This window comes from Acinonyx jubatus, chromosome A2 (assembly GCF_027475565.1).
Source record: "Acinonyx jubatus isolate Ajub_Pintada_27869175 chromosome A2, VMU_Ajub_asm_v1.0, whole genome shotgun sequence".
Lineage (NCBI taxonomy): Eukaryota > Metazoa > Chordata > Mammalia > Carnivora > Felidae > Acinonyx > Acinonyx jubatus.
In genome coordinates, this window is record NC_069383.1 from 150,315,174 (window position 1) to 150,557,226 (window position 242,053).

The following is a 242,053-nucleotide window of genomic DNA, read 5'->3' on the forward strand; positions in this document are numbered from 1 at the left end:
TGGGTGACCCTAAAAAAAAATCAGACCATTAAACTTTTCTTCTTTTTTTTTTTAATTTTTTTTTCAACATTTATTTATTTTTTGGGACAGAGAGAGACAGAGCATGAACGGGCGAGGGGCAGAGAGAGAGGGAGACACAGAATCGGAAACAGGCTCCAGGCTCTGAGCCATCAGCCCAGAGCCCGACGCGGGGCTCGAACTCACGGACCATGAGATCGTGACCTGGCTGAAGTCGGACACTTAACCGACTGAGCCACCCAGGCGCCCCAGACCATTAAACTTTTAACTTGTTTTCCTTATAAGAAATGTAAATAAAAGTGGGCCCCCCCCATCCCACAGCTTCATCCTGTCCCCTGTTTTCTCCATGATGTCGACTCTCGCCCTGTCCCTGACCCCGTGATGCACTGATACGTGGTACATTTTTCAACGTTCAAAATGGCTGGTGTTTTTTAAAAGTCAGAAAATTTCCAGGGCATTAAAATAGCTGTGTCAAAATGTCCTCAGTTTCAAAATGGCCACATCAAAACAACCACATGAAAAGATCAGGTCCCTACAACGGAGCCCAAAGTAGAGCTTCTTGGGGGTGGGGGGGGGGCCGTTGGCCTGAGGCATCGGGGCCCCCGTTTCCCTCTCAGTAGCACACCTGTCAAGCACGCAGTCTCTTATTGAGCCTCCGGCGGGGAACCACGAATTAAGTCACCATCCTGGGCCTCAGATTATTTGCAGGGTTCCATCTAAGAAACAGCCATCCAGTGTTTGACGCGAACCACATTTCGAAGAAGTATGTCCCAGAACAACCTATCGGAGTCCGACGGCCCAGAGTGTGGGTAGGTGCTCAGCAAAATGTGAAACGGTTTGCAAAACGGGCAAAGCAGCATTTTGAAGGTTCGGAGGAGCCCTGCAGAAAAGAAACCTGCTTGATAGTTTTTAAACTCGGAACTTGTTTTTCAGTAGTGTTGAGTGGTTTCTTTAGCGTATCTCATGCTGTAGGACTTTGGGACCCCTAGTGTCGTCTCCCTCTCTGACGTGTATTGATGAAGCCTTTTCCCCTATACGCCAGACGACACGAGAGGGAGACATCTGCTGTCCACCAACCAGGGAGCTCTGAGGAGAGGCTGGGGGACAGGTCCCCTCCTCTTCCTCGGTCTTGCCGCTACCACCGAGACGACCCGTTCTTCCTTCCTGCTGCCTTCAAAGACTTTGCTCATTTCTCGTTCCTTTCTAAGGCTCCTACTGCCTACCTAGTTTCTCGAACCAACCCCCAACCTTCCCCCAGATGGCCCAGAAAGAGAGTGAAAGGTCCACACTTAGCAGAGCAGTGCTGGGCGACGGCCGTGGACCGTGTGTCCCGGGAAGTACTTTCCTTATCCCTAAAATGTGGGACTAGCAGCCCCTGGGAGGGTTGCCGTCAGGGCAAAAAGAGCTAACTCGGGCAAGAGCCCAGCCGGGGCCGCTGGCCCATGCTCCGTGAGCGGTAACTGCTGCTGAACGGTGTCGTCACAGCATTACCGTTATATCTGGGTCTGTCCCACGCTGCACTTACTCACAGCGTGTTCTTTGTCTCAGAGCCGCAGTTTACTCTTTTGTAAAACAGGACATTGGTATCTATGCCCCGGGTTGCTATAGGGGGCTCCTGGCATTCTGCAGGCGCCATTTTTCTGTTAAGAGACTTCATTTCTAAACACTACAGAGAAATCCCATAAATGACAATACAGGAACATCACTCAAATTCAATGGAATTAGCAGGCCTTGGGCTCCCCTTTCTCCCTCCCCACTGCCCAGCTCTCTTTCACCCATCATGTCCAACCCCCCACCCCCTTCCTTCCGGCAACCATCACCTTTCTCTGTACTTATGGGCCTCTTTCTGCTTTTTGTTTGTTTCTCTGGCCTCCCCTTTCCAACAACCTTTCTTCCTGTGGCTCCAAGGTCTCTCGGGCTTTCTTGGGGCTTTCTCTCCTGTTCTTGGGGGAGAACGGGTCAGGCTTCCTCTTGCCTGTGATCTCGGCTCTTTTCCAGGGAAAGAGAAAATAAACAAATGTCCTGGGCACCTAGTCTGTGCAGGAGCTTTACAAACATCATCCCATGGAATCCCATAACAATTCTACAAGAAAGAGTGCGTCCTTTTTAAAGATGAGGACGCAGAGTCTTTGAGCAGCTAGCTGAATTTCCTGAGGAGTGCTCTAAAGGAAATAAACAAGGTGTATCAGTTGGTTATTGCTGAATAACAAACCACTCCGCAGTTTAGGGGCTTACCACAATGTTTATTATTTAGCTTTTGATTCTGTAAGTTACAGTTTAAACCTGGGCTCAGCTGGACAGTTCTGGTCTCAACCACCCTCAACTGACCAAAGCCAGGACGGCTCATATGTCTGTGTCCACTAACAAGCTGACCAGGGCTGGCTGTACAGGATGGCCTGAGGTCTCATCCACGTGGTCCCCCATCCTGCGGCCGGCCAGCCTGGGTCTGTCCACACGCTGATGATGAGGTCCTAAGAGAAAGAGTCAGACGTGCACAAAGCCTCTCAAGGTCTGGGTTCAGAACTGGCCACTGTCACCTCTGTCACATCCTAATGGCCAAAGTCACAAGTTTAGCCCAGATTCAAGTAGTGAGGAAGGAGACTCTACCTCTGGATGCAGAGAACTGCAAAGTCCATCTCAAAGGGCAGGTAGGCATAAAGAGACACTACTGAATGGGGACATCAATGAAATTAACCTACCACACAGGCTGATGTGCGAGAGTGTGGCTGGCTGGTGGGAAAGGGAGAGGATAGGGCTACTTTGGGATAGAGGGCAGGACAGAGAAGCCTTCTCCAAGGTGATGATATTTATGCTGAAGTATGAAAACAAGAGCCATTCTAAGATTCAGGGACAGGGCACCCGGGTGGCTCAGTCAGTTAAGTGTCCAACTTCAGCTCAGGTCACAATCTCGCGGTCGTGAGTTCGAGCCCCGTGTCGGGCTCTGGGCTGATGGCTCAGAGCCTGGAGCCTGCTTCCGATTCTGTGTCTCCCTCTCCCTCTGTCCCTCCCCAGTTCATGCTCTGTCTCTCTCTGTCTCAAAAATAAATAAACATTAAAAATAATTTAAAAAAAATAAGATGCAAGGAGGAGCTTCCTCTAAGAAGTTATTATGAAAGATACAATCCCTACAGCCAAATGTCCGTATCCTGCACACAGATCTACTGGGAAGACATATACTAGATGAAGGACCGAACAGTGGGCTCGCAGGTGAGCAGCATAGTATAAACATGGCATCATCACGTTCCCTTCACCTCCCTCCACCACCACCTGGCTACTGAAAGCCCGAAGGTTTTTTTCAGTGGCTTTTATTTTCATGAGTTAGCTTTGGTTCCAAAGAAAAAGATGTCTCTTAAAATAGGGACATGCAAGAAAGAACGAAGCAAAAAAAGTGCCTTCATGAAGAATGCAGACAGGGGAGAATGATAACAAGAAAGGGGGAAGAGCCAGAAGGAGAAGGTGGAAACAACCCTGACATGCAGTAAGCCGTTGGTAGATTCTTGAAGAATCCATGAATGGATGGGGTCACTGTCTACTGCGTGAGAAAAAGCAGATGCCAAATAATTAACCTAAGACAGAATAGGCAACCATCATGAGGTATGCGCATTATATGTATACACACATGTATGTATGCAAATATACTTGTGTGTGTACCTAAGCACATACACACGCAGATGCACAATGGAGGAATAAGGGAGATAAAGAAAAGCACAGAGACACATTTCTACTGATAGGGGTAAAAAAGTTAAATGGCTTTGGAAGATTGTGTTACGATTGAGCAATGAGTTGCACATGGGAGACTGTAGGCAGGGGGATGATTTTCTAGGAGGCATGAATGACTTGAGGGCTGCTCAGAGGTAGGAAGGATTTGTTTTTGAGTTTGGGGAAGAATTAAAGTGAGTGGAGGTAGGGACGTCTTCAAGAGAAAAGCGGACTTCATAGAGTGTTACTGTGAGCTTTTGGAAGAGAAACAGAGGATGATTATGAGCAAGATGTTGTATGAAGAAAAGAAAGACAATCCAAAACTCTGGGAAAAACAAAAGGCTTTTTAAGAAACAAAATGGGGGCATCTGGGTGGTTCAGTCAGTTAAATGTCCGACTTCGGCTCAGATCATGATCTCACAGTTTGTGAGTTCAAGCCCCTCGTCGGGCTCTGTGCTGACACTCAGAGCCTGGAACCTGCTTCGGATTCTGTGTCTCCCTCTCTCTCTGCCTCTCCTCCCCTATAAAAAAAAAAAATGAATAAACGTTAAAAAAAATTAATAAATACCTGGGTAGAATGTGGTCTCTTTCTCACTAATATTTATTCTCCATCCCGGCTTAATCTAATCCTGGCCCTGGCCTTCACCTAGGGAGATCCTTCTAAGGCATCACAGCCCCACAGCCGGTACCACCAAGGACTTGAACCTCACTTGCCTTTAGAAGCTTGTCAGGCAGACGCAGTCCCTCACCCACCACCTGCAGACTTTGCCATAGAGCATTTGTTTCCGTTGATCTTTCTCCTCTGACTCCCCTCCCCCAGCAGCCTAAGGAGAGACCACAGACGCAACTGTCTAAAGCACCTCCTGGCATCTGTTTTCTCCCCGTTTAAAGGGCAACTTCTCTCTTGCCCAGTGGTCGTCAAAGTGTGTTCCCCGGATCAGCAGCGGCTCCCAGACATTCGTTACAGCTGTGGGGCACGTCACACCCGCTGGGTCAGAAACTGTGGGGCCTGGCGGGGCCATCTGTGTTTCAGCAGGCTGTCCAGGGGATCCTGCTGCCCGCAAGCTGCCCCCGCTTCCACGTCTGTTCGCTGCACACGTTGCCTGGGGTTCCCAGCGATGGTTTTGTTTCACGAGTCATTTTCACAGAGGCTGGAAGCATTGCCACCCTCAAGCCTGTTTTTTGTAAAATGTCTAGAGCCTCCCCCGATTGACTCTTTTTGGAGGCTGTATACAATGGGCAGGCTAGAAGGGTTGTGTCACACCTATCCAGCTCTCTACTCCACACCTCCCCCATCTTTGGAGATGATCTTTAAATCTGCTCCTTGGCTTCATCCACACACATACCAGAACCGCCTACAGAAAGGACGGATCTCCTGCCCCCTCCCTCCCCAGCCCCTTTGTGCCCCATAAGTGCCCTGCTTTCTCGAGACTTCAGCTCTCACCCAGGAAGATGCCCTCTGGAGATAAGTTCCCTTGCGGTTGAGGGTAAGTCAAGAAACTTGGGCTGCTAACTCCTTGTTATCTATCACCTGGCACCCCTCTGTCACAACCAGGAGCGATGAGCCCCTCAGATAACCCAGACAAGGGCCACAGGCTTACATCACTTCCTCAGATGGGCAACCGATGAGCGCAAACCCAAATCCCAAGCGGCCGCTAGAGAAAAGATGTCTACGGGAAAGAGCTGGCCCCGGGATTGCAAACCCAGCCTTCTGCAGAACGTGAAAGCCATATTTCAGCTGTTAACTGGAAACTGCCCTTCTCGTTAGTAAGCGTCTGGTAGGGACTACCTTACTTTTCTTTGTTTTTCATCTTTGCCGCTGCAATCTTTGGGGGGCTTCACTCCGTTTACCAAAGGTGTGTGGGTGTTAAAGCCACGCTATGGAAAAAAACACATGCACAGACACACCACAGGCTTTTTTTTTTTCCCTCCGCTTCTACACAAGCAGATGCTTTTATGACTTTCCGAAAGAAAGAAACTGTTACTGCTTGCTTTTTGCAATACCTCTTAGAAAAGAAGCATCGCTCCTACAAACCCAAATGAAAAAGACAAATAACCCCAATTTGAAAATGCGCAAAAATATGCAGAGGCTTTTCCCAACCGAGGGAAGAAAAACATCTGCAAAGATGCTCTAACTCATAACCAGGGAAGTGCACATTAAACAGCAGTATTTTCACTCTTCAAAAGGCAGAGCTCTACAAGTTGAATACTGAGCATGGGGGAAGGGCACCAGGCGCTCTCACACTCCCAGCGTGTGTGAATTGGTTCAGCCATTGCAAGGAGATGATGGGAGGGTGTGTTAACATACAAAGTTTGCATCCCTGTGTCTCAGCCATTCCAGGATGGTGGCCTCTTTAGAGAACATCCACGCATGCCCTCGAGGCTGAATCACAACAAAGGTACTTGTGTTGGTGAAAATGGAAAACAACCTCCCTGTCCATCAATAAGACATTGATTGCGTAAAGGATGGTCTATTCATTCTCTGGAATTCGATGCAAAGGTTACAAAAGAATCGGGTGGATCGAGGGGCGCCTGGGTGGCTCAGTCGGTTGAGTGTCCGACTTCAGCTCACATCATGATCTCGTGGTCTGTGGGTTCAAGCCCCACGTTTGGCTCCATGCTGACCCCTCAGAGCCTGGAGCCTGCTTCCGATTCTGTGCCTCCCTCTCTCTCTCTGCCCCTCCCCTGCTTGCGCTCTGTGCTCTCTCTCTCTCTCTCTCTCTCTCAAAAAAAAAAAAAAACTGGATGTATATATACATATTAGCATGGAGAGATCTCCAGGTTGTTGAGATCTCTGAAGGGACAGAGCAAATCGTAGATGATAGATCCAATGTGATGGTATTGCTGTTGGGAACAAAACAAAACACCAAAATGACTATCTGTCTAGGAGCACAGACATGTTTTATCACTGCAAGGAAAAGACTTTCATGCCCAAATGATCACACTGCTTACCTCCGGAAAGAAGTTACGGGGTGGGGGGTAGGGGGGCCAAGAAAGAGTTTAGCTTTGTCTATAATCACTGAATATTTTCCTATGACAGTGTATTTAGGAACAGACTGCATAATGATGTAATTAACATTAAACATTTTAGTATTCTAATAAGTGTTCCCATCTGTTGGGGGGCCCAAAACCTCTGTAGCTTGTCTTGAGTGTAGACTTCGAATTGGTGCAAATATATGATTAGTTCTCTGCAGAAAGTTATTACCAAACTATTCCATTTGTCAGCATCTCCCTTCGCTCAGCTGGGAGTTAAGAACAGAGGTTGGTTCTCTGGGTCCAACCACAAACACACACACACACATACACACACACACACACACACCCTGGGCACAGCAATTTCCACCCTTATGCCACATTGGGCTAACTTTCAGGATATCTAAAACCACATCCAAGCAGATTTCTCTGATTAGCTGATAACTTTGTTTACAGATTTCCGGGCCACCTGACTGGCAGCTCGTAATTTCTGAGCTGCGAACTGAAGAGACGCCCGGCTTGGTGCCTAAGTTTGTGGGTGTAGCCTGACAGCAGGCACCTGGTTTCCTGACCCCAAACCACATGACTCCCCACATGGCCTCGCGAGCATCCCTTGTGACATTCTAGCCCATCCCTCCCAACAGCCTGGGCTTCAGAGGGGGCACTGGGGTGATAACAGAAGCCCTACGGGGTTACTGGTCTGGCAGAAGTCATCCAGAAATATCCTCATTTCAGCACTCCAATTTATACCCCATTTCAGAAGGCAGTTGTATATTTGGGGGCCGATGTCTAAGACCAGAGGTCACAGAAACTTGAGTACTTTTGTGGGCGGGACCACACTCCACGGGCAGACCCGCTGGAGAAGCCAAAAGAGAAGCCTTGAAGAAATGGTTTAAGAGGCAAAGAAGAGGGGGCACCTAGGTGGCTCGGTGTGTTGAGCTTCCAACTTCGGCTCGGGTCATGATCTTGCAGTCCGTGAGTTCGAGCCCCGTGGCGGGCTCTGTGCTCAGCTCAGAGCCCGGAGCCTGTTTCAGATTCTGTGTCTCCCTCTTTCTCTCTCCTCCCCCGCTCATGCTGTCTCTCTCTTCTCAAAAGTAAATAAACTTTAAGAAAATTTTAGAATAAAAAAGAGGTAAGAAGAAGACTTCAGTGTCATCTTGGGATCTACGAAACTTTGGGATGACCTCCCCTCTCTGGATCTGACATATCCAAATTTTTGTTGTTTCGAGGAGATGGGGATTTTAGGGTACCAAAAAGAGACCCGTCAAAGCCTTCTTGGGATCTTCGTTTTTTTCTACCAGTGCAGTGGCCAAACCACCTCCAGACATTCCCCACGCCGCCTCCCGCCACCTGCCCCCAAGGAGGAGTTCATCGATGATAGGAGCAAATCGTAAGCTCGGAGCTGGACACATTCCCTTAAAAAGGAGAGGCAAGCCACGGGAGGTACGCTCCCTCTTGTGGCTGTGTCCTTACCACGAGCAGGGCGCAAGGGGATATCCGACACCCCCGTCACTGGAGACATTGGCAGTATTCTCCAAGAGAGACATAAAAGAGGAAAGAAACGTGATTGGTAAGCAAAGAGGAACTTATCTGGCAGGGCAGGGCATCTTCTTTGCACACATGCTTTCTTCAGCTTTTCGACCAGCGTCACCCAAGACCGGCTGGCCTGGGGGACCCTCTGTCTCCATGACTCTGTGTGTCTCTGCTCTGATCAGGACGCGTAGCTTCGATGGCTCTCTTGATGAGAGGGCTTTGCAAGCGGTCGCGTGCCCACAAGTCACCTGGGGATCTTGTTAAAATGCAGATTCTGACTTGGCAGGTCTGGAGGGAGCTGAGAGCCTGCATTTCTTCTAAGCTTCCAGGCGATGTCCATGCGGCTGGGCCAGGACCACGCTTGGCATGGCACGAAGTCGGAGAACGCTCTTACTTCTTCTTATTTCTACATTTGGAGCAAGACACGCTGCCTCTCGGTGGCCACCTGGCAGAGAACAGTGTCAGGGTCCAAACAGTGTACCTAAAGGGGTTTGCAAACTGTGGTGGGCAAGGAAAATGTTGACTGCTATTGCTTTCTGCTATATAAATTACTCACTTACCCTGGCTTCAGAGAGAGCTGGATTTAGTCCTCTGGCCACTAAGTAGCAAGCCACCTCGAGCAAGCCACACCATTTCGTCAAGCCTCAGTTTCACTAGCTATAAAATGGGAGGGTATTGTTTCAGTAAAGACACAGTCATAGATAGTCTGAGTCAATATATAGTTATATATTCATCTTCTCTGTGTTTATCTGTGTGTGTGTTTAACTCACTAAAAGTTTCTGCTAAATGCTGGGGAGCTGGAACCAGAGGTTGACTAAAACTCCACTCCAAAACTGTGAAATCCAACAGCTCTGTTAAGAGTCATCTGGTTTTCTAAGGTTTACAGAGCCCGAGAAACCCAGAATGATTTACAGGTGGCCACCACAACCTGATGAAGCTACTGGTTTCAGTCCGGAGTCACTTAGCCCTGAAATTCAGCAGAAAGCTGGGGAAATCCACTCGAAAGACAATTGCTTCACCGAACCCTTCCCATCACCAGAGTTCTCTGGAACTTGGAATCCATTCCACTGGGGCCAATGTTCATCTAAAGAGGTGCTAAATGGTAACAATGTAAACTGCAGGGCTTAGTACTTAATTCCAACCTCTCCAAAGGGCTCTTCCAGCCAGGCTGACAGATGCTTTTCAACTGGCGGATCCCAAGAAAAAGAACTTGCATAGAGGGAACTGAGTAGGAACCATGGACAGCGCCGGCGGCCCAAGAATGCCAGTATGTGCCAGCCCTAAACTGTGCTGTGCCGGCCTTGTCTTGGGCGCCCGGCTTGCACCCTTGCCTTGAATCCTCAGTCACTTGGATAGGTGGAGACGATTAGACTTGCATTTTATAGAAGAGCAAACTGAGGAAAGGAGAAGTTAATCGACAAGCACATTTAAAAGGTAGAAAACTTAACTGCCTTACTTGTATCTGTGTGATGTAAATTTTTTTTAAAGTTTATTTATTTTTGATGGGGCGCCTGGGTGGCTCAGTCGGTTAAGCGTCCGACTTCAGCTCAGGTCACGATCTCACGGTCCGTGAGTTCGAGCCCCGCGTCGGGCTCTGGGCTGATGGCTCAGAGCCTGGAGCCTGCTTCCAATTCTGTGTCTCCCTCTGTCTCCGCCCCTCCCCCGTTCATGCTCTGTCTCTCTCTGTCTCAAAAATAAACGTTAAAAAAAATTTTTTTTAAATAAATAAATAAAGTTTATTTATTTTTGAAAGAGAGACAGAGCCTGAGCAGGGGAGGGGCAGAGAGAAAGGGAGACATAGAATCAGAAGCAAGCTCCAGGCTCCGAGCTGTCAGCACGGAGCCCAACACGGGGCTTGAATTCATGAACCTCAAGATCACGACCTGAGCCTAAGTTGGACGTTAACTAATTGAGCCACCCAGGTGCCCTCACGCACGATGTAAATTAAGCTGTTAGCCTGTTTAATTGGGTCTGTTCGTTGTTTGGGAGTTGTCCCTGCTATAGACAAGCCTTCCACGATACACCCAAAGGTGTGTACACGGAGTGGGATATCACAGCACGCTATTGGTTACATTGAAAACTGGTAAACAACCCAGTGTAAAATCAAAACTAATCTATATCCAGACAATGGAGGGACTTGGAGCCACAAATACATTTTCAAAGACTTTTTAGTGACATGAAGAAGCTCTAATGAGAGGATTTGAAATAGAACAAGTTATTTACCTGTTCACTTAGTTACTCACAATAGTTGTCGAACATTTGCTTTGCCAGGACCGTGCTGGGAATACAGCCAGTGGATCGGGCGGACCTGACCTTGAGGGGCTAATAGTCTGGTATGAAAATTGCTGGGAAGGAAAAGCCCCCTCCTGTCAGTCGTTGTCTTCTCATGGGAGTAAGGGTGCTATTTAGTTTTCTTCTTCACTCTTAGGTTATTTCCAAATTTTCTATATTAAACATGTGCAGCTTTTTTTTAAAACAGATTCATTGAGGTGTAATTGGCGCACTATTAACTGTACCTATTTAAAGTGTGCAGTTGGGGGGCCCCCTGCGTGGCTCAGTCAGTTAAGCATCCGACGTTCACTCAGGTCATGATCTCACGGTTCGTGGGTTTGAGCCCCACGTCGGGCTGTGTGCTGACAGCTCAGAGCCTGGAGCCTGCTTCAGATTCTGTGTCTCCTTCTCTCTCTGCCCCTCTCCCACTCATGCCCTGTTTCTCTCTCTGTCTCAAAAATAAATAGACATTAAAAAAAATAAAATAATAAAGTGTTCAGTTGGATAAATTTTGGTACTATGTTCAGCAGTGAGACCATCCACCCAGTGCAGGGTGCGGTCACATCCATCACTCTCGAAACTTTTTTTGTGATCCTTCGTGATTAATTCCCTCCTCTATTCTCGCCCCGCCTCTCCTCCCCAGTCAACCATCAATCTGCTTTCTGTCACCCTAGTTTGGTCTGCATTTCTAGAATTTTGGATACAAAATTGGCACGTATTCTTTTTTGCCTGGCTTCTTGGACTGAGCGTCACTATTTTGAGATTCATCCAAGGGGCTACGTTGTTGTTTCTTATTCTTGCTGAACCATTTTCAGCGACGCAGATAACAGTCTTGTCCACTCAGCAGTGGGTGGACATTTGATCAAGATCATATGCTCTTCCGACTGAGCCAGGCAGACACCCCCCCCCACCTTTTTTTTTAAGTATATAAGAAATAAGTATCTATTGCTCTAAAGAGAAAAAAAATTTTAATTCAGAAATATATAGAGGAAGAAAAAGTAAATTTCTCTTTTATTCCCTTCCTTTCCTAGTTCTTCATACATATTTATTATTAAAAATTTGGCATGCATTCACTGAGAGGCTTTTCTTTGCATGTGCATTTGGGTGCGTAAGTGGGATTCTGTGAGATCTTCCACTCTGGTTCTGGGGTCACCCAATGCACAGTGAAGCCTAGAGATCTTTCCTTAATGCACATAGCTCTACCTCAATCTTTTGAATCGTTGCTAAGAATCCTACTTCAATAATTAGGATTATTTAACATGGGGTTGTTTAACACGGTTAGGCTTTTTTTTTTTTTTAAGTAGGTTTCATGCCCAGTGTGGAGTCCAACGCAAGGCTTGAACTCATGACCATGAGATCAAGATCTGAGCTGAGACCAACAGTTGGACGCTTAACCCACTGAGCCAGACTTTTATATGTGCATCCCATGAGAGAAGCAGGTCTCCTCAAAATTCTAAATGAATGTGACACTCGGTGAATTTCGTTTTTCTTCCCACCCAGAAAGGATTCCATTTCTTTTGGTTGATCCTGGTGGCACCATCGGCTTGCCCACCCTCCTGGAGAGTGAGAGAATGTTCACTGACAACGTGATGATGGTTTGGCCACATGTTTAAACAGCTCTGCCGTGTGCCGTGTGCATGGCACATGCTTCTCCCGTGTTTGTCAGACCAGAATTGCCTTATCCAGTCCACCATCCGGTCCTGTGCCTGGTGGCAAGGAGGCTCTCTTGAGTTTAGTTGTTCTGAAGGGCAAAAGGGCTTCACCTCTTCAACTTTCAGTTTTGGAGATGAGTAAAATTAGGGGTTTCTTTTTCTCATGTCAGGAAATTTACCACATCTGTCCAATGTGGTGAGAGATGCTTTCTTGTTCGAAACAGACAACGATGTAACCCATGCCTGGTGAGCATTACAGTTTTGTCCTGTCTCCTCTGTGGGCTTTTTTTTCCCCCCTCTTTTTCTTGTGACGGTCACAATGTTACTGGGACCACATGAGATGCCACTCTTTATCCTCTCTTAGCAATTACATGGGGCTCAATCATTTACACTTCCATAAAATCATGACTCCTTTGAGATGTAGTCGTATCTCCTGCACTCGATGTTGTATCGTAAACATGTTCATGTTATTAAATATTAATCCAAGAGTTAAATCCAAATCTTAACTGGTGATGACTTCGCAATATTTCCAATATAGACATGCCATAGTTTATCTAACCATTCCGTTACGACTGATGGATTTTTACTAGTAGGTGAACATTTTGAGCAGCTAAGTGAATAAAAGTTATTTTTAAAAAATCATTAATTGCAACCAGGGGAAATTAGGTTTTAGTGGCAACACTAAAATTAAGTTAGTTATCAGGTCTTCATTTTCTTTTTTTACTTATCTTCTTTTATTTTTTAAAAGTTGTCATTTTAAGTCATCTCTACAGCCAACGTGGGGCTCGAATTCACAACCCCGAGATCAAGAGTCACCCGCCCCTGACTGAGCCAGTCAGGCGCCCCTTTACTTATCTTCTTAAGATAATGCCTTCCTCATTATTTCGAATAAATATTCATCCTAGCCATTTTCACATGACTCACTTTAAAGACTTTGATCTTCAGAAAATGTTGTAAAATCTCTTCCTCATTATTTGATAACAACTTACAATGACCCATTACTTGCTGATCTCTGACAAGTGTGGTGGGTTAAAAGTCTGTGTATGTTCAGCCATTCCATGGGGCACCTGCAGGTCACAGTTTCACACAGAGTGTCCCTATGTGTAGGACAAACAGTGTGTGTGTGAAGAATAAATCAGAGACATCATGACGTAACCCCCTAAGTATTTCAAAATGCATTTCTAATAAATTAGTAATGCTTGCCCATGTCACAAAAAACAATACACCTAAAATTAGCAATCATACTCTTACATCACCTAATAGCCAATATATCTTCAAATTCCCCAAATGTCCCTCCAAGTATCCTTCATAGCCTTCTGGTTCATACCAGAAACCAGTCTCAAACTACATATTGCATCTGGTTGTTATGTGCTCTGGTTGTCCTTTTTTTTTTTTTTAATGTTTATTTATTTATTTTGAGAAAGACAGAAGACGAGCAGGGGAGGGACAGAGAGAGGGAGAGAGAGAATCCCAAGCAGGCTCCATGCTGTCAGCGCAGAGCCCGACGCGGGGATCGGTCCCACGAAACCGTGAGGTCATGATCTGAGCCGAAATCGAGAGCCGGACGCTTGACCGACTGAGCCATGCAGGCGCTCCCCTCACTGTCATTTAACCGAGGAACTAGTCTCTTCCATTATGGAATCTTCGTACTGCAGCCGGTGGACCAGATTAGAGACCCCCCCGCCAAACACACATACCTGCTTGCTTAACCTGTAGTATCGTTTAATTTCTTCCTCTCTTCTCTGTACTTCCCAGAAGTTACATTGACAGGGTGATTAGACCCCAGGTAAATTTCTTTGGCTAGACCGCATCCCAGGTGATTCTGGGACCTCAGCTACACGACACCAGGAGAACGTGTAGTATGCGATTGTGCCACCATTTCTGATGCTAAGATCAGCCATTAGTTAGGGTGATGGCAGTCTGAGCCACGCGTTGCACAATTGTGTTTCTCTCCTGATGATCCAAACCTCATCGCCGTGGTGTTACTTTGGATCCGTGTAAATGCCCGGATGCCATCAGCTATCCACCTAATATCCTTCACACAAGCTGATGGTCCTTTCTAGGTTCTACACTCTCGGTGGGATTGCAAGATGATGATTTTCTAAGTCTAGCATCCTTCCACAGTTGGCTGGCGTTCGCCCATAAAATAGTCGCATCTTGTCACCTGGAGCTGGTTGGTTACCCTGACATATAGCTCCTGCTGGAAAGACGTGAAACGTGCTTCCCCTTAGTTACGTAGTTTCCAAATAAGGAGTCGGTACCGACTGCCTCAGATGATTTCTTTTGGCTTTCTCTCGAGGATCACTATGGATTCGTGAATTTTCATGTATTCACTGGGCGTGTTTTTGTTGAGCTATTCTTGGCCACCAGGATAAGACTATTCTCATCAGAACCCAGCCCAGCCTAAACTAAGTTCAATTTAAGACAAAGTTTCAAAACAAGCGTGGGTCCAAATATAACCTTCACACATTCTGGAAAGAGGAAGCGCTACTTTCTAAGAGACCAGTGGCGAGATAACCTAATATGTTATCGTTATCATTTTTACTCCTATTTACGTTCTCGCCTCCTCTCCAAGATGCGGGACAATCCAAATGTGCGCCTGAAGGGAGGCTGCACACTTGTGTCACGTTCCTGACGGTCGGCGACCTAGGCGTGAGCTGTGACCAGTGTAGCTCAGACACCCTCCTATTCGAGACAATCGACTGAGCCGTACTTTAAGATGTTTCCGAGCCACAAGAGCCACTAATTTTTTCTTCACCTGCACCCAGGCTAGGCTCTTTTCTTTCTCGTGTAACAGATGGTAGAAACAACAGGTTCAGAGCCTATCCTCACCACATCCCGGTCTCCCCACCAGGGTTTGTGGAAGAAACAAGGAGGGGACGTGACGTTGTGGTTTTTGTCGCAAGAACCACCGGGGAGGGGGTATCGTGGAACCCTCTCTCCTCGACAGCCAGCATAACCTCGCCGGTCTGCCTTTTCATTTTATCCTGGGTCACCGCCAGCCCCTTCCCTGGGGAGCAGATCCACTTGGCGAAGAGAAGCCGTGCATCCCAGCCTCCCCGCCTTGTGCGACACGGCGTTAAGACCCGCTATGCCCCCCAAGAGCAGAGAGCGCGTCTGTTTTCCTTACTGTTGCGACCCCACAACCTAAGGTGCGCCCGACATACATGCTGCGTTTCAGTACACACTTGATGAACACCTCAATGAACTTGGCGTCCAAAAGTCCACAGCCGGCCATGTATCATTTTTGCCTTCTCACGACAAATGAGCTCCAGAAAACAGTGATGATTGTAAAAACCACCGAGTGGGGAATAAATCGTCTGGCCGTGATGGGGCCCCTTAGGCAAGTCGTGGGGCTGTCTCAGCCCTCCACCGTCCCCCAAGACAGGTGCGTAATAAATGACATGAATGTGCCTCATGGCTTCCAGCTTCTGGAAGGAAAGGTCTCGCTTAGGAAGGGGTGAGGAAAGGCTTCCAGTCCGTTACACCGAGAGGGATGACTGGGGAAGCCTAAGAAAGTGATGGACCTCAAATCGGTTATATGCTTTAGCTTGTGTTAGGCTGTGGTCTTGCCCAGGATCTTACTCATCTGTGATTCTGTTCCTGTGTCGACAAATAAACAGGCATCACACACACACACACACACACACACACTTCTGTACAGGTTGAAGCTGTTCAGTAAATGGTTTTCATCTGAGGCTAGCAGCCACTTAGAAAAAAACCTTTTAGGAATCAGGCAGATATGTTGGGCTAGCTTCTGGCTCAGAAAAAACAAACACTTAGCAAACCAAACAGCACTTTGGGGCTTTTCTGAGCTTTCACATTTTTATCAGTGTTCTCGAATTCACTCACCATCCATCTTCCCTTTTAACATTAAAAATAAATCCCCCCCCCACCCCGCCTTGAACTTTTGCCCTCTGTAGGTTTGATCTCTGGAGGGTGTTTTTTTTTTTCTTTCTGCTCCTCTGCATTCTTTCAAAATAACTGTAATACCCACAAGTGGTGTCTGTACCAAGATTAAGCAGTTTGTAAGAAATACTCCTCTTGGGCCCTCTCTCTGGTTTCCCAGAAATGATGTCTGCCTCTCCAGCCCCAGCGCACTCCTGCAAGGTCAGCGTGCTTGGACCCTGTGCTCAATAGGGTCCAAAGATAATCCCCAATAAAAGACCCAGAAGAGGGGCGCCTGGGTGGCTCCGTCAGTTAAGCGTCCCACTTTGGCTCAGGTCATGATCGCACGGTTCGCGAGTTCGAGCCCCGCGTCGGGCTTGGGCTCTGTCTCTTCTCCTCCCCTGCTTGTGCTCTGTCTCTCTCCCTCAAAAATAAACACTTTAAAAACAGACCCAGAAGAAACATGCCCAAAGGAAAGATGAGCAAGAAACCAAAACCAAAACAACAACGACGACAACAACGGTTGGCAATGGATTGGTCCAGAAATCAGCGGAGAGGTTGAAGCAGTTTAACAGGAAGGTGAGAAAAGACGAACCCGGTTCGCGTGTTGCTAACCGGCCCCCCTGCTCCATATTTAGTGTGTAAACCCCGTGAGCCGAGGCCCCTGATGAGACCAGCCTTCCCTGTGCCCCACTCCCCCCACCCCGGCCCCAGGAGCCCCTTCTCACATGGCTCGTGTGCTCCCCGTGCTTAGAAAGGCGCAGGGTGGTTTTTTTACAGAAGAATATGAGCCTGGCCTGGCTACACTGCCAACATCTAAAACTATAAAAGGTTAATTTCAGGCAAAGAAAGGCTTCGCCTGCCAGAGAGAAGAACCCCGTGACTCTATCACCAGATAAGTAGATTCATCACAGTTGCTGATGCGCTTACGCTCACGCCCCGCAAAAAGTGCGTATTAACGGAAGTTTGTGATAAATGCTCATCCCCCGTCTGGTTTATTTTAGGGCCCCGGAGTCCTTTCCTCTTCTTTTCTGCTCTTCCCCGCTGACACACACGTACACACACCCCCATACACTCGTGCACACGCATACACACACATTCACACAAGCGCCCGTAACACACACGCCTATATGCAACACACACACGCACACCCCCACACAACACACCCCACACACATCCACACACAGCGCACACACACACACACATGCGTGCACACATTCACACACACTTAGACGCACCCACACAACACATACACACACATGCGTGCACGCACGCACACTCAGGGACACACACTCTTATTTCGTTCTCCTGGTATAATTTCTTGAATAAAGTACTACCCATAGGTGCAAAGTTTTAAGTCCATGTTAATGTTCATTTTCTCCCTCTAAAACAACAGTGTCTAGGGCGCTGGGTGGCTCAGTCGGTTAAGCGTCCGACTTCAGCTCAGGTCACGATCTCGCGGTCCGTGAGTTCGAGCCCCGCGTCGGGCTCTGTGCTGATGGCTCAGAGCCTGGAGCCTGTTTCTGATTCTGTGTCTCCCTCTCTCTCTGACTCTCCCCCGTTCATGCTCTGTCTCTCTCTGTCTCAAAAACAAATAAAGGTTAAAAAAAATTTTTTTAATAAAAAATAAAAAAATAAATAAAACAACAGTGTCTGTTTCTCATGCCACGATCATTAAAGACCATGAGCACCATATTCCGTGATCAATATACAATTAATACGTCACTCCCTTTCGAGCTTCCCAAATTCTTGTTTTCTCTTTTTTCCTGTTTTTGGTTAAATTCCAGTTAGGCGGTGGGGTGCCTGGGTGGCTCAGGCAGTTAAGCGTCCAACTCCTGATTTCAGCTCAGGTCACGATCTCAACGGTTTGTGAGTTCAAGCCCCGAGTCCGGCTCCACGCTGACGGTATGTCTGGCTGCTTGGGATTCTCTCTCTCTCCCTCTCTCTGTCCCTCCCCTGCTCACACTCTCTCTCTCTCTCTCTCTCTCTCTCTCTCTCTGCCCTTCCCCTGCTCATGCTCTCTCTCTTTCTCTCAAAATAAGTACATAAAACTTTTAAAAAGTAAAAAAATAAGTTCCAGTTAGTTAACATACTGTGTAATATATTAGTTTCAGGACTAGCATTTAGTGATTCATCACTTACATACGACACCCAGGGCTCATCACAGCAAGTGTCCTCCTTAATGCCCATCACCCATTTGGCCCATCTCCACCCCCCTCCCCTCCAGGAACCCTTAGTTTGTTCTCTGCCATTAAGAGTCTGTTTCCTGGTTTGCCTCTCTTCCCCACCCCCAACTACATTCATTTGCTTTGTTTCTTAAATTCCACACATGATTGAAATCATATGGTATTTGTCTTTCCTGGACTGACTGACTTTGCTCCGCAAAATACTCTCTAGCTGCATCTACATCGTTGTAAATGGCAAGATTTCGTTCCTTCCTTACTTATCAAGAAAGAAGTGAACTTCATTTCAAGCCTTTACACTTTTTAGTGAGTATTTCATGTAAGGTTCTGCGAAAGATCCACATTCCTTCATTTATTAACTTCTCCCACTTGAAAATGAAAATTTAGTGCAGTGGTGTCTTTTGTCAGTGAAAGATACAAGTGTCCGCCTAAACCGGGGACCCAGGTCACAGGTCCTTGTGATAGGTATGGTGTGAGCAGAGTAAAACAATTCGATCAGGCGTGCAAGTTAATTACAAGATGCACGATGACTTCTGCACAGCAAACTCTTCTAAAATACAGGCACACAGCCGAAACTAAGATCATACTGTATGTTAACTAACTGAAATTTAAATAAAACCAGAAAAAAATAGAAAATAAAATACAGGAAGAGATCAGTTCCCATTTCTGACCTGTAGGCTGAATTGTCAACTTCTACTGTCCAATGAAGCAAGATCCTGCATTTTGGGCTTGTTGGGGGTTTTTCCTGCATCCTGTTTTTCAATTCGACTGTCAGAGCCCTGTTTGTTTTCACCTGGGAATAATTTTCACGGGAACAAAATTTCCGCCTCTGTCCCTACTTCTCAGAGAGCTTCCCGGAGGCTCATTGTCTATAGTCAGTGGGCTCATCTCAGCGATGATGAAGTGAATCAACCCTCTCTGAGAACCACAATTGATAACGTGAAGTGAGCAAACACCGATCTCTGAAGTCAACATCCCATTTAAAAAAATGCAACCTCAAGGTGCAGATCAACAATTCTTAGAACTATTTTTTTTAATGATAGCATTACGAGAAAAATCTTCGCTCCTTTAGTAGAGACTGACTCAACCTTTTGATGATGAGGCAAAAGAGGAATCCAAATTGAACACAATTCCCTTTTCCTTTGGATCTGAACAAAGGCCCTTGCAGAGAAGTAGCACCTACACCTCCTCATTCTCTCAAGGTTTCTATTTCTTTTCAGTTGAGGCGGCTTGTGTGTGTGTGTGTGTGTGTGTGTGTGTTTCTATAGCCTATATAGCAGACATGTTGAGTTTACAAAATATGAGGTGTGAGAGGCGCCTGGGTGGCTCAGTGACTTGAGCCTCTGCTTCTTGATTTTGTCTCAGGTCAAGATCTCACGGTTTGTGGGTTCGAGCCCGGCGTCAGGCTCTGTGCTCAGAGAGCCTGCTTGGGATTCTCTCTCTCCCTCTCTCTCTCTCTCTGCCCCTCCCCTGCTCACGCGCTCTCTCTCGAAAATAAATAAAAAGATAAACTTTAGTAAGCCACAACGACAACAGAAACGAAATACGCCATGGGATTGCCACTTTAACAAAGGATAGAAACGATAATTAGGGATAGAAATTGGTTACCTCCATGACCCGAGGTAAAAGTGTCAAAGCAGGTATATCATGTCGTTCACAGATCACGCTCCGAGGGATAGAAGCCCCTATATGACACACAGAACCCTGAGCGTAAGTGGAGTGACACGAACCAGGAGGGCACCATGGGCACACAGAGCCGCTGAGGACAGACTTCCAAGGGACCCCGTTGTGAGAGGTGAGCAGAGGGGGACCCAACCCTGAGGGTGAAGAGGGACAGAAAGGAGAGAGCAGTGGAAGCCAAGGGAAGTGTAAAGAAGGAGGTGGTTCAACTCGGAAAGGCTGTGGAGGCACCAGACATCAGATTCAGCAACGAGGAGATCATTCAATGATCACATGATCACTCGGGTGGGGGGGTGGGGCTTGGGAGAAATCTGTGTCAGGGGGAGGCTAGGGGGAAAGCCAGGCTGCGGGTGACTGACAGGTGTGGTGTGAACAGCCACCGGGGAGCTTCTCTCCGGGGGTTCAGCAATAAACAGGCGAGGGCAGCCAGTGATAGGAAACGTTTGAACACAGGGAGGGTGGGTTTGGGGTTTGAACACAGGGAGGGTGGGTTTGGGTTTAATGTTTGTCGTTGTTTTGGTTCATTTTTTTAAAGTTTATTTATTTACTCTGAGAGGGAAAGAGAGAGAGAGAGCGAGGGAGAGGTAGAGGGAGGATCCCAAGCAGGCTCCATGTTGTCAGCACGGAGCCCGATGCGGGCCTCGAACCCACGAACCATGCGATCACGACCTGAGCCGAAACCAAGAGTTAGAGTCTTAACCAACTGAGCCACCCAGGCACCCCTGTTTCGGACCATTTGTATTGTGCAGGAGACCATGAGCATGATTTTAAACTGAGGAAGAGTCAAAGCGAGAGGAAGAAAATGACAGCATAGGAACTTTCACGCAAAAAAAATCTTTAAGGATAGTTGGTGGAGTTGAGTCCCCGCAGAAGCAGAAGGGCTTGAAAGGGGCCAGAAGTGGATCACAGCCCTGGACGGGAGTCCCTCTGAGAATCAGTGAGGCAAGGAGAAGTACACGGGTGTTCTAGAAGATTGGATGAGGGCCTGGATTCTCTGGGTAGCCCCTGTGATACTTGCCATACATCAAATAATTGTGTCTTCTATTTCTGGAAAAAGACTGACAATAACGGGGCACCTGGGTGGCTCACTCGGTTAAGAGTCTGACTTCGGCTCAGGTCACGATCTCATGGTTTGTGAATTCGAGCCCCACGTCTGCTCTGCGCTGACAGTGCGGAGCCTGCTTGGGATTTCGTCTCTCCCTCTCTCTCTCTCTACCCCTTCCCCACTTGTGTTCTCTCTCTCTCTCTTTCTCACTCTCTCTCTCTCAAAGAATAAATAAATAGGGGCGCCTGGGTGGCTCAGTCGGTTAAGTGTCCGACTTCAGCTTATGTCATGGTCTCGCGGTTTGTGAGTTCGAGCCCCACCTTGGGGTCTGTGCTGACAGCTCAGAGCCTGGAGCCTGCTTCGGATTCTGTGTCTCCCTCTCTCTCTGCCTCCTCCCCCACTCATGCTCTGTCTCTCTCTCTCTCTCTCTTTCTCAAAAATAAATAAACACTAATAAATGAATAAATAAATAAACTTTTTTAAAAAAATAAATAATAATAAACCATGATTGGTAATCATTGTTCTCAAAGTAAGTCACACCAAAATTGAAATACACCTTTCCCACCAAAGACATTCCCCATAAGGCAGTAAAGAAAATGACTCTAATGCTTGGACTGTTCACATAAGGTATAGCTTTGTATCCAAAGACGTATGCGAGCTTCCTGTTTGATTCTGATTTTGCTATAAGATACCTGAATGGGAAGCACCCGGGGAACCCAATTGAAATCGGACAGAAATTTGACGTTCCTCCTCAGAGAGGTCGTGAACAAGGTTATGAAACAGTCCAGGGCAGGTGGAGCCCTCCCGTTGGCTCTCCCCCTCCGACCCCCCCAACCAGCCCTGGGTCTGCGAGGTCATCTGGAGAAAAAGGAAAAAAGCAGACAGCAGAGGGCTCCAACCAAAGCGAAAACATCTAAAACATTAGCAATAGCATTTGGAGTGAAGAATTAAAAAAAAAAAAAAAAAAAAAAAGGACGTGGTTCTTCGGGTGGTCTCTACCCTGGAATCTCTGACCTGAAGTTGCTTCTTTAAAGGGAACAGAAATGAGGCCTGGCCCCTAGGAAGGCACCTTGGCCGTGGTGAGCGCATGAACACAATGGCGGCTGTGACAAAAGGGTGTTTTTGCACCGGCTTGCGATTTTATTTTTTCTTTACATCATCGAATGACATAAGGAACGCCCACGTAATAACACGATTCAAATACAGCAGAGGCCAGCCATCCCCCCGCCCCCCACGCCTGTCCCCAATCCATCAGCCAGCCCAGATTGGAGCGTAGTTACTTTTTGGCTTTACCTCTCCGAATGCGCGTGCGCATGGATAACCAAGTAAGCGAGACCTCCCCGTGACCACCGGTCCCCAGCGGGACAGTTTTCGTCTTGTTGTGTATTACAGACACCTTTCCCCGGCAGCTCACATGGACTCTTCCTCATACTTTTGTGACAGCGGCGGAAGATTCCACTTCTCTGCAGCATGCTTTAGGCATCCCCCCAAAAGAGAAACACTCACACCCCCTCAAGATCGTAACCACATCAAAACCACAGTAAACATCTCCGTACACACATCTCTGCACGCTTGTTTTTTCTTAAGCTCTTAGACGTGAAGGCAAATCTCTGGGTCAAAGGGCGTGTGCATTTTCAGTTTTGATACAAAGTTCCAGTTTGCCCCCCGCCCCCCCAAAGGAAGCCATATTAGTTTATCCTCCTGTCAATTTTTTTTGTCAATGTTTGTTTGGTTTTCTTTTTTTTTTTTCCTCCTGCCTCAGGCCATACTGAGCCTTCATGATCCGGAAGTATTTCCACCCTTGTTGATGAGGGAACTCACTTTGAATGGAAATGCAGGTTCATCAAGGAAGCTTACCCTTCCAGAAACGCAGAAGGGGAATCGTCTGTTGGGAGTGAAGAGGGAGAGACAGGAGGATATTTGAGGACCAGGAAAACTTTAAGAGACAGCCCCGTGGGTGAAGCCGGGACGGGAGCTGACCCAAAATGTCTTAAGCAGCTGAAAGACCCACAGAACACTGGGGACAGGGAGGGGGGAGGTCAAAAAGCATTTATGAAGCCAATACAGTGGGTTATGGGCCGACATGAATTTAAAGCTGGAATTGCTCAGGTTGGGGTTGTTAACAGTGACTCATCTGGTGAGAAACAGAAACTTCTTGTGCTCGGGTGATGACACGGCCCTTCCGAGCCGGGACCCAGAGAAGCGAGTCAAGGAGAAAGGAGGACAGAGAAGAAGAAAAGCGAAGGTTGAAACGACTGGGGGGAGGAGGAGGGCTGGAGGGCAGTGACAGAACGGAGCAGCGCTCAGATGGCCGCTGAGGACCCCAGAGGGACGTGTCTGAGTTCAAGCCTTGAGCGCCGCGCTGGGACAGCTGCCGGTGCCGAGGGGGTGCGGGAGCAGAGCGGGTGCTAACGTGACGCAGGGCTGCAGCTCGCAGAGCCCGGAAGAGGCAGTACCAGGGACGGCAGGACAGGCTGGGGCCAGATGTCACAGGCCACCAGGAGTGTGTACGAGCCAATGAACGATCTGGGGGGTGGTGGAAGGCGGTGGACGGAAGACAGGTGGCAGTGGGGTCCCTGGAGACAAAAGCCGGTTGAGGGAAGCTCAGTTCGAGGGTCTGTAAGTGACCGCAAAGGAGGCACAGACCACCCGTCCTGCCCTGGAGATGTGACTTGAGGGGAGGAGCTGTGGGAAGAAGGAAGCCCCCCCCCCCTTGGACGAGGGGCATCTGAGGAAAGAGCTGGGGCTCTTAGGGCACCAAGAAACGGAAAGTGTATTCTAGAAGGCACAGAGCCTGCTGGGGAAGGCAAGTGTTGATGAGGATAGATAACAAGCAAGTTAGGGGCCCTGAAATGCATGGACTGTGGATCAAATGTGGATCAAGGGGTTTGGGAATCAGAGCAACAGAAAAGGGATGGAAGGAAGGAATAGTCCACGTGGCACTTCCGGGCGAAGGTGCCCTGGTGCCCCGCTGTGGCCGTGCCGTCGGGAGGTGTGACAGTGACACGTTCTGGAGGGGCTGGGAGACCGTGCTCCTGGCTGCTGTCCTCCACAGATCCACCCAGGTCCCAGCCTCGCTGTCAACTAGCCGCTCAACCCCGCAAAAGTTACCTATGCTCACTCAGCCTTGATTTTGTCCCTTCGAGAAGGAGAGGAATCATGGTATCTATCTCATGGAGTTATTTTGAGGATTCCATTAAATACTGCATTTAAGGGGTGCCTGGGTGGCTCAGTCAGTTGAGCATCCAACTCTTGATTCTGGCTCAGGTCACGATCTCACAATTTTGTGGGTTCGAGCCCCACGTCAGGCTCTGTGCACTGACTGCGCTCAGAGCCTGCTTGGGATTCTCTCTCTCTGCCCCTCTCCCACTCGTGCTCTCTCTGTCTCTCTCCAAATAAAGAAATAAACCTAAAAAAATACTGCATTTTAGATAGGAAGTGCTTGTTACTGGGACACAGTAAGTATGTAACAAATGACAGCTATGATTCCCTTCACAGAGCGTTTAAATATATATCCATTTTAAAGAAGCAAATATTCACAATATTATAAGTTCTGAGTCTTTACAAGACACATTGAGCATATGGACAGTCTCTCAACACACAGACAGAAGAACCTGCTTATTGGATACAAGCAGAGACCCTAGTAAAAAACGAACTCCAGTGTGTCGCACAAAATCACACGTAGAAATTCATACTTTAAATTTCTTAAAATGCACACGTGTTTCTATACTGTGCAGACAGATACTAAAGTTTGTGCTGTCGTTTGGTTTACGCGCACATCTCACTGTTGTTAAGAAAAGACCAAATTTTATCAGCTAAGGGCGATTCGAGACCATTTATCTCCGATCTAACCATAAGGGCATCCATCCCGTGTGTTCCATGTTCAAAGTCATCCGCCCTGCCCGCCCCCCCGCCCCCCCACACACAGGTTGGTTTGTAGAGGATTTTATGAACGGCCCCTACCGCGTTCCCCTGCCCACCCAGACCTGAAAGGGACAAACTCTGTCTGGCTTACTGTTCCCTTCCCCACAATGCATTTCATGGTCTTCCACGAACAATTGCTGGAGGTGACCACCACCTGTACTTAAATGACCTTATGTGACCTCAGTTGCTCTGAGGTGAGCCTGGAGATCTAACGCAAACGGATATGTGCATGAGGGGCTGTGGAATAAGGATTAGGGGCATGCCCCCAGGTTTACAACCAATGTCTCTTGGACTTCCCGAAAAGGCATTCTCCACAACCAATTCCTAACATTTTCTTTGGGTAGGCTTTCCTTGTTTGATGGTTTGGGTGTTCGTTTCCTGTGGGGTGTTTCAGTACATGGAGATAATCGCTGAAAGAAATCTATCCTTTGGGCTAAGAAATTGCTGTCATCTACATAATCTTAAAGCGAGTTGTAGTATTTTATGGTGAACCACTTCCTTGCCTGACCTCTTTTAATGCATGTGATAGTGATTTCCCTGGTCGAATTTGTCAGTGTCCTCCACTCCTCGGCCAGTCACTAGAGCATTCTGAAACCAACCGACTGAGGGAGTAAACAAGCGGAAGAACTGAAAAAATAATCTCTCGCCCGCAAGAGACCCACGCAGAGGCCATCGGTCCCGTAAAGTCTCTTTCAATCCTGGCTTCTTCCCTTCTTCAAAGTCTTGGGTACTTTCTCAGCCGTAACTGGGTCACGTTGGGGAAACTGGGGAGGACCGGTTACGTACAAGAAGCCCTCTTCCAAAGACTCTGCCTTATTCAAGAGAATCCCCCACAACGATTTTCCCCTAACCACTCCTCGCCCACTACAAGGTCGGTGTCTCTCCGACTTTCCCCTTCCCTGCATCACCTTAAGATTTTTGCCTTTTCTGTGTCCCACCTGTATCATGTTTCACTAAATCCTTTTTTCTACTATTTGGTCTCGCCCTCCCCATCCCGAGCTTCAGCAAAAATCTATAGAGGAGGGAAAGCTGGGGCCTCCTGAATCCCCCATTTCTCCCCTCCCATCCTCACCATCACAACCTCAGAATCTTGCACCCACGAGGGCAGGGAGCTCTGTAAATAGTGGCAGAATGAGTGAATCTGTCAACACCGCTAAGAAGCCCACCATTATCTTCCCAGCCCTCCTTTTCCGAGTGTGGGTTGCAAATGCCCCGAAATTGGTGGTGCCAGCGTGTTGGGTTGGTAACCTGGGAACTCACAAAGGGTCTCATTTTCTAAGAATCCAAAAAGACAGAGCTGGTCTTCATTTTATTTATGTTGAACTCTGCTGAAAAGTATATAATGACCTCATTTGGATGCCTCCTATCTACTCCTTCCAGATTCACACACACACACACACACACACACACACACACACACACACTTTTTAAATGGTCACAGCAATGAAAAAAAAATAGGGTGAGGCTAAGAAGTTCGCTGTCAAAGTAGGGTGGAGTTCTTCTCCCCCGCAGCTCGAATTGTTTGCTCTGGTAATCAACCCAAGCTTGTAAACAACAAGCTCAGCCTCTTCGTGAGCCAAATTCATCAAGTTAGGGCCAAAAACGCATGTTCACATTTGCTGACACTGTTTGGACAGCTTATGTAACAACGATCAACCCAGCTGGGTAGACGGGCTAACCGTGATCGTTGTAACATCCCCGGTGCCGAAGATTTCAGATTCAGATGGAATTTTCAATGAAAACGACTACCTGATGCAGCTTCCCAGAACAACTCGAAAAATGCCCAGGCCACAAACATACTCACAAGTGACACGCGTGCATTATCTTCCCACTCTTTCTGTCCCCCAGCGTTAACGAGCATTTAGCGAACACAGGAGATCGCATGAAAACACACTTCAGTTTCCTTAGATACGCACAGTGCTGAACACCTTTACTTAAATGTCATAAAAGTGGTTATGAAATCCATTCTTTATCTCGCCTCCACAGCACCCAGCAAAGTGACCTTCCCCGTATGTGAACTCATGAATGTCTACGGTAGCAAGAAAGAGCCAGATGGTGAGGATGAACTATTGGGCCGGAGTACGCCTAGCCCGTAGTTGGCACTAGAAAATGGACACCATTGTCAAATTCAACAAACACTCACTCAACGGGAATGGGAGAGATGGCCTGATACAGGGGGCGTTGAACTGAGTTTGGAGGGGGTCACGCTGCAGCGGGTGGGTGTTGAGAACCTGCCCTTACGGGCCGTGCAGGGAGACTGAGATCGTGTCCGGGTCCAGATGCCCCTAGGAGGCCATGGTGAGGCGGGGCAGCCAAGCTGGTGCCTCCAGAACATTCCACCGTGCCTGGGAGTGCTCCGGGTTATACACAGGGGCGCCCTGCCAGCTGTTCTTCTTGTCCCTCAGGTTCACGGTCCTTCCGTGGTCAACTGCATGCATATCATCCCTTGATCGTGTACATGAAGGGCTCCTGGCCGCTCACCAAGGCTTTGCCAAGGCTCCTCCAAACTGGAAGACCACACCTTCTTCCACTGCTTTTCAACAGCCATGGGACACTCAGAAGCTCCCCTAAATAGAGGGTGAGGAAACTTCCAGTCACAGGCGTGGGGATAAAGTTGCGAGACAAAGCCCTGGCGCCTATATTTGGGTGGGTCAAAGTGGTTGAGAAACTCTCACCACTCTGCTCATGAGATTTGGATTCCAGTCCCAGCTCTGCTGCCTCTGCTCCTGGGCCAAACCCTTTACTTCTCTCAGCTGTCTTTCCTCATCTGAAGATGCTGTTTCCTCCTAACTCTTGTTTTGCCTGACTTGAAACTCACCCACTCAGGTCATTGCCACTTCGCCGTATTGGCCATTTAACTTGACAAACGTGTGCTCATTGCCCTGCCTCCCTTTCTCAAGCTCACATCCCTTTGTAAATTCTACAGACTCTATCCGCCACCACTCTGTTCTAGCGATGGAAGTTTCAAGTTTAGTTTTAAAAGCACTGAGCTCCCTCCTCGGGACAACCAAGCCTCGTGCATAATGTGGTACGGGCTGTATTTTGAATTAAATGAAGGTGGCAAGAGATGAAAAGCAAAATGAGATTCTCAAAACCAGAATATGATTTAACACCTCCCGGGCCAGAGTAGTTCACACCTGCCCTCTGGTTTTTCTCCTGAAAACATATTTGTATTAGCTTTCTCACAGACTCCCACTTCAGACGCCTCCACCTAGCCCTCTGAGGACTTGGACGCGTGGCCTTTGCTCTCCATCTCTGTATCCATAGATTAAGCAGATAGAAGCAGGAGTGTCAAATCCTTTCTGGACTCTCCTCTGTTTTAAGTCTCCCAGATTCTTTCTCTTCCTTTCTCCCTTTCTTTCTCTTTCTTTCAGCTTTTCTAAGGTAAAATTGACAAAGAAAATTCTAATATATTTAGTGTGCAACTTGATAATTCGTTATATATATGCATTGCAAAAGGATTCCCTTCTTTGAATGAACCAACAAGGCCACCCCCTCGTCACCTCACACATTTACTTTATTTTTCTTTCTTTTCTTCTTCTTCCTCTTTCTCTTCTTCTCTTTCTTCTTGGTGAGAACACTTAAGCTCCACTCTAGCAAATTCCAATGATCCAATGCAGTGTTATCAACTATAGTCCCCATGTTAACGTGTTATACATTAGATCCTCGGAACTTACTCGTTTTATAAATGAAAGTTTGTACCCTTTTGCCAGCATCTCCTTATTTTCCCCCACCTCCCAGCCCCCGCCAAGCACTTTTCTACTCTGTTTCTAGGAGTTTGACTTTTTCTCCCCAATTCTCCATGTAAGTAATACTACGCATTATGTCTTTCTCTTGTAGTTTATTTCACTTAGCATACCTAATACCCTGTCGGTCCATCCATGTTGTGCCAAATGACAAAATCTTGTCATTTTTTATGGTTGCATAATATTCCAGTGCGCATATGTATGTGTGTACCATATTATCTTTATCCATTCATCTGTTGGCGGACACTGGGTTGCTTCTATATCTTGGCTATTGTAAATAATGCTGCAATAAACACAGGAGTGCATATATCTTTTGGAATTAATGTTTTGGCTTTCTCTGGGTAATACCCAACGGTGGAATCACTGGCTCATAGGATATTTGTCTTTAATTTTTGAGTAACCCCCATACTGTTTTTCACAGGGCACCGTGTACCAATTTACGCTCCCACCAACAGTGCACGAGGGTTTCTTTTTCTCCACATCCTGGCCAACGCTTGGTATTTGTCACTGGACTAGCCACTCGGACAGATGTGAGGTGTTACCTCCTTGCGGTTTTGATTTGCATTTCCTTGATGATTTAGGACAGCGTTTCTTAAAGCGTGGTGCCCGACCACTCCTATGTGATAAAAACTGCAGATTCCAAGCCCCCAAGCTAGACTTCCTGACTCCCACTTTCTGGCGGTGAGACCTGGGAAGCATTTGTTCAGCAAGCTTCCCTGGTGATTCTAGGCATAACAGTTTGAAATTTGCTGCTCTGTCATCAATCTTTTTGCGCTTATTTGTTAACGATAAAAGTGCTATTAGTTTCACCAGGACTGGGGGGGGGGGGGGGGCGGGGGGGAAGGGATGAGCGTGGCAGGGAGACGGCCGTTCAAAGCTCTATCCTGGCACCTGGCAGCGCTGGGGCTGCCGGCCTAACCCAGCCACGCAGGGTCCCCTGGAGAGACAAGAAGTCAGTCCTGGGCGCCCACGCCAGGCCCCCTGAGACCACTGAAAGGTGGGGAGTCAGACGTCCAAGCCACCGCCCTCGGCATCACCAAGCCCGGGAAGAGCGCGCCAGCCCTTCCCTGCAACCCGAGGCTCCGTGGCCGGGGGTCTGGGAGGACCGGGGGGGGTCGCGCCAGACCTTGGGGGTCCTGGCGGCCTCTCCGCTCCCGTTACCATTGGCAACGGCACAGGCCGCCGGAGTCGGCGTGGCGCGAGTAGGTGGGACTTCCGGGCTCTGGAAGCCAATGCGCATGCGGCAGTCGGCGGGTCACGCGGCACTTCCTGTCGCGTGATCTCGAGGACCAATAAAAGTGCATCACTTGGGGTCACGTGTCTCCGTTCCCATTAGCAACCGGAGGCTTCCAAACAAGCTGCCCGCCCTCCGCATCTTCTGCGGCCCAGCCACCCGCGGCGATCCCCGCGCTTGACGGGGCTCCGCCTGGCCTCTCCCGCTCCTCCGGGCTGCGACCCCCGCCGCCGCCATGGTGAGTAGCCGGCCGGGCGCCGCCGCCCCGCGCGGAGGAGACGCCGAGCCGGGGCCGAGGGAGGGCGTGGCTGCCGCCGGACCCAGTCGGGCCCCTGGGCCTCCCGGCCGCCGAGGCTCCGTTAACCAAGGCCCAAGCCCCTTCGGCGTACTGGCCGCCTCTCTCCCCCGCGTCGGGTCAGCCCTCACCCCTACCTGGGCGGGCCCGGCCCAGTCACATCTCCAAGGTCGGGGGAGCTGCGGGGAACGGCTGCCAGCGCACGGCGCAGGGCGGGATTCTCGCTCCGGTCCTAAAACTCCCAAGTTTTCACACGCACACCCCTTTGATGGCAGGAACAGGTGTGTGCTGCAACGAGTTGAGGAGCGAGAGCGTGATGGAATCCAGCTTTCGGATGCGAGAGCGACTTTAAGAGTCCAAGCCCTCCATTGTACAGCTGAAGGAACTGGGGTGGTGTAACTTCTTTTGTTTTGACTTGTTCTGAAGAGGCCAGGCCTGTATGCAGAAACAGATCCATTCCTCTTTCCAGCGGATATGGCATGGCAGCCGTACTTAGAACAATGCACAGTCCTAAAGTTAGGTTCGGAAGAAAGCATGATGCCAGAGTTGGGGGGCACCATTGCCATGGGCCACTGAAATACCTCGGCAGTGAAACGAGTGTAACATTGTGTGTCAGCTGTACTCAAATTAAAAGAAAATTTTTTTAATGTTTTATTTATTTTTGAGAGACAGAGTCTCTCTTGGGGGAGGGGCAGGGAGGGAGGGAGACACAGAATCTGAAGGAGGCTCCAGGCCCCGAGCTGTCAGCACAGAGCCCACCGTGGGGCGATGTTGGATGCTTAACCGACTGAGCCACCTAGGCGCCCCAAATTTAAAAAGTTTTCTAAATAAATAAATAAAAGCCCCCGGTAATTCTAAAAAAAAAAAAAAAAGAAGAAGAAGAAAGAAAGAAAGAGAAAAAGAAAAGAAAAAAAGGTTGCTGGTGAGCTTTACAAAAGCAATTTGAGTAGGTATGGGTTTAAGGGCTAGGTGATGGCATAGCAAGGGTAGAAGGGGTGGGGATTGCAAGGGTAGTTAAAGGGAATCTCAGGGTTGAGGGGTTTTGTGTGGTTTTGAATAAGGTTTATATGTATAGTCTTCCCTGTAGTCTGAAGGGGGGAAGAAACCCATGGAATGTTGAGACGGGGGAATAATTGGTTAAATAAAGTCCTCCAGGAGTTTGAAAGAACCGATTAAGGCCCGATGAAGAAGTGACCTTCAAAAGGAGGAAAGCTCTTTAAGTTCATTTGTTGCCACCTGTCTGTTGCTTGTGAGGCCCCGTGCTTAGTACCGGGGATGGGGGTACCTTAGGGAACCAGGTGGGCAAGGTCCTGACCTTCAGAGACCCTCGTCCTAAGAAAGTTGAGACTGCAGAGGGGAGCCGTGTGGATGCAGAAAAGCCACCGTGAGGGACTGGGGGCTGAAGGAGATCATGCCCGATGGCCTTGGTGTTTGCTTCCAACACTGTGGAGAGGGTGACAAGTCTGAGACAGAGGCTTGGAAGTTAGACCTTAGTCTCCCACAGGAAGGCCATGGTAGATCATTGTTCTTAAAATAAAGATCGTTCCTGACTCATAGAGTCCCTACATTAGATATTCAATTGTGTAGTATCCTTTTCTTTTCAGCATAGCTATAAACTGAAAAACAAAAAAAAAACAAAAAAAAAACAACAACAAAACTTCACTAATTTCTAGCTCATAGTTGTCCAGCTCTCAGCTGGTTTAAAATAAAGACCACTTCATGACTATTTCAAAAACCCAGTACATTTCTTAAAGCTGCATTAGCCAGGGTAAGGTTAAGTCGCTATCATATATATCAAAACAAACAAACAAACAAAAAAACAGTGGCTTCAAGAATACCTAAGTGTGTTTCTCACTTAGCAGCCGTTTCCCTGCTCATCTAGGTCTGTAGGTCAGTGCTGCTCCACAACATTGGGTCGGGATAAGGGTCCCTTTCATCGTGCTGTCCACCCAACCCCCAGAGCACTGTCTGTGAGGTTCAGCTGAGCCACCCCCCCCACCCCGCTCCAGGTCTCAGGGAAATAGGTGCGGCAAAGACCCGACCCTGTCGGAAGGCCCATGCTCTGGAGTAGGCTTCACCTCTTCCGCTCACATCCAGTACTGAGCAGCAATCGAGTGGCCGCAGGAAGGGCTGGGAAGCGTCCTCCAGTTGGGCAGCCATTTCCCCGGGAGGAAGGGAAGAATGGAATTTGGTGGACATGTGGCAGTCCCTTCTGTATCTTCATCGTTGGTTCCTTCATCACACCTCCAAGACTAACATCTGCTTTTCTCTCTTTTAGGCAGAGTTGGGCCTAAATGAACACCATCAAAACGAAGTTATTAACTACATGCGTTTTGCTCGTTCCAGAAGAGGCTTGAGACTCAAAACTGTCGATTCCTGCTTCCAAGACCTCAAGGAGAGCAGGTATCAGAGGACTCAAAGGGAACCCCAGGGGAAACCTGGATCCTTTCCGGTATCCGGTGTGGGGATATGGCTGCGGAGGCCATACGAACCATTGCCGGGATTATCATGATCGGGTCCCCCCTGAGAGTGACTCCACCAAGCCCCGTGGATAGGTGAAATTCGGGAAACCGGGTTGTGGTGGGAGCAATCTGTTACCAAACGTACACATAGGATAATGATGAGATTGCAAAGTTTCTAAAGGGCCGTCAGGAAATGGTGAAGTGCTTGTAGGTTAATGATTGATTGCCTTGCTGTATTAAAGATCCCAGAACTTGGATTACCTGAGCTATTAATGAAAGGATTCGAGCCATGAGGTGTGGCAGTTAGCAAGAAGACACCTACGCTGTTGATACTGAAGACCTGGGAGGGGGGAAAACAGCAGGAAACCACAGAAAGCTTGCGCTGGTACCGACACTGTTCGTGGGTATACGGCAAGAGATGATCATTAGTTTGGTTGAGCCTGTCGTGGGATGTAATTAAAGTCCGTGGAAAATTCATATTTGATCTGGAGAAACATAGGGAAACCAATGAAAGGAAAGGACTAAGTAGTAAAGAGACCCCAGATTACTCGGGGATCAGACTTTGGCACGGTTAAATGTCAGATGAGATGGAAATGAGAAAGGCCTCCGCGTGAGCCACACGTGTCGCAAAGCCACGCGCGGCACACGATAGGGGACGCCACCAGCTGTAGACCGTTACGTGTTCGACCCACCGATGTAACCTGGTCAGCTGGTCTCCTGACCCCCAGCAGATGAAAGCAACAATTGCACTGGCCCGGCTGTGAGCCACGGAAGATACTTCGTCACTCACTTTATACAGCGAGTGCCTTAATTGCTGTTCATAACCATGAACTTGGGTTGCCAAAAAAAAAAAAGTGGAAGCAGATTTGGTTTGTTCTACTAAAGAATAGAGGAAGATGGTTGATGTATTGAATAAGGGTGTTCCCCAAAAATAGTTGAAGTTGTGGTTTTTTTAGACTGGCTCATTCTGGCTAAATGAAACATTGAAGAATGGTAACAAATACTACTAACTTGAGTATAACTCTGGTCAAACTGGTGGGCTCTTAATTCTGTCCTTTTGGAAGTGAGGAGTGATGGGGCCATCAACTCCTGTCCCCTGAGCGGCTGAGGGTTGGGGCCAGGAGGGGAGAGACGGTCTTACTGTCAAACTGTCCTTTAAATTAGGAGCTTTTTCGGGATTCGGCTGTTGGGCATGTTGCTGAGACTCCCAGAAATGATTGTGGGCTTGAGTCACCCCCACCGTGGGACCAGGGCCATGTCACCCCTGCCTTCTGAGCCTGCATCCCCCGCCCCCATCTGGAACGCCAGGGGGTTGAAGAAAATGGCTCTGAGGTCCCTCCCAACTTAAACCTTCCCTGTGGGAGAGTGGGTTTTAATGCTGTTGTTGATGATGGCTTCCTTTTTAGGGAATGGTCAGTGCTCAGAGGAGCTGCACCTAAGATAAGTTAGTTGTTTTTTGTTGTTTTTTTCATTTGGGCCTCAAGAATGCCAAGAGAAAGGGGCGCCTGGGTGGCTCAGTCAGCTAAGCGTCCAACTCTCGGCTTCGGCTCAGGTCATGATCTCGAGGTCTCGTGAGTTGAAGCCCCGTGTCGGAGGCTGCGCTGACAGTGCAGAGCCTGCTTGGGATTCTCTCTGCCTCTCTCTCTGCCCCTCCCCTGCTCACACTGTCTCTGGCTCTCTCAAAATAAATAAATAAACTTAAAAAAAAAGGAATGCCAAGAGAAGCAGCACATAACTATTTTCTTATAATCATTTGCTACCATTGGAGTAGTTCATACAATTATTGAAATGCTAGACAAAGGGAAAGGACAGGAAAAACACTACCTTCTAGGGGACTCTCGAAACTGCTAAATGTGAGGAGACTGATTTTAGCGGAGATTAAAATAAAAACATGTTTCAACCGAGAACGTAAAGAAAAAAGTAAACGTTCGGGGGAATGTTTCTGAGCACCTACTTTGTATTAGAGGGCACGTACACCCGCAATTGGGTCGTTCAGACGGACACCAAAAGTGAACTGAGCTTCAGGTATCTTCAGCACGGTTTATTCATAAAGAAGATCGTTCCCGAAGAGATTTTCCCAATAACCCCGTCACCCCCTCGGTTGACCCGAATGTGGGTCTCTTAGTCTTGTTTTGTTCTGTAAACGGTTTGGGTTGTTCATCCGGAAGTCTGGGACTGTGGTTGTTCCGCAGGCTAGTGGAGGAGACCTTCACCGTGGACGAGGTGTCCGAGGTCCTGAGCGGGCTGCAGGCCGTGGTCTACAGCGAGGTGGAGTCTGAGCTCATCAACACGGCGCACACCAACGTGTTACTCCTGCGGCAGCTCTTCTTCCAAGCCGAGAAGTGGTACCTCAAGCTGCAGACGGACATCTCGGAACTTGAAAACAGGTGACACCTGCGCCTCTGCGGCTAGGACGGTTGAGGCCCCAGCACGGTCTCAGAAGTTAGCGAACGTGTGCACCGCTTCTGATCCAGGGCCGGGGCCTGAGGAAGCGTGGGGTGGGCAGCAGGACGGCCTCTGGGTACCCACCGAGTGATCTCTTAGGCGCCGCTCGGTGTCCCCTTCAGAATTCTGTTTCTCCGAATCCCGGGTGTTACAGAGGCGTTTGAGATTCATGGAATTGCTTTTCGGGCTGTTACTAATGATCCCTGCCCATTTCTTTGTTGGTCGCATTGTATTATAATGAGTCTTTAGACATAATAGGTCGATGAGGGGATGAAGATTATGAAACAACTGAAAGATGAATTCGAATACCGTCAATCCAGACCGGGAGGATTGCAGTTTTTTCTATAATTACGTTTTAAGTTATACACTTACTTTAAAATAGGAAATGTAAACAAAAAACAAAACTGTTTTGTAATCTCGAAGGTATCAAAGAGCTCATTAATTTAAACAAGGTAAAAGGAGGGGGTGCCTGGGTGACTCAGTCGGTCAAGCATCTGACTCTTGTTTTCAGCTCAGTCATGATCTCACAATTCATGGGTTCGAGCCCCACGTCAGGCTCTGCACTGACAAGAATCTGCTTGGGATTCTCTGTCTCTCTCGGTCTCTCTCTTTGCCTCTCTCTCTCTCTCTCTCTCTCTCTCTCTCTCTGTCATGTGTCTCTTTCTCCCTCTCTGCTCCTACCCACCTCCCCACTCGCACATGCACACCCTCATTCTCTTTCTCTCTTAAAATTAATAAATAAACATTAACAACAACAAATAAAGTAGGGGTGCCTGGGTGGCTCAGTCGGTTAAGCATCCGACTTCTGCTCAGGTCATGATCTCATGGTCCGTGGGTCCGAGCCCCGCGTCGGGCTCTGTGCTGACAGCTCGGAGCCTGGAGCCTGCTTCGGATTCTGTGTCTCCCTCTCTTTCTGCCCCTTCCTCTCTTGCTCTGTCTCTGTCTCTCAAAAATGAATAAACGTGAAAAAAAATTCAAAACTAGAAAAAAAAAAAAAGTAAAATGAAATTCAAACTTAGTCTAAGAGAAGCCGGGCCAGAAATGAGGAAAGACTGACCGCCCCCAGGCACGGCGGCAGAGATTGGTGAACCACCCTGGGATGGCCTTCCTGAACCGGGGAGGAAAACCGGTTCAGTCCACTGGCCGCCAGGGAGAGCTGCTGAGAAAACTTGGAGAAAGCGCCACAGTAAGCTTGGGAGAGTGGTTACCACGTCCCCTCCCAGGCGCCCGCGTGGGCCACCCCCGGGATCCAGACTGGGACCACACCGGGGCAGGGAAAGGGAACAGTCAGGTGGTTGGTTCATTCCCGAACCAGCTTTCTTCCTCAGAGGTACAGCATATTCCTTCCCAGTAGGGGTGATACTCTTTTTTTCAGTAGGTATCATGAACTAATCCCATGTCTCCGAGGCTACTTACTCTGAGAGCCAGTCTGCGTTTCTTGAACATTCACTAGCTAACGCTCGATGTAAATCATGTCTGAGAGCAGTCTCCCTCTAACACCTCAGAAATACGGAATTGAGGGCAAGCTGTGCCAGATTTGAACTAACACTGTAGTTTCGTTCTGGCGATTAGAGCGTATGCTCAGTAGGCGCACGATCCTAGGTGCCGTGGAATATTCAAATCGGGTCCCTGGGTTGGGCTCTGGGCCATTGGTAACTAGGAATCATTTTCGACAGGGTGCTCTGTTCTCTCCGGCGTGTTGTGGGAGATCGGTGCCAGTGGTTTTATTCTTCTGTGTCTGGGATGCAAATCTATTTTAAATGGATTTTTTTTCACATTTGTATCTTCCAGAGAATTATTAGAACAAGTTGCAGAATTCGAAAAAGCAGAATTTACGTCTTCGAATAAAAAGGTAATTTGGCGTCGTCCTAAGCCCACACCCTAGTGGCCGGCGTTTAGTATCCTCGAGGTGCTCAGAGCGGTTCAGAGGTACAAGTGCAAACCCTCAAAGGAACGTGTTTAATTCAAGAGCAGAATTCAAACATTCCTGTTTTCAGGCAAAAGAAAGAGAGCTTTGGAAAAAGTAACTGTGAACACTTGCTTCTGTCTCCCCCCCCCCCCCCCCACACACACTCACACACACACACTCACACACGGGATCCCTGCCGTCCACCCTGCTCCCTGCCATATAAGCTCTTCGCCCAGATGGTGCAGAGCACGGGCATTCGTCCCGGCTCTGGCTCTCTCCCCGAGTGACCTTGAGCGGGTTGCCTGAGGCAGCCGGGCCCTGTTGTGCTCCTCTGTCCAGTGGAGATGACCCTAGTAGTGACCAGTGACCTACTTCTCTTTTCACTCATTCTCGGTATTTGCCACGAGCCCTTAACCAGCCGCACCCCGAACGCTCCCTGGCGCCTGATAGAAGGATACTGCCGAGCTGAATCCACCGACATACGCCATACCCTTCCTTACAAATCAATTTGCCACTTATTCCCCCGGAGCGCGTTTCCGGGTCAGAGGGCATGGAGTCACTTGTTAATGCGCATCGCCAAACTGCCAGGGAACTTGGGCCAAGTTCTCCTTCGCCTGTGGGGTAGCTGCACTCGTGCACTTTTCCCAGACCCGGGCTCCTGCGCACATCTGTTTCAACTCCCTGAAACAGGTGAAAATTCCTGTCCGCAGAGGCTGGGACCTCTATCCGCTCTGGCTTCGAGCACCTTCCCTTCTTCCTTTCTTCCCGCCTTTCCCTTCCGTCTGTAGCTCTTTAAAGGATTTGGGGAGGGTGGGTTTCATGTGCATTTCTGATGTGTTTGGGCGCTGTGGGCCAGGCACTGTCGTAGTCACGGGATGTAGCAGAGAACCAAACCAACAAAAACCCCTACCCACCCTGTGGAGCTGACATCCAGTGGATATGTTTACACGGTGTTTTCCACTTAGAAAGTGCAATGTCGAGGGGCGCCTGGGTGGCTCAGTCAGTTGAGCGTCCGACTTTGGCTCAGGTCATGGTCTCGTGGTAATGAGTTTGAGCCCCACCTCAGGCTCGGTGTTGATGCTGTGGAGCCTGCTTGGGATCCTCTCCCTCTCTCTCTCTCTCTCTCTCTCTCTCTGCCCCTCCCACTCTCTCTCTCATAAATAAACTTAAAAATTTTTTTAAAAAGAAAGAAAGTGCAAATGTTGAGTGATTACATGTGATTTCTTCTGTGGTGATTTTGGTTTGGTTTCTTTCTTTTGTGTCAGCCCATCCTAGATACCCTGAAGCCAAAGCTTGCTCCACTAAATGAGGGCGGAACAGAACTCCTGAACAAGGTAACGCTGCCCTCGCTTGGAGAAAGGCAAACCCTCTCGTCCGGTGCCTGCACAACTGTAGGGGGGAGACCCTGAGGGAGGGGGGTTTGACAGGGGCTCGGGTCCATGGAGGATAATCAGTCCACTGTAGTCACTTTATTTCGTGGTTCCAGTGGGCCAGGAGAGGGCACTCACCTTCCAGAAAGTCTGAAGCAGCTCTTAATTGTGTCTTTTGATGGCGAAGCGAAGGGCATGGCGTTTTGGACAGTGTTTATTAACGGACATTTGAAGTTTACAGTCTGCAATAACAACGATGGGATTTTTTATCAGGAAGGTTAATAAAAATCAATTACTAATCTACGAACAATTTTCATGGCTCCTGTGTTCCCAACATTATGCTGGATGCTGTTAGATAAAGAGCAGTGTAGTCCCTAGTCTCTTGCCCTCCAAAACCTTGTGGTCTCATTGAGAAGGGAGAATTAACAGTCTAGAAACAGATAGGAGAAGGCTAACGTCTGTGCCTCAGGGTGGCAGAGAAGACAGTTCCGGATCCAAGTGGTTGAGGACAGATTTGGGGGAAGGTGGTTCCTGAGCCGGGCTGAAGGTTAAAGGCAGATTAAATTGTCTGTGGGAAGAAAAGGGGGCGTGGGCAGCAGCGAGGGCCGGAAGGGGAGCCGGCGTGATTAGGCACGGAGTGCGGTGCTCTCGGGCCCGATGCGTGTGTTGAGCGTAGGGACTGGCCTCCCTGCCGACCCTCGGATGGAGCTGCTTGGAGCCAAGGCCTCTGGCCAGTTCAGTCAGAAGCGCCTAGCGGCTTGGGTGTAGAGCGTTGCACTGATAAAGACTGTGTTTTTAGGGGGTGTCTGGGGTGGGGGCTCAGTCGGTTAAGCGTCCGACTCTTGATTTCGGCTCAGGTCATGATCTTTTTTTCAAATTTTTTTTTTTTTTTTGGGACAGAGAGAGACAGAGCATGAACGGGGGAGGGGCAGAGAGAGAGGGAGACACAGAATCAGAAACAGGCTCCAGGCTCTGAGCCATCAGCCCAGAGCCCGACGCGGGGCTCGAACCCACGGACCGCGAGATCGTGACCTGGCTGAAGTCGGACGCTCAACCGACTGCGCCACCCAGGCGCCCCTTCTCAGGTCATGATCTTACCGTTTGTGAGACTGACCCCGCATCAGCCTCTCTGCTGACAGCGTGGAGCCTGCTTGGGATTCTCTCTCCCTCTCTCTCTGCTCCTCCCCTCCCTCTCTCTCTCAAAATAAATAAAATTTTAAAACTTTAAAAGAAAAAAAAAAGGCTGTGTTTCTAGGATAAGTGCAGGTGTTGGCCGTGAAAAGCCCCAAGAGTTGCAGGATCAGCTAGGTGAGAGATGGCAGGAGAGGGAGACTTTGGAAGAAGGCTGAGAACGGAGGCCTGAAGGGAGCCTGAGAGACTGTGAAAGAGGCTTAGAGACCACGAGTGACACACAGCTGTGGAGGCCAATGGGCTGGGTGCGACTGGATGTCACCAGGAACCAGGGCACGCGGATGTTTGAGCTGACAAATAATTAAATTTAGTTTTGAAATTGAACTTTGTAGCGAAACAACTTCAAGTATTGAAAAGACCGTAGCTAAAATAATAAACCTTGAATTTACTCACAAAGGAAATTGAACGACTTCAAGAAGAGAATGAGAAATTGAAGTCGAGGCTGAAGACCATTGAAATACAGGTAACGGAGAAATACTTCACCAAAATTCTTGAAAGGGCTGCTTACAGAATGAATACTGAGGGTGTTTTGTTTAAATCTGATTACAGGCAACACAGGCATTAGATGAGAAGTCAAAACTGGAAAGAGCACTGCAGGACTTACAGCTTGACCAAGGAAATCAAAAGGTGAAAGACGTTTGAAGTGCAGTCGATGACACTGTAATGGTCTTGTGACAGTTGGTAACCACGCTTGTCACGAGGATCACTTTGAGCGGTACAGAAATCTCGGATGAATACGATGTCTGCCTGAGGCTGATAGGACATTACACGTCAGTTACCCTTCCATTTTTTGAAGAGGCGGAATAAGTTTTAGCTATCTTTGTCGTGGTTTTCTAAAAGAATAAATAGACTAAAAGTGCAACCTTAACGCGAAGCCTTAGTTACTGTTCGTTCTGCCCCTCCTCTGCCACTCCCTGAGAGGGATGCCACCACGGTCCTGCAGGGGGACATCCCTGTCCAGGGAAGGCCGGGAGAGGGCCGAAGGGGCAGGCCCACCGCTCACCCGCCTCACGGTCCCCAGAGCCCGCCAGCATACGGGATACTCTCAAGTTTATTTTTTTTTTAGCTCTTCTCCCTTTTACCTTGACCTTCCAACTACAATGGGGGGAAAGGAAATGACGAAAGGAGGGGTTTTTAGTTCATTGGATTGGTACTTGGCGTTATATATTTGAAGTTATATAGAACTTCTGATTAAGTCGGCCTTTGGCGAGTGTGACAGAATAGGGTGAATTTACTCGGTCTGCGTCTTCAAACCCGCCTCCGTCTGGTGGCACTCGTGTAACGCACCCAAATCCGGTGGTGGCTCTCCAGGCCCGTCCGAGGGGCGTGGCCGAGGATGGCTCTGCCGGCGGGAGGTTCTCGCGTGCACAGGTGGCCTTGCCGTGGACGCTAGACGCTGCCACAGACTTCCTGTCAGCGGGGCCGCTGGAGGGAGTTTTCAGCGTAGCCCCAGCTTTTCCAGTGGTTGTACCGTCATTGCTGATGTCCGCCAAACGGTCCCCGACTTGCTTCATTGCACTTCTATGGTTTCCTTATGGAAAACTTCAAACTCATACGGAAGTAGAGGGTACGGTGTCATGCACCCCGGTGCCCGTCACTCGGCTTCCCTGTCCCCTGGGGTTGGCCAGGCTGCCTTCCCGCTTCCTCCCCATCGCCCCTCCCTTCACGTTTCTTTGAGGCAAATCTCAGCCATGACGTCATTTCATCTGGAGACGTCTTTAAAATAGGATAATTCTGGGGCACCTGGGTGGCAGTCGGTTAAGCGTCCGATTTCGGCTCAGGTCAAGATCTCATGATTCATGAGTTCGAGCCCCTGGTGGGGCTGTGTGCTGACAGCTAGGAGCCTGGAGCCTGCTTCGGATTCTGTGTCTCTGCCCCTCCCCGCGCCTCGTGCTCTGTCTCTCTCAAAAATAAACATTTACAAAATGATAAAAAAATAATAAGTAAAAATAAAATAGGATAATTCTTAGATGGCTACAAAAATAACAAAGGAGAGATCTATGATTTTCAATCCTGTATCAAGGACTGTAGATTTAGAAAACAGAGCTAAACACTCCAGAGCAGCTTCATAATTTCTCAAAACAATTGCAAACATTTTTGGATGAAGAATTTCTCTTAAAACTACTTTTAAGATCTGGGCAAAAGAAAATATGTGCACGCTTTCACTAGCTGTGCAGAAATAAAACCTTCGTAAGGACCAGACTTCAAACGTGAGTGAGGAGTTTGTCGTTGGTAGTTCTGTTCCGTCTTCATATTTAGCAATTATCGACCATTTTCCTGGCCTAGTAATACAGCTTTTTCCGTTATAAGTTTATCCGGTCAAAAACAAGATCCAGCTGCTTTTTGTTGTGCCGACAGGGTGTGCAAACATGCATATTTCTTTAAAAAACAAAAACTTAAGATCTTCTACATTTAGCAAACCGTATAACCAGTAAGCATTAATTAGGCTCTCATGATATTTTAATGTAAATAATGACTAAGACCTACGTCTATTAAATTTTTGATAGAAAGTTTTCGTATTAAGTTGATTATTTTGCCATCTGTGTTACTCAACATTTCTTCAGGATGTTTTCTAAGTTGACTTTTCCAAACAGAAACCCGTCCGCCCTCCCTACCCCAGGGCACACACAACCTTGTCAGATTTGAGATCTCACCTCTCTCCTGTCCCTCTGTGGAGTTCCAGCAACGCATACATGACAATTCGCAGATTTGGAGATCAGCGGCCACTGAGCATCTGCCGTGTGCAGGACAGCGTGCTCTAGGGCCGAGGGTGACTGGGCGCACCGGCGACCCTCAGGGATCTGGAGCGTACCCAGGCCGGCCGGGGAGGCCGACGTGCATGCCCAAAACATTTGCTCTCATGTCACGAGGTTGAATGACTGTCGTAGAACAGTTGCCGGTTCGGATGTCAACGTGAAATTATGTCAGTGCGTGTGTTTTCCGTAGGATTTTATAAAGGCCCAAGACTTGAACGACCTGGAAAACACAGTTGCTGCTTTAAAGAGTGAGTTTCAGAAGACACTTAACGACAAGACAGAAAACCAGAAGTCCCTGGAGGAGAATCTGGCAACAGCCAAGCACGACCTACTCAGGGTCCAGGAGCAGCTGAGCATGGCTGAAAAGGTCAGACTTGTCCGCGTGTGTCTGCCCAAGTGGGGAGGAGGGGGAGCTGAGGGAGATGCTGGAGGACAGCTGCGGATTTACCTTGTTTTTTCTCAAGGTGTCAGCCAGTGCGTGTTAGAGATCAATCATTTCTGGGCATTGAGAGAATCTTCTGTCTTTGGCACTAAACTATCTGTGGAAATAAAAAAATCTCCACTCCTTCCTCTGGTTTGGTAAAATACTCCTGCACGGACGGCTTACGTGTGCTGCCCTGTGCCCTGCGATGCCCATCCCCACGTTGCCTGGCAGAGGGATAGGTGACTTCTCTTTAAAGGATTCTATGCCTCGAGGCACCTGGGGGCTCCGTTGGTGAAGCGTCCGGCTCTCGGATTCGGCTCAGGTCACGATCTCACGGTTTGTGAGTTCGAGCCCCGCATCAGGCTCCGTGCTGACAGTGCAGAGCCTGCTTGGGATTCTCTCTCTCCTCTCTGCCCCTCCCTTGCTCGCTCTGTCTCTCTCTCTCTCTCTCCAAAAACAAACAAACAAACAAACTTTAAAGGATACTATGCCTTGCTCTTAACTTATATGAAATGCATAGAAAACTGTTCTTCAGTTTAAGGATGAGACTCTTAAGCATACAGGGGCTAAAATGTAACTGAATGAAAAATTCTCCTCCCAGAATACTGACACTACTTGGGGATTTGGGGAAAAGCTCATGCTTATTTCACCTGAGAATGAGTTTACTGTCTCAAACAGACGTCCCACGTCTAGGGCACAGTGTGCTTCAGTCCTGCGCTAACATTGTACACGGTTATGGGTTGACAGTGTTGCTCTTTGACTTCTCGTTTGAAGGAATGTATTTTTAAGTTCGAACAATCTTAATGTTACGTAAGGAAATTTTAAAAAGAAATTAGAAAATAACATAAGCAGAATACTAGTAAAAATAAAGCCAAAATGTACGTTTTTATCAGGTGGTTCTTTCTCTCCTTCGCCGTTTCTCAGAAAAGGCTGACCTTTTTCACCACACAGGAATTAGACAAGAAATTCCAACAGACAGCAGCTTATCGAAACATGAAAGAGATTCTCACCAGGAAGAATGACCAAATCAAAGACCTGAGGAGAAGATTGGCCAAGTAAGCCTTGCTGATCCCGCGCGGCTCTCGGGTTTGCATCACTGCCGGGTTGATGTTTGTTCTTCGTGAAATCTCAGCCTGTGTCCGGAGAGGTCAGGCCAGTGGGTAGTTAGCTGCTCTGTCATTTAGTCCAGAAGCCTGCGTCTGAGGAAAGCGTTGTCCGTACTGCCCGCCAGGGCTGGAACTTCAGACACACGGTTACGATAGGCCGCTCTTGGCAACGGTCATTTAAGCAGGATATCAGAAAGGAAACCCAGCCAGCTTACGGGCGGCCTTGGCGTTTCTCCTCAGGAGTGTTCTCACAGGAGCCTAAGACCCGGCCACACTGTGCCCTCCGTGACAGTTGAGGTGCCAGAGAATGCGGTCCCTGCAGATGGGCGCCGTAGCCGGCGTGGCCTAGGAGTTCATGTTCCACGTGACACCCAGGGAGGGCCGTGTCCGGTTCCGGGAGCTCACCACGTGGGGGGACGCCTGCAGCCGTGGCCCCCACCACGCGGTCACGGTGCACCCACAGCCGTCCCGATCCGGATGTGGTCTGCTCTTCAGGCTCCTTTCTGTCCTCAGCGGGTTCACCTGGAAACTCAGCCGACATGTTACCTGGATTCCAGGGGAACAGAGCTGTAAAGTAAATCCAAGATCTGGTTCTTTAGAAAAGGGGGTTGGTTAACCTTCTCGCGTGGTCGTATCAGCACCCTGCGTCCACCTGACAGTTCGGGTGGTTACTGAGTTTCTGCTGTGCTAAGCTGCCGTGGGTCTAAGCGCCAGCTGTAGAGACTTAGAGTCCAGAAGCATCTTCACACTCGGTTGCCCCTTTCTCCCACCTGCTGCCAGAGCCGCCTCCGCGTCACCGTCACACTGCCTTGACCGGGCCCGGCTCCCACCGGAGCAGTGACTTCGAGTGAAAAACGCAACGTTGCTGGTTTGGTCACCAGAGATGTTTCGCGTAAACTCATTTGGTAACGACGACAACGACAAAAAGTATCATGACGTTATGGTCTTCCCTGAATTTTCTTATCTCTTTCCAGATACGAACCCGAAGATTAAAACCCAAAGAAGATTTCTTCTGGAAGCTGCCACAGCATAAAAGTACAAGCTGTTTCTCACCTCAGACACGTATTTTGAAGCAGTTTGTTATATTCCCTCTCTTTATTTTTCTAATATATAGACTTTGCTTCTACTATTTAGAACTAGACTCCCTATTGCAGCTACCTGATTGAGCAGAGGGGAGCCTGCTGCCTGATCCCAGCCGGCCGGCCCAGACCCTTCTGCGAGCATTCCAGGGCCTCCGTTCCGATGCAGTGAGAACTCTTTGTGGTAAAGAAGAGATTTTAGAGCGGGAAGAAGAGCCTTCTCCTTCCGCATTAGCACAAAGCATATACCATTTCAGTAAATGTTAAAAATAAAAACAGTTATTAAAGATAGTTACTACAAATAAACCTTATTTTTCAAAATCTAATTCATTTTCTCTGTTTCATCATAAAAAAAAAAGATACAAATGCCCTGAAAATGTGACCATCAACTTTTATAGGCAGTATTTTTACCAGTTAAAAGGAAAATGAACAGCAAACATGAGGATTCGATTAACTTCCATCTCTCTAGCTAAACGCTGTGTTTATCAGAGGAGGGCAGACATTTTTTGCAACCCAATTTACCATTGGATTACTGGGTTACTGATGGAGCAGTCAGATCCATCCCGTGCCGCCCAGTTAAAGTATCTGGGCTCACTGGGGCGCCTGGGGGGCTCAGTCAGTTGAGCATCCAACATCAACTCAGGTCATGATCTCATAGTTCGTGAGTTTGAGCCCCACATCGGCCTCTGTGCTGACAGCTCGGAGCCTGGAGCCTGCTTCGGATTCTGTGTCTTCCTCTCTCTCTCTGCCCCTCCGCTGCTCGTGCTCTGTCTCTCTGTCTCTCAAAAATAAGTAAATGTAAAAAAAAAAACAAAACAAAACAAAAAAAAAACGAGAGAAGGGAGGGACAAATCCGACAGGCCAGCCTCCATAGTGCATTCCTTCCGTACCTACCTCTCACCATGGACGTCACTCAATCTCTGTTCCTTCTAGAGCTTTCAGTGAGGATTCCAGTGTCCCCACGTATTTCTTTAGCCCAGAATTGATACTCTTTCCAAAAATCTGTTCCGTTACTTAAGGACCGGGATATTTGGAAACAGAACTTGCTAGTCTATTGGTCAGAAGGCATTTAATCATGTTCTCCCTGCGTCTTCCTTAGTTTGATGCCCACAGGGAAGGAAGAGGTGTTGAGAATCCTGTATCGCTGAGTAAGATTTCAACTTGGTTTTCGGTAGCGACTTTGAAATATTCTGTGTAGTGTGTTCCAGATCAATAATAAAGTCAAAAGCATTGCTGAAACCTTGAAACCTTAAAACCTAACTGTCCCACATGCAGATAAATAAATACGACATTCTTTGACATAAACCAACATGATGACTCTTCCACATACAAATACTTCGTGTTCTGCTTTTGCTACTTTTCGCGTGTCTGTTTAACTCCGGTCTTTAGCAAAATGAAGTGTTAAACGTTTATTTTTTGCACACTTACCTAGTTTTGAGATTTCCCTCATTTGACCAAGAAAGCAAGCCTCTTTGGTCTATATATTCTGGGTTCCTAAGAATGTTGGCTCGAGCCTTGACTGAACTTTCGATTGTGCTGAGCTGTCTAGATGGTGCATTCCTGGCTGTCAGGACGCAGCTTTGGCTCAGCTTAAAAATTCAAGGCTCCTGCTCAATTATGGCTCAGACCTTTTGATGACAGAAGAAGCATAAAGGGGTTTTGTTACTAATTTCTGCTGTTCAACATTTAAGGGCTTGTTTTTTCTCAGTATGCAGTACATTCTGAGTCTAGAGTGAGTAATCCTATTTGATAAAAAACTTTGCTATTCGTTATGTCTATTCTTATGAACCGAAACGATCCGTAGAGATGCTTACATTTTTAAATGGCATGCACACATTGGACACTAATGATTCTTTCGCTGATGTAGAAATGCTTATATTCTAAAGCTTTTCCATTAGAAGTTCAAGGCCTAATTCCTCTCATGTAAGCAAGTCTTTTGAAAGTAAAAGACAATAGCTGGGTGTTGTATGGAAACCAATTTGACAATAAATTATATTAAAAAAAAAAAAAAAGTAAAAGACGATAAGAGGGCGCCCGGGTGGCTCAGTCGGTTAAGCGTCCGACTTCGGCTCAGGTCTTGATCTTGCGGTTCATGGGTTCAAGCCCCACGTCAGGCTGTGTGTGAATCAGAAGTCCTGGGAAGCCGGTGTAAGCAGCGTCCCCTGCGTGCTCTGGCCAGCAGAGGACAGCAGCCCGCCCGGCTCCTTGCCAGGACTAACGTTGCCGCCCTCGCTGTTCCAGGAGGGGGGCTCGCCCACCTGCTATCCGTCCCAGGAGGGAGAGGCCCTCCCTCCGAGCCTTCGTGTCCCACCTCAGTGCGCCACGGTCTCCAGCTTCCCGGGAACCACTCAGCAGTGCCTTAGGACTGCCTTAGGTCCTTGCCCGGGTGCCGAACACCGAGTCCCAGAGGAGAAGCCCTCTGTCAAGAGCTCTCCTTAGCCGGCTTCTGTTCCATCGCCCACTGGGCCACCATCCTCGAGTTCCGTGCCCGTACATGCCCTTCCGGCCCCTGGCGGTCCGCACTAGCCAGCTGCTTCAGCGCTTTGGGGGAATGATTCACTTTCTTTCCAAGCGGGACAGTAATTCTCTCCACAGGCCATGCTGATACTCGCCCCTGTGGTCTGATCGAGGAGCACTGAGTGCAAGTGACGGCAGATCTTGGGGGGACAGAGGTTATCTGGCCGCTCTTCTCTTCGAGAGAGGCCTCCAAACGATTTCCAGGTCAGGGAGCTGCCCTCTACGACGGCCATGAGCCACTTGCTAAGACCCAAGCATTCAGGGGGGTCTGGGGTGTCAAGGCTCCTGAGGGCATCCGCCCAGACGGGCCCATGTCCCATCCAGAGTCCCCTGCCTTCCTAATCAGGGCGTGGCTTGAGCCAAGGGGACTTTCCAGGCCTCTGAATATGGTCCACTTCCTGATCGTGCCACCCGGGATCCCACCTTGGCCTGAGTCTCGGCCTGTTCTTCTGCATGTGCCATAGGGCATCCTCATTGTCACGGCACCTCCAGTGGTGGCAGTTGGTCGACCAGAGCCTGCTGCTGTGTTCCTCACCCTAGTCCTGCCCCGGTTGGGGTTAGGTGACTGGCCCAGCAGCGTGCTGGAGTCTTACCACCCCACTCAACGTCAGCCCTGGGATCCCACTGTCCTCTGGCTGGCATCCAGGTCCAGTAGTTGGCTTTCCCCGAGACAAGAGTTTTGGTTCAGGCAATTCACTTGGGAGGGGACCCCAGGAAGCACGGTGAGGGCGTGGGGGCACGAGGCGGGAAAGGGCGTGCTCACGTGCAGGGTGCCTCGGTGCTCCGCCAAGCCCCATCCCTCTCCGGAGTGGGGGGTCAGGGCGTCACCCACCAGCTCCCTGCTTCTCGGGTTGCGCCTTGATCCCGGGGCATCGATTCCCGGCACTTCTCGTGCCTGGGTTGAGCAGGCTCCGGTGTCCAAGAAAGGCCTCCAGGTGAAGAGACACAAAGAACCTTCCGCCGGTCACCTCCTGGCGAGGAGAAGTGGATGTGTGTGGGGCATTGATAGCATGTGGTCCCACGATGAACTGAGGAGACCGAAGGGTAGACGCCATGGATGTTCTATGCTGTGAGTCCTTCCTTATCAGAGGGCAAACTCACACCCTGCTCGGCCTCTTCAGCCCAGTGCGCCCACGTGGCCAGGCCACAGCTGCCTTTAAATAGTAACAGCTCTTGAGAGAAAGGATATCCCCGGACTGAGCACCAGACCAGACCTCCCCATTGGGACTCAAGCGTGAGGGCCCCTTATACGAGCTCAATCCCAATGTTTGTGAGACTGAACCTCCACTTTCTGCACAAGCATTGCTTAAGCCATGGAAACCCTTGGGTAGACTGTTCAAGATATTAGATGTTACCTATAAGTTTTCTAATACCAAAACTTCCCCCATACCGGTGACCAAACTTGTTGAAAACTCAGCCACGAGAAAAATCTTTCATACAGAGCATAATTCCCGTCCTTGTTAGGCCTGGATAAGTAGGAAATTATGTCTTTTATTTATTTCTCTTGCCTTATTGCACTGGCCGGGACCTCTAGTACAATGTTGAATAGAAGGCAACGGAGGCCATGCTTGCCTCGTTCCCCGCCTCCGGGGCAACACTCTAAATAACTTCATGAATAAGAACAACGTTTGCAATATTCCGTACTAGATTAGAGACATTCTTTCCTATTCCCAGTTTGCTAAGAGCATTGATACAAATTACAAATGGGTATTGAAGTTGGCCAGATGTCTTTCCTGCATCTATTGAGGTGATGGACTTTCTCTCTCTCTCTCTCCCTCTCCCTCTGTCTCTCTTCTGTTAATACTGCAAAGTACAGCGCTTAATTTTCTGGTGTTCAGCTGTCCTCAGAGTCCTGCAACCATGTCACCTGGTCACTGTGACGGGTGCTGTAGGCACACTGGCACAGCAGCCCCTCGGGCAAGTTTGAACCACAGCTCATCTGAGTCCTAGCAGGACGTCTTTTGATTCTCCCAGTTGACGAGGGGAGAGGGGGTGCGAGGCTAGTGAGGAACTACTCCAAAGCCACCTCCCCCTTGCCTGCCCACCTCCCCTGGGAGGGTTCGGATGAGCTCAGGATAGACCCACAAGATGAACTCAGTCTAGCAACGCGGCGTCCCCCAGCTCGTGTGGTGGCCGTCCTGCCCCTTCGGACCCGAGGGAGAAGGACCCAGGGAGCCGGCACCTTTGCGTTGTTCTCTTCCTTTCACTGTCTACACTGCCTGAATCTAAATTGTATCTTCACTCTCTGACTCGGCCCCACCCTGGCTGCTGCTGCGTGCTTTGTAATCCCCTTCAGGATAAAGAAAGGACCGTGACCCCAGCTGCTGGCAATGTCACTGGTCCTCAGCTGTCCGCCCTTTGCAAACTGCCCAACTAAAGGGAACCACCTGGCCTGGGTTTACACGCCCGACAGGGCGACAGCATCCGACAGTGGTCAGTGCAAAAGCATAAAGGCCAGGCCCTCCCGCCCCCTTCAGAACACCCCCTCCCTGGGTCAAGAGCCTTTCCACCGGGCCTGCCCGGGACCCTCCCCAACTGGGGTCCTGCACACCGACCTCTGTCTCAGTCTGCTTCCCGAGGGGCCCGGCCCGCAGCGGTCACAAGGCACTATCCTTTCATATCTTACTGGTTCCTATTAGTCGACATCTTATTTGGGGGTTTGCATCCCTATTCCCGTCAGAGACGGGTGTGGGATTTTCCTTCCTTGTAAAACAGCTGTTGTTGGAGAGCCACCAACGGCGTTTTCCGAACCGGTCACTGGTTCGTATTCAACAAAACCTTTGAACCCTTTGACCTGCGCTTATCTCACTTTGTAACTAAAATCAGTGATCTGTTATCGGAGTTGGGCCCCGCCCCCCAAGGAGAGAACAGATAGAGAAGTGGGCGGGGTTGATAAGCCCCCCCACCCCCACCCCAGGGTCCCCCAGGACAGCTGCCCTGCTAACTCAGTAAAGGTCTTCCGGCCTGGCTGCGGCTGCTGACACGGTCCAGAGGCTTGAAGCGGCAGGTGCGAGGCTGGAGGCGCGTGGTCTGAAACGTGGGCTCTGCCAGGGGTGCGGTCTCGCAGGCGTGTCCTGGGTCGGGCTCCAAACAGCCAGCGCCGTCTGTTTCTCAGTCCCTTCGGTTTTATATTTTCTGCCTCCTGGCACCGTACATTCTTGCCACATGTTTTGAGATTCTCAAATCACATCTTTAGACCTGCCTCAGGGTCCACGGTGGGTATTGGCTTTAGATAATTATTACGTCTTTTCTAGACAAAGCAACCACCTCCTTCTGCCCCCTTTTGGAGATAGAATTTACATGCAAGAACATGCCCCCGTATTAAGGGCGCGGCTCGACGCGTCTGGACAAACGCGGGGACCCGTGTATGCACCACCACAGTCAAGACATAGGCCATTCTCATCGACCCCCAAAAGTTGCACGGCTTCCCGTATGGGGACCCTCCTGGGCCCTGGGCTCTGGGCCCCCCACGGATCTGCTCTCTCTCGTGATAGCTCAGATGGTATCGTACCATATGCTCTCTCTTCTATCTGGCTCCTTCCGCTCTGCAACTCTTGCTGGTAGACCCATCACCTCTGTCTCTGCCCCTGTCTTCACATCCCCTTGGACACTTGTCATCGGGGTTAGCGTCCTCCCTAACCAGGATGCTCTCATCTCCAAACACCTACTTACACCTGCAAAGGCTCTTTTCCAAGGGAGGTCACAGCCCTGGGTTCTGGGTGGACATTTTGGGGCGGGAGAGGGGGGTCGGCCATTCAGACCATGCGGTGTGTTGGAAAAGAAGGTGCTAGGGTAAAGGAACGACAGCAGAGTTGAATCAGGAAGAAAAAGAGAGCTGGGGGTGTCGAGCGCAAGCTCAGTAGGCCGGCTCCCTCCTCGAGGGGTCGGTCCTGGCCGACGAGCACCCCCAGGCCGAGGGAAGAGCAGACAAGGGCCTGGGACAGGAGGGGCCCGACCTGTGGAAGGGCGGCGAGGAGCGGGCGACAGGGAAGAGCTGAGACTTCCCTCGGAAGGAAGCGTGGCACGGGTGAGCCTTGGAAGGAGAAAACCCAACCGGCCTGTGGCTGCGTTGAGAGCGGACATCCTCGGTCAAGACTGGGAGCAGGGGACAGCTTAGGAGTCATCCAGGTGAGAGCCCGGGGCTTCGATCGAGAGAGGAGCGGTGAAGAGCGGTTGAGTCTGGGTGTTTTGAATCGAAGGCAAACTTGGAGCAAAGGTGCACGGATCCTAGTGTCCGGCTCAGGGCGCGTTCGTGGGGGAAACGCTTGGTTTAACCGGCACCCAGATGAAGCCTCGCCCATTCTCTGCCCCGAGAGGCCTCCTGTGCCCCCGCCTCCGCCGTGGCCCCATCTCTGCCCAGAGGCCGCCACTCTCCTGACTTCCAGCACCCAAGGTTCCCGTGGCTGCTCTTGAACTTCACATACACGGAGTCACCCCGTGTACACCGTGCGTGCGTCGCCCACACACCTGGAGCGTGGACGGTCCTTGTCACCCCAGCTGGTGTTTGCTCACGTGAGCCTTCCACGGCTCACTCGCCACCTGGCAGGTGCCGGGGAGGTGAAGTGCAGGAAGCCTGTCTGTGCCTCGCAGACATCCCGATGAGGACGATGGAGAGACGGCAGACGTCCGTCTAGACAGACGTCTGAGGCCCGACGGGGGCCGGAGAGACAGCGTGGGAGTGACAAGTGTGTAGATGGCTTGAAGCCACGAGATCGCTGCGCGGAAGAGGCGAGCGTGGGTGAGAAGCCGGGGCGCTGCGAGATTGTGAGATCACGGAGAACAGACGGACTCAGCAGAGGAGACCAGCAGCCACGGCAGGGACCCGGGAGCCCACGCCGGGGCCGTCCAGGAGGCCTCCGGGGAGATGCGCCCCAGGAAGCAGTCATCACCCCGGGCAGACACGGCAGACAGGGCAAGAAGGGGACGCTGAGAGCCGACCTTGGCCTGAGCCACAAGGGGTCACGGGTGACCTGGAGAAGACAGTTCCGTTAGACTGGGGGAGGTAGGCCCGGTGCAGGTGACAGTGTGGTGCGTCCGGGGAGGAGAGAAGCCTGGAGTGAGTATCGATGCCTCTTGAGGAGTCTTGCTGTCAAGGAGCCAATATAAAAACAAGAACAAACAGGGCAGAAGCCGGAGGGGGAAGCGGTAACAAGCAAAGGGACTGTGTGAGGAGCCCGGTGTGGTTGGTCTTCTCCCCAGCAGAGCGCACGCCCGACATCGTTTTGTCGGCTCTGAATGTATTTTAGCGAAAGTTGAAAAGGTGGGAAAAAGCGGGCAGAAGGGGATCATTCACAGAGGAGCGCTCGGAATGGTGGGCAAAGGAAAACGGAGGGGGAATCTGTGTTTAAAACAACTTTTTTTAAAACATTTATTCATTTTTGAGAGAGAGACCGAGTGTGAGCGGGGGAGGAGCAGAGAGGGAGGGAGACACAGAATCGGAGGCAGGCTCCGGGCTCTGAGCTGTTCGGCGCAGAGCCCGACGTGGGGCTCGAACTCATGAATCATGAGATCACGACCTGGGCCAAAGTCAGATGCTCAACCAGCGGAGCCACCCAGGCGCCCCAGGGGGTATCTGTGCTTTAAAGCTCCACACATGGGGCACTGGGGTGGCTCAGTCGGCTGAGCATCTGACTCTTGAATTCGGCGCAGGTCATGATCCCAGGGTCGTGGAATCGAGTCCCGAGTCGGGCTCTGCATTTAGCATGGAGGCTTCTTGAGATTCATTCTCTCTCTTTCTCTCCACTACCCCCCCCGACCCCCACTTGCTCACACACTCTCTCTCTAAAAAAAAAATATTTTTTTAATTAAAAATAAAAAGCTCCACAAATGATCCTCCAGCTAGGTTAAAGGAGACTTTAACGTGCCCACGTCCCCCGCCCCAGGGGTCCCACGAGAGCATGTGGGTTTTGACTTAAGAGGCCTGGAGAGGGACCCACGGGTCTGCCTTTCTCACAGGCTCCCCGGGGGTGCCCCTGCTCGTCCACAGACCACGTTCTGAGTATCAACAGACCAAAGAAATCCAATATAATCTGAACTATTGAGCTTGTGAAATGAAGCATGTGTGTTTCCTGGCAGAGTGCGATTCGTAGGGCCACCTCCTGCTATGAAAGGAAAGCACAAGCACAAAACAGCACAGCGGGACACAGGACAGGTCCTCAAGGGGTCACGGATCGGGACAGTGTGGCCCCAGGTCTGTTCTGGCCCTGGAAAATATTTTCACAATGCCCCGTCTGTTCTTCCTCAGCAGATCACGCCTTCTTGCTGGTCTCGGCTGTTTGTTCCCGGCACAAATATGTGGGGCGAAGAGATAACCTTGGCCAACACCAACAGAAAGGACGGAGGGGCCTCTCCACCGCTCCCCGGGGCCCGGTGTTTACAGAGCACGCGGCTGCCTCTCCCAACGGGGGACCAGCCGAGTCGTCGTGGGGAGAGGCCGCAACGTGTTCCCATAAACTCGTTTCCGTGTCTGTTTACTCTGGCCTGAAAAATCCTGTCGGTTCCACTCAGGCCTTTCCTAAAGGACGCCCACTTGGTGGTGTTCACGCAAATTAGCTACTCTAGACCCGGAAAGTCAGCAATTAATTTACAGACGATCCCTCCGGGTTACTCTGTTGAAGGCCCTGTTCTTTGGAAGTGGTCATACGGACAAAGGGACCCCCGGGTGCTAAATTCCTTGTTTCCTCTAACCTTGCTCCGCGTCCCTCCAGGCTCTGCGTTTTCAACAGTATACACTCTAAAGTGTACGGATTCACACCGTTCGCTTCGGCATTTCCCTACGTCACTGCTAGGCGGGGAGGGGGAGAGAAAAACAGTCTTGAATGACCCCCAGTGAAACAATCTGACAAATCCTGAGCGCAGGCCGTTCTGCAATTAAAACGATTGGCCCGGTCTCTCCGGAAAGTCTGTGTCATGAAAATAAAAAGGTGGGGAGGCCGTCCTAAAAGCAGCTGTGCGCGTCAACGACTAAACGCGATGTCTGAACCCTGACCGGCTCCTGGGCGCCTAAAAAATGGCATTTGGGGTCAACTCCCTGAAATTGTCACTTTGCATGCTTCGACCAAGTCTGAAGTTACCTCCTTAGCACATTTCAACTCTAGTCGCGCCAAGTTGCCCAGGATTTTTTACCTTTTTACTTTTTCAAAATCCCATGAAGTAAACATTCCTCGGCAGTGAGATGTTTGGCGTGGATTCAGGGCTCACCCCGATGTCCTGGCGTCATGATGCATCTTGACACACGTTTTTCTTTTTTTTTAACCCCTACACGGGATTCGTTAGGCTGCGTGAATCTGTAGTGGGAAATGCTGAGCTCTTAGTACTTTAAATACTGCTCTGCCTCAATTTCTCCCTCTCCTTCTTCTAGAATACTAAGGAGGCATAGGTTACTACTTCATTGTTCTACATATCTTAACCTTTCTCGTAGTCTTTTGACCTCTTTGTCTCTCTGAGCAGGGTTCCAGAAAATTCTTTCTGACATACCTTCGAGTTCATCGAATCTCTCCCTGATTGCGTCTCACCCACTTTTAAACCCATCCACCGAGTTTCCGGTGTCTCATTTTTATGGCATTTTTCGTTTCAGAAGCTCCACTTGGTTTTTATTCCAACGATCTGTATCATTTTCCATTCTCTGCTCCTCACTTTTTATTTTCCGCTTTGACAATCCATCATGGACCGACAAGGGCCGAAATCTCTCTCCTGACGGTAGACCTGTCAGTTTCTCCCTGTGGCCCTACCAAGTTTTGCTTCCAGTTTTTTGAAGCTAGTTGATTCATTGTAGTCAACTTTGACAATGTCACACGTTGCCAGTGATAGATGTCCTTTCTGTCACTCATAACACTTTTTGGTTTCGAGTCTGTTTTGTCTGATGCAACCCAGCTCTCCGTGACTTTCTTTTGAATAATGTTTTCCTGGTATCTCCCCTTCACCCATTTACTATAAGTTTTTCTGTTATGTGTACTGTGTGTCTTATAAATGAACTTTTTACTCCCGTCTTTCACCCGGTCCATTTACTCCATTTATATTTACGATAATTACGGACACATTTGGACTTCTTTCCCCATTTTACTTCTTGCTTGCCATTTGTTCTGAATTGGTACTAATGCTCCCCCTCCCCCGTTGTTTTGTTTTGTTTTGTTTTTGTTTGTTGGTTCGTTTGTTTTTTACTTTCACCAGACCACGCGAGAATATAAAACAACCAGAAGTCCAGGCTGCTGTAGAGTTTTGACACATACACACGAATCGGCAGCAACCATTCTAAGATTCATCTACCAAAGTTAAAAATACACACGCCTCTGTTTCAGCAAATCCACCCACAGAAACGCTTGTCCACACGCCCGTAGGACACACGTACCTGAATGCCCAACAGCCTTCTTCGTAAGAGCCAAATCCAAAAATAATCCAAATGTGGATGAGTGATCTGCAGTTACAATCATACAGAAAATACAACTGAGTGGCCAGAAAAAAAAAAGGAATTAAGCACAGCTACACATACCAACTTGGAGGAAACTGAAAATAATAATGTGATGTGAAAAGAAATCAAACACCGAAGAATAGCCATTATATTTTTTCCTGATACAAAGTTTAAACCCAGACAAAACAGAACTGGAGTCGGATTCACGCCCGGGGCGTAAAACCATACAGGAAAGCAAGACGGTGTCAGCACGGGGTCACTTCTGCAGGAAGGGCGTGGGTGCGACGCGCAGGGTCGGTGAAGGGACCGCTGGGGCGCTGGCCATCCCTTTCGTGACCTGGGTGAGACGGTCATTTCTGAGCCGTGTATCTTCGCGTGCAGTTGTCTGAATGGGTATTATATTTCGCTGTGAAAAGAGGGAAAAAAAGGAATATCGTTCATCAGTAGCTCTTTTTTCTTTTTTAATGTTTATTTATTTTTGAGACAGAGAGAGACAGAGCATGAATGGGGGAGGGTCAGAGAGAGGGAGACACAGAATCGGAAATAGGCTCCAGGCTCTGAGCTGTCAGCACAGAGCCCGACGCGGGGCTCAAACTCACGGACCGTGAGATCATGACCTGAGCCGAAGTCGGACGCCCAACCGACTGAGCCACCCAGGTGCCCCGGTAGCTCTTTTTTCTACTCACTCACCATCATCTCCCAAACCTCCGCTTTCACTGCCACGGTGACATCCTTTCACTGAGTCGTCTAGTCTTCAAAGTTGCTGTATCCTCGGTGTGGGTCTGGGCACGCGAGGTCACAGGGGGAGCTGGGCGCGCACACAGTCCTGGCGCTGGAGGGGGCTTAGCGAGGAGGAGGGGTCTCCATCATCACAGGGGGAAAGCGGAAGGGATGGACCCGGCGGGCTCAGTATAATTTAGGTGGCACATCATTCCCTTGTAAGAGGTGAAGGAGAAAAGCTATCTGCCACGCTGGGCAGCCCGGCTCCGGACCCTTCCTCTAAAACAGAGGCGTGGGCTTGGGGGGCGCCTGGGGGGCTCGGTCGGTTCAGCGTCCGACTCTTGATTTCGGCTCAGGTCTTGATCTCATGGCTTCTGGGATCGAGCCCCGCATCGGGCTGAGCGTCAAACCTGCTTGGGATTGTCTCTCTCTCTCCCCGCCTCTCTCTGCTCCTCCCCGCCTCGTGCTCACTCGGTCGCTCTCAAAATCAGTAGACGTTAAAAAAAAAAATTATTTAAAAATAAAAAAAACAGTGTTTTAAAGGCATGGGCTTGGCAGTGGGGCTCTAGTACTTTCTTCGGACCTTAACTCTTTTGCCAGAGTTCTGCACGGACACCCAATATATAGAAACATCATGGTATGGCGGCTCCATTCGGGGGCCCACTCCTGCTTCCCAAGCCCTGGACACATGTCCTCAGCGTTCTGGGGCTGTGTGGGCACAGAGTGTGGGCGAGGTCCGTGGCGCCCCCACCCCCCCACCCCGCCACCATGGCACACATAGCACTGGGAAGACACGAAGACTTTTACAACCTTAATTATCAGCTTCTGTCAAAATGCGTGAGGAAAGCCCCTGCTTTGCCTGTAGGGCAATGATATAAAGCTTCATTTAAAAAAAAAATTTTTTTTAATGTTTATTTACTTTTGGGAGAGACAGAGACAGAATGCGAGTGGGTTAGGGGCAGAGAGGGAGGGAGACACGGAATCCAAAGCAGGCCCCAGGCTCCAAGCTGTCAGCCCAGAGCCCGACGCGGGGCTCGAACTCATGGACCGTGAGATCATGACCTGAGCTGAAGTCGGACACTCAGCCGACTGAGCCACCCAGGCGCCCCAAGACCTGCATTTTAACGATAACCCAGGGCATCTGTGGGCACATGGGTGCTTGCAGAGCACGGTCGAAGGGGCTGGCTGCGCTGAGAGTCCCGGGGTCGAGCCCAGGAGCTCCCTTTGCAGCCAGGAAAGGCTCAGGTCTCATGGGAATTCCTGCCTCTTCAACACGACGCGCACACACACAAGCACACACACGCACTTCCCCCCCCACACACACACACATAGAGGCATGTGCACACACATACACATGCATGCACACGCTCAGCCCAGAGGCAGGGGCTCCCCCAGATCTCGAGGTGCGTGTCTCTGTGCCGCCCCAGGGACAACGAGCAGGTACCTTGGGCAGCAGGGAGGGGGCGCCGTCCCATCCAGAGCCGTGCCTCCAGTCCCCAAGCCGAGCGAGCTCCTGGCACGTCATAGGCGAGCCATAAAAGCTCGAATGTCTGAAGAAACTTCCTGAAATGTGGGCGCCCGGGCTGTCGATTATGGACTGACACCGAAGTGCCCAGATTCTGTGGCAGCCTTTTCACGTATCAGCGAACCTTTACTGAGACTCAAGCACGCACCTGGGCTGGGGAGAAAACGGTGGGTAAGACGTGACCCAGCCACGGAGCAGAGGGGACACATATCTTGCGTTCTTCGTGACAGGGCCACGCGGAGAGCATTAGAAACCAGATGTGCGCCCCAGGCTGGGAGCAGGAAAGAGAGAGCAACAGAGTCTGGCCAGGGCTGGGGTGCTGGGCTTCCCAGAAACGGTAGTGTTCCATCTGGGTCAGGAAGCAGGGGGAGGCTTTTCCCAGGTCAAGAAGGGAGAAGGTGTTCCTGGTCGAGGGGACTGCCCACGGGTATAAAAAAGCACATTATATTCCAGAAGGTGAAAAGTCTAGTTTCTCTGGAACCTAGGTGAGCAAGGATCAAATTCCTCTTGGCCCCATTAAAAAATAAATTCCTCAGGGCCTTACAGAACAGGCTGAGGAGTTTGGACTTTATCTCGTGGGGAACCGGGGACTGGTGGGGGTAAGTAACAGCATTATCGCTGGGGTGAGCACATGATTGAAAGTGGCCTGGCTGCGATCGGTGGGGTAAGAATCTGGAATCCTGGAAATCTGTGACCACACCTATGCAACTGAGTCAGGACCGCCCCTTCCTTCTCCACCCTCTTCCCTGAGCCAGATAATTCTGGTAGGCTGGCCTTCTATCCTGCTGAAGCCGCGTCCTCATTGACACGTGGCAGGCTAAGACGGGACAGGTCCTCTGGTCAGAGGGGAAGATTTCTTCCATTCTGGCAGGGAGCACCGGGGAGCACTCAGGGCAGGGCTTCACCAAGCCTAGAACCTTGTTGCCCTTGGGCACTTGAACTCGCTCTCCGTGACACAGAGGTTGCCCCCCCAGCCCCAAGGCCCTATGGGGTGCTGGAGCCAGGTCCCACGGGCTTGCGAGTGCCAGCTGGTACCTTTTCCAGAATTTTATGAGCTGATTTTTTTTTTTTAAAGTTTACTTATTTTTGAGAGAGAGACAGAGACAGAGTGCGAGCAGGGGAGGGGCAGAGAGAGAGAGAGAGGGAGACACAGAATCCGAAGCAGGCTCCAGGCCCTGAGCTGTCAGCACAGAGCCCGACCCGGGGCTCGAACCCGCGGACTGCAAGACCGTGAGCTGATTGCCAAACAGAACCCTTGTCGGGGTGCCTGGGTGGCTCAGTTGGTTAAGCATCTGACTCTTGATCTTGGCTCAGGTCATGATCTCACGGTTCGTGGGTTCGAGCCCCACGTCGGGCTCTGCACTGAAGCCAGGGAGCCTGCTTGGGCCTCTCTCTCTGTCTCTTTCTCCAAATAAATAAATAAACATTAAAAAAAAAGCACAGAGCCATTATTAAAACTTAAGTTATATAAACTACAGTTAAATGATCTAAAACAGAAATAACAAATACTCATCCCCCCCCCCCCCCGCTTCCTAATGATCTACTGCCCCTCCATCATGCCGTTGAGGCCATGTGCACCGCGTGTGGAGAATGGAGAGCCCTCCAACAGTGCGCTCCTGCACGTCCCCGCGAAGCGCCACGTTCAGCGCCCCCCCCCCCCCCGTGGGAAGCCTGGAATCGGCCCCGGTGGGAGTATTGACAACAGCAAGATCGGCGAGGGCCGCAAGCCAGGGTTCGCAGAGAGCTGGGTGTGAAGCATTTGCCATCGCTACACCACTAACCTCCACGCCTCCCCCCCCTTCGCTGGCTCCCATGAAAGCACACCCCGCCCCCCTCAGGCCTGTTCTTCACCCTTCTAGCAACACAATTACTCTTGGCAGATTAGCTCGCAGGTGGGTGTCAGGAAGGTGTGGGGACCCTGGCGAGAGTCCTGAGCGTCCGCCCCTGAAGAGTCACTCAGTCCTGCTGTGGGGCATCTCCCCGTGCTTCCCACAAACCCCACCCAGGACCTCACACCCCGGACGGCCTCCCGGGGCGTCTGGCAGTGTGAGTGCCCGAGCCCTGGAAGCGGGAAATGGCAGAGGGGCCTTGCCTGGTCAAGCCAACAACCCGCAAACAGCACAGCCTCACATTCTAGGTGGCAGGCGACCGTGCTGGGCGTCCCTCCAGGGTGCCCGGTTCCTGAATGCCACCGTGCGGCCGGGCACCCTCCAGGGAAAACTCCTTTCCAAGGACAAGACCGCGCCAAGCAGACAGCTGGAGGCGGCAACATGCCTTCTGTCTAAACCAGTCAGCAACACTAAAAAGGCGGCCCCGTCTACAGACCGCCGAGACTCCTCTTGCCACAGATTTAAATTCTCAGGAATACCTTCGTGACCTTGGAGTTGCTAAGGGAGACGTGTCTCAAACAGGACATCTGTTTAAAACAAAACAAAAGAAAACCAAAACCAAAAAACTGACAGAGAACACCGAAAGGGGAGGATTGGCCAATTGCACTTTGTTAAATTCAAGGACGTCTGTTCATCAGAAGACAGCACCGATGGAAGAAAAAGGCAGCTCGCAGACGGAGGGAAGAAATCTGTCCCGCATAAAACTGACAGGGGGCTCGTATCCAGAATGTGCAGGGAACCCTGGGTCAGAAGGAAAAGACAGACAAGTGAATTGCAGAGCAGCAAAGGCACGTGCGCTTCGCGAAAGAGGTTCTCCAGATGACCCAGGTCGCCTAGGGAAAGGTATGCAGCCTCATTAGTATCCGGGAAGTGACAATTAAAAGTCACGGTGAACTATCACCACACGCCCACAAAGCCGGGTAGCACTTTGAGAACAGAATGACAGACGTTGGTGAGGACCCAGGACAACCGAAACTCTCGTGGGAGTATAAACTGGTACCACCTCTCTAGAAAAGAGTTTGGCAACACCTGCCAAGGCCGCGCACACACTTGCCGTCCGGCCCGGAAGTTCCCAGCGTTGCGTGTATTCGCCTGCCCGAGGGCAAGTACTAGAATGTTCCTCACTGCTTTATTCACAGCAGCCCCAAACATCCTGCGGTCATTGACTAGGGTATGTTGACCGCATAGAATACTATGTAGCCGTGAGAAAGAACAGCCTTAGAACCACACGCTGCCGCGGACTGAATCCCACAAGGAAGCCAGGCACCATAGAGCGCATGCCGCACGAGTCCACGTGTGTGATGTAGTTCACGTGCAAAAGCAGCGGAAACTAGCCTGGGCTGGTGGGTCCCTCTGGGGAGGAGGCCAGTTGTAGAAAAAACACTCACCAGAATCCAAAGTTTAAAAATCAAAATGGTCCCCTGCCCCTTGCTGCACTGTGGACTTTTCCTGCTCTGCCTTTTGGAGACAGAAACTTCAAGGACGGGTAGCATGTCCGAGAAGCCCCTACCTTCCTGACCACACTGCCCTTTGTCAGCCACCGGCCAGGCAGGAGCACTGGGGACACCAGAGTAATGATTTCATTTTGGCTTCAAGGAAGATTTCCACTGGCGACTCCACCTTTCATCTCTTTTTAATTTTAATTATATATCAAGAATTTTCATAGCGCTCATTGTGTACCAGGCACTGTTCAAAGTATAATATTAATGAACTGATTTAGCGCATTACGCATTCATTCATCCAGACCCCTGGGGACTTATAACAGTGACCCCTGTATCGAGCACTTACTATAATGCCACTGAGTAAGCTATCAATTAATTCTCACATGGGCCCTTGGGAGGGGGAGAGGTTTGTTTCAATTGTTTCAATGAGGCAACAGTGGTTCAGAGAGGTTAAGTGACTTGTGCAAGGTCACACAGCTAAGTCAGTGACAGAAGCATTTCTCCAAAGCACCATGCTTAGACACGTCTAGTGACCACCCTGAACCAAATAACCTTTCCAGACTGGTCTCTTAGGCCTCAATGCCAGTGTCATGAATCAGAATCACAGAGGTCGTTCAAAACCGGATTCCTGGCCCCACCCGGCATCACAGAGCCGGACTCCCCACCCTACACACAGTAGGCAAGTAGGGCCTGTCTGCAGATGGAGGGAAACCTGGCCGCCTGGATGGCTCTTCCTCCAAGAAGTGTGTGTCTTTGGGCGGTGGAGGAGGGTGGAAAGTGCCTCCCTCCCTCGCTCCCTTCCTCCCAGTTTCTGGGCAATGTTACATCTCCTACTCTGGGAAGCCCTCCCTGACTACCCCAGCCTATACCCCAGTACTGCTCACCCTTTTTCTTTGCCTTAGTTGTCTTCTTCGTGCCTCGGGCTTTTATATGGACTAAAATGAACTATATGAAATTGTCCTTTCCATTTCAACGGTAGTTGAAAATGGGACATTTTATCCTGTCCAATGAATGTAAGCCTTTCCCTGCGGGGAATGCCCGAACACCCGGTCCCGGAGGGAGGGTCGGGGATGTCTGTTGTTCACAGCCTCATCCGCAGCCCAAGCCCAGCACCCGGCAGGCACCCAGGAAACGACGGGTAGGTGGGCTGGGAGAACCCGACGGCTCCCAAGAGCCGCCGCGCAGGAACACACCCCGGGCGCCGCCCCCGTGCCGCGCAATCCCGGGCACCTTCCCGGCCGCGGCGGCCCCGGGCGGGCGGGGTGGGGCCCGCCGTCATCCATTTACCAGCCTCGCCCCTCGGCGGGCGCGCGTTAATGAGATTAGCAATTAAAAAGCGAGCGAGCCTGTGGCGGCGGCGGCGGGGCTACCACAGGGCCGAGCGGGCGGGACGCGCGCGGCAGCAGCGCACCGAAGCAGCCCCCCGCCGAGCCCGCGGCCATGGAGAAGGCGCGGCCGCTGTGGGCCAACCCGTTGCAGTTCGTCTTTGCCTGCATCTCGTACGCCGTGGGCCTGGGCAACGTGTGGCGCTTCCCCTACCTGTGCCAGATGTACGGCGGAGGTGAGTGCGCCGGAGGGGGTGCGCGCCAGCCGGCGCTGGGCCCGTGCTCCCCGCCGGTAAACTGAGGCGCGCCGCTGCCCAGCTCTTCCCCCAGAGCCGCCCTCGTGGCGGGGGGGGGGGGGGATGCTCTCTGCAACCCCCCGATCCCATCCCAGGGGCGGCCCAGCGCCTCACACCCTTGCTGAGAGCCCTAGGAGGGCCGGGGAGCGTTTTCTCCCTGGGGCAGTAGTCTGACTTCTGAGCAAGCCTTCCCTTTACCTGGGAACAGTGAGCAGGAAATTGGCTTGCTCGACAGAAACTCTTGACACCAGTTTTCAAATCAGAAGCGTATTCCCAGCAGCGCGATTTGAAACTCCGGGTCAAAGGGTCTTGAGCCAGCTGTTTAAATCTTTTTGTTACAGCATTGGTTTGGGTTTGGAACCGCAGGTGACAGGACAGGCAAGTCATTGCAATTCTGTTGTTTCGGGTTTGGTTTGATTTTACAAGTGCTTCCTCTGACGCATCGTGCACACTCACCAGCTAGACCAACACACGCACCTCATTTTCCCTTAACGTTACAGAGAGCCGGGGACACCTTCGTGACATGCCACAGAGCCTCTGTGCATGCGGTTGTCGCTTTGGAAGGCAGTGTGGCAAGAGGGGTTCAAGTCTCAGCATTGAACAGTTTTTCTTCCTCGGTTCCATTTCTAGAATTCTACCTGAAGGAAATGATCAGAGTTCTGACCGAGGGTGGAAGGATGGTCTCGATCTTTTTTTTTTTTTTACATTTTATTTATTTTTGAGAGAGAGAGAGAGACAGAGAGACAGAGACAGAGCACAAGTGGGGGAGGGGCAGAGAGAGAGGAAGACACAGAATCCGAAGCAAGCTCCAGGCTCCGAGCTGTCAGCACAGAGCCCGATGCTGGGCCCAAACCCATGAATCGCAAGGTCGTGACCTGAGCCGAGGTCAGTTGCTTAACCGACTGAGCCACCCACGTGCCCCTGGTCTCCATCTTTTAATAAGAGTAAAATGTGGGAAACTTCCTAAGCCCTTGGGGCACCTGGGTGGCTCAGTTGGTTAAGCGGCCAACTTCAGCTCAGGTCAGGATCTCACGTTTGTGGGTTTGAGCCCTGCATCGGGCTCTGTGCTGACAGCTCAGAGCCTGCTTGGGATTCTCTCTCTCTCTCTCTCTCTCTCACTCAAAAATAAATAAACTTAAAAAAAGAAGAAGAAGAAGAAGAAAAGAACTTCCTGAGCTGTCAACTAAAGGGGTTGGTTCGGTAAATTATGGAACATCCATGTAATGGTGTTCTTTGCAGCCACTAAGAAGGAGTTTTCAGAACTTTCGTGTACGTTTTCTCCTGTCATATTCAGTGGAGGGAGGGGAAGTCAGAATCAAAACTGTGTAAAAGGGATGATCTCAATTATGTTTAAAAATATGCCAAGAAAAGAGAGGAGGAAAAAAACACTCCAAAATATTAATAATAGTTATCTCAGAGTGATTTTTCTCTGCTTTGTACTGTGTGTGTACATGTGAGTGTGTGTGTGTGTGTGTGTGTGTGTGTGTGTGATGCCTTCTATAATCGGAAATGTTTTTCACCATGAAGGACAATAAGAGATGTTAGACCAAAGGATTCACAAAACGTAACCCGTGTAAGAAGGACCAAGACGTAAAACACTGCTCCCCCTCCCCTTTCCCCACCAGCTCAAAAACAAAACAAAACAAAAACCCAAAACTTGACAAAAAGTCAATCCACGGAGTTGTTTGGTTTTTTGTTTTTTTTTTTTTACATAGCGAATCTTAACTCTCTGGTTCCTTTTTTAAAATTTTTTAATGTTTACTTATTTATTTATTTTTAATTAAAACAATTTTTAAAACATTTTTAACATTTCCTTTTTATTTTTGAGAGAGAGAGGGAGACAGAGTGTGAACAGGGGAGGGTCAGAGAGAGAGGGAGACACAGAATCCGAAGCAGGCTCCAGGCTCTGAGCCGTCAGCACAGAGCCCGACGCGGGGCTCGAACTCACAGACCGTGAGATCGTGACCTGAGCCGAAGTCGGCCGCTCAAATGACTGAGCCACCCAGGTGCCCTTCTCTGATTCCTTTATTCATTTGAAGGACATAAATACATTATAATTCTTCGAAGGGCCTGTGTTGCCATATGTTGTAACAGCTTCATAACTGACTTTTCAAAGAATTGTCTGCATGAGGTTTCCTCGTCCTGCTGTGCTCGGCACACCCAGCCATGATACCTCTTGCCTGGCTGCGTGTTTTCCAGCTATCGGTCCAGGTGAGCCTTGCTGTCACATGACTGTTTAATTCCTTGTTAATAACAACACCGTCCCCTGAATCGTCTGCAGGTGACACAGGTAGGCTGGAGTCGTTCTGGAACAGAATATATGGAGGGAGTTGCTGAGGACACCTCAAGCCCTCCAGGACCCAGAAAAGGAGAGAAGAAGAAACCCTGGGGGCGCCTGGGTGGCTCAGTCGGTTGAGCCTCTGACTCTTGATTTCGGCTCAGGTCATGATCTCACGGCTCATGGGTTCGAGCCCCGTGTCGGGCTCTGTGCTGACAGTGCAGAGCAGAGCCTACTTGGGATTCTCTGCGTGTCCCTCTCCCTCTCTGCCCCTCTCTCGCTCGCTCTCTCTTTCTTTCAAAATAAATGAATAAATTAAAAAAAAAAAGGGGGAAGAAGAAATCCTGGGTGTGGTACATAGTGTATACTTGGGCTGGATGGGTGGATGGATAAATGCTGGCTGATGGATGGGCGGGCACGGAGGAGAGGACGGGTGGGTGGCCGGCTGGAGGCGTCCGAGGTGGGCAGGTACAGGCTGGGCCGGTGGCACCCCCTTAAGCATAAGTGTCTACAGAATAAAAGACGAAACAGCTTATCCAGGCACAGTTAGGACTTCGTCACCCGACACCGGCCCCTATTTCCACCCCATCGTCTGCTATCCGTTCATCTTGTAGTCCCGCCAACTGTTCTGGACCACTTCTCTGTCCAGAGAATGGGTATTCCCTGCCTCTACACTTTGCACGAGGTTATTTCCTCCCCCTGGGAAGCCGCCGTTAGCCTGGAGCCCCCTTTCCCGGTCTCCCCCCAGCCCCACGCTGTGAAGCAGCCGGGTCAGAAGAGGCGCCGGTGAGTATTTGTTGGACGGATGAGCAAGCTCTGTTAGGAAAAGCGCAGGAGACGCGAGGTGGGGTTGCCGGTGGTTTTCCCCAAGCCTTGCCCTGCCCGGCAGTGTCACCTGCTGATAGGTGACATGTGTGGCCCCAAATCCAGGCCGTTTGCAGACCCACTGTCTTCCCTAAAGCTAAAAGGGAAGCCAAGCACGTCATGAGAGGCTCCAGAGGAGCGTCTAACCTTCTAAATGACCCACCACCTCCCGCCAACAAAGAGCTTGTTTATAAACTACAGAGCCAGGCTGTGCCGAAATACTTCCCAGAATAAAACGGATTAGGGGTCCGTGCGCCCTTCCACGGGGCTGTGCCTGTGACCCGGAGGCTTGTTCCCGTCCTGCCCTTCCGAGCCAGGCCCAGCATGAGGAATGTTAATTCGGAAGATTACATTCCGGGTACCAACCCCCGCCGTTCAGCGCCCCGGCGCTTGGCAGACGTAAAAGACAGCACAAAACCCCACCTTGAGCGAGTCCCCTGGCCTCGGCGACTGTGTCAGGGTGGGAGACCCTGTGGTTCCAGAACGGAGCCGGGACACGAAGGCGATGCGCACACCCGTGGGGAAACTAGATACCCCAGTGCCTGATTTGTACGTAAAGGCGCTCGAGTCGCGGAAGAAACGGGGACGCCTGAGAACAGTGGTGTGGCTGGTGGCAACGTGGACGGTTTTCCCCTAAGTCTTCTATTATATTTGAACCGTGAAGAGGAAGAAATCGGAGGACACCTGCCTGTGTTGTGGTTGGATGACACCCAGACTGGATGTCCCACGTCCCCCCGAAGCCCCCCCGCACCTCCCTTCCCTCCTCTCGGGTCCTTAGAGCTGTACGTCTTCAACTGTAGCCTCCCTGGGGAGCCCCATAAACTGCAGGTCTGTGGCCCCTGCCCCCTGAGACCCTGACTCAGACCTGCGGTGAGGCAGGGACGGAATCTGCCTTTCTAACCAGCGCCTAAGGGGTACGGATGCTGCGGGGCCACGGAGCACAACTTGGACGAAGGTCAGGGTTGCTCCTGTGCCCCCCAGGGCCACCAGCTGCTGGGAGCCAGGTAGTGGGGTGCTGGGAAATGTTGATCAGCTGCCGGGGATGGGGTGGGGGGGGAGGGGAGGGGAGGAAGTAAGACCTCAAGTGTAGCATTTGATGATAATCGCAGTGCAAACGCTCCCTCCAGGGCCGATTTCACACTGTGATGTCCCCACGTAAGGTCCCAGCCGGTGGCGGTGGCAGAGATGTGGGCAGCTGGCTCTCGGGCGTGAGCTGGCCCCAGCGGCCCCGCGTGCCCCTGCAGCCGCAGCCCTCCAGGCCAGCGCCCGGTCTGGGACCGAGCCACACGTATGTGCGAGCATGTGGGTGCCCGCGTGGGGCGGGAAGCTGAGTTTCAGGGCTTTGTCGTCTGTCGAACACATGAAGGTTCCAAGGTAGGCTCCTGAGGCTGGGTTCTGGCAGTGAGGCAGTGTGGTCAGCGAGTCCCTTGAGGAGCCACGTCTGGTGCCCGGGCTGGGGTTTCGGGACTCGGTGCCCCGGGAGACAGCAGCATGCGAAGCGTTTCCGGCGGTCGGTGCTGTCACCCCCACTTAGAGGTGGGGGACAAGTCCAGAGAAGCAAAGGGGGCTCCTGAAGGTGTAGCTAGGGCTCAGGCCACTCCTGCGTCCGAGCCAGGGCTCTCTCTAGGCCCCGCACGTCGGGGTCTCATCTTCTGATCCGAGCAGGCCAGGAGTGACTGCGGTAGATGGGAGTCCCAGGCCCAGACTCGCCGTGACTCAGGGCACTTTACTTTCCCGCACGGTCTGCTGTGACGCTCAACCACAGAGGGGGCCTGGCCCAGCACCTGCTGTCTGCAGTGTCCCCAGGGGAAGCCCTAGGGGCCATAGGTGGCTGTCAGGCCAACCCCCTCTGCGCCTCTGCCCTCCCCCCAAATGTCTGCTGCCCTCCCTCTGCTGGGCGTACCCTGTACTCCTCATCCTCTCCAGGAGACCTCCTCCTCCCTCAGTTAAAAGGGACTCTAAAGCCATGTCTTACCGTGCACAGCACCGTGGGCTCAGACACGGCTCACCCCCGTCCCCCACGGTGGGGAGGAACAGCCAAGATACAGTGTCCACCTGCCCATGGAGAAGCCTCAAGCCCGTCTACACGTTAGCATCACCCGGGAGCTGTGAAACACGCCGACGTCTGTCCCTCCCCAGATCCTGATTGAGCCGGTCTCATGTGTGGCCTGAACATTAGTTTTAAAGCTCCCCAGGGGATCCTACTGTGCACGGGGATGAGAACCACTGTCATCTATCCTGTTCCAAACAGGAAGGAGAATAGAGAAGTACACGCTCAGCGATATAAACATCCTAGGAATTAATTTCAGTCATTCAACAAGTATTGAGTATCTGCTGCAAGCCAGGGACAAAGGTGGTCATCGCCCTTAAGGGGGCGGCACCACGGAAATGGCCCTTCCACACGGGGGGCAGCAAGAGCTTCCGCGGACGGTTCTTTGGGAGGCTTCACTGAAATGACTCGAGGAAGGACTCACTGCCCGAGAGAACCCAGGAAGGCTCCCGGCCGTGGTGGCATTTCATCTAGGCCTTGACAGAGGAGTCCGAGCTCATCAGGTAGATTTAGGGACAAAAACCTTCCAGGCAGAAGAAACCCCCGTGTGCCAAAGACACAGAAGGGTATGCATCCGAGGGGAATGGCTGGAAACTCTACGTGGCCCGGACGTATGGGGTGGGCACCGGGGCAAAGGCGGGAGGGGAGAGGAGGAAGGCGAGGAAGGTTCCAGCATGAACCCAAACCAAAGAACCCTCAATAGCTTCACTGGGAAGTTAGAACTTCCCTTGGGGAGCAGAACCAGGATCTCAGGTGGGGAGCGGTACCCTCAGAGCCATAGTTTACAGAGACGGGGCCAGGGGCCGGGGCCATGCTGGCACAGGGGGTGGGCAAGGAGGGGTGGGGGCAGACGAGCAAGTTTTAGACCAAGGCATCAGGCAGGGTAAGGGCGGGGGCGGGGGGGTGGGTACTTTTCATTTTTCTTACTTGTGTCTTCCTTCTCCGTTTCCCAAAAGTTGACCAGCGTTGACTCCAAATAACAAACTTTTGGGGGAAAGCCAAGATGGAAGGGGTCAATGAGGAGGAGGAGAAGGCCTTGGGGTGGAGGGGCGCAGAGGATAGGACAGCGCTCCTCAAAGTGTGGTCCCCACGCCAGCAGCTTCAGCCTCCCCTGGGGATGTGTGATCCGTGCCCCTTAAACTGAACACGTACACACCCCAAGAAGAAAAAAAAAAAAAAATCAGGTTAAAAAGTCCTCGTGTGGTTTGGTAGAGACCAAGGTGTGTAAGTAGGAAGAGAGCATGCGTCCGAGCAAACCTTCCCCTGAAAGTGGCTGCATCTGATTGTTTGGGTCTTTGTTGGTCTCAAAGGCCAGAGCGAGATTCGCGGACATAAATGTCATACAGAGAGAGGATTTTCTCTTTGTCGTGAGCCTCTTGGGAGCAGCTAACAGATACGGCGCTGGCTGTGATAATTAGAAAAATAAGCAGCAACGTGTTCTAGAAGGACATACGCGCATGTGTGTGTGTTGGGGGGGGGGGGTCCGAAATGTGATACGTGTTCATGGTAGAACATTTGGAAAATTAGAGAAATATACAAAGAAAGAAAATACAAAACCGTCCCCAATTCCAGGACCCAAGGTCATGCCGTTACACTTTTTTTTCTTAAAAAAAAATTAAGAGCATGTTTTGTATGTAATTTAGTGTCTTGCTATTTCTTACTTCACCTCTGACCATCATTTCCAAAACCGTTCGATACTCTTTGAAGCTATGAACTTAAAACGGCTCCGTGCGGGTCCGTGGACATACGGAACAGCTTATGTACCCATTCTCCAGTGTGGAACTTCATCTCGCACAACTTGCAAGCTGTATGTGTAGGTGGGAAATACATTTGCATCAGTGGTGCCTCGGGACCGTATGGCTCCTAGCACGAAGGGGGAGAGGGCCAGCTAGAGACCCTCCCCCATGTCCTCTGCTGGTTACAAATGTCTTGAGCCTGCTCTTGACCCCCCGGAGGGTGCACCAGAGGTCTCTCTGGGAAGTAAGTACTTTTTGTAGATATCAGCCAACTTGTCCTTGTGAATGGCCGCTGGGGCTGCCCGACGCGGTGAAACCCCCACCTCAGGGGGGTGGGCTTCCCTGGCGAGAGGGACAGGCGTCCACCTTGCTAGAAAGGGCTGCTCTGTCCCCCGGGGTGCCCTTCTCTTCTCAGGGTGCCTCTTTCCTCCCCCTGCCCGATTTTCCCTCGGATTCTGGGAGATGGGCATAAACTTCCCGCAGTTGGCCACTCTGTCAGGTCTAACTTCTCAGCTGAAGGTGGGGCTGAACGACCGTCGTGTTCCGTGGGGCGAATCTTCCAGGCTGGAACACTCAGACCTGTGTCTCCAAACCTCCAGACAGCCCACCGTTTCTGCCCCCTGGTGCATAGGACACGAGAGCTCACAAAACTTAATTTTTTTTTTTTTTTAACCTGGGACTAGTGGGGCCTTTCAGGAACGCAGCCAGGGAAGCGTCTGGTAGAATTTGTTACTGTTCCGGATGCTGCCTTGGCAGCCTTCTGTCCTGCTTGGTTCTCCCTAGAGACACAGGAAGTGCTTGGGCTTGCCATCCGTGCCTCATCGCCTGTCCTTTCCACTTTCTCCTTTCTCCTTGAGCTACAGGGTAATTTCTAAAGGTTGTGGGGTTTTTTGTTGTTGTTGTTTGTTGGGTTTTTTTGTTTTGTTTTTGCTTGTTTTTTGTTTGTTTTTGCTTATTGCCTCCATTGGCTTTAAATTCACCTGCCGTATGTTTTTCATCTTCAGACATTTCTTCTTCTTCTTAGATTATCCTTCATCATCGTCCAATGCTGTTCCATAAACACGGGGTCCTCTTGGCTCTCCTAAGAGAAGGTACTAGAAATTTGCTAACACATTTCTTCTGTTTCTCATGGCAAATCAATTTCAGAGGAAGACAATTGCTCTGATGCCTTAGAGTGGCCCTTGTATTTTGATCTACGGTGTATTATCGTAGGTGCAAAGGCTTCCTTCTGAAGGCTCAGCCTTTCTGAGGGAGGTGCAGGCCAATATACACTTGCCCAAGGTCTATATTAATACAGCCACAAAATAAAGCGAGAGTTCAGAGGAATCTTGGATGAAATTTTAGCAACGTGATGAGCTGTACCAGGCCTGTCAACTCTCTCTGGTAATAGCTTCCCATATTGCCCACCCAAGTAGAACCACCATCAGAGAGCCACTTACCATCAAGCAGTCACTCAGCAAACACTTACTGACCACCTACTCCCTATCTGGCCCTATTAGGGGCTGGAGATTCAACTGTGAGCCAGGCAGACCCCGTCTCTGTACTTGGAAGCTATTTAGGGAAGTCGGGGTGGAGAGAGCAGTAGACAGTGAGCAGGGACTGTGAGGGGGGCACCCCACTTACCTTTGGGTGACCTGCAAAGGTTTCTGGAGGAAGTGATGTGCGTGGAAGGTCTGGTGAGGCCTGAAGGATTCTGTCCTGCCTCCAACAAATATTCCCGGGGCCCTGCTCTCTGCCCAGCGCCGCTCGCTCTGTTCTGCACAGACCAGGGAGCAAGAACATCCGTGCTAAGGGGAGACAGACACCAACCAGACTGTCAAAGTCACAGCAGAATTTCACGTGGGTAACTGCTCAGAAGGAAGGTCCAGCGGGGTGAGGGGTTGAAGGCTCACTCTGGCGTGGGGACTGTTGTCACTGAGGCAGACCGAGAAGGCCCCTCTGAGGAAGGCAGGTTCGGCAGAGAAATGAGAGAAGGGAGAAAGCGGTCCAGGCTGAGGGAACAGCCAGGGCGAGCGTGCAGAGGCCGGCCCCACAGGAAGGGCCCCGTGGCTGCAGCGGCGTGAGGGAGGCCACCAGCCCTGTGCCGCAGAGGCCAGGGGCGGGAGTGCGGGTGTTATTCTAGGTGTGAGGAGAAGCCAAAGACGGTTTGCCCAAGTGGGAGGGCAGGGGGCTTCTCTGACAATAAGCTGTCGCGGGCAGCTGTAGAGCGGACGCGAGAAAACCACCAAGAGGACTGCGGCCGAGACATCATGGCGGCTGCTGGGGAGTTGGCCGCGAGCAAGAGTTCTCCAGGCTCAGAACTGTCTCTACATCCTCGGAATATAAGTGTCCTCAGTAACTAAACATCCACCTCACCCAGAGTAATGCAGACGCACACGGGGCCGGGCCACCCGCTTGTCGTGACCCATCTCGGCTCAACAGGCCACCCTAGAACTTAAGGACTTAGAAGGAAGGATGGGATTAGAAAGTCGCCGAGCAGCAACCAACATGGAGACTGTTGTTCCCAGCAAGATTCCAGCGAAATCTAGAGGGCACAGGTCTGGTGGGCAATAGGATGGTTACCTCATCTCAGAATATCTCCCGGCAAGACACGGAATCGTTTCTAAGGGGCACACAGGAACTTTCCCCAGAGATACCTGGCAGACCCCACCTTGGCCAAGTGAGCAAAGTTAACCTGGCCGGGAATGGGGCGAAGCAGCATCACGTGCCTCTGGACAAAGACCCAGATCGCTTCAGGGTTCCTGCCAAAACCCAAAGTGAGGGATGTTCCACAGAATAACTGGCTAGTACCGTCCAACAGGTCAAGGTCATGAGAGACAAAGAGAGCCTGGGAGGCCGTCCTGTCGAAGCTGACAGACGAGATGTGACCTTAGATGCCATGCGTGATGGTGAGACCGGAGGGAGGGCAGGGGTGGGGTTGTTGGTCAAATTCCAATAGGGGTGGGGGGGAGTAGTGGCTGAAACAGTAAAGTCTTTCTCACAGTTCTGTGGGTGCCTGGGAAGTTCTCTGCCGGCTTCATCGGGCCTGGCTCTCATGGTGGCATCCACTGGCGGCTGGAAAGCCCTCACACGCGCGCTTGGTGCTGAGTTGGATGGGCCCTCGGTTCCCCTCCAGTGGGGCTTTTCATCCCCGGGTCCCCTGGACCGGCTTCCAAACGTGTCAGCCTCAGGGCACGCACTCCAAGAGGTGGTGGTGAGGCTGTAGGGCGTCCTGAGGCCCAGGCTCTGGAACCACCATGGTGTCTTTTCCCCCACATCCTGTTGGACAGAGCTGGTCCCAAGAGCAGCCCAGATTCACGGGCGGGGGAGACAGGAATCCGTTCACAGGAGCAGCTTCAGGGAATGTGCGGCCATATTGAATCTCTCACAACGTGCCCCATCCAGACACACGGGAGTGAAGGCCTTTGTCTGCCTCTCCCTGATGATAGGGTCTCCTCATGCTAAGGCAGTGTCAGAGGTTGTATTTTATAAAATTTAATTTAATTTAATTTAATTTAATTTAATCTAATTTAATCTAATTTAGTAAGCTTCACACCCAGTGCAGAGCCCAACACAGGGCTTGAACTCACAACCCTGAGATCAAGAGTCGGACGCTTAACCGACTGAGCCACCCAGGTGCCCCTCAGAGGTCTTACATCAAAGGAGCATGGGGAGCACTCCAGTGGGAAGAGGGTTGGTTAGTGGGCTCGTTTTCCAACTGATCACAAAACTGATTTTTCTCTTAGCGAGATATAGTTACGTGCGGAAAAATACTTTTGTTGGTGTAGTTTTATGAATTTTGATGAATGTATGGTTGTATTCCCACCACCAAGTAACACCCCTTACTGTCAGCCCTCCCATTCCCAACGGCCCGCAGCCACAGGTCTGTTTTCTGTCCCCCCAGGCTTGCCTTTTCCAGAATGTCACATAAATGGAGTCGTACAGCCTGTAGCCTTTTTTTCTTTTTTTAACATTTATTCATTTTTGAGACAGAGACAGAGCATGAATGGGGGAGGGTCAGAGAGAGGGAGACACAGAATCCGAAACAGGCTCCAGGCTCCGAGCTGTCAGCACAGAGCCCGACGCGGGGCTCGAACTCACGGACCGTGAGATCATGACCCGAGCCGAGGTCGGCCGCTTAACCGACTGAGCCACCCAGGCGCCCCCGTCTGTAGCCTTTTGAATCTGGCGTCTTTAACTCGGCATCATGCTTCTCAGAGTCTCTGATGTTGTTGCGGGAATTAGTAGTCTGTTCCTTTGTACTGGCTGAGTAGTATTTCATCGTGTGGATGTCCCAGAATTTACTTATCCGCTGACCCGCTGGATGCCAATGAAGTTGTTTCCGGTTTCCGACAACTCTGAAGGGAGCTGCTGTGAACATTCACATACAGGTTTTTGTGTGAGCGTACGTTGTCATTTTTCTAGAATAAACACGCTGGAGTCAACTCGCTGAGCTGTAGGGTCGGTGAGTGAGTGCTTAGCCTCACAAGAAACTGCCAAACCGCTTCCCAGAGTGTCTACACCATTTTGCATTCCACTAGCGACGCGCGGGTGGGTTCGCCCCGGGGCCTCGCCAGCACTTTGTGCTTTCAGCCTTTCTTACTTTAGCCGTTTCATCCCAAGAGGTACGTGGTGGCGTCTCATTTGGTTGACATTTGCTCGTTTTCAGAACACAAGCTGGTGTTGAGCATCTTTTCGCGGGCTAATTTGCCATGCGTGTATTTTTTTGTACCTTTTTTGAACGGGTTTCTTTTTTTCTTTTTCATCATTGTTGAGTTTTGAGAGTCCTTTATAAATTCTAGGCACCAAGTCTTTTCCAGACACGTGTTTTGCAGAAGTCCCCCCCCAGCCTCTTAGCTTGCCTTTTTCACTTTCTTAACCGTGCCTTTCACGGAACACAGTTTTCAAATGAGATCTAACTCATCAATACCTTTCTTTCACAGACAGTGCTTTCGACGTGGTATCCAAGAGATCTTTGCCTCGCCTTACGGTCACAGGGATGTTCTCCTGGGCTATCTTCTAGAAGCTTTATAGTTTTGAGCTGTGCCCATAGGTCTGTGATCCATTTTGAGATTTGGGGGAGGAGGTATAAAATGGGAGATGGGGGTGGAGATTCGTTTTTTTCTGCGTGTGGGCGTTCAGTTGTTCTGACATCACTCGTTAAGAAAATAGTGGTGGAGCAAATTCGCTGGGATCGTGCGTTTGGATACTCGGAGGACGGATAATGGAAATGACCGACGGGCAGGCCTCAAGAGCCCCCATGCTACCACCTGGGCACGGGCCTTGGATTTCCAGCTTCCCGTGGGCACTGGGCCATCAGCCCGGCCCTGTCAAAGACCTTGCCAGGCCTCCTGTGGTTACTGTTTAACGCCTTGGGGGAAAATGAGCTTTTTCTTAGAACCACTGAGGGTTTGAATGTTGCTGGGTTTGTAGGTGGCAGCCCCCTTCCAGTCCAAGAGCAGCCAGCCTCTTGGACTCTCTGCTGCTGAGAGGCACCTGGTAAGACGTCCAAACACGTTTCCCTGGGGCAGGTAGGGGGCGGGGCCTGGCAGTCATCAGAACAGAGTCCAGAAGTGAGAGGGTAGCGTTTGTCGTAGGCCCCCGTGTGAGCAGGGAGGACGAGGCCAGGAATGTGAGGCCCGGTGGTCCCACGCGCACGGCCGTGGCTTTCTCTCCACGGTGGGAGCTGACTCTGCGTGGCCCTGGTGCCAGCCACTCTCCTTCTGGGATCTCTGTCCCGAGGAGAGAACCGAACACGTGGACGAAGCTTGGTCCCACTGCTCTGTTGAGGATGGCAGGGACCCAGGGCACCTGGGTGGCTCAGTCGGTTAAGCGACCGATTTCAGCTCAGGTCATGATCTCACGGTTCATGAGTTCAAGCCCCGCATCGGGCTCTGTGCTGACAGCTCGGAGCCTGGAGCCTGCTTCGGATTCTGTGTCTCCCTCTCTCTCTGGTCTTTCCCCGCTCATGCTCTGTCTTTCTCTCCTTCAAAAATAAATAAAAACATTTAAAACAAATTTTTTTTACATGATAGCAGGGACCTAGCTACAGCCCAGTGTCCGAGGACCAATGAAATGAATCTGGGTGTGTTTTTCAAGTGGGATGACGTACAGCTACACGAGGGTGACACAAATGGTCGTGTTGTGGTCGGGGGAGGAAAGCAGGCTCTGGGGCAACACGTAAGCACGACGGAGGCATTTTCGTAAATATTCGATGTTCACAGAAGCAGACGTATTTCATTCTTTACCTGAACACTTTTGGAACCAGTTCCTTCTGTAAACTGCCCTTAATCCCTGCAGCTGTAATGTCAGGGTTTTATTTTAATCAGGAGTCCTGCCCTCTTCTCCTCTGGCACCTTTTCCCGGGTTCTCTGCCAAGTTGCTGGGAGCAGGGGGGAGGGATGAGCAGGACTTCAGGGAAGGAGGGGCGGGGCTCACAGGAGAAGCTTCGGGCAGGGCTGTGCAGGGCAGGGGTGTGGGGAGCCCTCAGCAGGCTGCCCGCCTCTGTCCAGGTGCCAGCAGTGGGGAGGGCTTCCATAGTCCATCCACACCCCCTGGCTCCATACTATCACCACAGGCTCTTATCTGCAGACAGCCCCGAGGAACCGGTGGGTTTTAAATTTGCATTAGCCATAGTACTCTTTATTAAAACAAAATGTTAAGCTGAGGGCCACTGTATAAAACAGATACACATACAGTGGAGGTGCTCTGTAAAAGGAGATGGTGGCCTAGGCTCTGTCTGTTGAGGACCGCTGTCTCCCCATACACAGACACCAAGCCCCTGCCTCTGCCATTGGTTACTACCACAGAAGATGGAATAGGGTTTCTGGCAGAGGGGCTGGGGCAGCTGAGGCATTGAGGGAGGCACTCAAGGGGCTTGGGACAATGGCAGTTTACCACTCAGGATGGAAGTATTTAAAGTTTTTAACTGACAAGTCTGCATGTTATCACAGATAGATGGATGAACAGCTGGATGGAGAAAGAGAAAGATAGAAAGGATAGAAGGATGGATGGATGGACGGATGGGTGGATGGGTGGGTAGATGGATGGATGGATGGTTGGATGGTGAATGGATGGATGGATGGTTGGATGGTGGGTGGATGGTTGAATGGGTGGGTGGATGGATGGGTGGGTGGGTAGATGGATGGATGGATGGTTGGTTGGATGGAGGGTGAATGGGTGGATGGATGGGTGGGTGGGTGGGTGGATGGGTAAATGGGTAGATAGATGGGTGGGTAAGTGGATGGGTGGATGGATACTTGGATAGCTGGATGGATGGTTGGATGGTGGGTGGGTAGTTGAATGGGTGCATGGGTAGGTGGATAGATGGATGGGTGGGTGGATGGTTGGATGCTTGGGTGGGTGGGTGAATGAATGGATGGGTGGGTGGATGGATGGATGCTTGGGTGGGTGGGTGGTTGAATGGGTGGGTGGATGGATGGATGGATGGATGGTTGGATGGATGGGTGGCTGGATGGATGGGTGGCTGGGTGGCTGGCTGGATGGATGGTTGGATGGATGGATGGTTGGTTGGCTGGCTGGATGGGTGGCTGGATGGATGGATGGTTGGATGTGTGGCTGAATGGATGGATGCTTGGATGGGTGGATGGATGAATAGAAGAAAATGGATAGGTGATGTACGAGCGAGGGGAATGAAAGAACAGTGGGCTGTGGAAAAGGTGGAAGAGAGTGAGGGCAGAAGGATGGAGGATGAGTGGAGATGTGGGAGGATGAGTGGGTGGAAAGGTAGAAAGATGAATGGACAAGTGGAAAGACGGAAGGAAGGGAGGGAGGGTGGAGGTGCATGGAGGTCATGTGGGCTCCGGAGTTAAACTCATCGGTGATGGCCTGGTGTTGGCTCTGGACACCCGCAGGTAGTTTCCTGGTGCCCTACATCATCATGCTTGTTGTAGAGGGCATGCCCCTCCTGTACCTGGAGCTGGCAGTGGGCCAGCGCATGCGGCAGGGCAGCATCGGTGCCTGGAGGACCATCAGCCCCTACCTTGGTGGTGTTGGTAAGTGGGCACTCTCCTGGATCCTGGACAGCAGGGGGTGTGGGTGGGAGCCCGTTGGCTGGCAGGGCAGCCGGAGCAAGGGGCGAGCGCAAGGCCCAAGAGAGAGCCCCGGAGGGGGTGCCGCGGGATGTCGGCCGACGGGGGCTGGATCCCTTACCCGCAGGTTGGTGAAGAAGGGGGGGAGGCACACCCTCTGGGGGGCCGATACCACACTGCTTCTCTTCCGTGAGCTTCAGCTGGCTCTTCTGTAAAAGGGAATAGCTGCCCAGCCAAGGAGCTGCAACTCAGTCTCCCAGCAGCTACCGCTCTGGGAGCTCTAACTACTCCTTGCTAATGATTAATAATGGCTCCTTCTCGTGAGCACCTACTACGTGCCGGGTGCCAGCCTGTATGATACCTGCACACGAGCTCGTGTTATCTTTGTTGCACCACCGAGGGCCCGTGGGGTGGCCCGTTAATGTCTCCAGTGCGGGGAAGCAGAGGGGCACATGGGTGGCGCGCTGGGCGCGCTGTGCCTCCTGTGTCCCCTGAGTTCCTCCGAGCTGGTGCGTCCCCGGCGCCTCTCGGCGATGGTTAGTTAACCCGCCCTGCACAACCCTCACGTTCCAGGGCTGCCTGTGGGCGGGAGGAACTTTGGCCAGCCCTTGGCCACGGTCTCTTCTGCTCAGCCCTCCCGCCTCCAGCCAGGTAGGTAGGGAAGCAGAGTGGTGTTTCAGGAGCAAGGAGGGTGTATGCTTGGCGTGGCATGTAGTCTCGGAGGCAGAAGAAGTGTGTCCGTGGCCTCGGGCATCATCTCTGAACCCGAACTGCCTCCTCATCGCGAAGGGCTGTTAATTTTTAACAAGGAGGTGTGTGGTTTTACGATCCGCCCGAGTAATCAATCACAGAGGGCTTCTCAGAGGTGGCATTTGCTGCCTAATAGGAAAGATACCAGATGTGTGTGCCAAGCAGGGGGGCGCTGGTAAATGTTTAACGGCCAGCTCTCGGGGTGGGGGGGGGAGGGGAGGCCTGTTTGCGGCATCCCCTGATACCCGTGGTGTAAACACTTCCGCCCCGGCCAATTTCAGACGGCCAACGAGATGTCCCCGAGGGTGGGGGTGGGCGGAGATGCGCACGGTGGCTCTGGGTTGACGGGGGGGGGGGGGGCCGGTGTGGGCTCCAGGCCCCTCCACTCCAGACACCCCTCCACGTACCCCCGTCCCCGGCCACCGCGAAGCAGGGTTTGGCACAAGTGACTCAGCGTCAGGGAAGCCAAGGGGGGGAACACCTGTGACGTCTAGCATCAGGGTGGCACTTGTCAATGACAGCCTGCCTCTCATGCTAAGTTTGCTTTTTTAATGCTTTTTTATTATGTGTTTTTGAGAGAGAGAGAGAGAGAAACAGAGACAGAGGGCGAGCCGGGGAGGGGCAGAGAGAGAGGCGGACGCGGGAGTCCTCAGCGCACGTCTGCCCCCTCCCAGGCCTCGCCAGCGTGGTGGCGTCTTTCTTTCTCTCCATGTACTACAATATCATCAACGCCTGGGCCTTCTGGTACCTCCTCCACTCCTTCCAGGTGAGCGAGCCCGTGCCAGAGCAGGCGTGGGGAGAGGAGAGCAAGGCCACGCCTCGAGGCGGGGGGGGGGGGGGGGGGCGGGGACAGGGGTGAGGATGGGGGGGCGGCGGCCTCGGGGGCTGGGGGAGGCTGAGCACCCCACGTGAGCGGAGGGCTCCCGAGCCAGGCATCCACGGGACCCTGCATTGTGTGTGCGCGCGCGCGTGTGTGCGCGTTTCTGGGGAGCGGGTTCCTGGCTTACGTCACGTTCTGAAAGATGTGACCCCCCCCCACCTAAAGTATGAAGCACCACCAGATGCTCCAGGGGAGAATGTGTGGATGGAGAGAGCCACCAACCCAGTAAGAGCAGGAGGACTTCCCCTGCCACGCCCCTCACCCCCACTCATGCCCCCTTCCCCTCCCCCTCCCCCTTCCAGCTCTGGTGGCTTGTCCTGCCAGCCTCCTGGCTCCAGGCGGAGCCCCCACATTTCCCTGCAGACCAAAGTTCTTCTAGAACGACCGTCGGCACCCCCGTAACACAGCAGGGGCTACTCCCAAAGATGAACACTTTAAACCTGTATTTCTGATTTATGGCCATAGCTGATGCTCGTGGCAGAAAATGGGAAGGGGCCGAACATCGTAGAGAAGCGAGAACCCCAACTCCTCACTGAGAGGTGCTCTTTGTGTCCAAGCCGAGAGGAGTCTTCCCTTCTGCCGCCCGTGCTCACGGCTCTTCCTTTCACTCTCGGGGACCCCCTCCCCGCTGCCCCCGGCTTGCCTTCCAGCAGCCTCCTCCGTCTCGGACAGAAGCTCCCCGGGCAGACGCCACGCCCTTTGCCACTGAACCCGGTCTTTGCAGGACAGACACTGTCCCCAGGGTCCAAAAGCAAGGCAGGGCCGACCAGGGACTGTGGATTAACCCCAACTTGTGGGGCCACGCTCTGGAGCACTTGGGCACGGCCGTGAGCCTTTGGCGCCCCAAGGAATGCCCGGGTGAATGACTTCAGTAATCAGAACGTGGCATCTACACTCGGAAGATGCTACATCCACGCCCCACTCTGGCCACCCGGTCAACCCTACCTGGGTCGCCCCATGGGGAAATGCCTCGTGTGCATCCCTGACAGGAAGGGCTCTCTGCTCTGAGCTTAATTGCAGCCCCCATCTTCTCCCTGACTCCATGAAGACTGGCCACAGCCCTGCCTCTCCTCTACCTTCTGGGTGGAAACAGCAGCTCCTCTGACTCTCCCCCCTGGTGGCCACTCCTCCTCCTCTGTGCAGAGCTATCATGTACAGTTGGGCGGGTGGTGCACTGCACAATGGAACTCCAACTGAAGAGTTGCCATATGCATTGCCAGCATTATGCCTCTGTATACTTATAGAAACAGTTTTCCAAAGGTAGAAGCAACATGTCCTGTTCTAACAAAATCAGGAATATTTGACCATCTTCCCAAGGTGAAAATAAGGTTGTCTCAAGAAATGAGACACGTTTTCCTAAGTCTCAGAAGTGCAAGGACCAGCAACTCCTGAAAATCACTCGACTATCCATTCGGTCTGTCCTTCCCAGGCCCCGTGGACTTCTCTAGTTCCCCCACTCTGGAGCCCTCCTCCGTCGTCACGTAATGATAGTACCCGAAGCAGCAGTCGCTCCCTCAAAGCCAGCTCAGGGCCCTGCACAGTTGCAAGCACTTTAGAGGTAATCACCCAGGAACCGTCACCACAGCCCTGCGATGTGGGGTGCCCCGCATCAGCGGAGGGGAACTGAGTAGCTGTGAGACTGGACGCCAGCAGCCTGGCCTCAGGGGCTGAAGCCTGTCCATCCCCCTACCAGGCTTCCCAGCCTCCTGTCTAGGACCTTGCCCACAAGGAGCACCGGGGGCTGTTAGAAAACCAGATACAAAATGCGAGCCTGACCCACTGATTCCGAGGAGGGGAGGCTGGCTGCTGGGAAATGGTCAGTTTCGTAAGTCCTTGCACTCGCTTAAATTCCTCCCCCTGGGGGAGCTTTCAAACCTCCGAGGCCCGGGCCCCACCCAGACCGATGCAGTCAGAGTCACTGGGGGTGCAGCCTGGGCACCGTATTTTTTTTTAAAGCCTCCTTTCTCCCCGGGATTCAGTCATGTAGCCGAGGCTGGGAACCACGCCAGCCCAGGCTGGCTCAGCAGTGGTCCAGTGGACGGACCAGTGGCCCAAGGGGCTGTGGGCTGGGTAGCTCCACCAGACTCCAAGCCCACGAGGGACCCTCCCACCTGCCTGGGGCATGGCGCTGGTTTGCCGCCGAGCATCTCAGTTGGCTCTACGTGGCCATTCTCTCCATGAGTCTCTGTTGCCCAGCGGTATGGCCAAAGGTCTTTACACATCAGCTGGTTTCCAGGAGCGTGACAATGAGGGCTGCGAGGCCCCAGGAAGCCAGGGCTGGGAAGGGGCACTGCGTCACGTCACTGCATTCTGTCCCAGGCCAGCCCAGGTTCACGGGGAGGGGCCGTAAATGCCGCCTTTCCATGGAAGGAACTGCCGGGGACCATCTTCAGAACTGTTCTGGTCAAAGCTAGAAACGGACTCGAATTTCAACAGGCCAGGGGTCCACCCCCGACCCCTGCACAGGTCCCGAGCATTTTCCAGGTGGACAAAGCTGGGCTCCAGCTGCTCATCGGTAGAGTGGCCCTGGCCCATGAGGTGACGTCTGTTTCCCCTGAAACACACCGATGGAACCCAGTGGGCCAGGACTTGCTTCTGTCAGTGGAGAACTTTTGTCTAATGACATCTGAGCTTATGGGACCCAGAAACAAGCAAAAGTGATGGATGTGGGGCTTGGCAGAGTGGAGGTGGGACTCCTAACCCCTGCCCCCTGCCCCCAGAGCCAGAATTAAATCCACCGCCCGCCCTTCCTCAGCTCCCACTTCTATCCTGTTCATTGTGCACACATCTCTAGGCTCTTTTGTTCCTAAGTGACAGACAACCCAGTTCAAACTGGCTGAAGCAGAAGGGGCTCTTACTGACTCTATTTACAAAGTCCAGGAGGGAAACTGCTTCAGGTATAGCTTGACTCAGGCTCCACTGAAGACAGCAGTGCTGGGTTCTCTCCGTCTTAGGCACACAAGGTGGCTGCAGGGAGGCTGAACCTCACCCCTGCCTGACTTCTAAACCCAGCGTCTGTCCTGGGAGAAGCACGTCCCCACTGCCTGTTAGTGAGGGAAGGACCTGAGTCTCATTCAAGCCAGGACTTGCTAGGAATGTGTGAAAATAAGCCAAGTCCACCCAAATGAGAACAGACTGAAGCAATTTATCCAGAGCTTGCCATCGTTGCCTTCGGCGGAGACCCCAGGGCAGGCAGAGGAATGGGGAAGGTGTGTCAGTGGGAAAAAAGGCACGGCTTCCGGTGTGCCCGGGCTGGGGCAGGGGGGGCTATCTGTGCGGTGAGGGGAGCAGATTGGGCTTTCTCCGGTTGGTCTGGGGTCGGGGAGCACGTGAGTTAGGGACACTGGCTGTCACTGCCCAGGTCCTGCCCACCCCACTCCAGGCCACTCCCTGCAAGATGCTGTGGCTGGAGTCCGTGGGCTCATTGCTGCAGAGGTTGTGGGTTCTATTCTCGTAGACGGTCTGGCCGTCGTCTGTCTGGTCCAGTGTCTCGGACCCACGGCAGAGCCAGGTGATCCTCAACAAACTCCCGTGGGGTTGCAAGGTGCGCGAAGCCCTCTCCCCGCCTCTCTCCTCCCCCCAAGCCCGTCTGTGCCCCTGACCGGTCCTCCTGGTCCCTGTCTGCCTTCGGATGCTCCTGTCCTTTGGGGACCAGGCACCCTTCCCGTCAGGCCCATTCCCGTCCTTCCCCGCTCTGCCCTTCGGCCCCAGCCCTCACCTGGCCGTGTGCTTGTTCTGATCCCCAAGGATCCCCTGCCGTGGTCCGTGTGCCCGCTGAACAGCAACCGCACAGGCTACGACGAGGAGTGCGAGAAGGCGTCCTCGACGCAGTACTTCTGGTACCGGAAGACCCTCAACATCTCACCGTCCATCCAGGACAGCGGGGGCGTGCAGTGGGAGCAGGCGCTCTGCCTCCTCCTGGCCTGGCTCGTGGTGTACCTCTGCATCCTGCGGGGCACCGAGTCCACCGGCAAGGTGGGTCCGCACAGCGCCCCCTGCCCGGCACCTGGGCGGTGCTCGCGAGGGCGCAGAAGCCGTGCTGGGGGGGGCGGGGCGGGGGGAGGGCAGCGGCGACGTCACCGGCAGGAATCCCCTGCGAGGCGACCGTGAACGTGGCCGGAGGTGCTTGAAGTTGCGGTCTTGAAGTGGGGGCGTTCCCGGTCCCTACACGGATGAGCATGTCTGTGCCAGGCAGCTGTCCCCAAAGCCACACCACCCGAGCGGCACCGAGCACCTCGACAGTGAGTCTTCCCTTCTTTAAGAGCCTTAAGTGACTGCGCACGTCCCCCAGACACCCTGGGCCGCTGGCTCTCAAACTGGACAGCACATCCGGGTCACCTGGAGAGCTTCTAGAACTCTGATATCTCAGGTCCTCCCCCAAGAGGCCCTGGAGTGATCAGGGCAGGGAGGGACTTGAGCCTCAGGATGTTAAAAGCTTCCCCCGGGAGGGTTCTAATCTGCAGCTGAGTCTGAGAACCTTTGCTCTGAGCTGCTTGTCAGGCCTGATTTCCAAACCTTCTCTCCTTGGTGCACCCCCAGCTTTGTACTCCTTCCGGGGGCGTGGGAGGGGGCTGAGATGCTCTTGAACTCTAATCTGCCCCAGGTGGAAAGTTTTTCCTGCAGTGTTTCCAGCACCTGCCATCTTTCTCAAGCTGCGGCAGGTGCCCTGGACCCCCGGTGACACCCGCCTCATTCATACCCATTCACTCCTAGCCGGTCCCCTGCGGGCTGGGCGCGTTGCCTCAGTCTTGCAAAAGCCCTTCGGAGTGGATTTCATTATCCCACTCACCCGAGGTGTGGAGGGGCAAAGGAGCCAGCCCCGGGGCACCAACCAGTGAGGGCAGAGCTGGGACACACCCAGCTTTGTCCCTAAGACTCCCCACCCTCTTGTCCAGTGAATCGCCTCCTGTTTGCTCTCTCCATACCTTTTGTGACTTGATCCATCCCAACTTTTCCCTTCAGAAGTTCCTAAGAGGCCACCTGCCCTCACCGTCTTGACCACCCCCTCCAGCCCCACCGTGTTTCTCTTGAGGCAGCAGGACCAGAATGACCCATAGTATCTCAGGCACCCTGCGACGAGCCCAGTACTGTGCCTGGCGTCTTCTGTTGGTCTCCAAGACTCCGTGACGGCCAGCATCGTAGCCCCAACAGCGCCCCGTCCCACGGCCAAGCTAAAAGACTAGTGAACCTTCTCTGGAAGAACATAGAGCCCGCAGCTACTCACTCTGTCCCATCTCGAAGCTTGGCTAGTATTCTCTGCTCATAAAAACATGGGTTTTGCCATTTGTCTCCGCCAGATGATTATGAGCGTGATACAGAAGATCCGAGGGCAGTATCTGTCAACTCCTTTCCAGATCATTTATGCAAGTGCCGTATGAGGTCATGCCATGCCATGAACACTTATTCCATTGCCTCTGCTCAAGCCACACCCCGTCTCCAGGACAGAGCGCCCCCACAGCTTTATTTATGGGGATTAATTCTGTTAAAAACGGTGTACCATTTCCTGGCCTCTTCTCTTGGAATCTCCTTTTCTTCCCCTCCAATGAATTGTTGCAGACTGGTCAGAAATGGTTTCTCCCGGTGGTGTAGGCTGGGCCACATGCCCAGCTTCCCTGGTGAGGGAGGAGGGAGCCCGGAGAGCCCCTCCCCCCCACCCAGGACACTTGTTTACCTGAGGGGAAGGAGGGAAGTTCCAGGGACCTGCCTTCCGTGTCCTCAAACTGTCCCCTGGCTGTGAACATCGGTCACCCCTCCTCTCTTGCCCTTGATGTCCTTCAGCGCGCTGGCCGATGCCCTCGCCCTCATCTGTCTCCGCCCCATACCCGTCATCCCAGCTGGGTTGATGACTTCTCAAGTCACGGTGACCTCAGTGAGGGATCAGTGATAAAAGACACGCCCCACCTCTGCTTGCCGTCCCCTGGGGTGAGGGGGCACAAACTGTTCCTCTGGTGGCCTCGGGAGTGGCCAGGAAGGTGGCGCCAATGCCTCAGCGGGAGGGGAGGGCCCAGTGCGATCCGGGCCCGTCTGGACATGGCCCCCAGGCACATTTCTCACCGGAGGACCCACACCTTAAGCAAAAACCGCCTTCGCAAGATTCTTTTTGCGAAGTACTTCTGGGCTTTAAGTAAAGGGGCTCTGGGGCGCATACGCAGTCGATAGGGAGGAAAAGAACCAGTTCCCGGACGGGCATCCGGGCACCGGCAGATCCCTGTTCGAAGCCGTGTAAGAGTCAGCAGGACCAGAGCGTGAGGCAGTCGCCCAAACCACCACGAACACCACCGGACTCGTGATACGTGTCGTGTCCGCAGGAACACGATTTGGTCGACCAGAAATGCCATTCACGTCCAGCGTTCAACCCCGCGACAGCGAAGCCGCTCATAAAATATCAGCTCATCGAATTTGTGTCATATTCTTGATAGGGACACGCTCCCCACGCCCACGTCATCACGTTTCCCTTACAAGCTCCTCTCAGGGCCAAGTTTCTCTCGGGGCTCCGTTCTGGAGAGACGTGCCTTGCTCCCAGCCCCCGGGTTTTTTGGGGGTTTCTCTTGGTTTTGTTTTTTCTTTTAAAGACAATGTAAAGCAGGGCGCCTCAGTCGGTTAAGCGTCTGACTTAGGTCGGCTTAGGTCATGATCTCCCGTTCGTGAGTTCAAGCCCCGGGGAGAGCTCTGTGCTGACTGTGGAGCCTGCTTGGGACTCTCTCTCTGTCTCTCTGTCTCTCTCTCTGCCCCTCCCCTTGCTCTCTCTCAAAATAAATAAATAAACTTAAAAAAATAACATTTTTTTAATGTTAATGTGCTAGGTATATTTTCGTGGGCTGCCTCAAATCCTTTCTTTCCTGTTTTAACTTTATATGTTTATTTGGAGAGAGAGAGAGAATGAGTGGGGGAGGAGCAGAGAGAGAGGGAGACACAGAATCCGAAGCAGGCTCCAGGCTGCGAGCTGTCAGCCCAGAGCCCGACGCTGGGCTCGAACTCCTAAACCGTGAGACCATGACCCGAGCCAAAGTCGGACGCTTAACTGACCGAACCACCCAGGCGCCCTGGCCTCAAATCCTTTCTGGAATAAGGTCCAGTTGAAGGGAGAGTGGTAGGCAGAGGTCTCCTGTTTCTCCTGAAGCAGATTGCCCGGCAGTTACGGAGGTGGGCAAATGCATCCCACCTCCCCACTTTCTCCGCCGGCCCAAACTCAAACCCAGCCCCCCTGCACTGATGCCTTGCCAGCCGGACAGTGTAACAGTGTGGTGCTTCGTGAGGCCTTCAGGTCTGTCGCAGGGACAAGAGGGGCACTGTGGGCACCGTGTCTCCAGGACGCTGACTCTGCCCCCTGGTGCCCGCAGGTGGTGTATTTTACCGCGCTGCTGCCCTACTGTGTGCTCATCATCTACCTGGTCAGGGGCCTCACGCTCCACGGAGCCACCAACGGCCTGGCGTACATGTTCACACCCAAGGTACGGGCTGGGGGGAAGGGGACCTTCGATCTTCCAGGATGGGTGGAAAGAGGGGAAGACCCAGGGAGGTGGGTGGGGGCAGTGTGGATTACCTACGGGCACTGGGTCACCTCCTCAGCCAGGCCGTCCCCAAGCCCTGTTCATTCTGGGACACTGAGTCTTTGGTCCGCCCACCCTCCTCCTCCTCAGCGCCCCCCCCCCACCCCGAGTGACTGCTACCCCAGCCCCGCATCTGGCCTCCCGGCCCCCACCCTCACCCCACACCCTCCTGGCAGTCTACGGATTTACCACCCAGCCACCTCTCTCCCTCCCGCACACCTGCCCACACCCCTTCCCTTACAGAGGTGAATCCACACCCCGCAGGGTTTTCTGTGATCCCTCCCTAGCCCCTCGCTCCCCGACGCCCCACAGCCAACGCTCATCAGTCTCCAGAGGGTGGGGGGGGCGGGCACTGTTGCCTTTGGGACAAGTTCATTTGGCAAATCTGGCGCCTGGAAACAAGATGGCTGTGGTAGCCCCCCCCCCGCCCCCTCAAATGCCCCCCACATTCCAAATGACCCCCCACCATCATCCCAGACCTAGAGCTCAAGCCCCAGCCCACACCGCCTCCATCTCGTGGGGGCGCGGGCCCGCACAGTGCCTGGTCATGGATCAGGGGCTCCTTTTACATATCACTCCCCCTCCCCGGGCCTCCCGCCCTCTGCTGGTCGGTGGGTTACGGGGCGGGGGAGCGCCACCCGGCCGGGTCCCCCAACCCCGTCCCTGCCGGCTTTGCAGTTGGAGCAGCTGGCCAACCCCAAGGCCTGGATCAATGCGGCCACGCAGATCTTCTTCTCCCTCGGCCTGGGCTTCGGCAGCCTGATCGCCTTTGCCAGCTACAACCAGCCCTCCACCAATTGCCAGAAGCACGCCATCATCGTGTCCCTCATCAACAGCTCGACCTCCATCTTTGCCAGTGTCGTGACCTTCTCCATCTACGGCTTCAAGGCCACCTTCAACTACGAGAGCTGCTTGAACAAGTAAGCCGCCCCGTGAGCCCTGGGGCCTCGGGTTGGGGGTGCATCCCGCCGTCCCCCAAGCTCTGAGAGCCGCCTGGGAAGAGATGGCACAGGGAAGTCAAGGGGCGTGGGACAGAAGACACCGGCTTTGCGGCTCTTCACCCGGGGCCCAACCCCGGGCACCCCGCCTGAGGGCTGAGGGCAGCTTCGTACGTCCAAAGCTCTTAGCACAGGGAGGCACTGAACAGCCAAACCTCGGTTTCTTCTGCCCCGTCTCCCTGACCTTGGAAGTAACCCAGAGCCCTCTGGGTGAGCCAGAGCCATTACAGAATCTCCTGTCTGCCCCCCACCCCCCCCCCCCACCCGCCCGCCTTATCCAACGTATAATAAACATCATCCAGACTAGGCTGTCCCATACGGCAGTCACTAGCCCCAAGGGGCCACCTACAGATTTAAATGTGGACTGGTTTAATTAATGTTAGTTACATCCAATCAGTTCATTGCACTTTTGTTTAAACCGGTTTCCACTGAAATGTAAATGAATTTAAGTCGGTCTCTCCGTCACACCCACCGCATTCAAGGCTTCAGCCGCCACGAGGGACGGCACAGACGCGGAACGGTCCCATCGTCACAAAATTTCTGTCGGACAATGCGGGCCCAGGGGTTTAAGCGGCCTAGCTGTGTGGGTTGGTTTCTCATCTCTGGCCCTCTTTCAGGCTCCCTCAAAGCCATTCAAGGTCACCCCGGACTTTAAAAGGTCACCAACCGGGGTGTCTGGGTGACATGGTCAGGCGTCCAACTCTTGATTTCGGCTCGCGGTTTGTGGATGGAGCCCTGCGTCAGGCTCTATGCTGACAACGCGAGCCTGTTTGGGATTCTCTGTCTCTCTCTCTCTCCCTCTCTGCCCCTTCCCTGCTTGCTTGCTCTCTTCTTCTCAAAACTAAATAAACTTTTTAAAAACATCAAAAAATTAAAAAAAAGGTCACCCATCAACAGATTCCCTTTGTTGGAGAGACCTTGCCCAATCCGAGGGGAGGGAACCCCAGCACCCCGGCTTCCGAGAGAGGGGTTGGCGACCGCGGCCTTTCTACTCAGTGAAGGTCAACCTGGCATTCCGCTCTGCAGGGTGATTCTGCTGCTGACCAACTCCTTTGACCTTGAAGATGGCTTTCTGACAGCCAGCAACCTGGAGCAGGTGAAGGGCTACCTAGCCTCGGCCTTCCCCGGCAAATACAGCGAGGTGCTCCCACAAATTAGGAACTGCAGCTTGGAATCAGAGCTGGCCACGGTAAGGCAAGATCTCGGCCCGCTTCTCTCTCCTCTAAGAGAAGCCAAGGAAGATTCTCCGGTCAGCCTTTGGTGTCAGACCTGTGCCTTACCTCCCAGATGCCGCCTGTTCGATTCGGCAGCCACTACCCCCGGGGGGCCGGGGGGGGGGTGGCGAGGACCTACTGGTTCTGACCCAGCAAGAGGCCTTTGTTACTAACTTTCCTCCCCCCCCAAGTCCATCCCCGGGGGCCCTGTTTGAGGATCCCGGGCCTAGAGTGGTTTCTATCACCTTCACGCCGGGATCATGTGCATTCTTCTCTTAAGACGTGGCTCACGATGTCTGGTTCCTCAACCAAAGATGTAGCTAAAGAGCTTAAAGAACAACAGCTCGTCATGAGGCCCCCAGAGCTACTTTTCTACGGCTCAGGAGCTTCAAAGGCCAGTCCCCACTGCACCTGCATTTGGTGGCTTGTCCACTGGCACCAACTTCCCGGGGAACGTTGGCTCTGGTTCTGGAATCTGGCTTGCATCACGTTCGCTTATCAGGTCATTTCACGGGTGGGGCCACGCTTAGTCTTTCCCGGCTCCCTGCTCACACTGGCCTGTGGCCTGACCCCCTCCTGGGCGGGTGTCACAGCCCCAGCCCTCAAGCCGCAGTCTTCAAGGCCTTGATCGGTACCGTGGGCTTCGGGTCCTGTTCCATGAACTCATTTGAAACTTCCTTTTTGTTTTGGACACTTGGGGGTTTTCCTGACTTACTTTTAAGCTTGGCTCAGCGTCCAAGAATTACATGGTTATTCCTTTATTCAACCTGGGGCTTTTTTTCCCCCATTGTGTTTGTTCTTGTTTGTCTCTCCCCCTCGTTCCACTTTATTCTCTACTGTTTGGAAGGGACACAGTGTATTTCTCCTTCCGAATTTTTCCTGTGCATATTTAACTTAACAAAATCTGAAATTCAATAATATCGTGACTTCCCACCCAAACAGAACAAGGATTTTTAGAACGCTTTCACCTTGTCCACCTAATTTTATTTATTTTTTTTTTTTATAAATAAAATACACTTTTTTAAATGCGTGTTTGAGAGACAGAGAGCAAGCAGGGGAGGGGCAGAGGGAGAGAGGGAGAGGGAGAATTCAAGCAGCCCCTTAAAATGCCTTCCTTTAGGGGCACCTGGGTGGCTCAGTCGTTAAGCATCTGACTTTGGCTCAGGTCATGATCTCACCATTCGTGGGTTCGAGCCCCATGTTGGGCTCTGTGCTGACAGTTCAGAGCCTGGAGCCTGCTTGGGATTTGGCGTCTCCCTCCCTCTCTGCCCCTCCCCGCTCATGCTCGCTCTCTCTGTCAAAATAAACTTTTTTTTTTTTGCTCTTAATTTTAATCTCAGTATAATTAACATACAGTGTCATATTAGTTCCAGGTGTACAGCTCTTTTCTCTTGACACATTGGAGATCTTTGCCTTGTGATTCTGGCTTCCATCGTTGCTCTTCGAAAGTCCTTCTTCAAAGGACCCGGCTTCCCTCCGATTTCTCTGTCATCTTCTCTTGGACTCTGGCCTCTGCAATCCAAGCGTGGATGCATTTTTATTTATCCAGTGTGGGCTTGGGTGACCTTGGGCTTCTGGATCCACGGACCCGTGTATCTTACCAGTTCTGGAACATTCATACCTATGTCCTCGTAATCATCGCCTTGACTTCCGCCTGTCTTCCCTGTTCGGAATTCCAGCTGGACCTCCTCATCCCACCCTGCAAGGCCACTCTTTGATGTTTTCCCACCTTCCTATCTTTTTTTTTTTTCTTCATTATGGATTCCTCCCTGGGATATATTTCCAAGTCCACTAATTTTCTCTTCAGGTGCAAGCAGTCCTTAGCTGTCAGTGGTCTTTTCATCCAGTATGTTTTTAGATGCTATTTACTCTGAAATTTGCTTTTCATTCCAATGGTTTCTTGTCATACATTTATCTTGGTCATTTTATCTTCTGTTTCTTTAAAAATGTCATGCATAGGGGTGCCCGGGTGGGTCAGTCAGTTGAGCGCCCAACTCTTGATTTCGGCTCAGGTCACAATCTCAAGATTTGTGGGACGGGGCCCTAGGGCGGGCCCCGCACTAACAGCGGGGAGCCTGCTGGGGATTCTCTCTCGCTCCTTGTCTCTCTGCCCCTTCCCTGCTCTTTCTCTGTCTCTCTCCGAGAAAAACACGTCATACATAGCTGATCCACTGGTGGCCTTGGACAGGAGAGTGGAAGGCAGTCTGTCCTCAAGGGGAGGAATGTTTGATCACTGTTGAGAATGTGTTGGCTCATAGTAATGATAAAAAGCCAACCTGAGTAATTTCGTTACTCTTTGTAAATTCCCTACCAGCGATCACCCCCTCTCGTCTGCACCCAGCACTGGCGAATCCCACTGTGCTCCCTGGTTTGCCATGGAGCTGACCTATGTTCTAAATCTGCTGCCCCAGCGTCTGCCATTCTTGGGGAAGGGTGTTCTAAACCTTAGTCCCGCTGACTCTTTACTTATGGTGGCTTGTCTTCTCGTGGGTTTACAAATCCGTTTGCAAGCTCACCGCTTGATCATCTCTGGTGGTCCTGCGGGTCTAAATCGGGGGAGCTGTCCCCCAGAGAGGGTTTGCTTCTGCTGCCGGTAGCCAGGGGGCACCCCCCAGCTCATGACCTCTTTCGACCCCTTTTGGGGTTTGTCTTTAAGCAGGGAGCTCTAGGTTCTGTCTCCGCGGTTCAGTATCCCCACAATGGTGTTGTCGCAGCGGGGATCTGGCCACGGGACAACTGCCCTCCGGGTTGCCTGCTGGCCAGGCCAGCTCCCCACCTTACGGGCTCCTCTTGCTCTGGCTCCCCCTCCCACCTCAGCTCCCAGCCACCGAAGCCTCGGAGCACCTAGTCAGTCATGATAGCGGGAGCAGAAATTATCTTTGATGTATTTCATCCCGAACAGACGTGCTCCTCGCGCTTTGCAAATACGGACTCCCGACGACTCACATTTCTATCCAGCCCAGCTAAGCCCGAGGGGCTGGTCTGCAGACGGAAAACCCAGCCTCAGCATGTGGCTTCTCGTGGCCAGTCCCCAGGTCCCCCCAGGATGCTTAGCACTGGGCGTGCTCAAGGAGCCGTAAGTCCGCTGGGCTGTCTAACTGGTGTCTTCTCACACGGGCAGGCGGTCCAGGGCACTGGCCTGTCTTTCATCGTCTACACCGAGGCCATTAAGAACATGGCGGCATCCCAGCTGTGGTCGGTCCTCTATTTCTTCATGTTGTTGATGCTGGGCATCGGGAGCATGCTGGGGAACACGGCGGCCATCCTCACGCCCCTGACCGACAGCAAGGTCATCTCCAGCCACCTGCCCAAGGAGGCCGTCTCCGGTGAGTGGGCCAATCCGAGGAGGACATGGGGGTCTGGGAGGGCGGGGTGTGGGGCGCGAGCAGACGGACAAGCTGCCGCGGGGCCATGTGCTGGTGGAGGTCGCGACCTCCGGTCCTGCCGTGGCTCTCGCCGCCCCTCGGGCAGTCGGGACCTGGCACGTGTGCGTCTCGCCTGCGCATCTGGTTCCCCCTCACGAGGCAGCGCAGTGGCCGCCCCAGCGCCGGGAAAGGCCGGACTCACTGACCTGGCGCTCAGAACTCTCCAGGCCAGGAGAGAACCTGCTTCTGCCTTTGTTCCCACTGCCGTGTTAACAAACGTGTACATTTCTTAAACACAGACTCAATCATTTTCACACGTTCCCGCTCAAGTAACCACCGCCTAGGTCAAGACACAGAACATTTCCAGCCCCTGCCCCTGCCCCGAGAGCCCCTTCCCACCCCTTCCCATCAGTACGTGGCCACCCCCCCTCCCCCCCACCGCCTAGGCCCCCACCCTACCCACGAGGGCGCCATCCCACCGCATCCGGGACATCCCCTCTCCCAGCCCAAATCCAATCCAGTTCCCGCCCCATCGCCTTAAAGCCCTGACCGCCTGGGCGGAGCTGCCCACCCTTCGTCAGAACCTTCTAGCACTTAGCATCTCCCCTTGCACCTGGTCTCTGTAGCAGCATCCTGTGTGCTGTTAGCTCCCGGCCAGCATGTAGCCCCTTGTCCTTGTGTGTCCCCTCAAGATGCACTGGGGTTTGGTGGGTGACGGCACATGGTATGATGGCGGGACGGGCAGGTGGGAGGTGGGAACTTGCGAGTCAGATACTTTGTGGAGTGCCCGAGGGAGTCAGCCAAAGGAGACCGGGACAAGGGCCCGGGTTCTGGAGGCAGAAGGGCCAGTGTCTGAGCCCAGACTCCGTCGCTGACGTGCCGTGGGATGTTGGGAAATTTACTCCGTATCTCTGAGCCCTTGGCTTCCCCATCTGTAAAGGGGGCTCCTGAGGCTTTTGGATCCAATGCCTGACAGGTGCCTGGGGTGCACGTAGTGGGAGCTGGGTAAACATTCCCATCTGCCCCTCCTCTCCCTCCTCCCTCTTCCCGCCACACGGGAGTCCTCGGGATGCCCTGCAGGGCAAACCCTCTGCCCCGACTCACCTCCCGGGAGCTCAGGGGCTGAGTTGGGATAAACAGAATCACCAGACCCACAGGCTGGGTGCCCCCCCCCCCCCCCCCGCAGATAGCGGTGCCCACAACTTTCTTTCCCCCTCGAGTTTGAGGGCCCCCCTGCAGGACAGCGCCGAGAATTAACATCAGTGACATCTGACACACATTCCCCGGGACACCTTTGCTGTCCCCCACCCCTCCCGGAACACACACGCCCGTGGCAAACACGCAGAGAGGCCGGTCCCCGGCAGAGTCCCCTCGGGGTCGGCGGCTCTGCGGCCACCCAGGAAACTGGATGGGGGGGGGGGGTGCGTGGCAGGCAGGTGAGCGTGCATCTCGTGGCCCCAGGTCTGGTGTGCCTCGTCAACTGCGTCATCGGCTTGGTGTTCACCATGGAGGCCGGCAACTACTGGTTCGACATATTCAACGACTACGCTGCCACGCTGCCCCTGCTGCTCATAGTCCTGGTGGAGATCGTCGCCGTGTGTTACGTGTTCGGGCTGAGGCGGTGAGGAGGCCCCGTCCCCAATGCCTGCAGGGGGTGGGGATGCCCCGAAGGCCACGCCCCACCGGGAAAGCAGCCCCTTCCCACATGCACTTGGCCTTCCCCTTTCCACTTGGCATCGCTTTTCCCTCTGCCCTCATCTCTCAGCTCATTCTCGGCCTCGCTCGACCTTCCGCCAACACCTCCTCTCCCCATTTCCGGTGGTTTTACTTTTTATTATAGGACTTTCGCCTGCTGATCGTGCCGGGCCCCGGCGGCTTAGGGGGGCAGGGATCCCTTACCTCCAGGCACCACATACTCTGACCCTCGGTGAACATCCGTATTTTTCGGGCACGCTGACCAAAGTCCAGTTGATAAAACCAAAAAAAACGTGGCCGATTCAGGATGTCAGGCTCTCGATCCCGGAGCACGGCCGGGCACTGGAATGTTGTAGATAACCCCCTGGGTGACGGGCTGTGCCGCCGGGCTGAGGCCACTGGTTTAGAGAGACTTGCTCCTCCGCGTGGGCCCAGGGGGGAGCCTCACCGTACGTGTGGGACCTCAGGCCCTCCCAGACCCAGTGAGTCAGATCCTACACGTTCACACGGGAGAGGTCCACATGAGCATTTGGGAAGCACTGCTCAGATATGAGCCGATCAGACAGGTGAGCCAAGTTGTGCCCCCCCCCATCCTCAGTCTTTTCCCACCCTCCACGTTGGTTTGGAGGGGGGTGAGGGTAGGGAGCAGCACCAGCCATGACATTCTAGAAACCAGACCCCTTTGAGCCACGTTTCCCACTGTGTCCCCAGAAGCACTGGGGTCCCGTGCCATGCTGAAGGACGTCCATGATCAAATAACTTGCAAGACATAAGTTAAACAGAGTCAGAATTTCTTTCCTCTAGGACTTCCTGGAGCCATGAAGACGATTGGGAATCTCAAAGACGGGGTATAAATGGTAGCCTTGCCAAAACCGTTTTGGTCGAGGAAGCCTTTTTTCAGCCTACCTCCCATTTGCTACCTACTGGGGACATTCGAGCTAGAGTGACCCACTCTACTTTCCCAGGACCGAGGGCTTTCCCAGGGTGCGGGCTGTCCAGTGCTAACACTGGGGAAGTCCTGGGTAAACTGGGACAAGTTGGTCCCCCGGGAAATGCCAGTCTAGAGGGAGAAACAGATGGGTCACCTGAGAGGGTAGGTGTTTCCCAGGAAGGGAGAAGGCGGAGGAAAGAGGAACAGAACCCAGGGCCCACTGGAGGTGCTGGAGAAAGGGCACAAGTCCATGCAAAGGGGTGGTGCTAAGTGGTGAGGCTGGAGGGAGGGAGAACCAGAAAGGCGTCTCCTATAGAGTGTGGAAGTGGCAGGATCCGGGAGTGACGGGGAGGGAGACAGCGCCATCTAGTGAACATCTAGCAACAGCGCCATGTCAGGTGGGAGCTCAGGACAAGCCCCAGGCCCCAGTGCAGCAGGTGGCTGTGGTTGCAGCTGGTGACCGTCTCACCCCACCCCACCCCCGCCCCTCTTCAGGGCCACTTCTGCTTTGGGTGCGGTTTCAAGGCCCTGGACGGGAGACAGCAAGCCAAGCCGGGTCTGGGCCTGGGTCTGCCGCTACCCGGGTGCCCTGGGGCAAGTGACCTCACGGCCCGGGCCTCGGTGCCTGCTGCCGTTAAATGGGGGTGACGATGGCTGGGTCAGTATTTCCCAAAGTGCTGAAGACACTTTCCATACTTACTTGAGTCTGTGTTAGGAAACGTGATTAGCTCTTTAAAAGGGGGGGGGGGGGAGACGTAGTGTGCAGACACGATCGAAATCCCAGAGCAGCCACCTTTGGGGGGCACTGCTCTGGCTTCTCTCTACGCCCGCTCCGGCGGGTCTTGGCCAGAGTGCTGCATTCCCACGTTTGGCTCTCCCTCTGTCCCAGAACCTGCTGCGGCTCCAGGGTACAAAAGAGATTCCTCTCTTGGGGGCGTTTTCATGGGCAGTAGAGTCGCTGATACCAGGATGGGAGGGGTGGGGGCAGAGCGCCCCTCGGGGTCCCCGAGCGTGGAGGTCTGGCTTGATAAGTGACCCTCCAGGCTGTTGGCTTCTGCTATCTCCGGGAACTGCCCTCTGGTCCACACCGGCAGCCTTCATCTGGAGGTGGCCCCGGGAAGATTATCTCCTGACGTGCACCTGACTCTGGGGGGACTGCTCTGCTCCCCTGCTCTGTGGTGGCCTCGGCTCCTCCCCCTGCCCCACCCCACACCCCCTCTGCCCAGGAGGGGTCAGAGAGACACCCCGGAGGGGTCGTGCCCAAGGCTCAGTGGCACTCAGAACAGAATCTTCCTAAACAAACAGGGATGTGGACGCTGGAGCTCCCCCCCCCCCAGCCCCGACGGCGTGCATAATCCAGACTTTCTCCCCGTTTCCCAAATAGATTTGAAAGTGACCTCAAGGCCATGACTGGCCGCACCCTGAACTGGTACTGGAAGGCCATGTGGGCCGGTGTGAGCCCGCTCCTCATCATCAGCCTCTTTGTTTTCTACCTGAGTGACTACATCCTCACGGGGACGCTGCAATACCAAGCCTGGGACGCTTCCCAGGTACCCCCTGTCTCGGGGCCCCCGGGCTCACTCTCCAGCAGTGGCTTTAAGTTTCCTGAAACCAAAGATCCGCTTCCACGGTGTGGGCAGGTTATTTGTCGCGGCATGGAAACACCACCCGGGTATTTAAAAACAGCCCAGGAGAGCAGACCTGGGCTTTGAGTTTTGCGACGTGTGCTCCTTAAAGAGTAAGATTCCTTCTAGAACTTCCCAGGGGGCCTTTCCCGGGGGTTGGGAGAAAGCCCCCTGCAGAGGCGCTGGTTCCTGCCCCCAGGGCTGCGCCCTCCTCCCTCCTCCTCAGCCTCAGGCCCTCCGACCTCTGTCCACTTAGCCTCCTGGGGAAAGGCAGAGCCAGCCTCCGGGGCATGGTCCCTGAGCCCCGGCAGGCGCCCGAGAGGACCCGTCTTAGCGCTCGAGTCACCGCATCCCGGGAGGGTCTGGCTCTGGGTGTGTGTGTGGCTGGGACACAACAGGCTCACTCAGGCCACAGGCAACTGCTGTTCACCGACCAGAAGCGCCGTGTGTCAGCATTTTGACAACCAGGGCGGCCGTGTTAATGCACTTGGCCTGAGGGCCAGCCTTGGCTGCCCTTACATACAGGCAGACTCTCACAGCGAACATTTACGCTGGGAGGAAAGTAATCCTGCAGGCCAGTTGGCATTTGCTTTCCTATGGGTAGAAGACGCTGTCCCTTAGCACCCAGCGTGCATGGTGGCTGTGAAGGACGCCGCTCCAAGCGAGCAGGTGACTGATGGCGGCTGCGAGGCGCCCCTGCACCTGCCTCCCGGCAGGAGAAGGACCGGGGTGTCTTCTCCAACCCAGAGCAGGCTGACGCTTTTGTCAAAAGCAGTAGCAGTGAATCCCTTGAAAAGGGAGAATGTACACACAAAACCACGTATGGACTACAAGCTCCCGTTATTTCTTGTATCAACAGATACGAGACGAAGCTGTCACGTTGCTAAAACAGCTTCTAAACGCTTCCCCCGGTTTCTGTACCGGTCAGTACAGAACAACAACAGCAACAACAAGTCATAGGACGAGTAACAGGAGGTCTGTGGGCTGGTTCCCACACCTCACTCCGAGCGCGTTTTGGTTTACAAGCCACGCGCGGTTGGCCTGTGATCCCTCAGCCGTAGCTGTTCTGCGGCCCCCTCGTGGAAAGGTGGCATTTCTTGGCTTTTTGGCCTCCTTTCTCATCAGCTTTAATGCATCTGCATTCAGGGAAGCACCCCCCAACTCAATCCAGACGTCCGCCAAGCCTCCTCCCAAGACTAGGGCTGTGCCGTTCAAGATGGCGGCCAACCACCACATGTGGTGATTAATATTTCAATTCGTGAATATTCAGTACAATGTAAAGTTCCGTGCTTCACGCCCACTGGCCACATTTCAAGGGCTCAGTAGCCACCTGTGTCTGTTAGCTACCATGTCGGACAGCACCCGGATCGAGCTTTCTATCATCATACAAGGTCCTGTTGGGCAGCACGGGGCTGAGGTTAAGCCCCCTCCATTTAGGTGGCCCCAGATGTAAGGATGCCCAGCCCCAGATGCTCTCCGCCAAGCGGGGCTCTGCCTGTGGTGGCTCTTCCCGCTGACCCTCGGCTTCTCCTTTCAGGGTCAGCTTGTGACCAAGGATTACCCCCTCTACGCACTGGCCATCATCGGCCTGCTCGTGGCCTCTTCCACCATGTGTATCCCCCTGGTGGCCCTGGGGACCTTCATCGTGCGCTGCCTCAAGAGGGGAGACACGCCTCCCGTGGCCTGAGGACTGGGCTTCCCAGAGACTCCGGTCGGCCACTCACTGTTCCGCGGCTGTATTTATAGGTGGAATCTCCTTGGCTGCCTTTAAACATATTTACTCCAGAAATACTCAACCCGTCATCTTCCTGAGCCCATCAAGAAGAATTAGGAGGGTGTGGAGGAAGAAGGCTCCCTCGGGAGGACCCACGCCCATCCACGGAGCGGCCCCTGCTCCCCTCTGCCTGCCCCCAAGGTCACACAGAGCTGGCTCCTTTCCACCAAAGACACAGGCTTTTCAAGGCCAGTCTTGAAGACCATTGCTTTCTCGATTCTAGGGAAGCCCCAGAATCCGGGCACACCGTGGGCTGAAATTCGACTATAATTTTTATGGGATAAAATTAAGCAATTTTTTTTTTTTTCCTGAAGAAATCCCAACATAACAGAGGGCAGGTGCTTTTAGATCAGTGTGAAGAGAGGTTTTTTAAGCGCCCTGAGATGAGCCATCTGAATGTCACTGGTGCAAAATAAGTTCTCTTTTTTCAGTCATACTGAATACGCCAGGACTGTGTTTCTCACTAAGAGGACTGGCTGGCCACGAAGAAGGGAGGCCTTTGTTTGGGGTCGCTCCTGTGATCTGAGGTCTCTCACAGCGGGTCGACGACCCGTCACCCCAACCACAGGATGCGACCCCAAAGCCCCGGGCGTGGTCCCGTGAGCAGTCCGTGCAGCCGGCCCCTGCCCCAGTGCCTTACGCGTTAGGAAAGGTGCCAGAGCCGCTTTGAGGGTGAAAGTGAATCTAACGTTCCCACAGATGACGTTAGACCTGGACACGGTGGCCAACTCTTTATAGCAAAGACCACGAGCATCACTTACAATCGATTTTAAAATGTTTGTACATTTCTTAAAGTTTATCCGTTTATTTTGAGAGAGAGAGAAAGAGAGAGAGAGAACAGGAGCAGGGGAGGGGCAGAGAGAGAGGGAGAGAAAGAATCCCAAGTAGGCTTCACACTGTCAGCGCAGAGACCGATGCGGGGCCCGAACCCTCGGAACCGTGGGATCATGACCTGAGTCAGATGCTTAACCGACTGAGCCACCCAGGCGCCCCATACAGAAGTTTTCTAAAGCGTATATGTAACTCAAACAGAGCATCTTGTAACTGAAGGCACTGTATTTATGATTCAGCATTAGTCTACCAGGCTAGGGTCTCCTGTCTTTTTTCACAGCAATCAGCAGGTCAAGGTTATTCCTGAGGGGGAGGGCCCCCCCGCAAACCTTCTGTGCTTCACCGACATACAGAATTCACGAGTTTCTTTGGGTAAGATTTGTACAGACATCTTCGAAGACACTGAAACACTCCCCTGGGACGTCGGCTGGAGTGTTTTGTTTTGTTTTGACTTCTTTTTCGTGTATTTATAAATGCCCAGATAACAAACATAGGCACCAGAAAGGTCTTCTGCTTTTACAAGCCGTCTTGTCACTGCTTCCCCGTTTCACCTGATGGCCACTTATGAGGAGGTCATCACTAGCCTTCAAAATGCACCAGCATTTATCAAGCACAAGTACTCAGCCTTCGGACTTCTCAGCAGAGGGTCTAGCGTTGAAAAACTGTAGATGTCAAGGCTTGAAGAGTAGGTACACTCAGTGGCAAACACACAGCCCTCCGTTCCTGAATCCTTGCGGAGCGGGTCCCCCTCGGGCCCCAGTCATGGTCACGGTCTTACAACATGGGCCGCCCCTCCTGGGGTCCGTCATCAGCAGGGTGTCTCAGCCCCAAATGCCAAGTATCCTCAGGACCGTGGAGACAAATGTCCTAAATCATTCCTTTATTCTGTGTTTCCACACCTCACCTCCCATTCGAACAGCCTGTGAGCATGTAAAACTCCCAACGCCCCACCCGGGCCACACCCGGAGGACCAGGGCTCCATAATGTGTCACACATGTAGGAACATTTACGTCCAAAGTGACCTTTAGGGGCACCTGCGTGGCTCAGTCGGTTAAGCGTCTGACTTCACCTCAGGTCACGATCTCACGGTTCGTGAGTTCAAGCCCCGCGTCGGGCTCCGTGCACTGATGGCTCGGAGCGTGGAGCCTGCTTCGGATTCTGTGTCTCCCTCTCTTTCCGCCCCTCCCCCACTCACACTCTTTCTCTCTCAACAATAAGTAAATGTTAACAATTTTTTTAAGTGACCTTTAAACGTTTGAAAGCATTTTCGTGCACTTCCAATTGCATGGAAAAGCCACTTCTACAGAATAATGCTTGCTCACGGAAGTCGGACGGATGAGGTCACAGTGTTCTAGAATAATGTGCTCCAGGTGAAAATGCCTCAGGTTTCCCATTCAGTTTTATTCTGGTTTCTGTGAACTTCATGAAGAACAGAGCACTCTTCAATAGTCCTCTTGAACCAGGAATGAGTCCTGTCTCAAAAAAATTCTTTGTTGACTGTTTTCTCGGTGCTGCACCAAAGTGGTCATCTGACACATGTCCACCTTCCTCCAGTAGGCTGGAGAGAGAAAGGGATGTGCCATCCACATCCACGTAACAGTCACCATGACGTCGTGGCCAGATCATGGACTCCAGAGAGTCTTCTATTTATGCTGGAGACATAACGGTCCTTGACTTAGCTCTAAGAAATCAGGGAGGGAGATGGTTGGGTGCTCAGCAATTGTTGTCATAGATAAAACCTTTGACAAGTGTCTCTGTAGGTTTCTGTCACGTACTGGCTGTAGTTTTGAGCTCCCTCTCGTAACACGAGATATGCCCACATTATGTAAATAGATGAGCTAATTTTGAAAACATGGCAAATAAAAGAGAATCCACCCAGTCTCTCGTTTCTTTCACCTTCCCCACGTTTCCCTCCTCAGGCAGCCAGAGAAGCCACACTGACGCAGTGTGACCCTCACGGGAGGTGATGGTTAGTGTCCGTAAGAAAAATCAGAAAAGGGCGCCTGGGTGGCTCAGTCAGTTAAGCGCCTGACTCTTGGTTTCGGCTCAGGTCATGACCTCATGGTTCCTGAGTTCAAGCCCCACACTGGGCTCTTCGCTGACAGTGTAGAGCCTGCTTGGGATTCTCTCTCTCCCCAACCCCCCCCCCCTCAAAAAATAAACTATAAAAAAATTAAGAAAAAAAAGAGAAAAATCATAAAGGTCTAATTCGATGGGTTTAAAACAGGGTATGAGCCCTTCTAAATTGCTGCAGAAAAAAAACATCATGGACGAATGGGAAATTCTTTTTTTTTTTTTTTTTTTAAGTTTGAGAGAAAGCTCGTGAGTGGGGAGGGGCAGAGAGAGGGAGAGAGAGAATCCCACGCAGGCTCCGCACTGTCGGCTCAGAGCCCCTCGTGGGCCTCAAGCCTGTGAGATCATGGCCTGAGCCGAAATCAAGAGTTGAATGCTAACTGACTGAGCTGCCCAGGTGCCCCGACAAATAGGAAATTCTTAACCAGAATGTCTCGACCGGCCTCTGACATGGGAATCACTTCTCTTCTATTGCCCACGTGGACAGGATCAGCCTTTATTGAGATCTTACAAGTCAGTCCGGAGGCAGGTGCTGGGGACAGTGCTGAACAGGACAGACACGGTCCCTGGACTTTATGGCACTTACATTCTGGGGGGTGGGGGTGGGGAGAGTCACAGTGAAGGTAACAAACGAGATGACTACAGATGGTGACCGTTTCTAAGAAGCCAATACATGGGTCAAGTGGTGGTGTGGCAGGGACAGTGTGTCAGTCCGGTGGTTGAGGAGCTTTGCGGACCGAATGTCTGTCCGGGAGGAGGCAGCGGCATGTGCAAAGGCCCGGAGGTGGGAAAGGGCAGGAAGGAGGCCTGTGGTTGTGATGGGGAGAGTGATCGGGGGTGGGAGTGAGCAGGGTCTGGCCAGTAAGACCTTGTGGGCCAGGCAAGGAGCTTAGATGGTCTTCAAAGAGCACCGGAACCCCACTGAGGGGTGAACACGGGGGCCCTCCCTGCATGAGCTGTCGGGAGAAGACGTAAGTGTGTAGCACGTAAAACCAACAAAGAACTACTCTCTAGAATATAAAGAACGTCCACAAATCAGTAAGGACAAACAACCTACCAGCAGCCGGCAAGAGACCCCAACAAGGCACAGAACAGGAAGAGCAATGACCCAACAAAGAATTATGAAAAGATGCTCCCGTCTCACCAGTGATCGGAGAGATGCCGGAATGGGATGCCGTTTTATACCCGGTGGATTAAAAAGTCAGGAAGTCTGGCTTCCCGAGCATTGGTAGTCACGGGAGCCACTAGGCCTCTAAATGGCACAGCCAGTTTAGAGAACAAATTCCGTGTTACCTTGCACCTTCACGGCTCGTGATTCTCCTACTGGCAGAGGGAAGGCGGACGGGAGCTACGGGGAGCAGGGACGACGGGGACATCTTTGCACCCTCCTCCCTCCCCTCCTGCTTCCACCTCCTAGCTCCCCTCTTCCCTCCCCTCCTCCCGGGTGAGAGCCGGCCGCGGGCCCCAGGGGCTACCCAGCAGAGATGAGGGATGCCTACGAGGCCCTGCCCAAACTGCAGGGTCTTGTGAGCAAAGCCCATGTCACCCGGGTGCTGGGCCACTCAGGGCGCTGGTCTGCTCTGCAGAATGAGCTTGCCATAACTGCTGCAGAGAATACGGCAGATGTGACGTCCGAGATTAGGTCACGGAAGCCTGGCACTTCGGTCTTGCTGGCTTTGATGAGCCAGGCTGCCATGTCGGGAGAGCCTCCCGAGGCAAGGAGCAGATTTCAAAAACCTACCATAACTCATCTGTATTAGGATGCTTTCTTCTGACATCAGGACCCTTGGATGATAAAACCCCAAGACCCTAATTTGTGTAAGTCGCTTCCCCAGGCCGCCTGGGGGGCTCAGTCCGTTGAGCCTCTGACTTCGGCTTGGGTCATGATCTCCTGGTTCGTGGGTTCGAGGCCCGCGTCAGGCTCTGTGCTGACAGCTCAGAGCCTGGAGCCTGCTTTGGATTCTGTGTCTCTCTCTCAAAAATAGATAAACATTTTTTTAAAAGGCTATTAAGCCACCCCTCTGTACACACACCCCTACATTCTTCTTGCCCTCTTATCCAGGCTCTGGGTTTGGCACACCTCCAATTCCAATCTTGATACCAAAAGTAAATCCCATTCCATCAGGACTGAGGAATCTGCATCACATAACTTTGGGGACCTTCCCCGCCTCTCCCCACCCCCACCCGTGGTCCCTGAATCCCAAATGGGACAAAGCTTGTCATTCTGTAGCTGCAAATAAGACAGAGCACAGATTCCTCGGGTAACACACTACGAAATCTCTCTCGTACTGAAGTACAATCAGAAGCATACCCTTTTTCTTCGCCCCACGGAAGGAAGGAGCTAGAGATTACCAGGCACGAAACACCGGCTGGGGTATCAGGGAAGGACAGAAGGTCACAGGGAACAGGTGGGAGAGATTCTTGAAAGCCCCTTTGCAGGAAGCCACAGGGACAGCTGTCTTCACCCGTATGTGCGGGGAAGGGGCCGCAGTAGCCCACGCAGAGAGCCGACCCCAGGGACAGCCTGGCGCAGCCTGAGGCAGCTCTGCTCGGTTCAGAGGGGGACGGCGTACCCACATAACATCTCCAGGGACTCCTGCCTCGCTCCCGTGCGCAAGGGCCTCCTAGGCGCCGAGGTGTTTCCCGCCTCATTCAGACACATCCCCAGCCCCAGAGACCACTTTCTAATAAGCAACACAGTCCTACTTCCCAGCTGAGACCTGTATCATCTTGAAAAACAGACCACAACTCAAGAGGTGGGGGGGCGGGCAGGGAACACCTTTTTACGGACATCACACGTTACTAAATTATTTCCCTGTTTGTTTTTTTTTAACATTTATTCATTTTTGAGAGACAGAGCACACGCGGGGGAGGGGCAGAGAGAGAGGGAGACACAGAATCCCAAGCAGGCTCCAGGCGCCGAGCTGTCGGCACAGAGCCCGACGTGGGGCTCGAACTCACCAGCCACGGGTTCATAACCTGAGCCCAGATCAGACGCTCGACTGACTGAACCACCCAGGTGCCCCAATGTTTCCCTGTTTTTACCTGTAACTAAAAAATAAGGAGGAGCACAATTTCTCAAGCGATCACTGAAAAGCCAGATTTCAGAAGCCATTAATTTTCTCGCTCACTTGCATTGTCCTGATTTTCTATGAAGCCCAAGCACATGCTGCCTGGCATGATTTAAAAATTCTCCAGTAGGGGCGCCTGGGTGGCTCCTAGTCGGTTGGGCGTCCGACTTCGGCTCAGGTCACGATCTCGCGGTCCGTGAGTTCGAGCCCCGCGTCGGGCTCTGGGCTGATGGTTCAGAGCCTGGAGCCTGCTTCCGATTCTGTGTCTCCCTCTCTCTCTGCCCCTCCCCCATTCATGCTCTGTCTCTCTCTCTCTCTGTCTCAAAAATAAATAAAAAACGTTAAAAAAAAAAAATTAAAAAAAAAAAATTCTCCGGTAAAAAAGAACATCCCTTTCGAGACCAAGTGTGGGAACGACAGCAACGGTGGGTAGAAAAGAATAGGACGTTTATTTTCACGAATGGGTGCACAGTACACGAATTCAGAAATGCAATCGCCGCAGGCTTCTGGAACACGGACGCCTTCAGATCGGACATGCCAGCATCAGCCCGTGGGCACCGGCGGCTCTCAGGTGGTCTCTGCTGTGGTCGTGGGAGGAAGTCCTTCCCGTGAAATGCCCGGTAGCACTCGAGTCGTGGAGCACAGTAGACACGAACCAAGTTTCACACATTCCATCTTTGGAACAGATTACGCTTATGTACGTGTCAGGAATAGGTAGTTCTAAGAATGACTTGCCCTACTGTGAATTTTAGTGACTGAGTTTTAAGCTACAGAGGGTGTCCAGCTATTATCTCTTTTAGAGTTTCTAGAAGCAACGTCTCTTACTAACGTTTATAAAAGATAACAGGGGGAAAAAAATTCATGTTGAAATCAAGGCGCTTTGAGAGATATTTAAGGACAACATAAGGTATTACTACTGAAATAAACTGTACATATTTTCAAGCACAACACAAATATCATAGCCGTATTTAATTGAACTGCCTTAAAATAGTGGCGATTATACTACCCTACATACTTTTCTAATATTTAAACCTCATAATTACAGTTTGAATACACAGTCCAACTTATAATTAGAACTATGCACAGCTTCTAAAGCAGATTTCTCAGGTTTGTTTTTGCACAAAAATTAACACTGAAGTTGGTCCTTGATTTGGAGAACGCTAACTTAACTACCAGAAGCGCAACACTGCAGACACACTTACTGATCGGGAGCTAACAAAACCTTGACGGAGAGGAGAGCGCGGGTGGTGCCATGCGTGGGAAGCAGCTGCGGCCTCCAAGGGCAACCCCAAGTCCAGCACGAGCGCCTCTCGGAGGCCTGCGTGTCTCGACGAACGACCCCCAAAGAAACCAGCACGCCCGGGAGGGACCGCTGGCCAGTCGAGGGGTATCCTCCACACGGAGGCAAATCCTGAAAACAGAGGCGGCTTTGGACCTTTAGCGTAAGACACAGGCTTTACATTCTTTGATTTCATTTACACCTTTAACAAAAGATAAAGTATTATCTGGACTTCTTCTTCATACACAAGTTCAAGCTGAACTCAGAGGACAGCCCAACTGAAACTTCAGAAGCACGCCAGACCCGACTCCTTGAAGTCTCAGGCTGTTCCGTCAAACTGCGCGACGGCTGCGAAAGACGTGCTCTGCACCAACAGTCGAGCTAGCGGATTCTCAAACTCTGAAGAAAGTCCAAAGAGGTGTGGCGAAGTCCGCTTGCTAACAGCGACGGCCTCTACAACGACCATAAGGAAACTGAGCTAGAAAAATAATTTTACCATTTTAAATAACGAAAGAAGCTAGATTTCTTAAATATATTACTTATCCTGCAAAAGTTGATCGAATCGACAAGGAATAGATTCCTTCCATTCCAGGAGCTGAATTCGGGTCACCCTTTAATTACAGAAGAGCTTCAAATTATAAACAGAGCCATCCCAGTAGTGAAGAGGTCGCCGAGGCAGGAACGTCCGGCTGATTCTAGGTCACCCCCCCTCCCCCCACACGGAGCACAAGCTGTGCTTCTGGAGAGAGGCTTTAAAAGGACCTCGGGCTGATGTGGAAAGCGGGTCAGTAAAGACTCCAGTTCTGCATGATGGAATCTTCTAAGCCGAGCCGCTTTCCACAGACACAAATTCAGTCCATCTTTTCTTTCTGGACCAATCTGGGAGCATCGACAAAATCTTTGCCATTATAAAGAATAATAAAAAATGTTCCAATGCTTGCGACTCCCCAGAAGAGCACATAGGCCAGTGTTTCTGTCCAAGTGTCACCTGTTGATATAAACAGAGTTGATAAATAAAAGCCATGTTACTGATCGCACATCTAGTTTCAGCTGTTTAGCAACATTTAAGTCTGATGCTTAAACATTAAAAGTTTAGTCTCGACAACATTAAAGTTTATGAGCACATCTACGGGAAAAATACAAGAACCTCTCAACTAAGGTTTGAACCGGCGGTTCTTGAACTCTGGCTGGCATCAGAGTCCCGGCCGGGGCCCCGTAAGGCGTCAGCTGCTGGGCCCAACCTCGATTCCGACTCAGCAGGTCTGGGCCAGGGCCCAAGAATCTGCATTTCTAACAAGTTCCCAGGTAACACCGATGCCGCTGGTCCAGGAGCCACACCTTGAGAAGAAGCACCTGGCTAAACTATTCCGTGTTACATCACGCAAATAATTATCCCTTTTAGATTATATACTTTATATCACAAGAGGCCATTACTAATACATTCGCTACAATCAAAACACCTGCACGAAAAGTAACGTCACAAACACATACGTGCTTCAGAAAAGTTGCGTGTCAAAGCGTATAAAGCAAAACTCCGCAATATCACGTTAAGGACGTATTTCACACAACTCTCCTGGTACAACGCATAGAGTTCATGAAGGATGAACTCAGCAGTGGGAAAAGACCTACTGTGTGTTCTCCAACTTGAGGACCTGAACCTGTCCCGCTCACTTACTTCCCATTCATGGGCTAGAAACCAGACGCCGTCCTACCTAGACACAATGCCCACGATTTAAAAAAAATTTTTTTTTAACGTTTATTTATTTTTGAGACAGAGAGAGACAGAGCATGAACGGGAGAGGGTCAGAGAGAGGGAGACACAGAATCCGAAACAGGCTCCAGGCTCTGAGCTGTCAGCACAGAGCCCGACACGGGGCTCGAACCCGTGAGATCATGACCTGAGCCGAAGTCGGACGCTTAACCGACCGAGCCACCCAGGTGCACCAACCCACGATTTTATAGTGATGAACTGCCTGCAGTCGTTGCCAACCGTAACGGCAGTCTCTTTTTACTCAAAAATATGCGCAAACTGATACACTTGCTAATTTTCACCCCTCTGAGTTTGAACATTCTTCTTGGACAAAGAAGAAAGGCAGGTCCTCCCGAGCCCGCCTCGGGACATTCCCCAAAGGACCTGTCCGTCTGTGCAGGCCGAGCTCCCTGAGGTTCTACGGGGACACGCGGGTGTAGAGGCAAGAAGACACAGAACAGATCAAAGCAACAAAACGAATTCAACAGCGGACTGACTGGCTCCCGGAAAGGGGCACCCGTGAGGCGGTGCTTTAAAGCCAGCACGTAGGGAGTGAAGAGTGTGGGCATCTGAGGACTCGTGGGATGCACTTGCTGGCCGACCCCGGCCTCGTCCTTCCTGCCCCTGAACCGGGCATGGGAGCCAAGTTATGCCGCACGGCACTCCCTGCGCTCTGGAGCCCGCAGCCTGTTTTCGTGCCGTGAACAAGAACGGTTTTTACATTTTTAAAGAGACCCCGTATAGTTTGGGAAGTCTAAACTAGTCACTATCTTGCTCTTACAGAAAACGCTTGCTAACCCCTGCCCTAGAGTAACAAGAGGGGCTCCCTCCCCCATGTCGGGACCGTCCACGGTGCCGAACACCGAGGGGATTACAGGGACCACACCAGCAAGAAGGTGTGCGCGTGCGTGTAAAGGGGCTGGCGGTTAAGGGTCCTCAGCTCACAGACTTCTGCCATGATCTGAGATGGCGGTGAGGAGGGGACGTCCAGGCGGCGTCCCGACAAGCCGGCCCCCAGACCCGGACGGAGGGGGAAGGCCGGAGGAGGCCCACCTCCAGAGCCGCCGAGGCTGCCCCTCAGAGCCCAGTGCAACCGAGTCCCGGCCTCCAACTGCCACAGCACCGCACCACACTCGACGGAGACACTTTAGTCCCAAGTGCTCATCAGCTTCAGTGACACAGGAAAATAATGAGAGAAGAGAAAAACAGCAAAGATGCCTAAGCACAAGGTCTTGGGGAATTCTGCTCACCATGTGATAAAATTTAGTGATAGTGTATTAATTATTAACATTTATTTGTCTACTAATAGGTGGTTGTTTAAATAAACTACATACCCATAAATGGGTTTCTTTTCCTTCCTTCCTCCCTCCCTTTTGTTTTAATTTTAGGCAGAGACAGAGTGCGAGCAGGGAGAGAATCTTACACAGGCTCCACGCCCCGTGCTGAGCCCAACGTGGGGCTCGATCCCACGACGCTGGGATTACGACCTGAGCCAAAATCAAGAGTCAGACACTCAACCGGCTGAGCCACTAGGGCGCCCTCATAAACGGATTTTAATGCAGCCATTAAAAATAAAGAATGCAGGGAAATGTTTACATTGCTCAGTGAAAAAAAAAAAAAGGTTACAAAAAATGTATAATATTTCACTTGTGAAAAAAAAATCACACACAGTTATGAAGATTAAAACATCAGGGGCACCCGGGTGGATCAGTCAATCAAGCGTCCAACTTGAGCTCAGGTCATGATCTCATTTTGTGAGTTCGAGTCCTGCATCCGGCTCTGTGCTGACGCTCAGAGCCTGGAGCCTGCTTCGGATTCTCTCTCCCTCTCTCTGCCCCTCCCCCGCTCGCACGTACACGTGTGTGCGCTTGCTCACTCTCTCAAAATAAACTTAAAAAAAAAAAAAAAAAGAAAAATATTTTAAAATCTTAAATAAATCAACACCAATTATCAGTAAAAGTGAGTATGTGTTTTTCCTCCGTCACATGTAAGGACCAGTCACAGCTGCTCACTCGGCTCACTGAACCCAGCAGGGGACATCAAGGGCTGAGCAGACTCACAATCTCAAGATGCCGTACAAGGAAGCCCCACGTTCTCAGAAGTTAATGCAAGAATGTGAAATAAGGCCAGACTCACCAGCCATCAGCAAACAGATAATGCACATCGAGAAGGCAACAACCATGATAATAGGCAACTGGAAAGGCAAACGGAGAGAGAGAGAGACCATCAGGCGAGAATTCTGCTCGACTGGCGGGGGTCTTCGCTTGAAAAAGGGTAAGTAAGACTCTTCTGCAATCTAACATACAAAGTATCTTTCTCTAGCAAAACATCATTACTTAGGCGGTGGGACCCCAACTGCCCAAGTCGCCAGACTGTCAGGTCATAAGAGCTGAAGAAGCGAGGCGATGGCCCTGACAGGTGAGGGAGGTGCCAGCCCCCTCCATTCCGGGACCCTCTGCCCGCTGGAGGAGACCCCAGAGAAGCCCCAGCTAAGTCTGGTGAACAGAGGAGTCACAAAGGGGACAAGCGTCAAAAACATACCCTGCCTTCCACATGTCAGGTGTGCCTCCCGCAACCCCCCAGCGTAAAGGGGAGCAGAATCTTCCTGGAACGAGAGACCCTCCACCCTCCCTCGGGCTCATGTGCTCTCAAGAAGGCAGTCGAGTGTGCAGGAACACAGACACCAAAGTTATTTTACTCCTCTCCCTCATCTTCTCCTCAGGGAAACCGAGTATCTACAGTCCCTTTAGGACCACACATTAGGTTTCAAATCAAATCAGACACAGTGCTTTTACAAACTTGAAAAACAGAAAGGTTTCTTACAGCCAGGAATTTCAAATCCCGTGGAACACTTAAAGGACTATGAGATTCTAATTCGTCCACTGAGTAGTTCCCAAGAAATAAGTCTATGGAATCCTAGAACAGAAAAAAGGAGATTAAGAACTCCCCACTTGGATGTAGTTACATTACTCAGGGACAGTACAAAGATGCAGCGGCCGGATGAGCAAAGACCAGCAGCAAATACAGACTTACCTGCCTGAAGCCATCGGAGAAGTTGTTCTTGTAATAGCGTATTAGCGAGTTCCAGCCGTCCATGACCAGTCCCAGCTGAGTTCTCTTCCCGGTTCTGGTCAAAAGAGGTGAATCTCAAATTACAGATTTGTATATTACGTTCCTCCCCAGTTTTATGGCTGGAAAGTATGTAGTACGGGCGTAAAGTGAATTACAGAGATTTTAAAAATCATCCCGGGGCGCCTGGGTGGTTCAGCCGGTTAAGCGTCCGACTTCGGCTCAGGTCATGATCTCGCGGTCTGTGGGTTCGAGCCACACGTCAGGCTCTGTGCTGACAGCTCAGACCCTGGAGCCTGCTTCAAAATTCTATGTCTCCCTCTCTCTCTGCTCCTCCCCTGCTCATGCTCTGTCTCTCTCTCCTTCAAAAACAAAAACATTAAAGAAAAAAAAAATCATCCCTGGTGGCTCAGTGCGTTAAGTGTCCGACTCTTGATTTCAGCTCAGGTCATGATCTCAGGGTTCGGGAGACGGAGTCCCGAGTCGGGCTCCATGCTGACAGCGCAGAGCCTGCTTGGGGTTCTGTGTCTCCCTGTCTCTCCGCCCCTCCCCCGCTCATGCTCTCTTTCAAAATAAACAAACAATAAAGAAGAAAAAAAAAAGAAAGAAAAAAAATGAGATGAGAGGCCCAGGTGAGGTGGTTAGAACAGCAGAGTTTAGGAATCTTCACTTGTTCCCAGAGAATCCGTCTGACAGAAAACCAAACTCACCAGGTCTTAACCTCTCACTGGCAGCGTGGCCCTTGAACGTGGCATCGGCATCCCCGGCCGCTTCCCTGAGGCACAGAACCTCAGGCCCCGCCCCGCCCCGCCCCGCCCCTGCCGAGTCAGACCCCACTGACCCAGGGGCTCCGCAGGGCTCGGGAAGGGCCGAGGGGCCGCCGTTCGCTCTCCACGCAGCAGAACCACAGGCAGACCGGGAAGCCACCGGCGCCTGGGCCTCACCCCCCCAACCGAGCCCGACCTGACTGCTGTGAACCGAGGCCCCGGGCGCTGGGCTTTGGCCACCGTCCCAAAGCTGCCGGGTGATCCTAACGTGTGCACCAGACGCGAGAGCCGCGGGTCTGAAGTGCTAGCTGAAAAGCACGGCTTGCCTGGTGAAGTCCGTCTTCAAGGCGCCAGTGCCCGCGTACTGCTTGGCACACGCATTTGCGTTGTCGGCCCAGGCTGTGAGAACAAGGAAAAGTCAACTGACGATGACGAACGTGAGAGCCAGAGTCTCTAAATCCAAATTATTAATCTATTTCACAACGTGAGTAACCCGGCCCCTATTAAAGAAATTACCTACCGTTTTTGTAAATCTTCTCAAAATCGTGCTGTTCTTCAAGCTTCTGTCCCACGTGCAACACTCCCAGTCTCTGGAATAAGAAGCACACCGTGCTCAAGCGTAACGGGTTTTGCACACACAGCTCGGGAAGAAGAGCAGACAGTCCCGGCTGGTAGCACGCGGTTCCCGGCTGCAGGCAGAGATGCTGTCCTTGCACACAGGGGGTGCCCCAGTTCCCCACGTCCCCCCACCCGTGCCCCTGGCCAGGCCACAGAGCCTCTGAGGGCTCCTTGTCCCGCGGCCCCCACTCACCCCGGGCCCCAGCACTCCCCCGGCCCTGCAGGTAGAGGGGCAGAGGGAAAGGGGGAGGGAAAGGGAAGGCAGCGGCAGCATCCCAGCCATCACCTCGTCCTTCCCTGCCAACCCCCACCTCCCACCGCCTGCACCCTCTAGCCTCCCTGCTGTTCCCGTCACCTCCAGCCTTCCCTTTCCTCCCCACAGACTCAGAGGATCTCAGAGGATTCCCTGGCATCCCGAATCCTGCCACGGACCCCCCCTTCAGGGGTCACTGACCACAGATCAGCACCCCCTGCCCTGGTCTTTGTCTTGGACCTCAGCCCTCTCAGAACCCCCATCTTCACTGTTCACCTGAGACCATACCTCCCCATTTCTACCCCAGAATGGCCTTTCCACCTGCCCTCCATGACCTTTAGCTGGTGGTGGTGGGGGCGGGGGGGGGGGGGGGAGGTATGCCTGGAGTCCCCACCAGAGCCGAACTGATGCGTACAGTCCTGGAAATGTGGCTTAGGTTGTTTAGTACTACATTTAGCATGTGAAATAGTTAAGTACCGATTATAGAACCTATTAAATAGGTTTTTGTTTATCGGACTTGGAAACAACAGCTGTTAATGTTGTTCCTTTTTCTTTCTTTGCTACCATTGTTTCCATCAAAAAATACACTCTGAAGTAAATCCATCAGATGAACGAGGACAAGGTACAACACAAAGTAGATCATGCTCCAACAGGGAAACCGCTCCTCTGGCCTGTGTTACCTACTAGGAGTCAAGGACAACTCGTTTTAAAGGAGGTGTTTTGCTTCCACAATTCCTGGTATCAGGAATTGGACTGTCATAAACAAAGCTAACCATCGGGGGCAGGAAGCCATTTGGCATGCATTCTGTTTGCCCCCTCATAATAAATGCCAATGTTATCTGAACTCTGAGCTTCAGTAATAAAAGAGATGCAAACGAAAACTTAACCTTGAGGCACCACTCTATTAAAACAGAAAACAAAGTTTTAAATAAGAACACGTAAGGCCGGCAAGAGTTCAATGAACCGGATTCACCAACCATGCTGAGCAGTTTACCAGTGTAAAGTGCCATGATCCTCTCGGAGAGCGTATTCTCTTTGACGCAGCAAATTCTACTTCTAGGAATGAACCCCAAGGGAAGCATTCGAGCTAAAAATAACACACCAAGATATATTCTCTGCAGTGTTACTTATAAGCCGAAAATGCAACAACCTAGTAAGTGCAACTCTTAAAAATGATGGCTGTGTATAACGCTGGAGGAAAAGGAAATATCAGAAACTGTACGGGGCGCCTGGCTGGCTCAGCAGGTGGAGCCTGCGACTCTTGACCCATGGGGTTCGAGCCCCATGTCGGGTGTAGAGCTGACTTAAAAATAAAATCTGAATGCACAAACGACACCATGTACACACATACCGACCGCAGGTACAGAAATGTGCACGCCCACAGGTGGAAAGACACAAAACCGAAAACAGGTGGTTTAGGGTGGGGAGCAAGGTGAAATGTTTTCTGTTGTTTGTTTTGGCTGGTAACGATTTCGTCAATGTAGCTTTGCTACTTGGGCTGCACTGTTGACTTAACAGAAGGAAAAAAGCGTTTGCACCTGGAGCTGGGCCTGGAGCGAGCGGCGGGCCAGCAGGCTCTGGATCACGTTGGTCCTGTCCAGACAGTCCATGCAGTTGCTGCGGAACACGCCCTCCTGGCTTGCCACCACCATGCCGGCGGAGTCCACTAGAAAATAACTACAACATATTTGTATAAACACCCTCATAGCAAAGGCAGTCCGACGCACGAGCGCCCTGCTGCTGATGGTCTGCAACACTGTGGACAACTGGCAAATGAGAAGTTCGGAAGGGCAACGTGTGGCCCGGGGGGGCATTTGATTAGTACAGAGCAAAAAAAAAAAACACGTCTGAAAAGCCGAGGCGAGACAGCCCCCTTCCAAACACGCACCGCGGCACCCCCGAGACACGAACCGGCAGGGCCGAGGGGCATCCCCGAGGCCAGAGCAGGCCCCCTCCGACACAGCTGTTCATCTACGTCCTGTAGATCAGACTTCTTGAAGCAAGGTCCCTACACCGTCTGTATCGGAATTCCCTGAGCTGTTTTTTTTTTTTAAGACCGAACGCACTTGGCCTTGAGATGAACTCAAGTCAGCATCTCTCAAGCAAAGGCTGGAAACTGTGCGTTAAGAATCCTGGGTTAAATATGCAAAAGTACAGAGTTTATAAAGTTCAATATGGTGTTACCTGAAAAATGAGGCTCCCTTTCTCCCCTTCACCACCCACATGTCCACCCCGGAGCCAATCACGGTTCTCAGTTCCTGTGTCTCATTCATTTTGAACAATTTCCTCAGATAATGCTCTGAACTCAAACTCTGGACAACACGCAGCGTAGCGGGGAAGAGCGTGGACTCTGGCAGTGAGCAACGAGCTCCGCTTAGGCCACTCACTGGCTGTGTAACTTCAAGTCATTGCCCTGATCTCTCAGAACCAAAGTTCTCACCCACAGGGTGGAGGGGACGGCACCCCGTCTAGCCGCTCCCGGTCCCCACGGGAATGCGTAACACACGCAGCGCTGAACGGAGCGTGTGGGACCGAGCAAACGATGAACACCACAAAGTAATCTCGTTGTAATTACTCCCCCAAATCGAAATGGAGCAGGGAAACACAAGAGACTCACCACAGGCCAAATAAAAATTATGACCTTAAAAATAAGGGCCTAAAAGAATGCGCTTAGGCTAAAAATCTGCATGAGATTCACGCAGACGTGGTGAGGTTCGTTTAGAGCTGGTGTATATACACAGGTGTGCATGAGTGCACGTGGGTGTTAGCATGCTGTTAGTACTTACAGAGTATGTCCTGGGTATCTGATAAATATCGTTTCTTAAACTACACACTAAGTCTATGAGGTAGGTATTATTATCTGCACTTTACAAACGGAGAAACCAAGGTTTGAAGACAACTGTCTTGGTCACACGGCTGATAAGAAGCAAACATTTCAAAACGAGACAGGTCATACCCCAAAGCCCAGATTCTTTCCACCTTCCCCAAAACCCCAGGAGAAAGTGTCCAGAGAGGCCCTGTGCAGGGCACTGGGGAAAGTTCCACTGTCCCTGTGGGACACAGAGCGCGGTGGGGGACAGACTCTGGCGTCTTTTCTCACGCTCTTGTGGGGCAGTGATTCATGGGCGAACCCCAGGAGCCACCTCCTCCGATAGCGTCCCAGGTCCGGTCAGTGTCACTGCAGCCCAATAATGGTGCACGTCAACTGCCCTTCACTAGCTGCTCATGACAAAACCGCATAGAAAAAGAGCAGATTTAACTAACCGTCGCCGACTACTTAATAGGCAAAAGAAACATTTTAAAAAACTGAGAAATGCCTACACGACAGGTTTTACTGTGTTACTGTGGAACTAACACGAAAAAATGCATGGGGGTTGTCGGGGTCAGAAATATGCCCAGGTGGAACAAAATGACAGAGCGACTTAGAGATCCCTTCTTCTGTCTTTAGAATCAGTAAAGATTGACCTATGCTTAGAGGACAGTAAACCCATAGGCCAACACGGCAAATAACTTGCCAAACACGTTTGGAAAGTACCATGAAGTTATTCGGACCCTTTGAACTATTAGCCCTGCTCTCAAGACTTTATTTTAGGGAATCACCGAACAGAAGTGAGCATAGACACGCCCAGGGTGATTCGCTGCAGCACATGTTTTGTGGGGGGAAGAGACAAGGAAACAAGCCAGGATGCCTAGGATGAAAAAGAACACTTAGCTGAGCCTGTAGGGTGACACGGGGGAGTACAGAAAAGCCGTTAAACACCATCATTAAGAAGACCGGGTAGGGTAACGACGAAATATCAAAGTATCCGTGATGGAATGTTTAGTGAAAACAACGGAATATAAAATAGTAGTACACTAGCTCCAATTAGGGAAACTTTGTAAATGTGGAAGCGGATTCATAAAAATGTGAAAATACCTGGCCTTGGGTTGTTTTTAAGAACCTAAAAATATTTTTAAGCCACTAAGTCTCATCTTTCCAATAAAAAAGGGACTAAAAACTAAGAGTCCAAACCAGCGCGGTCAACCCGGCACGCTGTGTTCGTAAGCCCACTAGACAATGTGTGATAACTATGCTCCATCTACACGCGGACCTCCTCCCTCGACCTCCACAGGAAAAGATACGGCTTACCTTAGCTCATCCTGCATTTCTGCTACCTGGTCCATCAGAATACTCAGTCGGTCCCATCTCATATTTTTACATTCTTTATGGAAGTCGAAGGCAATATATCTGCCGAAAGAAAAGATCCGCAGGTAATGAGCAAAGAGGAGTCATTTTTCCTTCCGCCGTTACTGTGTTCATAAGCTGACTTTCCTCTCTCTGTCGGAGCAGAGTGCTCCTCCTTCTCTCTCTCTCTCTCTCTCTCTCTGTCTCTCTCTCTCTCACACACACACACACACACACACACACGTATCTTCACATGTTCTTCTAGGGGCCCTCCGACAGGAGTATAGAAGTCTTGCAAATGCAGAAGTGAGCTCAGGCACAGCATCGGGTATATAGTATAAGGGAGCCTTGTCCAAATGAGTATGGAGTACCCAGTGTATATTTATTCTCTACCCCGATGTACAAAGAATAGGGTCCTTTTTTTATCATTCTTCAAACAGATTAAAATGTTCAAAATGGTCCAGCTCAATTCCGTCCAAGGAGGATCAGACTGAGTGTCAGACTTGCCCTAGGGGTTGTGAGAGGAACACAGGCAGCATGGTCCCCAGGCTGGTTAGTTTCTGTTCATCGCTTTAACAAATCAAACCATTCACATCCTTTATCAGTATCTATACATCTCGCACAGATGTGGTAGAGAGAACCTTCGGTCAATGCGTCACGGGTCGTTTTCAGTTCTCTGATATTTAATAGGCACAATTCTTAAAGTCAGAACACTCTTGACGGTGAAGGTGTCCTACCATGAGCTGGAAAATGTTGCCAACTGAGAGGGGGCAAAAAATCACGGACTAGTTCCTGAAAGTCAAGGGAGCCAGGAGTCAAGCCATAAAGCAAGAGGCCTGGAAGGGCATGATGTTCTGGTCCACAGAGTGAAATTCAGACGGGGCATCCGCTCTCATGTGACCCCCGCTAAGTCCCAACAGACCAAAGGAGCGTCGGCGGAGCGTGGGCTTGTCCACACATCCAGGGAGACTCCCACCCCGGGGCGGTGTGGTTTCTTTCTGCTTCAGTGGTTCTCACACCGAGCAGAGAACGGCATCCTTAGGAATCAGTACAGTAACAGGGGCTAGCAAACCAAGAGGCCACACTCTGAGAAGACTGGGTAGGGGTGGGGTGGGGGGGGTGGGGGGGAGTGTTTCCGAAGGCAGCTCTCACAAGAGCGGCAGTGTGACAGTCACCTGTGGAGTGCTCCCACCCAGTGCTTGCTCCCACAAGCGATGGCCCTGGACCGGCTTCCAGGACTGAAGCAGCTCGCCGGCACCTCAATGCATTTGGATTCTTAAGCTTCTGTCCTTCTAAAATCACATTTCTATCTTCTAAGAATGAGCTGCACAGTTGGTAGTTGGACAGTGAATGGTTTTAAATACATCATTTTGGGGCGCCTGGGTGGCTCAGTCGGTTAAGCGGCCGACTTCGGCTCAGGTCACGATCTCGCGGTCCGTGAGTTCGAGCCCCGCGTCGGGCTCCGTGCTGACCGCTCAGAGCCTGGAGCCTGTTTCAGATGCTGTGTCTCCCTCTCTCTCTGCCCCTCCCCTGTTCATTCTCTGTCTCTCTCTGTCTCAAAAATAAATAAATGTTTAAAAAAATAAAAAATATAAATACATACATAAATACATCATTTTGCTTCTGACCCCGATAGTCCAGCGGTTCTACCTCTTTCAAAGTTCTAGGAAGAAACCCTTAGAGACACATCACCTCGCATGGCTCATTTTTTCCCACCCAGTTCCCGAAAGAAAAACTTCCCGCTGCTAACAGGCCCACCATTCCTCAGCAGGGCAACTGTATGACCTTTCTCCTTGGGTCACTCACAAATCCACCAACTTAATTTACTTAATTTACTCAAAGCAACAATCATTAAACAACTCAAAAGTGAGTAAGTCCAACAGACAAATGAGAGAGGACAGAAAGTCTACCATTTAATTTCACTCTGTAACAAACAGACTGCTCTTCTCTCCCTGCCAGAATACTTATCTACTAAATAAAAACTATATATATATGGCTTTTAATCTTTAATGTTTATTTTTGAGAGACAGAGAGAGAGAGAGAGAGAGAGAGAGAGAGAATGTGAGCAGGCAAGGGGTAGAGAGAGAGGTAGACACAGAATCCAAAGCAGGCTCCAGGCTCTGAGCTGTCAGCACAGAGCCCAATGTGGGACTCGAACCCACGAATCTATAATATACATATGTATGTGTGTATATGTGTGTATATATATATATATATGTATGTGTACATATATATATATGTGTGTGTGTGTGTATACATAAATATTATAAAATTATGTTTCCTAAATTACATACTTTTTAACATGCTCCTCTGTCTGGTGGTGTTTAGAGCTCACGGGAGGGAAAAGACAATAGCTCTGGGAGTTCCCTCTTCAGGTGCGGGCAGTAGGTGCCCTGCAAGTTCCCCAGAACACCAAGGGCATAACCTAAGACTCTGACTTACGTCTCAAGTTCTCCAAGTTAGCCGCTGCTACGAACTCACGGAGGCAAGCAGGCCTGTGGAGGCCCTCTGGGGCAGAGGGCCCGAACAAGGGGTATGCCCAGGAGCCAGAAGTCAAACTTTTCCCAGAACATGCACGTTGGACTCCAAACCCAGAGACTGTAATTGTCCAGGTCTAAGGTATGTTTGAGTAAGTTCCTCTGAGGGCTCTGAGGCACACCCTGCTTGGGAACCCTCCTCGGAGTCCTTTGAAGGGGGTTTAAGAAAGTTCTACTGTGAGAAGGCAGAAGTGTACGTGGAGTGTGTGTGTGTGTGGTGGGGGGAGGGAGGTCTGATGAATTTGCCAGAGCTTTTGAGCTGGACAAAATACACTGAAAATCTTCCCCAAAGGTTCACTGTATCATTCTATTTTTGTGCATGTTTAAAACTGCTCATAGGTTAGGGGCGCCTGGGTGGCTCAATCGGTTAAGCGTCCAACTTTGGCTCAGGTCATGAACTTGCAGTTTGTGAGTTTGAGCCCCACATCCGGCCCTCGGAGCCTGGAGCTGCTTCGGATTCTGTGTCTTCCCCCCCACCCCCCCCCCCCCCGCCCCTTCCCCACTCGTGCACGCATGCTCTCTCCCTCAAAAAAAATAAACAAACATTGACAAAAATTAGGAAAATATTTCTCTTAGGCTAAAGACATTTCTCCCCAAATAACCCAATTCCATTTCTTTGGGAAGCCTCCCCCCCCGACCCCATGCCTGTGACCATGTGCTACCACAGTACACGCCCCCCCTCCGGCCCAGTTTCTTGCTGCAGAAAAGCTCCAAGTGGGCTCACCACCTTGCACCTTCCCACAGGGCAACTGCTGATGTTTCAGGACCCCCTCTTTGGACAAGGCTGCACAGGGTCTGCAACCGCTGCCTGGTGACCTGCAGAGGCAAAGCCACTGCTCTGGACGAGGCCACCATGCAAGTGGACGTTTCTTCAACTCGGGTGGCGCTCAGGACCACAGACACCACACCAAGCAATCACGAGGAACTGAAATTCACGACCTCGTGGCCAGGCAACACAAAGCCTCAAGGAGGGGATTGTGATCAGGGACTAAACTTTCACAAAAGTACGTTAAAATCTGACCGTTAAGAAGTTACTCTGCAATTATCAATTATGCCAGAGAAAATTTCAAGCCAACGTAATCATGCTTTGATCTAGCATCGAAAAAAAAAAAGGCAGAAATATGGAATACAGGTTTCCCCTGCCATCCAGAAGAAGGCTTCCTATGAAGGAGCCTAAAGTAGCAAAGGGCAGCCCCTGCTTTCCAGAAGTTCGCCTTATGCCCCAGGCCACGCTGTTTTACGGAAGACTTTCATCAGCACGGTCGTGGAAGACTTTCATCAGCATGGTCGTGACTTCCTTGTAAAAGGGAAAACTCGTCTTGGGATTTCTTTCTGTTGGCGCGCACAGGTACTAACAGGGCTCTTGTAAAAGCGAGATGGTGTAAAGCCAACTTCTGGGGGGCCGGGGACACCTGTGTGTCCAGTGAGAGCTAGTCTCCCCTCATCCACGGTTTCACTTTTCACGCGTTTAGTCCCCTGCAACCAACTTCGGCCCGAAAGCCGATGGCCCTCCTTCTGACACTTGGTCAGGTCGGCACAACCTTCAGCGCCCTTCATCACGTGGGCACCTGGCATCTCATGGCGTCACAAGGAGCACGACCACAGCTAGCCAGATGTTCTGAGAGAGGCCACGTTCACGCAGCTTTTATGACAGCATATTGTTTTAACGATCTATTACTAGTTACTGGCATTTTCTGCTCTTAGTTAATCTCCTACCGTGTTATGTTACGTATCCAACTTTATCACAGGTATGCATATGTAAGTACCCGAGGGCTTCGGTGCCACATGCGGGTTCAGGCATCCACTGGGGGGGGGGGGGGGGATGGGGGGGCGGGGATGGGGAGGGGCTGCAGGTCATGTACGTGCACATCTGATCTGAAAAGACCTGCACAGATTTCTAGGGAGGTACCTGATCATTCCGCTCGCCAAGGAAGACACCATTGTTGCAAATGCCTGTTCCAGTGGTTTCTCTGAGCCCTTCTGGTTAACCTGTAAAAAAACAAAACCACCACAGCGTTCTTTTAAGTTCCTCTAAAAGGGGAGAGTGAGATCGGCAAAACAGAGGACCGGGAAGCTCCAAGCTTCCATACTCTCACAGAAACGCTGACACAACAGAAGCTGTCTGAGCCAACTTTGTAGGAGCTCTGGAAAACCAAACGTTTAAGAGGCAACTGAGCAAATGCCCAATCAGAAAGAAGCTCTCTTCAAAACTGTGGGACGGTTTTGTGCCATTTCTCCTTGCCCTCACCCCACCCCATCCCTGGGGCAGTGAGGGTCTCGGTCTTAAGTGTTAAGAAATGGCAACCAGGGGACGCCTGGGCGGCTCAGTCAGCTAAGCGTCCAGCTCTTGGTTTCCACTCTGTTCATGATCTCGCAGTTCATGAGTTCGAGTCCTGTGTCGGGCTCTGCACTGACGGTGTGAAGCCTGCTTGGGATTCTCTCTCTCCCTGTCTCTGTCCCTCCCCTGCTGCACTGTCTCTGCCTCTTTCAAGATAAATAAAAATAAATAAACTTCAAAAAAACGGCAAGCAGGTTCTCAGTTCCCCTCCTCCAACAGGAGAGAGGACCAGCCCTTGTTGGCAAATCGCCCTGTGCGTTTTGTTCTGACCTGAAGGACCGGCCTGTTTGTCTCTGTCTCACGTAACCAGGAACACAAGCAGGAGGGAGGCGGAGGCTACAAGAGCACCACGGGCCATCAGATGCCTCGAGCAGGGAGTTTTGGGAAACATAAGAGACCATCTACAGCCTGAGAAAGAAGCTGGGGTGACGCTTTTTGAGAAATTAGGACCTTCCAAAGCAGCCGGGTAGGGGGAGGATTTTAGAGAGCCACGTGTACACCCAGGTGAGATGCACACTCACAAAGGCCCGAGAAGACCTAGGGACAGCCCTCCCCTCAGACTGACCCCCCTGCGCTCGAGCAAGCCTGGGCAGCCAGCGGAAAACTGTTCCAGCACAGAACCAGTCTGCACAGTCCGGGAAACGGGCTGTTCTCTCTTTTTTGTTTTATTCTTTGTTTCAGTTCCCGGCATTCAAAGCAATCTCTGTCAAAACACTAGCTGAACATGAGCTAAAAGAACAGAGGCTTCAGTGAGCGCACACAACAAGGGGATAGTCTTTTCAAAAATGGTTTGGACAGGTCTCAAAACAAATGGATTGCCACAGCCTTCAACAACTGAAAGGAAAACGAAAACAAAAACACCGTAAAACCCTGGGAGAGGAGAACCTGACTTCCAGAGTTACCACATTACAACCCACTCAGGGCCCAACTTTCAACAACAAAAATATCCAGGCACACACAAAAAATAGAAAAACAAGGCTTAGTCAGTGGAAAAGGATAAAGTGACAGAAATCACGCCTGCAGAAGGCTTATCAGAAAAAAGGTTAAAACCAGTGTCTTAAATATGCTCAGCATTCAAGGAAAACAGGGAATGAAAGGAAACCAGGAAAACAGTATATGAATAAAATAAGATAACCAGTGAAGAAACAAAAATTTCGAAGGAGCTAAACAGTAAGTCTAGAGCTGAAAAGTGCAAAACGGAGACCAAACATTCACGAGAGGAGTTCAAGAGCACATTTGCACAGGAGGAAAATCAAATCGCGCACTGGAAGACGAGACGTGGATGGAATAACCGAGTCTGAGCTGCAGACAGAGAAATGAATGGGGAAAAGTGAACAGTGCCCAGGAGATGTCTGGGGACCGCCAGGGATAACACACCCATTATGGGGGTCCCAGAAGGAAAAGACAGAGAGAAAGGAGTAAAGATCTTTTTTAAAGAGAAAAAATGGCCCCACATCGCCCAAATTTGATGAAAGACATAAATCTTCAAATCCAAGAAGATCACCCAATTCCAAGTATGCTAAGCCCAAAGAAACCCACGCTAAGCACATTATAATCAAACTACTGAAACACAGAGTGAGACCTGGAAAGCAACAAGAGGGAAGAGATGCATCCCAGACATGGGATTCTCAATACGATTACAGGTCAGTCTCTCTTCAGAAACCCTGGGGACCACAAGGCAGGGGGATTGATATGTTTAACGTACTGGAAGACGGGCTCCCGGTGGCTCAGTCGGTTAAGTGTCCGACTCTTGATCTCCGCTCAGGTCTTGAGCTCACGGTCTGGGAGTCTGAGCTCCTCCTAGGACTCCACACTGACAGCACGCTGATAGAGTGGAGCCTGCTTGGGATTCTCTCTCTCCCTTTCTCTCTGCCCCTCCCCCACCACTTGTGCTCACGTACTCGCTCTCAAAATAAATAAATAAACTTTTATAAAGTACTGGAAGAAGAGACCCGGAGACCAAAAATTCTCTATGTGGCAAAACTGTCCTTCAAGAAATGCCAAAGGCGTCCCCTACAGGTTGAAATGAAAAAAAACGTACAGAGCGGCCCAAAGCCACGGGAAGGTATTTAGATTTCCCACAAAGGTAAAGACAAAGACAAGTATAAAAGGCAGCCTTAATGGTCTGTATGTCTGGTTTTGTTTTGTTTTTTATATTCTACAGGACTTAGAAGTCAAATGCGTTAAAAGAAATTTATAAATCTATGTTACTGGGAACAAAAAGGAAACAGATGTAATGTGAGACATTAATAACATAAAGCGGAGGGACAAAGCTTTACAGGAGTAGGGTTTTGTAAGCAAACTGAAGTCAGGTTGGTATCAATTCAAATTAAATATTATAACTTCATGACATTATATGTAATCCTCACGGTAACCAAAAAGAAAGTATCTGTAGAATATACACAAAAGAAAACGAGAAGGTAATCGAAATACAGAAGTACAAAAAACTTCAACTCAAAAGAAGACAGTAATGGAGGGAGACAAGGGATAAAAAAAGACATACAGAAAACAGAGAGCAAAATGGCAGAAATAAGTCTTTACAAATAAGTAATTACTTTAAATATAAATGGGTTAACTCTCTGATCAAAAGGCACAGACAGAATGAATTAAAAAATCTGATCCAACCATATGCTGTACAAGACACTCACTTTAGATCAAAAGACACAAATTAGTTGAAAAGGAGAGGATGGAAAGATAGTCCGTGCAAATAGTAATCAAAACAGGGCAGGGGTGGCTCTATCAACATCAGATGAAATAGACTTTAAGTCAAAACCTGTTATGAGGACAAACAAGAACACTATATAGTGATAAAAGAGTCAATTCACCAAAAAGCTCAAACACACGAGATATATATGCACCAAACATCAGAGCCCAAAAACATGAAGGAACACTGAAAGAACTGAAGAGAGAAATAAACATGTCTACAATAACACTTAGAGATTTCAACAGCTCCCTTTCAACAATGGAGAGCACAACCAGACGGAAGATTGACAAGAAAACAGAGAAGCTAAACACCACAGACAAATCAGACCCAGCAAACAAACACTCCACCCAAAACACCACCGAAGATACATTTTTCTCAGGTGTGCATGCATGGACAGTTTCCAAGATAGATTATGTTTAGGCCACAAAACAAGTCTTAACTATGTTTAAAATAACTGTCATACAAAGTATGTTTTCTGATCATGGTGGAATGGATCAGAAACCCTTCTAACCCTCATAACAAGGAAAACCAGAAATTTCATAAATATGTGGAAATTAAACAGCACACTCTTAAACACTACGTTAAGGAAGAAATAACAAGAGAAACTAAAAAATAACTGGAGACAACTGAAAATATACCAAAACTTATGAAATACAGCAAAAGCAGTACACCAAAGGAAATTTACAACTATAAACATACACATTAAAAAAGTAAGACCTTAAATCAAGGGCTTCACCTTAAAGAACCAGAAAGAGATGAGCAAATGAAACTCAAAGCTAGCAAAGGGAAGCAAATGAAGATCAGAGCAGAGATAAATACAATAAAGTACAGAAAACCAGAGAGACACCATTGAAACCAAAATTTGGTTCTTTGAAAAGATCAACAACACTGACAAACTTTTAGCTATAATGACCAAGAAAAAAAAAGAGAGACTCAACTTACTAAAATCAGGAATGATTCTAGTACATTACTACCAATTCTGAAGAAATAAAAAGGTTTATAAGAGAATTCTAGGAGCATTTGTATGTCAATGAACTGGACAACTACATGAAATGGACACATTTCTAGAAACAATCTACCAAAACGTTAATCTTGAAAAAACAAAATCTGAATAGACCTACAACTAGCAGTTCTCAAAAACAACCCAAAGAATGGGAGAAAATATTTGCAAAGCATCTCTACGAAGGGATTCGTTCCAGAATATATAAAGAACTACCATAACTCAACAAAACAACAACCTGATTAAAAGTGAGCAAAGTACTCGAGAAGATGCTTCTCCTAAGACCTACAAATGTCCAATATGCACATGAAAAGGTGCTCAATGTCATTAGTCACCAGGGAAATGCCAATCAAAACCACTATGACATAGCACTCCACCCCCAAAAAGGCGGTTATAATCAAAAAACAAAACAAATCCTGAAAAATCCAAGTGTTGGCAAGGATGTGGAGAAACTGGAATGCGGGTGCACTGCCGGTGGGAATGTAAGACGTGTAGCCACGGTCAAGAACAGGACGGCGGTTCCTTAAAACGTTAAACCTAGAACTATCATACAATCCGGCAATTCCACTTCTAGGTGTTGCCCTAAAAGGACTGAAAGCAGGAACTCAACTACATACTTGCACACCAGGGTTCAGAGCAGCATTATTCACAACAGCTAAAATGCAGAAACAACCCCATGTCCGTCCACAGACAAATGGGTAAACGAAATATGGTACATACAATGGAGTGTCATTCAGTCTTGAAAAGGAATGAAATTTTGACACGTGCTGTAACATGGACAGACAGACCTTAAAAACATTAAGTCGGTAAAAGAAACAAGAGCCAAAGGAATAAATATTCCATGATCCACCTACGTGGGGTACCTAGAATAGGAAAATATAGAGAGAGTTAGTAGAACAGTTACCAGGGGCTGACGGGAGAGGAGTTACTGTTTAATGGATACTGAGTTTCTGTTTGGTACGATGAAAACTTCTGGCAACGGTCAATTGTGACGGTTGCACAACATTGTAAAACACATTATACCACTGAACTGCACACTTAAAAACATTATAATGATAGATGTTACATATTTTAAGACGTTTTTTGTTTTGTTCCCCCAAGAAACATGTAAGACACATACCAGATTGATTATTACTTGTTTTCCATAAATAATAACTTGTGAATCAAAATGCCTTTGGAAACCATCCATCTAGAAAGAAAAAAAGGGTTACACACTTTACCAGATTATACTATAAGAACATTTATAAAATTTTTAAAGGATCTCCTTAAACGTCCTATTTGTATATTCAAGAGCATGGCACTACGATTGAGACCAGGTCCCCTAAATACCGTGTGATAAACTAACTCCAAGCCATTCAATTTTGAGCTGCAATACTATACTTTCGTTCTGCGCACAACGTCAAACAGAATACACTAGGTACTCGGAACAGCACGAAGCGGCAAATGTTACGAGAGCTCAAAAATCTAAATTTGCCATCCCGTTCGATCAGCTTGTTCTGTGCATTTCCAACAGGCCGTCCCTACAGCCCGTGGGTCAGAGGTTCACTGGGCGCCAGAACCCAGGAAAGAGGCGGCAGAGATGCCGAATTCTGACGTGCAAGAAATAAATATGTGCTCCACATGCAAACTATGATGCCACTCAGCTCCTATTTTTAGCTAATGAAAAAAGCACAGAAGATACTCACATGATTTGCTACTTTGTTGATCAGCGGCAGCGGTTTGTACTTGAGATTTGGTCTTTGAGACCAGAAAAGTGGTATTGATCCTCGAGTCTAAAAGAAGAGAGAGAGAAATGTGAAAATATGAAAATACACACACACACCTGTCTCAGCTAACTTACTGTCAGGGGCGCGTGTGTGTCACTGACTACAAAGGAAAAAAAATTAAATACAACCTACAACCATGAAAGAGTCCGTGAACTTGCCTACTCCCCAAGTTCCTATTTTGTAGGAACGTATTCGGAAAGGACTTTTTCTCCTTGGTTTTATGTACCTGGTCCCTGGGCAACAAACAGTTCTGTTTCCCCTAAACTCTAAAATAAATCAATTTATCTACAAGTAAAACTTAGTAAGTTATGTCTTACAGAATATGATATTATGATAAAACCAGAAAACTGCTTTATTCATTCCCGAATGAGTAGTTCATGGACCTGTGAATAGCCTGAGCCACTGCTGTTCCTCTGGAGCAGCAAATGACCCATGACCCCACAAGGAGACAACAAGAGACAGGCTGTCCCACGAAGAAGTGCAGGGTGGGAAAAGCCATCACACGGGCAGGGGCCCCATCACCAGCGCCTTGAAGTCTGGAGGGTGGGGCAGACAGGCAGCTCCCCCCTTCCGTAGAATCTCCTCCCCTCCCCTCTCCTTCGGGATTCAATTCAAGGGCAGGTGAGTGCCAGGTTAATGGAGTAGCTTGTACTGAGTGAACTTTTTCCACATTGTAGACGGTGCCGCTTTAAAAAGCAGCAAGGAGGAGGGCAATTTCGACAACAGCGCAGATTACGATCCAAGCAAAAGCAGCAGCTGGCGGGCTGCCTCACAGACACATCCACTTGCCACTTGCCTGCACAAAAGAAGCCCTGCTCCCATTGTAGTGCACAATTTGCTCTGTTTCTACAAAGTTGGCTGCATGGCCTTCAGAATCAATTCCTGAATTGGAAAAAAGTTAAAGTTAACGATATTTATGACGTAAGAAACACATCCAGTTTAACTTGGAAGGAATTAAGTCGACTCCAGTTAGTGAGAAAGTACTTATAAAAATAAATTTCAGACATACACACGGTCCATGATCAGAAAGCTACCAGCGGCTCACTCCTCTGAACAGGCTTAAGGGGGGTATTAACGACCGATCGATAAACAGGTGAAGTGGGTCACTAATGTGTCAGTTGTTTGTACATACACAATTCCTCTAAAACAGCGTTCTTCAAACTTGAGAAATATTTTCAAGAAAAAACAAATTCTCTGGGGCACCTGGGTGGCTCAGTCAGTTGAGCGTCCGACGTCGGCTCAGGTCATGATCTCACGGTTGGTGAGTTCGAGCCCCGCGTCGGGCTCTGTGCTGACAGCTCAGAGCCTGGAGCCTGCTTCAGATTCTGTGTCTCCCCCTCTCTCTGCCCCTCCCCTGCTCATGCTCAGTTTCTACCTCTCAATAATGAATAAACATTAAAAAAAATTTTTTTTTAAATCAATAGATTTTTAACCACCTCAGATATTTCTTAATGTCCTTTCTATTTGATCTATTTATCAAACAACATTTTGAGGTGAGGTAGCTGTTTTTGTTAATATTGATGGGGACAAAATTACTGAATCAAATTAGCAGTGAAATGCTTTCTCAACACTTTTTCTTTTTCTTAAGATTTTATTTTTCAGTAATCTCTACACCCAACACGGGGCTCGAACTCATGACCCCAAGATTAAGAGTCGCTTGCTCCACCGATGAGCCAGCCAGGCGTGCCTCCCGGCTTTTTAATTTTTTTTTTTTTTTAAGAACTCAATACCTGCTAAAACTACTTGTCAGAAGCATCGTATACTTGGTTCTTTCCGTAATTCCCATTAAGGAATATTTTTAGAAATGAGAGTGAGGTCGGTGTGCATGGAGGGGGTAGGGTGCAGGGAGGGAGGTAGAGAGACAGAAAAGGAGGCAGACCTTTATGAAAAGATTTCTAAGATATATGGATTTAAAAAACAGAAAAAAACAAGGTGCAAGAAAATGGGCAGAGCATACAATCAATGCCTGTAAGAGGAGAAGGAGAACATACAACCGTAACAGCGTAAAAATGATCTGGAAGGATAAACAGGAACTAACAACTGATTGGCTGGTAGTGGAGGAACATCGAGTGGATGGGCTCAAAAAACGAGAAATGTTTTTTGCTGCATATATGCGTATACTTTTTGGTACCTGAACTATGTGAATACATTACTTACTCAAAAATTTTAATTCAACATATGTCTCCATCCAAAACAATCTACTCAGGAAGGAGTCGCTAACTCCAATTCTGGTTCTGCGATCTTGGCCAGGTCACTTACTAAGTGCCTTTCTTCTGCTAGTTCACCCGTAATAAGGGAATAACCTTGGCAACTTCCTGGCCTAAAACTTCTACAATTTATCTAACGGTCCATAGGATTTCATTCTGATATAGCCTGGCCTATAAAAAAAAATAAATAAGTAAGACGAGTCAGAGAAACTCCTTTTCATAATGTCCCTAATTTTCAAGGCAGCTTTTAAAAGCTGGGTTTAAGCAAATTAGCATGTTGCTAGTACAAACCCTAGGGGCTAAATGCTCAAAACGCAAATCTTTAACGTTGCAGGCATAAGGTCAAAGGTCTAGCTTTACGCATGCAAAGGAGCCAAAAGCAATTAAGAGAAAATACTTTCTGACATGAGTTTAGGTTACTGAGAACTACTCAGAGTCCAGCTGGCTTTCAGACATCGGCAAATAACATGAACAATTCCTCTCAAAGCGGTAAGAAGCAGCCTACAGGGTCTCATTAACATCTCCGCTGTAACTGCAGTAGCTGGGTTAAAGCACAGAAGACCTACCTATTGTAATGAAGCAGGAGATAAATATTTAGTGAGGCTATCAAATGATAATGGAAACAGAATATACGAAAGGTTACATGCGAGTCACCGTAGGACAAAACATTGATGAGGGACAGAGACCACCCGGTACTGAATCACGCTGACAAAGTGAACCTCACCTCTTACATAATAGCGCACACCAGCTCTGAAACAACTCCTCCTCGAGATGAGAATCCAATCAAAGTATTTTCCGTTAATAGAACACGAGTGCATAGTAATAACTTAGCTCCATTAAGAAAAATATAACATTTATAGAAATCGTATGCATTATTTCCAGGTGACATTTGAGTCTATTTACCCCAGCCAGAACGACTCCATCTTTAGGAGAAAAAAGGCTGAAAAATATGCATTCTTTTGGCGTTCTTCGTGAATATTCACGAGCCTTTAGCACTGTGCTATTCAATTGTGAAGTTTGGTCAAGTCAGCAAGCCTATATACAAGGACATACAGACAGTACGTTTAAGTGGTTCATTACACTGTTTCTATTTAAATAATATGATTTCCTTTCCCTGCTAGCCTCAGCCGCTTTCTAAAAGTAAAGTATTACCCACATCACCAAAAAACCTACCCTGAATGAAAAACATAACTTTAAAATAGTTTTGCCTTCAAGTAAGAAATGGGAAAAAAAAGGGGGGGGGGGAGGGGGGACCTGACTACTGCAATTTGAAAGAAAAACAAAAATACGTCATATCCGTTAATTACGAATATAAAGTACCCACAACGGTAAGCCCGTGAAGATTTACAGATCAAACTGTGAATTAAGGATTATCCACCAACACACTTTGACTCTACTTTTTCCTTGAAACAGGAAAAGTGAAACTGAAGATGGAAAAAGAGTAGCTCCCTCAAAAGCTTTTCCTAACATAAAAACTGTGTCCCCAACAGACCCGGCAATGGCACGTGCTGGACACTCGCCCGCTCCCGCTCGGCCGTGCAGAGGCCTCCACCCCTGCAAACTCCCGAGGCACGGGCCTCTCCACCTCATGGCCAGGGTGAAGGAGCTTCTGGAGAGGGCGGACCTCTTCCGTTAAAACGGTGTTATTAGGAGATACAATAAAGAGAAAAAAATACACAGTGTATCGAAGTATTTACAAAAACAGCCACGTCTGGGGAGCTACTGCTTCAGGGACAGAGGACTTGCAGTTGGGCTGAAGGAGATGGTCTGATGCTCTTCGTGCCTCATTATGAATGAAATGCCACTTACTGAACCATATGCTTAGAATTGGCCAACACGGCCGATCGCAGTGAAGGATGTCTGAGCGTCACAAAAACCATCACATACATGCACACGCCCACCCACGCGTGTGCCCCCAGCACCCCCAAGCACCCAGAGCGGTCAGTCACCCCCCTGCATCTAGCTCCCCTGCGTCCCGCCCTCCAAGTGAGGACCACCACCCACTCAGCCCCATCACTCCCTTGCTGGTCTTTCTAGCTCTGCACCGAGCAATCTGTGGTTGAGGCGGATCGTTTTTAACCCTTCTCACATAAAAGGAACTCTCCTGCGTATGCTCTCCGGGCTCGCCGTATCTGTTCCACAACACGCGTGCGGCTCGCTTGCTGCTACGGCCGTGTTCTATCCACAGCGTGCCTACTGGCCGCACTGGCTTGTCCGTCCTACTGTCCAGGCTGCTTCCGGTTCTAGCTGGCATCAGGGGGGCGGCAAACGTCCCTGCATCCGGACGTGGGGACGGCACTGCCAGGCCACGGGCTATACTTGTCATCTGATTGTATCAGGAAGTGCCAAGTTCTCTAAAGGACGACTCTGACTCTTGGTCTCTACCAATGCTTCATCTGTCTGTATGGGTAACAGAAAGACAGGCTTCTTTCATCGTCTCAACGGCCTTATCTTCCTTCCTTCCTCATTTATTTGGGTTTGCCCCATGCTTCTTTTTTATAGGTAACACTTTCTTAACATGTAACTTGACTCAATAAATTATCTACGAACTTACTGTCCAACTTCAGAACAGTACCAAAACCCTGAGTCTAATTATCTGTTCCTTCTCCAACGCATCCAAGTATTTTCTTGCCCAGAAGTAAGCAGGCTCCGCGCTGTCAGCACAGACATGAGACATGTCGAGCCTGACGTGGGGCTCGATCTCACGAACCACGAGCTCACGACCTGAGCCGAAATCAAGAGTTGGACACTTAACCTGAGACACCCAGGCACGCCTTTATCCTGCCTTTTAATTTCACCACCCGCGACCGTGACTTAAGAATACATGGCCTGCTTATATTTGAGTTTTATAAAAAAGCACCACATTCTTGATAAACTTCAGCCCTTATTTCCACCAGTAGGTTCCCAAGATTCATGCTGGGACCGCGTGAGCCAGTAGTCCCCTCCTCCTCAGTGCCCTGCGCCATCTGTAAGGACCACGCTGCGAAAGCCCTAACTCTTCTCTGACGGAACTCACGTTAGGTTAGTAAGTGGTGCTGTGAACACTCCTGTAAACACCTCCTGGTATAAACCTACTGGGTAGGCACAGGGGAAGTTCTGGTAAGTTCACAAGAGAATGGTGAACAAACAAAATGATGGTACTGAGGGACACGAGCGGTATGAATTCCTAATGATTCATCCCTCTCTTTGACCTGATACCATCAGACGTAACATTGACTCATCCTGAGCTCCCAATTCACTTTTCCTTAGAACCCACAGCACCGAAGAAGAATCCGAGGCAGTATTTATTCTTTCCCTCATTCACCCATTCCCTATTTCGGGCCAGGGCACAAAGATGAGTCAGACAGGAGCCTGCCCTTAGAGAACTAAGCGTAGCATAGAATGTGACTGACTGCTTTACAAATCATTTCCTCTGATTACAAGACAAATCTACATACACTTTAGAAAATCCAGAGAGCACGGAAGAAACGAGAAAGTAAAAATCATACAGCATCTCATCACCATGATGGAACTTCTACCACGTGAGTACATTTACTTCCTTCCGGTCTTTACCAGTGAGTTCCGCCCAGGGCCATCCACTGCCACTCGGACTCGGGTGCCCATGCCACACTTTCTCAGCCTGCAACAATCCTCTCTCGTTCCACTCACACCACTGTTTCCTGTTCCTCTGGGGGAATGAGAGCCAGGCCCACATGCTCCCACCACACCTGTCTGCCAACTAGCATCCGCGTACACACGTCTGCTTCCCACCCACAGTGGCAGAGGGCCCGGGCACTAGCCTCCACCTGTCACACGCTCACAGACATCACTGCAGCGTGTGACTGTGCTCTCACCTTCCGTTTTCCCCTTCTCCAAATCCTTCTCATCGGCATCTGGTAACATCTCCCATTTGGGGAGGGGGGTGGGGGAAGCAGGTACGTAAGGTCCCTCTCGAATGCCCGTATTTGACCAACCAGCACCCGATGACCCCCGTGCCTGCAGACGGTCTTCTCACTTGCTTCGGGGACCCCGCGCTCACTTGCGTGGTCCCCTCTTCCTCACTGGCCTTGGCTGCTTCATTTTCATTTCTCCCGCCCTTCGCGCTCCCTCACACTGACGCCCCCACTCCACAGGCCCTTTGTCCTCACTGAGGCCTACAGTCCGTGGCTCTAGCATTTCCTCGCTCTCTAGAACTCCCTCCAGGCCACCTTCTCTGTTTCTCCAAGACCTTTTCTCTTCTCTACGCGTATTCCTTCGATCAGCTCATCAGCTTTGTGGCTTTTTAAATGCCGTCTGTGCCCAGAGGACTGTCAAATTTATATCTCCAACGTGAACTTCCCTCGCAGAGGCCAGTCCCTGAATCCATCTGCTTCCATGACACCCCTACTTAGAAGCCACACAGACCTCAAGCTCAGCGCGTCCCAATGGGACTCTGGACCCTCTGGCCTCCCTCCTGCCTCCAGGCTCTTCCACACTCCAGAGGAGGGCTCCCTTCCACTTACTCTGGCCATGGACCTCGGATTCATGCTAAACCCCCTTCGTGCATTCCCCACATACAATTTGTCAGAAGGTTCTAGAACCTGGCCACCTCCACCAGTGTCACTGCTACGGTCCTGGTCCCGGGTACCACGACCTCTCACACCTGGATTACTGCAACTGTCTCCCAATTATCCCCTGTATCCTCCCATGGCCGCCTTTGGCCTGTTCTCTGTCTCCGTCACAGTGACCGTCTCACCATGCCAGTCCTCTCGGCGAATCCCAAGTTTCTTGTCATGGTTACACTGCAGACAAAGCCCACAAGGCCGGGCATAACCTGGACTCGGCTCCTCCCCCAGGTGGCTCCCACCTCCCCCTTTCCTGCCTCCAGGCCTCTGTTCCCGCCTATCTCTCTCCATGCATGTCAAACACTGAAACTGCGTTAAACAAAGGCGAATTTAAGGCTTTAGATTTAAAGCTAAACAAACAGATAGGCTGTTTCTAAAATCACCCAGAAAAAGTAATCTCATCTGATATTGCTGTCCATCTGTCCATTCACAATCTCATTTTAGAAACACACACACACACACACACACACACACACACACACACACACACACACCTGTCCCAAACCCCTAAAAGCACTACCTAGATATGTTGCTTATTTCAGTTTTAGGAGAACTTGGAAATATTCCAGGGAAGGGGAGGGGGCACAGACACCAAGTAAACAAGAGCTTTCATCCCCAGAGTTTCTGATTTTTATTCTCCCACAACTGTGAAAAATGTTTCCTCCAAACTTTTTCTGCTTTTCTTTAAGTATAACAAGAATAATTTAAAGACATCATATTAATGTAATGAGCATATAAACCACAGACTGTTTCCTTAGTAAACTTCTTGGGGGTACCTGATACAAAGATCACCTCCGTTTCTGCAGGGAAATCACAGTGCTGACTATGGGCACTCAGTGGCAGACTTCCCCTTTAATGGCAGCTCACTCTGCTTCCCTATTTTAATCCTGATGTCGCTGGTAAGTTTTTAAAGTGAACCAACAGGGAGTCCGGGTGGCGCAGTCGGTTAAGAGTTAAGCCGACTCTTGATCTTGGCTCAGGGCATGATTTTGCTGTTCCTGCTACTGAACCCTACAGCGGGCTCTGCACTGACAGGGTGGGGCCTGCTTGGGTTCCTCTCTCTCTGCCCTTGCCCCGTGAGCACACGCTCGCTCTCTCGCAAAATAAGTAAATATTAAAAAAATATAAAATGAACTTATAATTGGATACTCATGATTAATTCTGCATGTGCGCAGACCTTCCCCGGTGAGCATTATTCTTTGTGTAGCACCTATTCTCACAGATTCGTTATTTCGCATAACCAATATAATTTTTCATGTTCGTTCTCCTCTCCACATCGCTGGTCACCCTAGTTCCTCAATCTAACTTTTTTAAGGGGAAGGGGAAGTCTTCCGAATAGCCTATTAGTCTCCTAACAGCCAGGCTCAAACTACTCTTTGAACTACTTCGTTTATTGGGACAAAATCGAATGAAGACAAAACAAAGTGTGCGTACTCCTTCTTTAAACCGCCAGCCCCAGAATTCTTGAACAGAGAGAATAATTCAGTCTAAAGAGCACATTAAAAAAAAAAAAAAAAAAAGGAAGGGGACCCATGTATAACCACTATTCTAAGATTTTTTTATGTTAATGGCGGTTTGATTTTGTTATCAAAAGCAATTTCTATTAATTCTAAAATGCTTTCCTCATACAACTGGGATTGTTCCTAAATCTGCCCCATGAAAAATACTGACATAAAGACTGCCACATTAACCGAGGAGCAACGCTATGTAAGGATACAGCCATGTAACACGGGAAGAGCAAACCGGTGGACCTGAAATGAAGAGACACATTACATTTAGGAATAAATATGCTTTCAAAATAAACAAAAAGGTGCTACATAAAATGTTTTCATACTGTACAAAAATATTTGCATGTCACGGAGGTAACATGCAAATACAACCAGGTATGAAGCTTATGGATAACTTTCTATTTAAAGAAAAAAAAAAATGTCTCTAATGTCCCCTTGTCTTTTCAATTAAAAACGTTTAAGAACGTGATACGATCATTTGGGCCTAAGTGTTCAGATTCTGGAACGCTAAAAAGCTACGTGAAGCTGCAGGAGGTTTATCCCCCTTCCCGTCCTCTTTGCTGAGGACGACTCGACTGCTCCAGGGAAAAGAGACACCCCTGCTAACTGCTGGAAGCTCATACGCCTCTTCCAAAAAAGCACAGCAAATGCCAAGAAGTAAAGACACTGGGCAAACCTATGTACCCAGATTCAATATGCTACGCTTCCTGGCTGGGCTTCCCTGTTCACGCCGCATGTGCACGAACAAAGGACAGAGGAAGGTGACATCTGTGCGTGTCTCTCCTGGATGACTGAAGACCAACGCAGAGCTCTCACTTTCCCAGGGACCTCCTGGGGCCCCTCACTTCCCATCACTCACCCACCGAGGCCCATTCTCTCTCTCTCTCTCTCCCCCTTACTCATAGAAAGCAATGCATTTTTATGCAAGTATTTTTTCTCTTTTAAGGCTTCTGTAGGAGATCAGAGTAAATTAACTGGGCTTCTTCAAACCAGAAAATGGGAGGGGGTAGACCTGTCAAAGGTTGTAAGTTATAAAGTGAGTTCAATGAGAAGTGTTTACTAAAATCCCTGGTGATTAGGCAGCCATTTTGTAATACATATTCAATTAAAACTTGGACTACGACAAGCGAGTTTTATCTAGCAGACCTCACCTCTGGCTGCGCAGAAAGTTCTCTTAGAAGATGACCATTCCATACAAACCGCTGATCTGCCTGAGAGAGAAGATTTAAAATTAATAAAATGTCTCCTGCCAACCTGAGTTTCTACGGAGAGAAAACTATGAAACGATCTATGTCTCCACCTGGTGGCTACACGCAGGTCTCGTTGACCGGCCAAGCAGAACCTCCCCTCAAATCCGCCCCTCCTCGGGGTATCTCAGGTCTCCCCAGCTCAGGCCAGTGACGGGGGCCCAGAGAAAAACCCATGCGTCCTCTGGAATCTGTCCTTCTCTTACCTGTAGTCAACTGCCAAGTCCTCCTAAATCTTCCAAATCCACCCTATCTCCTGCATCTCTGCTCCCACTGCCCTGGCCAACACTTGACTCCAATCTAACTACCACAACAGCCTCCCCCACCCCACCTCCAGCCTCAGCCTTGCCCTCCCCACCCTTCCCTCCGCATGCTGCCGGGCAGGAGCTCTGGAATGGGACCCGTCTCCTGGCTGCTGGGAATCCTTCAGTGGCTCGCTGTCCCCTGAAGAACAAACCTCTGCCAGCCCCTCCGTCAACTCCCTGAGGGCATCTCTGGCCACTCTTTCAAACGATAAATGCAGAAGAGGTCCCCTCAGCAACACAGTGGATTAACGGATTCTCTCCATTCTCTTTACAAAACACAGCGCTGGCACCGTCCCTGCCCCTCTACAACTGAGTCCCCGGGAGGTGGGGGGTGGGGGTGGGGGGCTCTGGCAGTCAGCCGCACCCAGCCTCGCTCAGCACACATCTCCCAGGTTCGGGCGTGTGCCCCAATCGCCGTGTGCCCGCTGTACCTGTTATTCATTGTTACAAAATTAACTAAATGTCTTACACATCAAGGAAATAGGGCTTAAGAACAAACTACTTTTTACATATGTACGGCTGAACGATATGGAATTGAAAGTGGTAAAAGGCAAGCTGCTAAAATAATGCTGCTGTTGGATCCAGAGGAGCGGCAGGTAGAGAAACAGAATCTACAGGATTCTGCCAACAGATCACTCCGCGGGTGTCCGAACCTTTACAGACTCAAACTGGAAAGTGTTAAGGATGTACTTTACGCGGCAATCGAGGAACCCCAAATGAAGAAAAGCTTATAGTCCTATATCAAAAAATCGATCAGGGTAAAATTTTAAGTTAGATACAATGTTTAAGGTCTATATGGCTCATCTGTCACTTTCACGATTTCCTGCGTTGACTTTAACGGAGTCTGAGTAGCTGACAAGTTCACGTCCCAACACGTGAGATGGCTTCCCTCTCAGTTTCGCAACAGTACCGCCACCATCCCCGCCTGGAACCCTCCCTCTCCCGCTGTCCCCTGACCAACAAGGCCTATTCAGCAATTCAGCGTCCGCTCAAGAGTACCTTCCTTTGCAGTCATCCCCAACTCTGGGGAGTAGACCCAGGGAGACCCATGTTTCCCTCAGAAGCCACCCCATTTTGGTACATGGCTCCATGACAGCTATGGTTCCTTGTTCTGTGACTGCCCGGACTTGTGCTTCCCCAGGAGACTGCAGGCTCCCACGAGGGGCCGTCCTTTTCCCTCTGTGTCCCCACTGGCTGGTACAGTGCCTGGTACACAGCAGGCATCCCAAGACATTTGATAAACAGATGGAGAACGTGACAGAGCAACTCCTTCTAAAAGCAACAGCCTCTTGGTTACAAGCCAAATTTCACGATTGCTTAGCTTACATCTAAATTTGCATCCAAGTCTACATACGATTTTACTAGATTAGAATATAATATCTTAGAAGAGCCAACTAAAATACTGATTTAGGCTGAACTATATGAAATTCTCATTTTTATTGGTCAAAAATGATCAATTACTGGCAATTTCATATGGTCTAACCTAACAGGTAAGACAGCAACCTTTTAAATTCTGTCTGCTCTCTAAACACATCTAAGGTTCATTAATAAAAAAAAAAAATCAAGGCAGCAATTATCCAGGTTCCTGAAGAGCAGGAATTTTAGGTTGATATCATTTGAGACCTACTTTTAAAGATACACTCAGGTTAAAAAATTAAAGGCAGGGCGCGCCTGGGTGGCTCAGTCGGTTAAGTGTCCGACTCTTGATTCTGGCTCAGGTCATGATCTCATGATTCGTGGGATCAAGCCCCACGTCAGGCTCTATGTGGAAAGCACAGAGCCTGCTTGGGATTCTCTCTCTCTCTCTCTCTCTCTCTCTCTCTCTCTCTCTGTCCCCCCCATGTAAGCACTCTCAAAACAAACATTAAAAAAGAATTTTCTTTAAAAAGGCAAAACAACAAAAAAAACTCCACCTTAAAAAGGTACTTTTCAAGCTCTTAAATCAGTAAGTTCTTACTTTTCTAGTTGCAAAAACTGCAAATGACACCACTGCAGCAAGAACGCTGCCTGCTGGAACATTAACTTTATAATATAATTATGTTGTTAACATGAACAACCGTTCTACTACCAACACTGAGAGCCAGGAAACTACCAACAGGTCTGTTTAGACTGGATTTCTGAATACTTTACACCGGTGGTTCTCAATCCTGTCTGCATAACACGTTCAGATTCTGGGAGCCCGACTTTGCTATTGTGGTGGATACTGAGAACGTGGTATGTTTTCAACCCCACACAGGATCCTGACACAGCCAGGATTGAGAAAAATCGATAAACATTTTTACGGATGAAATAGAGATATGCCCCTTAAAAAAAAAAAAAAAAACACCCCAAGGGGCACCTGAGTGACTCAGCTGGTTGAGCATCTGGCTCTTGATTTCGGCTCAGGCCACGATCCCAGGATCATGGGACCTAGCCCTCTGTGGGGCTCTGCACTGTTAGCTGGAAGTTTCTCTCTCTCTCTCTCTCTCTCTCTCTCTCTCTCTCTCTGCCCCTCCCCCACTTGTGCTTTCTCTCTCTCAAACATTTTTTAAAAAAGAAAAGAACTCAAAAAATAAAAATAAACACATTTTTAAGAACCCTAAAATAAGTAAAAATAACTGAAGACAAAGCTTACCCTTTCCAAAAGACTCATTTCTTGGAATTCTGGGCTCGTGTTGGACAGCCGCTGCAAGGTGTGGGTCAAATCATATGTCGTTGAGAAGTAAAACCCATCCACATTCAGGACATGGTTTAACATCGCTAGGAAAGTTTTATTATCTTGTAACTATAAACAAAAGGGAGAAATATATCAGTCTGTCTCATACTTGAAAAGGAATCTGCCAGAAACATTAAGTGCGGCCCTGTTAACCGTCACCGGCATAAGGACTGGCAGGGAGGACGATGCTCACTGTCCCCCAGGACTGAGGCCACTTCCTGACACGGAGGAAGTTCGATAAACAGCGTAGGGTGTTGTTACCTTAGATGACTGGGTCGAACTCCTGCCCTCGGTATCCTTCAGTCTTTACTCTAAAGGGCACAAGTTATTTTAACACAACACCACCGCCTCAGGTTATGACCTCCTGCCAGACTTTTTGGAGACAGATTCTTTCCTCTTCGTAACACCCCTGCTGGGCTAGTGTTATTACCCTCATTTGACAAATGAAAAACATAAACTCACGAGAGGCCAAATAACACAGCGAGTAAATAACAAGGGAATAATACCGTCCTCGTTCCTATGAAACTTCACTGGGCTGGAAGGGAATTAAATTCTTTTTTTTAATGCAAAGATTTGAAAAAGAAATGTCCAGTAAAAATAATACTGATCTTTACTTTCTGATAATTATTTTAGCTGGCTTTCCCAATGAATATCCAGATTGACGTTTATTTTTATCCTTGTTTTACAAGACAACTGATGTTTGGTAAAGTTTGAGGACTATCAAACGATTAAAACGTTAATGTGCATGTTACAAACCTACGTACTACGGAATTTTTAATTTGGGCTCACACCTTTTTTTTTTTTTTTTTTTTTAAGAACAAAAGTTATAAGCCAATTATATGCAGTGAACAATGTGAAAATTAGTTGCACAGCCTGACAACCAAGTACAACAACAAGAAAAAATTGCTCAAGTCAATGGTATTGGGCTATTAAATAAATACAACCATTTTTATTGCCTTAAATACCATGCCTTACAGGAAACGAATATGTCAATATATATTAACATATTTAGTAAAAAAGAAATTTTAAGTTTACAGTATAGGAGCATATCCTACAGTCTGATTTAGTCAACAAGGCAGCAAGTGCTGGGGCTCATTTTTAGAAACGTCTACTATGGGAGAGTTACGTGTTACATGTTTTAGGATCCTATGTTTTCTTTTGGAAGCCAATATTTTTGTAATCTTGGGACTAAAAATACAAGTTAAAATTTTGAAAAAGTAAACACTGTAAATAAAATCACAGAAGACAAACACTCAGTAAGTGTCAATCTCTAAACATAGGACTGACTTAAAAAAGTAATTTTCAAGAACTAGAACAGGGTGATGACACTCATGTAATTTTTAAAAAAGACTTCAAGCAAAAATACTGTTTGAATATGAATACAGGCGATCTTGATTTTGCATGAGAGGGTGGGACTGTGAATGACCATGGGATCTTGAAGTTGATCACCTTAACCATCTTAATAATCAATGAGAAAAATTGTAATTGTGATATGAGCTTTAAAAATTTTTTACCAAAACATTAAAAACTCTCCTTCTCTAAGTTATAAATGTACAGGGAAATGAAAACGTATTGAAGCTAATATTTATTTAGTACACTGTAATTTATTTATTTTTAACTTTTTAGTTTTACTTCCAGTAGAGTGGACACACAATGTTACAGTAATTTCAGGGCCACAACGCGGTGAGTTAGTTACCCTGTAACTTAAAACATTAGAAACGATGCAAATTAAAAACGTTTTCCTTCTTGTAAACCATTGATCAAGAGTAGCTTGAAGGGTGCTTACCTTCTTCGCATAAACCTATGACGCAGAGTCTCTCCTCTACCTCTGGTCAACCGCCTACACCTTTCCAAGTCTGAGCCCGCTCCCCACGCCTCATCCCTGCGCTCCCAACGTCACGGGACTCCCGGAGAGTTCCTTCCGGGTGAAGTTTCTCGCCGGCATCGCTTCCTCTGGGTCATCCTCAACCTTTTCTTCACAACAGCTTCCCCGTGAACATGGAGAAGTTCACGTTCACTAAGACTTCTGGCCGAGCGCCGAGAGCCTCCTCAAGGGCCGGCGTTCCCAGGGTCAGCCACATCCTCTCCACCCCTCTTATGTTCAACCCGAAATTCACCTCTAGAGTTGCCGCTTTCTGTTTCTTTGCACTCCCATCTTTGCCAGACGAAATCTGTTCGTTCATATACCAAGGTAACTGAAATGTATACCGCGCTGTTGGGGGGCTGTATTCCTACGCCACAGTAACTGCAATCTGGGCATACGGGAATCGCGCAAAGGGGGGCTGTTTGGGCATATACACACACACTTCTATTCACGTGTGTTAAAAGCAAAGAAAGCTTTCTCCGGACAAAGAGGGAATGAAATGGAGTGAGCAGAACTTCAAAGGCATCTCATATTTTATTTCTTGGCAGAAAGGATATGAAGTTAAATCTGGCTGTTGGACAGAGATTCGTTTTCTGTTTGTCCTTTTCTATACATATGAAAGGTTATAATTTAAGAGCTTGAGTCAGTTAAAAAACATACAAAGGACTTTTAAAAAGTACATTTTATGGCTAGGTATAAAGATATGTAGGGAAACCTCGCTCTCTGCACTGCTTAAATAATTAGGCTTAACAGAAATCCATCAAAATCCTTTGTTCTGCCCTCCCCTCCCCTCCCTCCCCCCCCCCACGGTACTGCTTCCGGTTCTGCAATTAGTAAGTGAGTCCAGTTCTTACCTGAATATCAGTTAAGTGCAACATTGTCTTCTTATAAGAAAGGACGTCAAAATCTGTTGCTTTCCAGATTACATGATTGAAAAATTCACCTATTTTTGTCTTTTTGGTAATGACAATTAGATAATTACCTGCAAAAAGCAGAGCCAAACACACAGAAATATAAAATAGGCAACTCTAAAGCCAAAAGTAGCCTAACTCCTTACTGTTTAAACTCTAAAGGCTGGCAGGGCGAGACCTCACTGTGCCATACAGATAAAAAAGCCCATACTTTTTTTAAAAGGGATCTTATGATTTGTGACTAGAAAGAACAGCACGTTATTTAGAAAAGTTCCTACTGAAAGGTCAAACTGTTTCTCAAGGCAGTGATCTTAACAGATGGAGAGTAAAAGACTTCTTTCTCTCTCTCGCCATCCCCAAGGCATAGAGGCTTCTGTTAATGCATTTCCCGGTCCGTAGCTAAACATCATGGGTCATGAGATCTGACCACAGCAGGATAGATAACGTCCTGTCTATACCACCCTTATCTCCTTGAAGTCATTATAAATGGCAGAGAAACGTACTGGGGCAATATAATCAGTCACTGCAACATCACAAAGGTGAACCGTCCAGAATTAAGAAGCCATCGCAGCACCGTGAATCCCAGCCGTGATCCTGGCCACCTCCTCCTCCCGCAAATAAAACAAACTAAGCTTTTACCATGAAATTAATTTTGAAGCTCTGTTCAAGGCTCTACCCACAAGTGCCCTTCCTAAAGTCTTCCTTGTACAACTCTCTCCCAGAACCAGTCACGCTGTACTGTGGTAATTCCCTACTTACATGCATCTCTCACTAGACTGTAAACTGCAGGACAAAAGGGCCCAGCATCTTCTCTAACTCAACCTCTAGCACGCTGCCTGACAGTATAGGAGTTTTTTTTTAAGTTCAATGAAACGGCATTTAGGTAAACAAAATCACTTTCCTTAGTAACTCAGAACCAAGTAATATTCTCCAACATCATGCACTATGTCATGTTCAACCTCGATATGGGACCGATGGTATAGAATACTCTGGTCTATCAGCACATGAAAATGTTTATTTAAGTACTCTTAGAATTTACGAGGAAAGGTCTAGTTGACTAAGGATTTCAACTCTAGTTGAAATAAAACCAAAACCAAAACCGGTGGGTTGTTTTGTTCTGTTTAGCAGAACCTCAGGCTGATAAATGTAACCACCTGTCATTTGGATTATGTCACTTCTCGAAATTAATGACAAATACCTGACCTACATTATTGCCTAGAGCACAACAGGACTGTGCCTTCGTCTTCTACCGTGTCAGTTTAATTACCTTCTCCGCCCGTCTTAGCTTATGTTCTTACCTGCCACCAGATGGATTGTGCCCAGGATACCAAATATTGGTCTTGTGACAGCTGAAGGAGGAATATCTTTCTTGACTTTAAAAGAAAAAGAAAAGAAAAATCACAAAGAAAAAGCTCACTGATAGAAAAGGAAATTTAATCTGATTTCAGAAGTTACTTCACAATCAATACTGTGCTAAGGATTCCTAAGCACAATGATTTGTGCTAAGGAAGCAGGAGTCCTTCATCGGTGTTAGACCTCCATGTTGGCAAAATATGAAATCATATGTCCATGTGACATGTAAAGGCCTCTGCTGTCTAGAGGCAGGTGCCCAAAGTAACATGCTTCAGGATCCCCATCAGGTAAATCGTGGGATACTTCTACGGTCATTTTTCGACCAAATTTATTCAACCTCTTGCCAGAAACTTAAGTCCCTGTCTATTTAAGAGAGTTAGAAAGTTAATGGTGGGGGGGGCATGAATTTAATCTCAAGATGAAACTAATGGGAGGCACAGACCTGCCCGTCTGCCTCTACAAATGTGGACGAGACCCAAGGGACAAGGGGACAAGGGAGGAAGGAAACACAGGTGCGCAGGGAGGCACCACCATTAACCGTGACTTTACCAATAACGCCCTTATTAGTAAAAGAGCATCTTCGATGATAGGGTTCATTTCATGATTACTCAACTTTCAGCCTGGGTGTTTCACAAAACACACCTGTAGAAGTCTAGGGAACAATGCCCCCGAAGCGGGGAAGGCCGGGCCTCCCCATCAAAGGACTGACTTTGCCACATCCACCTCTCTTCCCTCTGCCAGACTCACACCTCAGGGGCGAACAAAGGAGGCGAGGCCTACAGGGAAACACAGTTGTTCCCAGCTTCCTTCAGGGCCGGCCATGGCGGGGGCTGCCCAATGTTTCCTCCAGTCCTAGTTTAATTACCATCCTAGAACTAACTCATTCTGAGACACCACTGCCAATCCGCGTCCTGTTATCCTGAACAAAGTAATTCTGAATAAGGTCTGAGATTCACCTCTGTTTCTCTGTGATTCAATTTACTCAGCAGTGCCACAACGACCAAACATGACAAATGGGGCAGTGCACCGAAAAGCTTAGAGAAAATCCTGAATATACAGAGATCATCTGATAAACTTAAGGTACTATTGATTGATGGAGCTCTAAGTTACATTAACTGGAGTACAAAAGCAATAAAACAGGTAATTCGCAAGAATACATGTTAGTTTTTCATGGAGGGAAAAAACAAACAAACCCCTCTTTTCATGGCAATGGTCTGGATTCCCAAAAGTTAAAAAAAGAAAACAAAACAACAGGAAACAACTAGCAGAGCGAGCGTGAGTGAGTCAGCCCCTCATCACCACTGGCTTCAGGTCCAAGTATCTCCTCATGTCTACTGATGACCGCTCGGTGTCCTTCCTACGTCCAAGCTATTCATGATCTTCAGCTTTGACCCCTCAAATGGGTCTGTGGTCTCTACCTACAAAGAAATGTCACTGAAAGGTCAAAAATAATTGAAGGGAGACTGGCTGGCTCAGTCAGTTGTGTATCTCACTCTTGGTTTTAGCTCAGGTCATGATGCCAGGGTCATGGGATCGAGCCCCACATCGGGCTCCATGCTGACTGTGGAGCCTGCTTAAGATTCTTTCTCTCTCTCTCTCTCTCTCTCTCTCTCCCTCTCTCCCTCTCTCCCTCTCCCCCTCTGCCTCTCTCCCCTGCTCACACTATCTCAAGAAAGCAGCTACCAGCTAATAGATATAGGTAATGCCAAATTATCAAGCGAAAACAGACCTCTAATTCCATCTGGTCAAAGAAAAACTATGGATGGTACTTATCAAAATAACCAGGTAACCAAGGAAATAGAAATTTATGGTCATCTCCTTCTTATACTTTACTATCCTCTGTATTTTCATATTTCACTTTCTCCACTCAAAGGATATATACTGTTTACTGAACGCTTACTCTTTGGTTACTCAAATATCACACTTAAAAAACATACAGAGGACTCTGTCTAGAGGTGAATATTTAAACAACTGAAATATGACATTCTAAATGTGATACCACCTGGTACATTAGTCACCAAAATTATTTCGCATGTAATCAGAAATCAGTGTTCCATACAATCGGGAAAAAAAATTGTTTTCAACACCCCAGAGAACCAAAACCAAAACCAAAACCAAAATATAACTGGAGAGACAGACAAGATATAGACAGACACAGCTTAGGAACACTACTTGCCTAAAATGTAAGTTTTAGTCAGTGACACATATCTAGGCATATGTGTATATATATATATATATATATATATATATATATATATATAATTTTCCACTTATTGAATTATCCTCATAGTCATGAATATTTTCAAAATCAGAAGCAGCTGTTAAATTTCCACACACTTAATGTTCAAACAACTTTCTTACACTCAAATACCCTAAATCTTACAGCTAGAAAGGAAGTAAGACATCAACAAAACCAATCCTGTTAGAGCACAGAAGAGGGAACGGGTCAAGAGATAATTATGTTTTTAAAGCCTTACAGATGGGAAAATTTTCAAGCCCATTCCTCCTTTTTCATGAAATGGAGGAAGCCTGACATGAATGCATAAAAATCAAACGAGGTGGCAGGGGTTAAAATGTGAGACACCGCCGCAGCTCCGGCAGCCACACCCCTGCGGCGTTTACTTTAATGACCACACGGGCAACTTCGGTACAAAGTCCTGCCGGCCGCCTCTGCCCCTGGCTGTGAAATACCTGACAGGGTGACTTCTGTGGACACGCGATCGATGACAAGTACGTCATCTGCTCCGTCATCACAAGCTTCCACATAAAATTTTTCAGGTGTGATGTGCCTAAAAAGAAACGTAAAGCCATAAATACCTAAACCAGACAAAATGGAGACTTCTAAAAATAGGAGTACTTTTTAAAAAGCTACTTATTGTAAGAATTTCAGCAGTGCTTACATCCGACATCACACTGATTTCCCGGCTACCGAAGAACAGTTCTGCTGTCCTCACACATAAGGTGTAACTCTTTTCCCTTGTGTATTACGCTCAGGAGGTTGGGGGGGGGGGGGAACCCCTGCTTGACTCCCACAAGAAAATCATAATAAATTCTTATCTATCATATCCAACACGGTGCAGAATGTAGCACGGTAGTCAGGACCAGGCTACAGAACCAGACTGTGTGCTGTGTGACCTCAGGCAAGTTACTCACCCTCTGTTCTTTGGTTCCCTTATTCATAAAATAGGGATCCTATCAGACAGCAAACAACACTGTGGTGAGGATAGAATGAGCTTCTGTGAGAGGCACTTAGAATAACATCTGACACCTAGCAAGCAAGACGTATTAGCTAAAAATACTAAGAAACACATTAAAAAAAATTTTTTTTAATGTTTATTTTTGACAGAGAGAGAGACACAGCATGAGTGGGGGAGGCACAGAGAGAGAGGGGGACACAGAATCCGAAGCAGGCTCCAGGCTCCGAGCCGAACCCGTGAACCGTGAGATCCCGACCTGAGCCAAAGCCGGATGCCTAACCGACTGAGCCACCCAGGCACCCCTTTTCCTTTCCTTTTAAATTCTACTTCCTCTATTCTACTTGCCCTGCCCATGAAAAATCTTATACAAATCCATGCAACCATCACTGACATCGTCTCTCATACACAGATGGTGTGTAAACTATGTGGGATTACAGAAATGCCTCAGTGGTTCAGTTGGTAAAGCATCTAACTCTTGATAGCAACTCAGGTCATGATCTCGCGGTTGTGGGTTTGCGCCCCGCATTGGACTGTGATTCTCTCTCTCGCTCTCCCTGCATCTCCCCTGTTCGCATGCTCCCTCTCTCAAAATAAATAAACATTAAATGGGGTGCCTGGGTGGCTCAGTCGGTTAAGCATCCAACTTCGGCTCAGGTCATGATCTCGAGGTTTGTGAGTTCGAGCCTCGCATCAGGCTCTGTGCTGACAGCTCGGAGCCTGGAGCCTGGAATCTGCTTCGGAGTCTGTGTCTCCCTCTCTCCCTGCCCCTCCCCTGCTCACGGCTCTGACTCTATCTGACTTTCAATAATAAACATTAAAAAAAAAAATGTATATATAAAAAAAAAAGCTATGTGGGATTACAGAAACTGTACTGACCATTACTGACTGCAAGTTCTCAACCTTTAAGTAGCCAAACACAACTTACATCCTTTTATACTTCATCTATAACCAACTTTTTAATATTAGGCTAGTTTCCTCCATTGGATGGGGGGGTGGGGGGAAGTTGCTAAGGGAATGAATATCACTCAATTTTAATACAGATTAAGCAAAATGCAACAAAGAAGACAAATCTGCCTTAAAAACGGCAGTCTTCAACTCAAACGAAATACAGCAGTTCCTTCCTTGGCCTGATGCTGAAGAGCGTTCCAGTGGATGGACACATCACAGCTTCTTTACCCATTCACTTGCCGGTGGACATCTGAGCTGCTTCCAGTTTGGGATATTCACAAAGGTTCCATGAACATCCTACTACAAGTCTAAGGCAGACGTATCCTCCCCTCCGTTTCTCCTGGGTGACTGCCTAGAGGTGGAATGTGGCTGGGTCTCAGGGGAGTTGTGGGTTTGACTCGTACGGAGGGGGCAAGGAAGGCGGTGCCGGCACGAGGAAAACTTTCCAGGGTGAGGGAGGTGTCCGTTATCTTCAGACTGGGGATGGTTTTGTGGGTGTAAAAATACGTCCAAACGGATCAAACTGTACTCCTGAAATATATGGAATTTACTCTATATGTCAGGAAACTTTGTACTTCCAATAAAGCTATTAAAAACAAAACAAAAAAAAAGTGAGAGTCCTGAAACCAACCAACAGGACTATGACAAAGTTCCAGACAATCTACTCACAGGGTAGTCACCTAGTCTTAAATCATCGAAACTAAACCAAACAAAACCAACACACCAGTCGTTACCTGCAGATGTTTTGTGCAAGTGTAAGTTGCCCTCTAAGAGTAATTCAAGAACTTTACTGAAGACCTAACCATGTGGTAAGTATTACACAAGCACGAGTGACTAGGATGTGGGTAACAGAGTAAAAATAATAAATAGGAAAAAAATTAGTAAAAAAACAGACCTCAAAAGCAAGACTTCTTTATAAAAGCTTTCAAAGAGGGGCACCTGGGTGGCTCAGTTGGTTAAGCGTCCGACTTCGGCTCAGGTCATGATCTCACGGTTCGCGAGTTCGAAATCCGCATTGGGCTCTGTGCTGACAGATCAGAGCCTGGAGCCTGCTTCAGATTCTGTGTCTCCTCCCTCTCTCTCTGTCCCTCCCCTGCTCTCTCTCTCTCGCTCTCTCTCTCTCTCAAAAATAAATAAACATTAGAAAAAGAAGAAAAAAAGCTTTCAAAGAAAGTTCTGTCTCCAAAGCAGATGCCTTTCTGCGGAGCCTCACTCTTAAGAGTCCCCAATCTCCACCCACTAAACCCTGTGACTGCCCGTGTAGCACGGGTGTTCTACCGCATTCTTTGAGGCTTAAACAGGCTTAGGACCTGAGAGAGCCCCGTGAAATACTTTCATACAATTGCTGGCGCTATCCTGAGACCTCCTGTCCCACCTCCAGTATCTGAGGAACAACAAAGAATCTCTCCTCTGTGGTCTTACTTTTAAAACAATGATTCCAGCACCGATAAGGAGCAGTCTGTTGCCAATGCTGCCTCCCCATCAAGTGAACTACCTGTGACTTGTTCTCGTCCCAGTAGTGGCAAAGCAACCCCCCAGAAGCACGGTCAGTCAACACACACATGGAGGCCTCGTCGGGATGGGAAATCAAAAACCAGCACTCACATAACTGACCATAAGCCTCTGATCGAAACACTACCTTCAACACTTTAGAAGAGCACTGTGTTAGGAGCATCGCACTGAAAAGGCTTCAAGATCTGCAGTCAAAAATACAGCGGTTCTGCCCCTGACCCTGCCCGCTACCAGCGACGTAATGCTGGCCAAGTTCCGAGTGTCCACCTCCTGCCAGCCCTTGTTCTGGGTACCAGTCCAGAGTCCCTGACTCACAGAGCCTACGTTCTAATGGGAGACAATCAGTGCGCAAGGAAGTGATTCGGTGATTTGAGAGCGAACTGCTATAAAAAATAAATTAATAAATCTAGGGTGACTTGGCCAAGGTGGGGATGCGGGGCAGATGATCAATCCTCCTGAGGATTAAATGCAACGTGAAAACGCTCCTGGCGGCTGTGAACAAAGACAAGGGATCTCTGTCAACAGGACATCTCCGTCCGGGCCGGGCTGCTTTCAGGCCACAGGCTTGAGCAAGGGGCACCTGACAGGGCAAAAGGGCCCACAGAGACCAGCGGCGGAAGGCGGACGGGTGGTGCAAACAGGTTTATGAAGCCACCCACCTGGAAAGAGCCGTAGGCCCTCAGTAACCGATGGGCTACTTACACCCAGGCACAGTGCCTAAGGTCACGGAAAAAGGGAAAATTCCACACATCCCCGTACGCCCCCAAGTCGCCCTGTAACTATGGCCCCTCACCACCGCCTCCTGGCAGACGGCCTCTCCTCTGCTGTCCTGCCCACGTGGGTCTCAGGAACTCCCATCGTCACTGTTCCGCCTGGGGTGAACGCCGCCAGCCCCCTGCCCCCACCATCGCCGCCCCGCGACATCAACCCTTCATCCAGCCTGGGGACGCAACCGCTGACCCTCACTACCTCACAGAACAGCGAGAATTAAGCGGGCATTTGCGAAGAATAAAAGGGCTGACTCACAGAGACGACAACTTTTTACTATTAACAAAAACATCGTTTAAGAGAGGAGGGAGAAAAGTTGCAAACTTTCTTGACAGGATGGTGACACAGGCCCAGAAAAGGTATTCAATTCACACTTTAAAGACATAATACAACGGAAGGTACTGGTATCTTTGCCACATGTACCCCATCTGAACAATTTAGCTTTGATAGGTAGATGCTGGAATCAAAGTACATTCTACTAAATATATACCCCCAAATATGAAGACCACATAAAACAGACCTCTGATTTATCAAATATTCCAGAATACAGAATGAGAATAAAAATTATGAATGTCTTTCTTATTTGTAGATATGAGTCTATAACAAGAAAAAAGCTCTTAGTACAAAAGACAACGTTGGCTTTAAGATAGCATGAAGTGCTGGTTACACCTTGCTACTTGACAATTTTTATAAGAATATGAAAAATACCATATATAACATTTCCAGTCTAGACAGACACATCTGAAATGAGATCAACAAATTAAAATTTTAACTGAAGTACAGTGAAATGAATTTCCAAGAGTGAAAACCCTCCATTAAAAAAAGCCCAGATATTCTTTGAGAACACGGAGTCTAAGGGGTACCAACAGGTGGGTGCAGGCCGTGGGGCAGACACTAGCCATTCAAATGCAGGTCTGGAAGACAGACAGTGCTTGGAAATGGCCTGACTCACCAATCGGCAGAGTCCAATCACCTATGGGCTGAGAGCCAACAAAGCAGGCGGACTCCAGCAGCAGAATGCTGAAAAGCCTCAAGCGCCGGAAGGAAAAGGTAGTGAGGACTAGGGTGGGGGTGAGGTGGTTCCTAGGGGGTGTAAGAAGCACTCAGACCCCCACCCAAACCTACAGCAGGCGCCTGCCCTCCCCGACCCTGGGACTGAATGCTTAGAACAGTTAACGGAAGATGCTCTCTGGCCTCCACACATCAGGCACAGCTGAGGACCAGGGTGAGACAGCCAGATGAAACCAGGAGACGTGGACAGGGTCCACCCACAGACTGGGAACATCATCCAACCCTCTTCCTCTGTCAGACTCCCAGAGAGCCGGTGGACCAGTTCGCATCACCCCTCTCCCTGAGCCCCCACAGGAGCTTTGACACCACCTCTAAATCAACTTGTCCCAAAAGCACAGACCAGCAGCTGCGACCTGTGGCTTCATCAAAGAGCTGAGTTCCTGTGCGATCACCCTACAGCGAAGGCCACCAGCTGAAATGTCCTGACCCACAAGCAGACCCTCCAATCAATTTCCTTCTTCAACATGAAATGACAACCAAGGATCGTCAGATACTAGGAAAAGCTTCCATCACATAAGACAGAGTCCAAAACAAACAGAAAAGTAACACTGGATAAACAAACTATGCCGGGAACAGACTGTAACTTCAAAACACGTTTATAGGCGAGAGCCTCAAAAGAAGACATCGCATTCACGACAGAGGGACCAAAAAAAAGCACGTCCAGAAAGGGAGAACAGGGTCACCTGGGTGGCTCAGTCAGTTAAGCATCTGACTCTTCTTGATTTGGGCTCAGTTCATGAACGCACGGTTCATGAGTTGGAGCCCTGCGTCGGGTTCTGCACCGACAGTTTGGAGCTCTCTCTCCCTCTCTCTGCCCCTCCCCTGTTCATGCTCTTTCTCTCAAAATAAATAAATAAACATTAAAAAAAAAAAAAGAAAAGCCCAAATAAATTGTTATTCAAAAATAAAAAAAGCAAGAACATATTCTTGGACTGAGAGCAGAAATAATAATTTGAGTATTCAGCAGAAAGGCTGGAAGATAAAACTGAAGAACTCTCCATGAGAACAGAATAAAAAGATAAGAGCTATAAAACAGGAAAGCACAGGAAGGAGGACGGGGGTGAGGGAGGAAGGGGGAGGAAGGAGGGGGGGGGAGGGAAGGGGAAAGAGAGAAAGAGGAGCCTGATCCAGGATATCCAACATACATTCACAGCAGGAATTCCAAAAAAGCACACAAGAAAAAAAAGCAAGAAAATATTTCAAAGAAAAAAAAAAAAAAACCCAAACGGAAAAACACACACATACACAAAGGCACAGTAAGCATCAAACTTCTAAACACCATAGAGACAATCCAGAAGTTACCAGAAAAAAAAAAAATTAAGAGAAAGAAGCATGGAAATATTCAACAGCCACAATACTGGATTAACCAGCAACAGCACACTCACTGGACTATTCAACAGCAGGTCTTTAAAATTCTACAGGAATATGGGCTCTGTGCTGACGGCTCAGAGCCTGGAGCCTGCTTCAGATTCTGTCCTCTCTCTCTGCCCCTCCCCTGCTCACACTTTGTCTCTCTCTCATAAATAAATAAACATTAAAAAAAAAATTTAAAAAAAAGGGGGCGCCTGGGTGGCTCAGTCGGTTAAACGTCCGACTTCGGCTCAGGTCATGATCTCACAGTTCGTGGGTTCGAGCCCCGCGTCGGGCTCTGTGCTGACAGCTCAGAGCCTGGAGCCTGCTTTGGATTCCGTGTCTTCCTCTCTCTGCCCCTCCCCTGCTCACAGCTTTGTCTCTCTCTCATAAATAAACATTAAAAAAATAAAATAGAATTCTACAGGATAATAATTTCTGACTGAGAATTCTATACTCACCCACACTGTCAAAAAAGCATGAGGATAGAATGAAAACATTTTGATGTGCAACATCTCAAAAGATTCCTTTCATTCACTCTTAGAAAGAAGGGAAAGTTTGTTTCACCAAAATGGAATGAGTTAGACTGAGAATCCAAAACAGGAAAGAAGCAGAAGAAGTTCTCTGACCAAAGGTATTGTCCAGAACAACAGCTATGCAACAGGCCTAACGAAAAACCAGTCCACAGATTACAGCAGAGGGTACTGGGCTCCCATAGGTAAATCTCAGAGAAGAAACTGAATTCATAGTTACCCAGCGTGTTTGAGAGGAATCTTATTGCTGTCACAGGGAGTGAAGATTAATTAGCAACAGGCACATTAAAAAAAAAAAAAGTCATGTGGGACGCCTGGGTGGCTCCATCGGTTAAGTGTCTGACTCTTGATTGGCTCAGGTCATGATCTTGGGGTTTGGAGATCGAGCCCCACACCAGGCTCCCCACTGGACACGGAACCTGCTTGAGGTTCTCTCTTGCCCTCTGCCTCTCCCCATCCCCAAAATAAAATCTTGGAAAAAAAAATGTGGAGTAAAATACCAAAAGAAAGAGATTAAAACGTTGAAAGTCGAGGTCTCTGGGACAGTGGGAATTAGAAGTGCAGAAGGGTGCTCTCTTTTTTATTATAAGCTCTGTGTACTGTTTACTTCTGAGCCATAGACAGGTATTATATTAAAATAAAAATTTGTTTAAAAATGTGTTAAAATAGCAAAAACAAAAATAAGAGTTATGTGAATCAAGACAGAGAGTTCTGGCCCAATGGTGCTCGGACCGTTGCTGGATCTTGCCTCTCGGAGGATGCTGCTAGAATCCAAGCCGCCGGTGCTGCCACCAGCCTGCTTGGACAACGTTCTTGAGAACGGCTTACGAACTGCAGCGATGAAGGTATGAACGGTGACCGCCAGCTGGTGGGCATTTCCAAGAGTAAGGATGCGTGGGGACTCAGAACCCCACCGAGGATCCCAGCAGGTGTCGTCTCAACTCAGAGACGTCTACATGTTCCTCTGCTGTCTTCCTCTTCTTTGCCTCTTCCCGCCCTTCTCTAACTGGCCTTGACACTGACCTGAAGTATCTGAGCTTTACCCAGTAAATTGTATTTGGTAAGTTTTATGCTCCAGGGGTTTCATTTCAAAAGCTGGTGAAATTAACTGTGGCTCTCCAGCACTAACCACCAGAAACACTGGAGTAAAGCATCCGGTGGGCAATTTTTGCTGACGTGCGCGGTTTCATTATCATTTTTCCTTTTAGAGTTCCACCAAACAGACCACCAAGTCTCTGCAGACAAGGACTCTGTTTGTCCGTTCCCCGTGGTATTTCGCACAAGAAGACAGCAGAAGCTCCCTCGGTATTCTTAGAGAATATAACATAATTAGTCAGCAAATACCTACATCAGGTTGGGGTTTTTTCTATGGTGCTTAACTCATGTTTTCTTTGGCTCGGGGGGAAAGTAAAAAGGATTTAAAAAACTGTTTTCCTTTCTCCTAGCTAAGGAAAGATCTTGACAGGTCAAATGTTAAGTGGATTGGAGGGCACAGTATCACTAACGGGAGGACAAAGAAGGAGCAAAAGCGGTGGCTCTCGGATCAGAAAGTCCACAAAGCGTCGCCGCTGACCATCTCGCCCGGAGCTTTTCAAAATTAACCAGTCGACAGGCTACACCGAGTTCTCAACCTAATAAATATACGGATGCCGAGACAGAAGACTCCATGATAACCAAAAATCTGGGAGACGGTCCTCTCTCTACAGCCAAAAGAATGGCCCTCAATTGCTGTGAAGTCTCTCATTTCATTAAACTCTCTCACGTTACTTTTTCTACGAACTAGATTTTGCAAGTCAAGGCAAGAAGACTCCATCCAAGAAGGTTATCTGGTCATTAACTATGCTGATGGTATGAAATGTCTGAAGTTCACAGTAATGCCATACACTCAAAATTGCTCTGGTCCGATATACGCTGTCTGGTGAGGTTGTCCGGATCCCACAGGCATGAACCAAAAACTAACTGAACAAGGCAACTACCTCGGTGCTTTCCACCCTGAGTTCTGCTCTCTAGTAAGATGATACGTGTTCTGGAAGATACATCGAAAAAGCAGAATACTTTATAAATAATAATTACTTCCTCTTTTGACTACTTTCATTTGGCTGACTGTTTCGCTTTCATAGATTGCTGCCCACATATGAGATAAAAAAGAAAATTCAGAGGACTACAAGCTGAACTCAACGAAGGCAATTCTATTATACTTAATAGAAATGCATTTAATCTTATAGCCAACTGGGATTCACGAGCTCTTAAGAGTGCTTTTTAAAAACTACCCTTGTCAAATTTTAAAAGCAACAGATTTAATTATAATATAAACACAAAATATTTTTTTTTTCAGAGTTGGCAATATGATTTTCTCGTGTCTGAAAACATCCCCCTTTCCCCCCGTAACAGTGACATTTCCAGGCAACGACTAACCTTTTCAAAATCCTGTCACAACCAGAGGGCAAAATTAACCCACTTCCAAAATATTACCAATTGTTGACCTCACACCCATTACAATAGCTAGTACGAGAAACAAAACAAGCGTTGGTGAGGATGTCGAGAAACTGGAACAGCGCGCGCTGCCGGTGGGAACATGAAGCGGTGTGGCCACTGTGGGAAAACAGCACGGCGATCTCTCGGAAAGATTAAAAAGAGAAGTATCTTATGACCCGGCAATTCCACTGCTGGGTATGCAGTCAAAGGGACTGAAAGCAAGGTCTCGCAGAGATATTTATACACCCATGCTCCCAGTAGTAGTATTCGTAACAGCCAAAAAGGTGGAAGCAACCCCAGCGTCCATCCACGGATGAGTGGGAAGCAAAACGTAGTAGATACATAAAATGGAGTATTGTTGAGCCTCAGAAAGGAAATTCTGACACACACTATAACATGGAGGAACGCTGAGTACGTTACGCCAAGTGGAAATAAGCCAGTCACAAAGGGACAAACACTGGACGATTCCACCGTACTTACAGGGGCCAAACTCACACACATACAAAGTAGAACGGTGGCTGCCAGAGCCCAGAGGAGGAGGAATGGAGAGTTGTTTAATGAGTGCAGAGTTTTAGGTTTGCAAGATGAAGAGTTCTAGAGATGGGTGGCTGGAATGGTTGAACGATGTGAATGCCACTGACCCGTGTATACCTACAAATGGTTAAGACGATAAATCCTACGTATGTTTTAGCACAATTTAAAATAACGTTACTATTTCCGCAGAAGCATGTCAACTGTCATGTCACAAAACTGTAGCAAAAAAACATATTCTCAACAATCTTATATAAAGAACTCAAAATCCTCATAATCAAAATTACCCCATCTCTCGTTCCAAACATACAGGAGTAACATTTTACTAGATCTGGCTGGCAAGAAGTAAGAACTCAGACAGTAAAGAGGGTTGGTCCTCTGAGCCCACTACACATACACCCAGAAGGTGTTCCCACCACCCCTCATCCATCTGCCCTTTGGCCCCGGGGTTTCCTCTTCACTGAGCCACTGCTCAGGACCTCTCCTAGAACCCAGGTTCATCCCAGACAACCCAGGAGCCCAACACGATCCCAAAGAGTTGATATTTCCAGGAAGCTAATTCATTTTAGTTCCACCTTCTTTCTCAGAACCTTGAGGTCCCTCCTCAAGGGACCTTTTCTGCATATCCTAAAACCCATTATCTCCCCAAACTGGACTCCTTCACAGGCCCAGGTCCAACTGCCGCCTAATCTGAAGCTCTAATCTACTGCAAAGCTCTGATCTACAGCAAAATCTTCCAGGGCCCCAAGCCTCCCAAAGAATGCTGTTCTACTCACCAACCGGTATGCTTTAGTTCTCTCTGCTTCACACGGCCCCAAAATACCCTGTAGTGTGCGTAAGAACCACTGGGACAGCTAGTTAAACACGCAGATTCCCAGACCCCACATTCAGAGAGTTTTCACTCAGTAGGCTTGATGTGAGGCTCTGGAATACACAGTTAAAACAACCAGCAAGTGATCTGACGCAGCCTAGCACTAACTTAGACACTCTAGCCTGAACCCCAACCCAACTGTTACCTTGGAAAGAAACTCCGCTTACCCGTGCCCAAATTTATAACCTTCCCTTCCCTCCATCCCTCCTTACAAAAAGATGTGTGAATATGCTGATGGTTCCTTGTATTGCACAGACCGCCTGTGTCTTCGTCGCCGTGCAGCTTAGTTCATATCTGTTCAGGGTTGCATCACATCTGCCCCACTGACCTCACAACCGTGGCCAACTTTTCAGAAGAAAGGGGACCTGCTAACCAAGGCAACAGTGTTTCTCCAGAGGCAAGCGGCAGCCGAATTCACTTTCTAAAGGATTTCCTGTCTTACACCTGTTTCAGTTGACCTCTTAAAGGGCGGGGGGGGGGGGGGGGGGGGGGGGCGGCAGGGAGTGCCTTAAATGTTTCCAAGAGTGGATTTCTGTTGTAATCATGTCGTAATTTCACATTTTTCATTGTTTGACATTACTCATGCTCACACCAGTAACTTGAAAAGAAAAAGGAGTCACAAGGTAGATTATTTAGAATGGCCTGGATGTTTAAAAAGAATTTTAGGGGTGCCTGGATGGCTCAGTCGGTTAAGGGTCCTAATCTGGCTCAGGTCAAGGGTACCCGAATTTGGCTCAGGTCATGATCTCACAGTTCAAGAATTCAAGCCCCACATCCAGCTCTCTGCTGTCAGCACGGAGCCTGCTTCAGATCCTCTGCCCCCTGCTCTCTCTGCTCCTCCCTGGCTTGCGTGCACACTCTCTCTCTCTCTCTCTCTCTCTCTCTCTCTCTCTCAAAAATAACATTAAAAGGGGCACCTGGGTGATCAGCCAGTTGGGTGTCCAACTTCGGCTCAGGTCATGATCTCACAGTTTGTGGGTTTGAGCCCCGCGTTGGGCTCTATGCTGACAGTTCAGAACTTGGAGCCTGCTTTGGATTCTGTACCTCCCTCTCTCTCTTTGTCCCTTCCCCGCTTGCACTCTCTCTCTCTCTCTCAAAAATAAACATTAAAAAAATTTGTTGTAAATAATAACATTTAAAAAAAGAATTTTAAATTCTGAATATATCAACATTCTGTTTTCTATATTAAAAATCCAAATGGACACGTCAGCTGTTTTCAAACCTAAGTGACTCGCTTCCGTACCAGGCACATCCAAGGACTAAAGTGAAAGCAATCTGATAAGAAAAAAAGGTAATTTGAATAATGCAGTGTAATGGAAAGATCTCTGGACTCTGGGCCTGCTGTGTTCCAAGGCCAGTTCTGCCGTGGCATGGCTCGCCAAGGGCAATGATCTCCATCTCCAATGATGACAGAGGATATACATCAACCTATGACTTCAGAGGCACTAGAAAGACAATCATATACGTGGAATGACCTCAGCTGCTGCTACTTCAACAGAATACATCCCAAATTACCCCAGGCTGGGTTCTTTTTGAATGATGGTGATATCTCCCTCTTACATCGTACGTCTACTCTTACATCTACACTCTACACTGCCAAGTTCATGTACTCAGGTGATCCAAGGAGGGTCTCTCTGCACAAGGCTTTATGCTTGGTACCGAGGACTAGCCAAGAATCAACGTTAAGGCATTTCTAATATGTTCTACCTATTCGCAACAAAGAATATGCACTATAGTGATTTCATCATTTCCAGGTGGCAGTGAGAGGTTCAAACAGCGCGACAGACTTATTCTACTTTCAGCCCTCCCGTCCGTGAGATAATAATATACCGCTTGTCAATCCTAACAGGTAGAAGGTGCAAACCAGATGCACATTTGGCGTCCGGTCTCCATGACAGCAGACTGTCATGGGAGCTCCGTGAAGGGGAAGACGCGGGGAAAGCCTTCTTAGAGAAAGTGAGTCTCTGTTAATTACATTTACACTCTTTCAGTCTTTATGATATTCCTGTGAGGTAGTTCTGTGCTCATTTTACAGATGAAAAACTGATCCAGAGATTAAGTAACGTGGCCATAACATAGAGCATGTGAACAAGGTCAGCATTTGATTCTCAGTCTCTTCTGACTAACACAGTCTGTCATCTCTCAGCCCTACCATGGGCCCATGGATGTGATCAGCATGGAAAGAGGGGAGAGAGGAAGAAGGCATTTGGGTAGAAGGATCAAAATAAATAAGCCCTACCCTGAGGCTAAACGAGGGTGGCCAAGTGTGGTGGAAGGGGGAAAAATGCATTGGGCAATTAGGGGACATAAGGTTAAGGGACAGCTTGGGAAGAGACCAGACCCAGATGACTAGGAAATGTGGGCTCAGCCCTATAGGCAAGATGGAACTGGAGACTGTAAGCAGGGGAGCAGAGGATAAAATCAGGGCAAGGTGAACGTCATAGCAGGACAGAGACAGACTGCAAATGGGTGAGATACTTGCAGAACAAATTATTATTTAAAATCCCCAGCACTTCAATACTGTAACAGACTGAGCAGTAACAGCAGTTTTGTAATAATCAAACCACCTCTTGTATGGATCTTTCTTGAAACATCTATAGGTATGTTTTTAAAAATGGCTATTATGTCTGGGATGCCTGGGTGGCTCAGTCGGTTAAGCCTGCGACTTCGGCTCAGGTCACGATCTCACTGTTCATGGGTTCAAGCCCTGCGTCCAGCTCTGTGCTGACAGCTTGGAGCCTGGAGCCTGCCTCAGATTCTGTGCCTCCCTCTTTCTGTCCCCTCCCCTGCTTGTGTTCTTTCACTCTCTCAAAAATAAATAAACATTAGGGGCTCCCGGGTGGCTCTGTCGGTTAAGTGTCCGACTTCAGCTCAGGTCATGATCTCACGGGTCCGTGAGTTCGAGCCCCGCGTCGGGCTCCGTGCTGACAGCTCAGAGCCTGGAGCCTGCTTCGGATTCTGTGTCTCACTCTCTCTCTGCCCCTCCCCTGTTCACGCTCTGTCTCTCTCTATCTCGAAAATAAATAAACATGAAAAAATTTTTTTAATAAATAAACATTAAAAAAATTAAAATAATTTTTAAATAAAAATGGCTATTATGTTCTACTAATTCTTACGTGGGTCAGAAACTACTGCCACTCCCAAATGCATCTAAAAAACACCATCCCTTAGGTCAGAGGCCACATTTAAAAACCCTGAACAGCATGCCTTGGAGCAGAAAGGGCCAAAAAGAAGGATTAAGAGCAAAGACTCCAACTCACAAACTTCTTGGTAAGAAATGCAAAAATCACACACACAAAAAATGGTGGCCTCACACTGACACAAGCGCTCAAAACTTTTGTTGGGGGGGAGGGAGGGATAACGTTGAGGTCCAACAAATCAAGGAGTGACTTTCACATAACCCCAGATTTACTTTTTCACTCAAATTCATAGTTTCCACTTCTATAAAAATCAATACAGAAGCATCATCCCCACCACTTAAGGGCCAAATTTCCTTTCTCTTTTATGGATATAGAGCCTTTTTTTTTTTTTTTTTTTAAAGATCGTACTGGTGACTTTCGTGCCTCCTTGACAACACATAGGCAATCATCAGAGTTCTCCAGTTCCTTATCCCATTCAATCTTTGCCACAAACTCAACTGCATTCCCTGACCTAACCCTGAGCTGCAACAAGCCAAGGCTCCCTATTGCTTGAACACATTTGAGACCTGCCGTAGGATCATATTAAACCCTTTGGTGACTTTCAGATAGCCAACAATAGCCCAGTTAGCCAGCCGAGAACACGTGACACCCGCCCAGCCAGTACCGGAGTCAAAGACATTTCAGACATTTCGCTGGATTCATTCACCAGCAAGGTGATCACCTTGCAAAGGGGCAACTGGGAGAGAATAAGGAAACCTGGCAAGGAGAATGTGGAGGGAAGTGTGCAGCTGAGGTTTTCAAAGAGAATTACAGTACACAAAAGGGGCAAAGGGAGCGGGCTGGGGAGAAAGGAATCACCTTTTCTGCAAAATACCTCATGTCGAGTAGATGACCTCACTCCCACTTTTGTATCCCTAACTTTAAATTGAACCTTCCAGAAAGTTATGTGAGTTTGAGGTTCCAGGGAGCAGAGGAAGTGCCCAAACCACATTTGGATGTCTTCCTATCCCTACAAAGGAAATGTGATACCTCTGCCTCAGTCCCAAGGTATTTTAACTCATTTAGGGATAGGTAAGCTTCCTCAAAATGGCATTAGCTTCTGAGGCCAAGGACATTCTCACACTAGGGTAAGTGGACTTTCAGTCTAGCGGGAAAGCATGAAGCACAAAGTAGAAGAAAGTTATTCAGACGCAAGAGAACCAAAGAGCTCACGGTAATGCTAAGGGAAATGTGTTTTTATTTATCCAGGACAAGCCAAAAGAACCTACAAACACTTAATTTACAACCTTAACAACCAGAGCCTATTTCTCAAAGCCTCAAGAACTTGGCTTTACGGAAAAGTCCACCTGCACTGCCAAAATTCTCGAGAACAGCCTTTGGCTGTCAACACGAACTTAACCTGCTTCGTGCTTGAGTTGCATAATAGCTGAAACCAGGTAAACCCTTTAGGATCTCAAGAGTATTTGACGGTTCTTTTTTTCCTGCATCCTGAAGGCTGGTCAGGCGGGCTTTGATGCCCAGTTAAAGGTCTGTCCATTTGTGTGTGGACTCTAACGTGCTGTCATGGGTCCATTAAACAAGAAAAAAAAAAAACAAACAACAACACAAAAAACTTCTCTCTTCCTCTACTAAGCGATAAAGATAAATTTAGCCGCCACCTCTCCAACAAACAAAGTGGGTGGGGTGCAGCACGCCCCGAGCTTGTCGCATCACAACGCCGACCCGGGCTCGCTGGAAGCCGGTCTGCAGCTTCGCCCTCCCCCCGCGGGCGCTGAGGCCGAGCGGGGCGAAGAAAGGCCGGCGAGACTGTCAGCCTCGGGCTCCCGGGCCTGTGGCGACTCCAGCAGGACCTTCGGGCGGCCGCAAGCTACAAGCTCCAGGACGGGCCGCGCCGGGCAGGGAAGGCGAGGGGTGCCAGGGGCTCCCACACCCGGCCCGCAGCCCCGGGACTCCGGAGCCCTGCCCGAGGCGGCGGCCCCCACCTGCCGCCCCGCCCGCCACCCCTCAGGCCCCTTCGGTCCGCGGGACTCACAGCTTCAGCCGCTCGTAGGTCGTCGCCGCCATCGTGCACCACTAGCTCCTTCTTCCTCTTTCCGCCCGCTCCGCCCCGCGCCGCCGCCTCTTCCACGGCGCTACCGTTCACCCAGCTCCGCGGCCGCAGCGCCCGGCTCGCCCCACCCCTTTCCCCGCCCCATTCGACCCGAGCGGACGGGAGGCGGCCGCGGACAAACTTGTGCGCACGCCCGCTCCCGCTAGAGCAGCTGTAGGGCGCGCGAATTGGAGCGCGCCGGGGAGCGCCGTGACGTTGCGGCTGTGGATTGGCGGAGGGCGCTTGCTGGGGAAAGGAGGAGCGGTGAGAGCCGTGGGCGGGCGCCGCGGCCCCGGGGGCGGAAATGCTGCGCCAGTGCTGGGGAACCTGTGGAAGCTGCGCAAGGGGTGATCTACATCACAGGGAGGGTTGGGCTGCTACAGGGCCAGTGGCGCAATGGATAACGCGTCTGACTACGGATCAGAAGATTCTAGGTTCGACTCCTGGCTGGCTCGAGGTGCACTTTTTGCCCCTTCTGGGCTTGATCAAGTTACAGGGTGTCCCTAGAAAGGTCCCTGGCTAGAGTGTGAGGGTAAATATCTTGACTTTTACCGTCACTTTGCCCGAAACGTCATCTTTTCAGCTGTGTTGGGAACCAGGAGTCGAGGTGGTTTGTAAAGTGCACGGCTTCCCATTGATGATGCAGGAGCCCCTGGAAAAGGGGTACATAAAGGAAGATACACCTGGAAAGGTGGCAGCTTGGGGTGGGGGGCGCGCGGTGGCCGGAGGTTAGCCACCTGATGACACCAAAGCGCATTCGAGGCACGGTTCTGGCCTCTCTCCCCGGGGCGGAGAGCCCCGAAGTGACGTGGGAAACGGGCCCGCTTGGGCTCTGGCGCTCACACGCCGCGGGTACGGGACGCTTGTAGTGCGGCTGCGCGCGGGCAGCCGCGCGCTGACCCCGCAGCGGTCCGCGTGCACAGGCCACCTGCCATCAGATTCCCCCGGGAAGCCCCGAGGCAGGCGTGTTTTTACAGTGAGATGACCCCAGGTGACCTAGCAGAGTGCATTATTATGCCTGCCTTGAAGACCTGAGGTCTGGAAATCTCTGTGGAGGAAAGCGGACCCAAACCAGTGGACTGGCCAAGACATAGGACATCGATCAATGAAAGCTCTCCAATATCACTTTTTTCCCCCTTTTGAAGAAGTTACAGAAAATTTGTGAAATACAGAAAACTATTTTGGAATAAAAATAATTCCCGTCCCAAGATCATTACTGTTAATATGATTTTTTCCTTTTAGATGTTTTTTTTTTCCATGCTTTTTAATATGGATATACCTACCCATGTATTTTTCCAAATTTGAGCGTGTACTAGGTATGTCTTTGTGTTCCCGTTTGGGCCCCTTAGCTTTCTGAGGTTTAAGGTCATTAAATACACTTGGAAGCTATCCCATCCAAGAACTAGATAATTTTAAGCATTACCCTCTGGTTGGGAATTTGGGTTATCACCTTAACGCTTTTCAGAGATAATGCTGTGTTATTTCTCATATGTCTTCTAAGTTTCTGGATGTGGAATGATACTTGGAACATATTTTCAAATTGCCTCCAAAAAAATTAAACCAACACACTTCCATTAATAGCAAGTTTTCTTGCTTGCTAACCAACACTAAATATTACAGATTTCACTATGATTTCTTTGCAGTCTTTGTAAGAGAAAAACAGAACTTCCTTTTACATGTATTACTTGATATATCTATTTTCTCTTGATGTATGCATTCAGTGTTTTTAGACTTTTTAATATATGAAGGATATTCTTTCCCTCTCAAACACATTGCAAACTTCCAGTTTATCATTTACCTTTTCTTTATACTGTTTTTGAACCTAAAGTACTGTAAATCCACTACTGTATATTCTGACTTACCAATATTTTACTTTATGGTTTTTTTTTTATTGTATACGTGGTCTTTTCAACTTCTTTTATGTTTGTATTGTTTTTTTCCATTTAATCCATTTGTAATTTATTTTTTGCTCTTCCCAATGGAAAGATCAACTAAGTCCTAAAGCCTCTCACCCTTATTAGCAACTAAAAGCTCTAAACTCTTTACTTGGACTAATTCGATCAATCCTGCAACAAGCCTATAAGGCAAGTTCAGTCGTGATCCCCATTTTTACGTGTGCGGGAACAAACTTTGCTTAAGGTCATTGAGCAATTAAGTGGTGGAGCCTGAGTTAGAACTTGAGTCTGGGCTCTTGACCCCAAAGCCATCCTGGCCTTGCGCTTACTATGCACCAGAGGGCTACCACCTGCGTGGACTCAGGGTCATTCCCTATCTGGGCATGGAATGGCGATCACGTATGCACCCCAGCCTTTCTCCCTTGCTAGTTAGCAATCAGATCTCGTCTCTAATCCTGATGACGCTTCCCTCTCGCCAGCTGTGAGCCTATCGGCAGCCTACCTCTTAAGGCTCCACGAAAAGAAGGAACAGCCATCGCCCTGCAGAGAGCTCCTCCCTGGACCCTAAACACGTCATCGTTGGAAGTTCTGTTCACCACAGAACACAGACACAAAGGTCGGCCTTTCTTTGCCAGTTGTGTAAGACAAGCCAAGGCCTTTATGAACACTCGGCGAGGATGGCAAATGGAAACGAATCCAGGCAGAAACACTTTCTTCTGGGGGTTTTAAATGCCTAACCAGCCCAAATCAGATTCTAGGGAGAACCGTGTTCAGAATAAGAAATCAGGCAAGGATAGATAATATAAATTGACGTCTTCAGCTAAGTTTTCCCTGTAGTGAGATTATATGTATAAATGCAAAGGTCCCGTGGGCAACTCGGGGGCCCACAGCCACCTGTCCTCGAGGGCCGGGATCAGTGGGAGGGGCATGCATATAACCAAGTGATGGAAGTGCCTCAGGCTGCCGGGACCATCCAGGTAACCAGGGCTTCTCCTACAAGTGTCACAGACCTGGGACTTCTCCTGGCCCAGACCACTGACTTACTTTTCTCCCACAGAGTACGACCAATTCTGGTGTGTTTCTACACCCAGGATCCGTGGGCCACGTCACTTTTTTTTTTTTTATTTTTTTAAATGTTTATTCATTTTTCAGAGACAGAGACAGAGCATGAGTGGGGAAGGGGCAGAGAGAGGGAGACCCGGAATCCGAAGGAGGCTCCAGGCTCCAAGCTGTCAGCACAGGGCCCGACGCGGGGCTCGAATTCACAAACTGCGAGATCATGACCTAAGCCGCAGTCAGATGCTCAACTGACTGAGCCACCCAGGCGCCCTGGCCACGTCGTTTTTATACATGAAGCACTTCCGTTTTCAATCCAGGGGAAATGCAAAGCCCACTTTTAGCAATGCTTGAAGAAAATGCACCTAATGATCCCCTGATATTGTCATTCCATCTGAAAAGTTTGTTGGACTCTGTAGTAAGCTGAGTAGTGCTCCCCCACCAAGATGTCCATGGCCTAATCCCCAGAACCTATGAATAGTTTATCCTATAAGCAGAAGAAGCTTTGCAGATGTGGTGAAGGGTCTCCAGACGAGGGGATTATTCCACACGCCATGGGCGTGCCCAATGTAATCCTACATGGGGCAGGACAAGAAAGAAGCAGGGAGGGGTGGGGAGAGAGGAGGTGTGACAACAGACTTCAGAGAACGGAGCCACAAGCCAAGGAGTGTGGGCGGCCTCTAGGAGCTGAAGAAGGGCAAGGGACGGATTCTCCCCTAGCGCCTCTGGAAGGAACTCGGCTCTGCTGACACCCTGATTTGAGCTCCATAAAGCCCATTTCTCCTGAACCGTAGGATGACGGGTTTGTGTGTGTGTGTGTGTGTGTGTGTGTGTGTGTGTGTGTGTGTGTTTTCTTACATTCAAGGGAGAGAAAGAGCGTGTGTGCGCACAAGCAGGAGAGGGGCAGAGAGAGAGAGAGAATCCCAAGCAGGTTCCTCCCTGTCAGTGCAGAGCCCAATGCGGGGCTTGACCTCACCAACCGTGAGATTGTGACCCGAGCCGAGATCAAGAATCAGACACTTAACCGACTAAGCCACCCAGACGCCCCCAGATTTGTGTTGTTTTAGGCCACTACGTTTGGTTATTCCAGAACAATAAGAAACCCATACAGACTCCAACAGAGAGCAGCGGCAGGCCCCTCCTACCCCTCACAATGAGTGCTTCCGGCCAAGTGGCTCTCCTGAACAAAGCCACTGAAAGGCAAGTTCTTGCTCCCAGCGGCCACAGTGATGCAACAGCTCCCGCTGGGTGAGACTTGGCCTGGGGTGAAGTCTTGCCTCAGTTTTCTGGGTACTTCACCCTTTCGTGACTCCATTGCCTTGTCCATAAAACGGAAGGTTATAAAGAATACGGTCCTTGGAACAGCACCTAGTACATGGCGAGCACACGATAAATGTCAGCTGTTCCTGTTGTTACTGCTTCGATCACAGAACCGAAAACCGAGCCAGATTTCCCCAGCGCTTCAGCCCCACGTGGCCCAGGAGGCTGGAGTCATTTGTTCATGACCTTGCCATCGCCTCCCAGCTCCAGAGGCAGGGATGTCATGTTGACAGCCTGAACTTGGCCGTGACGGGAGTATGGACAGCACAGAAACCAGCAACCACCACAAATCAAACACCACAAATCCCCACGCCTGGGGCACCGGCACACCTTGGCCCAAACCACCTTGTTCCCTGATGATAGTTTCACCCCTTGTAGCATCAGGGTCATAAGAAAATGGCAGCCCGTGTTTGTAAAACCAGTATACGTGCTCTCTCATCACGTAAAAAGGGGTTTTATTTTCCGGTAAGACACCATGACGGTTAGCAACTCATTCTCAGCCTCCCCATGTCCCCGGCACATCAGACCTGGTGGCCACGAGAACTCACCCGAAGCCTGAAGCAGCCCGGGAACTGAGCCATGAAAGGCAAGTCCAGGGCCGTCTCTCCCACCCCAAGGACTACAGGCGCACACGCAGCCCTTCACTCTGCCTTCCTGTGCTTCCTGTGCAAGCTTGCCTCACACCCAGAGGGCCACTCACCTCTGGGATGCTTTGATCAGTACCTCCTCAGAAAGAAACATTCACAGGAGACAAAGTCACCACCACTGCACCATGACATCCAATCTCAAGACTAAGGACCCAGGTAAAGAAACTGCCAATTCTTCATTCTCCAAGGGTCGCTTGGATTCCAGTACGTCCTGTGAGCTAGGCACGCCCTCAATTCCAGATGTCTTTTCAAGGATGTTGGTGTGGTAAATGGTCTTGGGTGGTAGACACAGTGTCTCTCTTTAGAGCCAAAGTCAGGCAGGCTTACCAGTCATCGTAAGACTCAGGTTTCCTGAGCCTGGGTTTCCTCTTGCAATGCAGCCTGCTGCCTGTGCAGGGACCACCTGGCCCTCTTCATGGGACCCTAGAGGTACGAGGGCCCAGGGAGTCCGCGTAAATGCCGATAAAGTAAAATGCCACTGGGGCACCTGGGTGGCTCAGTCGTTTAAGTGTCTCACTCTTGATTTCGGCTCAGGTCATGATCAGGTCTTGGGATGCAGCCCTGTGTTGGGCTCCACACCGAGCGTAGAGCCTGCTTAAGATTCTCTCTCTCTCTCTCTCTCTCTCTCTCTCTCTCTCTCTCTCGGGGCACCTGGGGTGGCTCAGTTGGTTAAACATCTGACTCTTGGTTTCGGCTCAGGTCATGATCTCACAGTTCGTGAGTTCAAGCCCCGCGTTGGGCTCTGTGCTGAAGGCGCAGAGCCTGCTGAAGATTCTCTCTCCCTCTCTCTCTGTCCCTCCCCTGCTCATGCTCTCTCTCTCTCTCTCTCTAAATAAATAAATTAATGAAAAAAGATTCTCTCTCTGACCCTTTTCCCTGTTCACTTACACTCTCTCTCTCAAAACAAACAAACAAAAAAAAACAAACAAAAAACGCTTCCTGCTGGTGCTGCATTAACCTGTCCTTTGTCTCTGACCTAGGAGTCTCGTAACTTCCAGCAGGATCCATGACATCACCGCATGCTACCTTATTAGTTCTTGGACCTTTCATAGTTTTGACCCATACATTCCTTTAAGGAGCCAGAGCTCCAAAAGAAGACCAAACCCAGTTAGCGAAAAGCACTGTCTGCACACTCCACACACACAAAAGAAAACCCGTTAACCACCATCATGTTGGAGGGCACTTTAATAGGCTACAAATTGATGCAGTTTATTGTCATGATATTTTGAATCATTTTACAGTAACGGTACAATTTTGAAGAAGGATTCTGCAGTAACAGTATTTTGAATCATCTTACAGCAACAGTACAATTTTGAAGAATTTTTTTTTTTTTTTTACCATAGAAGACGAGATACAGTGGAAAATCATTTCCCTGCACGGTGAAATTTTCATACACTATACGGAAATTTCCCACACCTGTCCAGCTCCTGCTCAGAACAAATAGCTACTGTATTTTACTCATTTTAGCCTATTACTTTTAAGACTGACTTCAAATCACCTGGAAGTTAGAACGTATTCCTGGCACAAAGGCGGACAGAGCCATGACAGGTGCATCCAGCAACAAGGCGGATTTGGGGTCAAGTCTTGCACACGTGGTTTCGAGGGAACCGGCAGGCATCACGGCTGCCACACTTCCCCACGCACGGGAAATGGCCCGCACAAACCAGCCTGCCAAGCATGGGGGGTTCCAAGTCATTCTCTCAGGTCCTGACATTTTTCCTCGTGTGAGTGTGACTGCAGCCCACGGCCACAGGGTGATGGCGGCGGGTGACGGCGATCAGAACTCCTTACTGCATTCGCCGCCCAGGACTCAACAGCACAACCTCGGTCGATTCGGCTGAGCGAGGTTTGCACCAGAGCACTGCCCTCGGAGAAAGGGGGACACCCCGCTGCCACGTACAGGCGATTACCCAGACGGGATGAGACGCGCTTCCGCGATGAGGGATGAACAAAGCACTCTTTACCCACCGACAGGTGGGAGAGTAACCACGAGGGGGAACAGCAGGCCAAAGTACGTTCTTGGCTTTTCTCGGACCACCCTGGCGGTTTCTGAATGGCCCTCGCTGGGGAAGGGGCAGGGGGTGGGGAAGAAAAAAACTAACGGCAAAATGAGGCAGGGGAGGAGGCCGGAGGCTGGCTTTGGGGTCTGGGATCAAACCTTAATTCTCCTGGTTTATCTAAAGCCCAAGAGCTATCTAGGGAACTCAGGAAGGGCTACGCGCTCTCCCTGTTCAAATGAATGGATTCATCCTGGTTTACCAGGCGCTTGTCTTCTTTCTAGGTGCCTATAAATAAAACCCCATTACAACTCTGTTTGGCTAACAGCTTACAGAACCACGTAGAGATAACCGCCTAGGTGACCATCTCTTCATGGCTCTCGCGCAAGAGCCCGAGAAGCAGAACTGGTGCGAGATTCCTACCCGCGCCCCCCCCCCCACCCCCCCGGGGCCCCGGACCACAAGAGAACTTGCTGCTCGGACTTCTAGGGTACCTGGAAATTCTCTTACTGTCCTTCCTTAACACTATAAAACCCCGTTTTGGCAGATGTCCCAATCACGTCCATCAAGGCCACTTAAAACATCCCAATTAAAAAATTTAATCCCGAGACTTTTTTTTAAAACTAACTTAGTTACCCACTTTGCACACACATCCCTGCTTTTGACAGTCGCTCTCAGGCAGTCTTCTTCACTTTCTGCCCGACTTGCAATCAGAGCAAAGGGGTGTCGGCAAGGCCAGAGACGTTCCTCGGTTGGCAAAGACGAGACACATCGGCTGGCTTCCTGGGCCCAGCTGGGGAGAGAGGGGTTCTCTCCCCACCCCCGGCCCCACGCGGCGCCAGGCTTCTGGAGGCTCGGCCTGTAGGATGGGATCGATGAGACCACGCAGCCTGGGCTGAAGGGACATCTGGCCAAAGGATTCTAGCAAAACGAACTGAATAAACATAGGAGGCAACTCACGGTGCCCATTCTGTGCCTCCTGTAGCAACTGCCCCCGAAACGGGTCAAAACACGGCTCAGAATTGGAGCCGGGCCCACTGTAAAGTCTGCGAGTCCCGTGGGCCTCGGGCTCCGGTGACTGCCCTCCGTGGCCCCTGCTGCCCTGGGTGCGAGGCGGGGAGGCGGTGGTGAGCGGGTGCCAGGGCAATACTCCCAGACCAGCTGGCAGCAGTGACGTGACCCCCGACCTCCGGCAACAACACCGAGGCCAGGGGGCCCTCCCCACGGGCCGAGAGGGCGAACGGCAGGCAACCTCCTTTTTTAAGTCTTTTACACCGCCTCTTCATTGAAATACCAGGCGTACTGACGTCTGGCCTCAGGAGTGTGACACGTCAGCGCACAGGTGGCCCTGAAATCCTGCCCGGGTGCGGCCCTCCCTTAGCCCCTCGCCACCCCGGGGAACCGACATGATGAAACGTGTCAGGCAACAGCACCCACGTTCAACCGGATCCACTCTCAGCTGACTTTCAGCTGAGATCACAGCGCCCTGACCCGCGGGAGTCTGGCCCGCGTGGAGGCCGAGACCCCTCACGCCCCCACGGAGGCATCTCTGAGTTCAGTGTGACGGCCGAGTTCCTCCCGACGTGCGATTTGGTGAAGCCCTGACCTGTGAGGTATTTTTGTGCGCGTGGAAGACCGCAAGCGGAGGAAAACAATGAAAAACAAGAAAAGAAACAGACCAAAGCAGTGTACCTTCTGCGGGTTTCTTCGCAGGCCACGCCCGAGCCAAGCACAGACGAGACACGGTGGAAAACGAACATGGTGATTTTTCCTGAGGCTCTCTGTCTCGTGCTGGCTGGAGATGTCACTGTGACACACACACACACACACACACACACACACACACACACAGTCTCCTCGTGTATGCGCCAGCTCTCAGCACATGGGCAAGGCTTCCCCAAAGCCCGTGGTTAGATAAGCTACGACAGGCACAGAGATGTCCCCACACGGGATCCTGAGACTTGCCTCTGTGGGAGCGACTCCAAAGTCCCAGACTCTCGAGAGCTCCAGAGGAGGACGGTGCAAACAGGAGGGCAAAGGACGCCTGGTACCCGCACCCGAGTTCTCGTCCCAAACACGCCTCGCTATCGAACGGGGCAAACCTCCGCCCGGGCTCCCAGCTGCCTGTCAGGGAGTGAAGATTTGCAGGAGCAGGCAAGACGCTGTCAGCGTACGCGGAGGAAACCCCGGCTCGCTCAGTCCACAACTCGGCTCCGGTTTACCAAGGAGTTCTTCCTCGGACACAGCGCACGGGCACAGCTCCCCTCTTGCCACAATGCGGTTAAAATCTGCAGCCATCGGACAGAAGACCGGAGTCTCTGGGGCGGAGAGACGTCTCCAATAACGCTGCGTGTGCGTGTCGAGGGTGCAGTCTCAAATCATGTCGTGTGCGTGGCGGGGGGGTGGGGGTGGGGGCCACCGGGGGTAATGTCTGATGCGGGTGCTTTCCTAAAGGGACAGGGAGGGGCTGAAGGTATCGGCAGCTGAGCCCTCCTCAGAGGACACCGAGAAGTACGCTCAGCGCAAACTTTTCCCTCTAAAGCACGAGCTGTTCCCAGAGGGGCCCGGAGGGCTCCTTGGGGTGTCACACGCCATGCACCTGCTAGAGTATCTCCCTGAGTAATCCGATGAGGGCGGGGCGGCGGAGAAAGGCACTTGGAAAGTAACACCTACCAGACAGGGAGGTTGAAGGAGCGGCGCCCCACGCGTATACAGAAACTTACCTGCCTGGCCCCCCTCCCCACCCCCCCACCCCCGCGACCACCCCGCGGGGCCACTGGAATGAGCAGGCAGATGTCTGGCTTTGCGACGCTGGCTGCTGGTCGCCAACGCGAGGTCTGGAAGAGGCTCCGGCTAGAAGCGGTGCTGGTGGAGGGCTGCAGGGGAGGGGCTCTTCTCCAGTCTCTTGACGTGGCAGGGGTGACAGAACAGGTGGTCTTCCAGGGGGTAGCAGCGGTGGCCGTCCTCGTCGTTGAGTTCCAGGCCGCAGTCCTGGGGGGGTGGGGGGGAGGCAAAAATGTCCAGGGGGTAGCAGAACAGAACAAAAGGATTGCAAGACCGACCCCAAGGCCGGCGGCCCCGGGGCACCAGCAGAGGGCGCTGCGTGGTCGTGCGGTCCAGCAGAGGGGAGGTGCGGCAGGTCTTCGTGGAGCACTTGAAACGGGGCGGTCGGTCGGAACCAAGAAGGGCGTCCGCAAATGCATACCCCGCACTCCCAAGACTTAGGGCAGGACATGAATGCAAGGCAGTTCATGAAAAACCCTTGTATCGATTACCTATGGAAATAACGTTTGGGATGCACTGGCTGAATACAATATTGCAAGAACGAGTCCCACCTGTTTCTTTTTTCTTCTGTTTTAATTTGAGAGAGAGAGAAAGTGGGGGAGTAGGGCAGAGGGAGAGGGAGAGAATCTCAAGCAGGCTCCACACGCTCAGCACGGAGCCTGATGCGGGGCTCAACCCCACGACCCCGGGATCAGGGCCTGACCCCAAATCAAGAGTCAGACGCTCAACCGACTGAGCCACCCAGGCGCCCCCTTTTTACTTTTTTAAGGCGGCTACTAGAAAACGAAAGTACACACACGACTTGAATTTGGGGCTCCCGGGTTCCTACGGGACAGCATGGCACTGAACGTGTGGAGAGGACGATGAGCAAATGTCCCCAGGGCTGGCAGTGAACTGGAGCCTCCCGCTGTCACCTCACCCGCTTCCCGTTCACCCCACCCACGGCGTCACACGATAACTGTCCTCTCCTCCCATGGCTGAATCCGCTTAATCCTGGCTGAACCTCCGCGGGCGCTTCAACCGTTTGCACCCTTCACCAGGGCTGGCGAGGGGGCGAGCCCTGGCCTGCCTGACGGTCACGGGGTGCCCTGTGGCTTCCTTAGCCCGGGTGTGACACGAGCTAAGAGAGGGGGCAGATGGGCCCCACACGCACGCACTCCACACCAACCAGGGACGTGCCTGTTTCCAAGGAGGGGTGGGATTCTTCGTGATCTCCAGGGCTCAGCTCAGGAAGGGGCTCTTGGCAGACAGACCAGCCTACAAGCTGGAGGGGAGGGCGTCTATTCCCCCAAGTCACTCAGCTGCCTGACAATGTGGCACGTGAAACCCCACGCCCCCCACGCATCCCCCCCCCCCCCCCCCACCGCTCAGCTGCGGTGGCTTCCGGACTCGGCTGTTAACAAATGCGGGGAAGGCAGCAAAGACCCCCCGTCCCCAACACCTGCATCTCCTCCAACCTCCCCCACAAATCAGGCTGCACCCCTTGACCTGGAGGGCAGCTCTGGAGGGCAGCCCTCGACCACACCCTGCTGACCACCTCAGGCCCCAGTCAACCCAGGATGCCTTCCTCTTGTACTGTTGAAACGGGCCTGGGGAGTCCGGGCAGGGAGGCGCCTACCTCGCAGTGGTAGCACTCCACGTGGAAGTCTCTGTCCATGGACACGACGCGGATGGTCTCATCTGAGCCCTGGACGGAAAGAAAGTAAGAACAAGAGGCCGGTTGGGGGACCCGTGAGATTCCCAAGGCGACAAGTAGGTGGCCTCGGAAGAGCACAGCTCTGTAGTGAAGTCCCACACCGGCTGGAAAAAGGACACCTTGAACCGATGAGAGAGGAAGTCGGAGGGACAGCAGCCACACCTTCTGCAACGTCAGGGTCAACCCTGAGAAAACCACCTACATGGAGAGTGAGGTTTTAAAAGAGAAAATGAACGAAAAAGGCGGGCTTTCTGCTCACCTTCTAATCTAGGTGTCACTATCAAGTCAGGCAGTTGGACGACTGTAGGGACGGATGGGCCACAAGAAGGGCGCTGGGCTGGGGAAGCCAGTTAATACGAAAGGGCCTTCTTGGTGAGGACACTATTAGGGTCAGAGGTGAGATTGCAGAAGGATTTTCTGATTTTTTTTTTTTAACGTTTACTTATTTATTTAAATATTTTATATATTCATTTACTTTGGAGAAAGAGAGCGAAAGAGAGAGAGAGAGGGAGGAGCAGAGGGAGAGAGAGAATCGTAAGCAGGCTCCACGCTCCGTGCGAAACCCGACCTGGGGCTCGATCTCGTGATCCTGGGATCGTGACCTGAGACGAAGTCAAGAGTCGGATGCTCAACCGACCGAGCCACCCAGTCACCCCTATTTATTTATTTCTGAGAGGGTGAGAGAGAGAGAGAGGGAGACACGGAATCCGAAGCGGGCTCCCGGCTCCGAGCTGTCAGCACAGAGCCCGACGCGGGGGCTCGAACTCGTGAACTGGGAGATCACGCCCCGAGCCGAGGTTGTGAGGTCACGACCAAGCTGAACTGACTGAGCCACCCAGGCGCCCCAGAAGGACTTTCTAAAAGGTAGAAGGACAGGACACAGATCTTTGCAAGCGACCCGAGGGACGTATTCATGTCAGGGAGCCGCCAGGGGCAGGTGTGAGAGAGCGCCTTACCTCAGGTGGAAGGATGGGAAGCCCACAGGCTGCACACTTGGGGGCCAGCACCCTGCCGAGAGAAACGCAGAAGCAGTAAAGGGAGTGTTGTGCTGTCTCTGGGAGGCAAGACCCCGGAGCCTTCCTCAGGGCCGGCCTCCCACCCATCGCTCCTCAGGCGAACCCCTCCAGCCCTCGCATCGAGGCAGCCCAGCTCATTCTCTGGGAGGTGTTTCAGTCGCGCCGCGGGATCGCTCCCCGGCGGCAACAAGCATACCCAGACCCTCTCCCTACAACCTACTAGGGATGGAGACGGCCCTGTTTGCTTCCCTCTGGGTGCCCAGCACAGGCCCAGGCAGATCGAGGGTGGCGGTGCCCAGCGCCGAATCGCTGCCTTTGGAAGTTAAAGCTGGAGCCACCGGGCCTGACAGATGCGTCCCGAGCCTCGAGGGGATCTGATCACAGGGCTTTGGGGCTCTGTGTTTTCCAGTAAACGTGGTTCTATAACCACCTCCTGTCTGCACCGGCATCAGCCGACCTCCCGACTGTGGACTAAGGTACAGGCCTGCGGAGGCGCCCCGGCGGGTGTCCGTCCCTCACTCCGTGAGATCAGCGTGGCCCGCACGCACGACCCCTCTCCGCCCCACCCCTCCTCACTTGTGGTAATCTCGGACACAGTAGATCTGGTTCTCGGAGTCCACGGTGAAGGGCACCCCATCCAGGCACTCGTTGCAGATGACGCAGCGGAAGCAGCCGGGGTGGTAGGACTTCCCGAGGGCCTGCAGGATCTGGGGGCAGAAGGCGAGAGAGGCCAGGGCTCGGCGGGGATTTTGGAGAAGGCGTGGACGGCGGGAAGGAGAGGAACGCGTCGGGCCGAGGGACCGCAGGCGCAATCACGCTGCACGGCACACGCCCATCCCAGAGTCACTTGGATCGAGGTCAAGAGATGGCAGGGCGGGGAAGGCAAATCTAGGTAAATGCATCCACAGGAGGAAGTCAGACAGGATCCTTCTCCTGTGCGTAACCCTCCAGGGGAGAATTCAGGGAGCTCTTCCGCAATCCTCTGCAGGAAAGGATGCGAAGCAGGGCCACAGAGGGCTCCATCCCAAGCCCCTTCGCGTCTGCCTCCCAGGTGCCCCTTCTAAGCGGCTTTCACTCCGCAGCGGGATAATCCACGAACTGTGACTCGACCACGGATTACTTCAAATCCAAGCCTAAGCAAAGCCTCTTTGGTTGCTCTTGTTTTTAAACCCGACACGGAGAGAAGGCTCCACAAGCCTTAGTGCCATTTGATCTGGTTGTGATGCCTGGAGAGGTAAGAGGCAGTCCTGGAACCAGGACAGAGCCGACACAAGGTAGGAGAGAGAAGAGATGTGAAGAACACCCTTGGTGAGGTCAGCCGGTGAGCAAATTACCTCCCGGCGGAACTGCCTGCCTCCAAGCCCGTTGCTGGGTGACGTAATACAGCTTTCCTATCAAGTCAGCGCATCTCACAGCGCGGTCCCTGGACCCGCAGTATCCACACCCTCCGGGAACGTGTTAAAAAACGTCCATTCCCAGGCCCCAGCCCGGCTCTCCAGAATCAGAAGTTCTAGGGTAAACCCTGGCACGTAGTGTTTTCGTACCATGATTCCAATGCGTGCGAAAGTCTGAGAGCCACTGGTCTGCGTTCCAACAAGTCTGGGTTTTTCTATAATTTGCAGCTGAAAGCATTTTCACCGACTCAATAGGAGATTCACTTCTGTGATCACCCGTGCCCGAAACGTAGCACGAACAGCTGAACTACGGGGTCAACACCCGCAAGGATGTTGCTAAAATGCCCGGGTGTGAAGAACGCACAGACAGTTAGCAGTGCCCCGGAGGGGGGCCACACAGAATGCTTTCAACTAGGCAGCAGGAAGGGGGCTTGCGACTGAGGAAAACCTTGTTGGTGCATGTGACACCTGCAGGAAGGGTGTGCTCCAGAGCCCGACGTTTCCCCCGCCAAGGCCAACGCCACACCTCGCACGCCGCAGCCAAGGGGGCGAGCTGGGGGCTTCGTGTGCTCTGAAGGCTCAGCTTTCCAGCTTCCTCATTCCCTCCGGTGTGGCCCTAACCTTCGGGGCCCCTTTCAATCTGCAGGAAGCTGCCAAAGTGGGAAGAACCACCAGCCGGGCTTCCAAAGTCCACTTGGCAATCCGGACCTTGGAATGCATTCTGCTCCCAGGCTAATGCTGTCTTGGCAGAAGGGACCCTGAAATTAACTTAACCCACAACGTGCCTAAAGTGCACTCTGACTCACTGTGATCTTTCTTTTTACTGTGGGAAAATGCCCAGTTTCAGCCTGCAGGCTAGGAGTATTCCACTCTACTAAGGGGGCAGGTGAGGGGCACAGATGGTTTATAGAGAGAATTGGACAACTGATTGGTTCTCTTGGAGAACCAAGAATGGTTTTGAAGGGATCTTTCTCTGCATTGTAAAAACTCTTGGCAACAGTGAAGGGTTCTGGTTTAATTTTTTTAACTATTTATATATTTTTGAGAGAGAGAGAGACAGAGCGTGAGCAGGGAGGGGCAGAGAGAGAGGGAGACACCAAATCGGAAGCGGGCTCCAGGCTCTGAGCCATCAGCACAGAGCCCGATGCGGGGCTCAAAGTCACGAACTGCGAGATCGTGACCTGCGCCGAAGTCGGACGCTCAACCGACTGAGCCACCCAGGCACGCCTGAAGGGTTCTGGTTTTAAAAGAGGGGGTCACTACCAGGCAGGCATTTGCCAAAAGTTTCCAAGTCCTAGAGAAGACCGGCAAGGGCCCAGGCCCAACTTCCCATTATCCTCGTGTGGTAGAGATGGTTCCAAAGCTTCGTTCTTTCCCTTCCTGTATGCAAGGCTGGCCCTCACTTCAAGAAGTGGAAGAGGAGAGGGGCGCCTGTGTGGCTCAGTCGGTGAGGCATCCGACTTCAACTCAGGTCATGATCTCACCGTTCCCGACTTCGAGCCCCACGTCAGGCTCTGTGCTGACAGCTTGGAGCCTGGAACCTATTTCAGATTCTGTCTCTCTTTCTCTCTCTCTGCCCCTCCCCTGCTCACACTCTGTCTCTCTCTCTCTCAAAAATAAAATAAATGTTACAAAATTTTTGAAGAGGGGTGCCTGGGAGGCTCAGTCGGTGAAGTGTCAGACTCTTGGTTTCTGCTCAGGTCATGATCTCGAGGTTCGTGGGTTCAAGCTCCCACACTGTCTGTGCTGACGGCCTGCTTGGGATTCTCTCTCTCTCCTCTCTCTCTGCCCCTCCCCTGCTCTCTCCCTCCCCCTCTCTTAAAATAAATAAATAAACTTAAACAGAAAAAAAAAAGTGGAGGAGATCTTCCCCATCTCGTGAATTGAGACTGGCCTTGTGAAGTTCTTTGATTAACAGAATGAGGAAGAAATCATGTTCAGAAATTTCTGAGCTGAGGACTTAAGAAGCCTGACAGCTTCCCTTCCTCTCTCTAGAAGGGAAGTTGTCCAGGCTAGACTACTGAATGAGGTCAGCAGCCTCGGAGAGAAAGGCCTGGAGGGGAGAGGCCATCTCTGGCACTCAACTGTGACACCAGCTGAACGCAGCTGAGTGAGTGACCCCAGCCGACGCCACACGGAGCAGAAGAATCATCCCGCTGAGCCCTGACTTAATTCCGTGAATCACGATAAATAAATCACTGGAGTTTAAAAAAATTTTTTAATGTTTATTTTTGAGAGAGAGCGTGCGTGGGAGCGGGGGAGAGGCAGAGAGAGAGGGAGACACAGAATCCGAAGCAGGCTCCAGGCTCTGAGCTGTCAGCACAGAGCCCCCTGCGGGGCTCAAACCCATAAACCATGAGATCATGACCTGAGCTGAAGTCAACACTTAACCAACTGAGCCACCCAGGCGCCCCAAATCACTGTTGTTTGAAACCACCGCATCATGGGGTGGTTTACTATGCAGCAATAGGTAAATGAGGTGCTCTGAGGCCCAAAGAAGGCTTAGGATACCCAGAAGTAAGAATAGGGTATAATCGCATTCATAACTTTGGACACTGTTGACCTCGTATGTAGAGGGTTTGTTAGAAGGACTCGAAAATCAAGGACAAATTCTCCTAACGAAATAGATCCCTATGGAGACTGGCTGGCATCCGTGCAAGGTAGGGGTGAGGGTGTGGGCTCCCGCCTGCCTCCCCTGGGGAAGTGGGTGGAGAGCCATGCTCCCCAGGGAGGTCTTGGCTACTAACGAGGACCCAGCTCTCACAGGGGCTGAGCTCCACTGTCGTGTGTCAGACCCGGGACAATGGTAGGCTTCTTCTCGTGAACAGGGAGGGCTCAGTTCACCTCTGTGTTATACATGTTAGCACAGAGCCGGCAGAAATGAGTGCTTGTGTCCAACAATACGCCCAAGAGTGTTCACAGCAGCTTTATTCATAAATAGCCTTCAAACTGGAAACCATCCAAACCCCCATCGGCTGGATAATAGGCCCCCAAACTGCTGTATCCATACAATGGGAGTCTATCTAGCAATGAAAATAAATGAACTACGGACACAGGCAACAACATGCGTGAACCTCAAAAACATTTTCTTTTTTTTTTTTTAAGTGTATTTATTTATTTTGAGAGAGTGAGAGCACAGGTATGTGTGCACAAGTGAGGGAGGGGCAGAGAGAGAGCGAGAGCGAGAGCGAGAGAGCGAGAGAGAGAGCGAGAGAGAGAGAGAGAGAGAGAGAGAGAGAGAGAGAGAGAATCCCAAGCAGGCTCCACACTGTCAGTGCAGAGCCCAATGCGGGGCTCAAACTCACAAACCATGAGATCGTGACCTGAGCTGAAATCAAGAGTCAGATGCTCAACCGACTCAGCCACCCAGGCTCCTGCCCCCCTCCCCACACTCAAAAACATTTTCTAAGGGAGAAAACGCAGACCCAAAGGACTCGGTACTGTATGATTGCATTTATATGAAGTTCCAGGACCAGCAAAACGAATCTGGAGCGAGAGAGGGGACCTTTGGAGGAGGGGGTCTGGACTGGGAGGAAGACAAGAAGGAACTTTCTGGGGTGTGGGATGTGGGAAACATCCGTATTTTGACCTGGGTGGTGGTTACACAGGTATATGCACATGTAAAACTTCATTCACCTGTACGCTTAAAACATACACCCTTTATTCTGTGAGCTGTTTCTCAACAAAAAGGTAAAAGGAAAAAACAGCAATGATGAGCAATTGCCTTCTCCAGAATGGGATGAATGGGTCAGCTTAGAGAGAGATTGAATTCTTTCCAACTAAAAGAAGATTGTAGGGGTGCCTGGGTGGCTTAAGTGGTTGAGTGTCTGACTCTTGATTCCGGCTCAGATCATGATACCAGGGTCTTGGGATCGAGCCCAGCATCGGGCTCCATGGAGCCTGCTTAAGATTCTCTCTCTCTTGCTCAAATAAAAAAAAATGTTTTAAATCAAAGAAACTTTAAAAAGAATATCATACAATGATTTTCTTCGACCAGTGCGTTAAAGAAATTCTTAAGGCCTGATCTCCGGTGCTGGACAATTTGATCCCTCAGACAGACTAAGTATTCTGTGTTTGTTAACCTCACAACCTTACCCAATAAGGAGACCAGGAAAGAAAAACCGTCCCCACTGGAGAGATAAACGCACTGAGGCCCAAGACAAGCTCAGAGAGCCAGCTGCTTCTTGCTCTGCTGTCTCAGAACTAAAGACAGCCACCCCTGTCCCCCAAACTCATCCATGGAACAGACGGAGCCAGGCAGAACGTGGGGGACCAAGAACCGTGTTTACCCGACTTTCTGTACCCAACTCCGAGGTAGATGACGTCTGGCATCTGGCGTCTCACCCGGGACACCACGAGGACCACAGAAACTGAGAGGGAGGCCGGTGTGGTCCCAACAGCCCAGAGGAGAGAACATCATCAGAAACACAGCATTGTGGGGACTACACGGCTAAGGATGCTGAGGCCGCTCAAAGCCAACAACGGGGTTTCTCCTAGGACAAGCAGACCTGTGTCACACAGGGTCTTTTCTTAATAAAACCAGATGCGACCACAAACAAGGGTAGGAAACACAGTTCTCAACTACCGATTTCTTCTTTCCTGTGACCGCCTCCCCCCTCCCCCTGCTGCCATAATCTCGCTTGGTGACCCAACTGACTCACCATATCCATGATCAGATGTCCACAAAGGAAACACCTGTCGGCAGATTGCTGGAACCCGGAGTACTGCAGAGGAGAAAGAAAGCAAAGGTAAACCCGTCAGGGCACAGATGGCCCGGCCACTTGCCCACCAGTCACGAGGACGACACCTTCGCAGAGAGATGTGTCCCTCTAGGCCGGAATCTGTCATTTCTCAGAACACAGGTTGTGGGGATGTGGGTTGTGGGATGAATCACGAAATATCCCATGCCACAGAGCCATTGCTAACACTGATGCCACTCGCCCTGACAACAGCTGCGTCTGGGCACCCACGACATGCCAGGCTCTGTCTCTAGGCCAGTGGTTCTCAAAGAGGGGTCCCCCGGAATCACCTGGGAACTTGTGAGAAATGCACATTTGGGCTCCATCCCGGACCTACTGACTGGGAAACTCTGGGGTGGGACCCGGTGATCCGCGTGTTCACAAAGCCTTGCAGGGGACTCTGACACAGGCTTAAGCCTGACACCAGCACTCTAGTCCTTAAACCCATTTTTTATGTTTTTAATGTTTTATTTATTTTTGAGAAGGACAGAGAGACAGAGACAGAATGTGAGTGGAGGAGGGGCAGAGAGAGAAGGAGACACAGAATCCGAAGCGGGCTCCAGGCTCCGAGCTGTCGGCACAGGGCCCGACGTGGGGCTCGAACTCACGAGCCGCGAGATCGTGACCTGAGCCGAAGTCGAACACTTAACTAGCTGAGCCACCCAGGCGCCCCTTAAGACAATTCTTAAAACAAGGTATGTACCGTACCATTTCTCAGATGGACACAAGGGAAGCTCAGAGAGGGTAAGCGACCTGCACAAGGTCGCACAACCTATTAGGGGTAAGGATACGATTCAAATTCAAGTCTGGCTCTGGTTAGCCAATGCCTTCGGTTTCAAAGAAACTCGGTAAAGACTCTCTACCTTACTTTACCAAAACACACAGGCACACACAACTACAAACAGTGGAACGGGAGAGACACCAGGTAGGCTCTGGACCACAGACAGCTTCTGCACAGGCTTCGAGCCCTGGAGACGTGGGGCCTGGGCGGGCTGGCTTGACGCACAGGTAGCGTGGCTGAGCCACACTGGCTTTGGGAAGCTAAGCGGGGCCCAGGGAGGCCGCGGTGGCACAAGGGTCAATGCTTGGCCACATTGTGGGAGAGGTGGGAAGGAGGAGGGGCCAAGGACGAACCTAGGACACAGATCTCAGGGATGAGGACCCAAGGCAACCTGGTGTTTCTGCTTCAGACAAGTGGATATGGAAAGGCTGGGGGACCGTCCGGGCCACTGAGGTGTCAGCAGCTGGCCGGCAGGTGCTGGCAGGGCTGGAGCTCGGGTCTGGGAGTCCCTGGCCCGTGGGTGGACTTCTGAAGCGTGACAGAGGCCGGATGCCCGCAGAGAGCAGACAGGGTTCAAGGTAACGCAGGCCCGAACCCCAGGGCACAGGTTTAAGAGAGAGAGGTGGGGGAGGCGGAAATGAGCAGAGCACAGGAGGACAGGCCAAGCAACCCTGAGTCCCTCCCAAGCACAAAGCTCTGGGGTCTGTCCTCTGCTTCGGGAACAAGCACCACCCCGGGCATCCTCAGAAGGAAAGTCGGGACCCCCTTTCTCCGGCAGCGCTCTGCTCTCCACCAGCACAGGAAACCCCGGAGAGAAACCACACTGTTGTACCCGGCCTGGGCCTCCCCACAGTCTCCCCCGGACTCCGATCCCGACTCAGGGCAGGGCAAGTCCGGGGACGAACTCACCAGGAAGTCCTCCTCGCAAAACACTTTGCCGTTGACAAAATAAAAGGCTTTTCCTCTCAGCTTCCGGCCTGAGGAGAAAACGCAAAGGCGGCGTAAGAAGAAAATGTTGATACGAGGTGAAAGAAGGAGGAACAAAGGTAAAATGTTTTTAAGCAGAAACAAACGTGCAAAACAAATGTCAACTGTCAATAACGGTCCATGATTGCTGAAAGCCTCCGGTGGCCGTGGCCGTGGCCGTGGCCATGGGCAGGCTGAGGCCGGGAGACCAGGCCCCTGGCGGGTGCCGTGTGGCAGGAAACCCCAGCACTGCCTTGCGGCTCATCCCACACCCTCTTCCCCCACTTCCACTCTGCTGAGAAGGAAACCAGTGAGACATTTGGCAACAGGACGACAGAGGTGCACTCAGTGGGGGTACAGGCTATAGTCCGTTGGGGAGCTGTTTCCCACAGGTATTTGGGACGTTATCTTTGACAGGTTCTCCAGGGGACATTGGTGACAACCTATCAGGAAAGTCCTGTAAATTGGCCACTTTTTTTTTTTTTTAACGTTTACATATTTTTGAGTTAGAGAAAGTACGAGCGGGGGAGGGGCAGAGAGCCCGACGCGGGCCTCGAACTCACGAACCTCGGGATCATGACTGGAGCTGAAGTTGGATGTTTAACCGACGGAGCCGCCCAGGCGCCCCAACAGCTCAACTTTATTCTCCTTACTTTCGTGTATCTTTTCATCTTTTCAACCATGGAAAATACACATTGTTGGACGGATAATGACTTTTCCTGTTTCCTCCTGATCTAAAAGGGGCAAAAAGGAGTGGGAAAAATACAAAGCACACTGGGCTCCTTAGATGTCGCTTTATAGTTCCCATAAAGCTAGGACGCTGACAAGAACAGCATACTTTATCAATTCCATTGACCCCTAATGAAAAAACACAGGGTCACATGTTCAAGGTGAAGCAGGAGCGTCTTTATGGGAGACCCTGGGGCTGTGACCCAGCAAGCAGCATTCTCAGATCTGAGAATACTGCCAGGGCCAGTGGCATTGAAACACGTGGAAGTTTCAAAAACTGAATGAAGTCTACACTGGTGAAATGATGCCCCTTGGAGCCAGGGTCCACAACGTGAAAGCAAAGTCATCAACGTCACAAACACTGACAGTGCTTGAGACAGAGACGTGACCTTGATAAACTACTGAGTGCCTCACCTGGGACTCCCAGAGCAAGCAAAGAGCACCAGGTGACGGAGAAAAGCCTGGTGATGTCGACCTGTTGGAGCTTATAGAGGACTTGGGGAGTATCAGTGCAGAGGCCAAGTCACAAAAAAGGAAATGCATTTAACTAAAAAAGCAAAAAAACCTCCAGATGGATTACAGACCTCAGTGTAAAAAAGGAAAAGTATCGTAAGAAAACACGGGGTGCCTGGGGGGCTCAGTTGGTTAAGTGTCCAACTTCGGCTCAAGTCATGATCTCACAGTCCGTGGGTTCGAGCCCTGCGTCGGGCTCTGTGCTGACAGCTCGAAGCCTGGAGCCTGCTTCGGATTCTGTGTCTCCCTCGCTCTGCCTCTCCCCCGCTTATGTTCTGTCTCTGTCTCTCAAATACAAATAAACATTGAAAAAAAAATTTTTTTTAAAGAACTTTTTAATGCTCTGAATTTTAATACTGCACTTCTTGGGGATATAATGTAGTTTCAGCTGAGCCTCATATGAGGAGGGTTTACCAACTGGTCTAACGGAAGGCAATGAATGCTTTCGTTGAAGAGAGAAAAGGAAAGCCCGGCTGGAAGCCAGAAGATGGCTACAATACATGTAACAAGGCACTGGCATCTAAAACATAAAGAACACCAACCCACCAAGACAACCCAGACAACCCAACGGAAAAAATGAGCGGAGGAGAAGCAGCAAAGGTGCAGAGAAGAGAAAATCTGTTAAACTCTAGGCAGTAACTATTTTAAAAGATGTTCAAGCCCACCAGCAATCAGGATATGCAAATTAAAACCATGAGATGCTATCTCATTCCCAGATGGGCTAAAATCACTAAGCCTGACAGTACTGAGTCTTTTTTTTTTTTTTAATGTTTATTTATTTTTGAAGGAGAGAGAGACAGAGCATGAGCAGGGGAGGGGCAGAGAGAGAGGGAGACACAGAATCCGAAGCAGCCTCTGGGCTCCAAGCTGTCAGCACAGAGCCCGACGCGGGGCTCAATCTCACGAACTGCGAGATCATGACCTGAGCCGAAGTCTGACGCTCAACTGACTGAGCCACCCAGGCGCCCCGAGTCTTTTTTTTTTTAATGTTTATTTATTTTGAGAGAGAGCACGCACGTGCATACGAGTGAGGGAGGGGCAGAGAGAGAGAGAGAGAGACAGACAGAGAGAATCCTAAGCAGGCTCTGCACCATCAGCGCAGAGCTGGATGCAGGGTTCGAACCCACAAACCACAAGATCATGACCTGAGCGGAGATCAAGAGTCGGACGCTTAACTGACCCAGGCGCCCCCTGACAGTACAGTCTTGATGAAGGTGTGGGGACAACAGAAAGCCTTTCACGCTGCTGGTGGGAGTGCCAATTGGCATGAGCCCTTTGGCAAAAATTTGGCAAGAGCCCATATCACTGAAAATCCACATTACCTGCCACATACTCCTAAGGACGCCCCTTAAGAAGATGTCCCAAGGGACATGTACAGTTGTTCACTACAGCACTGCAGTGAAAACCTAGACAGCCAGCAGCATCCATCCATGTCCCCGTCCACCCGTATAGAAAAACTGATAAAACACACAGTCGGTTAAGCGTCCGACTTTGGCTCAGGTCATGATCTCGCAGTTCATGGGTTCAAGCCCCACGTCAGGGTCTGCGCTGACAGCTCGGAGCCCGGAGCCTGCTTCGGATTCTGTGTCTCCCTCTCTCTCTGCCCGTGACCCGCTCTGTCTTCCTCTCTCTCAAAAATAAGTAAACATTAAAACAAAAAATACACTGTGGAAGTTATAGTCAATGGATGCAACACTACACGGCAGTCAAAATGAATGAACTAGATTTGTATACGTCACTATGCATCGAACTAAACACACCGCTGTGCAAATGAGGCCGATTGCTCAACAACGCATTAACATGATATACATACAAGTTAAAGCATGAACACGCATTTGCACCCACAAACTAGTACTGTGGACCCTTTATGATATTGATAGGTGTGATAACAGAAGACAAACTGGAACTGGAAGGATCCACACGCTCCATTCTTGACAACAGCTGCCCTGGGGGAGGGGGAAATGCAATACAGGAAGGGGAGTCAGGACGATTCCAATTCATCTGTAACATCCTACTTCCTTTATAAGAAATAAGCCAAAACGACAACACAGAAATGTCCGTGCATTCTGGATGGTAGGTAAATATAAGTTATTTCCTACTGCAGTTTTGAAACTGTATACAAACACACACACACACACACACACACACACACACACACACACACACACACACCTTCTTTAGGTGAAATACTATAAGCCAAAAGGCCAATGACAAACCAGAGAAAACGTCTGCATAGTCGGACACAAAACAACTCACTCCATGGGGCCCCTGGGTGGCTCAGTCGGTTGAGCGTCTGACTTTGGCTCAGGTCATGACCTCTTGGTCCATGAGTTCAAGCCCTGCATCAGGCTCTGTGCGGACAGCTCAGAATCTGGAGCCTGTTTCGGATTCTGTGTCTCCCTTTCTCTCTGCCCCTCCCCTGCCCATGCTCTGTTTCTCTCTCTCTCAAAAATAAATAAACGTTAAAAAAAATTTTAAAAGAAAAAAAGAATATACAATGCTTTGTCTGTCATACTGGCAAAGGTTAAAAATACCGCGCAATGGGACATACGCTAGAAGGCCACAATGCAAGTCTCTGGTTCTCCAAACCTTTTCTCCTGTCCTTCCCTCAAGCTAGTTACCCTCACTTCTAGAAGGTTCTAGAACCTTCACAAGTGTTTCCTGACTCTGCGAAACTAGGGTAATAAGAATGAGCACTTATAGCTAAGTGATTTCAGGGTTCACTAACAGAACCCCCTTTACAGCCGTGGAAGTACATTTTAATCATTTTACTTACTTATAACTTTCCCCTCTATGGGAACATTCTAGAGAATTCAAAGTTTTACAAAGGAAAATGATAACCAACTAGAGCACCCCCTCTCCACTCTTTGTCCCCACTAGGCACCTGGGTGAGAGCCTCCAGTCCCTCCCTGGCAACCAAGGCGACAAGGACACAAAGAGCCCACCACAAAGAGCCCAAAGAGCCACCCAAGGAAGACGATGCCCACACTGTCTGACCACAAGTAAAGTCCAAGTCCAGCCCGGTAAGCGGGGCTCCCTTGTTTTGCTGCCCCTGGGTTCTGAGAGGAAAAGAGCCGAAGCTGCAGGTTCCAACGCGGCCACTGAAGAGAGCAGTGGACCATCTGGAAACAGCACAGGACTTCCTAGACAGAGATGAGGCCTCTGGTCCAATGCTGGGAACACTGAGCTCTGATTCCAGGAACAGGGTCCAGGAAGTTCTAAGGAGCCTGAGCTGGGAATTAACCATTTGTGTTAATAGAGGGCATGTTACCTCTGTTCCAAAATCATAGGGGAAGATTATTAAACACGCCAGAGCACTGAGCGCTCTAGTGGTCTAAGAAACGCAAATCAAACGAGAGCTTTTTCACTTATAACATCAACAAAGATTTTTTCAGATGACCGCAGTCGTTTATGACTGCTGTCCCTGCATATTTCTGTAAGCTACTTAATGAGCATGTAAAATGATAAACTGCCCCCCCGGGGGAGGCAACTCTAAAATGTGTCTCTCTGACTCACTGTGGCTGTCTGGGACTTCGCTTCAGGAAAGGATCAGAAATGTGGATAAATATTTACTTAGGTCCAAATTGGAAACCTGAGGAGAAATGATTATATAAAACAGTACCTCTAAATGATGCAATATTATGTCTCATTTAAAATACCGTTCAATGGGGCGCCTGGGTGGCTCAGTCGGTTGAGCGGCCGACTTCAGCTCAGGTCATGATCTCGTGGTCCGTGAGTTCGAGCCCCGCGTCGGGCTCTGTGCTGACAGCTCAGAGCCTGGAGCCTGTTTCAGATTCTGTGTCTCCCTCTCTCTGACCCTCCCCCGTTCATGCTCTGTCTCTCCCTGTCTCAAAAATAAATAAACGTTAAAAAAAAATTTTAAAAATAAATTAAAATACGGTTCAAATAACTGCTATAGTGATGCTGCAAATGCTTTCACTATACAAGGTTACTCAAAATACCAGACAGAGACAGCACAAGCAGGGGAGGGGCAGAGAGACAGAGAATCCCAAGCAGGCTCTGTGCTGCCAGCACGGGGCCAGATGTGGGGCTCAAACCCACAAACTGTGGGATCATGACCTGAGCCGAAACCAAGAGTTGGTGGTTCAGTGGACTGAGCCACCCAGGTGCCCCCGCATGTGCTTTCAAGAGGATAATTATTTAAAAGTGTCTAGTAAATGCAGCACTGGTATGTTGCATTAAGGGGAATTTCTCTTACTGCTTTAGACATTTCAACATTTGAAAAGTTTTTTCTAGTATCAGGGACACCAGTAGATGGTATTAGAATTTCACTGTTTGCTTTTATACGCTCTTATAGCATGTTTCTCTGGAATTCTGTATTCAGGAATTTGAAAAACAATGCTGTAATTGTTGAAAGAAACCCCTGAAGTAATAACATGAAAAGTAAGAAAGCAAGATCTAAAAACTGTGTATTTCAACTACGTAAAGAAGAAATTCAAAGAAAAAAGAAAAAAAGACTGGAAAAAAAAAAATCTGCCCAAGACCAATAGTGCCTCTGGTGGACATACAGGGTAACTGCATGGTTGCGGGGAGGAGGAAGGTATTTGCTAATTGTTTGCTTCTTTAGACTCTCCTTTGCTTCCCCAAACTTTTAAGAATGAGCAGGTAGGACTTTAATCATCCTTTACAAAACTGCCCAGCTGGCTAGACAAATACTGTGGCTGCCAATCCCCAGAGCTGCGAAGTCCTGTGTCCAGACCCCAGGGGCCAAAGGAAGGGCTTAAAGGCTACATCTGCTTTTCCTTTATTCTAAAATAATAGTAGTAGTAGTAATAATAATAATAATATATAATAAAATATATATTATAATACAATACATTATAATATATACTTATATATAATACATTATATTATATTGTTAATATGTAATGTATTATATTATTAATACACTAGCATTAATATATATCAATTATATATTAATATATATTATATAATATATTGTTAATATAATAATACTTATATATCAATTATGTTATTAATAATATATAATTTATATTATTATTATTGAGGGGGCACCTGGGTGGCTCAGTCAGTTAAGCATCCAAGTGTCTGACTCTTGATTTCTTCTCTGGTCATGGTCTCACGGTTTGGGAGAGCTTGAGCCCCACGTCGGGCTCTGTGCTGACAACACAGAGCCTGCTTAGGATTCTCTCTCTCTCTCTTTCTCTCTCTCTCAAAATCAACTTTAAAAACAGAATCTTAAAATAACTGAGGGCTCCCCACGGGAAAACGGTGGGCGTGCTCTGAAGGACTCAAACTCCACTTTTTAGCTCAGTCTTAAAAGACCATCTAAGTTCAGAAACTGGGTCCCACACCACATCTGGTAGTATTTTATCAGTAGGAGAAAACACAAACAAATCTAACATCTGTTGATTGCCTGCTGGGTTTCAAGTACCGTATTTAGAACTTTCCTATATTAACAAGTTTAAGAAACGTTAACATTGCCAAATGTCACGGCATCATCACCCCCTTTCTGTCCTTGTCCTACCATGTGCCTTCTATGCAGAAGTGCACGACCGCCCCCTGCAGGCTGCAGCAAGCATGGAAGGCATTTGCGCAGAATGAGGCAAAAATAACACTCCCGCGTCAGTATCATGGAGCAGGGCACATACACAGGAATTAATTATCCTTGGGAATCGCTGGAAATGACACCCCAGGACCACTCCCAACTTTCTGGGTTTCCTTTTCTTTTTAACGTTTATTAATTTATTTTGAGAGAGAGAGAGAGAGAGAGAGAGAGAGAGAGAGAGAGAGAGAGAGCGCGCATGCGCACACGCACAAGCAGGGGAGGGGCAGAGAGAGAGGAGGAGAGAGATTCCCAAGCAGGCTCCAAGCTAACAGCACGGAGCCCGATGTGGGGCTTGAACTCACGAACTGTGAGATCATGACCTGAGCCGAAACCAAGAGTCGGACGCTTAACTGACTATGCCACCCAGGCGCCCCTCCTTTTCTCTTCATAAAAATGTGATACAGGACCACCTGGGTGGCGTAGTCAGTTAAGCGTCCAACTTCAGTTCAGGCCATGATCTCACGGTTCATGAGTTCAAGCCCCGGGTTGGGCTCTGTGCTGACAGCTCAGAGCCTGGAGCCTGCTTCAGATTCTGTGTCTCCCTCTCTCTCTGCCCTTCCCCCACTCATGTTCTCTCCCTCTGTCTCTCTCTCTCTCTCTCTCTGTCTCAAAAATAAGCATTAAAAAAACCCCTTATATTAAAGCACTTTACATTACTGGGCACTTTACATTGTATCTCACTTCATTGGCTTGACAATTCTATAAAAGTCCCTTGTGTGACGGCCCTCCTGAGGCTGTAATGTGTTTGGTGACTGGCTCCCATCTTCCAGTGCAGGCACAACGAGGGGAAGGTGGGGCCAGGCAGGGAAAGTATTCTTGAGGCTGATTCACTCCAGATCTGGCCAATGACACAGACACCAACTAACCTGAGAATTCCTGGAATCCCTCACCGTCCTCAATATCCATTGAGGTGCCGGATCCAGAACCCACGGACGTACACGCTGGGAGCAGCCAACCACCACTAGGTGGCACCAAACCACAGCCAGCACCAGCACAGGTGGGACCGCACAGCGCACGGACTCCAGGCTGGCTCGTGGAGGCAGCCAGCTGGCTCGGGTCGTCGTCGCGCACTCACCTGCAACAACGTGACCTGTACTTGAGGCAGTTTAGCGCCACCTACCCTGTTCATGCAACAGCCAAGTCAGTCAGGCAAACACCTACTGTGGCTACAAGGAGGTAGGAGAGATGGGACTTGAACGCGGCTCTCTGGAGCGAAGTCAGCAAGCACACTTCCCACCACACTAGACCCTCTTTGTCCCCAAAGGAGTATCTCTCGGGGCCTGGGTGAGTCTTGATTTAGGATCAGGTCATGATCTTACGGTTCGTGAGTTCGAGCCCCACAACGAGTGCCGTGGTCACACCGCAGAGCCTGCCTGGGATCCTCCTTCTCCCGCTCTCTGCCCCTCCCCTATGTGTGCGCGCTCTCTTTCTCTCAAAAATAAGTAAATGTTTAAAAAAAAATTTAAAAAGTGGGGCACCTGCGTGGCTCAGATCATGATCTCATAGTTTGTGGGTTCAAGCCCCGCGTCGGGCTCCGTGCTGATAGGTCAGAGCCTGGAACCTGCTTTGGATTCTGTGTTTCCCTCGCTGTCTGCCCCCCCACCCCCCACTCATTCTGTCTCTCTCTCTCTCAAAAATAAATGAATTTTTTTAAATTAAATCAATCAAACAAACAAACCCAAAGGAGTATCTGTCAACTAGTCAGGGGAAAGGTGGATCTCCTGGCCTTCCCGACCAAACCTCCTCCTCACTCCACTGCCCTCCATGGGGATGAGCTCCGCGGTCCTCACTCACTTCCTACAGCGGCACCCGCCTAGAGGCGCGACACCAGGGAGCCGGCCGTGGCTGTGTCAGTGCTCATACAGAGGCCAAAATGGAAGGGTCGAGGGGCTTAGTTCCATGCTTTAGAACCACCTGCCGAGCCCCATCCCCGGAGACTCTGACGTAGCAGGTCTGGGAGGGGCCTGAGAACGTGCCCCTTCCCACGTGACGCTGCAGGCGCTGGTCCGCGGACCACACTTTGAGAACCGCTCCGATAGGGGCTGCCCCGGGCTGCTCTCTGAACCAGCATTCCCGTTTAACGTGATTCCTCCTGGTCAAACACCTAGTCACGTGCACACCAAAACCATACGAAATAAACAGTTTTCCCAGAGCTCTGGAAGAGTCATAGTTGCTATTTATTTTTCCATCACAACAACAGTTTACAAAATATTGACAAATAAGTGTACAAACTCGTCAAAAAGCCACCTCCTACGGACAGCAAGAGGCTATTTTATATTTGCCTTCAGGGCCCCCTTCAGCTGAAAAGAGAAAAATGTGGATGAAGCCAGCGTAGCTGTGACAACAGTTACAGGTGTCGCAAAGAGAGGGCGGCCGTCTGACCTGACAAATAAAACCTAACATTCTCCTTTCCTTCTAGAAATAGAAACGGCTTGTCTACTCTGGAAAAGGAATTGGCCCTTAGCTGGAAGACTTCATCACAAATTTCAGTGTCTAAAATACCTTCCCGAAGAAAAGTAAAAATGCAAGGTTTTCCGGACAATGAGAGGAGTTCCCTGCAGAAAGGAAGTACACATTAGCAACTGTTTAGATTCCGTTTTTATTGTAAAAATTAGCAACTGTTTAGATTTTATTTTTATTGTGCTGTCCCAAGACGGTCACTTCTACCAGCTTGGTCGCCTTGGTCCCCAGCCCTAGGTAGCCATTCCTATGTAAATCTAAGTTAATTAAAAATAAAATAACACTTAACATTCAGTTCAAGGACTTGAACGAGAACATTTCAAGTAGCCAGTGGCCACTTGTGACCAGGACAGCTAGGGAACATTTTTGCTTTATCGCACAAAATTCTCCCCGATCTGCCTCTTCAAACAGCTTCGTCCAGAACAGGTTAACCCTTAATGAACTCCTAATACCAACCAAGTGAAAAGCCAATCAAATTGGTTCAGTGCAAATGAACCGATCAACCTGGATTTCCTAGGCTTGCGCAGCCTCAGGGGGCTGAGGAACCGGGAAGAAGGTGGAAAACAGAAAAGCACACAGGGAAGGGTCCTTGGCTTTGCCACTTTCCCAGAAACCAGAGGTTGGCCGGTCACCGGGCCCTGGGGGTTCCTTGGTAGAGAGTGCTGTGGAGAGGGAGAAAGCAGGGGGTTCGCAGTAGGGAGCCCAATGCGGTGCTTGCTCATACTAAGTGTTTAGCGGAAGTCACTGTTGCCAGGATCCCATCAAGACCTTCAGTTTCCTCACCAGAAACCTACATGAGCTAAAAATCTCATCTGCCCCCATCTCTCTCTGCCCAAACCCTCCGGTCGCCCCTTCTTTCTCAGTTTACCTGCGGTAAAGGGCCAGGTTTTTGTTTTGTTTTTCATTTCCATCTGTCAGACTTCTTTTCTTGGAAAATACAACAGTGTGGGAAAATGAAACACCAAAACCAAGCTCCAATCTACTCCGTCAAGTTGTTGCAAACGTTTCTAAATGGTCACAATTTCTGCGCTTCTCGCCTTACTGACCACACTGTCGGAGACCACGCTATGAGTAGACCCGCTCCACAACCCAATTCTCTTCTCACTGGCTGCTCCCAAGTCTTTTTTTTTTTCCTTACAGTTTTACAAATCCATCTCTCTTTTGTTTTCCATTCCTACTACTCCAGACAATGATCATCTGGATCAGAGAACGCTGTACAGAGAAAAAATCCTGGAGACCTGCAGAGGGTCTCCTTTGAGTATTCAGCAGGTCTTGGATCAGCACATGCCTGTGAAGAAACTAAACAAGCCCGGGGGAGAAAGTCACCCACAAGGGCCGAAAACAGTGCCTATTCCCACCAGCTAGAGTGGGAAAACTCGTAATCCGTGAGTACTGGGTATTGAGTGAAATGCTCAAGAAGGTTTTGCCCTGGAGCCCTCTGCTCCAGAAACATCGTTGTCTCCAAATAACTTACCTACATCCCTGAAAAGCTCAAGAAGATTCAAAGGAATACAAAAATACCCAGGACTCAACAAGGTGAAATTCACAATGTCTGGCATCCAGTCAAAGATTACCAGGCACACAGAAAGGCAAGACAGACAACCCATAATTAAGAAAACAGTCAATCTACGGAAATCAAGGCAGATCAGACACAAATCTTAGCGTCACTAGAAAAAGAGACACAAGTCATTGTTACCGTATTTCATATGTCCAAAAAGTTAAATAGTGACATGGAAAATCTTTAAAAATGCCCAAATTGAGTGGCCAAAGATGAAAACTAAAGTATCGGAGATGAAAAACACTCTGGATGGGATTAGGACACTGCACACTACAAGGGAAAAGATAAGTGAATCTAAAGGCTTAATAATAATAAAAACTGGCTGCTCAATGGCCAAAATTAAACATTTGTTTGAGGATGAAACATTCTTCCTCAAAATGTAAAAGAATTTTAAGAATAAGAAGAACATAAGGGAGTTGTGAGACAACCTTAATTAAGATTTAATTTACAGGCCAATTTATTAAATTTAACAAAGAGTCGTCAAAAGGGGTAACATAGTCCCTGAAGGAGAGGAGAGGGCAGGGGGAAGGCGCAGCAAAAAAATGTGAAGAAGCAGCGACCAGAAATGTTCCGGATTTGGCAAAGACTATAAACTCACACATCCAAAAAGCTCAACAAACCCCAGCATGGGAAACATACAAAAGACACCAAGAGACATCATGATCAAATTTCTCAAAATCAATGACAGAAAACTTAAAAGCAGACAGAGAAAGAAGATATGCTACCTATAGAGAAACAGAGATAAAGTGGACATCAGATTTCTGATGAAAACAATGAAACAATATCTTTATTTTTTTTTTCAATGTTTATTTACCTTTGAGAGAGAGACAGAGTGTGAGTGGGGGAGGAGCAGAGAGAGAGGGAGACACAGAATCTGAAGTAGGCTCCAGGCTCCGAGCTGTCAGCACAGAGCCCGACGTGAGGCTCAAACTCATGAACCATGAGATCATGACCTGAGCCGAAGTCGGCCGCTTAACCAACTGAGCACCTAGGTGCCTCATGGAACAATATCTTTAGAAATTAAAAAAAAAATTTTTTTAATGTTTATTTATTTTTGAGAGAGAGAGAGAGAGACAGAGCATGAGCAGGGGAGGGGCAGAAAGAGAGGGAGACACAGAACTCAAAGCAGGCTCCAGGCTCCGAGCTGCCATCACAGAGTCCGACGCGGGGCTCGATCTCACGGACCGTGAGATTATGACCTGAGCTGAAGTCGGCTGCTTAACCGACTGAGCCACCCAGGCGCCCCTGGAACAATATCTTTAAAGAAGTAGAAGAAAAAATTATCAACCTAGAATTCTCTAGCCCCAGAAAAAATGTTCTTGAAACTCAAAAATGAAATAAAGATGAATTCAGACATACAAAAGCTGAAAGGATTCATTACCAGCAGATCTGCACTATTAAAAAAAAAAAAAAGTTGAAGGCCTTTAAGCAGAAGGAAAATGGTACCAGATGAAAATCTGGATCTAAACAAGAAATGAAAAAGACCAGAAATAGCAACAACTGCATGGATAAATGAGATTTTTTTCTTATTAGTTAAATCTCTTTCAAAGATAATTGACTAGAGCAATGGAAAAAAAACAATTGAGGGACCAGAAACTAACCCTTACTTTTAGGGTCAATTCATTTTGGACACATTTGCCAAGACAATCCAATGGAGAAAGAGTAGTCTTTTCTTTTTCTTTTTTTCATGTTTATTTATTTTGAGAGAGAGAGCGCGAGGGTGGGCACACAAGTGGGGAGGGGCAGAGAGACAGAGGAGAGAGAGAACCCCACACAGGCTGTGCACTGATCTCATGGAACTGTGAGATCATGACGTAAGCTGAAACCAAGAATCAGATGCTTAACCGACTGAGTCACCCCGATGTCCCAATAGTGGTCTCTTCAACAGACAATGCTGGGAACACTTCGTATCCATGTGCAAAAGAATGAAGTGGAACCCCTACCTCAAACCATATAAAAACCAACTCAAAATAGATTAAAGACTTCAACTTAAGAGCTAAGACTATAACATTCAGAAGAAAATATGGGCACGAGTCTTCATGACCTTGGGTTGGGCACTGTTTTCTTATACAAAGCACCAAAAACACAAGAAACAAAAGAAAAAAAATAGATAAATTAGACTGCATCAAAATTTAAAACTTTTGTGCTGCAAATAAGAACATCAAGAAAGGGAAATGACAGTGCATAGAAGGAGAGGAAATATTTACAAATCATATACTAGAGACTGATATGCAACACATATAAAATCTGTCAAAACTCAAAAATAAAGAGATTAAAAACCCAATGAAAAAATGGGTAAAGGATCTGAACAGACATTTCTCCAAATAAGACATGCAAATCAGTCCATGAAAAGATGCTCAACATCAGGGCACCTGGGTGGCTCAGTTGAGCGTCTGACTTGGGCTCAGGTCATGATCTCACGGTTTGTGAGTTCGAGCCCCGCACCAGCTCGCTGCTGTCAGCACAGAGCCTGCTTCAGATCCTCTGTCTCCCCCTCTCTGCCCCTCCTCTACCTGCACTCTCCCAAAACATAAATGTTTTAAAGAAAGGTACTCAACATCATTAGTCAGGGAAACGCAAACCAAACCGCACTGAGATTCAACTTCACATTAGGATGGTTAAGAATCAAAGGGTCAGATAATCACAAGTGTTGGCAAGGATGTGGGGATACTGAAATCCTCACACACTGCTGGTAGGAATGGAAAATGCTGCAGCCACTTTGCGAAACAATTCCTCAAAAAATTAAACACAGGAGGACAGCACCTTGGAGAGCGGCATTCACCAAGGTGGGGCTGAAAGGTGAGGGTGACGGGCACCAGGAAGGGCGGGCGTGTTCCGTGGGGCCAGGAGGCTCTGCGGGATGGCGGGTTGAGGAGGCAGCGGCGAGACGGAAGACAGGCAAGGAGTCGGAGCTGGCTTAAGGAATGGGTTCAATGCTAAGTGAAGGAACTGGACTGTGCTGTTAAGGCAAGAAGTGGCAGAGGCCTCCGAGCCGGGGACTGGTCCCCACAAAGCTGTGCTCAAAGGCCGGCTGTGTGGATGGAGATGGCAGGCCAGCGAACAGGACCCAAGACAGTCGGGAGGGACCAGCAGGGATCCACATAAGAACCAGAAGGGTCTTCCCCAAATGGGGCCTCCCGGGACCCTGCTGGCATTGTTCAACCCAACAATGGTGGCTGTGCTGCTCTGCTTGGGCACAGCTGTCCCCACTGCCCTGATCACAGGGAAGCCTGCACCCTCTGCTCCAGCACCGCACCTGCCGGGTTCCCAGGCCGGTCGGTGCCCTGGAGGTGCATCCGGTCCTTGAAAACCGGGCCACGGCATCGCCACCCAGCCTTGGTGCCTTCTCGGAACAGAGTCTGGCAGCCACATGGTGAGGGTTCTCCTCCCCTTTAAACTCAATGGGCAGGAAGGCTGTGCTGATTTTGACTCATCAAAGGCAACAGGATCTTATGCAGCACGCAGAACAATGAGGAAGAAGGCATAGGATATATATACTTCTAAATGTAAAAAGCGGGGCAGCAGAGTGAACACAGGGAGACAGCAACGAGCTCGGGCACAGCTCTGCGGGCACGGCAGACGTGTTTTGGTCTTGTTTCGGTATTTGGCGATAGGTAACTTTCTTCTCCCGTATGTATTTTCTTTTTCCGTGTGACTATGTTACCTTTGCGATGTATAAAGTACAAAACATAATAAGCTTCACTGATCATCTCATATCCATAAGGGAATTAATAAGGTTTAGGAATGAGAGACTTTACCTGCACTGTGCGGTATGGTAGCCACTGGCCACATGTGGCTATTTAAATTTAAAACTTCAATTAAAACAAAATATGATGTAGGGGTGCCTGGGTGGCTCAGTGGGTTAAGCGTCCGACTTGAGCTCAGGTCATGATTTCAGGCTCCGGGAGTTCAAGCCCTGCGCTGGTGAAGCCTGCTTCAGATTCTGTGTCTCCCTCTCTCTCTGCCCCTCCCCCCCCTTGCACTCGGCCTCTCCCTCTCTCTCAAAAATAAATAAACATTAAAAATTTTTCTCAAGAGAAAACAAAATAAAATACGATATTCGATTCCTCAGTCACACTGGCCACACTTCAAGTGCTCAAAAGTCACGTGTGGCCATTGGCTGCCACAGTGGATGCTTCGAATCTAGAGTTCAGGAAATAGGGAGCTAGAGACCAAAGGAAGGTAAAGGGGGGTGGGTGGTGAGGCAAACACAGACACATTCCCAGGTGACTGTGGCAGATCCCCCAGGATGTCCATCACGCACATGCACACAGGCCTCGGAAGCAGGATCCGTGCAGGTGCAGTCAGGGGTCTGCATCGTACAGGAGCATAGAAGCCCCATGGATTCCATGATGGAGGCTGTGGGTGCAAAGAAATTGTCAGTGAGGGGACACAAAGGAGGGAGAAAGTAGGGAGGGAAGAGAAGACAATGCAGAGGAAATATGAAAGGGTCCTTATTAGCCAGGGGTCTGCAGAGGCATGGAACCTGAAGGGTATATGCATATGTGTGTGCATGCACGTGTATGCACATGCCCATGTGTATATGTACAGACAGAAACAGAGAGATTTATTAAAAGGAATTGGTTCAGGGGTGTCTGGGTGGCTCGGTCGGTTAAGCGTCCGACTTCGGCTCAGGTCATGATCTCGTGGTTCTTGAGTTTGATCCCCACATCGGGCTCTGTGCTGACAGCTCAGAGCCTGGAGCCTGCCTCGGATTCTGTGTCTCCCTCTCTCTCTGCCCCTTTCCTGCTCATGCTCTGTTTTGGTCTCTCTCTCTCTCTCTCTCTCAAATATAAATAAACATTTAAAAAATTAAAAAAAAAAAAAAAAGGAACTGGGTCACATGATTATGGAGGCTGACAAGGGCACCAAGATCAGCCGTAGGCAAGCCACAGGCCCTGGAAGAGCTGATGGTGTCATTCCAGTCCGAAAGCAGGGAGAATGGATGTCCCTGCTCAAGGCAGTCAGGCACGAAGAAATCCCTTACTTGTGGGAAGGTCAGCTTTTCTGGTTCCGTGCGGGCCTTCAACTGATTGGGCAAGGACCACCCATGTCAGGGGGAAAAAAAAAAATCTGCTTCACTCACTCAGCCTACCAACTGTTACTCTCCTCCAGAAATATCCTCACAGACATACTCAGAATAATGTTTGACCAAACGCCCGGGCACCTGTGGCCCATTCCAGCCGACACACTGAATTCACCACCACGGGGCCAGGGTTGGAGACAGAAATTTAAGAGAATATTTGAGAGACAGAACATTTAAGAAAGCAAAGAACAGACACTCTTGGCAAGAGAGCCAGAGACCCAAGTAGCGTCTATGGTGCCAGAGTAAAGTTCAGACCTCCAAAAAAGACCTTATTCCCCAAACCCAGAATTCTGGCTCAGAGATGAGGCACCGGGTACAATGTCTTCATGCTAATTAGGGCGCGGTGCCCCCCCTACGTACCGGAACACCCACCCAAACCGTGTGTGTGTGCTGTCACGCACCTGGAACGTACGTGTTCCAAGTAGGCGTGGGTTACGCAGGAGTCACCCCCTACAGTACAGGGCTCCAATACCCCAGACCCTGCTAATGTCACAGGCACGAAGAATCTGATGTTTCCCACTGTCAGGGACCTCACGGCCTCTGGACCCACAAAGTCTGATCTGGGAAACCAAGTCTGGCCCCGAGTCAGGGGCCTCGGCACAACCGGCTTTGCTAGAGACGAACACAAGAGACCCTTGTAACAACGCACCAAGTCGATGTTGCCCCTCTGCCCTCTGCCGACCCACACAGCCCTTTGCCCGGCTCGTCTATTTTGGCTGCTTCCTGATTTCTTCCTCGCCCACTGGCTTCCTTGAGCCTGTGCCTACTCTTCCTTTCTCACATTCTTGATCCCCGGCGTTTTCCTTGGATCCAGCTGACTCATGCGGCTTACTCACAACTGCTGAACGTGGCAAGAAACACTGGCGTGAGTCAACGGCTCAGAAATTCAGGCATCAAAGCCTTTAATCCAGGTCTCTCGTATCTCCCCTCTTCCAAGCCTCAGGCTGTTCTCCTGCGTTCACAACCAGAGAATCTCTGAAAACCCAGCTTTTGCCATCGCACAGCCCCAACACAAGAGTGCAAAGCGCGGCCAGCGTCCTCTGACACGCGTTCTCTCCGAGCAAGGGGTAATCTGACACTAACGTGGTGGCGGGAGCAAAGGCTGTGGGTCCACACGGTCCTGGGCTCGGGCGCGGAGCACGCTACTTAACAGCAAGGTCACCAGCCACAAGCAAACTACACTCCCAAGCCCCTGTCTGCCTGCCTGTAAAAGGAGGCCGATAATAATGCTGAACTCACTGGACTGTTCCAGATTTAGCGAGCTCCCGTGGGTGGAAGGCTTGGTGTGGGGGCAGGTCAACAGCAAGCTGGGCAGCTCATCTACAAGCTACTTATAAATATTGTGATTACCGGTTTAAGGAAGCAGTCCAGCTGTGAATTAAAGCAAGACCTCCCTAGTGCTGGCTCCGCTATTTCAGAATCTGTGAGCGTTTTCAAACGCTGGGTGGATGAGGTTGCATACAAAGTCAACAAAAAAAGGAAACATGGGGCGCCTGGGTGGCTCAGTCGGTTGAGCGTCCGACTTTGGCTCAGGTCATGATCTCACAGCGTGAGTTCGAGCCCCACGTCGGGCTCTGTGCTATCAGCACAGAGCCTGTTTTGGATCCTCTGTCTTCCTCTCTGCTCTCTGTCTGCCCGCTGCCACTCGGGCTCTCTCTCTCTCCCAAAAATAAATATGAAAACATCAAAAAAAGAAAGTACCCATGATCTCAGAGGCAGCATTTAAACTTCCTAAGAAAACTAAATAGCTGACGAGCACCCTCCCAATTCTAGAACCTACTGGATGATGGACCACCAATCACCAATCACTGGCTTACTCAAGAACCCCTGTTCCACGACGCTGGGCTTAATTCTGGCTGTTTTCCTTACCTGCAGTAATGACGAGATGCTTTTTTTAGACTTCTAGATACAGATTTTTCGTAACTCACACTCCCATGACTGGGTCTAAAGAGGTAAGAGTTCACTATGAAATTCACTCGCAATCTTTCACCTCCACCAGTGTTTGGTTTTTGGAAGGTGGGACGGGCAACAGCATATGGTCCTCACTTTACAGTGTGCTTTCCCCGAGGCATGACGGGCAGGTCACAGTGCATGGCCCCCCCAGGGTAGAAGCACTAGGTATGGCACTGAAAGCCACCTGTTCTGGCCGTGACTTGCACATCCCAACACTGTCCCCTGAGTGGACGCTGTTGATTCGCAGTGGTCCTTCTCTGAGACCAGGCCTATGTGGGCAACAGTTTCTGTCCACCTGGACCTGCCCCCCATCCCACGCCCAGGCCCGGGCCCTCATGTTCTCTGGGCCTCAGGGAGGGAGAGAACACACATGGAATCTCCTATCTGATCGCTCATTTCCAGCTGGTACAGACGAAACATCAGAGCAGCCATGAACTTGCACATGGCCAACAGGCTTCACCTGGACTCCAGAATGGGGGCTGTCTAGTCATGGAACAACAAAAGCTGACGTTTTAGATCTAAAACTGCCTGCAGCAAGGACACAGAACCTTGCCTTCCTTCTCCCTCACCGTCTGTTCTGGAAGGTGCCAGAGCCCCACTCTGGAGAGCCCCTCTTGACCCACACGTCCAGACCCACACCTTTCCTTCCGCCTCATTCTACCTCTCTCAGCCACAGCCGGGTGCCAGCTTCTCCTCGGGCCACTCGACACCCGGCGTCAGACACGGCGTGGCCGCTGGCCAAGGCCATGCCTGCCCCCTGCGCTGACCCTCCTCCTGCTCCACACTGTGCCAATGGCTTTCTCGGGGCATCCCGCTGAGGGCACAGCCACTTGAGAGCAGGACCCAAGGCGGGGAGAAGGGAGACGCCCCACATCTCCATGGCAACCACACACACTGGCCCCCCTGCCCCCGGAGGAGCAGTTGAGAAAGGAGGGACTTGAGCAGACCACACAAAGGTCCACACGCCACACCCTGAATGCTTGCTTCTGGGCAGGACACCTAGGAAACAATTCAGCAGAGGAAAAAGGGGGTGCAGGCAGGGGGCGGACTCTGCGGAACAACCGGCAAACCCCACACGAGCTGAGTGCCACAGACCTCCGGCACAACGCAGCCGATTGCTCTGCGACTGTTAAAATCATCATGATCCAGACTGCAGAGACGCGGATGGGTCCACGGCACGTTCGACCACAAAGGACAGAACATGACTTATATGCTATGATCACAGGTCTACAAGCCGGGTATACCTCTGGGCAAAACCTGGAAGGGAAAACATACGAGTAAAAACACCTGTGCTAGAATCACACACCCAGGTCTCTGCCCTTGAAATTCTCGGGGGGCGGGGGGGCGGGTGGTGGGGCGAGTGCCTGGGTGGCTCAGTCAGTTAAGCGTCCGACTCAGTTTCAGATCATGATCTTACGGTTTCATGAGTTCAAGCCCCGCATCGGGCTCTGTGCTGACAGTATGGAGCCTGCTTGGAATTCTCCCTCTCTTGCTCGCTCTCTCGCTCTCGCTCTCTGCCCCTCCCCCACTCACAATGTCTGTCTCTCTCAAAATTAAAAAAAAAAAAAAGAGTGGGATGCTTACCCAAATGAGCCACCCAGGTGCCCCAAGCTAGATCATCTTCATAATGAAATGGGAGACAGAAAACACACACCTGTATACTCACTAACATATACACTAACCGACCAGAGAAAGTGGGATATGCAAAGCTAATTAGATCCAGGAGCCCTGGATTCCCGTGCCAGCTCTGTTGGTAGGTCTTCAATCTTGAGAAATTCTCTTCCCCTCTCTGGGCCCCCATGTTCTCTTCTACCAGCGACGGGGGGGACCGGGCCGGCCCCGGCCGAGCCATCTGCGCGGGGATGCACCTGAGGACCGGCAGGGCCAGGACACGGAGCACCCAGGTGCCTCCTGCTGCTGAAAATAGTCACAGGGCGGCAATAAGTCAACTGCACAAGGGCAAATCACCTCTAGTGCCCAAGAGACGCCGCTCAGATGCGTGCCTGGGTCTCCAACTGCTCCCGGCGGGCGAGGGGGAAGCTGTCTGTTCACGCACCACAGGAGCGTGCAGGCCCTTGGCCAACAGGAATGTGTGGCACTCGCTCTCTGAAGGAGTCCTGTCCTCACCTCTTCAACGACTCTGTTCCAGGGCCTGGCCTGCCGGCTCCAAAGTCACAGAGAGTGACCTCACAGTCTACAGGACAGCACCAGTCAGAAAGCAGGGCATGCCAAGTTCAAGTTCAAGGGGGGTGGGGGGAGGACGGTTTCTTCCTGCTAGGGGAACGGGGAAGACTTCCTGGAAGAGGCAGCCTTTGAACTGGCTGCTCTAACGGCTGGACAGAACTTACATGTATGAAGTGAGTGGGGAGAGCAGACTTAGGGGGCAGTGTGATCAGGGAGAAGGAAGTAGAAAAGAGAGTTCAGTTTGTGATAAATTACGGGAAGCATTAAGCCAGAGAGCAGACCACAAGGGCCTTAGAGGCTACACCAAGAAAATCCCCAACCAGCTGTGTTTGCACCTGCCATCGTTTGACGATAAATTCAACCCGTCATGGAACCAACAGGTGGTCAGGTAGCCACAAGTGGCACCCACTGACTTTTCGGTGCCCACCCCTGACCCCCGAGAACCTTTCTTTGTTCAAATGGCAATTGCTTGAGATGAAAGACAACTTCCACTTAATATTTTCTTTTTTCCCCGGAAAACAGCAAATATTGAGAACCAGTTGTAGGAGCCAAAAGGCAAAGATAATTTTTTTTTATGTTTATTTATTTTTGAGAGAGAGAGAGAGTGAGTGAGTGCACAAGCAGGGGACTGGCAAAGAGAGAGAGGGAGGCACAGAATCCGAAGCAGGCTCCAGGCTCCAAGCTGTCAGCACAGAGCCCAACGCGGGACTCGAACCCATGAACCGTGAGATCATGACCCGAGCCGAAGTCGGATGCTCAACCGACTGAGTCACTCAGGCGCCCCAAAGATAATTTTTTTAGCAAGAGGCAGGATCCCAACTCTTGTACAGATAAGACCCAAACACGTGGCCAAAGATTTAATTTAACTGATCAGTTAACGCGGGCAGCAGGAAGACGTTACATCTGGGATAGCGCAGAGAACTCGGGCTACGTGGCCATCAGAAGTGCTGAAATACACTTGCTCCAGCAGAAGGGAAACCAACCTCCACAGGGCGACCGGCAATTGGACCCTCCACCAGACACAGTCTGCATCGTTAGGGACAAGAAGCGTGGTCGCCACCAGGATTCTACAACTTACACGGTGTGGTGTGGCTCAAAGACAAGGAGAAGCCAGGGGCCCAGGGAAACCGATCCCCGGACGACGCCCACATTTCCACTGCGGATGCTCAGCAGAATTCCGACTCACCTCCAAGGCTTTCACGTTTTCCCCGCAAAGGGGAATACTCATCAATGCACAAACCGTGGCCTCTCCGGCACGCGTCTTATGGGAAATCGCAGTGAGGACGCACGTATGAGGTTTCGAACCCGGGCGTATGCCTAGCCATCATCACAGCTTGGCAGGCTGGGAGCCGGGTCTGTACCCAGCTGGCTGACTTTAGACTGGGAAGCAGGAGGCTCTCAGGGTGCCACAAACCAGCCAAGAGAAAATCTCTCCCCCTCCTTTCTCCGCTGGCACTAATCCAGACACTCAGGCCTGACCACACCCTGGAGTCGCCTGAGGAGACAGGAAGAGCACTCTTGCCCATTCTAGAAACTCCACCCCCAGCGCTCCTGATTTTGCTGGTCAGCATGGGACTGGTGCATCACTGGCTTTTAAAATCCCCTGGGGAGGGGCGCCTGGGTGCCTCAGTCGGTGAAGTGTCGGATTCTTGATCTCGGCTCAGGACATGGTCTCACAGTTCATGGGTTCGGGCCCCACGTCAGGCTCTGGGCTGACAGCTCAGAGCCTGGAGCCTGTTTTGGATTCTGTGTCTCCCCCTCTCTCTGCCCCTCCCTGGCTCATTCTCTTTCTCTCTTTCTCTCAAAAACAAATAAACATTAAAAAAAATTTTTTAAGCCCCTAGGGGAGGGGCACCTGGGTGGCTCAGTCCAACTCTTGATCTTAGTTCAGGTCATGATCTCACGGTTCATGAGTTTGAGCCCCCCATCAGGTGCTGGGCTGGCATCAGGGAGCCTTTTTGGGATTCTCTCTCCTTTCTCCCTGCCCCTCCCCTGTGTGCTATCTCTCTTTCTCTCTCTCTCAAAAATAAATAAATAAACTTAAAAAAAAAGAAAAAGAAAGAAAATCTCCTAGGGGATTCTAGTGAAGAGCCAGGATTGAGAACCACTGGGCCAGATAACAAGACCCCTTTGTCCCAGACGCTCCGGCTTTATCGTACTGTTTCCTTGTCGTTGATAGCCGCTAGCCTCAGCACAGGACCAGAGAACATCAGCGGGGCGTTTTCTAAAAAATCCTCCTCAAAATTAACTTTCGGTAGAGACCATAAAACAAGCACAATTCCTGACCTGGTCAGACTTGGCAAACATCCCAAATGTGCTAGAATCTTCCACTGCGCTTGCCATCAACCCAATGAGCAGTCCGCGGGGCTGAGCACAGGCCTGGTCTCCTAATTTGCGTGTACGGAGTGGAGAGGTCTTTAGGCGTGTGCGCTCACAGGCACTGACGCCTTGGTGCACACACGGGCATTCATGCACACGCTCACACTTCACACCCACAGAGGAGCCTCCAAATCAAAGAGTGGGGTCCCAGAATTATAAAAGGGCCCCGCCTCCCACTGGAGTAACTGACGGACTTTCGATGGGCTGGTCCCACGGTGGGGGAGGTGACGGACAATGGGGCAGATGATGGAGGATCCCAACACTTTCCCCCCCAACCCTTCTGAGACCTCTGATAGGCGTTACAAACTGACGTTATCACAGATTGCTTGGAACCCACTCATCGCTTCACCAAGGCCGGCCCCGGGCAATCGTTGGCACGTCTCCTCCCTCCGATGGGCCCTGTGCTGGGGGCTCCCGAGGCCCCCGACCTGCCTTTCTGTGGCACTGTGGAAGGCCTGGGTCAAGTGTCTCGAGGATGGATGCTCTCCCCGGTCCTCCCTTTCTTGGTCCCCATGGTCCCTGTCCCCCCCACGTGCCCCACACTTACTGCAGGCCGCACAGGTGAAGCACGCATCGTGGTAGAGGTTCCCCATGGCCTGGCAGGCCTGGCCGGCCCCGAACACCCCTTTGCTGCATTTCACACAGGCTCCTGCAAAGTAAGAACACGCCAGTGAGTCAGGGGGAGAGACAGAGTAAACTCAGTCATAGAAAAGCCAATGAACAAAGCGAGATGCCTGTCCCTCCCCATAAGCAGACCATCACCAAATCCAGTGGATTACTCCCTTGAGATCGCTCTCTCTCTCTCTCTCTCTCTCTCCATCAGCTTTTCAACTCCAGGAGCTGGCCTTCAGAACCCCACTCCCGAGCCCCATGCCGACCTCCATAATGGCGTGCTGATATTCAGAAAAATCTCTGCTTTGCCGATCTACACCCCAGCCCAAAGCTTTCAAAGGCCCCCACTGTTTATCAGATGCATCCAAAAACACTGCACCATGATCATAACCTGCCAAGCATGCGGGTCGGGCGATTTCAACAAAATCCTTTCCTTCAATTCTCAATGGGAACCAACTACGGTTGACAATCCTCACTTTTTTTTTTTTTTTTTTAAGTATATTCATGTATTTTGAGAAAGAGACAGAGAATCCCAAGCAGGCTCTGCCGGCACAGAGCCCGGCGTGGGGCTCGAACTTACGAACTGTGAGATCGTGACCTGAGCTGAAATCATGAGTCAGACACTACTGAGCCGCCCAGGTGCCCTGATGAGCCTCACTTTTTGCAGACGTATCAGACCACCAGCCCCATGTCTGACAGGCTGCAAGGCCATGGCCCTTCCCTGCCCCTCACCTCCAAACAAGCTCCCCCTAGGGTCCCAGCTCTCAGCCTTTGCTCACAGGCTCCCCTGCCGGGCACCCTACACCCACCCTTTGTCCCTTCAAGTCCCCAGGCCTCCCTCCCTCTCCCCTCTCCGGCTCTGACGGCAACGTGATCAAACAGAAATTAGCCTCTAACCTTTAGCCTCCCCGCCCACTCGATTCCCACGCGGCGTGAGTTAACCTGGAAACTTCTGGGAGCATCACTTCTCAATTAGGAACACCTGTGTGTTCCCAGGAGTGGCCGATGGCCGTAAAGGCCGCTCTGCAAACCACCAAGTTCACTGGAGTTGGTCCTGCCTCAGCTACAAAGCTGTCTATCGATCCTGCTCCCGCACTAGAACCCCACAATCCATGCACTATGTGACTAGGGCAGATCATTTGAACTCCCCGCCGTCTGGGGTTTCACCCGTAGGGTGGGATGATGGCAGCCCCTGGCAGGTTTACGGGGAGAGGACACGCCAAGAGTACCTGGTACAGCCCCCTCCACTTGGCAGACGTTCAATGGCCAGGCACACACGTAACAAGGATGCAATAACGCTACTGTGCTCAGCAAAAAGTTGCTTCCACGTCAAACGGGCTCTTTAAGAAGTCCCAGTCGTCCCAGGATCGTACTCTGTGAGTAAGCGGGAAGTCTCTCTGTCTAGACCAACCCAGAATCTCTGCGGCTGTAGCCCAGGCTCTGGGCCAGTCCACATAAAGGAGTCGCTGGGGCTTCCTTTTCAAAGAACTCCTTCATTGCAGTCAAATGAAAAACATCACAGTTATGTAAATGATGCATGAAATTAAAACAAAAATTCAGGGAGTAAATATGCCAAAATACAAAGAGGGGTTGCTTGGGGCGCCTGGGCGGCTCAGTCGGTTGAGCGGCCGACTTCGCCTCTGGTCATGATCTTACGGTTTGTGAGTTCGAGCCCCGCGTCGGGCTCTGTGCTGACAGCTCAGAGCCCAGAGCCTGCTTCCGACTCTGTCTTCCTCTCTCTCTGCCCCTCCCCCACTTGCACTCATTCTCTCTCTCTCTCAAGAATAAACACGAAAAAAAGCTTTTTAAAAAAAGAGTGGTTTCTTATAAAATTATCGTTGGTTTTACCTCTTGCATCTTCTCAATTAAAAACAGATCTGGGGCGCCTGGGTGGCTCAGTCGATTAAGCATCTGACTTGGGCTCAGGTCATGATCTCACGGCCTGTTAGTTCGAGCCCCGCGTCGGGCTCTGTGCTGACAGCTCGGAGCCCGGAGCCTGCTTCCGACTCTGTCTTCCTCTCTCTCTGCCCCTCCCCCACTTGCATTCTGTCTCTCTCTCTCTCTCTCAATCTCTGTCTCAAATATAAACATTAAAAAAAGTCTTACAAGAGCAAGTGCTCTCTCTAGACTAGAAAAGGTCTAGTGTCAAAGCCGTCTGCATATGTTTAAATATATGGTATAACCTTAAAATTTTGAACACATACACACGCGGAGCTTCCCCAGTGTCCAGCTGGCAACCAGCCTGTGTTCTCGGTCGGCGGGGGCTCAAGCACCCTTTCCTAATGCTGGTGTCGGGCAGTTCTCAGGCTGCAAATGCCCAGCCTTCCGCCTACAGGATGGAAAGCCCTGTGTTGCAGAGCCCTATTGATTCAAGTTGACGAACTGTGTCGACCTCAAAGCTAACACGTGGTTTGTGAAAGCACGCACACCAGGTTCAGAGAGGGCTCACCAAGCCCAGGGCCCTCAACTCACTTCACCAACACTGCCTTCAAGAAGCAGGCGAGGCCGTTTGTAGGAACAGCCAGGAAAAGTAGCTGTTGGCGGGAAGTTGTTTATGGAAAGGGCTGGAGAACACAAGTAGTAGTTACCTACGGTTCTTCTGTTCCACCATTTTATTATGAAATTTTTTTTTAATTTTTTTTTTAACGTTTATTTATTTTTGAGACAGAGAGAGACAGAGCATGAACGGGGAGGGGCAGAGAGAGAGGGAGACACAGAATCAGAAGCAGGCTCCAGGCTCTGAGCCATCAGCCCAGAGCCCGACGCGGGGTTTCGAACTCATGGACCGCGAGATCGTGACCCGGGCTGAAGTCGGACGCTTAACCGACTGAGCCACCCAGGCGCCCCTGAAATTTTCAATCACGCAGAAAAGCTGAAAGAATCGTGGGGTAAACACCCATACGCCCGCCACCCCAATTCTCGGGGTGTGATCATTCTGCTGTCAGTCAGCCCAACAACCCTTCTTATTTTTGATGCATTTCGAAGTAAGGTGCAGAGAGCAGTCTGCCTCAGCCCCAAACACGTCAGCCTGCAAACCATTAAGAAGACTTCATTATTTGCTGACAGTTGTTTTTTGTTTTTTTTTCAAGAGAAAATTCACAAACGGTGAAATGCACAAACGGAAAGTCTACCATCCGATGAGTTTTGACAAATGACCTACATCAGACAAGCCCCGGCCAAGATACAGAATATTTCCAACACCCTCGCAAACTCCCCAGTGCCCTTCCCGTCCATCTTCAGCAAATGTGATCCTGAAGAAGAAACGCTCTCTAAAAAAAAACCCATCAAATACCAGGCCACGGGATGGTATTAACTATACTACTTGGTGATCCCGCGATCCACTTCCAGACAAGTGTCCCAAGCCCGCGGACTGACCTGACTGGAGCTCGCTATGACAAGCAACAAAGGCTGGCGCGTCAGGCAGCCTCGAAAGCACAGTCCAAGCAGACCATCCACGGACCGGATGGAAGGGTCAAAGCCCCGGGACTATAACTCTGTTCACAAACACAGAACAAAACCACGGCCGAGGCAGCATCACCTCTTCCCCGTTAACCATGGTGACCTCGTGGCTTAAGCCACCGTAGCGATGCAGAGAGCAGAGGAGGGTGAGATGCAGAGGTGTGGGCAGGCCTTCTACCTGTGCACGGGGCGGACGCGGGAAGAGGCCAGCCTCCCATCGAGGACGTGCGCTCATCTTGTTTGGATCTGGGGAATGGGATCAGATGCCCTCTCCCACCCCTGCTCGTAAAGCCAATGGCAGGAGGACAGCGTCATCGAGTGGACAAGAACAGGTGCACGGGCCACCCGGGGGTTTCCTGCTACTTTATCACGGCGGCTCAGGTCTTTCTCGCTCCCCGTAGCCGGCACAGCAACGCTCTCCTCTGGTTTCCCCTTCGCCCGAGGGCTCTGACCTACTGACTTCTGCTTCCCGGGAACTTTCTCTTACTCCAGCAGCCCACGTCCTCCGGGCTGCTGACCTCCTTTCCCGCCACTCGGATCATCCAGCACCGACACAAAGCAAGGAAGGAAGGCGTTGATGCTCTAAGCCGTCGGTCACAGAGCGAGGAAGAGCCCATAAGAAGCCAGGTAGGTGGGAAAGCATTTCATCCTTGTGCCTTGTGGTAAATGCACAGAAAAGTACTTCACGGGGGCGCCTGGGTGGCTCAGCCGGGTGAGCGCCGACCTCGGCTCAGCTCATGATCTCCCGGTTGGTGAGTTGGAGCCCCACATCGGGCTCACTGCTGTCAGCACAGAGCCTGCTTTGGATCCTCTGCCCCCTCCCTCTGTTCCTCTCCCTGCTCGCTCTCTCTCAAAAATAAAGAAAATGTGAGAAGAAAGAGAGGGGGGAAAAAAAGAAAATAAAAAAGTACTTCATGGGCAGGAAATAGATCTAGTCTTCCTTCGCGAGGGGCAAAAAAGTAAATTTCATATTCTAGGGAATAATGTACCTACCAGACCCTGCGCTGGGAGTTTTCATCCCTTTCTCAAAGCCAAGTTCTAGAAAAGTGCTGTAACTTGCAGAAGAGCACACGGTCTGGGAGATGTGACATGAGCCCACGTTCTAACTCAAAGGTCCCATTATCCCTGCTGCGTTGGAGGCTGTGGGGGTTCCTGCCACACTCAGAAAAAAAGAGGGCTCCTTCCTCACCCTCAACAAACCACATGCTCAGGGATGTGGCCCCAAGACCAGCCCGGCCCCGGAGCTCCCACTGACCACCCTGGCCCACCACTCATTCTGCCCTATCCCCAAGTGCATAGGCTGTCTTCCCGCCTAGGACCCCAGCCACAGCCCCCCCCCGCCCCCACCCCCCGCCGCCTCCCTTTGCAATGCAGACCCTCACTTAGCTCCTCCTGCCCTCCTGGAGGGACACTGCCACCTAAGCATTCAGCCCACAGATACTTCTCTGTCACTCACTCAGAACCAGGCTCCCGCTAGATGCCGGCAAGATGACAGTGAGCAAGGTTGACAGTCCTCAGGGAGCCATCACCCAGGGATGCGGGGAACCAGAATCTGCCACCTCTGATAGCTGAGCTGACCAATCCCACCTACAGTCCTGCACTGTGAGTTCACTAAGTGCCCAGGGCTGGAGACAGGCTCCAGCTCATGAAATCAGATATACGTATATATATATATGATATATATATATATATATATCATATATATATATCATATATATATATAAATCATATATATATATATAAATCAGATATATATATACGTATATATACATATATATACGTGTGTGTATATATATACATATATATACATATATACATATATATACGTGTGTGTATATATATATACATATATATACGTGTGTGTGTATATATATATACGTGTATATATATATATATATACGTGTGTGTATATATATATACGTATATATACATATATACGTATATATATATACGTATATATATGTATATATATATACATACACACACATATATATATACGTATATATATATATACGTGTATATATATACACACACACGTATATATATATACATATATATGTATATATACACACACGTATATATATATGTATACATATATATACTGGCCTCTGTCCCCGTTCCTTCTAACATTGGGTCTATGACCCCAGTTCCTGACACAGAGCCCCTAAATCCCTTGGAGTTTCTTGGGTGGCGGGAACGTCTTTTGTTCTAACCAGGCAACTCTCGGTGGGCTCCTGGATGGGGGCTGGTCACTGGAAAGATGGAGCCGTGATAAGAAGCTCAGAACTTTCTGCCCCAGCCCCATCCTTCAGAGAGGAGAGAGGGGCCGGAAAACGAGGTAACGATCCATCCTGCCTACATGAAGCTGCCATAAAAATCCCCAAAGCACGGGGTTCAGAGAGCTTCTGGGCTGACTCCACAGGGCGGGGGCTCCTGGGCTCGGGCCCCTCCCGGACCCCGCCTTAGGTATCCCTTCACCCCACTGCTCATCCGTATCCTTTATCATGCACGCTATTATAAAATAAACTGGCAGGCATGCTTCCCTGAGTTCTGTGAGCTGTGCTAGCGAATGATCAAACCTGCGGAGGGGGCCGTGGGGACTCGGATTTATTACCGACAGGTAGACGGTGTCAGAATTGAACGGAATCTTGCGACGGCCAGCGGGTCGGGGTGGGAAGGGCCCCCAGACCCCTCTGCTTTCATGTGGCCCCTCAGCTATAGGATTTTAGAGAAATGTCCAACAACAACAAAAGAAAATGTCATCACGTGTCACTATCATCATCTGAGCGCGTCAACCAGGAAGAAAGGGAGGGAAAGAAGGAACCAAATGTTTAGAAGAGAGGAAGGGATATGCATTTCTCCCCCTGCAGTTAGACTTTACTGCCTGAAACCCGTGCCCCAAACCATGGCCGGAGGGACCTCTTTGAAAACAGCTTTCAGGAGGTGGCGGTTACATATAATAAATGTCACACATCTAAAGTGTACAACTTGATAAGATTTTAAAAAATTTTTTTAATGTTTATTTTTGAGAGACAGAGAGAGACTGAGTGCGAGCGGGGGGTGGGGAGGGGGCAGAGAGAGAGGGAGACACAGAGTCCGAAGCGGGCTCCAGGCTCCGAGCTGTCAGCACAGAGCCCAACACGGGGCTCGAACTCACGGACCGCGAGATCATGACCTGAGCCGAAGTCGGACACTTAACCGACTGAGCCACCCAGGCGCCCCTCATTTTGTGTTTTCTAGAGGTTCTACAAGTGGACTCTAGAATATGTACTCTCTCCTTATCCAGTTTCCTTCACTCGGCATAATTATTTTGAGATTCACCCGTGTCGTCACACGAAGAGTTCATTCTTTCTCGGCACGGAGTAGTATTCCATTGCCTGGATATACCACGGCCTGTTTATCTGCTCCCCTGATGACAGAGGTCTGTGGCGTCTCCCGTTGGGGGCTGTTACAAAAAAAGCTGCTTGTATACAAGTGTCTGTATAGAAATGTATTTCCTTTTTTTCTCGGGTAAAGAAAGACTTAGGAGTGGAACGGCTGGGTCTTACGATAAGCGTATGTTTAACCTCTTAAGAAGACGCCAGACTGTTTTTCCAAAGAAATTCTAACATCTTACAGCCCCACCAGCAGCTTGTTAGAGTTCTAATTTCTCTGCATCCTTGCCAACACTTGGAATGACAGTCTTTTTAATTTCATCCATTCGAAGAGGTCCATAGTGCTGTCTCCTTGTGGTTTCATTTTCTTTTTCCTACTGACTAACGGTGTCGTACCTGAGCACCTCCCCGTGTGTTGATTTACCATCCTGCACCTTCTCTGGTGAAGGCTCTGTCCCAATCTTTGGCCCATTTTTCTTCTTTTTGTTGAGCTGTGAGGATTCCCTTTAGAATGGGGCTATGAGCCCTTTATCAGACACATGCCTGGTAAAGATTTTGCTAGAGTCCTATGAACTGTCGCTGCCTTTGTCTCCTCAGACTGTCAGCTGCATTTCAACACACGGAGTTCACCGGGCTCTGCCTCAACTTCTCCCTCCCTGTGTGCAGTGTGGACACTCTCTCAAGCCAGCACGCTGCAACAACCAGAGGGCTCGTCTCATTTCCTTCCCGTCTCTCAAGAATCACCACCCTGGGGACGCCCGGGGGGCTCAGCCGATTAAGCGTCTGACTCTTGGTTTCATCTCAGGTCATGGTCTCACAGTTCGTGGGTTCAAGCCCAGAGTCAGCTCTGTGCTGGCAGTATGGAGCCTGCTTGGGATTCTCTCTCTCTCTCTCTCTCTCTCTCTCTCCTCTCTCTCTGCCCCTGCCCCCCTCATGCTTGCCCTCTCTCAAAATAAATAAACCTAAAACAAATCTTAAAAAAAAAACACCAATAGATCGGGGTGATTTTTTTTTTTAACATGACATTTGTCAGTTTGGCTTATTTGCTTCTGGCACTTTTGTTAATAGAATTTATTTGTGAGACCAGTTTTAGGTTCACATTAAAATTGAGCAGAAGGGGGCGCGCCTGGGAGGCTCAGTTGGTTAAGCGTCCGACTTCGGCTCAGGTCATGATCTCCCGATTCGTGGGTTCGAACCCTGCATTGGGCTCTGTGCTGACAGCTCAGGGCCTGGAGCCTGCTTCGGATTCTGTGTCTCCCTCTCTGCCCCTCCCCTGCTCACGCTCTGTCTGTCTCTCTCTCTCAAACGTAAGTAAACATTAAAACTTTTTTTTTTTAATAAAAATAAAAATAAAATTGAGCAGAAGGTACAGAGAGTCTCCGTATTTTCCTGCCCCCCTCTCATGCTCGGCCTCCCCCACTATCACCATCCCCCCACCACAGGGCTACATTGGTTCCAACTGATGGACCTACGCTGACACATCATCACCCAAAGTCCGTAGTTTACAGGAGGTGTTGACCATCCAGTGGGTTTGGACAAAAGGAGAATGACACATAACCACCATTACAGCATCATACAGGAGAGTCTCACTGCCCTAAACATCTTCCGTGTTCCACCTAGTGCTCCCTCCCTCCCCCAACCCCTGGCAGCCACCGATCTTCTCACTGCCCCCATGGTTTTACTTTTCCAGAACGTCATGGGAGTGGAATCGTACAGTATGTAGCCTCTTCAGATCGGTATCTCTTGCTCGGTAATACGCATTTACGGCTCCTCCATGTTTTCCCACGGTTTGATAGCTCATTTCTGTTCAGCGCCAAATAAGATCCCATTGTCTAGATGGACCACAGTTCCAGGGACCTCCATCCTTCCAAGGACCAAGGATGGACCTTCCGTTTACCCCCTGAAGGACATCTGGGTCGCCTTCAAGCTTGGCCAATTACGAATACAGCTGCCATTGATATTCATGTAGCGGATGCTGGCGTGGACGTCAGTTTCAGTTCATTTGGAGAAATACCACGGAGCAAGACTGTTGGGTTGTATGGTAAGAGTATGTTTAGTTTGGTTTAAAAAAAAAACCAAAACGACCATCCAACTGTCTTCCAAAGTGGCTGTATGGGATTCTTTTAAAGATCATAATATTCCCACAGGAAAGGGCAAGGACTAGGGACAGTTTCCTGTTTTAAATGATGTACAACGGGAGGCAAAGAGCCACCGAGGATTATTCAAGCACTTCATCCGCCCGTCTGTTGCGGCCTGTGGCCCAGGTAGGGCTTACCTATTGGAAAATAAGCCTGCTGAGGGCAGAGGCCTGGCTTTCTACTTTAGCATCCCCACAAACACAAGGACAGCAGAGTGCCCCATACACGGCAGGTGCCCGATAAACGCTGAATGCATTCAAAAGGCAGAGGCAGGGGAGGGGAAGGGAGGGGAGGGGAGGGCGAGCCAGGTTCAGGAAAAGGTAAGAGAAGGCGCAGAGACAGGAAAGCCAGAGACACGCGTACAACTGTGGGATGATTAATGGGCCGGCAACGAGCCAGCAGGGCCCGGAGGCGGGGACAGGACGCAGGGAAACTCCCGGAGGGCCCCCTGGGACATGGGAAGTGACAGGAAGTGAAGTTCTGACCCAGGAGGTGTGTGTGGTGTTGGAGAAGGAGGATACTCTGCACACCTAAGGTAGGAGGCAGGATTCACCAGGGGCTGCAAGGGGCCAAGGTTTCCTCCATGGAGGCTCCAAGACGGTCACGGACCCATGTGGCTCAGACGTCCTGGACCACTCCCCCGCCAGAACCTCCTGGAAGACAGGGCCCCTACCTCGACACAGGATCTGCCCCTCCCAGGCTAGCCCGACTGTCATCCGGGAGGCCATAGTGGGCGAGCCAGGGCCTTGGGCGGCTGTCCAGAGCTTTCTCTCTTTTTTTTTTTAATTTTTTAAGTTTATTTATTTATTTGGGGGGGGGAGGGGCAGAGAGAGAAGGGGAAAGAGAGAATCCCCAGCGGGCTCCGTGCTGCCAGCACAGAGCCCGACGTGGGGCTTGAACTCACGAACCACGAGATGGTGACCTGAGCCGAAACCGAGAATCGGATGCTTAACCGACTGAGCCCTCATCCAGAGCTTTCTCTCCTGTCTTCCAGGTGATTAGCGGTAAAACCGGGCACCAGCGACAACCCCTACTAACGCTATGACGGATCGTAATGTCCTTAAGAAGCCAAAGCAATAAAACAGGCCTTCCTAAGAGCTTTCCAACTCTCCAGAAGGAAACAAACAAGTTTTACTACTACAGCAATTTGACATTTTATTATTACCATTACCACCACTGCCATTGTTTTGGCCGAAGGTTACCGGCACTGGAGAAACACAATTCAGGCTGGCCTCTCTGTGTGCACAGCAGTGGTTCTCAAAATGCTTAAAGCAGGAGAAACTTTTCTCAAAAAAAAAAGAAACAAACAAAAAAACAAAAAAAAAACACAATGGAAACTCAACTACATATAACAGACACTAGGAAAACCACTCTGGTCTGGGTGGGACAGAGCCTACTCTCCCTCTGCCTCCTGGAACGTTCCAGCCCCTGTCCACAAGTTCCAGGAAGGCTGTTTGAGAACCAATTACACAGGATAACTGACCGAATACAGACACCACCCAGCCTGGGCAGTGCTCCACGCGAAGTGGGTTATTCCAAACTGGTATTGGCTGATCTCTCGCGCACCCACAGCCAAAGACAAACCAGGTTTAGGGCCACGGCACCTTCCCCACTCCTTGCAGAGGCTGGATTTACAAACAAGGAGGCCAGCAAAGCAGCCTTAGCGCGAGGTTTGGCAACAGGATTCCTGCCTCCTTCCTACGGACAGCCAGACAGAGGACCCCGCAGCCTTCCCTTACCTGAACGCACAGCCAACCCGGGTGATGACCAGGTTGGCACCTTTTGTTGTTATGATAAGGTTTGAAATAAGAAGGCTCCATCGGGCTAGCCCATGGGGAAGGCACCCCCCAGCTCACACCTGGGCCTCGTCCCATCCCGGTGAGTACCCCTCTCTGTTAGGAAGGGACGCGTCTGGGAGCCGCCCGACCCCGCTGTGGCCATCACAGGACATCCTCTCTACTCCACCCGGATGCTGCGTGTCATGTGGGATCGCACAGCCACGAACCACCTACTGTGCTGGAAAGGGATCCAGGCAAGGGTCGCGGCATCCGATCAAAGCTTGGGGGTTGGCAGGGAGGGGGCAGGTCTTCCTGGGGGCACATCTGAACAAGTTACTCTGGACACAAGTCGAGCAAGGTCTTGTCTTCAGCCGAAGGTTGCAGCCTGTGGACCTGGGTGGCTCTGGGAGTCAACAGGTTCTGGAAGAGGGGCCAAGCTTTTGGGGCAGAGCTGGACCAATGACCCCGGCAACAGTCTCCCTCCTGGCCCCACGTAAGCTCACAAAAACCCCCAGAGGCAGTGGGTGCTGGGTCCTCTGGCCCATGCAGACGGTCACTTCTCTAGTCTGGCTATGCCGCTCAGTGCAGATGCCCACCACGACCTCTGAGACTCTGGTGCCCGTCTGGGGGCGTGGCCAAAGCACCTCAGATGAGTCTAAGGGAACAGCCAAGGTCAAGAGCCATGGATGCAGGTAACACAACCAACTGCATTCCACCAGGCTCCCGGGCCTCCCCTGCCTCTGCCTTCTCTCCCATGCACCCCGAAGCTCCAGGGTCAGGCGGAGGGAACTCCCCCCAAGCCACAAAGGAAGTATTTAAGGCCACTCTGGGCTACGGGGTCATTGCGCCAGTCCGCTTTCTTCACTCCGAAAGCTGCTCAAAACCAGCGATGGCTTCGCTGCATCGCGGTGGGGAAGGAAGTTTCCATCAGTTTCCCAATCACTGCAGACTAGAGCGAGCCTTGCCAGACTGCCTGCAGGTTCGCACCTGCCCCAGGGCACCCCCGCTCTCTGGCCTCCAACCTTCCCTGCCCTCCGCTCCCCAGGGGTACACAGGGTTCAAGGCACACCCCCCAGCAACCTTTCCCAAATCTGATCTGATGCGTAACGGCCACTCAGCATAGGAAACTGTGTTCTACCTTGTCAGGAGCCACGTGCCCTGGGCCACCGGCAAAGAGGAAAAGCAATGAGAACAACGGCGTCGCCCAGCATGCCGAGAAAAGGGCATCTCTGTTCGCTGCTGGGGCAAGCCTGCATGTGGACAACACCTTCCGGAGGGCAGGGCGGCACAACGTACCCAAAGCCTTAAAAAACCTTCACACCACTTGACCCAGCAATTTAAGACGATTTTTCCTAAGCAAAAAAGAAAAAAAAAACATGCGGCCAAAGATGGGCGTGCACAGGGGCGGTGAGTAGCTTAGCAGCTGCCTGGCATGGGGAGAGTGGGAGCAGGGAGACATCTGCTAATGGTGGGGTCTTGCTTTTGGGGGCGATAAAGGTGTTCTAAAATCAGATACTGGGGACGGCCGCACAACTCTGACCATCCTAAAAACCGCTAAGTTGTCGACTTTCAAAGGGTGGGTTATGGGATGTGAATTACATCTCCACGAAGCTGTTAGGAAAGAAACAAGCAAGCTCACGAAAATGTTATTAAGACGCTGAAGTGTGCCAACCAGAAAAGAATATAAAACCCCAAATGCAGAGGTAGAGCTAAAGAAACGCTGGGCAACTTTTACGTATTCTAGAAGTTTTAACTATTCTAGAGCAGCACCGTCCAATAGGGCCTTTTCTGCGGTGATGAGAATGTTCTATCCTCACTGTCCACGATGTCAGCTCTGGCAGCTACTGAGCAATGTGGCTAGGACACATAAGTAACTGAATCTGTAATTTCATTTCATTTTAATTAATTTACATTTAATCTTGATTAACTTAAACTTAATTTTAAATAGCCCCATGTGGCGGACGACACAGTCCTGCCCAATTCATCTTAAGACGTGAAAAATGTTCATCATACAATGTTAAATGAAACAAAGGGAGAGGAGACCACCACCCAGTACGTAGTAGGTTGCTTTCTTTTCTTTTTCTTTAATATATTTACACATGCAGATACGCTATGAAGAGCGGTTATGAGTGGTTTTTATTTTATTTTATTTTTTTAATTTTTTTTAAACGTTTTATTTTGAGAGACAGAGAGAGACAGAGCATGAGCAGGAAAGGGGCAGAGAGAGAGGGAGACACAGAATCCGAAGCAGGCTCCAGGCTCTGAGCTGTCAGCACAGAGCCCGACGCGGGGCTCAAACTCCCGAACCGTGAGATCATGACCTGAGCCTAAATCAAGAGTCGGATGCTTAACCGACTGAGCCACCACGCACCCCTTTTTCCTAAGCTCTTACGCATTTTTTAAAACATTCTACAATGAAGATATATTACCTTCATATTCAGAAATAGTGGTGGGATTTTTTTTTAAGACTTAAAGAATGTTTTAAATTGAATGTGTATTCACCACATCATATTCCTGCTCAAAAATGCTCAGTCCCTGACACCTACGGGAAGAGTTCAAAGTCCTCAGAGCACCCTGTGGCCTCACAGCCAGCCTATGCATGGAGTTGCTGACCCCACACCCACCCCGCCACCCCCAAGACTGTTCACCTTCCAGGGTCTTCTCATGTGATTTCAGACTTACAAAAAAAATTTTTTTAAGTACTGCAAAAGCTTCCTATATACCCTTTATCCAGATTTCCCAAATGTTAGTATTTATATGATTCCAATCACCAAAATTCAGAAAATTAACACTGATGAAACCCATACCTGCCTATACATGTATGTGTGCATACACACATATATGGATATGCGTATATGTATTAATCTACAGACCTTATTCAAATCTTACAAATTTTACCAACTGTCCCACTAATGTCCTTTTATCTGGACCAGGATCCCATCCCACACCCCAACCACAGACGACAGAGCAAGGCTGAGTGTAGGATGCACACTGGGTTCAGAAGGGATACTGAGGCACAGAGAGGCTTTGACGTAAGTTCACTCCAGAGCGTTGGGACACCCCCACCTCAGACAACAGCCCAATGCCACAGCCACAGCTATCCAAGTGGAACCAGAAAGAAAAGCCTTTTGTTTTTTGTTTTTTTTAAGGAAAAATAAAATCCTAAACTTTTTTCATTGTAACACAAGGCTGGGGGCGCCTGGGTGGCTCAGTCGATGAGTGTCCGACCTCGGCTCAGGTCATGATCTCACGGTTCGTGAGTTCGAGCCCCACGTCGGGCTCTGTGCCGACAGCTCAGAGCCTGGACCCTGCTTTGGATTCTGTGTCTCCCTCTCTCTCTGCCCCTCTCCCACTCACCCTGTCTCTCTCAAAAATAAATAAACATTAAAAATTTTTTAAATAAATAAATAAACACTTAAAAAAAAGATTTTAGATGAACACAAGGCTGATTTAGAGATGCTTTAAATACGCATTCACCAAAGAAGGAAAAAGGGTGTCACAGAGAAGGAAAAGAACACGAAGGTGCTGGAAACTTCAAGTTGGGAGGGATGTTGGTGCTCTCCAATTTCCAGAGCCCTGGCTCCTTCTCTTCCGCCCGCTGCCCCAGGGAGTCAGGAGCAGGAGACCGCGGGCTGGGGAGGGTCTCCCCCTCCCGTGCCAGCTGGGAGGTACCACCAGCCACACTTTGCCCCTGGGACAAGCACAGAGTCTGGAAGCACGCTTCTCTCGATTCTGCAGCTAACCCCATGCACGGCCTTGGATGAGTGACCTCCTTGCTCTGTCCCCATCTTCGAATCAGGAAACAATACTGGGCGCTCTGCGGGCCGCCAGAAACGTGAAATGGTGCTGGTAAAGCGCCAGGCACAGCCCTCCTTCCGTAACCGGCCCCACGCCTTGCGTGGGAACAACGTGGGGGGACTGGGTCCGAGTCCCCACCACAAACCAGGGGCCTTCGCACCTGTCTGCTGCTTGACCGAGAGGCTAAGACGGGGCACATCGTCAATTCCCCTTTCTGATCAAAGACACAAGCATTGCTTCTGAGAATATGTCGTTTAGAATCTGCAGAGTAGGCCAGCCATCTGCAGTACAGACACAGACGTGATTTTGCTGAGTGAGGAACGGGAAGAAGGGCATGAGGATTCTTTCTGGGCTCAGGAGTGACAGGACCTGGTTTCGTTTTCACGGGATCGTCCCAGCTGCTGACGGGATCAGATCCTAAATTAGACTGCTTGCTGGCCAGACAGAAGAAAATTCTTTTTTTTTTTTTCTTTTAGGTTTTTTATTTATTTTGAGAAAAAGAGAGGGAGAGAGGGAGAGCAAGCAGGGGAGAAGCAGAGAAAGAGGGAGCGAGGGAACCCCAAGCAGGCTCCACGCTGTCAGCACAGAGCACGATGCAAGGCTTGAACTCATGAACCGTGAGCTCATGACCTGAGCCAAAACCAAGAATTGGACGCGTAACCGATGGACCACTCAGGTGCCCCCAGAAGGAAAGACTCTCTAACCACCAGAAGTGATCTCCCACTCTGGCTGCCCCTGAGAGAGAGCCCCCTCCCACTGCTGGTTCCCCAGAGGAACGCAGAGGGGTTGTTCGGAGGGTCCAGAGAAGAGCTTCCCAAGGCCCAGGGGGAGGAGGGGCCCCCAGCTCTCCATTCTGATCCTATGATCACCTGCAAAAAATTAAACTCTGGCCGGCCTTCAAAAAAATCAAGCCACCAGGGTGACACGAAGTCTCCCAGCAAGAACCAGAAACAAGCAACTCAAGAGGAAAAGGCTTCATTCGCTGGCTTCTGAGTTCTAGCTGTGTGTCCTCCCCTGGGGCCCTTCACCAGGATAATTCTCACCAGGGACTCACTGCTCCAACAAAGTTCACTCTCGTTCCCTCAGATGCCTAAAAATTAAACAGCTGTGTGTCAGAACAAAAGTCTCTCTTAACAGTGATTACCCCCAAGTGGAACGATCGGTCCCTTGTACATCATTTTTGTCGGCACAGAGCTTCTGACTTTCCCACAGTTAGTTGCGCGTGAGCTTTTGGAAATGGCAAAACCATGCAAGTGTTCCGCGTTAGTGAAAGCGGGTGGGAAAAAAAAAAAAATCAAACCCTTCTGAGACCATAGTAACTACCAAAAAAGGGTTGAAAAATCGGCTGTGAAGACAGTTATTTTAACAGAAGGAATTAGAAGGGTGTCAGCCAAGTGTCCTCCTCACAGAGGAGCCAGTTTAGAAAGTAGCCAGCGGAGCAGAGCCCAAAGAAACCCTGGAAACAGCGCATCAAGAAGGAAAGGGGGTGGGGGCTCTCACATACTACTTGGGGGAAGGCTAAATGGCCCAGTCCCTTCAGAAAACTTTTTGGCAGCTGCTGAAAAAGTTAAACACACTCCTACTCTATGAGCCAGCAACTCCCCTCCTAGGTATTTACCCAGCAGAAGTGAAAGCGTATCCCGACACAAATGACCATAGCCGACTTCTCCTTCAGCCCCAGAAGGAAAGAAGACAAACATTCCTCAATAGGGAAATGGAAAAACAAAGTGTGGTGTACTCACCGAATGGAATGCTACTTGGTTAAAAAAAAAAAAAAAAGGAAAAAAAGACCAACACCTGACACACAGAAGCAACAGAGATGAATTTCACAGACGTTCTCTGCGTGAACGGTGCCAGACAAAAGAGGACGACAGCCGATGCTCGATATTCGCGGTATAATGTTCCATGAAGTCACCGCAAATGCCGAATTATCGAATAGTGAACATCGCCCCCCCTGGAGGAAATACAGGGTTAGGTTCCCGCCAGCCTCTGGTCCTAACACTGGCATCAACCAGTCAGTACATAACCTCGTTTTATCTGTGTTTCTGTTTAAAGACACCTTATTTAAAATTGTTTAATGTTTATTTTTGAGAGAGAGTGAGAAAGAGGAAGAGAAGGAGAGAGACAATGCACGAACAAGCAGGGGAGGGACACAGAGAGAGGGAGACACAGAATCCGAAGCAGGCTCCAGGCTCTGAGCTGTCAGCACAGAGCCCGATGAGGGGCTCGAACCCACAAACTATGAGATCACGACCTGAGCCAAAGTCGGACACTCAACTGACTGAGCCACCCAGGCACCCCTAAAGATGACTTACTTAACATATATTGTTGACTTCATTAACACTGAACTCACGGCCAACAGTATCAGGACATATGCCTGAACGAAACTTATCAAACACAGGTATTTTCTCCGTTAAAGGACATCACAGCCTTCTCGAGTTTACCAATACCACCCAGCACTTCAGCACTGTCCCTGAGGAACATTTTATACAGAAAAATCACCAAGAGCACAAAAATGCAAAAACCATGGCACTAAAACGACCACAAAAAAGACACTTGTTTACAGTGAGAGCTAAAACAAGCAGGCAGAGCAACGCCCCGCTCACCCTCAGCGGGGAATGTGTGTGGGGGGCCACTCACATTTTTCACCCCTCCGCACATGTCCCCAAATGACCGCCAAAGCGCTACGAGTCGATTCTGGGGTGACAAATCTTAGCAAGTAGGCAAACTCGCAAATACAGAATCCGTGAATAGTGAGGATATTGGCTGAATACGAACACCACACGAATCCATTTATGCTGTGTTTTAGGGCAGGCGAAACTAAGAAACGATGAAAAAAATCAGAAAAGTGCTCGGCTGGGGGTGGGCGCGGACTGGAAGAGGCAGGAGGGAACTTCCTGGAGCTGGAACTCTACTATACCTTGACAGGAGGGCGGGCTACACGGGTGCCAGCATCTGTTACAACTCACCCAACGACACATTCCAGGCTGTGCTTACGTGTAACTTTTTAAAATCACAGCCACCCGGGGCACGTGGGTGGCTCAGCCGGTTAAGCGTCCGGCTCTTGGTTTCGGCTCAGGTCATGACCTCGTGGTTCTTAAGTTTGAGCCCCACGTTGGGCTCCACACCGACAGTGCGGAGCCTGCTTGGGATCCTCTCCCTCTGCCCCTCCCCAACTCAGGCGCATGCTCTCTCTCTCTCTCAAAAATAAATAAGTGGACTTTAAAACATAAAATTAAAATAAAATAAAATAAAATAAAATAAAATAAAATAAAATAAAATAAAATAAAATAAAATAAAAACACAGCCACAAATTCCTCGACGCTCCTTCCATCCACAGGTGGGGAGTCTGCCACCCCTCCCCCATTCAGGCACAGGTGACTGCTTTCGCCAACGGTGTGCAGCAGAAGTGACACAAAGCCACTACCACGGCTGGGTCAGAAAAGGCCACGCGGCAGAAAGGCCCCGGGCCTGCCCTCCAATACCCAGTGCGGAGACTGAAACCCCACAAACAAAGCACACAGCTGGGCTGAGGCCCCGCTGGCTTACTCAGCATCGGATCCCTTCTTCCTGCTGCCCTCCCCCTTCCCTTCCTTTGCTCTCTGGCTCTAAACTAGGGCAGGGCTGCCTCGCCCCACACCCACACAGCCACTGACACCGAGGGGTGGCAGCTGGGGGCCACAGGCCGAGGAGGGAGGGCTGGCTCTAACACTGCACTGACCTCTGAGGCCAGCCACCAAAGGGCCTCTGTCTAAGCCCCACCGCCAGAGAGGAAGGCATCGGCCATGCCGGAACGGGCCGCAGACAATCGGGCCTTTGGAGGCTCCTTGGGAAAGCCACCCATCTTGGCTCCCCTCCCTACACCACCCAGGCGAGGCCTCCACAGCCCAGCCAGAGGCGCGGGGTGCGGGCCCCTGTTGGCCGGGGCCCAGAGGAGCCCAGTCCCGGGGGGCCTTCCGCCACCTCTCTTACTAGAAACACCATCTTTCCTTTCTCGAAGGACAGCGAGGGGACATGCAGTCCCCCTGGATGTCCCTCCTGTCCTCGCGAAACTGAGTGTGTTTTTAAGGTCCTGGAACGTTGGCTCAGCTACGAGGACCACCTGCTCAGATCGCAGAGTACCTTCTTCCTCCATCAGAACAGACACGCTTCAAGGGGCTGTGAGGGCCGCCTCCTGCAGCGGGCACACAGCCTCAGTGCGCTCGTGTCGGGGCGGTGGCGACTGGACAGACTACATCTTAAGCACCTGTGAGCTTGGGGCGCCTGGGTGGTTCAGTGGGTTGAGCATCTGACTTTGGCTCGGGTCATGATCTCGCGGTCCGTGAGTCGGAGCCCCGCATCGGGCTCTCTCCTGTCAGTGCAGAGCCTGCTTGGGATCCTCTGTCCCCCCTCTCCCTCTGCCTGTCCCCGCTTGCACTCTCAAATATAAATAAACAAACAAAGTAACAAACACTAAACACAGAACTAATGTAAAAATATTAATGAGCTGTTTGACATTTTTTCGCCATATCAAGTCTGGCCCAGAGGAGATATCACCCTTAGAGCACATCTCACGGGGACCGGCACACTCTGAAGTCCTTCCCAGCTGCTGGACAGTGCAGATCTACGTTAATTAATTTAGTCTTCCCACCAGCCATGCCCGCGTTTTCCTGACGGGGAAACTGAGGCACAAAAGGCCGTCGAAGAGTCGGCCCGGGGCCGATCGAGAGCCCACAAGCAGTTCCGCAAATTCTGACTTCAGGACAAGATGAACGCCCTCTCAGATAAGAACACACACGTCTGCCTGCCGGCACCTCCCCCTGCTCCTGTCCAAACTTCCCCGGGACTCTGGGCCCCACAGTTCTGCCACCCGGACCACGGCATCCCAGCCTCTTCCGGCCACTCCGGTCCTGGGCTACCCGGAGCATCTTCCACCCGGGCGGCACCTCGTCCGGGTGCCTCCGGGTCAGGGTGAGGTGTGCCTGCCTCCCACGCACGCCCCGGCATGCGCACGTGGGGTGTGGAGGGGCCCCGGGGTGTGCGTGCACCACAGCAGGAACGTCCCCACTCAAAGGGCCGGCACTCGGGAGGGAGTCGGGGACTCTCCTCATCCCTCTGCTGGCCACGGTGTTCATTCATTGATTCAGCAAGTCTTTGCCGCACGCCTGCCGGGTGCCAGCCACTGCCCTGGGCCCTGGCACACAAGGACGAACAGAAGGGACGCCCCCCGCCCCCGCTCATGGAGCCCACATCCCAGCAAGTGGAGCTAAGCAACAGGTCTGGGCACAAAGCAAGCCCCGCAAATCCTAATTCCGCCTCCTGTATACAGTAGGTGTTCCCTAATGACCGTGGAGGGAGTATGTCATCTGGGCCTGGAACTGGATGTGGTGACGGACAGAGGTGGGGGAGGGGCAGCCGAGAGCCCCGGGGACCCAGCAGGAGAGCCAGTAACCCGGTCGCTGGGGGGGGGGGTCACGCCCACAAGCCTAGCCTCAGGACTCCAGAGCCCCACCCGGCCAAGCTAAGGCAAGAGCGGTGCAGAGACTCACCCCGGTTTCATGCTCTCTGGCTGAAATTCCCTTCTCAAAACGTGGCCAAGTGTCAAGTCCACCCCAAGGTCCAGAGCGTCTCCCAAGTTTAGAAGGCACCGGGGGTTCAGCATCTCCAAGGTTCAGCCGCGTGGCGCACCCAAGTCCCGGCCCGAGCAGCTCAGCCTTCCGCCCTGATCGGCTGTCAGAGCGTCACAACAGCCGCCGGGCACAAGGGGCAATGGCATTGTGGCCTCCACGGTTTCCCAGTCCACTGCTGCTGAGCCAACGGTGGATTTGTGACTGAAACATCTTAACGTCTCTAAGTTTTTATTTATTTTTGAGAGAGAGAGAGAGATCGAGAGAGAAAACATGCGAGCGAGTGGGTTAGGGGCAGACAGAGGGGGAGACACAGAATCCGAGGCAGGCTCCAGGCTCCGAGCTGTCAGCACAGAGCCCGACGCGGGGCTCGCACCCAAGACCTCGAGATCATGACCTGAGCCGAAGTCAAACGCTTCACCGGCTGAGCCACCCAGGCACCCCCGAGATGTCTTAACTTTTTATTCTTCTACACACCAGGCCCTGTGTTTGGTACTTCGAATCTTATCATTAATTCGGTGTTGGATTTTACTTCCTCATTTTCCTTATTATTCTCAAGTGCCACTTTACATGAGCTTAAGTGTTTTTCCCCCAAGAATGTGGTTTTGATCTCACGAGTGAAGTCAGTTAAGAGCATTATTAGTGGGAGCAGGGCATTTCAGGGTCCCCCTGGTTGGGGACAGTGACCTGGAGGAGGGACCCGGCAAGGCCAACTCGAAGAAGTGCCTGCCGTCACCAACCACTCGCCTGCTGCCCAGGGAGTGTGCGCTCACACACACGTTTTTTTCACGCGCTCTCCATCCCGGGCTTCTCTGCCAAGAGCCCTGAACCCATCACTGGCTCGCGGCGCCAGGAGGGGAACAGAATGATAAAGAGCACAGGACATCCAGTCCCCATGAGGTGAGGAAACCGAGGGCAAAAAACGAGAAGCCAGATGCCCAAACTGGCACCGTCGGTGAGTGGCACAGGCAGGCTGGCCGCCAGCACGTTGACGGTTGATGGGGACTCTGTCAGCAGACGCCCTGGAGTCCACCGTGGCCAGCGGTCAGCGGGGCTGCCCCCCGAGCCCATCTTTCCAAATTCGCCACCTCCCTGCCTCATCAGGAAGCGATGCAAGCCACAGACGGGGGGAGAGAGAACGGGCCGGGCGATGTTTCAGCAGACGCGAGAGCTCCACCCAGATGCCCTGGGCAAGCCCTGACCATCATGTGAGCAAACACGGCCACAACTTGGTCCCACCCTGCCGGAAGGGGGGCTGGAGAGAACAGGGAGGCTGCTATTATGGTCAGAGGGACTTTGGTCAGCAAAAGGCAAGCAAGCGTGCTACTGTGTGCATGCCGAAATGACCGTCACATGCTGTCTGGGCCAAAGCCTGCTGGGATGTGTGTGCGCCCCCAGACTCAGGGCCTGCATTATTAGCGGGCTGCCTCAGCCACCCATCCTCAAATTACCTGGGTCTTTACATTTCCCAGGGTTGGCTGAAGAGCAGACGCACACTGAACTCGAGGCCCCTCCTCTCTAGTGACAGCGGCAGGGCAGGCTTCCAGAACCTTTTATACGCTGCGGATACGTGCGTGGGGGAGAAAAGATGAAGGTCCCTGATATGCTCCCAACAGACTTCCAGTGACCGGGAGTAACCAGTCCTCGCTCTCCTGGGACGCGCAGAGTTGAGTCACAGACCAAGAAAGATGAGGAGGGAACTTGGCCAAGTCTAAACTCATGGCTCTCAAAACTTAAAAATAGCCCGGCTGTGGACCCTAAAGTATTCCCTTTGAAACACTCGAGCAGAAAGTCTCCAGCCTTCCAACGTGACCCTGACATTCCGTGTCCAGCTGGCTTCCCTGGGAGGGGACAAGTGAAAAACAAAACCTGAAGCAGATATAAATATTTGCTGGCAAGTACTACCCTTGCCATTAATGGGCCTTGGGAATTTTGGAGGCCTGCTTTGTTTTCGGGAAAGGTCTCTGTTCAGTTTGCCGGATGGGCCCGAAGCATCATTTCGTCCAACGTTTGCTTCTAAGCATCACACACAGTCTGGGGTTGACACTGATCCTTCTTTCTTTATTTTTTTTTTTTGAGGGGGGGTGCAAGTGAGCAAGGGGCAAAGAGAGACAGAATCCCAGGAGAGGCAGAGGGAGCGAGAAAGAGGCACAGAGAGAGAGACAGAGAGAGAGGGAAGCAGGGCTCACCCAAAGTGGGGCTCGAGCTCACCTGAAGCAGGTGAACCAGCCCTCCGTCAGCCACGCTCCTCAACAAATGTATTCAGCAGGGTACCTGACCTCAGTTTGCCCACCTATAAAATGGGGCTAGTGAAATACAGTTATCGGAAGGGTCGAACAAGCCGACGCACGTAGGATGACGGAAAAGTGCCTGGCACAGGGCAATACGCTTTAGCAAAACCATCTCAGGGCCGTAACCCCAGCTACAAATCCCTTCCCTGCTCCCTTCACACCGCAGAGGAAGGCCCTCCACTCCTCCAGCAGACAGCCACCGAGCACCCACTTTGTGGGGCCCTGACAGTGCCGGGCCCTGAGGCCACTCTCCAGTGTCCGATGACCCAGCACCACCAAGGACATCACAGGAGTCCAGGGAGGAAGCCTGGGCCACGCCAGCAAAAACAAGGTCAGCGAACCCCACAGCCAGTGCTACTTACTGTCCCCCTAAGTTGAGGACCCCGAGTTTAATTAGAGTGAGAGCCTCAAAAGGCCTCAGGGTGGACGACCGGTGTGACACCAGTGGCTCGCCCTCCTAGAGACCTTTCCTTCCAAATCTCACTCTCCTCAGACGCACTCTGCGGAGCAAAGGGACCTCCAGCCGAGTGAAGGCTTCTGCGTCCGGCCCAGGAGCCAAGAATGACAGCACATGACGCGCCCCGAATCGCAGCGGGCTCTAGCCGCGACCGTGCACCGGAACCTCTGCAGAAAATTGTAACGCCGATTATTCCAAGGGTGGCCGGCATGGCAGGGATTTACGGTTCCCGTTTCCACTGGATGTATTTTCCAGATCCCCTAAAATGAAAACGATTACCATTCGCCATAGCAAACGCAAGCGTAACTTAAGACACGGAAGCACTCTGCTTCCCCAGAGGCCCGGACAGGGCACGGCACGCCAGGCTGGCCGGGCTCCCACCACCGCTGACAGTGCTGTGCCCGGTTACTCGGTCTGCTAAAATCCAGGCACCCGAGGGTCCCCAAAGCCACAGCCACAGCCCTTCGGGCCGGGACGAGCCCTCCGAGGTCAGCTTTGTCTCCGCGCTGAGGGAGGGCGGCGTGCCTGGTGTCCCACCCGGGGCCACTGGTAAATCAGGCGCGGGACGCCCGCTTTCCTCACTCCCCAGATTGGGCCTTTCTTGCCCAGTTCTGCGTCCTGGGGTGGGAGTCATAAGCCAATAAACGTAAAGAAATATAACTTTAAAAAAAAAAACCAAAACACTCTGGCAAGAAGTGCCACACTGTAAGGTCCATTTCATGCTGTGGATTCGTTGTTTTCTTTAAGTTTGTTTTTTTTTTTTTTAATGTTTGTTTTTGAGAGAGAGAGAGAGAGAGAGAGCCAGGGAGGGGGCAGAGAGAGAGAGGGAGACACAGAATCCGAAGCAGGCTCCAGGCTCTGAGCTGTCAGCACAGAGCCCAACGCGGGGCTTGAACTCACGGACCGCGAGATCACGACCTGAGCCAAAGTTGGACGCTCAACCGACTGAGCCACCCAAGTGCTCCCATGCTGTCAACTATTAATGGAAAAAACAAGACATTCCTTCCTGGCCACAGAGGAATAGAGGAGAAACATACTATCCCAAAGAGGGAGGACCGCAGAGGGTCACGGCACACGCTGTGGGAAACCGAGGTCAGGGCTCGTCAGGGTTCATCAGGGCTCAGCTGGAGACCCCCTCCCTGAGTAGGGTCACAGGGGCAGGCAGCTCTGTGTGCCACAAGGGCGCCGGCTGGGGAAGTCCCCGAGGATAGGGACCCTGTGAGGGAGGAGTTCCAGGAGCTCGGGGACCACCAGCGAGGCCGGTGTGATGGGGCTGGTGAGCACAGTACAGCAGGGCAGGGCCCGAGTGTGGGCCCGATGGCTACAGTGCAAGCCGTGTGCTGTCACCGCCACTCACGTTCTTGCCTCGATCTGGTCACGCGGGTGCTCACGCGGGTGCGTTCACTTTGTGGGCACCTACCCTATGTGTATACTACACGTCGATAAAAAGTTACAAAACATATGCCTTCCTGGGGCACCTGGGAGGCTCAGTCCGTTAAGTATCCGACTCCTGATTTCGGCTCAGGTCGTGATCTCAAGGTTCGTGGGTTCGAGCCCCACGTCGGAGCCTGCTTAGGATCCTCTCTCTCTCTCTCTCTCTTTCTCTGCCCCTACCTTGCTCATGCTCTCTCTCTCTCCCTCAAAATAAATAAGTAAACATTTTTTTCAAAATACACGTGCCTTCCTGATTGTGAGGAGGTTACCTGGTCTACTAAAGACCAGGCACGCAGGCAGGGCCATTCTCGGGAGGAGGTTGTAGGCTGATTATAGGCTCCTGGGCACAGGTGGGTCGGCCGCTGCGTCAGGAAGGCCCACGGGATGGGGCGCCTGGGTGGCTCAGTCGGTTGAGCGGCCGACTTCGGCTCAGGTCATGATCTCACCGCTCGTGAGTTCAAGACCCGCGTTGGGCTCTGTGCTGACAGCTCGGAGCCTGGAGCCTGCTTCGGATTCCGTGTCTCCCTCCCCCGCTCCTGCTCTCTGTCTCTCAAAAATAAATAAACGTTAAAAAAAAAAACAATAAAAAAAGAAAAGGAGGGTCCAGGGGAGACAGGAAAACTCAGGGCAGAGCCGGCCTCTTCTCTGTGTCCATGCAGCGCAGGGCGGGGGGGCTCCATCCATTCACTGGGTGTTGGAGACCCTACAACGAACCTCTTCTTGCCTCTGCAGCCCCTGGTGCCTGACCGAGTCTGGCAGAGCCCCTTCCCCTGCAGGGCTTCAGTGGGCTTCTCTCTGACCCCCAGACCCACCACCGGGAGGGAAAGCATGGCGGCAGGGGTGGAGGGTGCTACAGGCCCAGAGGCAACTGATGCCCCCGCAGCAGCTGGGTGGGGAGTGAATCTGGAGGGGCCGACGGAGCGACAAACACAGAGCTAAGAGACGGCCCGGTCCCACCAGGGGAGCCGTCAGAGCCCAAACGGGGTGGAAGCACCACCACTGACGCCTGTGTGGTCCTGAGCAAGTCCCGAGCCTCAGTTTCCCAACTGCGAACAGAGACTACCGGCGTCTGTGAAAGTCAACACAGAGCACATACCCAACGCCAGCCGCGTCACGGGCACTCGACGGACGGTCGCTAGGATTAGAACCACGGGGCCCAAAGGTCACTGTAAAAGGGGTCTGGTCTGCCTGATGCCGGGGGCTGCGGTGGCCCCTTTAATGGGCTGCCCAGATCCCCCTTCACCGAAGGGGCTGTGGCCTGGCTGCCGGGGGTGCAGCCGGAGGAAGGCCTCGCCTGTCCTCCCCTCGGGCTCTGTCCCAGCCACAAGGAGCCGCCTCGCCCAAGGTCAAGTGCTTCCAGGGCGGCCCACCATGGATGACTGATCCACGGGGGAGCGTGAAGGCCTGGAGATCTTGCCCCAACTCGGGACAGCTCTGAAGGGCTTTTCCAGTTCCCGAGCTCCCTGCGGGGTGGGCCCAGGCCTGTCAGGCCCGCACTGCAGCCGAAGCCCTCCTCTACCCACGCCTGCGTCCTTCCCCTCCTTCCAAGGGCACCCCCTGGGGAGCCCCCTGTCCTCTAAACTGTCTGAGCCAGCTTCCTGGGAAACCCAGGCTGTGACAGGTGGCTTATTTGTACCCTTTTTCCTTGGGAAGTGGGGAGGGAACCAGTGTGAGGAAGACAGTGGATACCATGGAGGAAGAGGCCAGGAAGAGCCAACAAAAGGCACGGTGACCTCTTCTCTTCCTCTGCCATATAAACAGCGGTGTTAAAACAGGAGCCACACTGCACCGGGCAAACCACTAACACTCTCCAAGCAGCGTCGAGAGTCCGTCCGTCCTTGCCTCTCTCCGCACGGACGGAAAGACACAAAGGGGCCACCGAGGAACACAGAAGAAAGAGCAGGGAGAAGCAGTAGCTAGGACCACGTCGTACCAAGCCCACAAAGACGGCCAAGGAAAGTGCCAGAAGCGTCCTTGGAGAGGAGTTGACCAATTACTGGAAACTGAGGTGTCTTCAGACCTACGTGTTCTCAAAGGCAACAGCAGGGATTCACGAGCCCTTCCCACAGTGTAAACGCCCAAAGGGACGCCTTTGTGAGACCCAGGAAATGGCCTAAGTAACCAACCCAAACATCTACTTTGCTTGGCTTCCGGCTGGAACCACATCCACTCTGATGGTAATGGTTACATTACCCTGACTCTCTGGCGAGAGCCCTGTCTCGAAAGATACTCTTCTATTTGCAAATAAAAGTGCATCGTAATGTAAGAAATGCCGCATGTGGGGCAGACACAATCTTCCAAATAACGCCAGATCAAAGGAAGGGGAGGCATCCGTGTGGTGAGCCCCTCAGCTGGTCCACACACTTTGCGCTACAGATGAAGCGGTGAGGCCTGGAAGGGAACCGAGTTTGTTCAAGGTCACATGGCAGGGCTGGACCAAGAACTGACCGCCAGAGGCTCCAGTGAGAGACTTCCTCCTCGGCCACACGGCTGGTCACGGAAGAGCGAGTGGCACCCCAGTTGTCAAAGCAAGTGCGGGGCCCCTCCCCCCGGGTGGGGGACACTGTGGTCCCCGCGCAATCTCTGCAGACAGCAGCCAGGCAACACAGAAAGGGCCCAAGGCCCCACCCCTGCAACCCCACCCCCCGGGGAGTTTATCCCAAAGCTGGGCCTGCGTCCTACACACGGGCCTGTCTCACAGGCCACCAGAGGGGACCGTTTACGTGACCCGGGGCACGTCTCTACAGTGGTGATGCTGAGCCAACTCCACACGTGCCGATGTATGACAGCTGCCAAGATGCACGGTTTCAGTGGCAAAGACAGAGAGCAGATGGACAGCACGGAGAACCATGGCTCACTCTCACACACACACACACACACACACACACACACACACACACTCATTACACCCAGGACACTCAACCAGAAGCCCAGGTAGGAAGCATACGAATTTTTCACTGTGCGTGTTTTTGTGTCTTTTGAATTTTCTACACACAAATGTGATGCTTCGTCCAAAAGGAAACTACAATTCCGCTTATGTGAATGATCCAGGATAGGTAAACCCATAGCCACAGGACGCATATTGGCGGTTGCCGGGGGCTGGGAGGGGCGGAGAGTGAGGAGCAATTAATTGCTTCGTGGGGGGATGGGGTGTCCTTTCGGGGTGACAAAAAGGTTTTGAAAACTATCAGAGTTGGTGTTTGGAAAACGCCGTGAGTGTACCAAATGCCGCTGAACCGTGTACTTTAAAATGGTTAACTTTACGGTGACATTTGCCGCAATTTAAAAACAAAAACAAAAACAAGGGCAGACGAGTAAATAAGTACCGACATAAAACAGTTTTCCGCATCTGTGCTTGGGAGGCAGCTTGGCAACGCTGGTTAGAGGCATGGGCATCATGGCCGAACTGCAGGGCTCAACTGCCAGCCCCACCCGGCGTCACCTGGGAGGCCTCAGTTAAGTAATCTAACTTCCCTGGGCTTTACCGTCCTAGTTGGTGAGACAGGCGTAATGACAGAACCTGCTTCCCAGGGTGCTTTCAACCAGTAAATAAAATGGTAGAAGGTAAGCGTCCAGCACAGGGCGCAGCACAGACTGGCCCCAGGGCCTTTGCCCCTGCCATCTGCCCACCGAGAACGCCCTGTCCTGGGACAAATGCTGCTCTTTCAGGCCTTTCCTCAAATGCCACCTTCCTGATGGGGCGTTCCTTGACCCCCTGAGTTAAAACCGGAAACCGCCCTGCCAACACCCGCCCCGGGGTTCCGTCTCCTCCTCCACCCCTGTCTCTCCCCAGGGCTTGATTACTTATTTGGTCCATCTCCTGTCTCCTTCCACTGCACCGTCTGTCCTGTTCACTATGCAGGCCAAGGCCTCGAACAGAGCACGTCCCGAGGCAGGTGATCAGTAAATACATGTTGAATGACTGGTGTTAGCGAATACCTTGGTCCCGATCCGATGTGTAAGTCTGCCTCCCTGACAAAATAAAACTGCTGTTTTGTTGTCTAACAACCTTGAAAATAAAAATTAAACCTAAGCGAGGTGCCTGGATGGCTCAGTCGGTTGAGCATCTGACTTCAGCTCAGGTCATGATCTCATGGTTCATGAGTTTGAGCCCCGCATCGGGCTTTGTGCTGACAGCTCAGAGCCTGGAGCCTGCTTCGGATTCTGTGTCTCCCTCTCTCTCTCCCGCTCTGTCTCTCTCCCTCTCTCAAAAATAAAGATTAAAAACAATTTTTTTTAATTAAGCATAAGTTTACATTTAAAAACCAGTGTTTCCAGCTAAGTATTATTCCCCAATGGGGGAATCTGCAAAGGAAAAGAGAGAGCCGTAAGACAGTGCCATGCGCTCTGAAACATAAACCAAAGAAGTCACCCCAGTTTCCGAGTGCCCACTGTGTCATGAGAGCTGGTCCCATGAGCCTTCAGGAGGATAAGGAGCACAGTGCACCCATGGGCCCCTGGGACCCCGTCCCTCCAGGCACCCTAGGCCAGAGCCGGTCATTCACGGAGAACAGGGCAGGCTAAAAACCGGTAGGCCTTTCCCAGTGCCCTGCCCTCCTCCGTGGGGCACAGCGGCCACCCTCACGGGACTCAGCTTCCCAAGGCTCTCAGCCCTCAGATGGGGAAATCAAGACCCCAATTATTCAGAGCTCAAAAATGGAAGGAAAAAAAAGACAAAAACAACCCTCAGACTCTTCTAAAAACAGGCTTTCTAGTTAGTTCTCCCATGAGACCACAACGTCGTTACCCCACAGGGCAAGACGGCTGCCTCCAAACCCTGCACAGAGAAAGAGAAAAAGCTGAAGCCCGCAGTCTCCGAGAGTTTGAGATTCCAAAAAGAAAATAAAACAAAACCAGAAACTGTGAGTAAAACCAGTAAGGAGCGTCTTCCACCCCACTGGGCGCCGTGGCTGTGGATGTCGCCTGGCTGCGGGGCTGGAACCTCGGGTGGGGGCTGAGTTAGGAGACACCTAGCGCACAGGTGTCCGGCCCCTTCTCCCCAACGCCCCGTCCCCCCTCCAAGTTTCAGCAGGTGTGGGGTGGGGCCCTGTATCGTTTGCATTTCTAACCAGTCCCCAAGTGAAGGGGTCCGGCTGGTCCAGGGACTACACTTTGAGAACCACAGCTCGAGAACAGTCTTCTGTGTTAGTAGTGCAACTGCGCGCGCGCGCACACACACACACACACACGGCCAGAGAGAGCCCCTGCCCAACCACTGGTCTTCAAATTGCCAGACCAGCCTGGCCCAGAAGCACCGGCCCCCAGACGCTTGTCCATTCAAGTCCTGCATGAGCCAGTCACTGCCAAGAGGCTCTGAGGGCGCACCCAGAACCCCTGAAATCCGACGTCCCGGCATTTCCCTTTTTTGAGAGCGGTCGTGGGCAACCCCACCCCGCTTCGCCTTTTGCACGTGCGTAATGTCTCAGCTGCAAGATCCGCTTTCTGTTCAGGGATGCTTTCAAGTTTCTGAATCAGGAGATGCAGCTGAGAGGAAGCCACACCCCCCCCCCCCAAAAAAGAGTGCCACTCAAGGAGAGCACGGCATCCCCAACAGGGAGCCCCTCCCCCAAACGCAGGACCTTATCACCCAAGGTGGGCAATGCCACGGATCTCTCACTCACCAAAGTAATCGGCCTTCGGGTGACCATCCATCTCACGCTCCAGACGCTGAGTGAGGGCTTCTAACTTCAGTTCGGCGGCTGAGGGCCCAAGCTCGGGGCCCGGGATGAGGGTCTGGCAGGGCAGCCTCACCCTGGGGGGACTGGGGCTCTCCCGGAGCCCAGGCCCCAGGCTGCCATCAGATGACCAGCCGGAGGGGCCTTCTTTACAAGATAACTCAGGCGGGGTGGACATCACCGGATGGACAAGGCTGGTGGGGCTGAGCTTGGGACCAACGCCAGGGTCCGTGCAGACAGGCTTGGGACCCAGTCCAGGGGCCGCACCCGACGGCAAACCGTCCACGCTGGCTGGTGAGGATGATGGGGCGGAACTAGAAAGGTAAGACTTGGGTCCATCTTGGAACCAGGCTTGAGGGTCCACAGTGGGTTTGGGCGTGGTGCCCGATACCTCGCTCCCCACGCCCAAGTTTGTTCTGGGAAGAGCTCCTTGGCTGGGGCAGCTCTGGGCCAAGGGTGTCAAGAAAGAAGGGGTCCTGGGCTGAGTGGGCCCCCTGAGGGCCCCGTTCTCCGGGCCGGGGGAAGAAAGGCCGGGGCTCACCCGCTGGGAAGAGGCGGTAGTCCAAAGCCCGGCTGGCTTCTCACAGCTGCGGCCACCAACACCGCCATCTTGGCCGGTCTCTGACGACTGGCTGGAGCTTGGGGCCAGCTGAGGCTGGTACAGGGGATGGTCCCCGGAGGGTTTGGACAGCGGTGCTTCAGTAGTCCCTGGGGTGCCAGGCCACCCACTCCCGACGCCCACCCTGATGCTGGGGGACACTCCCGGTTCATCAGCCCACTTTGGGCTCGCCAAAGAGAGGTTGTCATAATAGTCTCCGTGGGTGAGGCAGGAAGGATCCTCGCAGGGGCCGGGCTGGCGGAAAGCAGACATCTCCCAGCGTGCCAGGCTCTCCCTGGAGCCACAGTCCTGGCTGCCGTGGCTTCCGCTGCGGACATACGGCCTGGCCCTCTGGTCCTGGGGTGGATACAAGGGCTGCCCAGAGGCGACGGCGGTGGCCGTCCCAGGACCCGCTGTCGAGGCAGCGAGAGGGGGCTTGGTAGCACCATCCGGGGTCAGCTTGTGGCCCACGGCGGCATCCCGTCGGACCTGTGGGCCTGGGGGGCCCCCGCCGTTGACCGGACCTCTGCCCCCCCTGGGCAAGGTCTCCTCCTGCAGAAGCTGTTGCTGCTGCTGGCGGTGGATCTTGGCCATCTTGGTGGCAAACACCCTGCGCGTTTCCTCAAACTCAGGGTTGTTGCCTGCCCCCTTGTCCACTCGGAAGAGTCCATCCTTGGAGGCCTCGTACATGTTCAGGTCCTCAATGAATTTGCTGGCCTCCAGGCCCAGGTCGCCGTACTTATCCATGTCGCAGGCGCGAGTCAGAGCCTAGCCCAGGTGGCCGGTGTGTCGGTGAGCGCGGGGCGGGGGTGCGGGTTGTTGCAGCGGGGGCCGGGGCTCAGGTCCAGCCCAGGACAGTCAACGCCTTCCACCTGCCGGGCCTGAGAGTCATGACCCCAGGCCTGGGAGTCCGGCGAAGTGGAGGCCTCAAGGCCGGCCGGCCCAAGTGTGCGTCCAACTCCCTTTCGCCTCGGAGGTGTCCACGTGGGGGCAGCTGGTGGCGCTTCACCGTCCCAGCTTGCCGTGCGTTCTTTTCTCCTTTTCAAATCGTAAAAGGAGAAAGAAATAGAAGAAGACAAATCCCCTCCGTAAGCAATCAAAGTCCGAAACGGGACGACGAGCGCAGCCTCTGGAGGGAGCCGGAGTGAAGCCGGCTCGGCGGGAGAGGGTGGAGGCCGCCGGACCGGCCGCGGCAGAGGCGCGGCGGCCGGAGGCAGGCACGTCCCGGGCGCCGGGCGCTCGCGGCTCCCCGACCGGCGCGGAGAGGGGCGCGGGGAGCGGCGCACCGGCCGGCCCGGGCCGGGCAGGAAGTCCACGGCGGCCGCGGCGGGCGGCCTATTGTCCGATGGCGGCGGCGACCGGGCGCGCGCGGGCCGGAGGGCGGCGGGACGCGGAAGTGAGCGCGCCGGACGCAGTCCCCGCCGCTCGGTGGCCGGCCGGGCGCGTCCCGGGCCGCGAGGAGGCGGAGGCGGGGGAGGCGGGGGAGGCGGGGGAGGTGGCCGAGGGGCGGGGTCGGCGGCGGCGGGCGCCCCGGGGCAGGCCTGCGCCGCGCAGCGAGGCCCCGCCGCCCGCTCCCCGACCGGGTGTTGTGGGGGGACGCGGGGCTGTGTCCCGGCTCGGGAGCGGGCACCGCGCGGGGGCTGCCCCGGCCGCCGCCGCGCTCCCCCCACCCCGCAATCCGCGCCCCGCTCCCGGGCTCCGGGCCGGCCCCGCCCCTGGGCGCGTTGGGCGGGGGCCTCCGCGCCAAGACCGCTGGTGGGCGGCCTGGGCAGCCCGCGGGGGCCCGCGACGTGCTCCTCGGAGTCTGCGGGAGTCCCGAGGGCCCGCCCTCCTCGCCCTACCGTGCCTCAGTCTCCCGGGTGGGCAGTCGACCCCATGTGCCGCCCGAGACCGCCTCCGTTCGGGCCGGGCCGGCCTCCAGGCTTGCCCGGGGTGCGCGACCGGAGGCCCGGGATGTCCCCCCGGGGCTGGTCCGAAGTTCTCTTTAACAGGTGGGCAGACTCGGGCACTCAGGGGGAAGTGTCCCAGACGCCAACGTGGGAGCCCAGGTCCTCTGAAAGGAGGAAAAGAAAAAAGTCACGCGCGTTTAAGGGGCTCAGTGCAGCAATAAAAACACGTGCCCCGGTGCCTCCTTAATCCTAAGGGGATTCCTGACCCTCCCCCACCTCCAACCTTCCACCCCCCCCACCCCCCCACCCCCCCCACACACCTGGGTCCGCACGACTGCCGGGGCGGCGGCCCTGACTCCTGGGCGCCCCCGCCTGGCCCAGCGCTCCGGGCACCAACTCCCAGGCGACCCTGCCTGGGTGTCATTCATTTCCACAGCCAGAGTGATCCTAAGGCGAATACCAGACCAGTCACTTCCCTGCTTAAACTCTCAATGCTTAACCCCGGAGCCTGGATTGAAATCCGCTCCCTATCGGGGCCTTCAGCCCTGGCGGACCCTGCCGCCCCCCACTTGACTGGGGGGCCCCTCTGCCACTGTGCTCCCCGGGCAGGAGCTTCCTGGTGTCCGCCCAGAGCCTGACCTTGAACTTCCGTGGCTCATCCTTCCCATCTTTGCTGAAATCACCCCCTCCTAGAGGCCTTCTTTTTCAGCACCCTCTTTCTTTTCTCATCAGTTCTGATCACTATTTAAGTATCTGTTTACATGCTTTTTTTTTTTTTTTTTTTGCTTTTTTTTTTGGTCATGGTCGGTGGGTTTTCCACCTCATTGAGACCCTATCTGTATACCCCGTGCATAGTACATAGTAGTACATAGTAGTATCTAATGGTTGAACATGTGAATTAGCGAATCCGTCTGCCAAAACTGACAGGGAACAAACAAGATAATCTAGGTAAAAAGTGCGCTGTATTCTGTAAACCCAAAGTGTGGTTTACCCGAGTCAGTATACTGTATGTGAGTCAGTATGCTGTAATCACCAGGAAGCTTGTTGAAAATGTAGAAATTCACGACCCCGCCCCCCATCCAACCATGCAACCATCCAACCTAGACTCTTCATTTTAACAAGACTCCTGAGTGCTCTGTTTGCACAATAGTTTGAGAAGCCCTGCTGTGAAGAACTACACAGAATGAGGTATTTTTACTTTTACAAAGTCTTTCAACTTTCTTTTTTTTGTCTACAAAAGTAATACATGTTTATGGTAACAACTTCGAACAATACAAAGACGCGTCAACTTTTAAAAAGTTGCCCATGATCCCCTGGACCAGAGAGAATGGTTAAACAATCCTTTTGTATTCAGTAAGACTTGTTAATTGATCACTGGGTTTACTCATAAGGTGAGTGATATGCTTGTGAACTTTTTAGAACAGTGATTCCCCAACTATGGCCCTGGGCCCAGCAGCAGCAGCTGCACCTGGAACCCGTCTAGACCTGTGGTTCCCAAACTTGAACACCCATCGGAATTCCTTAGGGAGCTTATTAAACACTGGTTGCTGGGACCTACCACCAGTTTCTGATTCGACGGTTCTAGAGTGCGGCCTAACAATCTGCATCTCTAGTTCCCAGGTGATGCTGACGGAGGTTCAGGGACCACACTTGAGAACCACTAGAGTCCCAAGTCCCAGGCTTCTGCTCTGGGCACTGTGGCAGTGGCCGTTGGTATACAGAGAGGTGAGGGCATCTGTCAGAGTAGAAAGCCGCGGCCCAGCATGCCTGACCCCTGAGTACCGGGAACGTAGCTGACAAAGTACCGGGAAGCCTCATACTAGAGCCACAGACACCAGCCAGGGCCTCTTGTAAACCAGTTTTCTCTTTTCATGCTAAGTTGGCAGCACCTGAGCCCATAATCCTTGGTCCCTACCCGCTCCCCCCACCCCGCTTCGCCTTGCCCGGAGTGCTCAGAAGTCACGGGTCTTACTCCCCATCCCCCCTGCGGTTCTGGAAACTGCTACACCATCTCCAGCATCTAAAGACACACACCTGAACCCACCATCTACGTATGTCCTCACCAGACTGGCTTGTCCCCTCCCGGTCAGTGGAGTACCTTAAACCTTTACAAAACAGCTCTTAAAGATGGCATCCCAGGGGCCATATACCACTGGGAAGGGGTACTCGGAAATGACGGGCACGGCCAGGAGGCCACTGGGTATTTTACTGCTGCCGCTTAACGCTCCAGAGGCAGAGATGCTTTCCAAGTCTCTGCCCAACATTGAGAATCCGAGCCGTGATTATTTAACGTAGGCCGGTTTTGTCTGTTCTGTGTGCTCGGAAACATCCGTTGATTAGAATCTCAAAAATTGTGTTCAGACTTGCACATCAGTTGTTTAAAAAGCAAAATACTAAAGACCTAAATGTTTTTACCACTAAGCAGGCAGAGCATGGATGGTTTCGTTTAAGTGTTTGCTGATGATGTTTTGTTTTGTTGAATGAGAAATGTCCCACGTTCTATTTTACCAATAAAGCCACTCCACGGCAGCGACTGTCCCCCACGGCCCTGCCTGTATAACAGAAGCCATAATCAACACACAGCTTTCCCTGAGTCTTGACGCTTATTTTCATGAACACGTGGGTAGAAAAAGCACGTGCCCGTGAACACATTGGTGAAATGCGGAATTTTCAACTTGACCTGCCCAGAATCTCAGTAACGTCAATCAGATCATATACCTTCAGCCCAGCTCCAAACCCTCGAGCAGCATCCTGAACCACGAGGAGAGTAAGACCCTCCCCTTGACCCTATGTGACCGGGCCTCTGGCCACCTCTACCTCCTAATTTCCCTCCAACCCCCCTAGGAGGCCTTGGGCCCTTTTCCAGGTGCTGAGGATATGACAGTGAACAAAGCAGACGTGGCTGTCTGTTTGGATCTCCATCCCAGTGCGACAGGGTGGTCAGTAGAGAAAATAGATACATGCCTTGTGGAGGACATTAGAAAGTGAGGGGAGCTAATGTGAAAGATGAAATAAGGAAGAGGATGGGGCGCCATTTTGAATACAACCACCAGTGATGGCCTCACTGAACACAGACTTGAGGAAGAGCGAATGGAAGGAACCATGTTGGAGACAGACATCTAAACAGCCCTTCTCAGGAGCTTTGTAGGGTACAAAGTGGAATAGAGGGGGAAATGCCATCAAGAGAGGCTTTTTTTGAGATTTTCTTTTTCTTTCTTTCTTTCTCTTTCTTTTCTTTCTCTTTCTTTCCTTCCTTCCTCTCTCCTTCTCATCTTTTCTCTTTCTTTCTTTTCCTTCCTCTCTCTTCTTTCTTTCTTTCTTTCTCTTTCTTTCCTATCTTCCTCTCTCCTTCTCTCCTTTTTTCTTTTTTGTTCCTCTCTCCTCTCCTCTCTTCTTTCTTTCTTTTTCTTTCTTTCTCTTTCTTTCTTTCCCTTTCCTTCCTTCCTTCCTCTCTCCTTCTCTCTTCTTTCTTTCTTTCTTTCTTTCTTTCCTCTCTCCTCTCCTCTTTCTTTCTTTCTCTTTCTTCCTTCCTTCCTTCCTTCCTTCCTTTCCTTCCTTCCTCTCTCCTTCTTCTTTCTTTCTTTCTTTCTTTCTTTCTTTCTTTCTTTCTTTCTTCCTCCCTTTCCTTCCTTCCTCTCTCCTTCTCCTTTCTTTCTTTCTTTCTTTCTTTCTTTCTTTCTTTCTTCCTCCCTTTCCTTCCTTCCTCTCTCCTTCTCCTTTCTTTCTTTCTTTCTTTCTTTCTTTCTTTTTTTCTTTCTTTCTCCCTTTCCTTCCTTCCTCTCTCCTTCTTCTTTCTTTCTTTCTTTCTTTCTTTCTTTCTTTCTTTCTTTCACAGAGCAAGAGAGTGTGAGCTAGGGAGAGGGGCTGAGGGAGAGAGAGAGAGAATCTCAAAAAGCCTCCATGCTCAGCATGGAGCCAGGCAAGGGCTCAATCCCATGACCCTGGGATCATGACCTGAGCTGAAATCAAGAGTCAGAGGCTCACCCGCCTGAGCCACCCATGCATCCTTAGACTTTTTTTTTTTTTTTTTTAATATGGGAAATGGTACACGTGTCTGTGCTGATGGGAATGGCCCCCT

The 242,053-nt window shown here is 50.7% G+C and overlaps 4 protein-coding genes, 1 long non-coding RNA gene and 1 other non-coding gene across 13 annotated transcripts; 3 read left to right on the forward strand and 3 right to left on the reverse strand.

Moving 5' to 3' along the window:
* The first annotated feature begins 29,927 nt into the window (after positions 1-29,927).
* Positions 29,928-45,209, forward strand: LZTFL1 (leucine zipper transcription factor like 1). 3 transcript variants are annotated; one of them, XM_027038522.2, is made up of 11 exons: positions 29,928-30,084; positions 32,420-32,544; positions 34,796-34,990; positions 36,840-36,900; positions 38,223-38,291; positions 39,916-39,981; positions 40,068-40,145; positions 42,465-42,641; positions 43,650-43,753; positions 44,779-44,839; positions 44,919-45,209. In XM_027038522.2, the coding sequence occupies exons 1-10, from the start codon at positions 30,082-30,084 to the stop codon at positions 44,795-44,797; spliced, it is 897 nt and encodes a 298-aa protein (XP_026894323.1). In that variant the 5' UTR covers positions 29,928-30,081; the 3' UTR covers positions 44,798-44,839; positions 44,919-45,209. The 3 variants fall into 3 exon arrangements, with proteins under 3 accessions (XP_026894323.1, XP_026894322.1, XP_026894321.1); XM_027038521.2 differs by having other exon boundaries at positions 44,939-45,209; XM_027038520.2 differs by having other exon boundaries at positions 44,779-45,209.
* A 10,723-nt stretch (positions 45,210-55,932) lies between these two features.
* LOC113593538 (uncharacterized) lies at positions 55,933-59,113 on the reverse strand. The gene is made up of 2 exons (XR_003413743.2): positions 57,972-59,113; positions 55,933-56,213 (listed from the first exon to the last, which is right to left on the reverse strand). It is a non-coding gene; the product is annotated as an uncharacterized LOC113593538 (long non-coding RNA).
* Positions 59,114-62,739: 3,626 nt separating this feature from the next.
* On the forward strand, positions 62,740-99,705 carry SLC6A20 (solute carrier family 6 member 20). Of its 3 annotated transcripts, XM_027038519.2 has the most exons (11): positions 62,740-62,944; positions 77,786-77,926; positions 79,387-79,478; positions 83,340-83,567; positions 86,933-87,043; positions 87,821-88,062; positions 89,167-89,329; positions 92,476-92,680; positions 94,181-94,340; positions 96,730-96,895; positions 98,508-99,705. In XM_027038519.2, the coding sequence occupies exons 1-11, from the start codon at positions 62,824-62,826 to the stop codon at positions 98,655-98,657; spliced, it is 1,779 nt and encodes a 592-aa protein (XP_026894320.1). In that variant the 5' UTR covers positions 62,740-62,823; the 3' UTR covers positions 98,658-99,705. The 3 variants fall into 3 exon arrangements, with proteins under 3 accessions (XP_026894320.1, XP_053075513.1, XP_053075514.1); XM_053219538.1 differs by lacking the exons at positions 62,740-62,944; positions 77,786-77,926; positions 79,387-79,478 and adding an exon at positions 79,782-79,817; XM_053219539.1 differs by lacking the exons at positions 62,740-62,944; positions 77,786-77,926; positions 79,387-79,478 and adding an exon at positions 79,916-81,408.
* Positions 99,706-105,149: 5,444 nt separating this feature from the next.
* SACM1L (SAC1 like phosphatidylinositide phosphatase) lies at positions 105,150-162,223 on the reverse strand. Its single transcript, XM_053219540.1, has 19 exons — positions 162,067-162,223; positions 146,330-146,427; positions 143,584-143,658; positions 139,430-139,579; positions 136,415-136,474; positions 135,473-135,506; positions 129,897-129,998; positions 127,762-127,847; positions 126,885-126,971; positions 126,320-126,388; positions 121,067-121,146; positions 116,585-116,683; positions 113,994-114,132; positions 112,105-112,174; positions 111,911-111,983; positions 110,782-110,875; positions 110,572-110,664; positions 109,885-109,942; positions 105,150-106,986 (listed from the first exon to the last, which is right to left on the reverse strand). Exons 2-19 carry the CDS (start codon positions 146,402-146,404, stop codon positions 106,850-106,852), a joined length of 1,581 nt encoding a protein of 526 aa, XP_053075515.1. The 5' UTR covers positions 146,405-146,427; positions 162,067-162,223; the 3' UTR covers positions 105,150-106,849.
* Positions 162,224-162,505: 282 nt separating this feature from the next.
* TRNAR-ACG (transfer RNA arginine (anticodon ACG)) lies at positions 162,506-162,578 on the forward strand. The gene has a single exon. It is a non-coding gene; the product is annotated as a tRNA-Arg (tRNA).
* Positions 162,579-168,326: 5,748 nt separating this feature from the next.
* LIMD1 (LIM domain containing 1) lies at positions 168,327-237,350 on the reverse strand. Of its 4 annotated transcripts, none has more exons than XR_008297169.1 (9): positions 235,435-237,350; positions 205,414-205,515; positions 182,358-182,425; positions 180,590-180,652; positions 175,111-175,241; positions 174,475-174,526; positions 173,441-173,509; positions 169,667-172,029; positions 168,327-168,902 (listed from the first exon to the last, which is right to left on the reverse strand). XR_008297169.1 is itself a non-coding variant. In XM_027038516.2 (8 exons), exons 1-8 carry the CDS (start codon positions 236,831-236,833, stop codon positions 171,892-171,894), a joined length of 2,022 nt encoding a protein of 673 aa, XP_026894317.1. In that variant the 5' UTR covers positions 236,834-237,350; the 3' UTR covers positions 169,622-171,891. The 4 variants fall into 4 exon arrangements, 2 of the variants coding, with proteins under 2 accessions (XP_026894317.1, XP_053075516.1); XR_008297168.1 differs by lacking the exon at positions 168,327-168,902 and having other exon boundaries at positions 169,622-169,897; positions 169,999-172,029; XM_027038516.2 differs by lacking the exon at positions 168,327-168,902 and having other exon boundaries at positions 169,622-172,029.
* Between the last annotated feature and the right edge of the window lie 4,703 nt (positions 237,351-242,053).

Coding starts and splice junctions, on each gene's coding strand:
- SACM1L (XM_053219540.1), bottom strand. CDS start 146,404: ATGTGGAAGCTTGTGATGACGGAGCAGATGACGTACTTGTCATCGATC. Junction 136,475..139,429: donor AAATGAGTCTTTTGGAAAGG/GTAAGCTTTGTC, acceptor CTTCTCTCTCAG/GCAGATCAGCGGTTTGTATG. Junction 135,507..136,414: donor AACTTTCTGCGCAGCCAGAG/GTGAGGTCTGCT, acceptor TCTTCATTTCAG/GTCCACCGGTTTGCTCTTCC.
- LIMD1 (XM_027038516.2), bottom strand. CDS start 236,833: ATGGATAAGTACGGCGACCTGGGCCTGGAGGCCAGCAAATTCATTGAG. Junction 182,426..205,413: donor CTTCACCTGTGCGGCCTGCA/GTAAGTGTGGGG, acceptor TTTTCTCCTCAG/GCCGGAAGCTGAGAGGAAAA. Junction 173,510..174,474: donor TTCCCATCCTTCCACCTGAG/GTAAGGCGCTCT, acceptor CTTTCCGTCCAG/GGCTCAGATGAGACCATCCG.
- LZTFL1 (XM_027038520.2), top strand. Junction 32,545..34,795: donor CAAGACCTCAAGGAGAGCAG/GTATCAGAGGAC, acceptor GTTGTTCCGCAG/GCTAGTGGAGGAGACCTTCA. Junction 39,982..40,067: donor TGAAGACCATTGAAATACAG/GTAACGGAGAAA, acceptor ATCTGATTACAG/GCAACACAGGCATTAGATGA.
- SLC6A20 (XM_027038519.2), top strand. CDS start 62,824: ATGGAGAAGGCGCGGCCGCTGTGGGCCAACCCGTTGCAGTTCGTCTTT. Junction 88,063..89,166: donor TACGAGAGCTGCTTGAACAA/GTAAGCCGCCCC, acceptor TCCGCTCTGCAG/GGTGATTCTGCTGCTGACCA. Junction 96,896..98,507: donor AAGCCTGGGACGCTTCCCAG/GTACCCCCTGTC, acceptor TTCTCCTTTCAG/GGTCAGCTTGTGACCAAGGA.